This window comes from Anomalospiza imberbis, unplaced genomic scaffold, assembly GCF_031753505.1.
Source record: "Anomalospiza imberbis isolate Cuckoo-Finch-1a 21T00152 unplaced genomic scaffold, ASM3175350v1 scaffold_71, whole genome shotgun sequence".
Taxonomy (NCBI): domain Eukaryota; kingdom Metazoa; phylum Chordata; class Aves; order Passeriformes; family Viduidae; genus Anomalospiza; species Anomalospiza imberbis.
The window spans coordinates 299,165-585,747 of record NW_027100324.1 but is presented as its reverse complement, the minus strand read 5'-3'; the positions used below and the strand labels follow the sequence as shown (position 1 = coordinate 585,747).

Genomic DNA, 286,583 nt, shown 5'->3' with positions numbered 1-286,583 from the left:
TAAATGGGCCCAAAATACCCAAAAAAGGGACCTAAAATCACCCACACAGGATTAGGATTCACCCATATGGGCCCAGTTTTTCCTAAACTCACTCAAATGGGCCCCAGCCCCACCCACATGGGCCTAAAATCATCCAAAGGGGTCTGAAATCCCCCCTAAACCCCACCAGATTCGGCCTCAAATCAGCCACAGGGGCTGAAAATCCACCCGAAAAGGCTCGGGATCCCCTCAAGGGATCTGAAGCCCACCCTAAACCTGCCCGGTTCGGCCCAAAATCCCCCAAAGGGGCCGAGCCCGAGGCCGAGCCCGGGATCGGCTCCGGGGTGGCTCCGGGACCTCCGCGTCCGCTCCGGGCAGTTTTGGCCGCGGCCCCGGACGGGCCTGGGCGGGACCGGGAGGGACCAGGGAGGGCTCGGGAGGGGTTTGGGCATCTGGGGCTTTTTTGGGCTTTTGGGAATTGTGTTGGGAGTTTACAGGGAATTGTTGGGGTTTTTGGGGAGAATTATTGGGTGTGGGGGTGTTTGGGAATTTTGGGAGTTTGGATTTTGAGGGGTTTTCTTGGTGCTTTGAGTGGGAAGTTTTTTTCCTGGGGGTATTTGGGGGTTAATTGATTTTTTTTGTGTTTTCTTTTGAATTTTGGAAGGTTTTACTGGGATTTTGTGGGAATTTTGTGGGATCCTCTGGAATTATTTCTGGGTTTTATTGGGATTTTTAGGGGATTTGGAGGCATTTTATTGGAATTGTGTGGGCATTTAGTGGGATTCTTTGGGGACTTGGGTTTTTTAGTTATTTTAGTGGGGATTTGGGGGGGCTTGTGGGTTTTTTTTGGGTGTTGCCAAGATTTCTTTGGGTCTCGTGAGGATTTTGTGGGGCTTGTTGTGGTTTTGGAGACATTTTTGGGGGGATTTGTGGGGTTTAATTGGGATTTTGTGAGCTTTTTTTGGGATTCGAGGGTATTCTAATGGGAATTTGTGAAATTTAATTGTGATTTCATGGGGTTTATTGGGACTTTCAGGGGTTTAAACCAGATGTTGGTGCCTCTCAGCCCTTCCCCACACCCTGGGACAACTCCAAAGCCCCCCAAAATTCCACTAAAACCCCCCAAAATCCCCCAAAAATCCCAATTAAAAACTCCTAAACACCAAAGAATCCCACAAAATCCCAGTGGAACCCACCAAAATTAAAAAAAAAAAAAACCTCTCAAAAATTTCAATAAACCCCTTAAAAAATAACCACCCCAAAACCCTAAAAAATCCCCAAAATCCAAAATCCTCAAATCCCACAAAACCCCCATAACCCCACAAACCCAGTAATTCTCTCCAAAATCCAATAATTCCCCCTAATCTCCCAACAAAATCCCCCAAAGCCCATACATGCCGCCAAAATCCCCCCAAAATCCCCCCAGAGCCCCCCAGACTCACCGGGGGCAGTCCTGGATCAGGGGGCACCGGCCGGTGGAACAGAAGCCGCTTCAGGGGGCCCGCGGAGCTTTTTGGGGAGGGGGCACCATGGGAGACCCCCCAAAAACGGGGGAGGGGAACCCCTGTGGTACCCCCTCCCCCGAATGCCCCCTCTCCCGGTTCAGGGATAGCCAAATTCAAGAAAATGTAAACCAGGCTTGACTTTCCAGAAATTATATTTGGCCGGGTTTAGCTGCATCCTCCAGGCTCAGGATCACCGGTGTATTTGCAGGTTTTGCTCTGCATCATCAGCCTGCCCAGACTCTGCTCGGTGTTTCACAAATGGAGAAGACAATGGATATTGTGCCAAGCTTCCTTGCAAACAGCAACACCTGCATCAGCATGACAGAAAAGAAGGGAAAAAAAAAAAAAAAGAAAATAATCACCAGTTAGAACAGAGCCAGTGTCCCACCATCTTCCCCTCCACTGTTATTATAGAGGCAAACCTGGGCCTAAAGCTTCCACCTCTCAGTTCCTGATGCTGTTTGACTTCAGCCTTGACTCCCCCTGATCTACCTGACTGCCGTCCAAGTGGGGCTGGGGATGCTCAGCCTGGAAACAGGAGACACTGGGGAGGCCTCAGTGCAGCTCTGCAGGACTGGAAGGGTCCCACAGGAAAGACGGGGACAGTGTTCAGCCGGGCCCGTGGCAACAGGACAAGGGGGGATGGCTTTCAACTGCAGGAGGCTGATTGAAGTTGGATCTGAGGGAGCTGCTCTTTTACACGGAGGCTGCTGAGGCACTGGCCCAGGCTGTGGATGCCCCATCCTTGGCAACAGGGCTGTGAGCAGCATGGGCTGGGGAAGATTGCTCAGCTCGGAACAAGATGCTCTTTAGATCCACTGTGATGCCACAGATGTGATGTTCCAGCAGGAACTTCCAGCATCCAGCAAAGAGCACAACACAACCACAGGCCCTTGTGTCAGCCCACCCTGTGCCAGCCCTCGTGCCAGCTCACCCTTCACCATGTTCCCTGTCACTCTTCTTGTCACCTGCGCCCTGATACTCCCATCAGTCCTGAAAGCTCTCTGTTGCCTGGATTTTGTCATCCGTCCCTGCAGGATGCTTATATTTGTCCTGAGGAAGGTACAGTGCCATTCCATGGAGGTGGACACCCCCCAGCTGCCCGGCTGGGCTGGAGTTCTGTGGGGATGGGGTGGGACAGGGACCCCACTCTGAGGTGTTGCTACCTCTGCAGGCTGTCACCGAGAGAGAGGACGAGATGGAGGTGGACATGCAGGCTGATAGAGAGGAGGACATGGAAGTGGATGGAGAAGAGAGTGGAGACGAAGAGATGGAGGTGGACATGGAGATTGATACAGAGGAGAAGATGGAAGTGGATGGAGAAGAGAGTGGAAAGGAAGAGATGGAGGTGGACATGGAGATTGATACAGAGGAGGAGATGGAAGTGGATGGAGAAGAGAGTGGAGAGGAAGAGATGGAGGTGGACATGGAGATTGATACAGAGGAGGAGATGGAAGTGGATGGAGAAGAGACTGGAGAGGAAGAGATGGAGGTGGACATGCAGATGGATACGGAGGAGGAGATGGAAGTGGATGGAGAAGAGACTGGAGAGGAAAAGATGGAGGTGGACATGCAGATGGATACAGAGGAGGAGATGGAAGTGGATGGAGAAGAGACTGGAGAGGAAGAGATGGAGGTAGATGTGGAAGAGGAGATGGACGTGGAAATGGAAGAGTACCTTGAGGACATGGACATTGATGAGAAAGATGAGGAAGAGGCCATGATCTTGGGATGAAGAGCAATGCCAGCAGCAGGACAGGCATGTGGTCCCCACAGGCAGAGCGGGTCCCCTGCTGCCAGGCTGGGACTGGGCTGGGTGGTCCCTGCTCAGGGATGTGGGACCCGGTGCATTGGGTTCTGGTGGCCATCCCCAGCCTGTGCTGCGCTTGCTGGGCCAGCCTGGGGGCACATGGCAGAGCCCTCTCTGCCTGATTGGAGTGACTGTGCCTCTTGCTTTTCCTCAAGGATGATGGAGATCCCGGACAGAGATGCCACCCTTTTGTACATACGTTGTAGAGTTTGTTGTTGTCTTTAGGCTATAGGTTTTAGGGCTTCTTTTTGGCTTCTGTAAATACGTTTCATAGACTTTTGTTTGATATGTTCTTAGGTGTATACGTTCCATAGATAGTTGTTGTTACAAATATTCTTCAATGTAAATGTGTTCTGTGTTTCCTTTACTGTTTTTCTGAAAATAAACAAGCTTTATTTTTCACACCCCAGTTCTCTTTCCATTTGCTTCAGGCACAGGTAGCATTTGCAAAGTTGTGGTTTCCGCTTGCTCCAAGTTCCCAGGGCTGGAGGTCGGTGGGGAGCTGGCACAGCCACAACCATGTGCTGCTACCCAAACCAGGGTAAGCTGGACCACATGGTGTCGCTTAACGAGGTTTCCAGAGCAGCACACAAAAATTAGATTACTCAAGAACTGTTATTCCCTTTTCCTCTCGATGCCCTCGTGCTGCAGGTTGGGCACCAAAATCTGTCTTGGTTTGAAAAGACAGGTGTCTGCTAAGGAAGGCAGGAGCCTTCCTGGAAATGGAAAATGTAAACCCCCTCCCTCCAAATTATTATAATTTTGAAATTTAAAGGCTCTCAGGCGAAGATATGGGAATAGGAATAACAGCTCTTTGCTAGGAAAATTTAAAAGATAACTGCAATAATACAAACAAACAAAAATAACCAAACTGCTGACAGAGTCAGAATACGACCTGACACCCTGTGGGTCAGGGTGTTGGGAGCAGCACCCCCAAACCCAGCTGGGGGAGCGGAGGTTTGGGGGAAACAATGGGAAGGGGGTGGGAGAGGGGGCACAGGGGGAGGTGGGACCCACTGAGGCTCCCCCAGGTCACCCCAGGACCCCCAGGCCCCGTCCCAGCCCCCCCAGTTCCCTCCGCAGCCCCGGCTGAGGGGGGCTCAGCCCAGGAGCCGCCGTCGTTCGGGGCTCCCCCGAGGGCAGCCGCCAACGGGAGAGCTCCCGGCTCGGAGAGGCCCCAGCAGAGGAGGGGATCTTGTCCCTCCTCGAGGGCCCTGAAGGGTCTTCAGGCCCCTCTGAAGAGGAGTTTTTCTCTTTTTAGGGATGTTTGGGGGGACCTCACCACTCCAAGGGTGTTTTTTCCTCCCCATTTTCCGGTGTTTGTGGGGCCGCAGCACCACAAGCCCTTTTTCAGGGGTGATCATGACGGCTTTAAGTGGCATTTTTCTGGAGGACTCACTCCAAGCCGCTGTCGGGGATGTTTTGCCCCCCAGGGTGGATTTTTGGGGTTTAAGGGCCCCCGCTCTGGTTGGGTCCCACTCTAACTCCCCTGAAGAGGCCAACACAACTCCCGCTGATTCCGGCAGCGGAGTCTGGGTAGGGTTGGGACTCCTGGGAGGATTTAGGGGTACCTGGGAGGGTTTGGGGGTCCCAGGAGGGTTTGGGAGTCCCGAGAGGATCTGGGGGCACCCGGGTGATGCCGATGATGGTGATGTGGACCCCGTGCTGGGTATAAACTTTCATGAAGAATTCCTGGGGGGGGTTTTGTCTATCTCGAGGGTTTTTGGGGTCCCGGTGGATTTTTGGGGGGTTCCCAGGGGGGTTTTCAGGATTCCTGAAGGGGGGGATTGGGCAATCCCAGGGAGAAACCAAGTCTGGTTTGGGGTACCTGTCAGTGACTGAGATGGGGACTTCCTGCCAGGTACGAACCTTCTCAGGGGGGTCTGGGGCATGCTGGCAGGTCTTGTGGGAATTTTGATGTCCTGGGAGGGTTTGGGGGGGTCTGTGTGGGGTTTTTGCGGTCTTGGGGAGTTTTTGGAGGGCCCAGGGATGGTTTTGGGGTCCCGGGGAGGTCGGGGTGTCACTGGGTGTTTGGGGGTTCCCAGGAGGATTTGGGGGTTCCTGGGCAATGCCGGTGACAGAGCTGGGACCCCGTGCCGGGTATGAACCTTCCCACTGCGCACAGGGAGCGTCAGCGTGTTCAGGGAGATCCTGGGGGGCCCGGGGGTCACCCCAAAACCCAGGGGACCCCAAATGCTCAGGGACCCCCCCAAACTCCCCTCACCGCTGGATCTGCTGCAGGCAGGGGGGCGCCAGCACTCGGCCCCCACCCCTCACCATCACAGGGGGCTGTGGAAGAAATCTGGGGGTGCACGGACAGGTCGGGGGGACACCCAAAGTCCTGGGAAAGGGGGAACACAGGGGAACTCCCAGGAATCCCCACAGGGGGCTTAGGGGAGATCCAGGAGGAGTTTGGGTGAGCTTAATTGTGTCACTATCGTCAGCAAAGGGGACTCCAAGGGTCCCCGGTGTCCCCATTCCCAGCAAAACGTGGGAAAACCGGGGTAGCTGGTAATAGGGGTCCCGGGTGTCCTCGGTGTTGAGGAAAGGAGGGTCTGGGCGCTGGGAAAAGTAGGAATGGGGGTCCAGCGGGTCTCTGGGTGAAGGAAAAGTGGGCTCTGGGGGCTGGGAGAGCCGGCATGGCCGGGAAAGGGGTGCGGGGGTTGCCGGTGCCGGATAATGGGGTGCGGGGTGGAATCCAGGCCGGGAATGGGGGTGTGGGGGGATGGCGGCGCCCGGGAATGGGGGTTCAGGGGCCCCTCGGTGCTCCGGAATGGGCGACCAAAGAGTCCCGGTGCCAGGTGTCCCCCTCACCTATCGCTGTCCCCCCGGGGCCCCAGGAGCGCCCCCAGCCCCAGCGCTGGAGCCATGGCGCTGCTCCTCCTCACTCCCAGTACGATCCCAGTATGATCCCAATAGAACTCGGTCACCCAGGAGCCGCTCCCAGTATGATCCCAGGACAGCCCAGGCACTGCCACTCCTGGCATCCCCCCCAGCCCCCTCTGCGTTCCGACCTGTTCCGGCTCCATCCCCGCCCCTCCCGCGGCCGCGGGGGCTTCGGGAGCGGAGGAGGAGGAGGAGGGAGGGAGGAAGAGGCGCAGCGGCAGCAGGGAGCAGCCGGAGGAGAGGAGAGAAGGAATCGCGTGGCCCTGGCGCTGCCTGAGCTCGCAGCACCCCGGGAGCATCGCCCCCATCCCGCAGGTGCCCAGGGAGGGGGAGCTCGGCCCAAATATCCCGGGGCTCCCTGGATTTGGGGATTTTGGGGGGATGTTTGGAGCTGGCAGGGCTCCAAAGCCGAGCCGGAGCTGGTCCTCGGGGGGACATCGGTGGATCCCTGGGAGGTGTTTTTGGGGGTCCCGGTGGGCGGTGAGGGCAGCAGAGCCCCGGCGGGGGGACACTGGTTTTGGGGAGCCCCGGCAGAGCTGCGGCTGCCCTGAGTGGGAGCCCAGAGAGAGAAGAGCCCCAGAAGCCCCAGCGGGGACCCCGAGATGGGGGATCCCCTAGCAGTGCCGGCACCCCGGCAATGGGGGGTGCTGGGGCTGGAGGGGCGGCATGGCCGGGAAAGGGGTGCGGGGCTCCCGGGGCCGCCAGGGGCTGCTCCCAGCAGGAGCCCAGTTGCTGACAGTCATTCCCTGTTATGATACAATTTGCACGAGCACAGTCCTTTTTGCTCCCACTTTCATCCAGTGTGTTCCCAGTTGCTCCCAGTCACACCCAGTATGGGGGATGATGTGCCTGGTGTGTTCCCAGTCAGTCTCAGACACTCCCAGTATTAGTCCAGTCCTTCCCAGTATGGTCTAGAGATGAGCCCAGTGTGCTCCCAGTCACTGCCAGTTTGAACCAGTTGTGCCCCACATGGTTCCAGTTGCTCCCTTTCACCCTCACTTTTGTTCCAGTCACTCCCAGTCTCTCCCAGTGTACCCCAGTTCCTTCCAGCATACTCCCAGTCACTCCCAGTTCCTTCCAGCATGATCCCATTTGTTCACCACCACTCCCAGTCAGCCTCAGTGTAGTTGCACTCACTGCCAATATGATCCCTGTCACCCCCAGCATGATCCCAGTTGATCCCAGCATAAGCCCAGTTGTTTCCAGTCACCCCCAGCAAGCACCCAGTGACTCCCAGTTCCTCCCACTTGCTCATAGCATGATCCCAGTTGCTCACAGTTGCTCCCAGTCAAACTCAGAATGATCCCAGTCACTCCCAGTGTATCCTATTTGCGCCAGCATGGTCTCAATTGCCCGCTGCAGGCTCCTACTCTGTCCCAGTGTGATCCCAGTATGATCCCAATATGATCCCAGTCTCCCTCGGTGTGACCGCAGTCTGCCCCAGCATGGGCCCAGCTGCTCCCAGTATGATCCCAGTACGATCCCAGTATAAAAAAGTCACTCCCAGTGCTGCCATTCCTGGGATCCCCCAGCCCTCTCTGCGTTCCCCCCTGCCGGATCTCCCGAGAGGAGCCCCAAGTGCTGGCAGTCCCCTGGCAGGGTCCCCAGCAAGGCCCAGTTTGGATGTGCAGCCCCCAGTTTTCCCAGTTTGCTTCTCCTTTTGCCCGGGCCGGGTTCTCCCTGCCCCCAGCGGGTGGGAGCAGCCGAGAACCCCACGCTGCCCATCCCGACCTGTCCCGGCTCCATCCCCGCTCCTGCCGCGGGCTGCCAGGGCTGCGGGAACGGGGCACCGAGGGTGTCGCTGCTCCTGGGGGAGGAGGAGGAGGCAGGGAAGAAGAGGGATGGAGGAGGAGAGCCAGAAGGGATGGAAGTAGGAGAAGGAGGTGGGCTTAGGGAGGAGGAGGAGGGATGGAAGAGGAGGACTGGGACAAAGAGGAAGAGGAGGGACAAAGGAGGATCAGGAAAAGAAAAAAGGAACCACGAGGTCGAGCCCTTCCTGAATTCACAGCCCCGCTGGGACCATCAGCCCCCATCCCATGGGTGACCAGGGATGGGGAGCTCGGCCCAGATATCCTGGGGGGGTCCCTGGGTTGGGTTTTTTGGGGGGATGTTTGGAGAATGAAGAACTGCAAAGCTGAGCGGAAAAGGCCCCTTGGGGGAAAATGGGGGGTCCCGGTGGCAGCTGCCGGCAGAGGCAGCCTGGAGGAGCAGAGCCCTGTGTCCCCTAGGAGCCCAAAGTGGAGAGCCCAGAGAGGGGGGAGCGCCGTCATTGGCGGGACCCTCAACAGCCTGGAGAGGGGCAGGGGGGACTCCTTGGAGCCCCTGCAGCCCAAAGCAGAGAAGGAGGGGAGAAGGGACCCTGGGAGCCCAAAAAGCCCTGGCATCCTGTGCCAGGAATGTGGACAGAGCTTTAGCCAGAGCTCGGAGCTGGTGGGCCATGAGCAGGTTCACCATGGGGAGAAGCCCTACAAGTGCTTGGAGTGTGGGAAGAGCTTCAGGCAGAGCTCCCACCTGATCCAGCACCAGATGATCCACACCGGGGAATGGCCCTACGAGTGTGGGGAGTGTGGGAAGGGCTTCAGCTGCACCTCCCACCTCGTCACCCACCAAGGCATGCACACTGGGGAGAGGCCCTACGAGTGTCCCCAGTGTCAGAAGAGGTTTCAGACCAGCTCCAGTCTCCTCAGGCACCAGCGGATTCACATGGAGGAGAGGCCTTTCCGCTGCCCTAACTGTGGGAAGGGCTTCAAACAAAAGTCCCACCTCGTCACCCACCAGCGCATCCACACTGGGGAGAGGCCCTACGAGTGTCCCCAGTGTGGGAAGAGCTTCTCCAGAAGCTCTACCTTGACCCAACACCAACAGAGGCACCGGTAAGGGAAATCCTGCAAATGCCTCAGCTGTGGGAAGAGCTTCGTGCCCTGCTCCAACTCCATCCCCCATGGGAGGACCCACTTTGGTCAGAGCCCTGGTGACCCACATTCCCAGTGATCCCTGCTGAGAAGACACCTGGAAGGTGGTCTCCACATCCTCCTGGATCCCCATAGGCACCTGGATGAAAACAGAGGCAGGAACATCCATCAGGACTCTGATCTAAACTGGAAATTCACTGGCAGAAAGCGATTTGTTGACTTTACACCCCAACGAAATTTCACCCGCTCTGTCCAGTTATTTCTTCTGGTGGCATCAAGCAGTGCTACATGATCTTGGAGGTCTTTTCCATTTCAATAATTTTTTTCTTCACCCTGTCTAAACAACCAAAACTGAGGTGAAAATAAAGAAATTGAGCAAAGAGATCTAAAGCTGCACCATTTACCTGGATTTGGGGGTGAATTTGGGGTTGGTTCAATAGAATATGTGGGAGGATTTGGGTGTTCTGAAGCTATCAAAGGCCGGGCAAATGTCCACAATCTCATAGGTGTGCAGGCAAAAGGTGTCCACCTGAGCCCGCCTGTTCTCCAAGAATTCTAATTGTCTGTCCCAGTCCCTGGCCTGGGTCTCCCTATCCGGGATGTTCCCCCAAAGTGCCCAAATCACTGCTGAAGCACCCGAGCTGATCCTGGCTGTAAATGTTCCTGTCCACCAACCTCTCCTGGTCAGTGCCATGGGAGGTGGGAGTTTAGGGGCTCCTGGGGGGACTGGGAAGGGCTTCTGTCAATCCTGTGGGCATTTGTGGTGCTGGGAGGGGGCTTGGCAGGGTCTATGAGGAAGATTTGGGTCCCTGACGGAGCTGTGTGTCTTGCAGAGAATTTGGGTGGGTCCTGGGGGAGATGGAAACGGGTTTTGGTGGTTCTTGGGGTCATTTATCTTGCAGGGAGTAGTTGGAGGGGGGGGTCCTGACTGGGAGCTGTGGGGTGGTTGGAGGAGTCTGGGAGTGGCTGTGGGGCTGGGAGGGCGTTTTTGGGTGGTTGTGACTCCCCCAGACTCCCAAAGCTGCCACCAGACCCCACCCTCAAGATACTGCCAGAGGTCAGTGGCTCCATGCTGGGGTTCATCGTCCTGGCTCTGCAGAAGATATGGGGGGGTCCCCGGGGCCGTGTGTGTCCCCCCAGAGCGTGTGTGACACCCCCCATCCCATTGTCACCCCCTTGTCCCTCCCCACAGGGCTCCAGCCCCAGCTCCTGCTCCCCCAGAGGGAATTTGGGGAGGGGGCAGGGGGGTGTGCAGCCCCCGCCGGGGGATGGCCCCGGCCCAGCCCCTTTGTTCAGCACCAAGCTGGGCTCGGGGCCGCAGGAGGAAGAGGCCGGTGGGAAGCAGATCCTGCAGCTGGGACAGTGCTGGGGGTCAGGGCAAGGGCCTGCCCTGCACACCTGGCTCAGGTGTGACCCTGCCCCGGCAAGGGAGCGGGACATTCCCATCCCCAGGGATCAGGGCTGGGAGCAGCACTTGGGGCACGGACATGGAAATACTGGGAGCGACTGGGAGCACACTGAGGGCGTGAATTATTCCCCCGCCTCCACCTTCTCCGGCCGCCCTGCCAGCTGAGAAATGCTCGCTGGGCCTCGGCCTTGGCCAACAGCCCCTGGGCTCAGCTCCTTGGAGCTCATCACAAACACTGTCTGCTCCAGGCACTGCTGCTGCCCTGCCAGCTCCTGGCTGCTTTAGGAGCAGCCCCGGGAAGTGTTTTTGTTCCCTCGGTGGCACAACAGCGCTGTTCTCACCCTGCCAAAGAAAGCTGTGGATGCCAAGTGCGGCCAGGATGAAACATTGCTGGCACTGAAGCCCCTCTCTTGGGGCCCTACAGACAGCGCTCCAAAAGGAGCCCCTTGGAGCTCTCCTGGGCCAGCGACTCCCTCGGAGTGGGGCCTCTCCGAGCCGGGAACTCTCCCGTTTGCTGCACTCGGGGATCCCCAACAACGAGGGAGCCTGGGCCGATCCCCCCACTCCTCCAGGCTCAACCCTTCCCCCGCTGGGGAGATGCCAAAGTATCGGCAGGGAGCATTTCCCTGCCCTCAGGGGAATTTCTCACAGGTGCCTTGCACTGACTCTTTGTGTCTGTGTGCACACAGGAGTGCCTGTGCTCGGGAAATGTGGCAGAAATGCTGCTCTCTGAGGGGTCTGAGTGCCTTGGATAGCTGAGCCAGTCAGGCCTGTCAGGAAGGTTAAATCACAAGGTCTAAGCTAAGTTAATTTGTGCTAGGAGTTGTTCTTTGCTGAGTTTTTACTTTTAAAATATAAGTCAGGTTGAATATTGTTAAATGTTATTTCTCAATTAAATTGCAAAGTCATAGGTTATAAGTTAGGTTAAATACTGTAGAGTGCTGCTCTTTTGCTAAATTGTGAAGTTGAAGGTGGAAGTTAAGGTTAAGGTAGAAGTTAAGTCCTGTTAAGTTTGAGCTCTGTAAGCTCTTGGGCCTGTATTTCTTTTATCCTTGCCCTCATTTCCTTGTGTCTCACACTCACACAGGGACAGTTCTTGGTTCATTTCTGGTTTGATTGCCTGGATTCTGTTTGGTTGTGTTGTTGCTTTGTTTCCTTGGTGTGCCTGAAGTGTCCAGTCAGGAGCAGAGTGACTCTTGCCAAGGAACTTTGTGGTGCTGTTGCTCAATATTAAATCTGGTTTTTGCTGCTCCCTTGCTGGGGATTTTTTCAGCGCTCTCAAGCCCTCGTTGGTAACAGGGTGAAGGAGCCCTGGGCCAGGCTCTGGCCCTGGGGGACACGGGGACGCTGCCGGGGGGTCCCTGTCCCCTGTCCCGCCCCCCATGGCCCTGTGTCAGGCTCTGGGCTCGATCTCGTGGAACATCCTCTGGGGGAGGCTGCGGCGCCGGGGGCGGGGGGACCCGGGGGGACAGGGGACCCCGCTGTGCACGAGCAGCGTTGGACTTCTCTGGGGGAACTGGGAGGGGGGGCTGGGGCAGAGTCACCTCCCCAGTGACCTCACACAGCCCCTGTGATGTCACACAGCCCCTGCGATGTCATACAACCTCCTGTGATGTCACACAGCTCCTGTGATGTCATACAACTTCCTGTGATGTCACTCAGCCCCTGTGATGTCACAGAGACAACTCTGAGATGTCGCCCTGTGATGTCAGACAGCTGCTCTGTGATGTCACAGAAGACTCTGAGATGTCACCCTGCAATGTTACTGTTCTTTGATGTATTGGTGCAAAGACAAAGAGAATAAATACTTCCAAACTACCATGAATCTCTACTATGTATGGCAAGAAGTAAATCATATTTTGTTTAGCTGCATCTGACCATGGATAAAGCTGTGCATGGAAAGTGGCTCTCACTGCTAGACAATATTATATAGGCCTGGTGGAAAAGGTTATATTAATAGACCAGCAGGGCCTCTCCGAAAGGACACAGATAACCAGGAATAGAGAAAAGAGAAAAACAGAAAAATTACTTTCTACTGTCGCAATTTTGTGCCAAAACCTTGGTTATGAGAAGACAAAAAAAAAGATGTATTAAACCACATGTTTTGCAGTTAGGGACTTCTCTGACTTCAACTCTTAGGACTGAATTGTTCCCCAGGAGCGTATAAAAGTGACTGTGTGAAGAAAACTTTTCCAAATATTCCTAAAAATTCAGGAGTATTCTGCTGCAAAATTTCAGGCACATCAGCTCATTTTCACTTCAAGCTTCAAGCGTTTCTATGGAAATGCTTGAGAGACAGCATACTTCATATATCCAACATCTCTGTTTGCAAAACGTTTTTATTTCAGATAGGGGTATAGGAAGGACATTCTCTAAATACAGAGGGTTAAATGCAAAGAATGACCCATTTCAGGCAATTTGAGAAACTTATTTTCTTTCATTAATTTCTCAAACATAGATATTCAAATAATTTTTAAAAGCAGACAAGCAACTAAAGCAGACTCAGCTCCTGCAGCAGCTGAGCCATCTCACGGGCCAGCAGCTCCTGACGCTCCTTCATTCGCTGGTGCGTGGCCTCATCCAGCCCATCCCCAGCCGGCTGGGGGTACTGGATCAGGCTTTGCACGAGCACGAAGAGCAGTGACAGTAAAGCCATGGTCTGCAGGAGGACACACAGAAGGGGTTCAGTGGGGCCGGAATGGAGACGGACAATGAGGGGCAGGAGCAGCAGGGATGTGGCGGCAGGAAGGAGAGGGCCCCCGGCAGCTGGCAAGGCCTGCACCGCTGCCCCAGCAAGCAGCGCGCCCTCAGCGAGGCGCTCCCGCCGGGGCTGGGCCCTGGATGCGGGGGCAGCCCCAGGTACCGGCGCTTCTCCCCCAGCCCTCCTCCAGCCCCCAGCCCCGTCTCCTCACTGCTGTGCACTCACCGCTTGCCCAGGCTCTACTGGGGCAGCGGCACCCGCTGGGGCCTTTTCTAGCTGCCCCCATTGTGACACGGCGCCTGCGATGTCACAGAACCCAGAGCGCGGCACAGGCCAGCCCCGCCCGCCGTCCCCAGCCCGGTCAGGGAACTCATCGTGGCCCTGGGCACCCCGAGCCCCAACAGACAACAAGTGCAGATCCATCACTCGGGAACCTGGGAACACCAGAGCTTCCCTTGACAGAGCAGCACAAGCACCCTCACACACAACCCTTGTCAAATTCAAATCTGGGTGACACGACCCAGGGATGTTCTCAGTGTACAAGTGCAGGCTTTTATTTAATACTGGTGGGGGACATTTTTTATTAGTAGTATTTATACTTACTACTTTGGGGTAGGATGTCATGTAAGCTAATGCTCTGTTACAGATTTAGTGAGATTTCTTTCTTTCTGGAAGAAATCCAGGTTGCCTGGATGATGCACAGGAAGAGTTAATACCATCCTAAAAAGGCCAGATAATTTAATTACAAAATTTTGATGCCTTCAATAACCTCTTAGCTCTCAAACTCTGTGGTTCAACACCATGCAAAATTCTGGTATAGCCAGGATTTTGTTCAGAAAGCAGAATGTCTGTGTTTTCAAATTTGTGCAAAGATGTACCTCTGTCACTCCCACCATCTTCAGAATTGTCTCCCTTAAACAGTGTTAGCCAATCTCTTTGACTGAGAAAGGAACTTCTGTCTCTTTCTGCCATCTCTTTGTGTATTTATCTCCAAAGGACTGTGAGTACAGGAGAGATGATACTCCTCGACCTTTCTTTGGGGAACTCATCTCTAAATGGAACTGCAGAAATGGGGAGGGAGGAAAGGGAAACAGGATGTGACTTGAGTACCTGCATCGTGACCACAGATGGCCACTGCTAGACAGACACTGACGTCAGGCTGATCACGCTCGCCCATTGGTGTGTAGCAGAATAATGTTGGGATGGCTAAAACTGCTCTGAATTGGATTTGCTTAACAGAAGTCATTAGTAAAAGTATTCCAATAAAGAGTTTTAAACTCTCTTCCGAGCTGATGCCACTTATCATGTATCTTCCCCGCATTCTTCTAGGGAAGCTGTTTTTGATGTTGTCCCTTCCTTCTTTTTACAAGGGAGCAAAAATTATTTGCCAAGTATCACTCTTCCAGATTTGTTTCCTCTCGTTTTCCAAGATTTAATAAAGTGAACACTCAGCAGAATAGTTCCGTATTTTTTGAACACAATTCTTCCTTTACACAACCGAGGCCCTTCTGTGACTAAGAAAACACAAAAACTGTTGTGAGCTACAGTTTACACTTAAGAGGTTGATATGGGTCAGTTCTCCCAGGTTATTCTTAGTTCAACTGCTATATAAACTGTTGATGTCAGTGACTGGAAGCTGCTCTCCAGGACATTATATATATGATAATTATATGACAGAAAATGCAACATATAGTTGGATCTGACCTTCAAGTTCACTAGCTTAAAAAAAGAAAAAAAAAAGTCTGTAAGAAATTTGCTGGTTTTTCTATTTATAAATGCCTTCACATTTATATTTAGTTTATGCACATACGAGAGCCTTTCCTTGCATGGACAGTAGTGCCCATCCATCATCAATCTCGGGTATATTATAAGTCTCAATGATAACTGCCTCCAGAAAGCATTTTTGAGACAAAACAGGCAAATTCTTTTGCGTAACTATACAATCTTCCAGTAGTAGGATCTTCACTCTCACATAAACACTTCATGTTTTTCCGCAAAGGAATCTGAGATAGATTTTTCTGAGAGATAACAAACCACCAAAAATTAATTAAATAACAAACAAGAGGAAAACACCATTTCTTCACTCAACACACTTTCCTTGATTTTCATAAGATTTACAGCTGCTGATACTACCACAGTAGCAGGGCTTTGTCTGGTTTTGCTTCCTCTTCCAGCAGAGCAAGCACAGCTGCAAAATGCAAACTCATTTCTAGGTTCTCTTCTACATCACCAGTTTAGTACATTCCAACCAGTCATAGTTGTGCAACACCCCGTCAGGGAACTGGGATTACTGCAGTGTCACAGACAGTTTGAGTGAGGCTCAAGGAGCTGTACATAATTTTAACTATGTTTTGTATGGATAATTAAATGATGCGTGACATGGAGATAAGCCAGCTGTACTGAAACTGAACAAACTAACTGCTCTGATGCAACAGTCAAGCATCTCCTCAGTTATAAAATGAAACAGGTTTAAAGCAAAAACAATAGAGAACAGAATGCATGACATTGTAAAGTAGCATGTTCAAAGGACCATTTCTGAACTTTAGGCAAGTGTACTCATCCAGTCAAATTTTCAAAAGAATTCCCGGCACCAAAATGTTCTCTGTTTGCTTTTTCACCATGGTAAAAGAATGGATCACTCTCAGGGGAAAGAAAATCCTGTGTGCAAAACACTGCATGAAACTAAACAATGCTTTAAACGTGGCTAATTTCCATGTGGAGCTGATGATTTTTGCACTGTCGCCCTTCAGCAGAGGAGAAAGAACTGCCTGTCTTCAGTTTACTTATGCAAGATGAAGAAAGAAAGTGAGGAGTGTGAATTTGATCTTGCTTCAATTTACTTCAGTGGCCAAAAACTTGCCATGACTTCAGTGGGAGTGAGACTGCATCTTAGCTCATTCAATGTGGAGAAAAACAAATCAGCTGAGAATAATGCTCTTGTTGATTAGATTGATATTACTACCACAGTTGTTTTTAACAGTGCTAAGTAAATCCTCTTTTAAAAGCCAAAGGTTACCTTCAGTTGTGCTTTTTCCTATGTACTGTGTCACAGTGGAGGATTCCTGGTTCTGTGACCAAGTCACCACTGCTCACAGCAAGCATGGCATGCTCTGGGGCGTGGGCACATTCCCAAATGGGAATGATATATGTTTGTGGATGTCACTGGGGACAACATCCAAATCTGGGCTGGGGCATCTCCCTCAGCCAATAAACCAGGGTGCACACTTCTGTAAAATAACTGCATTCACTGAGAAAAAAAGACTACACTAACTAAGATGTCCATGAAAATCAGCAAAGTAAATCAAATCAATAGGGTTACATTTGCAGTTAGGAATCTGCATTTCTGCAGGGAAATTTTAGGATAGCCACAAAGTGAAAAATGTTTAATTTTTGGTTTTTTTTCCTGAGACGGCAATCAATCTTCTCGTTTGGCTATAGTCTACTTTTCCCTATAAAGTAGAACCTAGAGATACACTCAGAAAATATGTATGGAAGTACCTCTCAATTAATTAAAAAATATTATTACTCAGAAGATAGAGACACGACTGTCTACACTGTATGAATTAAACATATATGAATTAGGACACAGACTCTTCCATTCTTTAGTAACAAAACTGATGCTGTCCTGAAAATGACATTAATGAATGAGACTGGTATATGAAAACCTTCTGCATCTGCTCTAGACGTTGGAATGAGCACGTTAAATGATGCAGCAGACAAGGAGGATGCACTTCTTAGGGAAGCTGAATGTCACTTCTGTGCTTAAGGAGTTCTGCAGTTTGGATGAAGGTCACAGGCTATGTCCAGGTGCACGAAAATGAATGATAAATACACACAGTTTCTCTTAGACTGAAAGCAGAGCTAGACAAAGAGTATTAAAATCAGGAATAATTCATCCCCTGGTTTTCTAAAGATGTCAATCTTCTACTAGAAGACAATTTGTGAGCTCCTCCGTATATTAAAGCTATAACATAATAATAGAAGCACCTCAAACTTGTAGAAGTATCTAAGATGCATAGATTAAGTAAGGTCTCTGCAGAGCGAGCACCCTAAAAACATCACAAGAGCAAGCAGTGACAATTTCTGGGATAGTAATGACATGAATCAGTATCTAAAAGTTAAGTATAAGTGAAGAAGAGAATTTTTCAACTAATGGATCAGGGAAAATGTGGGAATAAAGGATATGTGATTAAAGATCATAGTGTATTATATTAACAGAGGTGGAGAATATATGACTTTGATTCTGTATTACAACACATTTCAGTTGAATTGTGTGTAGCTTTAGTTTTATACATGCACAATTTTTTAGAACACATTTTTAGAGTAGGGCATGCAATAAAGGAAATGCATTGTATTGCATTGATCCCCACATGACTCGCTGGAATATCTTAACATTTCCAGCACAGATTCCCACTTCTGAAGATGAAAACCCAGAGAAGATGAAAACCTGTAACTGCCATTAAGAGAAGGTCTAAAATTTTAATTGCTGTCTGAACACAAAGGAGCTGTGACATGCTGTGGTTTCTTGAAGGACTCCTGCAGTTACAGACACATCTTTAACTACCCCACCCTCTCCCTCTTCCCCATCCACCATTGACTGATGCAGCTGGGAGATTCAGTAACTGTGGAGCAAAATCTTGCTTACTTTCAGCTCTCCTGCCCCAGCAAATGCTCAGCTCCTCTGGGAAGATGGACCTATACCATAAACACACTGCACCTGGAAGAGAATGAAAACTTCCCTTCAAACACACACATGTGACCAGCTTTCTGGAACTGCCTGATGTTGCCAGTTTTCGTCTGTTTCCCACAAAGAAGGGAAAGAACCTTGTATTCTCCTCCTCATGATATTTCAAGTCATAATTCCAAAGAACAGAGATGCCAGGACTTGTCAGTGACATGACTAACAATCTTATGAGAACTGGCAAGACAGCTCATTTCTCCTACATCTTACAGAAACCTTGGAATTATTTTGTCTGAAACACTTGGGGGAAGCAAGATGGACTTAATTCTGACAACTTTATTAAATATTCAACACATCTGACATCCTGATATCAACAACAAAAATATGGTTTAATTATGATAAGCCATACTGGTATAATTTATAATACGTAAGTGTGAAAAACTGCAATGAATTTTTTCTTGATCCATGTGGAAAAATACACACCTTCCACCCCCCCAAGAAAAGTAAGACAAGGCACAATAAATTCTCGTAATTCTCTTTCTTCTGGCTTTTCAGTTCCATCACAGCTCTCCAAATTAAGATTTATGTGCTATTTTGCATCTGTATCTGTTGTTGATTTGCCCCCCTACAGGGATAGAGGTGGATAAGTTTGGACAGGAAACGGTATCCCTCAAGCCAAACTGAAAGGTTTATAAAGTTGCTAATAAAAGTTTGGGTCAGGGCCTAAATATCAATCATCTGCTCATTGTCTTTTTAAACGAGCTCAGGCATTTTCCCAACCACTTCCAGCAGCTCTCTGGCACTATTCTAAACTAAGATTTCAGACATTTCTTTTTTTCCTGTGTTGACTTCAATATTTTTTTTTCTCCCCCTCTCTACCTGCCAAATGCATCCATCAGGATTTTGCCAAAGGCTATCTGCTTTTGAAGTTGAGAGGAATTCACCAATCGTGAGTGCCAAATCCACAATAAATGCCATTGCCATATGGTATACGCTGCTTTTGGGAATTATCTCAAAAGGCCTAGCTGTGAGAAGACTGGCTGTATGTTAGGAGGGTTTTACTGCTAACTTCCATAACTCATGTCAGGTTTTCAGTTTCTGTATTCATTGGCTTCAGTGAGTGCAACTGTTTCCTGAATTTATAAAAATGTTGTCAAGATCCCTTGATCTTGCTTCCTCCGTCTCTCTCACACAAACACATCCAAACACATCTCTACACAGTGGAATAGCATGCACAGTGGCATGCAAATCTAGCAAAAGAGCAGCTTGTAAATAAATAGCATGTCATTCTGCTTACTCAATAAATTCCTCTGGGTGTTAAACTCATGACAAACGTATCATAAGCCCCGATGAAGGGTTTACAGCCTGGCCCATCACACCATCCTGAGTGCAATTCTGCAATGCATAGGAAGACATAAGTTTGAAAAACAGAGCAGAAATAGCTCCCGTAAGGGCAGGGTGCTGACATAGATGAAACATAACTAACTGGAGAGCATTTGTTTTAGCTAAAGAAGACAGCATCAGTGTCACATCTCTGTGCCTGTGGAGGTGTAATCTACATTCAAAGCAACAAGAAATCTATCTCCTTTAAAAAATTGTCCATTAATACATAAATGTGTCTGTGTTGAAACTCCTCAGATACCATTCCCAACTAGAACTACACACAAGACTAAGAAATTCCACAGAGAAACACGGTTTTGTGATCCAAAGAGGCAAGGAGAAAGAAAACCACATATGTGGAGTTTAACATACCAACGTAGTGATAGAAAAAGAATTACAAAAATAAATGTCAGTCCCCTTGAAACACTTGAGGCAGCGCTCTCAACCTTCTCTGATGCTCTAGGAAGATGTGAATGTCCTCCATGTCTCACATCATCCCCACCAGCCACATGGAAATATCTCCAATGCAGCTCGGAGTGTTTCAAGTATAACTCCCCTCTAATTTATGTAGTCTGTTAACATCCTCTTGGAGCAAACAGAAATAATAGTTTAAAAAGACAGCTGTATTTCAGAAACATGTGCCTCTACACGACAAAACAAAAAAAAAACCAGAATTTAATACCGTCCCTAGGCAGAATTCATCCATCTTTAAGGCTTCTATTTTGTATGTCTGATTTGTTTTCCTGGTAAGTAATATAAATGAACTGCTGGCAACATCACATCAAAACAAAAGCAGCAGAATCAGAAAAAAACACTGAAAAGTTTACCTTTCTAGGAAAGCTTCAGTCTTGGGATATTTTGTTTTGACATTCCAGTGACTGGAAGGAACAGCATCACTAAAGACAGCAGGCTGCAGGCATGTGGCACTTGCAAAGTTCTCATTCTGCTCTCTTCTTCTGCATCTTCTTTTGCACTATCTCCCCACTTTTCAAACAACCCAAGTTTTATCTGGAAGAAAAAAAAGGAAAACATCTGTAGACCTGCATTACTGCATAAATAATAATTCTGTAAGCAAGCCAGACCTACCTTTAAAGAGCAGCTCATTTAATTTCTTTGCTACAAAAGGATTTTTTTTCTCCAGTACAAGTAAAAATGTTTTGTTTCTTTAATACTAAATTTACACATTTTGACATTGGAAAAATATGTAAACTTTTCAACACCAGTGTCTAGCATAGCTAAAGTTCAAACACAAATTAAATTAATACAGTATCCACACAAAGAATATTTGCCATTCAAAAGTGACCACGCAACTTGTTAGTTCATACCAGTCGACTGGATATCTTAATGTTTTATAACTTTTTATCTCAGTACAAAAGCTATTTTATGTTTATGCTATGACTAGAATGAACTGTAAGGTCTCAGACGCCATGGGGGTACAAGCAGAGTTAACAATGAGTACATACCCATCAAAACTTTCATAAATAAACTAAGAAAATTGGGTAGAACAAGCAGTTGTGTTTAGTTTTAATAGAAAAAAAGTCAGTGCAGATGATGGATTTAAAAGTGCTTTCAGTATGATATTTCCAGCAGAATAACTGCAACTCATCCACCAAAACGTCCTATAAACTTTAATGAGTGTTTCAGGCTGGGGTCAATGGGCTGATATGAGATTTTGTTAGCACAGTGTGCAACTAAGCCAGCTTTGCAGCACTTTTCACTTAATAAGTGTCATTCATAGTCCATAAATCTTGAAGTGTTTTCCAAATGAAAGCAATTATCACTGTCCTTGTTTTCCCTATGCAAAAACAGAACCATAAAGCTGCAGTGAACCTATTTCCTCAAGGTCACACAGCACAGTAGTTGAAAAGAAAAGAGCAACAGCAATCCTGGTGTCCTTTGTACCCAGCTATCAAGGATCTCTTTTGCCCAATAACTCCACTTTTGCACAAGAAATTATTTTAAATGGTGTCTTGAGTTCTGAAGGCAAAACTTGATGGTTAATAAATCACAGAGATCAGAGTATGAAAATACTTGTAAGACCAGATCCTTCCTCCTGCAAGTGCATGATGCTAGAGGTCAAGGGAGACAGCTGGTGAAATTAAAAATATCAGTGTTTGAGTAATGCTGTAAAACCAAGGAGTAAAGAAATGTTATGCTTAGTCGGGAGATTAATGGCTCATGACTTGCCATGAAAATTATTTTCTGAAAGGTACTGGAACTGCCTGATTAAAAGAGCAATCCTAGCGCCCACGTTAGCCAGCACTTGCACAGACATCAAAAGAGAGGCTTCTTACAAGCCCATGAGGGATGCAGCACAGCTCGTGGCCCCTGGTCTAGCATTCGAGCTCCTGCAGCCCTGGGTCAGGCAACTCTGAGCTACAGCAGCACCCAGAACCATGGCATGAAAGCATGGAAACAGTTTTCTCCAGCAGAGGAAATCTCTCTCAGATGAAACTTGGGCTTTCTGAGCCTCCAGAACTTCTGTTAATAGTAAAAGACAAAGAAGTGTGCAAGAAGAGCACGATGGTGAAAGAGAAAGAGGGAAATAATTTGTAAAATGCCCAAAGCGTAGCTCCTATTGCGGAACACTGAGCTTCATTCTTCTCAGTCCCCTCTTCAACACTGACATTCAGTGTCTGAATGTATTACTCTTGGCCAAGGGGAGTGCATGTTCATGAGATGACATGGCGAGAAAACAAACAAACATGAAATGCCTGTTTCATCTTTCCCTTCCCTTTATTGCAGAATGAGATCTGAAGAGAAGGCCCTTACTTCTTCTGTGCCAACACATCTATTTGAGGGTGCACCACAAAAGACTGATGTGGATTGGACTATCGTAGGGTTAAACTGCCTTTAAAAAATCTATTTAGGGGGAAGAAGGGGAACAGAGGGGGAGGGGAGGAGGGGGAAGAATATATGAAGGTGAGACACCAGCCCTGTCCATCTTCAGCAGGATGATAGTGACAAACCATACTTCAAAAAGAAGCAATTAAGTGGGAGCCAGTCTCACTGCCAGCATGTTGAGACGTCATGGCCTGAAGGTCTGGGCCTCAGACAACAGGGAATTCACCAAAGGATTTGGGGTTCATTTTCTTGAGGCAAATTACTGTGAAGAATCAAGACTAAATTTGACTAAAAAACCAGTTTTGTCGATGCACTGTCATTTGCTGAATTGATTGAGAATCAGCACCAAACTCGGGCCTTTGGCCATAGCTCACAACCTCACTTTTTCATTTAGGCATCTTTTGCTAATGGGAACCTTCAGGGTTTTTTTTTTTTTTTTTTTTTTCCCTCTTTTCCCTTTTATTTGAATAATGTCTCTGAAAAGCCATTTGCCTTCACTAGGCGGTTGGTTAGTTTACACTGGAGGCAGCTGCTCTGTGGGCTCGAGCCAACCCTGTCTTTAGATTCATTGCAATCTGGCCAGATTGTCACATATATTTTTAGTTTATGATGATCCTCTAATACAATTCCAGCTTCCACACAGAGTCCTTCCAACAGTCTAGCTCAGGTTAATGAACTTCAGGCCAACTAACTTGCCATTAATCTTCAGGAAATATCCTTCCTCTCTCTAACATAAGCAATGTCAATCAGTGTCCTGTGCTGAAAAGACCCACAGTCACACTGATCCGAAGCAAACAGTCCCATGAGCAGAAATAAAACATGAATCCTAAAAGCAAATTCTACTACCCCGTTCCTTCTTCCCCTCAAAAGTAAGAAGAATTTGGTCAGAGAAGGAAAAATTACTGGTTTGTTCAGTTCTTTGATACTTGAGCTAAGGACCAACACCTTCTAAAACTTCCTCACCATGAAGAGATCCAAAATAAATGAAGAAAAATAGTCTGAAAAGAAAAATGCCGAGGCTAAAGCTGCTTCCCCACCTTGGCTTCAGCTAGGAAATAGCACTGCACTGTGTTAATTATCACCTGCAAGACCGACCAGGGAAGGAAGCCATGCACACACCTCGCTGAAAAGGGGGCATTTCCAGCAGAATAAAGGAGCTTTTATTTGCCTCATGTAGGGGCGGGAGGCACAAGGCTGAGAGGGGCTGAGCAGCCTGGCTCCATCCTTCTTGGACCTCCCAGCAGGGCCCATAAATTGGGACCGGGCCTTGGGTAACGCTGCCAGAAGACAGAAAGTGGAGCTGCGGGGGGGTTGCCATCCTGACAGAGAGAGGGGCCAGACCTGACTGGCACATGTGCCATGGCACGTCCCGAAACGAGGTGTCACCTCCCCGCAATTGGTCACATCTAGTGGAGCCTATAAAACAGATTGCTCCGAAGCTACTGTCTGAAACAAGAAAACCTGGGGCCAATTTACTAAACATAATTTATTCCAGGCCCTTTGTGGCAATAAACAGAGCTCTTCAGCCTTCTCAAACACACAGACAGTAAGGAGCTCTGTGCTTATGGGAGCTTTTTCAGATCGTTCAGCCCAAACCTATCTAAATGCAAAATCTTGCATTCACAAATACTGTGTAGTTTCCGACTTCTCCTGGCGTCAAGACGTCCAGAGCTGAAATGACTGTGACCCATCTGCAAACACACACTTTTTAAACTGTATTCAGGAAACTCTCGGTTAATTCTGTGAAAAAAAGCCTTTATGGAATTGGAGGATAATTTAAAACCTGTTTCCAGCACTATTTTTCCAAGGTCATTTTAAAATTCAGAATTTTATTTTCCAATAAAGAGTTGTGGCTCAGTTTTAGTGACTCTAATAGCAATGCTGCAAATTGTGACAACTGAAAATCTAGAGCTATAAGCTCTAGATAAAATCTAGTCACTCTAAGCTTATAAATCTAGCCACTATAGCTTATAAAATCTAGTCACTATAAGCTTATAAGTTAATTATAAACCTAATAAGTAAGTTGCCTAAGCCACGTAGCTTCAATACGTAATTTTCTATCACTGATGCAAGAGTTTTTCTTTCTTCTCCTCATCTATCCTTGTTTGACATCTTGTGGTTTTATTTTATTTTGGTCAATGGAGTCAGAAGAGAGCAAAAAATGTCCCTTCCAGACATCAGCAAAATAGCATGAGTGGCCTTTCAGACAAATATATTGTTTTAAAAGGATTTAAAAATAACCAGCTACAATATAAACAAAAATTACCCCACCTACGATTCATATTTATTGAAAGGTACATTATCCCTTTATCATCTCTTTATTAAGAGATGAATATCTGTTTATTTAGTTAGAATATTTTCTACTATTGCAAGTAGAAAATCTATATGCACACAAATTTAAAGCACGGTATTTTAACTACAAGTATACAGATATGTGTGTCCAATGCATTATGCAGATATCTCACCTTGAAATTATCATACAAATTCCAAAAGAAAAATTACTGTGGTTGTCTACTGTGTGGTTCAAAACTGTACTATAATCATGAACTGGATATTGAATTGCCTTTGTTAGTAAGAGGGAAAACTGTAAGCATACATGGCTTAGATTAGTAACTTAGAAAGTCAAATAGACTAAAAATAAAATTACACCTTCAGACTTACTTAACAATCTTAACTTAGTTCTGCAATAACAAAGATGACATTGATCCAGAGCATAATGAAACTATGTTCTTGTAGCCCTTAGATAGATGGTCTGTTTATTATTTGGCAGAAGATGCTTTTCTCTTCATTGTGAAATCTCAGTTAAAGCTAACTCCATCCAAGAACTGGTAAGCAGTAATATTCATCACTATTCTCCTACTTATTAAGTAGGTTTTGTGCTGTTTATAGTCCAGAAAGTGTTCCCTTTCAGGATTCAGGAAAATACTGCTTTTTACACAAACCCCAGATCAGCATTACCTCACTTCCTAACACCAGGAGAAATTGATGAATAAAAATACAACGGTACAATCAAAAAGCATTATGTGAGCCTGCAGTGATTTTTTTTTTCATTTTATGTTGCATAAATCACTGGGTTTAGTCTACCTGGTTTAGATGAGGTTTTGCCATGCAGCAGTCTTCGCTATTGTTAAATACCCAAACAATTAGCAGAGACTCCTAAGAAGCATAACCCAGCTTACACTGAGTTTTGCAATACTATAAAGGCTTTAACTTTTACTGAGCTCCTCACAGGATTTACACACCATCCATTCAACACCAAAAACTTGGCAAGAAAAATCACCGCTGTGATTCCCACTTGAGAAAAACCAAATCGAGCAAAGAAAAATGAAGGGTCTGAGAGACAATGAGGACACAATTGAGGGAACAGAGTCAGCAAAAAAATCTTCTTGCAGAGAACCATCTGATAATAAATAAAGCTCTCCAATAGAGAGACAAAATACATTTGAGGATTACACTGGATTTTTGTTGAGATGAACTCAAGCTCAAGTAAAAAATGGTGACTAAGGAAGTGAAATGAGAGAAGAAGGAGGAAGGAACTCCCTTACTTTGTTTACTTTTTCATACTTTTCAGCATCTTTCTGAAGGGAATCTGCTGGTGGAAGCATTTCTAACAGGCATGTAGTCTGTTTGGAGATAAACACTGGTTGAAATGGTAGAAACCTTACAGAATGGTCTGTGTCACATTGCTCTGAAGAGCTCATCTGACCATGAAATTTACTGTTGGGCACCTAAAATTATACACATGGGAAATGAGCACTACATCCTCAAAAGATATCAGGATCTTTTTCAGGTCAATGTCAGTGAGGTCAGGATTGCACTCAAAAATTTCACACAGACACAGAAGTAATCTTTTCAGAAAGTGACAGATAGACAGCCATGCACACAGACATGTTATGTATCATTACAAACGGTGATTCTGAGAAATTTTATCTGTGGCATTCTATATTTTGGACATGTAACACATAAATCCAAGACTGATGATAAAGCAAATGCTATTCTCTAACCCTAATTATTTGTATATTGTGTCTCCTAAAAAAAAAAAAAAAAAAACAAAAAAAACCCACCCAAAAAAAAAACCCCAAAAAACAACCAGACTCACTGCTTTCTACATTCTATAGGCTGTTTCTCAAACACAGTATCTATTGTTCAAGAAAAAGGATAGGATGGAAAGCAATTTGTCATCTGAAAATTGTATTTCCAAGAGGAGGTAGGGACATAAATAAAATGTCCCACCAGTCAGATGTGAAGCTGGGATCTTTGCACAGAAATATCAACATGCCTTTCACTCTATAGTTAGATGCATATGTATCTCTTATGGATTCTTTTTCCTCATTTCCTCTTGTTTCCTTTGGGGAAGGAACTATGACTTCAGATATTACGTCCATCATAACAGCTTTCTATAGGCTCTTTATTTAGAAAGACATGAGAATGCCCTACGAGTCTGATCATTAAAAAAAAAAACCAAAAAAACAAAAAAAAAAAAACCCACCAAAAAAACCCCAAACAACAAAACCCAAACACAAGCCAAAGAAGAAAGCAGTGTAAAGCACGATTTAGCAACACATAAGAATCAAAAGGAGCCCTAAGCCAAACCTCAGTGTTACATTTTTTTAAGTACAGCATGTTTCCCCAGCAGACCAAAAAAACCACTAATGCTATGAAAAGTGATTCTAAGATGAGTTTTGTAATTCTGGTATCCAAGAAAAGAAAAAAGCAGTAGCATGAAAATTCCTAGAGACATTAATGAAAAGGTAGACTAGATGGAAAACCACTTTCTGCCAAGTACTGTAACATCTGAAGGGTTTCGAAGAGAGACAGAGAATTTTCCTCTGAAATGTCTGTCATCACCTGCAGCACTTGGGGTGGTTTGGCTCAGCTCTGAGTGAAGGAGACAACACTTGCAGGAAGCTCTGCCTGTGGAACAGCCTTGGCCTGCTCTTGAGAAAATACTGGAAAGCCAGAAAAATGTCACAATGGCCATCAGAGAAAACAAATGCTCATTTTGGGGAGATCTGCCTGAGCATTTAAACTCTAGCAGATGGCATTTGTCCTGCTGCAGCCTGAATTACCCTCAGGCAGCACTGTCAAGCCACCTAAACCACTGACCCTGCAACCACCATTCTTCTGCTGGAAGAAACATAAACCTACATTGGCCAACACAAAGGAAGGATTACAGTCTCATTTTTGCCTCCAGGAGTTCTTGCCAGTGCTTTGCTGTGGAAAAACCGTTCTCTGCTATTTCCTTTCATAGGAGACCTTCCAAGATATGCAGGAGTGAAGCATCGGTCCTCTAGCAGGGACCAGAAGTCTGAACTGGCTGATATTTTTGGGCATAACCAGTAACTAGTGGCAATGGGGTATTCTACAGATTAGTTACTTGAACTTGCCCTATCATGACTTTTGTACATTTGTGAAAAACCCAGCTTGAAGGGACAGTAGTGCAGCACTATGGTGAAATCTGTGATATATCAAATCCAGACTTACAGCTCTGCAGGATACAGCAGCAAGGTGGATAGCAGTGCATACTCTGAAAGAGAACAGCCTGTGAGTTTCTGCATGGATACATCTACAGATGCAAGTAGATGGGGCTCTCCTGTCCTTGATCCAAGCAATCCAGACCTCAGCCAGATCCTAGTGCTGTATGGCTCCATTAATTGCACACTATACAGCAATAGATTACACATTTCAGCCATACACACATCTGAGGCACCACCAGACAGCCAACTCTGTGTGCAGGCACAACCTGCAGATCATGCACACAGTCACAACTCAGCAGACTCTACTGAATCAAAAACTCAACCAAAACAACCCTAAAACAAACCCTCCCCAAAGCAGAAGGAAATAAAGGAACAAAGATTTACATTTATATAAATATTTAAAAGGTAAATTTCATTTCACAGCTAATGCTTTATTGTACTAAAATTTGTAGCTATATTATCTCATGTAAGCATTAATGTATTGCCCAACATTTTATAATTTTGTGTAAATGCTTGCAGGCACTCACAGCTGTATCTAAAGTCTGTGAGACTCTCCGATAAAAACAAAATGTTACAAATGTTAAGTAGAGGCAACTGCATGTTGTAGTTGGCATCTTAATATAATAAAATATTTTTTTTATTTTTTCTATTTTACAAATCCTGAAAGCATGTTTCCTTAACTGCCAGTACTATTTAGTTTATTGTCAGCTGTGTAGAAGTCAAATCATAACTTTCAAAATAATTCAGGCTAATGCAGTTTAGTAATGGTTAAAAAAATGTGTACTTCATACGGCAGCTGGGCTTTGATCAAATCTGTTTGCTGTATATCCAATGGCATATTTTACTAAAATTCCTTTCATCAACGTATGGCCTCATTATTTGATGCACTGTCAGTGAACTCTGTGCAGCACAGTCTGCAGGGTTTCCTATAAAAACTACACTATAGGGAAAGACATGCCGGAAGGATTTTAATTTCCACTTTCAACAAATTGATTTAAAAATTCATTACTATATTCTTGAAGTCTACTGGAGAAGGGTTTTTTTTAATGCATTGTCCCCCTAATTTTGGATCAACATTTTGTGCAGCTAAAATGTAAAGTGATACACATATGAACGTGTACACTGCACAGCAGTGATCATCTGTTGGCCCAATAACCCAGTTATTTTATTGTTAGACTGAACACATTTGCTTTCTTCCTGTTTTTTTAAACACTTGATTTCATTTAAATTTGGAGTATATGTGACAGAGAATCAGCAGAGTCTCTATAAAAAATCCCACTTGTGAGCTTACACAAGTCATTGACTCAATGGGGACCTGCTCCTCTTGATGGGTTTCCCTCAGGTACTCATCATCACAGCATCTGAGCACTTTAAAAGCTTTAATGTCTCCATCCTCTACCCTCTATCCTTGTTAGAGGTAGCTGGATTTCTTTTAATGCTGCCATCGGAGATGACATCCCTTGGATAACATCACACTAGCCGTCAGGACCAGTACCCACATCCCCCTAGTCACACAGCCAACCTTCTCCACAGGGACAACAGACTTGGAACTCCTGCAGGGAGATCCATGACTCACATGCCACTTTTTACAGTGTTTTATTTGTGATTTAAGTGCTTGTGCAAACTGCAGAAAATTACAAGCAATCACAGTTTCATTTTCTATAAAGAACTTCACAGAGCTGTGTAAGGAAAAACACACTGCCAGTATGGGTTCAGACAGCAGGTCATCAAAGCTTTAACAGTCCTGTGTCCTCTGATCATCAATTTTACCATTTTCAAGGGTTACAACATGCTGCTATCTATTCAGAGCTTCAAAAACCTTTCTGTTTGTGACACAGCAGGAATCACTTTATATTTGGTGCAACAGTTGTTTTGCTATTTTTAAGCTGCTTTATGAGGGGTGCTATCATGACAGTTCCTGGAATCTGAAACAGCCATACTGAAAAAGAAACCAAGAATTCATGCATCACCTCCTCCATTCAACACAGAAATACTTCCACTTTAGTTTAAAATCACAATAACTTTCCTGTGTCTTGTGAGGACACAGTGTGCAAGGATGAATCAGTATTTCACTGAAAAAAAGGAAAAATTTAGATGGTTAACCAGTTAGTTTCCATAACCATAAGACCAATATTAAAAAGGCAGGATGTAAAACACTTCTCATTTCCTTTTCCCCTAAGTCATTTGTCCCCTAAGATGATGAGGCAATCTCAATCTTGAGGGACTTCTGAGGTTTCATTCCTCAAGGAATGAAAGGATTGTCAACACTGGAACAGGAGCTCAGAGAAATTGTGGATTCTCCATCTTTGCAGACATTTGAAGCTTGACTGGACATAGCTCTAAGCAATCTAATCCAAAGCAGAAGTTATCCATCCTTTGAAATACAAATAAAATCATATGACTTCCTCATGTCTCCTTCAATCCTAATTTTTCTGCTATTTCCTTTAGCAGTTAATGGACAAATTAATAACTGAACTGAATCACACACTGAAGGTCTTGCTCAACATCCAACACCCTTCCACTTAAACTTGGATGTCTGACAGCCATCAAATGACTTTTTCTACTCTCTAGTGACCTTATCTTCCCAAGGACTCTTCTGATAAGGGCAATGTCTACCTGAGCTGCTTACGAATTAACTACTTCACTATTAAAATCTGACTGAAAACAGGATCACTTTTCTTTTATAGAACTGTCCAAAAGCTGAAGCAATTCAAGAACTGATCCATAGGCAGATAATCAACCCCTGTACCAAGAATAGCAATGTGTGCATAGGACAAGTGGAGTACGCACAGCATAGGTACAGGCACTGCATTAGCTGTATCACTTAATTCAGTATCTCACAGCTTCCACGTACAGTTCACCCACATGGTCCTGGTTTGCCCATCCCGTGAAAACTAAGCCCACAGCTGAGTGTCACAGTTATTAACATGGTATGTGAAATAAGGCTTTTGCCTGCACGGAGACAAGAGGGGGATTTATTCCAAGATTTCCCCACTGGAGTCTGAAGAAGTTGGGTGAAAAATGCCACTGGATGAATTATTGACACCCAAACCACGCCAATGACTTCTGCTCGCCCAGCACACAAGACCATCTGTGTGTTCCCTCCTGACCTCTCTTTTCTATCCAGATCAGCAGCTCTTTCCTGCCAGTCTATTATGTCCCAGTGACACCAGGAAGTGGAAGCCATTGTAGTTACCACATTAAATATTTCTCAACATTGCAGGGGAAAAAAAACTACTAGAAAGGAATTGGGCTGCATGCTGGCTTAGCTAGAAAAAGAAATGTGGTGGAGAAGATTAAGCTGTGTTTCTATAGCCACAGCTGAGCAGGTGGCAAAGACCCATCACAGGTGCTTGTTCATAGAGGATTCCACTCCCTGGCAAAACAGCTACTCCTCAAAGAAACCAGGGCTTGAAGATATCCAGGACTCTGCCTGTCAGATGAGCCTTGTGTAAGTTTATGAAGACTTGGGGTCACTATGATTAACTACCTTCCTTAAGCTGTTCCCCACAAGGCTTTAGTGCTTTTAAACCACTGACCCCTTGAATTAAAGAGGGAGATTTCTCTTTTCACAGTTGTGACTCAACTCAGGAAGGAATTCAGAGACATCTGAAAACAAAGCCAGGCAGAATTTGAAACAAAATCCTTTAATGACAGATCTAGCAAGTGATGGGCACAGCTGGAGCTTACAAATACAACTAAGCAAATGAGCATGCATTATACAACAACCTTACATAGACAGATCCTATGAAGGGCAATTTCCTCACAAGGAATTGCAAAAACCTAACTGCTATGAATAAATCATCAGAAAAACTAGATATTGGCTGTTCAAAAGGAATCTGAGTCTTCGGATCCTTTACCAAACTAAATGGTAACCACCCATAAATGAGATATGTGACAACCAATTAAGAAACTAAAGCCTTCATTTTTAGTTATTGTCTATTTAAATGACAATACAAAATCAAAATTCCTGTGCCTAGAGAAGAATAAAACACTATTAAGGTAGTTTTCAAAACTTATATAATACCTTTCGTACATTCAACTTAAAATATAACAGTAACTAGTACATACATCATTGAGTCATTGTAAAGAAAATGTGTGCCTACTATTTCTGCTGGGGAAACTGATGCTAAATGTACTCACTAGATATTCTAGGAGGAATTGAAGTGAAAAAAAGAAGTGGAATTAGATAGTAACAGCTAATTATCAGTGTCACTATCTTAAACATGACATGCTTCTTTCTACCCAGTCAAATGGGCTACATGACACAGCAGACTACTTTTAAGAAGCAAGCACAAGTTTGCCGATGAACTTTATAAAGTGCAACAAATATCTTGAAGATAATCAAGCATGAGGAGTTGACCACCTCCACACAGTACTGCAAAGCAAAACAACAATGACTACTGAAAATTCTATTTCCCTTATCTGCCTAGCTGGGGTATGTGACTTGCATTAATGGCACGGGGAATAATGTACTTGCACTCAGACCCTGGACTGACTGATGTCAAATGAAGTTCAACCATTCATATTAATGGGGATCAGCATTTGTCCGAGGGAATGGAAGCCTCTCGGACCTCAGGGTCATGAATTGACAAGCTATCGAACATTTTCTCTCTAGTGCTGACCATCCTCCATCCCCACTGAGCTCAGCTGTCTGGACTCTTAGTCCCGCTCCAGCTGCTTTGTGCTCCTCCTGAGGCACAGAAAGAGCTCATTACAGATTCTTTCTGTGTAATGTGCAATGAGGGCTGAGGTCTCTCAACTCCCTTTCTAGGAAATGCAGAATAGTCACATTTCTCCGGACCCCAAGAAAAACAGAGACATACATGCAAACTGTGAGTTTTGTTATTCTGGAGATCTGTAATTGAATAAGCCAGATGGTGACAGAAGTGCCATTAATGCCAAAAAAAAAAAAAAAAACCAAAAAAAAACCAAAAAAAAACCCAAACCCAAACCACTGAAAATATCTCCTCAAAAGAACAAAGATGACTAATAACTTGTACCAAGAAAATGACTGTTGAATTGCTATTGTCTCACACCACTAATACACTGGCAGGATGCAAAAAGCCGTTTTCCTTACAGATAGATTTTCTGGAAAAATACCTTCTCGCAGAACTTATTCTTGAATGGTTTCAGGATATCTATAAACTCATGGGTTGTAGTCATGCTAATGATCAGCAAGCAGTAACTTCAGATAGCTGATAAAAGTCTGTAGCTGATATTACCCATTAAAACATTAAAACAGGCAAAAGAAACCACTGCAGCAGAGTTTTGGTCTTCTTAATATCAAGTAGAGCAATTCTGGGAGTAAGGACAGTTATAATTTTCACCATCATCATTAATCCTAATAAAATTAAGAAGGGCAATAGTAACAATGATAACTGTAACTTTTTTCCTAAACTTTTTTGGCAACAAAAAGTCTGCCAGATGCAAATTTAAATTTTATGGATGATAAGAAAGTCAGCTGTTTCTAGTGACTTTTACAAGTTATAACCCAGCTCTGGTAGTCAGGACATGCAGAGTGAGTGAATTCAAAAAGCCCACTCAAGCCCTGGCATCTCTGTTTCTTTAGAGGCACCTCAACCACACTCTTGTTTTTCAGAGGAGTTTGTGCAGACATTAAAAACCATAAAGCAATAAAAAGAAAAGAATTCAGCATGCAAGGCCAACCCCAATGAAGGATGAGACAAATGAAAAAAAAACAAGATTAAAGTAAGTGCATAAAAAATTTCAGTATCATGAGACACTAAACTGACCCATGAACTATAACTTGACCATGTCTCCTTTAATTGTTCCACATAAGGATCTGCTTTCTGAAAAAGAAGAATATCTTTAGCAGACATAGTGCTACAGCCGTTTTTTCCTTTATCAATAGTATATGCGTACTGTAGTGCAAGTTACGGAACTTAAGTTCTACCACAGAAAGAAGCATGTAGGATGTAGGAGACAGACAGCTAGACCAGAAAATGCCTTCTATATGTACCTGGTGAACTACCAGTAGAAGTCACCACAAAACAATGAAGATCTATTCCTGACGGTAATATAAGGTGAAATATAAAAGCTAAAAAGGCAAGACTGCAAACTTAGGCAGTCAGTAACTGAGAAAGTATTCACATTTGATATTCTTTCAGTATTAAAGTTGTCTCTCTTTTTCTTTCCTTAGCAATACGGATCACAAAAGATATTACTAATTTTCTACATTTAAGCAGTTCTGGGTTTTCTCCACCTTCAACATTAATTTCCTGTTCCAGAAAAATCCTCTCACACAACAACTTGTTACTTAAATAAGAATATAAAAATGTTTGTAATGGCAAAACTGAAGGCTCATCCAGTCTAGTGGTCTCTTTTCAACAGCAAGAAGAATAAATATAGAACATTTATATACGATATTTCCCTACCCTTAGTGCCCCCCCTCCTCTCCATCTATTTTCAGCTCAGGAGATTTCCTGAGCCTATTGTGGCCTGTCTATTTTGCAACCCCCAAGTAGATATCACTTTCAAGTACTTGTCCAGCATCCCTCTGAGCCCTTGTAAAATTCTTGCATCTCAACACCATCTGGCAAACAAGTTTATATGTCTGCTACCCAGTGTGTGAAGAACCACTTCCAATACCAATAGTGCAATGTGATAATGTATTAATTTCCCCTCATACACCACCACCTTCATAACATTAGCCAGAAAGTAGCTCCCATTGGGCAATAAAAAAAGGAAAATTCGGATTTAGTTTGATGCTCATCCAACTGTTTCAACATTAGCTGCATGACACATGCTACCTCATTATTTATTTTGTATAATTGTCTCACGGAGTGAGTGGGAAATTAAGTGAAAATTGGTCAAGAGAAAGTTAAGAAGGTGATAGTAGTCATCAGTTCTAATGAGTGTTTGCTGCCAAAGAGAAATATCTTGCTATGGTCACTGCACAAGACGAGATATTTCACAACTAAATCTTTGGTGAGAATCCAGGATCAGCTTTGAACAAACTAAGTTCAATTCAACAGAGTAAGCATTTGCCAAGGCTGGCAAACATGGGGCAAAATCAGAGCTGAGATCAGTGAAAGACAAACCCTTCAGTTTCACAGCCATCAGTGGCTCAGGATTGGTAGCAGAAGGGTTCCCACACATGAACTGGTGAGTACCTGCAGGCAGGTAGGATGGAAAAGGCATCCCAGCACCCAGCAGCTGGGGAGATCTGTCACATCTCTCCTTGACAAGGCCCTTTGCCTCTCTCACGCTGCAGTAAAATTCACTTTTAGTTTACTGAAATGACCAGGATTTCTCATATTCACAACTTTTACTCTAATAAAGACAGCATGGAGGTGAAGCGTTTTACTTTTGCACCAGTTGATAATGTATCTTCAAAATCTGCTTTCAAAATTACTGAATAATTTAAGAAATGTGCTTTAAGATTTATGTTATAAACTGACTATGAGGAAGTAAGAGTTATAAGCTCTCTTAATCTTCAGGTTTCAAGGTGTGAGTGATGTAAGAAACATCATCTTGCAATACAGAACAGTAAAATTGTGAAGATTTATGCCTTCCGTTGAAACATCTGGTCTTACCCACCCTTGGTGCCAGAATGGCAGACTGGATGAGCTGCTTGTTTATTCCAGCCAGGCATTTCCCTGACTCCTGGACTTTATGTTAAGGCATGATGAACATCTTACTCCCACTGGAGAATTTTTACTCTCATGAAGTCAATAGGTCAGAACTTTTGAAATTTACAGCTCGTGAAAGGGATTCCTCCTTTGAGTTTGTTAGATTCTAGTGCATCAGTAGACAAATATAAATACTTAAAACAATTGTACTTTATGTACTCCATACTTGTGCTTCATACAGGCATAGGCATTAATTTAAAGGCCTGTCAGAATACAGCTTCATTAGCAACAGAGTGAATCATGAGGGGTAGGAAATATCCAAAAGGATTACATCTCACAGAACTACAACAGTAAGCCCTATCAAAAAGTTCCTTTTGTTTTACAACCACAATAAACTTTTCAATTCAGTATTATAAACTGTAATTATCCTGGAGGATCAAATTAGTTGTATTTACTTACTTAGAATTCAGAATAATTTCATTCTTTTTACTACATCTATCAAAAGTCAAATTTTGAGTTAGCAGTGGATCACGATAATGTAATGGCATTTCTGTTACTGCCTAATGAGTTTCAGAATTGTTTCAAAAAATACACACATTCAAAAGTTCCATGACTTCATCAAAAACTCACATTGAAGCAATGATGAAATACTTTCCATTTTCCGAAAAAAAGTCTCCACTAGGTTTTAAAACAGAAAAGTTATACTGCCTTTTTCAATTACAGCTACTTGTAAGATTTTCCAGAGGTAGCTACAGTTTGGCTTTGACCCTACTATTGCAAAGTGCCAGAAATACCAAATTATAGCAGGGAAAATGTTGTGTCTGCACACATGTATGTGTTTGTCTACAGTCTGCATGAGCAACTGAAAAACATCCAACACACACACACAGCAAATCGCATAATTAAAACTTACTGTTATGCAGAAGAAAATGATCATTTAAGTAGAAAATAATGGAAGGACAGCAGAGATTTCTCAGTACTAAACCATAATGCTTCATTTAATGAGTAATCCCTGGAGCATATCGATGTTTACCTCGCTCTGGGCAAGCTCAAGTGCCAATAGACAGACAATTACAATGCTTCAGCTGATGTATGATACCTTGTTAGGCTGCTGTAATGCAGTGACATTCTTTCATGGCCTTACAGAGTGCATTTCTGTATTTGCTTCCATGCCAATACAACCTTTGTCTTTGCAAGATTAAATGACTGCATGTTCAAAGTTAGAATGCCTGAATCTGAATACACAAAGCCCTGGAAACTTAAAAGCTGGAAACCCTGTCTGCAATCTCTCTGACTTTGGCAGGTACATTGTCTGCATCCACTCTGCCTTCAGAAAAATAAAATATTAGTAAATTTTTTAAAAAGGACAAGATTTTGCAATAGGAAAATCACAATACAATTTGGTTGCATTGCATCTTACGTGAATAATTGCTGGACAGCAGACTTATTTACATGATCCATTGAATACAATTTTTAAAAAATTAATATGTAGATACAGGCTGGAGATAAAGAGTAAATGCTGGCCAATGGCTTCAGAAAGACTCCAGGTTTTGCCTTGGGAGAATGGAAAAAGGAGAAAATATATTGCTAAAGCCTCTCTTCCCACCTCTTTTATACTGCTGCCTCTTGTCAGAATGTAGGGTGCAAAGTTCTGAGACTGGTATTTGGCAAAAGCACAGCTTAAATTATTAAAAAAAAAAAAAAAGAGGGAAAAGAAAATCTAATGAAACTGCTTTGGTCAATCACACACAGCTATTGAACACCTCCTTAATGTTGTTAGTCTTCACTTCTCCATGAATTTTGTGAAAGCTGAAGGCAGTACTTCAAACTATTAATCTTCTATGCTTTTAGACTCTATATACAAATCTTATTTTTCTAGTCCATATTACCGGACAAGGAAAGTTAAAATACAGAGATTATAAACTCTACTGCTTGGTCATATGGGGAACTCTAGAACCTCAGAAATGCCCACACTTCTGTATTTCTTTCTATGTATTTGATCCAAAATTCTGGCTATCAATGTGAAAGGAATTTTAAAGTTCTTCTATTAATAACAATCTAAAGATAGAAAAGATTCACGATTCACAAAAAAGTAACCCACGCACACTCAGATACACACACAGTATAGATGGCTGTGCTTTGTTCCACAAGAAACTCTTGTGATTCACAGCACCTGAGTATGAGTTTCCAGGTTTCCATGAACTTACTTCTTAAATATTAAAAACATAATGCATTTAAGAAATTTCTTCCTTTTTTTTTTTTTTTTTTTTTTTAATGAAGCCAAATGTAGCAATCAATGGTCATCTATGTTCTGGTTGGCATATTTCACACAAGAGACCCTTGATAATAAACCATGGCTGAAATATCAAAATTCCTTCAAATACTTACCTCTGTTAATGGTAAAAACAGCTGCACTCAAAATCTGCTGCCCTTGATATCACTTACATTCCCACAGGAATATAAATCTCCATGTTTCAAAAAAGGTATTCATCTCAGGGCTCTGGAGAAACACACAGCTTTTTTGTTTGATGCTGCCTGATAGTATTATTGGATTAACATGATGAAATAGACTCTTTTTTTTCCATGAAGCTTATCTAGTCTCACATTATTAATCTGAAAACAGGCCAAAAGAAAAAACAGGAAGAGAGATACAACAAATTCAGAGCTCAAATATGGTCATTTGGGCCACTGCAGATCTTCAATAGAAGCAATTTAGGATGAGACATGGGAATACAGAAAAAGAAACACAATGAAGAGCGACTACTGAAGGCTGTTTCCTATCTGTTAGAAATCAAAGAGCATCAGAGCAAAAATGAAATTGTCTTGTAGCTGAGGTAATAATGTACCTAATGATCTTGAAATGAAATGTTTAAAAAGCTATATTTCTACCTTTCATTTTAAAAGATGTGCATTTTAATCCCATGAGTAATCCAACAATGATAATTGCAAAACTGTAACATATAATTAAATTCAAACCCAAGATCTATTCCACCCTTGAATCGAAATTATTCCTTTCATCATAGTAAAGGCCTGTTGTTTTTAAAACCTAGTGTCTATATTTATTTCATTTAATTCATAAGCCCCTAGTTATTACTGTAATTTTACTCATACGCCGGTTATCTAATGTGTAATGCTATAGCTGTTTGAAGTGTATTTTCCAAAACCAGAACAGAACTAAGACCCAGAGACACATCACTACCTCTTGCAGAAATGTCACTCATGCTATGAATAAAGCATAAGCTTAGAAAAACATCATTACCCACCAAACAAATAGCATTTACTCAACCAAACCCATGTGTCTGGAGCTGCACTCCCGAGCTAATTGGAGGCAGATTCTTGTGCCATGCCACAGGACGCAACAGCTGAGAAACCTCTCGAGCTGGTCATGGAGAGCTCAGCACGCTGTGCAAGGGGAATTGCCAAACTCTGGGACAGGAGGCAGGGCCAGAAATCCCAGAAAGCAGGGTGTGGATATTCTCAGTTCAGTCAGAGAGAAAAAGAGAAGGTTTTCTAACCAGGCGAGAGCCTGGGAGACAGTTGGGAAAGAATGTAAATAATTCTCTAATCTATCTTGTTGTTCACATTGTTTATAGATAGGTTCTGCCACCGTGCGTCATTCACTGCACACCAGTGGTGTGAGATGTTTTTACTCTAAGACCAATGAAATCAGTCCGCACGATGTTCTCTATAAATGGAGCGGTGCATTTGAAATAGATCGGAGTTCATTCTCTTTGCCTTTGATTTGGAGTCATTTTCGTTCCCGTCCTGCTCTACAGTGACAAGTGAGCAGATGCAAAGATAACCTTTGGTTGGAAGGTTCATCCAGAGGCCACCTTTGGCTCAGGGCCTCACTCAGGGCTGTTGTCCAGGCCTTGGCACTTCAGGGACGTGGTTTAGTGCTGGGCTCGACACTGCTGGGTGACCGGCTGGACTGGATGAGCTCAGAGGTCTTTTCCAACAGAAAGGATTCTGTGATTCCATGATTCCATCTGCTGCATTCAGCCAGGTCCATGTTAGCAGCATTCATTTGCTCACAAAGTCTCCTCAGGCCCAGCTCTTGAGGCCTGAGGCTTCAGCTCCTTCAGCTCCTGGCGCTCAGCCGCTCGTGCTGAACGAGACACTCGGAGAGAAGAGCACAGTCCATCCAATTCCTTCTGGGACACGGAGAGGGGAGGCTGTGGAAACAGGAGCAGTGTTTGGTGTGGCCTCCTCTCTGCCCTGCACGCCTTTCAGCGCTTTGAACCAGCCAAGAGCTTTCTCCAAGAGTGCAATGGAGCAGCTGTTCCTGCTGCCGGGTCTGGCTCTCTCCAGTCTCTGACCTTGCCTGCTTTTGTCCCTCTTGCTGTGCCCTCTGCTCCCCCAGGGCTCGGTGGCTGCTGCCCAGGACTGTGGGACTGGCACAGATCCCGTGGTGGAGACCCTCCTTTCTGTGCCCTTGGAGCTGCCTGGGCACAGCAGCCTTTTCCATCTGGAAGCTCCCCATGGACAGGGAGTCCCCAGCTCCGCTCCTTGCACAAGCTCCAGGAGCCCAGGGCTGCCATCTCAAGTCCCTGCTGGCCCTGGGGGCTCCCAGGTGGGCACAAGTGGGGCAGCACAGCCAGCAGGGAGCCTGTGAGTCTCTTCCAGCCCTGTCTGCTCTGAGTTTGGGCCTTGGAGCCTCAGGTGGCCAAAGGCAGCTGCTGCTGGTCCCTGTGTGTGCCCGTGTTCAGCGGTGCTGCTCCATCAGTCTGTGCCCAGCAACGGGGAAAAGCCTCAGCCCTGCAGGGCCAGGAGCTGCCGGGCTCTGCCTGAGCAGCTCAGCCAGAGGGAAGGGAGCTGCTCCCCACGGGAACCAGGAGCAAAGGGCTGGAGCACCTCGCTCTGGGGCAGAGCCCAAATTCTGTGAGGGAGTAACAGAGTTATTCACGTGCACTGGTGTGTCAGCACTGCAGGTGCTGTGCCTGCAAACACATTCGGGATGTGCAAAAGAATTCTGCAACTCTTGGCTGGATCAGGATGTCAGCAGTGCTGAACTCCAGCTTAGTCCAAAGCAAACACTTGACACCTCTTCTCATATCTGCTAGATTTTTTACCGCAGGGTATCCAGAGAAAATTAAACAGAGGAGTAAATATTTTCATTGTTTATCAGAAATGTATCTTATTTTGCTGTAAATCTTATTTTTGCTGAAAAATCTGATTTTTGCTGAAAAATCTTACCTATTTTACATGATGTGTTATCTACTTAAAAAGAAATAGAAAAAAATTTTAAAAATGAGAAAAATATGAAAGAGAAAACAAAAAGAAACAAATGTGTAATGAAATCTTCTGTAACTTTGTATTTAAGAGGTAACTGATCTTTTTAAAAGGAGAACTCATTTACTTTGTGCCTGTTCTGATGGCCTGGATCCATCTTACTGACTGACCCCAGCATTCTTTTTTTAAAGACACTGGGTTTTGTTTCCAATATTAAGATTTATTTTTTTAAATTGTTGTTGAAGCAATAGGAGGATGAGAGATGGATTGTGCACGACTGTGTCTTGAGAACAAAAACATTGCAGTTTGAAACTTGGACCTAAAGTAATTAAAATGAAACTTAGAAATCCCAGTGCATTGTGTGACAGCAGCTTTTCCTATAGGATGTGCAGCATCACAAAGACTTCATCAGTGGGGTTGGGAGTGCTTGGAGCTTTGTCCTGTGCCACTCTGGGATGCCATGAACCAGGACTTCACCTGCCACCAGCCCAGGTCACCCTCTGCCACCGCAGCTCCTTGGACCTTGTGTCCCCAAAGCAGACACAAAGTGTTTCTGCTGCTCCCCCTTTGCACAAACCCACAGAGAGCTGGGATTTTTCCAAGTCTCTTCTCTCCATTGGGCCATATTCCCAAAGAACCAGCAGCACATCCTGATGAATACGGCAAGTTACGTGGATGGTTGTCAGCTCCACTTCCTGCCTAGAAATCCTGAAACTGCTTCTAAATGCTGCTCCTTCAGCTCCTGGACACCTTCTCACACAGAGCTGGGAAAAAAAATCCCCTGGCCACCAGCTAAAAGGTGAGTTATGCCAAAGTTGGAGTACTGTGGGAAATCTCTGTCCCTCCCTGTCCTTTTAATGTATCTGTACATGGGGGTGTGCCTGGATGTGTCTTGTGCACAAAGGAAGGAGCGTGCAAGCAACGGGACTGACACTTTCAGTGTCCATGCTATTCCATACCCATGGGCACAGAGACATTATGGAAACCCTGGCACAGACAGGGCCTTCTGTCCATGGGTAGAGACATCCTAGAGCCCCTGGCACACACAGAGCCTTCTGTCCATGGATACAGAGACATCCAAGAGCCCCTGGCACACACAGAGCCTTCTGTCCATGGCTACAGAGACATCCAAGAGCCCCTGGCACACACAGAGCCTTCTGTCCATGGGTACAGAGACATCCAAGAGCCCCTGGCACACACAGGCCTGGCAGCACAGGCTGCTTTCCCCACAGGCTGCAGGAGATGAGAACACAACATTTGCCAACACTGACTGAAAGCCACAGCTCCGGGTGCTCCCCGTGAACCCCAGCTCTGGGACCACTGTCTGCCCCAAGCTTCAGGGGCTGCAGTGGGAGCCCGGCTGGGCTCTGCCCTGGGGCCATCCTGCAGGGACAGCTGCAAACAGGGAGCATTCCCTTGCCACAAAGAGCCAAGCCATGGCTGCAGGGCAGCTGCTCCAGCCCGGAGTGCACTGCTGAGTGCTGTGCTCTGGGGCTGGGGCTCCCCGCACAGGGGACTGGACTGGTGTGCCACAGGAGACAGAGAAGCTGCAGCTTCAGCATAACTGAGGTGGGTGCGTGGGCTGGGCAGAGTGGGGAGGCTCAAGGGGATTCACAGAGCTCATCCTGCTGCAAGGACGAGGAAAAGGGAGTGGGAACTCAGCAGTGAGGACAGCTGAGGGCAGAAGAGGAGCTCTGAATGACACTAAAATCCCACTGGAGCTCTGAGACATTGCTGCTCCTCAGCCAGTGACAGGATGAGTCCCTAAGCCTGGGGCTCGGCCTTCCTCATGGTGAGGGGCACCAAGGAAGGCAACAGTGTGATGGAGACTGCCATGGGCTGGGAACTCACTGGGGGACAAGAGGGAGCAGTTGGGAAGTAAAAGGCAGGTGGGGGAGAGAACAGTTCAGAGAAGGGCTGAGCTACAGCTTGAGCAAGCTGTAAAATGTCATTTGGGGTCATCCCAGATTGATTTCATTTCAGAAGCTATTGAACAAGTTTAATTTTTGGGTGGTGTCATGTTTGCCCTTGAAGGTGTACACTCTGCAAACTTGAGCTGTGTTGCTGAAATGCTCCAGCAGGTCTGTGCTGCAGGTCACCCCATTTCTTCTTTGGCTGATTGCGGCCCGGTGCTGAGCTCCAGCAGAGCCCTGGCAGAGCCCAGAGCAGCCTCAGCACCCGCAGAGCCCGGCTGCAAGGAGAGAAACCAGAAAGCGCCCGTCAGCTGAAGGCTCCTGTCCCCTTGTCCCAGCCGCCCGCAGTGCCCAGGCCATGCTGGCCGTGCCCAGAGCTGTGCCCAGAGCTGCCCATCCCTGCTGCCTTTGGGAGCAGAGCAGGAGGGCAGGGCATGTGCCCAGCCTGCAGCCGGCCACGGCACATCCAGCCCTCAGCAGCTGCCCAGAGCAGGATGCTCCTGTGCTCGCTGCCATCTCCCCAAAGCTCTGATCCCACCATGCCAAGCAGACAGGACCCACCTCACGCCATCCCTCGCTGGAAGAAAAGCTGGTCCCAAACGATGTCCTCATCCTTCTCCAAGGGCACGGCCCATCCACGCCACAGCTGCTCCCAAGCACTTCCCCATCCAGACTGGACCCCACCTGGAACGCTTCCTCTAGAAAAACACACAACAAATTATTGAAAATAGATTACAGACAAAAAGGGGAACAAGAAAAAAGGTCAAAAATCTTATCTCTGTCAGGGGCTAAGGAAGGCCCAACCCCTGCAGGCCAGGGAAAAACCCACCCACAGGTGAGGGAAGCCCAGGCTGTCTCCCTTCCCCCCTGCACTGCCCCCCAAAATAACGGTGATCCCAAAGCAAACAGGGGCAGTGGAGCAGCCCAAGCCCTTCCTTGCCTGCAAAGCAAAGCAGCCCCTGCACAGGTTCTGGAGTCCCACCTCTGCTCCCACCATGGGGGTTTCTTTGTGTCGGGCTGGCTGCCCCAGCCCCAGCCCGGGGCACGGTGGGTGCTGGGGCTGTTGGCAGGGCCAGGAGCCCACTCCCATTTCATCAGCACCCCAGCCCATCCCCCTAGCCCTGCCAAAAGCAGCCTGGCAGCCGACTGAAGGATCAGCTGCATCCGCCCCAGCAAAGGGGGAACCTTTGGTTCCCGGCCAGGCTGTGCAATGCCCAAATCTGGGAGCATCCCCCTGCGTGTGGACTCACCTTCAAATTCCCTGTGGAGCCTGGCTTTGGAGAAGGTGTCAGAATCAAGGTCCATCATCCTCAGCTGCCGGTGACCAGGTGGAGGAAGAGGTTGTCATCCTTGATGTCATCCTCCGTGTCCCCAGCAGCAGCAGCCCCACCTGGTACAGCTTCTCCAGGGGCTCCTTCTCCTTCCCTGGGGTGAGCCCAGGCTGTCTGGGTTCTGCCCAGGGCCCCAGCTGTCAGGGAACCAGGACAAGCAAAACCAGTTCGGATGGTGGCCACCAGTGCTGGGCAGAGCAGCTCAGCTCCAGCACAAGGGCTGCGTGTTCCCATCTGATGACCCCTGGGCAGTGACACAGGCTGGACAAAACCAGTCTGGTTGGCTTTGCCACTGATTGCCAGGACATGTGTGGAGCTGTTACCTGCCAGGCCCCTGGATCCAACTGTGCACGTGGAGCTCTCCCATCTTCTAAGGCAGAAGACCACCCTGCACCCATGGATCACGGAAAAGCTCTTCTAAGGATGGCCTGTCCAAGGGCTGCATGGACAAACACCTCTTAATGAGATCCTGGCACTCTGGGGAAACAAACCAGAAATCACCAGTCAGTTGGAGAAGTTGCCCCCCTGTTCCCATGCCCAGGCCATGCTGGGTGTGCCCAGAGCTGGGCCTAAACTTCCCCATGGATTCTGTGTTTGGAGGAGAGCAGGAGAGCAGGACATGTGCCACCTCCTCAGCAGCTGCCAGAGCAGGATGCTCATGAGCTGCTACTGTCTCCCAGCACTGGTATTGCCCCCGTGGCCAGAGATGAGGACCCACCTTGAGAGAGCCGTCGTGGGAACAAGATCCGCCCCCAGATGATCTCCTGGCCCCTCCTGAACGGGTGCTTCCCCATGACCAGGTGGTACAGCAGGAGGCCCAGGGACCAGATCGTCGCTGCCTCGCCGTGGTAGCGTTGGTGCTGGATCCACTCTGGTGGGCTGTAGGACAGGGTTCCTGTGGAACACAGACAGAGTTCATCAGGGGGACGCTGAGGCTCCCAGAGCCTGGCCCCAGCACCCCATGGCATGTGGGGGCTGCCCCAGTGGCACACAGGGTGACTGCTGCCCTCTCACCAGCACCTGGGAATTGTGTACAGACTTGGGGCTGGAAAAGAAGCCACTGGTGTTGGAAGAGGGCAGCAGAAATCCTGGGAAGGCCCAACCGTGACACACAAAAGCAAAACTCATCCAGTGGTTGAGAAAGCCCGCTCTACTCCCCACCTGCACGGCCCCCCAAAAATGTTAACCAGTCAAGGCAAACAATGGGAGCAGAGCAGTCCAAGCCCTTCTCGCCTGCACACCAAACCATCCAGGGCACAGGGTCAGACGCCCCTCTCTGCTACCCCCACTGGGGTTTTTGTCAGGCTGGCTGCCCCAGCTCCAGCCTTAGCCCAGGCCACAGTGGGTGCTGAAGGCTGTCGGCAGGGCTGGAGCTGGCCCCCCTCACACCCCCACCCAAATCAGCTTGGCTCCAGCATTAATCCCATCCTGGCTGCAATAGGGGGAGCCCCGGGGCTGCACCCCAGCTGGGCCATGAGATGCCCAGGAGCATCCCCAGGCAGAGCTCACCTGCAAACTGGGTGTAGGCTGTGTCTTGGAGGAAGGCGCCACAGCCAAAGTCAATCAGTTTCAGCTGCCCGGTGGCCAGGTCGAGCAGGATGTTCTCAGGCTTGATGTCCCTGTGCAGGACCCCGCAGCTGGTGCAGTGCCGCATGGCCTCCAGCACCTGGCGGAACAGCCCCCGCGCCTCCTCCTCCGGCAGGAACCTCCGCTCCGCCAGGAAACCTGACAGCTCCTGGCACCGCTCCGGACGCTCCAGCACCAGCACGACGCTGTCAGGGAGCTCAAGCCACTCCAGGAGCTGAATGACACCAGTGCAGCCAGAGGACACCTTGTCCAGCAGCACGACCTCCAGGGGTGCGCTGGTGCCGTCGGGCTGCGGGAGGAGCGCGATGCCGTCAGTGGGGCTGAGGCCGTGCCAGGGCTGGGGAACCCCTCAGCCAGCCCGGGATGCTCTGCATGCCCCGCTCAGCCCATGCCCGCTCTCCCTGCAGGGCTCCCGGCGGCTCCCACCCTGCCGGGCCCCGGCTCCTCGCCACCCGGCACGGCCCGGCTTCTGCCGCTGGCCCCGCTCACTCACCAGCTCGCCCCAGTGCCGGACGCGGTTCCGTGGCACCCTTTTGATGGCCACCTGCGAGCAAGGGAGAGCAGTGGGTTGAGCGCACCACCCGCCCCGCCCAGCCCCATCCTCCTCCTCCTCCGCCCCCTCCTCCTCCTCCTCCTTCCCCCTCCTCCTCCTGCTAATCCTCCTCCTCCTCTGCCCCCTTCTCCTGCGCCCGCCGCCGGCCCCGCCGCTCACCGGGGCGCCGTCCGAGAGCCGCGTGGCCGCGAAGACGCTGCCGAAGCCGCCGCTGCCCGGCAGCGAACCCAGCCGGTACCGCTCCTGCAGGGCCTCCTCCTGCGCCTTCCCTGCGGGCGGGACGGGGCTGTCAGCGCTCAGCCCGGGGCCAGTAGCGGCCCCCGAGCGCCCCCCGAGCGCCCCGGGCCGGCCCTCCCCAGGCGTTCTGTCCCTGGAACGGGACAGCGGCGGCTCGGGGCCGACGGCCGCGCTGCCGAGCGGCGGAGCTCGGGCCGGGGAAGCCGCAGCGGGGGCGGCGGGAGCGGCCGCGCCGCCTGTGTCCTCCGCGGGGCCTGGGAGGAGCCGGGGCCGGGGCCGGGACTGGAGCCCACGTCGGGGCCGGGGCCGGGCTCGGGCCAGGCGGAGCCAGAGGGCGGCGGTGCCGCCCCAGCCCCAGGCACTGATGCCCGCCCAGCAGCGCCACCGCCAGCACGGCCAGAGCCGGGCGGAGACGAGACCCCGGCGGGACGGCCGGGGACAGGGACGGGGCCGGGGCCGGGAACTGGGACGGGGCCGGGGCAGACCCGCCCGGGGCTGGGGGCGGGCTGGGGACATGGCCCGGCCGGGAATGGGGAGAGAGAGATTGGGAGAGGAGGGGACAGCGGGAAAGGGAGAGGAGAATCAAGAGGAATGCGACAATATCGCTGCTTTGTCTGCTTTCGCTGCTGCAGCCGCTGCCGCTGCCGCTGCTGCTGCTGCTGCCGCTGCAACTGAAGCTCCGGGGCCGTTTGTCCCCGTGTCCGTTTTTCCGTTGCCCGCTCGCCCCCGCGCCCAGCCCCCCGCTCCCCAGGGGCAGCCCCTGAGCCTGTCCAAACATGGGAACTTTGCCCTGGTCAGCCCAGACTCAGAGTCTGGACTCCTGCACAGGGGAACAGGAATCCCCTTGAGCGCTGCTGTGCATTGTCCCCGCTGAGGATCAAACCCTAGGGGAGCACATTCCCTGAATGCTGAATTTGTACCTGACCCAAGGGCTGCACTTAGTCTCCATCACTGCTTTCCAAGTAAACTAGGGGAAGGCAAAAACTGTGTGTAGCTCATGGTATTTTACAGTGTCTAAAACTTGCCATGTCATGGATCTTAGAGCTGAGATCTATTTGGATTAAGGGGATGGAGAAGCAGTGCAACATGGAAAAGGGGAGCATAAAAATAAACAGAGAAAAACATCTTGGATTGTTTCTTTCCATTTTCATTTCATTTCCTAAAAGCTGTTTCAGTTTTCCCAGAATCTTCTCCACACTCCTGTTTGCTCTTTCCAAGAACCTTTCCTGGAGAACGAGGTGCAGCTTCTGTCACAAGATGTGCCACCAGCTGCAGCTTCTCTAGGCTTTCCACACCTTGTGTGCAGCTCAACTCTTGCAGCACAGCAGGAGAAATGTTTGAAGAACTTGACAGCTTGTTCTTTCTTTTCCTTGTGGGCTGGGCAGTTGTGCCATTGGTAAGGTTTTCATTGTTACTGTTCTGCCCTAAGAAACCATGACGGGCTACCAGGAATTGTCAGGGAATGCAAGCCTGACTGAATGCAGAGAAAGAATCTGCAGAGCCTGCATCCAGAAATGGAGAGCTGTGTGATAATCATTGCAACATCGCCATGGGCATCTTGGAAGTGATCTAGAAGATGAAAATGCTCTGACAGAGGGCATGTGTTTCTGAGTTCAGTGTAGAGGATTCCACATCTAGTGCATTGGTTCATAAATCAAGAGTTCAATCAGTTCATGGAAAGCACCAGAACAAGCTGGACCTCTCAGCCTTAAACACTTCAGTTGTTCAGGGACCCAAAAATGTTCCATAGAAAGAGCATTAGAAGGAGAGGAAAGAGACAGAGAGACAGAGAGACAGAAGCTCCACAGATAGACACACATGTGGCTCCCAGCTCCTGGGGTTCCAGTGTGGGTGAGACACAAGCCCCAGGAGAAGGCAGAGTCCATAGCAGGGGCTGACCTTGTGCTCCTTGGTTTTAAGCCCCTGGGCCTTTGTGGGCCTCCCCCCAGCTGGGATTTGTGATTGCTCGGGCGTTCAGAGCCGGGTTAGCGCTGTCCCAGCTGTGGGACTGATTGACAGCTCAACCCAAGGTGTCTCGGGACACTGATCTCATCCAGCCTCTGACAGTGACCATGGTGACACTGGGGAACCTCATGGAACCGTGGGTCAGTGTGACAATGCAGGTCCAAGGACACCATGGTGATATCCAGGTTTGCTCAGCACCAGAGACACCTTTGCCTTGTTTGCCCCCAGCTGTCATCACTGCCTCCAGTGTTCTGCTCTAACTGGAACCCGGGGACACTTTCACATGAGTTGTGTCCCTCAGTGGGACCCATTAAAAGTTAAAGAAAGTCTGGACTTTGAATCTGACTTTGAGTTCTTGAGAAGTTCTTTGAGCACACTCTGAGGTCTGGGTCCGATGCAAAGAGCACCAAAGCCCCAGAGGGTCATTAACGTCCTGGTGCTGTGTCTGTGCTGCTGAGCTGGGCCAGGCTCCTGGCCCAGAGGCAGCTCCTGGCAAGGGCAGCGCTGCAGAGAGACAGCTGTGGCCAGGAGCAGCTCCTGTGCACAGCCCAGCAGGGCTGGGGCACTGCCAGGGCATCGCAGGGATACGAGCAGGGCGCAGACAGAGCTCACAGGGGCTCAGCACTGGCAGGGGCTGTGGGGTGTCCCAGAGGGGGCTGTGTCACAGCAGTGCCTCTGTGGCTGTGTCACGGAGGCACAGAGCAGCTGTGATGTCAGAGAGGGGCTGTGTGACAGCACAGCGTGGGTTGTGTGAGGTCACAGACTGGGCTATGACATCACAGAGCGTGTTGTGTGAGGTCATCAAGCAGCTATGGCATGATAGAGGGGACAGTGTGACATCAGAGAGCAGGCTGTGACATCATGGCATGGCTGTATGACATCATAGAGCGGGCAGTGAGGTCAAAGTGTGTGCTGTGACATCACTGAGTGGCAGTATGACATCACAGGGAGGGTTTTGTGACATCACTGAGGGGCTTGTGACATCACACAGCAGGGTGTGACATCATAGTGTGAGGCCATAGGGCAGACTCTGCCGTCATGTAGAGAGTGGCTCTGTGACATCAGAGTGTGGGTTGTGACATCACTGAGTTGGCTGTGTGACATCATAGAGCAGGCTATGACATCATGGAACAGACTGTGATGTCACAGGATGACTTTGTGACGTCATAGTACAGGGTGAATTTCTGACATCACAGAATCTTCTGTAACAGCACAGCTTTGTGACATCACAGAGTGACATCGCAGAGTTGGACCTATGACATCACAAGGGAGCTATGTGGCATCCAGGAGTGGGTTGTGACACCACAGGGGCTGTGTGACATCACAGGGGCTGTGTGAGGTCACTGGGGAGGTGACTCTGCCCCAGCCCCCCCTCCCAGTTCCCCCAGAGAAGTCCAACGCTGCTCGTGCACAGCGGGGTCCCCTGTCCCCCCGGGTCCCCCCGCCCCCGGCGCCGCAGCCTCCCCCAGAGGATGTTCCACGAGATCGACCCCTGAGCCTGACACAGGGCCATGGGGGGCGGGACAGGGGACAGGGACCCCCCGGCAGCGTCCCCGTGTCCCCCAGGGCCAGAGCCTGGCACAGGGCTCCTTCACCCTGTTGCCAACGAGGGCTTGAGAGCGCTGAAAAAATCCCCAGCAAGGGAGCAGCAAAAACCAGATTTAATATTGAGCAACAGCACCACAAAGTTCCTTGGCAAGCGTCACTCTGCTCCTGACTGGACACTTCAGGCACAAAAAAGGAAACAAAGCAACAACAATTCCAGGCAATTAAATCAGAAATAAACCGAGAACTGGGGCTTTCATTCCTCTGGAAAAGAGCTGTCCTTCTTCCTGCAGGTGCCCATGGCCACAGCTGGGATTTCACCTCCCACACTGCCTGTTGTGACAGACTGGAGGAGATTGTGGGCTGGAAACTTTTTGTGTGTGGGGGAGGAAGGGGCAGGTCCAGCCTTGCCCTGCCCTGGAACCCCATGTCACACAGCCCCTGTGGTGTCATACAACCTCCTGTGATGTCACACAGCCACCTCTGATGTCACACAGCCCCTGTGATGTCACACAGCTGCCCTGTAATGTCACACAGCCCACTCGGAGATGTAACAGGCCACCTGTGATTTCATACAGGTGCCCTGTGATGTCACAGCCTGCTCTTTGAGGTCCCAGTGTGCTCTGTGATGTCACAACATCTGCCCTGTGATGTCACAGCCCAGGCTGTGATGTCACAGCCACCCTGTGATATCACAGCCAGCTCTATGATGGCACAGCTACCTTTGTGATGTTATGCAGCCTCGCTGTGATGTCACAGCCTGCCCTGTGATTTCACAGTCAGCTCTGTGATGTCACAACCCACTCTCTATTGTCTCAGCCTTCTCTGTGGCATCACACCGCTGCTCTGTGATGTCACAGAGCCCTTTTCTATGATGGCAGAGTCTTCTCTGTGGCCTCACAGCCCATTCTGTGATGTCACACAGCCAGCCTGTAATGTCACAGCCAACTTTGTGACATCACAACCTCCTCTGTGATGTCACAGCCTGCTCTGTGATGTCACAGCCTGCTCTGTGATGGCAGAACTCACTTAACATGTCACACAGCACCTCTGTGGTCACACAGACCCACTGTGTGATGTCACAACACCTTCAGTGATGGAACACAGCCACCCTATAATGTCACAGCACACTCTTTGTCCTCACAGCTTGCTCTGCTCTGTGATGTCATACAGGCATGCTCTGATGTCACAGCCTGCTCTGTGATGTCGCATAATAAACCAGTGATGTCACAGCCAACTATATGATGCCACAACCTGGTCTGTGATGTCACACAATGACAGAATCACAGAATTGCTGGGTTGGAAGAGACCTTTAAGGTCATCAAGTCCAACCCATGCCCTAACACCACCTCAGCTAAACCATGGCACCGAGTGCCACATCCAGTCTTTTTTTAAACACATCCCATGATGGTGACTCCACCACCTCCCTGGACAGACAAGTCCAGTAATTTATCACCCTTTCCATAAAAAACTTTTTTCCTAATCTCTGACCTAAATTTCCCTTGGTGCAGCTTAAGACTGTGTCCTCTTGTTCAGTCAGTTGCTGTGAGGAGAAAGAGACCGACCCCCACCCGACTGCAACCACCTTTCAGAGAGTGTAGAGAGTGATAATGTCACCTCTGAGTCTTCTCCAAGCTAAACAACCCCAGCTCCCTCAGGCATTCCTCACAGGACTTGTGTTCCAGACCCCTCACCAGCCTTGTTGTCCTTCTTTGGACACGCTCCAGCCCCTCCATGTCCTTCCCAAATTGGGGAGCCCAGAACTGGACACGGCACTCGAGGTAGGGTGCCAGTACAGGGGAGGAATGCCAAGCACAGCAGTGCCAAGTACAGGGGAAGAATGACCTCTCTGCTCCTGCTGGCCACACCATTCCTGATCCAGGCCAGGAGCCATTGGCCTTCTTGGCCACCAGGGCACACTGCTGGCTCATGTTCAGCCTGCTGTCGACCAGTGGCCCCAGGTCCCTTTCTGCCTGGGCACTGTCCAGCCACGCCGACCCCAGCCTAGAGCAGTGCAGGGGGTTATTGTGGCCAAAATGCAGGACTGGGCACTTGGACTGGTTAAACTTCATCCTATTGGATTCTACCCATCCATCCAACTGTTCCAGGTGTCCCTGCAGAGCCCTCCTGCCTTCCAACAGATGGACACGTGCTCCCAGCTTAGTGTCATCTGCAGATTTACCAATGAAAGCCTCAATGCCCTCATCCATGTGGTCAATAAAAATATTGAACAGAGCTGGCCCAGCACAGAGCCCTGAGGGACAGCACTGGTGACTGTCCCCAGCTGGATGCAGCACTGCTCACCACCACTCTCTGGGCCGGCCATCCAGCCAGTTCTGAACCCAGCACAGAGTGCTCCTGGCCCAGCCGTGGGCTGCAGCTTTTCCAGGAGTGTGCTGTGGGGGACAGTGCCAAAGGCCTTGCTGGAGTCCAAACAGACACATCCACAGCCTGTCCTGCATCCACCAGGAGGGTCACCTGGTCATGAAAGGAGACCAGGTTGGTCAAACACGACCTAGCCCTCCTAAACTCCTGCTGGCTGGGTCTGACACCCTGGCCATCTGTCACGATCTGCTTGTGCGGGGTGTCGTGATGGTTCTTTTCACCAATCCCAAAAGTGCAAAACGGCAAACAGCAAGAGACTATCAGTTAATCACAACAAATGCGCCTTTATTAAGGGCCAAAACAGTAAATGCGATAGTGGGGATCAGAAAGGAGATAAAAGGATAGAGAGAGAGAGAGAGAGAAAAGAGGGGGATAGGAATAGCTACCAACACAGGCGAGATCCTCACAGTTATAGTCCACAGAGGAAAGAGGGGGGAACATGCTGGACAATGAGAGTCTCTTGTGATTGCTGTGGGGGAACAGGTGAGTCCACTGAAACCACCAAGGCAGGACGAACACAATGAAGAATAAGTCCGTTGGAATTACTGAAGAAGAACAGGTCGTGTCATTAGTGGTTTCCCCTCTCCCTGTGGGAGGGGTCTCAGTCTCAGTCCTTGGGAGGAGGGTTTTCCATCTCCGTCCGTCTGTCACAGTGGTCACGGGGCAGATGAGAGGTCTTCAGTGAGAGATGATTAGGGTCACCCTAAAAGTTCATTCAGATTCAGGAGGAGAGTGGGCAAATATGCAGTAGGCCGTTCCTTGGTGGCTTCATGCCAAGTCCTTGCCAATTCCTTGCCAACTCCTTGCCAGGCCTTGTTCGGAACAGCTAACGTAACGGTACAGCAACTGCACCTGCACTGCCGCTCTCTCCAAGCCGGTACTGTAATGGGGGAAGGGGTTTTTGCTTGTGGCAACCGGTAGGCAAATGTGGGGGCTTCAGACGGCCTCTTACACCTTCCCCGAGCTGTCTGCAGAGCAATCCACATCAGCCCAGGCCGGGCTGGTCAGTGGCCGGACAGTTCCATTGACTGGACGCGGCTCTGGACGCTTCCCTTGGAGCGACTCCAGGGAGGGAACGCTGGGGCTGTCACCACTGGGGTGCCACAGACAAGGGAACGCTGGGGCTGTCACCCTGGGGTGTCACAGACAGGGGAAAGCTGGGGCTGTCACCGCTGGGGTGTCACAGGCAGGGGACGCTGGGGCTGTCACCGCTGGGGTGTCACAGACAGGGGAGCGCTGGGGCTGTCACTTCTGGGTGTCACAGACAGGGGAACACTGGGGCTGCCCCGCTCCTGCCCTGTCCCCAGCAGCTCTGCCAGCGCCTCGAAGGGACACAAAGGCTGATCCAAAGGGTGAGAATTTAAGAAGGGGCTGAGCTGAGAGGGACCCATTGGGATCATCAAGTCCAGCCCCCAGCCCTGCACAGACGCCCCAACAATCGCAGCCCGTGAAGCTCCGGGAGCGGGGTCCAACGGCTCCTGGAACTCCAACAGCCTCTGGGCTATGCCCATTCCTTGTGGAGCCTGGGCAGTGCCTGAGCCCCCTCTGGGGGAAGAAGCTTTTGCTGATCTCCAGCCCAGCCCTGCCCTGGCCCAGCTCCAGCCGTTCCCTTGGGTCTTGTCCCTGCTCACCTGGGCAGAGATCAGAACTTGCCCACAGAAGCTGTGGCTGCCCCTGGATCCCTGGCAGTGTCCAAGGCCAGGTTGGACAGGGCTTTGACCAGCCTGGGATAGTGGAAGGGGGCATGGAAGGAGATGAACTTGAAGGTCTTTTCCAAGCCAAGCTCTTCTGTGATTCTGTGATTCTGGGGGAGATGCTGAAGCTCTGTCTCGGCTTTATCTCACCCAGAGTCTGGACCCAGCAGCAGCCATGGGTGGGATCATCTCCTCCTCCCTCTCCCTGTGGCTGGAACTCACCCAATGGCAGCAACTGAATAATATCCCTCACGGGGCAGTGAGTGCCAGAAAGGAGCGTTGCTCCTCGGGGAAACACAATGTCCTTGGACTTCAGCAGAGCGTTGAAATGGGCCCCCTCGAGCACCTCAGCCCCACTGAAATCTCCTCTTAGTGGACTCAGCCCCAGAGATCTCCCAGTGCAGCTGCAGAGGAGTCGCTGTCAGGAGGAGGGACAATTATCAAAAGCTGATGTAGATCAAAACAAGCTCTGGCACCATTCCACATTTTTGTTTGCCACTGGGAAATAAATACAGATGTCCCCATGCCACAATCTCAGTCCCCCCAGGGTTCCTGGGTTTGGTTTTATCCCCTGGTATGGAGACACGGGAGCTCTCCCAGCTGGACAGGGTGTCAGGAATCCCTTCCTGAGCTTGACACCCTTGGAGAGGGTGGACAAGGAGGTTCCTTGCTGAGGGAGACTGTGCGGGTTTTGGAAACAGGCCAGACCTAGAGAAGGCTCCTTCTACAGCTCCTCAGCACCTGGTAATCCCATGTCTTTATTTGTGTGACTGTCTTGTCAGGGCAGGGAGAGGAAGAGAGGAGCCTCCTTGGGGCAGGGAGAGGAGGCAGAGACACCAAAAGCAGGAGTCCCAAAGGGATCTGGGCAGCTCATGATCCAATGGCTGCAGTAGGTGTGCCATTCCTAAATCCAGTTTGGGAGAGTCACGGCCGTGTTACTGTGTAAGCTCTGAGGTATCTGCTGGTGGGAGATGCTCAGGTTCATCCTGTTTGCATCCCCAGTTCCTGCTGAGCCGGTTTTAAACAGCGCCAGGGGATGCTCCTGGCACTGACCCTGGCATGGCTCAGGGTGCTCCCAGGTGCCTCAGGCTGCTGTGACACCGCTGCACACGGGAGGCAAGAGTGGCAGGGGCTGTGCTGAAAGTCAGCTCCATGTGCTGCTGCTGCTGCTGGGTGTCATTTGTCCAGCCCTGCCCCAGAGTCAGGGATCAGATCCAGGCCCTGCTGCTGCTCCCTCGGGATCAGCCCCACTTTGGGTGCTGCTGTCAGGACCAGCAGAAGCGGTGGCTGGAGCAGCGGGTGCTGACGGTGCCCCAAGCCCCGGGGCCGGAGGAGTCCCTGGGCTGGGGCTGGGAGGGAGCTGCTCCAGCCCGGAGTGCACAGCTGAGTGCTGTGCTCTGGGGCTGGGGCTCCCCGCACAGGGGACTGGACTGGTGTGCCACAGGAGACAGAGAAGCTGCAGCTTCAGCCTTACTGAGGTGGGTGCGTGGGCTGGGAAGAGTGGAGAGGCTCAAGGGGATTCACAGAGCTCATCCTGCTGCAAGGACGAGGAAAAGGGAGTGGGAACTCAGCAGTGAGGAGAGCTGAGGGCTGGAAAGCAGCTCTGAATGACACTAAAATCCCACTGGACCTCTGAGACATTGCTGCTCCTCATCCAGTGACAGGATGAGTCCCCAAGCCTGGGGCTCGGCCTTCCTCATGGTGAGGGGCACCAAGGAAGGCAACAGTGTGATGGAGACTGCCATGGGCTGGGAACTCACTGGGGGACAAGAGGGAGCAGTTGGGAAGTAAAAGGCAGGTGGGGGAGAGAACAGTTCAGAGAAGGGCTGAGCTACAGCTTGAGCAAGTTGCAAAATATCATTTGGGGTCATCCCAGATTGATTTCATTTCAGAAGCTATTGAACAAGTTTAATTTTTGGGTGGTGTCATGTTTGCCCTTGGAGGTGTACACTCTGCAAACTTGAGCTGTGATGCTGAAATGCTCAAGCAGGTCTGTGCTGCAGGTCACCCCATTTCTTCTTTGGCTGATTGCAGCCCGGTGCTGAGCTCCAGCAGAGCCCTGGCAGAGCCCAGAGCAGCCTCAGCACCCGCAGAGCCCGGCTGCAAGGAGAGAAACCAGAAAGCGCCCGTCAGCTGAAGGCTCCTGTCCCCTTGTCCCAGCCGCCCGCAGTGCTCAGGCCATGCTGGCCGTGCCCAGAGCTGTGCCCAGAGCTGCCCATCCCTGCTGCCTGTGGAAGCAGAGCAGGAGGGCAGGACATGTGCCCAGCCTGCAGCCGGCCACGGCACATCCAGCCCTCAGCAGCTGCCCAGAGCAGGATGCTCCTGTGCTCGCTGCCATCTCCCCAAAGCTCTGATCCCACCATGCCAAGCAGACAGGACCCACCTCACGCCATCCCTCGCTGGAAGAAAAGCTGGTCCCAAACCATGTCCTCATCCTTCTCCCAGGGCACGGCCCATCCACGCCACAGCTGCTCCCAAGCACTTCCCCATCCAGACTGGACCCCACCTGGAATGCTTCCTCTAGAAAAACACACAACAAATTATTGAAAATAGATTACAGACAAAAAGGGGAACAAGAAAAAAGGTCAAAAATCTTATCTCTGTCAGGGGCTAAGGAAGGCCCAACCCCTGCAGGCCAGGGAAAAACCCACCCACAGGTGAGGGAAGCCCAGGTTTTCTCCCTTCCCCGCTTCACTGCCCTCCAAAATAACGGTGATCCCAAAGCAAACAGGGGCAGTGGAGCAGCCCAAGCCCTTCCTTGCCTGCAAAGCAAAGCAGCCCCTGCACAGGTTCTGGAGTCCCACCTCTGCTCCCACCATGGGGGTTTCTTTGTGTCGGGCTGGCTGCCCCAGCCCCAGCCCCAGCCCGGGGTACGGTGGGTGCTGGGGCTGTTGGCAGGGCCAGGAGCCCACTCCCATTTCATCAGCACCCCAGCCCATCCCCCCAGCCCTGCCAAAAGCAGCCTGGCAGCTGACTGAAGGATCAGCTGCATCCGCCCCAGCAATGGGGGAACCTTTGGTTCCCGGCCAGGCTGTGCAATGCCCAAATCTGGGAGCATCCCCCTGCGTGTGGACTCACCTGCAAATTCCCTGTGGAGCCTGGCTTTGGAGAAGGTGTCAGAATCAAAGTCCATCATCCTCAGCTGCCGGTGACCAGGTGGAGGAAGAGGTTGTCATCCTTGATGTCGTCCTCACTGTCCCCAGCAGCAACAGCCCCACCTGGTACAGCTTCTCCAGGGGCTTCTTCTCCTTCCCTGGGGTGAGCCCAGGCTGTCAGGGTTCTGCCCAGGGCCCCAGCTGTCAGGGAACCAGGACAAGAAAAAACCAGTTCGGATGGTGGCCAGCAGTGCTGGGCAGAGCAGCTCAGCTCCAGCACAAGGGCTGCGTGTTCCCATCTGATGACCCCTGGGCAGTGGCACAGGCAGGACAAAATGTCTGCGTTCCTTTGCTTCTGATTGCCAAGGCATGTGTGGAGCTGTAACTTACCAGGGCCTTGCATCAAAGTGTGCCTGTGGCTCTCTCCCTTCTTCTAGGGCAGATCAATATCCTGCAGCCAGGGATCACGGAACAGCTCTTCTAATGAGGGCCTGTCCGAGTGCAGCATGGATAAACACCTCCTGATCAGATCTTGGCACTCTGGACAGAGAAACCAGAAACCACCGGTCAGTTGGAGAAGGCTCCTGTTGGCTTTGCCCCACTATTCCCGTGCCCAGGCCATGCTGGATGTGCTCAGAGCTGGGCCTAAACTTCCCCATCAATTCCCTGTTTTGGAGGAGAGCAGGAGAGCAGGACATGTGCCACCTCCTCAGCAGCTGCCAGAGAGGGATGCTCACGAGCTGCTGCTGTCTCCCAGCACTGGTATTGCCCCCGTGGCCAGAGATGAGGATCCACCTTGAGAGAGCCGTCCTGGCAGCGAGAGCTCATGGTCACAGCTGATGTTCCAGCCCCTCCTGAAAGGGTGCTCCCCGCAGACCATCTGGTGCAGCAGGATGCCCAGGGACCAGATGGTAGCTGGCTTGCCGTAGTACCAGCCAAACTGGGTCCATTCCGGGGGGCTGTATGACCGTGTTCCTATGGAATACAGATGGGGTTCATCAGGGGGACGCTGCTGCTCCCTGAGCCTGGCTCCAGCATCCCTGGGTGTGTGGGGGCTGCCCCAGTGGCACACGGGGTGACCGCTGCCCTCTCGCCAGCACCTGGGACTTGTGTACAGGTGTACAGACTCGGGGATGGAAAAGAAGCCACTGGGGTTGGAAGAGAGCAGTGGAAGCCCTGGCAAGGCCCGACCATGAGGAGGAAAATCCCACTCAGTGCTTGGGAAAACCATGCCCTCATCCTCCCTGCCTGCACTGCCCCAAAAACCATTATGAAGCCAAAAGAAACCAGGTGAGTGGAGCAGTCCAAGCCCTTTCTCACCTGCACCCCAAACCGGCTGGGACACAGGTTCTGGCCACCCCTCTCTGCTACCCCACCCAGGGGTGTTTTTGTTGGGCTGGCTGCCCAGCCCTAGCCTCAGTCCTGCCCAGAGTGGTGGGCAAAGGCTGCCAGCAGGGCTGGAAGCTGGCTCCCCACCCAGCCCTGCTCAAAAGCAGCTCAGCTGAAATCTCAGTGCCATGAAGGGCAGCAAAAGGGAGAATCCCCGCTGCCACACCCAGCTTGGGCTGTGAGGTGTTGGGCCATGAGATGACGGGATTGAGAGCACACCCCTGTGTGGGCTCACCTGCAAAGCGAGTGTAGGCTGTGTCCTGCAGGTAGGTGCCACAGCCAAAGTCAATCAATTTGGCCTGCCCGGTGGCCAGGTCAACCAGGATGTTCTTGGGCTTGATGTCCCTGTGCAGGACCCCGCAGCTGGTGCAGTGCCGCACGGCCTCCAGCACCTGGCGGAACAGATCCCGCGCCAACTCCTCGGACAGGACCACCCGTTCCCGAATGAATTGGTGCAGGTCCTGAGAGTGCTCTGGGCGTTCCAGCACCATCACGATGTCGTTGGGGAGCTCAAGCCATTCCAGCAGCTGGACGACACCGGGAAAGCCAGTGGAGACCTTGTCCAGCAGCACGACCTCCAGGGGTGCGCTGGTGCCGTCGGGCTGCGGGAGGAGCGCGATGCCATCAGTGGGGCTGATGCCGTGCCGGGGGTCGGGAACCCCTCACCCAGCCCGGGATGCTCTGCGCCCTGCGCTGGCCCTACGCCCGCTCTCCCTCGAGGTGTCCTGGTGGCTTCCACCCTGCCGGGCCTCGGCTCATCCCTGCCCAGCTTCTGCCGCTGGCCCCGCTCACTCACCAGCTCGCCCCAGTGCCGGACGCGGTTCCGTGGCACCCTTTTGATGGCCACCTGCGAGCAAGGGAGAGCAGCGAGTTGAGCTCGCCCGCCTGCCCTGCGCAGCCCCATCCCCCTCCTCCTCCTCCACCTCCTCCTCCTCCTCCTCCACCTCCGCCCCCTCCTCCTGCGCCCGCCGCCGGCCCCGCCGCTCACCGGGGCGCCGTCCGAGAGCCGCGTGGCTGCGAAGACGCTGCCGAAGCCGCCGCTGCCCGGCAGCGAACCCAGCCGGTACCGCTCCTGCAGGGCCTCCTCCTGCGCCTTCCCTGCGGGCGGGACGGGGCTGTCAGCGCTCGGCCCGGGGCCAGGAGCGGCCCCCGAGCGCTCCCCGAGCGCCCCGGGCCGGCCCTCCCCAGGCGTTCTGTCCCTGGAACGGGACAGCGGCGGCTCGGGGCCGACGGCCGCGCTGCCGAGCGGCGGAGCTCGGGCCGGGGAAGCCGCAGCGGGGGCGGCGGGAGCGGCCGCGCCGCGTGTGTCCTCCGCGGGGCCCGGGAGGAGCCGGGGCCGGGGCCGGGACTGGAGCCCACGTCGGGGCCGGGGCCGGGCTCGGGCCAGGCGGAGCCAGAGGGCGGCGGTGCCGCCCGAGCTCCAGGCACTGATGCCCGCCCAGCAGCGCCACCGCCAGCACGACCAGAGCCGGGCGGAGGCGAGACCCCGGCGGGACGGCCGGGGACGGGGACGGGGCCGGGGCCGGGAACCGGGACGGGGACAGGGCCGGGGCCGGGGACGGGGACGGGACCGGGAACCGGGGCGGGGACGGGGACGGGGCCGGGGCCGGGAACCGGGACGGGGACGTGGACGGGGCCGGGGCCGGGAACCGGGACGGGGACGGGGACGGGGCCGGGAACCGGGGCGGGGCCGGGGCCGGGTCCGGGGCCGGGGACGGGGACGGGGCCGGGAACCGGGGCGGGGACGGGGCCGGGAACCGTGGCGGGGACGGGGCCGCCCCGCCCGGGGCCGGGGGCGGGCTGGGGACATGGCCCAGCAAGGGGCGAGGGGGACTGGGAGAGGCGGGGACACCGGGAAAGGGAGAGCGGGAGAGGGTGCGGGACAGCGGGCGAGGGAGTCCTCAAAGTGACTGGTTTTGCTGCTTTCGCTGCTGCTTTCGCTGCTGCTGCCGCTGCTGCGACTGCCGCCGCCGCTGCTGCCACTGCAACTGAAGCTCCGGGGCCGTTTGTCCCCGTGTCCGTTTTTCCGTTGCCTGCTCGCCCCCGCGCCCAGCCCCCCGCTCCCCGGGGGCAGCCCCTGAGCCTGTCCAAACACGGGAACTTTGCCCTGGTCAGCCCAGACCCAGAGTCTGGACTCCTACACAGGGGAACAGGAATCCCCTCGGTCGCTGCCATGCATTGTCCCCGCTGAGGATCAAACCCTATCGGGGCACATTCCCTGAATGCAGAATTTGTATCTGACCCAGGCACTGCATTTACATCTCCAGCAATGGTTAAAAAAAAAAAAAAACAACACAAAAAAAACCCCAAAAAAACAAACGGGGAAGGCAAACTGTGTGTAGCTCATGGTATTTTAGAGTGTCTAAAATTCGCCAAGTCATGGATCTTAGAGATGAGATCTATTTGGATTAAGGGGATGGAGCAGTAGTGCAAGATGGAAAAGAGGAGCATAAAAATAAACAGAGAAAAACATCTTCAGTTGTTTCTTTCCATTTTAATTTCATTTCTTAAAAGCTGTTTCAGTTTTCCCAGAATCTTCTCCACACTCCTGTTTGCTCTTTCCAGGAACCTTTCCTGGAGAACGAGGTGCAGCTTCTGTCACAAGATGTGGCACCAACTGCAGCTTCTCTAGGCTTTCCACACCTTGTGTGCAGCTCAACTCTTGCAGCACAGCAGGACAAATGTTTGAAGAACTTGACAGCTTGTTCTTTCTTTTCCTTGTGGGCTGGGCAGTTGTGCCATTGGTAAGGTTTTCATTGTTACTGTTCTGCCCTAAGAAACCATGACGGGCTACCAGGAATTGTCAGGGAATCCAAGCCTGACTGAATGCAGAGAAAGAATCTGCAGAGCCTGCATCCAGAAATGGAGAGCTGTGTGATAATCATTGCAACATCCCCATGGGCATCTTGGAAGTGATCTAGAAGATGAAAATGCTCTGACAGAGGGCGTTTGTTTCTGAGTTCAGTGTAGAGGATTCCACATCTAGTGCATTGGTTCATAAATCAAGAGTTCAATCAGTTCATGGAAAGCACCAGAACAAGCTGGACCTCTCAGCCTTAAACACTTCAGTTGTTCAGGGACCCAAAAATGTTCCATAGAAAGAGCATTAGAAGGAGAGGAAAGAGACAGAGAGACAGAGAGACAGAAGCTCCACAGAAAGATACACATGTGGCTCCCAGCTCCTGGGGTTCCAGTGTGGGTGAGACACAAGCCCCAGGAGAAGGCAGAGTCCATAGCAGGGGCTGACCTTGTGCTCCTTGGTTTTAAGCCCCTGGGCCTTCGTGGGCCTCCCCCCAGCTGGGATTTGTGATTGCTCGGGCGTTCAGAGCCGGGTTAGCGCTGTCCCAGCTGTGGGACTGATTGACAGCTCAACCCAAGGTGTCTCGGGACACTGATCTCATCCAGCCTCTGACAGTGACCATGGTGACACTGGGGAACCTCATGGAACAGTGGGTCAGTGTGACAATGCAGGTCCAAGGACACCATGGTGATATCCAGGTTTGCTCAGCACCAGAGACACCTTTGCCTTGTTTGTCCCCAGCTGTCATCACTGCCTCCAGTGTTCTGCTCTAACTGGAACCCGGGGACACTTTCACATGAGTTGTGTCCCTCAGTGGGACCCATTAAAAGTTAAAGAAAGTCTGGACTTTGAATCTGACTTTGAGTTCTTGAGAAGTTCTTTGAGCACACTCTGAGGTCTGGGTCTGATGCAAAGAGCACCAAAGCCCCAGAGGGTCATTAACGTCCTGGTGCTGTGTCTGTGCTGCTGAGCTGGGCCAGGCTCCTGGCCCAGAGGCAGCTCCTGGCAAGGGCAGCGCTGCAGAGAGACAGCTGTGGCCAGGAGCAGCTCCTGTGCACAGCCCAGCAGGGCTGGGGCACTGCCAGGGCATCGCAGGGACACGAGCAGGGCGCAGACAGAGCTCACAGGGGCTCAGCACTGGCAGGGGCTGTGGGGTGTCCCAGAGGGGGCTGTGTCACAGCAGCGCCTCTGTGGCTGTGTCACGGAGGCACAGAGCAGCTGTGATGTCAGAGGGGGGCTGTGTGACAGCACAGCGTGGGTTGTGTGAGGTCACAGACTGGGCTATGACATCACAGAGCGTGTTGTGTGAGGTCATCAAGCAGCTATGGCATGATAGAGGGGACAGTGTGACATCAGAGAGCAGGCTGTGACATCATGGCATGGCTGTATGACATCATAGAGCGGGCAGTGAGGTCAAAGTGTGTGCTGTGACATCACTGAGTGGCAGTATGACATCACAGGGAGGGTTTTGTGACATCACTGAGGGGCTTGTGACATCACACAGCAGGGTGTGACATCATAGTGTGAGGCCATAGGGCAGACTCTGCCGTCATGTAGAGAGTGGCTCTGTGACATCAGAGTGTGGGTTGTGACATCACCGAGTTGGCTGTGTGACATCATAGAGCAGGCTATGACATCATGGAACAGACTGTGATGTCACAGGATGACTTTGTGACGTCATAGTACAGGGTGAATTTCTGACATCACAGAATCTTCTGTAACAGCACAGCTTTTTGACATCACAGAGTGACATCGCAGAGTTGGGCCTATGACATCACAAGGGAGCTATGTGGCATCCAAGAGTGGGTTGTGACACCCCAGGGGCTGTGTGACATCACAGGGGCTGTGTGAGGTCACTGGGGAGGTGACTCTGCCCCAGCCCCCCCTCCCAGTTCCCCCAGAGAAGTCCAACGCTGCTCGTGCACAGCGGGGTCCCCTGTCCCCCCGGGTCCCCCCGCCCCCGGCGCCGCAGCCTCCCCCAGAGGATGTTCCACGAGATCGAGCCCAGAGCCTGACACAGGGCCATGGGGGGCGGGACAGGGGACAGGGACCCCCCGGCAGCGTCCCCGTGTCCCCCAGGGCCAGAGCCTGGCCCAGGGCTCCTTCACCCTGTTGCCAACGAGGGCTTGAGAGCGCTGAAAAAATCCCCAGCAAGGGAGCAGCAAAAACCAGATTTAATATTGAGCAACAGCACCACAAAGTTCCTTGGCAAGAGTCACTCTGCTCCTGACTGGACACTTCAGGCACAAAACAGGAAACAAAGCAACAACAAAACCAAACAGAATCCAGGCAATTAAATCAGAAATAAACCGAGAACTGGGGCTTTCATTCCTATGGAAAAGAACTGTCCTTCTTCCTGCAGATGCCCGTGGCCACAACTGGGATTTCACCTCCAACACTGCCAGTTGTGACAGACTGGAGGAGATTGTGGGCTGGAAACATTTTGTGTGTGGGGGAGGAAGGGGCAGGTCCAGCCTTGCCCTGCCCTGGAACCCCAGCCCTGCCCTGCCCTGGAACCCCAATCCCCCCAGGGCCTCTATCCCAGCCCAGCAGTGTCTGCCAGTCCCTGGCACAGCACAGGCAATGCTCCACAGCCACCTCTGGAGCCCCCAGCCCAGCTCCTGAGTGACCAAATGACCCCAAGTCCCACCTGGGGGAAGGGCCCAGGAAGAACAAGGGATATTTAAGGCTGAGCACAAGGCGAGCACACATCTTGACCCTACCTCCTCTTGGAATTCCGATCTGAACAGTGCTGGAATCCAGGAGTTGGTAGCTCTGTGTGTGCTTCTCCAAATCTTTTTCATCATTCTCTATTTCTGTCTCTCGTTCTTTTATTTCTGACTTCTTGAAAATGTTGAGCAACTTAAAACTCAGATGGCTTAGAGTTTGTGAAGTTGAATGGACCAATATACAGCTTTGAGAAGTGTTTTGTGTTCATTGAATGTCTTATTAAACCTTTTGCCAAAGTTTCAGCTCCTTGGCTCCAACTCCCACCTGCTTTCCTTGGAGAAGGAGCTGCCCCAGACCTAGAGGGATGTTCATTTCTTGTCAGTCAGCAAAGCCAAGGGAAGGCACAGCTCCATCAAATGCAAAACTCATTCCTCTGCTGGATATTAAATCCACTTTGCACAGCAGACAGTCTCAGAGCAATGGAAAACACCTTCTGTGCCCAGCACAGGTCCCAAGGTCCCCCCAAACCCTCCCTGCCCCAATTCTGCCCAGATTTGCTCTTTGCACACACGAGTCACACACTGAAGGCACGAGCTCCTTCCATGCCCAGAGGGAGGAAAAGCGGGAAAGTGGATGAAGATCTCTCCTGGGCAGAGCCAAGGTCCAAGGGCCCCTGCAGGGAACCACAACTCATCAGGTTTGTGTCCTTTGGGCTCAGGGACTGGTGACACTCAGAAGCACAGAAAGGTTTCTTGCCAACAAACACAAGTTGAACATTTGAACAGTTTAATAACCATCACAGCTCTTCCCTCAGCTCTCTGTGATGTCCCAGCAGCATCTGACATGTCCCCCATCCCCAAGGGATTTCCATACAGGAACAGTTTTAGACAGAGACATAAGAAAAGGCAATACTGTGACAGATATTAATATAAGTAAGGTGTTGATTAATGTGATATTTATTTTTGAACTTCTTAAAGACTGGGCAACTCCCTGAAGCTCAAAGCATGTAACCAGTCAGTTGAGAGGCCCTTGTGTGACCAGAGAGCATCTGGAGGAGGAAATCTGGGAGTAACAGGAAGGACATAGATCCAGCTGGTCTAGTGAAGAGATGTCCTTAGACATGGCCATTTCAACAGAAGAGGTGGAAATACCTGAAGGAAGAGAGAGATGATGTAATAAACAATATTGGTGACTCAAGTAAAGGGGAAGATCAGTATTTCTTCTCCTTCTCCCATCAATACACTTCCAGGAAATTCCTGTTCCTGGAGGGAAGACTTTGGTATTTCTTAAAAGTACTCAAGTGACCCAGATAATAAAAATGTCCTTGTATATTATGAAATGTACAAGAATTTAAACCTGTGCCCCTTTCCAGGCAGATATCAGTTGTGTGCCCATGGACAGGCAGTGCCACTTGTGCCCTGAGGTGCCGAACTGGGATTGGATCTCTCAGAGAGGAGCTGAGGGAGAGCAGAGCACCTTGCAAGCTGCAGGTCCCTGCCAGCCCCGCAGGGCTCCTGTGCCATCAACATCTGCTCTGCTCCAGTCTGAAACAGGGCCCAGCATGGTGCCGGGATCATCAGAGAGCTGAGGTGTGTGCTGGAATTCAATGCCCTCCCCATGGCGCAGCAGCCTGCATTTCCCTGCTCCAGCCTTGGTCTCCAGCACAGCCATGGAGGCTCTTTGGGCTCCTGAGTGTTCCTGCAGCCACCAAGGGCAGCTGAGCTCTGCCTTTGGCACAGTCAGCCCTGGCCAGCGCAGGCCATGCTCAGCAATTCCTTGTCTGGTCCCGGCCTTGCTGCCAGCCCCGGCAGCGGCTGCGTGGCCCCTTTGTGACCCTGTGCTGGCCCGGCCATGGTGCCACAGCCCCTGTGCAGGCCCAGCCCAGGACAGGAGCATTGCGGCTGGGAACGGCCCCTGTGCCGTGGTGCCCACAGCAGCCTTGGGGCTCTGTGCCCCATGGCCTCCCTGCTGGGCAGCCTCTGCCAGCTCCTGCAGAGCCCGTGGCACCTGTGGGGCTGCACAGACAGCCCTGCCCCGGGCTCTGCCGGCCTCTGGGCCAGCAGAGAGGCCGGCCAGGGCTGGCCATGGCCGGGAACAGGCCCTGAGCCCCGCAGGAGGATGGAGCTGGGCCACAGCCAAACTCAGCCCAGGGCAAAGCTGGGCTCAGCAGCCAGGGCTGCCAAGGGCTGGGGACAGAGGCGGGCGGAGACAAATGTCCTGGGCCCCCTCCCTGCTGTGTCCATGTCCCCAAGGGCACACAGCAGCCTCCTCTCTCGGGCACTTGCCTGTTTTCCATGCCTTGCACAGGCGCTGGCCCTGCCCCACAAGGCCTGGGCTGAGTCCTGCCCTGCACGCTCAGCCAGGCTGGGATGGACACTGATGGTTCCTGTGCCAGGCTCTCTGAGCCCAGCCCAGCTCCCTGCAAGCTCTGCCAGCTGCCCTGAGCTCTGTGCAGCACCAAGGGCCTCTCCCCAGCACAGCCCAGCCGGCTCTGGCCCCACAGCTCTGCTCAGCCCAGGCTGCTCTGGCCACTGGCCCCACGGCCTCAGCCCCTGGCCAGGGCACAGCAGCAGCTGCAGCTCAGCCAGGACTCAGCCCCAGCCATGGGGGAAGTGGCTTGGCCAAGGCCAAAGGAGGCTCCCTGGGTGCCCTGCTCCCCTCGGGCTGAGGTGCTGAGAGCTCTGCAGCCCCTGCTGCCATCCCATCTGCCCAGGCCAGCACAAGAGCCCCGGCCTTGGGGCCCTCCAGAGCTGCTCCTGCTCCAGGCCCAGGGCCCATCCCAAAGCCGGGGCAGCCACAAAGCTGTCTTAGGGTGAAGAGCCTGGCTCTGTGTTCTCCATCCCCTCCTTGCTGGCGCTGCCAGGCTGGGATGAGGAGCCCCTCAGCCTTCCCTGCTCTGGGCTGGACAAGCCCAGCTCCCTCAGCCTCTGCTCACAGCCCAAGGGCTCCAGCCCTACCTTGGAGGCCCTTCCCTAACCCTGCTCCAGCTGCCAGACATCTTTCCTGCCCTGGGGAACCCAACCCAGGCCACAGGGACCTGGATAATCCACGTCCTTGATGTCCTGGTCACACAGCCCTGGCCCCTTTTCCCCATGTCAGGCTCTGGGGGGGATCCTGTGGAATGTCCTTTGGTGGGGGCTGTGGCTCCAGGTGGACCGGGGGGATACCAGGGGATAAGGGACCCCGCTGGGCATGAACAGCATTGGACTTGTTGGGAGAAACTGTGAGGGGGAGCTGGGGCGGAGTGACCACCCCAGTGACGTCACAGAGCCCTCCTGGGATGTCACACAGCCCCTCTGTGATGTCACAGCCTGCTCTGGGATATCAGACCTCTGCCCTATGATGTCACAGCAGGCTCTGGGATGTCACAGAGGCAGTCTATGATGCTGTAGCTGCTCGATGACCTCACATAACTCTGTGACCTCATGTTACCAGATGATAAATTATCTACACCAGGTGAGTTAACACCGGAGCTTGTTCTCCAAAACCCCAGGCCTATGGAAACCACACAATGCTCATTGTGTCAGAAGGGGAACTGGAAGTTCACCAGCCTCAGTGTCCTGCCAGCTCAGCCAGGCCCACTGGAACACTGGGGTCCACGACCACCAGGGACCACCAGAGAGACCCCCAGAACAGAAGAGAGCATGCAAAAGGGGAGGGGAAATACGTTAATGATTCTGGGGGAATGATTATCAGATGTGTGTTTAGTCCAGGACAATCAATGAATATGTGTGCAAAATACAGAATATGAACAGAAACTTTCCTGTACTCAGCACGCTCGGCTTTGGGAGGAGCTATCCCCTGTGCATCCGGCTGAATAAAGAATGCTGCTTCTTAATGCTGCATTGGGGTTAAGGAGTTTTCTGTTTTACTGAATTTTTGGAAACACTCCACTCCCAAGGAAAGCTCTGTCTCCTGCTGCTCACAAACAGAGAAGCGCTGGTGGCAGATGTGGGGGTCGGAGGCTGCCTGGGGCACAGTGACCATGAAATAATCAAGATTTCAATGTTTTGTGAAAGAAGGAGGGGTAGCAACAAAACTTCCACATTGAAATTAGGAAGGGCAGACTTTGGCCTATTTAGGATGCAGATTTGGGGAGTACCGAATAAGGTACTGATTTTTTTAAGGGAAACAGCCCTTTAAAACAAAGGCGTCCTGGGAGGATGGACACATTTCAAGGAAGTAATCTTACAGGGGAAGGAGCAGCCTGTGCCAGTGTAGCAAAAGATGAGCTGGTGAGGAAAATGACTGCCCTGACTGCCCATGGAGCTTCTGTGGGAACTCAAAGGAAAAATAGAGGGTGCATTAACTTTGGACAGAATGTCAGGCAACTTTGGAAGTGTTAAAGGATGTTATTAGGTCATGGAGAAAGAAAAGTTGAGAGGTGAAACTCAACTACTGCTTAAGTTGGCCACTTCTGTGAAAAAAAATTGAAAAGGTTTCTGTAAATAAATTAATAGCAAAATCTGGGATAAGGAGAACATCTTTATTGGATGCAGTGGAGAATATAGTAAGTAAAGACAAAGAAAAGACTGAGTAACTTAACACCTTGTTTGTATCAATTTTCAATATTAGGATAGGTTGTCCTCAGGACAAGAAATCTCCTGAGCTGGTAGATAGGCACAGGGAGCAGAACAGCCCCCTGTAGTCCAGGAGGGAGCAGTTGGGGACCTGCTGAGACACTCAGATGCTCACAGGTGTATGGGATCAGATGGGATCCATCCTAGGGGGATGAGGGAGCTGGTGGATGAACTCGCCAAGCTGCTCTCCATCATTTACCATCAGTCCTGGCTCAGCAGGGAGGTCCCAGAGTACTGGAGGAGCCAGTGTGAGCCCATCCCCAAGAAAAGCTGGAAGGAGGATCTGGGGAACTCCAGGCCTGTCAGCCTGACCTTGGTGCCTGGCAAGGTTATGGAACAGATCACCCTGAGTGCCATCACAGGGCACCCACAGGATGGCCGAGGGGTCAGAGCCAGCCAGCTTGGATTTAAATGTCTGCATTCATGATCTGGATGAGGGGACTGAGTCCACCATCAGGAAATTTGCAGATGACAAGCTGCCTGTGAGTGTTGATCTGCTGGAGGGGAGGAGGGCTCTGCACAGGGACCTGGACAGGCTGGATCCAGGGCCCAAATCCAGCAAGGTGAGGTTTAACAAGTCCAAGTGCCAGGACACGGCACTCGAGGTGCTGCCCAACGAGTGCCGAGCACAGGGGAAGAATCACTGCCCTGGTCCTGCTGGCCACACCGTTCCTGATCCAGGCCAGGAGCCAATGGCCTTCTTGGCCACCTGGGCACGCTGCTGGCTCATGTCCAGCCTGCTGTCCATCAGTCCCTGCAGGTCCCTTTCTGCCTGGCTGCTGTCCAGCCACTCTGTCCCCCGCTCTGCACACAGACATTGCTGCTGCAGCTCCAGAGAAGGCAACAAAAGGGCATCTCTGCTGAAAATTCTGCTGGCAGACCCTTTAGTTCCTTTAAATCCACCAAGAGCACAGCCCCTCATTGACACAGTCTGTGGCCACAGGGAAGGCGGAGAGAAACAAAATGAGAAATGGCACAAACAAGGACATTTCTTTGTGGACAACATTAAAATGTAAAACAAAGAAAAAGAACCTCCAAAATGAAACCAACAAGAAGCATCAAAGATAACTTTTATTACAAGTGATTTGCAGAAATTGGCCAGCAGTTTAATGTTCCTGAAAGCATCCAGTCATCAGTCTCCTCACTGCAAACTTGAGCTCCTGGTTCCTCAGGCTGTAGATGAGGGTGTTCAGGGCTGGAGGCACCACCGAGTACAGAACTGACAAGGCCAGATCTAGGGATGGTGAGGAGATGGAGGGGGGCTTCAGGTGAGCAAATGTGGCAGTCGTGAGGAACAGGGAGACCACAGCCAGGTGAGGGAGGCAGGTGGAAAAAGCTTTGTGCCGTCCCTGCTCAGAGGGGATCCTCAGCACGGCCCTTAAGATCTGCACATAGGAGAAAACAATGAACACAAAACAGCCAAAAGCTAAACAGCCACTAACCACAATGAGCCAAAGTTCCCTGAAGTAGGATTTGGAGCAGGAGAGCTTGAGGATCTGGGGGATTTCACAGAAGACCTGGGCAGTGCCATGGCACAGGGGCAGGGAAAATGTATTGGCCGTGTGCAGCAGCGAATTGAGAAAGGCACTGGCCCAGGCAGCTGCTGCCATGTGGGCACAAGCTCTGCTGCCCAGGAGGGTCCCGTAGTGCAGGAGTTTGCAGATGGACACATAGTGGTCATAGCACATGATGGTCAGGAGGGAAAACTCTGTCCCAAGGAAGAAGATAATCAGAAAAAGCTGTGCAGCACATGCCATGTAGGAGATGGTGCTGGTGTCCCAGAGGGAATTGTGCATGGCTTTGGGGACAGTGGTGCAGATGGAGCCCAGGTTGCTGAGGGCCAGGTTGAGCAGGAAGAAGAACATGGGTGAGTGCAGGTGGTGGCCGCAGGCTACGGCGCTGATGATGAGGCCGTTGCCCAGGAGGGCAGCCAGGGAGAGGCCCAGGAAGAGGCAGAAATGCAGGAGCTGCAGCTGCCGCGCGTCTGCCTGTGCCAGCAGGAGGAAGTGGCTGTTGGAGCTGCTGTTGGACATTGGCTGTGGCTGCACATGGGGTTCTGTAATAAAAGTAATCATGGAATAGTTGGGTTTGGAGAGGACTTTAAATATCCCAGCACAGCTTGGGGGCACTTCCCCCCCCTGCCTGCCCAGGGCTCTGCTGCCTGGAGCTGGCCCTGCCAGCAGCTGCTCCCCTGTGCCCAGGGCTGGGCCCTGCCAGTGCTGCCAGAGCCCAGCCCAGCCCTGGGGGCTCAGCTCTGCCCTGCAGACCCCTCACAGCTCAGGCACTGCCCAGGGGCAGCTCTGGCTCTGCAGGCTCTGATGGCAATGTCAGAGCAACCCTGAGGAGGCTGGAAAAGCAACACTGATGCTGCCTCTAAGGGGCCCTGTGCTCGTTTCTGTCACTGCCTGGTTTATTCAGATCTGAGACAATTTTTTTTATATTTCTCATGGTGAACTGAGAAATGAATATCTATGTGCAATTTCCCATACAGGCAACACAGATCAGTACACTAAAAATGCAGGATTTTCCCATTTTGTAGCCCATGACTGGCTGTGCTCCCTGTTTAATATGCTTGGAAATGTTCTGGAGGTAAATGTCATGCTGGGAGCAATCCTGAGCAATACAGAATCCTCACCACACAAGAAGAACACTTTCCAGCCTTTCCAGCTGTCTCCTTCCACCCACATTTTGTCCCCCAGCGCTGGGAGCAGCTCCCCGGGCCGGCTGAGAGCTGTCCCTGGCAGGCAGCAGAGTCCCTGGCCCAGCACAGCGCCCTGAGCTGCAGGACCCTGCTTTGCAGGACAGCCCTGGGCACCCCTGGCTGCTCTGCATAAGAGATGATCAGAGAATGTACTCACAGGGTCTGTGGGCATTGGGATGTTCCAGCTGTAGGAGATCACTCCAGGAGCTGCAGCTGCATTGTCCTGCAGCCAGAGGTTCCTGTGCCAAGGGCTGGCACTGATTCTGCCCCAGGCACTTCTCAGCACCTTCCCAGCCCTGACTGATGGAAGCTCTCTGTGCCTCTGTGCTGTGCCCGGGCTGGCTGCAGGCAGTGCCCCAGCCCTGCTGGGCTGGGAGCAGAGCTGCTCATCCAGAGAAATGTGCTTTTGAAGCTCTCCTTGGTTACCAGGATCACCCTCTGTGCCAGGAGCCCGGCCCAGCTCAGCAGCACAGACACAGCACAAGGACTTTAATGACCCTCTGGGGCTTTGTGCTCAGGCCCTGAACATCAGGCCCTGAGAGGGAGCTGCAGAAACCTCTCCAGAACTCCAAGACAGAATCCAACTCCAAAGTTTCTTTGACTTTTAATGGGTTCCACTGAGGGACACGACTGAGAAAGTGTCCCCAGGCCCCAGGCAGAGCAGAGAACTGGAGGCACTGATGACAGGTGGGGACAAAGAGAAGCCAAGTGTTGGTGCCCTGGGGCACAGCAGCATCTGTGCCACCAAGGGCCGTGCCACCAAGGGCCGTGAGGAGACACCTTGTCCTGAGGCTGGGGCCTCCTGGCACAGCCCCAGCCAGGCTGGGCACTGTCACCCCCTTTTCCTGCCCTCAGCATCCCCCCCTAGCCCACATCCCAGTGGCCTCAAGGATCTGCTGGAAGGAGTCCCTGGGGAGCCTTGCTCAGGAATGGCCCTGGGGGCTCCTTCATGCTCCCAGGGACTGCAGGTTTTTCAAAGCACTTTGGCTTTGGCTTTTGCCTTGGAGTCTCTGAGAGCTTTGTGCAATCATGGCCTCCAATTATCTGCTGTAATTAGTCGCTGGAGAGGCTTTGTCAGGAACAACACTCAGTGGGGCTCATTAATGCTTCAAGGTACTTCAGTTCTTTTAAGGTACTTGGTGTTTCCCTTTTGATCCAGACTCTGTGAGAGGTTTGTGCAATCATGGCCCCAATTATCTGCTTTAACGTGTCCCTTGAGAGCTTTGTACTGACACTCAGTGGGGCTCATTGATGTTTTGAGATACTCAAGGAGTTTAAGGTACTTTGGATTTTCCTTTCCACACTGAGTTTCTGAGACTTTTTTTTTTACCATCCTGGCCTCCAGTTCTCTCCTCCAAGGAGTCCATGAGGAGCCTGTGTTTGGGATGGACCTCAGTGGCACCCATTAATGCTTTGAGACATTTTGGGTTTTTCCTCTGACTTTGACTCCTGGAAAGGTTTGTGCAATCTCCTCTCAGGCCTTGAGGTTCCAGGGCTCAGCTCCAAATGCACCACAGGGCTCATTAGGATCAAGCAACTTCTGACAAACCATGGCTCTGCCTTGATTTCCCTCTGCTCTAATGTAGTTCATTAAGAAGGTTTCCTTATACAGTTATGGAGAAATATTTCAAAGAGCTTCTAAGAAATATGTATTCCTATTTTAAAGAGTGTCTTTTATTACTGTTCTCATTAGAGAAGAGGTGATTGCAGCATTCTGTGATTGATATTGATGTAGGGCCGCTCCTAAAGAGGTCTGGCCAGGTCAGAGAAGTTTAACTTGAGGTCTGACCCAGTGTGGACACCTTGCCCCACATTCCCTAACCCCATGTGAGAAACTATTTTCACTTTCACAAATGTAAATGGTTTATTACAACCTTATCAAAATACAACAGAAGAGTGAATAAAGAATAAATACAGTGCCAGAAGCAAAGCATTCAGTCACCCTGTGCTTATCTACAAAATGGATGCTCTATCTTTTATACCTCTAGCCCCTCCCAAAGTCTTGTCAATCCACTTCTTCTTCACTGTCCAGTGGTGGAGATCACTTTCTTACAGCTTGATTGGAGGTCAGGCGCTGCCATAGCAACAAGCCGACCCTCCCAAATGCCTTGACTACTGAGGGCATCCCGTGATAACAATGCAAGAGGGAGGGGAAAGATAACTATACACCTACACAACTTCTCTTAACATATACTTAATATTCACCCCTTAATTGTGAGAGTCAACAATAGGATTACCCATCTATAACAAACCCCCTTTTCTTTTTCTATAAGTCATTTTGCTTGAACAATTACATTAAAAAAATTCTCTCTCTCTTGAATGAGTCATACTAGCAGCTGTTGATGTGGGCAAGGACAGTGGGAACAGGAGAAAAATCTCAGGTTTTCCTTAGACACACTTATTTGGAATGGACAAAAGGGCCTTACAGAGGTCCAGTATGGCTCTGACTCCCATCTACCGTGCCTATGTGGTTGCGATCCATAGTCATTGTATCTTAGGGGTCCAGAGGCCAGCTCGGTCTCGCCCTCCAGTCCCTTTTGTATTCAAAGACAGTTGGGGAATTACAGAGGTCCAGTATGGCCTTTTGTCCCTACCTTACCATGCCTACGGGGTTGCTACCCACAGCAGGGCTATGGGGTCTTCTTGGTAGTGAACAAAGGGGTCTTGCCCTGCTTCCTTTGTCTTATTTTCTTAAAGAAGCTGTCCCATCACCTTTTACAGACCCTTGTGTACTTCCCATCAACAGATGCTGATAATTCTCACCCATTAACACAGGAAGACAGTCCTCAAACTGGTTGGTGGAAGCTTGACTTTGGGCATCTTGGTGTCTTTCTGGTTGTCTTTCAGTCTCTGCTTAAGAGTCAATCTCGTTTCACCCAGTCTGGATGTTGTAGTTCACTCTTTGGGTTCTTCTACCGGGCCTTTAACTGTTGGCATGAGTCCATCTGTTGGCATGAGTCCATCCCCACTCTGCAGTTCACACGGCTGATTCGGTGATGAACAGTGCCTGAAAGGGACCTTCCCACTGAGGAGTTAGAGGTTGATCTCTCCATGACTTGATCATTACTTGATCCAATCCCCAGAATTAACATTATGGATTCTGAAATCCAGGGTGTTAGTTTGAGGAATTGCTCCTTTATGTTATAGCCCTTGTAAGGTTTCTCCTATAGACATAACATATTTCTTGGCATTGGCTTCCCCTTCCTCATAGATGGCAATGCTCTGGGGTGAGGTCAAAAAGGGTAACCAAATGTCATTTCATAGGGTGACACCCCCAGATCTGACCGGGGTTGGTTTCTAATTTTTAATAAGGACAAAGGGAGACATTTTATCTATGACGTGGGTTTCAGTCATCAGCTCAACTAGAGCTCTTTTAAGAGTTTGATTCATCCTCTCAGTGTGACCAGAACTCTGTGGATGCCATGGAGTATGTAATTCCCATTTACTCCCAGGGTTTGAACAACTTTTTGCAATATTTTAGAGGTGAAATGAGTTCCTTGGTCTGAATCAATCCTGTTCACCATCCCATATTGGGGAATGATTGATTCTAGAAGTGTTTTACTCACAACATTGGCATTGGCTTTAACCGTGGGTACCGCCTCTACCCAGTGAGTCAAGTTGCCTACTATCACTAGTAAAAACTTCCACCGTTGTACATGGGGAAGCTCGGTAAAGTCTACTTGGATGTTTTGACAGGGTCTTAAGGCTAGTTCTTGCCCTCCTCTGGGTGTTTTCCTCATGATTTTCTGACTCACTTGTTGGCATATCACACACCTTTCAGTTACTTGCTTAGCTATCCCAAAAAAATTCCAATGCAGCCCCAGTCCCTTAGAAATTGATCACTTAGCGCTTGTGTACCCCAATGTGTTGTTCCATGTATGCCTTCTAACATTTTCCTGGCAAGGAGTTTATTCAACATTTGTCTCCCATCTGCTAATCTCCACTTCCCTTTGTTATCATTCTTAGCTCCTATTCTAAGGAATTCTTTCTCTTCTGTCTCACTGAATACGGGAACTTCTTCTATTTCTCCCATAGGGGTTAATGCTATCATTAGTTTTTCTGACCCTGATTTGGCTGAATTCTTAGCGTCTAAATCTGCTAAATGGTTCCACTGTTCTTCTTGAGTCACCCCTTTTTTACGTCCTTTAACATATACTACTGCCACTTCTTCTGGTATTTGTAAGGTTTCTATCACTTCTAAAATAAGTTTTTAGTTCCTTTCCCCATTGAATTTAATAGCCCACACTCTTCCCAGATTTTCCCATAGGTATGCACTACTCCAAAAGCATATTTTGAGTCTGTATATATTGTTCCTCTTTTCTGTGCTAATATTTCCAGAGTTTGCTTTAGGGCATACAACTCACATGCTTGGGCTGACCAGTTGGAAGGTAACTTTCCTTTTTCTAGGGCCACTAACTCTTCATCTACTATAATGTATCCTGATACCCATTGTCCCCGGATTACCTGTGGAAATCCATCAATGTACAATCATTTCCCTCCTTGGAATGGTTGATGTGTTAGGTCCTCTCTTACTTTAGTTTGATAATTTATAACCTCTAGGCAATTATATATTAATTCCTCACCTGGATTTCCATCTAAAAACTGGGCAGGGTTCAGTTGGTTACTCACAATTAACTCTAATTATCCATTGTCTATTAGGATGGCTTCATATTTTAGCACTTGGGAATCAGTGAGCCATTTCTCAGCCTTTTAGCTGAGGATACTCCTTACTGAGTGAGTGGTATATATTTTCAATTTTCCCCCAGAGGTTAATTTTTTGCTTTCTTCTACGAGTAGGGCGCTCGCTGCCACCGCCTGAATACAGGTTGGCCACCCCCAGCTGGCAGGGTCTTGCAGTTTTGATAAACAGGCCACTGGTTTCCTGGATCCTCCCCGGTCCTGGGCTAACACTCCATGTGCTGCCCCTTTTTCTATATCCACAAACAGATAGAAGGGTTTGTCTAAGGCAGGAAGACTCAGTGCTGCTGCACTGACTAATTTTTTCTTTAAAGCTTCAAAATTTGCTTGTCGTCTTCTTCCCACCTTATCTCTTCTTCTATTAACTTTTCAAACAAGAACCTGATGGCCTGCATGTATCCTTCAATCCATAGCCTACACTATCCCAACAGGCCTAAAAGCCCTCTGACTTCTCTCTTAGATTTTGGCCGTGGGAGTGAGGCAATCCCTGCAATTCTCTGAGGGTTCAGCCACTGGCTCCCTTGACAAATCACACGTCCTAGGCATTTTACTTCCCTCTCTACAAATTGGAGTTTCCCTTTTGATACTCAAAGTCCTTGGCTCCCCAGAAAACTTAACAATGCTATGGTGGATTCTCGAACTTTGTTTTCTTCCCATCCTGAGAGAAGCAAATCGTCTCCATACTGGATGATCTTTATCTCAGGTTTGATGGAGAATTGTTTGGTTTGGGGATTTGGAAAACCCTTGTGGTAACCTAGTCCACCGAAGCTGTTGCTTTCTCCCTGAATCGGGGTCCTCCCATTCAGAGGCAAACATATCCCTACTTTCTCCTGCCAGTGGACATGCCCAAAAGGCATCTTTTAGGTCTGTCACACTAAACCACTGGTGTGCTGGGGGGATATTACTCAGTAGTGTATAGGGCTTAGGCACTACTGGGTACTGATTCACTGTTCTTTTGTTAACTTCTCTTAAATCTTGGACAAGCTTGTAAGTCCCATCAGACTTCTTTACTGGTAAAACAGGTGTATTATGGGGGACATACATGGTTCTAAGGCACCCTACTCAAGTAGGTCCTGGGTGGCCAGCTGCAGTCCTTGTCTCCCTTCCAGGGAGAGTGGGTATTGTCATACCTGAACTGGATGGTTCTCATCAACTGTTTTTATTACTACAGGTTTCATGTTCAATTTACCTTAATTTTTTGGTTTTGCCCGCACCATCTCATGAATTTTGTCCTCATTCTCTTCTGTTAATTGGAGAAGTTTAACCACCATTTTTCCTTCCTCTGGCAGTACTCCAATGTCTAACTGCACCTGTAAATCCCACCCTAATAGATTTCACCCTGCTTCTGGAACTAATAGAACATCCCCTGTTGAGGATTTTTTGCAGGACAATGGACACATTCAGCAGATGCACAGTCCAGCCTTCTGGTAACAAAGGAACCAGTTCTAGAAACGGGGTCAGTGAATCCTTGACGACAGGAAAAGAAGAAGTCAGAGGAATCCGCAAAGTTGTCAGCAAAATAAAAAAGAGAACTCAGGGTGGGCCAGACAACCAAAGCAAGACGCATGAAGAATCGGGTGATCCAACCAGCATTTAATTTTAGACGCATAAACAGCTAGGATTAACCAATCATGTATTAGATAGAGACTCTTGCACAGCAGAACTGATTCTAAATACAGGCCTCTGTACAATAAAATTGGCTTCACTTGATCATATTGATCATGGCGAGATGTCCCATTTTTGATTCTCCGCACCACAATTCCTATCTCAGACCCCAGGTCTAATGATGCATGGCGATGTATAGCATCACTTAGACACTCTAGAAACTCAGATGGAGTCTCGGAAGGCCCCTGCTTAATAGAATACAGGACAGACCATTTTTTGGTGTTTGGGATAGCTCTCTCCACTCCCAGTGCTATCCAATCTTGATAATCTGCTAATTTCTGAAACTCTGCCGATATATTTGGATCCCATTTAGGATCCCTTGGAGAGGGAAAAATTCTCTTACATCCAATCACTGGCTTTTACGGTGATCCTCTGCCAAAGCCCCTGCTGTTCTCAGGATCAGCTGCTTTTCTGTTTCAGTGAAAGTATCCAGTAATACCTGGGTGTCTCTCCAATCTGGGTTGTGTTGTTTGATAACATATTGTAAATGCTTCGCAATAAGTGTCAGGTTGCTGTGGTAATTTTTAGCAATCCTTTCCCACGCCTCTAGATCAGGGGTGGAGAATGGTACTTTAACCATCAGTCTCCCTCCTTCTGGTCCCACTGCCTCTCGCAGAGCGGCCTGTAACACTGCTTGTCTCCTGGTTCTGGACAAAACCGGACTGCCAGGAGGGGAGTGGGTTTGAGTAGATGTCCCTTCCAAGCCTGCATCCTCTTTTTTTGGAAAGTCCACCTCATCCTCATCCTCATCCTCATCCTCATCCTCATCCTCATCCTCATCCTCATCCTCCCGTCTCCTAGGAGGCACTTTCAGCAAATCTATTGCATCTTGTTCTTGAGCTGCAGCACGGTAGACCTTATCTGATTTGGTACATGGCTGTCCTATGCTGCACGCTGAGCAACATTGCTTAATTTGCCCTCTATTTCCTTTGTTTTCCTTCTCAAGGGCTAACACCAGTGGGTCTGAGGGAGCGCTGAGCCCACAGTGCCTCTCCCATTCCAGATGATTTCGTAAGGCAAGAAACATATCAGCATAAGAGACCTCATCCTACTTCCTTCCTGTCTTAAAAACCGCATTAACTGCAACAAGGTATTACAATCTAAAGTTCCTGCCGGTGGCCACTTGGCTCAATCTTCCAGCCTGTATAATGGCCACCACCGCATGCAGTGTTGGATTAAATCTTGTTCTCCAATCCCCCCCTACTGGTGACTTCTTTCCAGTGGGTTAAGATACACCCTAAAGAGCTAGCTCGGGGTAACTTCTTTGCTCTGGTGCGTTCCCATTATCTCCTTCTCCTTCTCACTTCCACCCAAAACTCTCTTCACAAAGCCTCACAGTCCTTTCCCAATTCTCCTCCCACGTGCAACCCCAGGTTACAGGTACCAGATGTGATTTTCCACACACAAGCTTTAAAATCTGAGGTTCAAAATGGGCTCAATTAGGAAACATCCATCCACACTCAGAGCATATGCCCCGCCGCCTGCTGAACAGCAATACCAACGCTTCTCACAAACTCCGCACTGCAATAGTGCCCATGGAGGGTGCCAGTCTCTCGAGGTGCCCAAGGCTCCCAAGAATTGCCCACAAAGGCAGGCTATTCCACTTACTCCTTCGTGAATTTCTAAATTCTCCACAGTGGGTTGCTTCCAATCTAGAGAAATGATGTAAATTACCTTTATGTTACCATTAGCTGAGGTCCAATAAAGTCCCTCTAAATAAACCCGTTCATCCCCTTCATCTATCCAGTGATTCACTGGATTTACAAACTCCCAGGGGTCAAACCCGAACCACTGAGGCAGTGGAATCCTCTCAGTTCGTCTAGCCACAGTTAAAACATGCACAATCTACACAAACACATTCAAACATGCCACGTGTCCTCACCCACACTTCTTTGCTTGCTCTGCTTCTCCCCAGCTGCCTCCCCGCAGGACGCTATCTGCCCACACAGCCTCCCAGCCGGCACCCTGGGCCTCACTTGGCCGCCTCACTAGTGGGCAGAGCCTCCCCGCCCCGCACCATGGGTACACTCACTCACTCGCCCCCTCCTTCGTATAACTGAGCCCACAAAGGCACTCACTCACACAATCACAAAAACCCACCTACATTAACCACAATGTCCAGACACCATAAGCGCACAATAGCAGTAAGTAGAATCACAGCATTAAGGTCCAGATTCACTTGACCCACCCCCAGGATCACTAGTGGTCACAGAATTGAACAGTAAATATCCCTTCCTCCTGCCGCTCTATTGGCAAATGGACCCTTCCCCCTCCCTCCGGCCATGCTTGGTTGGCGACTGCTTGCAAGCCCCAAACCTTTACTCACACAGGGACTGAGCTGTGCACCAGATGTCTCTGAGCAGCTTACCAGCAGCCCTTTTGGTCAAGGCCCCTTTTAAGCTTGATACACACTGTTTATCTCTGCACAGAGTGCCTGGAGCACGGTCAGGCAGTGCCGGGATCCCGGGTGTGGTTCTGGTCCCCACAACTGAGCAATGGCAGCCCCAGGCTCAGAGCCAGTCAGAAAGCCAACCAAGTGAGACCAGAGGGAGGGCACCCTTCCAGTTTCTCTTGGGCATGGCCGCAAAACAATCCCTGCTACTTCTTCCTCCACCAGTGTTTGGGCTGTGCTGGTGGCAGAGCCAGCCAGGTTGTGCTCTGCCTTCCAAAGCCTGTTGGGAGCGGGCATGAAAAGCTCTGCATGCACAGCGGAGAGTCCTGGAAGGTGCTGGCAACAGCTTCCTGCGGGAACAGGGCTCTGGGCTCTGGCTGGAACAGCCTGGTTTTGGTGCCGTGACCGCAGGCAGGAGTTGAGGCAGGTGAAGAGGCAGCAGGCAGCTTGTGTTTGTAGAGGGCCTGGGGCTGCCCCTCTGAACCTCCACCTGGAAACACACTTGGGAGAATATGAGCTACAGCTGGAGTGCCTGTCCTGAAAGGACCTGAAGTCATTAAGCCTTTCCAGCTTTTCTTAAGAGTGTGTTGGTGTTGCCCAAGAAAGCTTCATTTGGGGAAATGCCTTTGGAGGAAAAGGGCTTGCTTCTCAAGGAAAGTGCTTCCCAGGGAGCTCCCAGTGAGGTAGGTGCAAGGGTCCCCCTTTGGCTCTCTGTGGCAGAGTGGCAAGGGAAGGGAGAAGGCTGTGAAGAGCGAGTTTGGCATCTGCCTGGACCTGCAGAGACCAACCCAAGCACCTGCAGCAGGGTGTGTTCCCCCTTTGGACAGAGGCATGAGCAGGAGCATCTCTGTCCAGCCGTGAGCCCCAGAGCTCTCTCTGAGAGCTGTGAATTAAAAGGCCTTTGCACACACACTTTTCACCTCTTCCCTGTCTGCTGTGTTTCAACTCTTGGCAATGTGCATTTGCCTCTTGCTTAGTGGAAGCTGCTGTGGCCCAGAGCCAGCACAGAGCTGGGCTGTGTGGGCCAGGCAGCGTGGAGAGTCTTGGCTGATCTTGGTGTGTCCCTGGCCTCAGAAAAGGCTGGGAAGGTTTGCCTCCCAAGGCGTCCTGCTCATTGGCTCTCCCTGTACATCCTGGAGAGAACAAGGTAGGCATTTCTGGCAGCTGGGCATCAGCAGGCCTGAGAGTGGGGGCATGTTGTGGAGCCAGCCCAGCTGAGATACCCTGAGAGGAGCCCAGTGCTCCTTGCTCCCCTCTGCTGACAAGTGAGTGTTTGTCTGGTTTTGGGATGGCCCTGGCTGTGTGAGGGGTGCTGCGTGGACACGAGACAGCCGGTCCTGTCCCGCTGGGTCCCAGCAGTGCCTCACAGCAGTCCTGCATCCACGTCAGGATGCTGGCCAAGAGAGGTCCTGGAAGCTGAGGCAGCTGATTTTAAGCTTGTGCAGGTGCCTACAGGCCAAGGCCAATGGTGTTCCCTCAGGATACAGCAGTCCTGAGGGGTCTCCCTCGTTCAAACAAATCGGCAGCCAAATGTATGGTCTACCAAAAGCCCTTTTATTGACCTGGCGGGAGGGCAGGGGTCTGCACCCACTAAAATGTTTCTCTGCCACATATAAATTTAAGTGGGTTGATGTAGGAATGTATCAAACATACCGTCCTTCTTTACACGGCTTTGGTGATTTGATAGGCAGGGGGTTAGAAATACATGGTGTCTGATTCCCAAACTTGAAGCTGATTTCCAGGCGCTGGCCAGGAGCGGTCTCGATGCCCCAAAGCAGCACAAAGTCTTCATCATAGCTTCCCTGCACAGGGCTGATTCCACACTTGCCCTTAGTTCTTCTGGTAGACTATGTCTAAAGCTTTTTGTCAGGTCACTCTTATGTCAAGTTAGGCCACCAGGTTCTTCTTATGCTAACTGGTGCTAAGTACTTAGGTATGTCTGTGCTAATTACTTGTTTACTCATGTGCATTGCTTGTGCTTACTTATGTCAAACAAAGGCCTTGTTTCATCCCCAAAGGTGCCTGAGGCCACCCGCTCCTTGTGGCACCAGTTGCTTTCCTGTGGAATGTTCTCCCTCCCCAAGGGTAAAGAGGGAGCTGGAGAAAGAGCTTGCCCGGCTGCTCTCCATCCTTTCCCAGCACTCCTGGTGAAGTGGAGAAGTCCGAGCTGAGCGCAAAGGTGCAAATGGAACAGCCATGCACGGGAAGGCTCGGTGGGAAGGATGATCCAGGATCCATAGGCCTGGCAGCCTGAGCGTGCTCCAGGGGAAGGCCTTGGAGCAGATCCTCCTGAGTGCCATCCCACGGCACCTGCAGGGAACCAGGGCGTTTGCTGGAGGGTGGGAAAGCTCTGCGGAGGGATGGGGACAGCTGGGGCTCCTGGCGGGGTGTTGAGGGCTTCTGTGTGGGAGTCTGGGGGGGTTGGTGTTGGGGGGGTGTTGGAGAAGGAGTTGTCTGGAAGGTGAGAGGTCTAGGCTGGAATTTGAGTCAGTTTGAAGGCAGCATCTGTGCTTTGGCACAGTTTTGGTTATGGAGGGCAAAAAGAATATCTGTGACTTTTCCTCTTCATGGTCCTGATTCTCCTGCAGGGAACAAGAGGGGAGAGCTGTACTTTACTGGCCACTTAGAAATCTGTACCAGGGGGAGGATTAGCCCTTTTGTAATCTACTCATTTCTTTGGGCTACTTTTGTACCACTGAGTGGACTCTCATTTCTTGAGAGCTTTTATTCCTTAAGAGAATTAGGATATTATCATCCCTTCCTAGAAAACCAAAGCATGGCCCTTGTTTTTTGCCCTTTTTTTGTGTAGTGTTATGTTCTGTAAAGTGACCCTCAGTGGATGAAGTTAAGGCAAATGAGTTGCTGCTTTGAGATGGGAAGCAAAATTACAAATCTTCACCTCCTCAGGCCATCCCAATTAATTTGGGAAGTTTGCAACTTTTTGGAACTACTTGAGTCGAGCAATGGGAAGTAAAGCATTCCTGAACTGAGGATTCTTACTTGCCAGATTCTTCTGTGCCTTCGCCGCTGAGGTGGTTTTGTGCTGAAGGCAATAACTTCAATGAGAAGATAATTTCAGCATGGAGTAAGAGCTTCTGACAGAGACCCAAGTGTTGCCAGCAGTTGCTCCAGGTGCTCCTGCCAACAGCCCCTGCAGGCAGGAGTGCAGCCCCCAATGCACGTGGGCTTTGGCTCCCTCTGGCACAGAAGCCCCCCACGGGCACAGGTCTCTGGGGCAGGAGACAGGCACTGGTGCTGCCAGGGCTCGGGGGTGGCAGGTCTGCTTGGGCAGGGACCCTGCCACATCTGCTGATGTCAGCGCTCCCCGGGCGCAAGGGGTCAGAGCAGCATTCCTGCCCTGGCCCACACGTTCCTCGTCTGTGTCACACGGCCACGCTTAGGATGGCCACCAGCCAGGATGTGTCCCAAGGAGGCCGTGCCAGCTTCTGTGGAAGGCCCCATGCCCTTCCCAGCGCAGCTGCGTCGGCAGCCCTGGGGCCTCCTTCTGCTGCCCTGAGCCCGCAGAGCAGGGCAGCGTTTGCTGATGGTTTGAGCCGTTCCTAAAGATCCTGTCGGGGTGTCTTAGACACTTGGGGTGAGGGATTCCTTCCAACCTGAGCCACTTTGGGTGGGCTGGGGGTGGTCCCAGGGCAGGGGGCAGTGTGTGCAGGGGCCCTTTGTGACATGGTGCAGCATGGTCACCGTGGCATGGAACGGGACAGCGTGTCCAAGGGCCCTTTGTGACACGGGGTGACATAGGAGCTGGTGGTGACAAGGCCACACCACAGTGCTCGGAGCACGCGACGGGACAGGACGGGACAGAGCGGTGCCGTGAGGAGCCCCCGCACAGCACACTTGTTCGTGTCTGACCCAGAGCTTTTCCGAGGTGCTATTCCTGCAGCTGACCTCGAGGCCAGACCACAGGACTTGGTGACCCGTGGCCTTCCCAAGGCTTCTCTTCTGCAGGTGTCCTCGAGGGCAGACCGTGGGACTTGGTGCCCCAGAGGCATCTCCCATCCCTGCCACCAGTGCCCTCGAGGCCAGACCACAATCCTTGACAGGAGTCTCCTGTCCTTGTGGCAAGGAGCCCTCGAGACCAGAGTGCAGGACTTGCTGTCCTGTAGCCTTCCTGAGGCTTCTCTCTTGAAGGTGCCTTCCAGGCACGACTGCAGGCCTTGCTGACTCGGAGATTTCTGAGACATCTCTCCTGTGAGTCGTCACAAATCCAGTCACTGACATGGAGCAGAGATCCCCGAGAGTGCCCAAGCTGGCCTGGGTGGAGGAAGAGGAAGAAGGCCCTGGAGCTGGCCCAGCACAGGAGACTGAAGAGGTGGTGCGGTTCAAGCCTCTGCAGGAGGGTGAGTGGCAGAGCTGGGCTGCTGGGCTGCAGGGCTGGTGGCTGCAGCCAGCTTGGCCACATCCCATCCCATTGCATCCTATTGCATCCCATCCCATCCCATCCCATCCCATCCCATCCCATCCCATCCCATCCCATCCCCTGGGGACATGCCCATGGACAGGACGGAATAGGGGCCAGGACAGACACCCCAGAGCCGTGCTCCATCCCTTGGGACATCCCGGGGCTGTTCCTACCTGGGGAGCGCAGGGCTGGGCTGTGTTCTCCGGCCTCGCCCGCAGCCCCTCAGCTCAGGCTGCGCTCGCTCTTTGCCAGATGCAGCCGTGCAGCGCACACAAGAGCAGGAATGCACCCGTGGCCTCTTCCGCAGAACAGCGCAGGTACCTGCAGCCATCCCCACCTGGGCTGGGCCTGCTGTCACTGCTCAGCCGAGCACCGCGCTTGGAGCATTCTGTGGAACATCCCTGGCTTTGAGGGCCATGGCAGTGGGGTGGCAAGGGAAGCACTTCTCTGGGGAAGCTGGGGACATTCCTCCCTCTGGCAGCTTTCCAAGTCTCCCCGTGCCTTCTCCAGGTGCCTGCCATGGTGAGGTACATCCACCAGTGGCTCATGGCCAATCAGTTTGCTGAGCACAGGCTGAACAGGGCCCTGCTGGATCTCACCAAAGAGCAGCCTGCTGACGTAGTAATGACGCTCCTGCGTGTGGCCCCATCCTGTGACAGGTATGGGGCCCACCTGCCCAGAGGGCTCAGGGCTCCCCAGCCCATCAGCCTATACAGCCTGTCCCAGGTGTCTGACCAACAGAGAGTTCCAGGGCCCTCTGGCTGCTCCCTTTGCCAGCCCTGGCACGTCAGCCCCCGAGCCTTCTGCCATGCTTCCTCGCTGGCCCTCAGGGACCTGTCCCCACAGGGCTGGGCTGTCTGGGTGCTGCTGGCGAGGGGCAGTGGGCAGAGGCAGGGCTGGCAGCCAGCTCAGCTCCCCGCTGCCGCCCAGGCCACGGTGCTGTGTCCCAGACTCCTCTGAGACAGAGCTCTGACCCCACAGAGCTGCTTTGACCATGTGGAAGAGCATCATGTGCTCGCCCAGGACTGCGGAGCCGGCGCAGCTGATACTCCTCGATGTGCTGGGGAGCTGGCCAGAGCACAGCACGTGCACCTCCGATGGGGACAAAACGGGTGTCTTTGTCCTGGCTGTGAGTTTCTGACACTGGCCTTTGCTGGCCCCAAGGCCACCTGTCCAGCAGCTCTGCATCCTCCTTCCCCCACTGCATCTCCCTGCCTCAGGCGCTGGGCTGAAACCTGGCCTCGGGGCAGCTTCAGGGCCACCAGGCCCGGTGCTCCCCCTGTGTCTCTCCGGGCCTCTCCCTCCCATGCTCGGGCCCTGCCACACGGACACCTCGGCACTGAGCACTGTCTTGGGCTGCTCTGTCCTTTGCAGGCAACTGTGGTGATGTGGAAGATCCTCCAGATGCCCTGTGTCCCACATGTAGTGACCGTGTATTTCCCCCGCCTCTTTGTGCATCTGCTCTTCCAAGTGTTCTTCAGCACGTTGGATGTGCCAGCGGAGGTCGATACCTTCTGGAAGGGATGCCAGCAGCAATACGGCCTTGCCACCAACCCCAACAGGTGCTCCATGCCAGTCCTCCTGTCCCTGCCAGGTGCCCAGGGCAGGAGCCAGTGCTCCCAGCGTGACCTGGCCTTTGCTCTGCATGCAGGTTTGCAGTGCGGACCCTGAAGTCCCTGCTCTGCCAAATGCAGCACGAGGATGTGGTGGTGGCAATAGAACGCAAGTGTGGCTGGGACACGCTGCTGTGTGCTGACACCCACCACTATGCCGTGGGTCTGCTGGCCAGGTGAGACCCCCTTCTCCCCACTGCCTCTGACATTTGTGCTCAGTGCCCAGGGTGCCCCACACAGTCCCCGTGGTCGTGGGCCAGAGGGCCTTGTCACCAAGGAACAGCCAAGCCGACTGGAAAAGGCTGGGAGAGGAGGGGGCCCACAAGGAGCCACCTCCCAAATAGCCCAGGGCCCTTACAGGATGCTGGGGAAAGGCCAGACCTCTGTGAGTCAGTCCTGGGAGAGGTTTGTCCCCCGGCCCAAAGTCTTGGTTTCTTTTTCTCCTGCCAGGGAGATGTCCTGTGTCTCCATCCCCTTGTGCTCAAGGATCGCTCGCGACCTGCTCCGGCTGCTCAGCACACAGGAGCCACGCTGGGAACTGCCCGCCCTGGCGTTCCTTGTGGAGGTGAGCCTGATGGCCAGCGCTGCCTCGCTCAGCTGCCTCCCAGCTCTCTGCCCTCTCGTAGCCGCAACTGCCTGGGACGGTGCCCGCGCCCTGCGCTGCTGCCTGGGCCCAGCCCTGTGCTGTTCCGGGCTCTTGCCGGCCAGGTCCCCTGTCACTGCCCTGTGCCTTTCAGGTTCTTGAGTGCCTGAACTTGAGTGAACGCGGTGCTAAGAGAATCCTGCAAATCTTGTCAAGGCACCTGCGGAGCGAGTGCAGGGAGAGGCGTCGCCTGGCGCTCAGGGCCCTTCTTGTGCTCATCGATGATCCCTTGATGGTGAGAAGGGGGCAGCGGCTGAGGCTGCGCTTGGGAATGCAGTCACTTGGGCTTGGCTGGGCTTTGGGCGCTGGGGCAGCTGCTCCCAGCTCTCCTGCCTCCTGGTTCAACTGCCCAAGTGCTTCGGAACAGCCCTTTGGCCCCTAGGCCCTGCGGCAGCAGGATGGCGTTTCACAAACTTGTGTTCTGCACAGAGCGAAAAAATGTGGAGCCTGACTGAAAGTCTTGTGGAGCTCCTGTGGGACGCAGATGGAGAGATAGTCAGCATGACAGTCAGGCTCCTCAGCTTTATCTTCTGGGACAAGGCCATGCTGATGCCCAGCCCCATCGCACTGCAGCTGGTTGAGGCGCTCCTGCCACTCTTTGACCACGTAAGGCTCGCTGCCCCCAGCCACGGCCACTGACTGCTGCCTGGACACTTTGTGCCCTGTGGATTTGCAGGCCTGAGCCAAGCTGAGCCCCGTGCAGCCGATGCTGAGGTCTTTTTTTCTTCCTTTCATACAGGACAATAGCCATGTGCAGCTGCTCTCCATACTGCTCTTCCAAACATTGATGTCTCTTCCACTGGAAAAGGAAGAAAAGGCCCTGAAGACACACGTGCGCCAGAGCCTGCTGCCACTCTTCTTCCACTGCCATGATGAGAATCAGCATGTGGCACAGGTGAGGACTCATGGGCTGCTGCTGTCCCCCTGGGAGGGGGCTCAGCTGCCTCCTGCCCTAGCGCCTCGTGGGCTGCAGCCTCCTCCAGGCCTTGGCACAGGGACACAGGGACACAGGTCCTGCGCCCTGGGCTGTGGGGCCATCTCCGCATCTCTGCTGCTCTCCAGGTTTCTCAGGAAACGCTGCTTTGTGTGGCTGAGTTCCTGAAGAGGAGGGATCTTCAAAAACTGGTGAAGAACAAGAAGCTGTGGAAGTTCACCGAGTGCCTGGTAAGGACGGCCTGGAAGTGCCAGCCTCAGGCTGGAGAAGCCCCCTGAGCGCGGTGCTCAGTGTGTGGGCTGGCAGCTGTGCCCCTGCCCGCTGCTGCACCCAGAGGCTGCGCGGGCTCTTCTCCAGGCTCCCGTGGGCCCGAGCCGGGGCCGATGGAGCCCCGGCCCGGCGGGGCCGCGGGGCGGGGCGGCGCCGCGGCTCCCGGGGCAGCAGCCGCCCCTCTGCCCCCTCCAGAGCCCGGCGCCCGCGGCTGCTGGCCGCGCCTCAGGGCTGTGCGGGCAGGGGAGGCCGGGGCTGGGCGCAGGGAGCGCCCGGCACAGGGGCTGAGCCCGCGCCAACCCTTCCCTCCTGCCGCTCTCTGCAGCTGGCCGACGACAGGAGCCGAGCGGCCGAGCACCTGCGCCGGGCCCTGCAGTACCTGGACAGCCCGCAGCAGTCCCTGCGAGAGGAGGCCATCAGGTTCATCGGTGAGCCGTGAGCCCGGGCTCCCCTTCCCTCCCCGCCCCGCCGCAGCTCGGCCCCAGCCCCGGCTGCTGCCCCGGCAGCGCCATCCGGGCCCGGCGCCGTGGAGCCCCGCCTGGCCTCGGCGCTGCTGCCGCCCTCTCGCAGCCGTGCCCTGGGCCGGCAGCGTGCGGCAAGGGCCCGGGCTGAGCCCTGCCGGGCCAGGAGGCCGTGTGGCCACAGGGCCGGCAGCGCCGCTGGCAGGGAGCTGTGCCGCTGGGCCGTGACAGGCTCTGTGTTCATAGGGATGGCCGGGCAGCACCTCAGGGGGAAGAAGGAAGAGCTCCAGCTCATCTGTGAGGGTGAGTGAGGGCAGCGGGCTGTCAGCGGGGGCTGGCGGGGGAGCTGCAAGCCCTGCCCCGGCTGCCGAGGGCTCTGCTCCCTGTGCGGACGAGGGGCGGTGTGGGCAGAGCACACAGAGACGTCAGGGCCACCTGGGGGATTCGTGGCCAGCAGCTTCGGGCTGATCCTGTTGGTCCCTGCTCCCTGCTGGCCATGGCTAGAGCCGGCTGGCACGGCCCTGGAACGGGGGTCTCTTCGGGTCCCCTCAGATCCGGGAACTGACCATGGCTCTGTTCCTCTCTCTTTCAGCCCTTGAAGGCATGGCAGATGACATCAGCGTCGCCGTCGGAAGCCTGGCAATTCAAACACTGTACGTCCTCCAGGCAGTAGAGAGAGCTCGATATTCCATCTTCGACAGCCTGCGTGATCAGCTCCACAGGGCATGGAGGACGCGGCCTCGTCTGTCAGGGCTCGGCTGGCTGCACTGCTGGAGCTCTGCAGAGAGCTGATCCCAGAAGCTCTGTCTGCTGGGGCCACCTCAGCCAGAAGCAATGTTTGATTTGTTCAACATTGTTCTTTCCTTATTTTCCTTTTTCCTTAGCATATAAATGTAGGATATGTTGTAATAGACAGACTCCCAGGATCTTTCATTTGCAGCCCAGGGTCTGCAGAGCACAGGGGTAGAGGGGAAAACGGGTCCTTGTGCTCAGCAAGCGGCCCAGGCCAGCAGTGGGGAAGGGAAAAGTAGCCCCTTGGCCTTTGCTGGTTCTGCTGAAGCCTTTGTGCTGGCGACAGAGTGGCTGTGCAGGGCTGGAGCTGCGGGGATCCCTGTCAGACCAGTGCCTGGAGATGGCCACAAGTCCTCTCCCAGCCAGGAAGCGCCATCTGTGTCCTCCTGCCCGTGTGTTGCTGGCTGCACACCCGGGCAATGTGTAGATGCAATGATTTCTGTTGCACGTCCTGACCAGTATAAAGTAACGCCTTTGATTCTCTAACCCTGAATTTGCTGTTGGAGATGTTTCATTTTCACACAGTTTCAGTGACAAAGGGACCCCCCCGACTGAAGATGGGATCCTCAAAGCTCACCCCCCCTCCCAGATGGGAGGAGAAAACAGCCTTGGCCCTTTGCTGGAGGGGGGCACCCAGTAATCAGTGGAGGCTCCAAAATCAGCCCCCAGTCCCCTCCCCACTTCTAAAGACATAGAACACGTTGCCCCCCAGCCCTCCCGTATACCCTCTCATTCCAAAATGCTCCCACACCCCCAAGATGCCCTGAAGCTCCCCCAGCCACTATAGTCCCTGCAAAGCCCCCCGAGAAATTGCCCCGGACCCCCTGATACCCCTTCCCACTTCCAAACACATGGAGCCAGTCATGACACAGCTCCCCAAATCCCTCCAACCTCCCCTTTCCCCAAATTCCCCCAGCACTTCCAGATCCTCCAGGCCCCTTGGCCCTGTAGCCTCTTGAAAATCCCACCAGCCTACCCTAGGATGCCCCGAGCCCCCCCTGCACCTCCAGACACGTAGAGCCAGTCATCCAGCAGTGCAGCTGCATGGCTGAGGGGGCTGCAGGGGCTGTTTTGGGGGTGCAGCTGCTGCCAGCCTCCCCTGCAAAGGCTGAAGCTCCGCAGGTCTTTGGTCAGGATGCCCTGGCCAGCTCCCACCTGAAGACCACCAGCGTGTCCCCTCAGGCCATGGCCGTGTGTGAGTGAAATTGCAGGGGGGCAGGGGGGAGAATAAGGGTTTGTTTGAGGTCAGGGAATGTGATATGGGGCTTGGGGGGGCTTTGGGGAAGTTATGGGCAGCTGGGGTGGGGTCTGGGGGAGTTACAGGCAGCTGCGGGGTTGAAACAGGGATTGGGAGGTCTCTGGGGCGTTTCCAGGGGCTGACAGGAGGGTTTGGGGGAGCTCTGGCGATGTTCCGGAAGTCTGGGGGACGTGACATGGGAGTTTGGGCTTTAAATCTGCCCTGGGTGAAGAACTTAATATTTATAATCCTGTTAGAAATGAACAGGCTTTTTGACACAATTAAATGGGGACAAAGTCTTCAAAGCAAAAAGAAACTTTGTTGCTATTTGGCACCAAAGGAGTACACAGAAGCTTGATGAGTTCAAGAGAGAAAAAGAGTTAATTTTATTTCTGACTTTGCAATATATAGAATTCTAAAAGTGGCAGTAGATTGGAGGATGAAATTGCCACTTCTGTAACCACACTGGTCAAACTAACAGTCTATTAATTTTCTCCTCCCACAAAGAAGAATGTAAAACAATCATTATTTGCATGAACAGTGCATGAGAACTTTAGTAGAAATATGTAAACATTATCAGAAGGCTAAGAAAGTTTTATGAGAACTTTAAAACTTTCAAAAGAACTATAAAAGAAAACTTAACACTTTTAAAAATGAGGGCAACAACTGTTCATTCATACCGATTCAGCCGAGCCGAATTTGCATGTCCCTCCCGAGAGCAGAACACACACACCTTCCAACAAAGTGGAAAATTTTCGGGCATTTCCCGGCTGGGGCAGTCCCTGTCCCCTTTCCCATTGGCTCGGTACTGGGGCACTTCCATTCTCTCCTGACCACCTGCTTTTCTGTCTACTCCCCCATCATCTGAATTCCTTTTTAGTCAGGGCTTCAACCCCGCCCCTCTCCAGCAACACCCAACAAACCAACCAGAATATATCCAAACCACAAACAACAACACATAGAACCAACAGCTTTCATTCTTTAGCTTAATAATCTTTTGGCTTCAGCAAAATGTCACCTCATCTCTCACAATCCTATAAAGTCTTTGTTCTTCTTCCCTAAGTTCAGGAGTTTAGCATGGCCTTGGCTGAGGAGCAGTCCATGTCAATCAGTAAAGCTCACTAAAAATATCAATTGATTTAGCTAGTTGAAATGATCGTGGATCGTGTGTTTTATAGAGGGCACGTAATGAGGGGGACATGATGGGCAGATCGGGAAGTCCCGAGTACCTTCCAAGTAGCTCAGCCAAGGGGGAAAGGGAATGAAAGAAAATGCAGCCGGGAAAGAAGAAAAGAAGGCTACTTGATCCAAGTGATTGGGAGACTGCGTTGGACACACGCCTGATGCACGCTCTCCCTTTATGCCAATCAAGGGACTTTTACAGGACTCCTCTGTCTCCTTTCTGCACACCACCCTCTAGCCACGTAAATTTGACACTCTGAGAGCTGTCAGACCTTCACCAGAAGCTGTCAGACATTCACCAGGAGCTGTCAGACCTTCAAAGGAGCTCTCCGACCTTCAGCAGGAGCTGTCAGACCTTCACTAGGAGCTGTCACACCTTCACCTGGAGCTGTCACAGCTTCAGCAAGAGCTGTCAGACCTTCACCAAGACCTGTCACACCTCCAGCAGGAGCTGTCACACCTTCACCAGGAGATGTCAGACCTTCACCAGAAGCTATCACACCTTCACCAGGAGCTCTCTGACCTTCAGGAGGAGCTATCAGACCTAAACAAGACCTGTCAGACCGACAGCAGGAGCTGTCAGAACTTCGGCAGGAGCTGTCTCAACTTCACTAGGAGTTGTCCCACCTTCACCAGGAGCTGTCACACCTTCAGCAGGAGCTGTCAGATTATCAGAAGGAGCTGTCAGACCTCCAGCAGGAGCTGTCACACCTTCAGCAGGAGCTGTCAAACATTCACCTGGAGATGTCACACTTTCACCAGGAGCTGTCACACCTTCAGCAGGAGCTGTGGAACATTCACCAGGAGGTGTCAGACCTTCAGAAGGAGCTGTCAGACCTTCAGCAGGAGCTGTCAGACCTTCACCAGGAGTTTTCACATGTTCACCAGGAGCTGTCAGAACTTCACCAGGAGCTGTCACACCTTCACCAGAAGCTGCCAGACCTTCAGAAGGAGCTGTCACACTTTCAGCAGGACCTGTCACACCTTAACCAGGAGCTGTCACACCTTCACTAGGAGCTGTCACAAATTCAGCAGGAGCTGTCAGACCTTCAGTAGGAGCTGTCAGACCTTCAGCAGGAGTTGTCAGACCTTTGGCAGGAATGGTCAGAATTTAGGAGGAGCTGTCAGACCTTCACCAGGAGCTGTCACACCTTCACCAGAAGCTGCCAGACCTTCAAGAGGAGCTTTCAGTCTTTCACCAGGAGCTGTCACACCTTCAGAAAGAGCTGTCAGACCTTCAGCAGGAGCTGTCAGACCTTCAGTAGGAGCTGTCAGACCTTCACCAGGAGCTGTCAGACCACCAGGATGAGCCGTCACACCTTCAGAAGGAGCTGTCACAGCTTCAGCAAGAGCTGTCAGACCTCCAGCAGGAGCTGTCAGATTTTTACCAGAAGCTGTCCGACCTTCACTAGGAGGTTTCATAACTTCACCAGGAGCTGTCAGACCTTCACTAGGAGCTGTCACACCTTCACAGGAGCTGTCAGACCTTCACCAGGAAGTGTCACACCTTCAGCAGAAGCTGTCAGACCTTCACTAGGAGCTGTCAGACCTTTGGCAGGAGCTGAAAGACCTTAACCAGGCTCATACTGGGAGTGACTGGTCTCATACCGGGTGTAGCCGCTCCCGAACTCAAGACCCCATGATGTCCCCCTAAGGCCCGCCACGGATGATCTCTGGAGCCCTGCCAGCTCCAAATATCCCCCGCAAAAAACCCCAAACCCAGGCAGCCCCAGGATATTTGGGCCGAGCTCCCCCTCCCCGGGCACCTGCGGGATGGGGGCGATGCTCCCGGGGTGCTGCGAGCTCAGGCAGCGCCAGGGCCACGCGATTCCTTCTCTCCTCTCCTCCGGCTGCTCCCTGCTGCCGCTGCGCCTCTTCCTCCCTCCCTCCTCCTCCTCCCCCGCTCCGGGATCCTGAACCATGAGGGGAAAGGGGGCGAGGAAAGGGTGGAACCGTGAGGGGAAAGGGGGTGAGGAAAGAGCGGAACCGTGAGGGGAAAGGAGCGGGGCCAAGGGGACGCGCTGTCCTAAAAAAGCCCGGTTTGGTTTAAAATCACCCAAAAGGGCATCAAATGCAACCTACATCCACATGGTTCGGCCTGACATCAGCCAAATGGTATTAAAAGTATCCAAAGGGCTCTAAAATCCAAACAATGGGGTCTAAAATTGCCTCAAATGTTTTAAAAGACACATGAAATGGCTTAAAATCACCCTTAAATCCCTCAAATGCAGCTAAAATCCACCCTGAAGGTACCTGCTTTGGCCTAAAATCACCTTAATGGCTTGGTTTGACCTAAAATTGCCCAAAGAAGCAAAAAAAAACTACTTAAATGGACCCTAAATCACAAAAAAGGGACCTAAAATCATGCACACAAGATTAAGATTCACCCATATGGACCTAAAATCACCCAAAGGGATCTGAAATCCCCCTAAACCCCACCAGATTCAGCCTCAAATCAGCCACAGGGGCTGAAAATCCACCCAAAAAGGCTCGGGATCCCCGCAAGGGATCTGAAGCCCACCCTGAACCTGCCCGGTTCGGCCCAAAATCCCCCAAAGGGGCCGAGCCCGGGATCGGCTCCGGGGTCACTCCGGGACCTCCGCGTCCGCTCCGGGCAGTTTTGGCCGCGGCCCCGGACGGGCCTGGGCGGGACCGGGAGGGACCAGGGAGGGCTCGGGAGGGGTTTGGGATATCTGGGGATTTTTTGGGCTTTGGGGAATTGTGTTGGGAGTTTACAGGGAATTATTGGGGTTTTTGGGGAGAATTATTGGGTTTGGAGGCAGTTGGGGAATTTTGGGGAGTTTGGATTTTGAGGGGTTTTCTTGGTGCTTTGAGTGAGAAGTTTTTTTCCTGGGGGTATTTGGGGGTTAATTGATTTTTTTTGTGTTTTCTTTAGAATTTTGGAAGGTTTTACTGGGATTTTGTGGGGATTTTGTGGGATCCTCTGGAATTATTTCTGTGTTTTATTGGGATTTTTAGGGGATTTGGAGGCATTTTATTGGAATTGTTGGGGCATTTAGTGGGATTCTTTGGGGATTTGGGTTTTTTAGTTATTTTAGTGGGGATTTGGGGGGGCTTGTGGGTTTTTTTGGGTGTTGCCAAGATTTCTTTGGGTCTCGTGAGGATTTTGTGGGGCTTGTTGTGGTTTTGGAGACATTTTTGGGGGGATTTGTGGGGTTTAATTGGGATTTTGTGAGCTTTTTTTGGGATTCGAGGGTATTCTAATGGGAATTTGTGAAATTTAATTGCGATTTCATGGGGTTTATTGGGACTTTCAGGGGTTTAAACCAGATGTTGGTGCCTCTCAGCCCTTCCCCACACCCTGGGACAACTCCAAAGCCCCCCAAAATTCCACTAAAACTCCCCAAAATCCCCCAAAAATCCCAATTAAAAACTCCTAAACACCAAAGAATCCCACAAAATCCCAGTGGAACCCACCAAAATTAAAAAAAAAAAAACCTCCCAAAAATTTCAATAAACCCCCCAAAAAATAACCACCCCAAAACCCTAAAAAATCCCCAAAATCCAAAATCCTCAAATCCCACAAAACCCCCATAACCCCACAAACCCAGTAATTCTCTCCAAAATCCAATAATTCCCCCTAATCTCCCAACAAAATCCCCCAAAGCCCATACATGCCGCCAAAATCCCCCCAAAATCCCCCCAGAGCGCCCCAGACTCACCGGGGGCAGTCCTGGATCAGGGGGCACCGGCCGGTGGAACAGAAGCCACCTCAGGGGGCCCGCGGAGCTTTTTGGGGAGGGGGCACCATGGGAGACCCCCCAAAAACGGGGGAGGGGAACCCCTGTGGTACCCCCTCCCCCGAATGCCCTCTCCCCCGGTTCAGGAATAGCCAAACTCAAGAAAATGTAAACCAGGCTTGACTTTCCAGAAATTATTTTTGGCCGGGTTTAGCTGCATCCTCCAGGCTCAGGATCACCGGTGTATTTGCAGGTTTTGCTCTGCATCATCAGCCTGCCCAGACTCTGCTCGGTGTTTCACAAATGGAGAAGACAATGGATAATGTGCCAAGCTTCCTTGCAAACAGCAACACCTGCATCAGCATGACAGAAAAGAAAAAAAAAAAAAAAAAGGAAAATAATCAGCGGTTAGAACAGAGCCAGTGTCCCACCATCTTCCCCTCCACTGTTATTACAGAGGCAAACCTGGGCCTAAAGCTTCCACCTCTCAGTTCCTGATGCTGTTTGACTTCAGCCTTGACTCCCCCTGATCTACCTGACTGCCGTCCAAGTGGGGCTGGGGATGCTCAGCCTGGAAAGAGGAGACACTGGGGAGGCCTCCCTGCAGCTCTGCAGGACTGGAAGGGTCCCACAGGAAAGACGGGGACAGTGTTCAGCCGGGCCCGTGGCAACAGGACAAGGGGGGATGGCTTTCAACTGCAGGAGGCTGATTGAAGATGGATCTGAGGGAGCTGCTCTTTTACACGGAGGCTGCTGAGGCACTGGCCCAGGCTGTGGATGCCCCATCCTTGGCAACAGGGCTGTGAGCAGCATGGGCTGGGGAAGATTGCTCAGCTCGGAACAAGATGCTCTTTAGATCCACTGTGATGTCACAGATGTGATGTTCCAGCAGGAACTTCCAGCGTCCAGCAAAGAGCACAACACAACCACTGGCCCTTGTGTCAGCCCACCCTGTGCCAGCCCTCGTGCCCGCTCACCCTTCACCATGCTCCCTGTCACCCTTCTTGTCACCTGCGCCCTGATACTCCCATCAGTCCTGAAAGCTCTCTGTTGCCTGGATTTTGTCATCCGTCCCTGCAGGATGCTTACATTTGTCCTGAGGAAGGTACAGTGCCATTCCATGGAGGTGGACACCCCCCAGCTGCCCGGCTGGGCTGGAGTTCTGTGGGGATGGGGTGGGACAGGGACCCCACTCTGAGGTGTTGCTACCTCTGCAGGCTGTCACCGAGAGAGAGGACGAGATGGAGGTGGACATGCAGGCTGATAGAGAGGAGGACATGGAAGTGGATGGAGAAGAGAGTGGAGACAATGCGATGGAGGTGGACATGCAGGCTGATACAGAGGAGGACATGGAAGTGGATGGAGAAGAGAGTGGAGAGGAAGAGATGGAGGTGGACATGCAGATGGATACAGAGGAGGAGATGGAAGTGGATGGAGAAGAGACTGGAGAGGAAGAGATGGAGGTGGACATGCAGATGGATACAGAGGAGGAGATGGAAGTGGATGGAGAAGAGACTGGTGAAGAAGAGATGGAGGTAGATGTGGAAGAGGAGATGGACGTGGAAATGGAAGAGTACCTTGAGGACATGGACACTGATGAGAAAGATGAGGAAGAGGCCATGATCTTGGGATGAAGAGCAATACCAGCAGCAGGACAGGCATGTGATCCCCACAGGCAGAGCGGGTCCCCTGCTGCCAGGCTGGGACTGGGCTGGGTGGTCCCTGCTCAGGGATGTGGGACCCGGTGCATTGGGTTCTGGTGGCCATCCCCAGCCTGTGCTGCGCTTGCTGGGCCAGCCTGGGGGCACATGGAAGAGCCCTCTCTGCCTGATTTAAGTGACTGTGCCTCTTGCTTTCCCTCAGGGATGATGGAGATCCTGGACAGAGATGCCACCCTTTTGTACATACGTTGTAGAGTTTGTTGTTGTCTTTAGGCTATAGGTTTTAGGGCTTCTTTTTGTCTTCTGTAAATACGTTTCATAGACTTTTGTTTGATATGTTCTTAGGTATATACGTTCCATAGATAGTTGTTGTTACAAATATTCTTACAATGTAAATGTGTTCTGTGTTTTCATTGCTGTTTTTCTGAAAATAAACAAGCTTTATTTTTCACACCCCAGTTCTCTTTCCATTTGCTTCAGGCACAGGTAGCATTTGCAAAGTTGTGGTTTCCGCTTGCTCCAAGTTCCCAGGGCTGGAGGTCGGTGGGGGAGCTGGCACAGCCACAACCATGTGCTGCTACCCAAACCAGGGTAAGCTGGACCACATGGTGTCGCTTAACGAGGTTTCCAGAGCAGCACACAAAAATTAGATTACTCAAGAACTGTTATTCCCTTTTCCTCTCGATGCCCTCGTGCTGCAGGTTGGGCACCAAAATCTGTCTTGGTTTGAAAAGACAGGTGTCTGCTAAGGAAGGCAGGAGCCTTCCTGGAAATGGAAAATGTAAACCCCCTCCCTCCAAATTATTATAATTTTGAAATCAAAAGGCTCTCAGGCAAAGATATGGGAATAGGGATAACAGTTCTTTACTAGGAAAATTCAAAAGATAACTGCAATAATACAAACAAACAAAAAAACCAAACTGCTGACAGAGTCAGAACACGACCTGACACCCTGTGGGTCAGGGTGTTTGTAGCAGCATCCCCAAACCCAGCGGCGGGGAGCAGAGGTTTGGGAGGAACAATGGGAAGGGGGTGGGAGAGGGGGCACAGGGGGAGGTGGGACCCACTGAGGCTCCCCCAGGTCACCCCAGGACCCCCAGGCCCCGTCCCAGCCCCCCCAGTTCCCTCCACAGCCCCGGCTGAGGGGGGCTCAGCCCAGGAGCTGCCGTCGTTCGGGGCTCCCCCGAGGGCAGCCGCCAACGGGAGAGCTCCCGGCTCAGAGAGGCCCCAGCAGAGGAGGGGATCTTGTCCCTCCTCGAGGGCCCTGAAGGGTCTTCAGGCCCCTCTGAAGAGGAGTTTTTCTCTTTTTAGGGATTTTTGGGGGGACCTCACCCCTCCAAGGGTGTTTTTTCCTCCCCATTTTCAGGTGCTTCTGGGGTCGCAGCCCCACAAGCCCCTTTTCAGGGGTGATCATGACGGTTTTAAGTGACATTTTTCTGGGGGACTCACTCCAAGCCGCTGTAGGGGATGTTTTGCCCCCCAGGGTGGATTTTTGGGGTTTAAGGGCCCCCGCTCTGGTCGGGTCCCACTCTAACTCCCCTGAAGAGGCCAACACCACTCCCGCTGATTCCGGCAGCGGAGCCCGGGGAGGGTTGGGAGTCCTGGGAGGATTTAGGGGTACCTGGGAGGGTTTGGGGATCCCAGGAGGGTTTGGGAGTCCCGAGAGTATCTGGGGGTACCCGGGTGATGCCGATGATGGTGATGGGGACCCCGTGCTGGGTATAAATTTCATGATGGATTCCTGGGGGGGTTTTGTATATCTCCAGGGTTTTTCGGGTTCCGATGGATTTTTGGGGGGTTCCCAGGGGGGTTTTCAGGATTCCCAAAGGGGGGGATTGGGCAATCCCAGTGGGAACCCAAGGCTGGTTTGGGGTACCTGCCGGTTACAGAGATGGGGACCCCCTGCCAGGTACGAACCTTCTCAGGGGGGTCTGGGGTGTGCTGGGAGGTCTTGTGGGAATTTGGATGTCCTGGAAGGGTTTGGGGGGTGTCTGTGTGGGGTTTTTGCGGTCTTGAGGAATTTTTGGAGGGCCCAGGGATGGTTTTGGGGTCCCGGGGAGGTTGGGGTGTCCTGGAGGTTTGGGGGTTCCCAGGAAGGTTTGGGGCTTCCTGGGCAATGCCGGTGACAGAGCTGGGACCCCAAGCCGGGAATGAACCTTCTCACTGCGCACGGGCAGCGTCCGCGTGTCCTGGGAGATCCTGGGGGACCCGGGGGACCCCAAATGCTCAGGGACCCCCCCAAACTCCCCTCACCGCTGGATCTGCTGCAGGCAGGGGGGCACCAGCACTCGGCCCCCACCCCCACCATCACAGGGGGCTGTGGAAGAAATCTGGGGGTGCACGGACAGGTCGGGGGGACCCCCAAAGTCCTGGGAAAGGGGGAACACAGGGGAACTCCCAGGGATCCCCACTGGGGGCTTAGGGGAGATCCAGGAGGAGTTTGGGTGAGCTTAATTGTGTCACTATCGTCAGGAAAGGGGACTCCAAGGGTCCCCGGTGTCCCCATTCCCAGCAAAACGTGGGAAAACCCGGGCTGGCTGGGAATAGGGGTCCCGGGTGTCCTCGGTGTTGAGTAAAGGAGGGTCTGGACACTGGGAAAGGCAGGAATAGGGGTCCAGGGGGTCTCTGGGTGAAGGAGAAGGGGGCTCTGGGGGCTGGAGAGGCGGCATGGCCGGGAAAGGGGTGCAGGGCTCCCGGGGCCTGGGGCTGCTCCCAGCAGTAGCCCAGTTGCTCCCAGTTCTTCCCCATTATGATACAATTTGCCCCCAGCACTGTCCCCGATGTTCCCAGAGCCATCCAGTGAGTTCCCAGTTCTCCCAGTTGCCCCTAAAATAGTCCCAGTCACTCCCAGTACGATCCCAGTCTCTCCCAGCAGGGCCCCAGTCACTCACCCTTGTCCCCAGTTGCCCCCAGCGTGGTCCCAGTTACCCCCAGCACATTTCTAGTGGCTCCCAGTGTGTCCCAGTCCTAGTGCTTGTTCTGGTGCTTTCCATGAACTGATTGAACTCTTGATTTATGAACCAATGCACTAGATGTGGAATCCTCTACACTGAACTCAGAAACACATGCCCTCTGTCAGAGCATTTTCATCTTCTAGATCACTTCCAAGATGCCCATGGCGATGTTGCAATGATTTTCACACAGCTCTCCATTTCTGGATGCAGGCTCTGCAGATTCTTTCTCTGCATTCAGTCAGGCTTGCATTCCCTGACAATTCCTGGTAGCCCATCATGGTTTCTTAGGGCAGAACAGTAACAATGAAAACCTTACCAATGGCACAACTGCCCAGCCCACAAGGAAAAGAAAGAACAAGCTGTCAAGTTCTTCAAACATTTGTCCTGCTGTGCTGCAAGAGTTGAGCTGCACACAAGGTGTGGAAAGCCTAGAGAAGCTGCAGTTGGTGCCACATCTTGTGACAGAAGCTGCACCTCGTTCTCCAGGAAAGGTTCTTGGAAAGAGCAAACAGGAGTGTGGAGAAGATTCTGGGAAAACTGAAACAGCTTTTAAGAAATGAAATGAAAATGGAAAGAAACAACTGAAGATGTTTTTCTCTGTTTATTTTTATGCTCCTCTTTTCCATCTTGCACTACTGCTCCATCCCCTTAATCCAAATAGATCTCATCTCTAAGATCCATGACTTGGCGAATTTTAGACAATCTAAAATACCATGAGCTACACACAGTTTGACTTCCCCGTTTTCGTTTTTGTTTTTGGTTTTTTTTGGTTTTTTTTTTTTGTTTGTTTTTTTGGTTTTTTGTTTTGTTTTTTTTAATCATTGCTGGAGAGGTAAGTGCAGTGCCTGGGTAAGGTACAAATTCTGCATTCAGGGAATGTGCTCCGATAGGGTTTGATCCTCAGCGGGGACAAGGCACAGCAGCGCTCAAGGTGATTCCTACGCCCCTGTGCAGGAGTCCAGACTCTGGGTCTGGGCTGAACAGGGCAAAGTTCCCGTGTTTGGACAGGCTCAGGGGCTGCCCCTGGGGAGCGGGGGGCTGGGCGCGGGGGCGAGCGGGCAACGGAAAAACGGACACGGGGACAAACGGCCCCGGAGCTTCAGTTGCAGCGGCAGCAGCAGCGGCAGCAGCGGCAGCAGAGAAACCAGATACTCTATCGAGTCCCACTCGCATCTCCTCTCCCTCTCCCGCTGTCCCGCACCCTCTCCTGCTCTCCCTTTCACGGTGTCCCCTCCTCTCCCAGTCTCCCTCTCCCCTGCTGGCCTGGGCCATGTCCCCAGCCCGTCACCGTCCCCGTCCCCGCCCCGGTTCCCGTTCCCGTCTCCGTCCCCGGCCGTCCCGCCGGGGTCTCGCCTCCGCCCGGCTCTGGTCGTGCTGGCGGTGGCGCTGCTGGGCAGGCATCAGTGCCTGGAGCTCGGGCGGCACCGCCGCCCTCTGGCTCCGCCTGGCCCGAGCCCGGCCCCGGCCCCGACGTGGGCTCCAGTCCCGGCCCCGGCCCCGGCTCCTCCCGGGCCCCGCGGAGGACACACGCGGCGCGGCCGCTCCCGCCGCCCCCGCTGCGGCTTCCCCGGCCCGAGCTCCGCCGCTCGGCAGCGCGGCCGTCGGCCCCGAGCCGCCGCTGTCCCGTTCCAGGGACAGAACGCCTGGGGAGGGCCGGCCCGGGGCGCTCGGGGGGCGCTCGGGGGCCGCTCCTGGCCCCGGGCCGAGCGCTGACAGCCCCGTCCCGCCCGCAGGGAAGGCGCAGGAGGAGGCCCTGCAGGAGCGGTACCGGCTGGGTTCGCTGCTGGGCAGCGGCGGCTTCGGCAGCGTCTTCGCGGCCATGCGGCTCTCGGACGGCGCCCCGGTGAGCGGCGGGGCCGGCGGCGGGCGCAGGAGGAGGGGGCGGAGGAGGAGGAGGAGGAGGAGGAGGAGGAGGAGGAGGAGGAGGGAAGAAGGAGGGGGAGAAGGAGGAAGGGAAGGAGGAGGAGGAGGAGGAGGAGGGGGCGGAGGAGGAGGAGGATGGGGCTCGGCGGGGCGGGTGGCGAGCTCAGCCTGCTGCTGCTCTTGGCTTGCAGGTGGCCATCAAAAGGGTGCCAAGGAACCGCGTCCGGCACTGGGGCGAGCTGGTGAGTGAGCGGGGCCAGCGGCAGAAGCCGGGCCGTGCCGGGTGGCGAGGAGCCGGGGCCCGGCAGGGTGGGAGCCGCCGGGAGCCCTGCAGGGAGAGCGGGCATGGGCTGAGCGGGGCATGCAGAGCATCCCGGGCTGGCTGAGGGGTTCCCCAGCCCTGGCACGGCCTCAGCCCCACTGACGGCATCGCGTTCCTCCCGCAGCCCGACGGCACCAGCGCACCCCTGGAGGTCGTGCTGCTGGACAAGGTGTCCTCTGGCTGCACTGGTGTCATTCAGCTCCTGGAGTGGCTTGAGCTCCCTGACAGCGTCGTGCTGGTGCTGGAGCGTCCGGAGCGGTGCCAGGAGCTGTCGGGTTTCCTGGCGGAGCGGAGGTTCCTGCCGGAGGAGGAGGCGCGGGGGCTGTTCCGCCAGGTGCTGGAGGCCGTGCGGCACTGCACCAGCTGCGGGGTCCTGCACAGGGACATCAAGCCTGAGAACATCCTGCTCAACCTGGCCACCGGGCAGCTGAAACTGATTGACTTTGGCTGTGGCGCCTTCCTCCAAGACACAGCCTACACCCAGTTTGCAGGTGAGCCCTGCCGGGGGATGCTCCTGGGCATCTCATGGCCCAGCCGGGGTGCAGCCCCGGGGCTCCCCCTATTGCAGCCGGGATGGGATTAATGCTGGAGCCAAGCTGATTTGGGTGGGGGTGTGAGGGGGGCCAGCTCCAGCCCTGCTGACAGCCTTCAGCACCCACTGTGGCCTGGGCTAAGGCTGGAGCTGGGGCAGCCAGCCTGACAAAAACCCCAGTGGGGGTAGCAGAGAGGGGCGTCTGACCCTGTGCCCTGGATGGTTTGGTGTGCAGGCGAGAAGGGCTTGGACTGCTCTGCTCCCATTGTTTGCCTTGACTGGTTAACATTTTTGGGGGGCCGTGCAGGCGGGGAGTAGAGCGGGCTTTCTCCACCACTGGATGAGTTTTGCTTTTGTGTGTCATGGTTGGGCCTTCCCAGGATTTCTGCTGCCCTCTTCCAACACCAGTAGCTTCTTTTCGAGCCCCAAGTCTGTACACAAGTCCCAGGTGCTGGTGAGAGGGCAGCAGTCACCCTGTGTGCCACTGGGGCAGCCCCCACATGCCATGGGGTGCTGGGGCCAGGCTCTGGGAGCAGCAGCGTCCCCCTGATGAACTCTGTGTTCCACAGGAACCCTGTCCTACAGCCCACCAGAGTGGATCCACCACCAATGCTACCACGGCGAGGCAGCGACGATCTGGTCCCTGGGCCTCCTGCTGTACCACCTGGTCATGGGGAAGCACCCGTTCAGGAGGGGCCAGGAGATCATCTGGGGGCGGATCTTGTTCCCACGACGGCTCTCTCAAGGTGGGTCCTCATCTCTGGCCATGGGGGCAATACCAGTGCTGGGAGACAGCAGCAGCTCATGAGCATCCTGCTCTGGCAGCTGCTGAGGAGGTGGCACATGTCCTGCTCTCCTGCTCTCCTCCAAACACAGAATCCATGGGGAAGTTTAGGCCCAGCTCTGGGCACACCCAGCATGGCCTGGGCATGGGAACAGGGGGGCAACTTCTCCAACTGACTGGTGATTTCTGGTTTGTTTCCCCAGAGTGCCAGGATCTCATTAAGAGGTGTTTGTCCATGCAGCCCTTGGACAGACCGTCCTTAGAAGAGCTTTTCCGTGATCCATGGGTGCAGGGAGGTCCTCTGCCCTAAAAGATGGGAGAGCTCCACGTGCACAGTTGGATCCAGGGGCCTGGCAGGTAACAGCTCCACACATGTCCTGGCAATCAGTGGCAAAGCCAACCAGACTGGTTTTGTCCTGCCTGTGTCACTGCCCAGGGGTCATCAGATGGGAACACACAGCCCTTGTGCTGGAGCTGAGCTGCTCTGCCCAGCACTGGTGGCCACCATCTGAGCTGGTTTTGCTTGTCCTGGTTCCCTGACAGCTGGGGCCCTGGGCAGAACCCTGACAGCCTGGGCTCACCTCAGGGAAGGAGGAGGCGGCCCTGGAGAAGCGGAACCAGGTGGGGCTGTTGTTGCTGGGGACAGTGAGGACGACATCAAGGATGACAACCTCTTCCTCCACCTGGTCACCGGCAGCTGAGGATGATGGACTTTGATTCTGGCACCTTCTCCAAAGCCAGGCTCCATAGGGAATTTGCAGGTGAGTCCACATGCAGGGGGATGCTCCCAGATTTGGGCATTGCACAGCCTGGCCGGGAACCAAAGGTTCCCCCTTTGCTGGGGCGGATGCAGCTGATCCTTCAGTCAGCTGCCAGGCTGCTTTTGGCAGGGCTGGGGGGATGGGCTGGGGTGCTGATGAAATGGGAGTGGGCTCCTGGCTCTGCCAACAGCCCCAGCACCCACCGTGCCCCGGGCTGGGGCTGGGGCAGCCAGCCCGACACAAACAAACCCCCATGGTGGGAGCAGAGGGGGGACTCCAGAACCTGTGCAGGGGCTGCTTTGCTTTGCAGGCAAGGAAGGGCTTGGGCTGCTCCACTGCCCCTCTTTGCTTTGGGATCACCGTTATTTTGGAGGGCAGTGCAGGGGGGTAGGGAGACAGCCTGGGCTTCCCTCACCTCTGGGTGGGTTTTTCCCTGGCCTGCAGGGGTTGGGCCTTCCTTAATCCCCTGACAGAGATAAGATTTTTGACCTTTTTTCTTGTTCCCCTTTTTGTCTGTAAGCTATTTTCAATAATTTGTTGTGTGTTTTTCTAGAGGAAGCGTTCCAGGTGGGGTCCAGTCTGGATGGGGAAGTGCTTGGGAGCAGCTGGGGCGTGGATGGGCCGTGCCCTTGGAGAAGGCTGAGGACATCGTTTGGGACCAGCTTTTCTTCCAGTGGGGGATGGCGTGAGGTGGGTCCGGTCTGCTTTGCATAGTGGGATCAGAGCTTTGGGGAGATGGCAGCGTGCACAGGAGCATCCTGCTCTGGGCAGCTGCTGAGGGCTGGATGTGCCGTGGCCGGCTGCAGGCTGGGCACATGTCCTGCCCTCCTGCTCTGCTCCCAAAGGCAGCAGGGATGGGCAGCTCTGGGCACAGCTCTGGGCACGGCCAGCATGGCCTGGGCACCGCAGACAGCTGGGACAAGGGGACAGGAGCCTTCAGCTGACGGGCGCTTTCTGGTTTCTCTCCTTGCAGCCGGGCTCTGCGGGTGCTGAGGCTGCTCTGGGCTCTGCCAGGGCTCTGCTGGAGCTCAGCACCGGGCCGCAATCAGCCAAAGAAGAAATGGGGTGACCTGCAGCACAGACCTGCTTGAGCATTTCAGCAACACAGCTCAAGTGTGCAGAGTGTACACCTGCAAGGGCAAACATGACACCACCCAAAAATTAAACTTGTTCAATAGCTTCTGAAATGAAATCAATCTGGGATGACCCCAAATTATATTTTGCAACTTGCTCAAGCTGTAGCTCAGCCCTTCTCTGAACTGTTCTCTTCCCCACCTGCATTTTACATGTTAATGTAATGTGTTACATGTCCAAAATATAGAATGCCACAGAAAAAAATTCTCAGAATCACCGTTTGTAATGATACATAACATGTCTGTGTGCATGGCTGTCTATCTGTCACTTTCTGAAAAGATTACTTCTGTGTCTGTGTGAAATTTTTGAGTGCAATCCTGACCTCACTGACATTGACCTGAAAAAGATCCTGATATCTTTTGAGGATGTAGTGCTCGTTTCCTATGTGTATAATTTTAGGTGCCCAACAGTAAATTTCATGGTCAGATGAGCTCTTCAAAGCAATGTGACACAGACCATTCTGTAAGGTTTCTACCATTTCAACCAGTGTTTATCTCCAAACAGACTACATGCCTGTTAGAAATGCTTCCACCAGCAGATTCCCTTCAGAAAGATGCTGAAAAGTATGAAAAAGTAAACAAAGTAAGGGAGTTCCTTCCTCCTTCTTCTCTCATTTCACTTCCTTAGTCACCATTTTTTACTTGAGCTTGAGTTCATCTCAACAAAAAATCCAGTGTAATCCTCAAATGTATTTTGTCTCTCTATTGGAGAGCTTTATTTATTATCAGATGGTTCTCTGCAAGAAGATTTTTTTGCTGACTCTGTTCCCTCAATTGTGTCCTCATTGTCTCACAGACCCTTAATTTTTCTTTGCTCTATTTGGTTTTTCTCAAGTGAGAATCACAGCGGTGATTTTTCTTGCCAAGTTACTGGTGTTGAATGGATGGTGTGTAAATCCTGCGAGGAGCTCAGTAAAAGTTAAAGCCTTTATAGTTTTGCAAAACTCAATGTAAGCTGGGTTATGCTTCTTAGGAGTCTCTGCTAATTGTTTGGGTATTTAACAATAGCGAAGACTGCTGCATGGCAAAACCTCATCTAAACCAGGTAGACTAAACCCAGTGATTTATGCAACATAAAATGAAAAAAAAAAAAAAATCACTTACTGCAGGCTCACATAATGCTTTTTGATTGTACCGTTGTATTTTTATTCATCAATTTCTCCTGGTGTTAGGAAGTGAGGTAATGCTGATCTGGGGTTTGTGTAAAAAGCAGTATTTTTCTGAATCCTGAAAGGGAACATTTTCTGGACTATAAACAGCACAAAACCTACTTAATAAGTAGGAGAATAGTGATGAATAATACTGCTTACCAGTTCTTGGATGGAGTTAGCTTTAACTGAGATTCCACAATGAAGAGAAAAGCATCTTCTGCCAAATAATAAACAGACCATCTATCTAAGGGCTGCAAGAACATAGTTTCATTATGCTCTGGATCAATGTCATCTTTGTTATTGCAGAACTAAGTTAAGATTGTTAAGTAAGTCTGAAGGTGTAATTTTATTTTTAGTCTATTTGACTTTCTAAGTTACTAATCTAAGCCATGTATGCTTACAGTTTTCCCTCTTACTAACAAAGGCAATTCAATATCCAGTTCATGATTATAGTACAGTTTTGAACCACACAGTAGACAACCACAGTAATTTTTCTTTTGGAATTTGTATGATAATTTCAAGGTGAGATATCTGCATAATGCATTGGACACACATATCTGTATACTTGTAGTTAAAATACCGTGCTTTAAATTTGTGTGCATATAGATTTTCTACTTGTAATAGTAGAAAATATTCTATCTAAATAAACAGATATTCATCTCTTAATAAAGAGATGATAAAGGGATAATGTACCTTTCAGTAAATATGAATCGTAGGTGGGGTAATTTTTGTTTATATTGTAGCTGGTTATTTTTAAATCCTTTTAAAACAATATATTTGTCTGAAAGGCCACTCATGCTATTTTGCTGATGTCTGGAAGGGACATTTTTTGCTCTCTTCTGACTCCATTGACCAAAATAAAATAAAACCACAAGATGTCAAACAAGGATAGATGAGGAGAAGAAAGAAAAACTCTTGCATCAGTGATAGAAAATTACGCAATGAAGCTACGTGGCTTAGGCAACTTACTTATTAGGTTTATAATTAACTTATAAGCTTATAGTGACTAGATTTTATAAGCTATAGTGGCTAGATATATAAGCTTGGAGTGACTAGATTTTATCTAGAGCTTGTAGCTCTAGATTTTCAGTTGTCACATTTTGCAGCATTGCTATTAGATTCACTAAAACTGAGCCACAACTCTTTATTGGAAAATAAAATTCTGAATTTTAAAATGACCTTGGAAAAATAGTGCTGGAAACAGGTTTTAAATTATCCGCCAATTCCATAAAGGCTTTTTTCACAGAATTAACCGAGAGTTTCCTGAATACAGTTTAAAAAGTGTGTGTTTGCAGATGGGTCACAGTCGTTTCAGCTCTGGACGTCTTGACGCCAGGAGAAGTCGGAAACTACACAGTATTTGTGAATGCAAGATTTTGCATTTAGATAGGTTTGGGCTGAACGATCTGAAAAAGCTCCCATAAGCACAGAGCTCCTTACTGTCTGTGTGTTTGAGAAGGCTGAAGAGCTCTGTTTATTGCCACAAAGGGCCTGGAATAAATTATGTTTAGTAAATTGGCCCCAGGTTTTCTTGTTTCAGACAGTAGCTTCGGAGCAATCTCTTTTATAGGCTCCACTAGATGTGACCAATTGCGGGGAGGTGACACCTCGTTTCGGGACGTGCCATGGCACATGTGCCAGTCAGGTCTGGCCCCTCTCTCTGTCAGGATGGCAACCCACCCGCAGCTCCACTTTCTGTCTTCTGGCAGCGTTACCCAAGGCCCGGTCCCAATTTATGGGCCCCGCTGGGAGGTCCAAGCAGGATGGAGCCAGGCTGCTCAGCCCCTCTCAGCCTTGTGCCTCCCGCCCCTACATGGGGCAAATAAAAGCTCCTTTATTCCGCTGGAAATGCCCCCTTTTCAGCGAGGTGTGTGCATGGCTTCCTTCCCTGGTCGATCTTGCAGGTGATAATTAACACAGTGCAGTGCTATTTCGTAGCTGAAGCCAAGGTGGGGAAGCAACTTTAGCCTCGGCATTTTTCTTTTCAGACTCTTTTTCCTCATTTATTTTGGATCTGTTCATGGTGAGGAAGTTTTAGAAGGTGTTGGTCCTTAGCTCAAGTATCAAAGAACTGAACAAACCAGTAATTTTTCCTTCTCTGACCAAATTCTTCTTACTTTTGAGGGGAGGAAGGAACGGGGTAGTAGAATTTGCTTTTAGGATTTATGTTTTATTTCTGCTCATGGGACTGTTTGCTTCGGATCAGTGTGACTGTGGGTCTTTTCAGCACAGGACGCTGATGGACATTGCTTATGTTACAGAGAGGAAGGATATTTCCTGAAGATTAATGGCAAGTTAGTTGGCCTGAAGTTCATTAACCTGAGCTAGACTGTTGGAAGGACTCTGTGTGGAAGCTGGAATTGTATTAGAGGATCATCATAAACTAAAAATATATGTGACAATCTGGCCAGATTGCAATGAATCTAAAGACAGGGTTGGCTCGAGCCCACAGAGCAGCTGCCTCCAGTGTAAACTAACCAACCGCCTTGTGAAGGCAAATGGTTTTTCAGAGACATTATTCAAATAAAAGGAAAAAGAGGGGAAAAAAAAAAAAAACAACCAAAAAAACCTGAAGGTTCCCATTAGCAAAAAATGCCTAAATGAAAAAGTGAGGTTGTGAGCTACGGCAAAAGGCCTGAGTTTGGTGCTGATTCTCAATCAATTCAGCAAATGACAGTGCATCGACAAAACTGTTTTTTTAGTCAAATTTAGTTTTGATTCTTCACAGTAATATGCCTCAAGAAAATGAACCCCAAATCCTTTGGTCAATTCCCTGTTGACTGAGGCCCAGACCTTCAGGCCATGATGTCTCAACATGCTTGCAAGTGAGACTGGCTCCCACTTAATTGCTTCTTTTTGAAGTATGGTTTGTCACTATCATCCTGCTGAAGATGAACAGGGCTGGTGTCTCACCTTCATATATTCTTCCCCCTCCTCCCCTCCCCCTCTGTTCCCCTTCTTCCCCCTAAATAGATTTTTTAAAGGCAGTTTAACCCTACAATAGTCCAATCCACATCAGTCTTTTGTGGTGCACCCTCAAATAGATGTGTTGGCACAGAAGAAGTAAGGGCCTTCTCTTGAGATCTCATTCTGTAATAAAGGGAAGGGAAAGATGAAACAGGCATTTCATGTTTGTCTGTTTTCTCGCCATGTCATCTCATGAACATGCACTCCCCTTGGCCAAGAGTAGTACATTCAGACACTGAATGTCAGTGTTGAAGAGGGGACTGAGAAGACTGAAGCTCAGTGTTCCGCAATAGGAGCTACGCTTTGGGCATTTTACAAATTATTTCCCTCTTTCTCTTTCACCATCGTGCTCTTCTTGCACACTTCTTTGTCTTTTACTATTAACAGAAGTTCTGGAGGCTCAGAAAGCCCAAGTTTCATCTGAGAGAGATTTCCTCTGCTGGAGAAAACTGCTTCCATGCTTTCACGCCATGGTTCTGGGTGCTGCTGTAGCTCAGAGTTGCCTGACCCAGGGCTGCAGGAGTTCGAATGCTAGACCAGGGGCCACGAGCTGTGCTGCATCCCTCATGGGCTTGTAAGGAGCCTCTCCTTTGATGTCTGTGCAAGTGCTGGCTAACGTGGGCGCTAGGATTGCTCTTTTAATCAGGCAGTTCCAGTACCTTTCAGAAAATAATTTTCATGGCAAGTCATGAGCCATTAATCTCTCGACTAAGCATAACATTTCTTTACTCCTTGGTTTTACAGCATTACTCAAACACTGATATTTTTTATTTCACCAGCTGTCTCCCTTGACCTCTAGCATCATGCACTTGCAGGAGGAAGGATCTGGTCTTACAAGTATTTTCATACTCTGATCTCTGTGATTTATTAACCATCAAGTTTTGCCTTCAGAACTCAAGACACCATTTAAAATAATTTCTTGTGCAAAAGTGGAGTTATTGGGCAAAAGAGATCCTTGATAGCTGGGTACAAAGGACACCAGGATTGCTGTTGCTCTTTTCTTTTCAACTACTGTGCTGTGTGACCTTGAGGAAATAGGTTCACTGCAGCTTTATGGTTCTGTTTTTGCATAGGGAAAATAAGGACAGTGATAATTGCTTTCATTTGTAAAACACTTCAAGATTTATGGACTATGAATGACTCTTATTAAGTGAAAAGTGCTGCAAAGCTGGCTTAGTTGCACACTGTGCTAACAAAATCTCATATCAGCCCATTGACCCCAGCCTGAAACACTCATTAAAGTTTATAGGACGTTTTGGTGGATGAGTTGCAGTTATTCTGCTGGAAATATCATACTGAAAGCACTTTTAAATCCATCATCTGCACTGACTTTTTTTCTATTAAAACTAAACACAACTGCTTGTTCTACCCAATTTTCTTAGTTTATTCATGAAAGTTTTGATGGGTATGTACTCATTGTTAACGCTGCTTGTACCCCCATGGCATCTGAGACCTTACAGTTCATTCTAGTCATAGCATAAACATAAAATAGCTTTTGTACTGAGATAAAAAGTTATAAAACATTAAGATATCCAGTCGACTGGTATGAACTAACAAGTTGCGTGGTCACTTTTGAATGGCAAATATTCTTTGTGTGGATACTGTATTAATTTAATTTGTGCTTGAACTTTAGCTATGCTAGACACTGGTGTTGAAAAGTTTACATATTTTTCCAATGTCAAAATGTGTAAATTTAGTATTAAAGAAACAAAACATTTTTACTTGTACTGGAGAAAAAAAATCCTTTTGTAGCAAAGAAATTAAATGAGCTGCTCTTTAAAGGTAGGTCTGGCTTGCTTACAGAATTATTATTTATGCAGTAATGCAGGTCTACAGATGTTTTCCTTTTTCTCTTCCAGATAAAACTTGGGTTGTTTGAAAAGTGGGGAGATAGTGCAAAAGAAGATGCAGAAGAAGAGAGCAGAATGAGAACTTTGCAAGTGCCACATGCCTGCAGCCTGCTGTCTTTAGTGATGCTGTTCCTTCCAGTCACTGGAATGTCAAAACAAAATATCCCAAGACTGAAGCTTTCCTAGAAAGGTAAACTTTTCAGTGTTTTTTTCTGATTCTGTTGCTTTTGTTTTGATGTGGTGTTGCCAGCAGTTCATTTGTATTACTTACCAGGAAAACAAATCAGACATACAACATAGAAGCCTTAAAGATGGATGAATTCTGCCTAGGGACGGTATTAAATTCTGGGTTTTTTTTGTCGTGTAGAGGCACATGTTTCTGAAATACAGCTGTCTTTTTAAACTATTATTTCTGTTTGCTCCAAGAGGATGTTAGCAGACTACATAAATTAGAGGGGATTTATACTTGAAACACTCAGAGCTGCATTGGAGATATTTCCATGTGGCTGGTGGGGATGATGTGAGACATGGAGGACATTCACGTCTTCCTAGAGCATCAGAGAAAGTTGAGAGAGCTGCCTCAAGTGTTTCAAGGGGCCTGACATTTATTTTTGTAATTCTTTTTCTATCACTACGTTGGTATGTTAAACTCCACATATGTGGTTTTCTTTCTCCTTGCCTCTTTGGATCACAAAACCGTGTTTCTCTGTTCAATTTCTTAGTCTTGTGTGTAGTTCTTGTTGGGAATGGTATCTGAGGAGTTTCAACACAGACACATTTATGTATTAATGGACAATTTTTTAAAGGAGATAGATTTCTTGTTGCTTTGAATGTAGATTACACCTCCACATGCACAGAGATGTGACACTGATGCTGTCTTCTTTAGCTACAACAAATGCTCTCCAGTTAGTTATGTTTCATCTATGTCAGCACCCTGCCCTTACGGGAGCTATTTCTGCTCTGTTTTTCAAACTTATGTCTTCCTATGCATGGCAGAATTGCACTCAGGATGGTGTGATGGGACAGGCTGTAAACCCTTCATCGGGGCTTATGATACGTTTATCATGAGTTTAACACCCAGAGGAATTTATTGAGTAAGCAGAATGACATGCTATTTATTTACAAGCTTCTCTTTTGCTAGATTTGCATGCCACTGTGCATGCTATTCCACTGTGTAGAGATGTGTTTGGATGTGTTTGTGTGAGAGAGACGGAGGAAGCAAGATCAAGGGATCTTGACAACATTTTTATAAATTCAGGAAGCAGTTGCACTCACTGAAGCCAATGAATACAGAAACTGAAAACCTGACATGCGTTATGAAAGTTAGCAGTAAAACCCTCCTAACATACAGCCAGCCTTCTCACAGCTAGGCCTTTTGAGATAATTCCCAAAAGCAGCATATACCATATGGCAATGGCATTTATTGTGGATTTGACACTCACGATTAGTGAATTCCTCTCAACTTCAAAAGCAGATAGCCTTTGGCAAAATCCTGATGGATGCATTTGGCAGGTAGAGAGGGGGAGAAAAAAAATTGTTGCGGTCAACACAGGAAAAAAAGAAATGTCTGAAATCTTAGTTTAGAATAGTGGCAGAGAGCTGCTGGGAGTGGTTGGGAAAATGCCTGAGCTCGTTTAAAAAGACAATGAGCAGATGATTGATATTTAGGCCCTGACCCAAACTTTTATTAGCAACTTTATAAACCTTTCAGTTTGGCTTGAGGGATACCGTTTCCTGTCCAAACTTATCCACCTCTATCCCTGTAGGGGGGCAAATCAACAACAGATACAGACGCAAAATAGCACTTAAATCTTAATTTGGAGAGCTGTGATGGAACTGAAAAGCCAGAAGAAAGAGAATTACAAGAATTTATTGTGCCTTATCTTACTTTTCTTGGGGGGGTGGAAGGTGTGTATTTTTCCACATGGATCAAGAAAAAATTCATTGCAGTTTTTTCACACTTACGTATTGTAAATGATACCAGTATGGCTTATCATAATTAAACCATATTTTTGTTGTTGATATCAGGATGTCAGATGTACTGAATATTCAATAAAGTTGTCAGAATTAAGTCCATCTTGCTTCCCCCAAGTGTTTCAGACAAAATAATTCCAAGGTTTCTGTAGGTTGTAGGAGAAATGAGCTGTCTTGCCAGTTCTCATAAGATTGTTAGTCATGTCACTGACAAGTCCTGGCATCTCTGTTCTTTGGAATTAAGACTTGAAATATCATGAGGAGGAGAATACAAGGTTCTTTCCCTTCTTTGTGGGAAACAGACGAAAACTGGCAACATCAGGCAGTTCCAGAAAGCTGGTCACGTGTGTGTTTGAAGGGAAGTTTTCATTCTCTTCCAGGTGCAGTGTGTTTATGGCATAGATCCATCTTCCCAGAGGAGCTGAGCATTTGCTGGGGCAGGAGAGCTGAAAGTAAGCAAGATTTTGCTCCACAGTTACTGAATCTCCCAGCTGCATCAGTCAATGGTGGATGGGGAAGAGGGAGAGGGTGGGGTAGTTAAAGATGTGTCTGTGACTGCAGGAGTCCTTCAAGAAACCACAGCATGTCACAGCTCCTTTGTGTTCAGACAGCAATTAAAATTTTAGACCTTCTCTTAATGGCAGTTACAGGTTTTCATCTTCTCTGGGTTTTCATCTTCAGAAGTGGGAATCTGTTCTGGAAATGTTAAGATATTCCAGCGAGTCATGTGGGGATCAATGCAGTACAATGCATTTCCTTTATTGCATGCCCTACTCTAAAAATGTGTTCTAAAAAATTGTGCATGTATAAAACTAAAGCTACACAAAATTCAATTGAAATGTGTTGTAATACAGAATCAAAGTCATATATTCTCCACCTCTGTTAATATAATACACTATGATCTTTAATCACATATCCTTTATTCCCACGTTTTCCCTGATCCATTAGTTGAAAAATTCTCTTCTTCACTTATACTTAACTTTTAGATACTGATTCATGTCATTACTATCCCAGAAATTGTCACTGCTTGCTCTTGTGATGTTTTTAGGGTGCTCGCTCTGCATAGACCTTACTTAATCTATGCATCTTAGATACTTCTACAAGTTTGAGGTGCTTCTATTTTTATGTTATAGCTTTAATATATGGAGGAGCTAACAAACTGTCTTCTGATAGAAGATTGACATCTTTAGAAAACCAGGGGATGAATTATTCCTGATTTTAATACTCTTTGTCTAGCTCTGCTTTCAGTCTAAGAGAAACTGTGTATATTTATCATTCATTTTCGTGCACCTGGACATAGCCTGTGACCTTCATCCAAACTGCAGAACTCCTTAAGCACAGAAGTGACATTCAGCTTCCCTAAGAAGTGCATCCTCCTTGTCTGCTGCATCATTTAACATGCTCATTCCAACGTCTAGAGCAGATGCAGAAGGTTTTCATATACCAGTCTCATTCATTAATGTCATTTTCAGGACAGCATCAGTTTTGTTAATAAAGAATGGAAGAGTCTGTGTCCTAATTCATGTATGTTTAATTCATACAGTGTAGACAGTCGTGTCTCTATCTTCTGAGTAATAATATTTTTTAATTAATTGAGAGGTACTTCCATACATATTTTCTGAGTGTATCTCTAGGTTCTACTTTATAGGGAAAAGTAGACTATAGCCAAACCAGAAGATTGATTGCCGTCTCAGGAAAAAAAACCATTTGCATTTTGCAGCTGTGCTTGCTCTGCTGGAAGAGGAAGCAAAACCAGACAAAGCCCTGCTCCTGTGGTAGTATCCGCAGCTGTAAATCTGAATGCTTATGAAAAACAAGGAAAGTGTGTTGAGTGAAGAAATGGTGTTTTCCTCTTGTTTGTTATTTAATTAATTTTTGGTGGTTTGTTATGTCTCAGAAAAATCTATCTCAGATTCCTTTGTGGAAAAACATGAAGTGTTTATGTGAGAGTGAAGATCCTACTACTGGAAGATTGTATAGTTACGCAAAAGAATTTGCCTGTTTTGTCTCAAAAATGCTTTCTGGAGGCAGTTATCATTGAGACTTATAATATACCCGAGATTGATGATGGATGGGCACTGCTGTCCATGCAAGGAAAGGCTCTCGTATGTGCATAAACTAAATATAAATGTGAAGGCATTTATAAATAGAAAAACCAGCAAATTTCTTACAGACTTTTTTTTTTTTTTTTTTTTTTTTTTTTTTTTTTTTTTTTTTTTTTTTTTTAAGCTAGTGAACTTGAAGGTCAGATCCAACTATATGTTGCATTTTCTGTCATATAATTATCATATATATAATGTCCCGGAGAGCAGCTTCCAGTCACTGACATCAACAGTTTACATAGCAGATGAACTAAGAATAACCTGGGAGAACTGACCCATATCAACCTCTTAAGTGTAAACTGTAGCTCACAACAGTTTTTTGTGTTTTCATGGTCACAGAAGGGCCTCAATTGGGTAAAGGAAGAATTGTGTTCAAAAAACACAGAACTATTCTGCTGAGTGTTCACTTTATTAAATCTTGGAAAATGAGAGGAAACAAATCTGGAAGAGTGATACTTGGCAAATAATTTTTGCTCCCTTGTAAAAAGAAGGAAGGGACAACATCAAAAACAGCTTCCCTAGAAGAATGCGGGGAAGATACATGATAAGTGGCATCAGCTCGGAAGAGAGTTTAAAACTCTTTATTGGAATACTTTTACTAATGACATCTGTTAAGCAAATCCAATTCAGAGCAGTTTTAGCCATCCCAACATTATTCTGCTACACACCAATGGGTGAGCGTGATCAGCCTGACGTCAGTGTCTGTCTAGCAGTGGCCATCTGTGGTCACGATGCAGGTACTCAAGTCACATCCTGCTTCCCTTTCCTCCCTCCCCATTTCTGCAGTTCCATTTAGAGATGAGTTCCCCAAAGAAAGGTCGAGGAGTATAATCTCTCCTGTACTCACAGTCCTTTGGAGATAAATACACAAAGAGATGGCAGAAAGAGACAGAAGTTCCTTTCTCAGTCAAAGAGATTGGCTAACACTGTTTAAGGGAGACAATTTTGAAGATGGTGGGAGTGACAGAGGTACATCTTGGCACAAATTTGAAAACACAGACATTCTGCTTTCTGAACAAAATCCTGGCTATACCAGAATTTTGCACGGTGTTGAACCACAGAGTTTGAGAGCTAAGAGGTTATTGAAGGCATCAAAATTTTGTAATTAAAATATTTGGCCTTTTTAGGATGGTATTAACTCTTCCTGTGCATCATCCAAGCAACCTAGATTTCTTTCAGAAATCTGTAACAGAGCATTAGCTTACATGACATCCTACCCCAAAGTAATAAGTATAAATACTACTAATAAAAAATGTCCCCCACCAGTATTAAATAAAAGCCTGCACTTGTACACTGAGAACATCCCTGGGTCATGTCACCCAGATTTGAATTTGACAAGGGTTGTGTGTGAGGGTGCTTGTGCCTGCTCTGTCAAGGGAAGCTCTGGTGTTCCCAGGTTCCCGAGTGATGGATCTGCACTTGGTGTCTGTTGGGGCTCGGGGTGCCCAGGGCCACGATGAGTTCCCTGACCGGGCTGGGGACGGCGGGCGGGGCTGGCCTGTGCCGCGCTCTGGGTTCTGGGACATCGCAGGCGCCGTGTCACAATGGGGGCAGCTAGAAAAGGCCCCAGCGGGTGCCGCTGCCCCAGTAGAGCCTGGGCAAGCGGTGAGTGCACAGCAGTGAGGAGACGGGGCTGGGGGCTGGAGGAGGGCTGGGGGAGAAGCGCCGGTACCTGGGGCTGCCCCCGCATCCAGGGCCCAGCCCCGGCGGGAGCGCCTCGCTGAGGGCGCGCTGCTTGCTGGGGCAGCGGTGCAGGCCTTGCCAGCTGCCGGGGGCCCTCTCCTTCCTGCCGCCACATCCCTGCTGCTCCTGCCCCTCATTGTCCGTCTCCATTCCGGCCCCACTGAACCCCTTCTGTGTGTCCTCCTGCAGACCATGGCTTTACTGTCACTGCTCTTCGTGCTCGTGCAAAGCCTGATCCAGTACCCCCAGCCGGCTGGGGATGGGCTGGATGAGGCCACGCACCAGCGAATGAAGGAGCGTCAGGAGCTGCTGGCCCGTGAGATGGCTCAGCTGCTGCAGGAGCTGAGTCTGCTTTAGTTGCTTGTCTGCTTTTAAAAATTATTTGAATATCTATGTTTGAGAAATTAATGAAAGAAAATAAGTTTCTCAAATTGCCTGAAATGGGTCATTCTTTGCATTTAACCCTCTGTATTTAGAGAATGTCCTTCCTATACCCCTATCTGAAATAAAAACGTTTTGCAAACAGAGATGTTGGATATATGAAGTATGCTGTCTCTCAAGCATTTCCATAGAAACGCTTGAAGCTTGAAGTGAAAATGAGCTGATGTGCCTGAAATTTTGCAGCAGAATACTCCTGAATTTTTAGGAATATTTGGAAAAGTTTTCTTCACACAGTCACTTTTATACGCTCCTGGGGAACAATTCAGTCCTAAGAGTTGAAGTCAGAGAAGTCCCTAACTGCAAAACATGTGGTTTAATACATCTTTTTTTTTGTCTTCTCATAACCAAGGTTTTGGCACAAAATTGCGACAGTAGAAAGTAATTTTTCTGTTTTTCTCTTTTCTCTATTCCTGGTTATCTGTGTCCTTTCGGAGAGGCCCTGCTGGTCTATTAATATAACCTTTTCCACCAGGCCTATATAATATTGTCTAGCAGTGAGAGCCACTTTCCATGCACAGCTTTATCCATGGTCAGATGCAGCTAAACAAAATATGATTTACTTCTTGCCATACATAGTAGAGATTCATGGTAGTTTGGAAGTATTTATTCTCTTTGTCTTTGCACCAATACATCAAAGAACAGTAACATTGCAGGGTGACATCTCAGAGTCTTCTGTGAAATCACAGAGCAGCTGTCTGACATCACAGGGTGACATCTCAGAGTTGTCTCTGTGACATCACAGGGGCTGTGTGACATCACAGGAGGTTGTATGACACCACAGGGGCTGTGTGACATCACAGGGGCTGTGTGAGGTCACTGGGGAGGTGACTCTGCCCCAGCCCCCCCTCCCAGTTCCCCCAGAGAAGTCCAACGCTGCTCGTGCACAGCGGGGTCCCCTGTCCCCCCGGGTCCCCCCGCCCCCGGCGCCGCAGCCTCCCCCAGAGGATGTTCCACGAGATCGAGCCCAGAGCCTGACACAGGGCCATGGGGGGCGGGACAGGGGACAGGGACCCCCCGGCAGCGTCCCCGTGTCTCCCAGGGCCAGAGCCTGGCCCAGGGCTCCTTCACCCTGTTACCAACGAGGGCTTGAGAGCGCTGAAAAAATCCCCAGCAAGGGAGCAGCAAAAACCAGATTTAATATTGAGCAACAGCACCACAAAGTTCCTTGGCAAGAGTCACTCTGCTCCTGACTGGACACTTCAGGCACACCAAGGAAACAAAGCAACAACACAACCAAACAGAATCCAGGCAATCAAACCAGAAATGAACCAAGAACTGTCCCTGTGTGAGTGTGAGACACAAGGAAATGAGGGCAAGGATAAAAGAAATACAGGCCCAAGAGCTTACAGAGCTCAAACTTAACAGGACTTAACTTCTACCTTAACCTTAACTTCCACCTTCAACTTCACAATTTAGCAAAAGAGCAGCACTCTACAGTATTTAACCTAACTTATAACCTATGACTTTGCAATTTAATTGAGAAATAACATTTAACAATATTCAACCTGACTTATATTTTAAAAGTAAAAACTCAGCAAAGAACAACTCCTAGCACAAATTAACTTAGCTTAGACCTTGTGATTTAACCTTCCTGACAGGCCTGACTGGCTCAGCTATCCAAGGCACTCAGACCCCTCAGAGAGCAGCATTTCTGCCACATTTCCCAAGCACAGGCACTCCTGTGTGCACACAGACACAAAGAGTCAGTGCAAGGCACCTGTGAGAAATTCCCCTGAGGGCAGGGAAATGCTCCCTGCCGATGCTTTGGCATCTCCCCAGCGGGGGAAGGGTTGAGCCTGGAGGAGTGGGGGGATCGGCCCAGGCTCCCTCGTTGTTGGGGATCCCCGAGTGCAGCAAACGGGAGAGTTCCCGGCTCGGAGAGGCCCCACTCCGAGGGAGTCGCTGGCCCAGGAGAGCTCCAAGGGGCTCCTTTTGGAGCGCTGTCTGTAGGGCCCCAAGAGAGGGGCTTCAGTGCCAGCAATGTTTCATCCTGGCCACACTTGGCATCCACAGCTTTCTTTGGCAGGGTGAGAACAGCGCTGTTGTGCCACCGAGGGAACAAAAACACTTCCCGGGGCTGCTCCTAAAGCAGCCAGGAGCTGGCAGGGCAGCAGCAGTGCCTGGAGCAGACAGTGTTTGTGATGAGCTCCAAGGAGCTGAGCCCAGGGGCTGTTGGCCAAGGCCGAGGCCCAGCGAGCATTTCTCAGCTGTCAGGGCGGCCGGAGAAGGTGGAGGCGGGGGAATAATTCACGCCCTCAGTGTGCTCCCAGTCGCTCCCAGTATTTCCATGTCCGTGCCCCAAGTGCTGCTCCCAGCCCTGATCCGTGGGGATGGGAATGTCCCGCTCCCTTGCCGGGGCAGGGTCACACCTGAGCCAGGTGTGCAGGGCAGGCCCTTGCCCTGACCCCCAGCACTGTCCCAGCTGCAGGATCTGCTTCCCACCGGCCTCTTCCTCCTGCGGCCCCGAGCCCAGCTTGGTGCTGAACAAAGGGGCTGGGCCGGGGCCATCCCCCGGCGGGGGCTGCACACCCCCCTGCCCCCTCCCCAAATTCCCTCTGGGGGAGCAGGAGCTGGGGCTGGAGCCCTGTGGGGAGGGACAAGGGGGTGACAATGGGATGGGGGGTGTCACACACGCTCTGGGGGGACACACACGGCCCCGGGGACCCCCCCATATCTTCTGCAGAGCCAGGACGATGAACCCCAGCATGGAGCCACTGACCTCTGGCAGTATCTTGAGGGTGGGGTCTGGTGGCAGCTTTGGGAGTCTGGGGGAGTCACAACCACCCAAAAACGCCCTCCCAGCCCCACAGCCACTCCCAGACTCCTCCAACCACCCCACAGCTCCCAGTCAGGACCCCCCCCTCCAACTACTCCCTGCAAGATAAATGACCCCAAGAACCACCAAAACCCGTTTCCATCTCCCCCAGGACCCACCCAAATTCTCTGCAAGACACACAGCTCCGTCAGGGACCCAAATCTTCCTCATAGACCCTGCCAAGCCCCCTCCCAGCACCACAAATGCCCACAGGATTGACAGAAGCCCTTCCCAGTCCCCCCAGGAGCCCCTAAACTCCCACCTCCCATGGCACTGACCAGGAGAGGTTGGTGGACAGGAACATTTACAGCCAGGATCAGCTCGGGTGCTTCAGCAGTGATTTGGGCACTTTGGGGGAACATCCCGGATAGGGAGACCCAGGCCAGGGACTGGGACAGACAATTAGAATTCTTGGAGAACAGGCGGGCTCAGGTGGACACCTTTTGCCTGCACACCTATGAGATTGTGGACATTTGCCCGGCCTTTGATAGCTTCAGAACACCCAAATCCTCCCACATATTCTATTGAACCAACCCCAAATTCACCCCCAAATCCAGGTAAATGGTGCAGCTTTAGATCTCTTTGCTCAATTTCTTTATTTTCACCTCAGTTTTGGTTGTTTAGACAGGGTGAAGAAAAAAATTATTGAAATGGAAAAGACCTCCAAGATCATGTAGCACTGCTTGATGCCACCAGAAGAAATAACTGGACAGAGCGGGTGAAATTTCGTTGGGGTGTAAAGTCAACAAATCGCTTTCTGCCAGTGAATTTCCAGTTTAGATCAGAGTCCTGATGGATGTTCCTGCCTCTGTTTTCATCCAGGTGCCTATGGGGATCCAGGAGGATGTGGAGACCACCTTCCAGGTGTCTTCTCAGCAGGGATCACTGGGAATGTGGGTCACCAGGGCTCTGACCAAAGTGGGTCCTCCCATGGGGGATGGAGTTGGAGCAGGGCACGAAGCTCTTCCCACAGCTGAGGCATTTGCAGGATTTCCCTTACCGGTGCCTCTGTTGGTGTTGGGTCAAGGTAGAGCTTCTGGAGAAGCTCTTCCCACACTGGGGACACTCGTAGGGCCTCTCCCCAGTGTGGATGCGCTGGTGGGTGACGAGGTGGGACTTTTGTTTGAAGCCCTTCCCACAGTTAGGGCAGCGGAAAGGCCTCTCCTCCATGTGAATCCGCTGGTGCCTGAGGAGACTGGAGCTGGTCTGAAACCTCTTCTGACACTGGGGACACTCGTAGGGCCTCTCCCCAGTGTGCATGCCTTGGTGGGTGACGAGGTGGGAGGTGCAGCTGAAGCCCTTCCCACACTCCCCACACTCGTAGGGCCATTCCCCGGTGTGGATCATCTGGTGCTGGATCAGGTGGGAGCTCTGCCTGAAGCTCTTCCCACACTCCAAGCACTTGTAGGGCTTCTCCCCATGGTGAACCTGCTCATGGCCCACCAGCTCCGAGCTCTGGCTAAAGCTCTGTCCACATTCCTGGCACAGGATGCCAGGGCTTTTTGGGCTCCCAGGGTCCCTTCTCCCCTCCTTCTCTGCTTTGGGCTGCAGGGGCTCCAAGGAGTCCCCCCTGCCCCTCTCCAGGCTGTTGAGGGTCCCGCCAATGACGGCGCTCCCCCCTCTCTGGGCTCTCCACTTTGGGCTCCTAGGGGACACAGGGCTCTGCTCCTCCAGGCTGCCTCTGCCGGCAGCTGCCACCGGGACCCCCCATTTTCCCCCAAGGGGCCTTTTCCGCTCAGCTTTGCAGTTCTTCATTCTCCAAACATCCCCCCAAAAAACCCAACCCAGGGACCCCCCCAGGATATCTGGGCCGAGCTCCCCATCCCTGGTCACCCATGGGATGGGGGCTGATGGTCCCAGCGGGGCTGTGAATTCAGGAAGGGCTCGACCTCGTGGTTCCTTTTTTCTTTTCCTGATCCTCCTTTGTCCCTCCTCTTCCTCTTTGTCCCAGTCCTCCTCTTCCATCCCTCCTCCTCCTCCCTAAGCCCACCTCCTTCTCCTACTTCCATCCCTTCTGGCTCTCCTCCTCCATCCCTCTTCTTCCCTGCCTCCTCCTCCTCCCCCAGGAGCAGCGACACCCTCGGTGCCCCGTTCCCGCAGCCCTGGCAGCCCGCGGCAGGAGCGGGGATGGAGCCGGGACAGGTCGGGATGGGCAGCGTGGGGTTCTCGGCTGCTCCCACCCGCTGGGGGCAGGGAGAACCCGGCCCGGGCAAAAGGAGAAGCAAACTGGGAAAACTGGGGGCTGCACATCCAAACTGGGCCTTGCTGGGGACCCTGCCAGGGGACTGCCAGCACTTGGGGCTCCTCTCGGGAGATCCGGGAGGGGGGAACGCAGAGAGGGCTGGGGGATCCCAGGAATGGCAGCACTGGGAGTGACTTTTTTATACTGGGATCGTACTGGGATCATACTGGGAGCAGCTGGGCCCATGCTGGGGCAGACTGCGGTCACACCGAGGGAGACTGGGATCATATTGGGATCATACTGGGATCACACTGGGACAGAGTAGGAGCCTGCAGCGGGCAATTGAGACCATGCTGGCGCAAATAGGATACACTGGGAGTGACTGGGATCATTCTGAGTTTGACTGGGAGCAACTGTGAGCAACTGGGATCATGCTATGAGCAAGTGGGAGGAACTGGGAGTCACTGGGTGCTTGCTGGGGGTGACTGGAAACAACTGGGCTTATGCTGGGATCAACTGGGATCATGCTGGGGGTGACAGGGATCATATTGGCAGTGAGTGCAACTACACTGAGGCTGACTGGGAGTGGTGGTGAACAAATGGGATCATGCTGGAAGGAACTGGGAGTGACTGGGAGTATGCTGGAAGGAACTGGGGTACACTGGGAGAGACTGGGAGTGACTGGAACAAAAGTGAGGGTGAAAGGGAGCAACTGGAACCATGTGGGGCACAACTGGTTCAAACTGGCAGTGACTGGGAGCACACTGGGCTCATCTCTAGACCATACTGGGAAGGACTGGACTAATACTGGGAGTGTCTGAGACTGACTGGGAACACACCAGGCACATCATCCCCCATACTGGGTGTGACTGGGAGCAACTGGGAACACACTGGATGAAAGTGGGAGCAAAAAGGACTGTGCTCGTGCAAATTGTATCATAACAGGGAATGACTGTCAGCAACTGGGCTCCTGCTGGGAGCAGCCCCTGGCGGCCCCGGGAGCCCCGCACCCCTTTCCCGGCCATGCCGCCCCTCCAGCCCCAGCACCCCCCATTGCCGGGGTGCCGGCACTGCTAGGGGATCCCCCATCTCGGGGTCCCCGCTGGGGCTTCTGGGGCTCTTCTCTCTCTGGGCTCCCACTCAGGGCAGCCGCAGCTCTGCCGGGGCTCCCCAAAACCAGTGTCCCCCCGCCGGGGCTCTGCTGCCCTCACCGCCCACCGGGACCCCCAAAAACACCTCCCAGGGATCCACCGATGTCCCCCCGAGGACCAGCTCCGGCTCGGCTTTGGAGCCCTGCCAGCTCCAAACATCCCCCCAAAATCCCCAAATCCAGGGAGCCCCGGGATATTTGGGCCGAGCTCCCCCTCCCCGGGCACCTGCGGGATGGGGGCGATGCTCCCGGGGTGCTGCGAGCTCAGGCAGCGCCAGGGCCACGCGATTCCTTCTCTCCTCTCCTCCGGCTGCTCCCTGCTGCCGCTGCGCCTCTTCCTCCCTCCCTCCTCCTCCTCCTCCGCTCCCGAAGCCCCCGCGGCCGCGGGAGGGGCGGGGATGGAGCCGGAACAGGTCGGAACGCAGAGGGGGCTGGGGGGGATGCCAGGAGTGGCAGTGCCTGGGCTGTCCTGGGATCATACTGGGAGCGGCTCCTGGGTGACCGAGTTCTATTGGGATCATACTGGGATCGTACTGGGAGTGAGGAGGAGCAGCGCCATGGCTCCAGCTCTGGGGCTGGGGGCGCACCTGGGGCCCCGGGGGGGCAGCGAGAGGTGAGGGGGACCCCCGGCACCGGGACTCCTTGGTCGCCCATTCCGGAGCACCGAGGGGCCCCTGAACCCCCATTCCCGGGCGCCGCCATCCCCCCACACCCCCATTCCCGGCCTGGATTCCACCCCGCACCCCATTATCCGGCACCGGCAACCCCCGCACCCCTTTCCCGGCCATGCCGGCTCTCCCAGCCCCCAGAGCCCACTTTTCCTTCACCCAGAGACCCGCTGGACCCCCATTCCTACTTTTCCCAGCGCCCAGACCCTCCTTTCCTCAACACCGAGGACACCCGGGACCCCTATTACCAGCTACCCCGGTTTTCCCACGTTTTGCTGGGAATGGGGACACCGGGGACCCTTGGAGTCCCCTTTGCTGACGATAGTGACACAATTAAGCTCACCCAAACTCCTCCTGGATCTCCCCTAAGCCCCCTGTGGGGATTCCTGGGAGTTCCCCTGTGTTCCCCCTTTCCCAGGACTTTGGGTGTCCCCCCGACCTGTCCGTGCACCCCCAGATTTCTTCCACAGCCCCCTGTGATGGTGAGGGGTGGGGGCCGAGTGCTGGCGCCCCCCTGCCTGCAGCAGATCCAGCGGTGAGGGGAGTTTGGGGGGGTCCCTGAGCATTTGGGGTCCCCTGGGTTTTGGGGTGACCCCCGGGCCCCCCAGGATCTCCCTGAACACGCTGACGCTCCCTGTGCACAGTGGGAAGGTTCATACCCGGCACGGGGTCCCAGCTCTGTCACCGGCATTGCCCAGGAACCCCCAAACCCTCCTGGGAACCCCCAAACACCCAGTGACACCCCGACCTCCCCGGGACCCCAAAACCATCCCTGGGCCCTCCAAAAACTCCCCAAGACCGCAAAAACCCCACACAGACCCCCCCAAACCCTCCCAGGACATCAAAATTCCCACAAGACCTGCCAGCATGCCCCAGACCCCCCTGAGAAGGTTCGTACCTGGCAGGAAGTCCCCATCTCAGTCACTGACAGGTACCCCAAACCAGACTTGGTTTCTCCCTGGGATTGCCCAATCCCCCCCTTCAGGAATCCTGAAAACCCCCCTGGGAACCCCCCAAAAATCCACCGGGACCCCAAAAACCCTCGAGATAGACAAAACCCCCCCCAGGAATTCTTCATGAAAGTTTATACCCAGCACGGGGTCCACATCACCATCATCGGCATCACCCGGGTGCCCCCAGATCCTCTCGGGACTCCCAAACCCTCCTGGGACCCCCAAACCCTCCCAGGTACACCTAAATCCTCCCAGGAGTCCCAACCCTACCCGGACTCCGCTGCCGGAATCAGCGGGAGTTGTGTTGGCCTCTTCAGGGGAGTTAGAGTGGGACACGACCAGAGCGGGGGCCCTTAAACCCCAAAAATCCACCCTGGGGGGCAAAACATCCCCGACAGCGGCTTGGAGTGAGTCCTCCAGAAAAATGCCACTTAAAGCCGTCATGATCACCCCTGAAAAAGGGCTTGTGGGGCTGTGGCCCCACAAACACCTGAAAATGGGGAGGAAAAAACACCCTTGGAGTGGTGAGGTCCCCCCAAACATCCCTAAAAAGAGAAAAACTCCTCTTCAGAGGGGCCTGAAGACCCTTCAGGGCCCTCGAGGAGGGACAAGATCCCCTTCTCTGCTGGGGCCTCTCCGAGCCGGGAGCTCTCCCGTTGGCGGCTGCCCTCGGGGGAGCCCCGAACGACGGCGGCTCCTGGGCTGAGCCCCCCTCAGCCGGGGCTGCGGAGGGAACTGGGGGGGCTGGGACGGGGCCTGGGGGTCCTGGGGTGACCTGGGGGAGCCTCAGTGGGTCCCACCTCCCCCTGTGCCCCCTCTCCCACCCCCTTCCCATTGTTTCCCCCAAACCTCCGCTCCCCCAGCTGGGTTTGGGGGTGCTGCTCCCAACACCCTGACCCACAGGGTGTCAGGTCGTATTCTGACTCTGTCAGCAGTTTGGTTATTTTTGTTTGTTTGTATTATTGCAGTTATCTTTTAAATTTTCCTAGCAAAGAGCTGTTATTCCTATTCCCATATCTTCGCCTGAGAGCCTTTAAATTTCAAAATTATAATAATTTGGAGGGAGGGGGTTTACATTTTCCATTTCCAGGAAGGCTCCTGCCTTCCTTAGCAGACACCTGTCTTTTCAAACCAAGACAGATTTTGGTGCCCAACCTGCAGCACGTGGGCATGGAGAGGAAAAGGGAATAACAGTTCTTGAGGAACCTAATTTTTGTGTGCTGCTCTAGAAACCTCGTTAGCTAAACCAAGTGGTCCAGCTTACCCTGGTTTGGGTAGCAGCACATGGTTGTGGCTGTGCCAGCTCCCCACCGACCTCCAGCCCTGGGAAGCTGGAGCAAGCGGAAACCACAACTTTGCAAATGCTACCTGTGCCTGAAGCAAATGGAAAGAGAACTGGGGTGTGAAAAATAAAGCTTGTTTATTTTCAGAAAAACAGTAAAGGAAACACAGAACACATTTACATTGAAGAATATTTGTAACAACAACTATCTATGGAACGTATACACCTAAGAACATATCAAACAAAAGTCTATGAAACGTATTTACAGAAGCCAAAAAGAAGCCCTGAAACCTATAGCCTAAAGACAACAACAAACTCTACAACGTATGTACAAAAGGGTGGCATCTCTGTCCGGGATCTCCATCATCCTTGAGGAAAAGCAAGAGGCACGGTCACTCCAATCAGGCAGAGAGGGCTCTGCCATGTGCCCCCAGGCTGGCCCAGCAAGCGCAGCACAGGCTGGGGATGGCCACCAGAACCCAATGCACCGGGTCCCACATCCCTGAGCAGGGACCACCCAGCCCAGTCCCAGCCTGGCAGCAGGGGACCCGCTCTGCCTGTGGGGACCACATGCCTGTCCTGCTGCTGGTATTGCTCTTCATCCCAAGATCATGGCCTCTTCCTCATCTTTCTCATCAATGTCCATGTCCTCAAGGTACTCTTCCATTTCCACGTCCATCTCCTCTTCCACATCTACCTCCATCTCTTCTTCACCAGTCTCTTCTCCATCCACTTCCATCTCCTCCTCTGGATCCATCTGCATGTCCACCTCCATCTCTTCCTCTCCAGTCTCTTCTCCATCCACTTCCATCTTCTCCTCTGTATCAATCTCCATGTCCACCTCCATCTCTTCCTCTCCAGTCTCTTCTCCATCCACTTCCATCTCCTCCTCTGTATCCATCTGCATGTCCACCTCCATCTCTTCCTCTCCACTCTCTTCTCCATCCACTTCCATCTCCTCCTCTGTATCAATCTCCATGTCCACCTCCATCTCTTCCTCTCCACTCTCTTCTCCATCCACGTCCATCTCCTCCTCTGTATCAATCTCCATGTCCACCTCCATCTCTTCCTCTCCACTCTCTTCTCCATCCACTTCCATCTCCTCCTCTGTATCCATCTGCATGTCCACCTCCATCGCATTGTCTCCACTCTCTTCTCCATCCACTTCCATCTCCTCCTCTGTATCAATCTCCATGTCCACCTCCATCGCATTGTCTCCACTCTCTTCTCCATCCACTTCCATGTCCTCCTCTCTATCAGCCTGCATGTCCACCTCCATCTCGTCCTCTCTCTCGGTGACAGCCTGCAGAGGTAGCAACACCTCAGAGTGGGGTCCCTGTCCCACCCCATCCCCACAGAACTCCAGCCCAGCCGGGCAGCTGGGGGGTGTCCACCTCCATGGAATGGCACTGTACCTTCCTCAGGACAAATGTGAGCATCCTGCAGGGACGGATGACAAAATCCAGGCAACAGAGAGCTTTCAGGACTGATGGGAGTATCAGGGCGCAGGTGACGAGAAGAGTGACAGGGAACATGGTGAAGGGTGAGCTGGCACGAGGGCTGGCACAGGGTGGGCTGACACAAGGGCCAGTGGTTGTGTTGTGCTCTTTGCTGGACGCTGGAAGTTCCTGCTGGAACATCACATCTGTGACATCACAGTGGATCTAAAGAGCATCTTGTTCCGAGCTGAGCAATCTTCCCCAGCCCATGCTGCTCACAGCCCTGTTGCCAAGGATGGGGCATCCACAGCCTGGGCCAGTGCCTCAGCAGCCTCCGTGTAAAAGAGCAGCTCCCTCAGATCCAACTTCAATCAGCCTCCTGCAGTTGAAAGCCATCCCCCCTTGTCCTGTTGCCACGGGCCCGGCTGAACACTGTCCCCGTCTTTCCTGTGGGACCCTTCCAGTCCTGCAGAGCTGCAGGGAGGCCTCCCCAGTGTCTCCTGTTTCCAGGCTGAGCATCCCCAGCCCCACTTGGACGGCAGTCAGGTAGATCAGGGGGAGTCAAGGCTGAAGTCAAACAGCATCAGGAACTGAGAGGTGGAAGCTTTAGGCCCAGGTTTGCCTCTGTAATAACAGTGGAGGGGAAGATGGTGGGACACTGGCTCTGTTCCAACCGCTGATTATTTTCTTTTTTTTTTTTTTCCCTTCTTTTCTGTCATGCTGATGCAGGTGTTGCTGTTTGCAAGGAAGCTTGGCACAATATCCATTGTCTTCTCCATTTGTGAAACACCGAGCAGAGTCTGGGCAGGCTGATGATGCAGAGCAAAACCTGCAAATACACCGGTGATCCTGAGCCTGGAGGGTGCAGCTAAACCCGGCCAAAAATAATTTCTGGAAAGTCAAGCCTGGTTTACATTTTCTTGAATTTGGCTATTCCTGAACCGGGGGAGAGGGCTTTCTGGGGAGGGGGTGCCACAGGGTTCCCCCCCCCCCATTTTTGGGAGGTTTCCCATGGTGCCCCCTCCCCAAAAAGCACCGCGGGCCCCCTGAGGTGGCTCCTGTTCCACCGGCCGGTGCCCCCTGATCCAGGACTGCCCCCGGTGAGTCTGGGGCGCTCTGGGGGGATTTTGGGGGGATTTTGGCGGCATGTATGGGCTTTGGGGGATTTTGTTGGGAGATTAGGGGGAATTATTGGATTTTGGAGAGAATTACTGGGTTTGTGGGGTTATGGGGGTTTTGTGGGATTTGAGGATTTTGGATTTTGGGGATTTTTTAGGGTTTTGGGGTGGTTATTTTTTGGGGGGTTTATTGAAATTTTTGGGCTTTTTTTTTTTTTTTTTTTTGTTTTTTTTTTTTTTTTTAATTTTGGTGGGTTTCATTGGGATTTTGTGGGATTCTTTGGTGTTTAGGAGTTTTTAATTGGGATTTTTGGGGGATTTTGGGGGGTTTTAGTGGAATTTTGGGGGGCTTTGGAGTTGTCCCAGGGTGTGGGGAAGGGCTGAGCGGCACCAAAGTCTCCTTTAAACCCCTGAAAGTCCCAATAAACCCCATGAAATCGCAATTAAATTTCACAAATTCCCATTAGAACACCCTCGAATCCCAATAAAAAGCCCACAAAATCCCAATTAAACCCCACAAATCCTCCCAAAAATGTCTCCAAAACCACAAGCCCCACAAAATACTCACGAGTCCAAAGAAATCTTGACAACAACCTAGAAAAAACCTACAAACCCCCCCCTAATCCCCACTAAAACTCCTAACAAACCCAAATCCCCAAAGAATCCCACTAAATGCCCCCACAATTCCAATAAATTGCCTCCAAATCCCCTAAAAATCCCAATAAAACCCAGAAATAATTCCAGAGGATCCCACAAAATCCCCACAAAATCCCAGTAAAACCTTCCAAAATTCTAAAGAAAACACAAAAAATTTCAATTAACCCCCAAATACCCCCAGGAAAACAACTTCCCCCTCAAAGCACCAAGAAAACCCCTCAAAACCAAACTCCCCAAAATCCCCCAACTGCCTCCAAACCCAATAATTCTCCCCAAAAACCCCAACAATTCCCCATAAACTCCCAACACAATTCCCCAAAGCCCAAAAAAGCCCCAGATGCCCAAACCCCTCCCGAGCCCTCCCTGGTCCCTCCCGGTCCCGCCCAGGCCCGTCCGGGGCCACGGCCAAAACTGCCCGGAGCGGACGCGGAGGTCCCGGAGCCACCCCGGAGCCGATCCCGGGCTCGGCCTCGGGCTCGGCCCCTTTGGGGGATTTTGGGCCGAACCGGGCAGGTTTAGGGTGGGCTTCAGATCCCTTGCGGGGATCCCGAGCCTTTTTGGGTGGATTTTCAGCCCCTGTGGCTGATTTGAGGCCGAATCTGGTGGGGTTTAGGGGGGATTTCAGACCCCTTTGGATGATTTTAGGCCCATGTGTGTGGGGCTGGGGCCCATTTGGGTGAGTTTAGGAAAAACTGGGCCCATATGGGTGAATCCTAATCCTGTGTGGGTGATTTTAGGTCCCTTTTTTGTGTATTTTGGGTGCATTTAAGTAGGGTTTTTTGCTGCTTTGGGCAATTTTAGGTTGAACCAAGCCTTTTTAGGGTGATTTTAGGTCTTCTTGTGTTGGTGTCAGGGACATTTTGGTGATTTTAGATACCTTTGGATGATTTTAGGCTGGACCAGATACTTTCAGGGTGGATTTTAGTCACATTTGAAAGATTTACGGGTGATCTTAAGCCATTTCTTGAGGGCTATAAAACACTTGGGGCAGTTTTAAGCCCCTTGGGTTGGATTTTAGAGCCCTCTGGATACTTTTAATCCCATTTGGTTGGTGTCAGGCCGAACCATGTGGATGTAGGCTGCATTTGATGCCCTTTTGGGTGATTTTGGGTCAAACCGGGCTTTTTTAGGACAGCGCGTCCCCTTGGCCCCGCTCCTTTCCCCTCACGGTTCCGCCCTTTCCTCGCTCCTTTCCCCTCACGGTTCCGCCCTTTCCTCGCTCCTTTCCCCTCATGGTTCTGCCCTTTCCTCGCTCCTTTCCCCTCATGGTTCAGGATCCCGGAGCGGGGGAGGAGGAGGAGGGAGGGAGGAAGAGGCGCAGCGGCAGCAGGGAGCAGCCGGAGGAGAGGAGAGAAGGAATCGCGTGGCCCTGGCGCTGCCTGAGCTCGCAGCACCCCGGGAGCATCGCCCCCATCCCGCAGGTGCCCAGGGAGGGGGAGCTCGGCCCAAATATCCTGGGGGGTGCCTGGGTTCGGGTTCTTTGGGAGGGATGCTTGGAGCTGGCAGGGCTCCAAAGCCGAGCCGCAGCTGGCCCTCGGGGGGACATCGGGGGGTCCCCAAGAGGTGTTTTTGGGGGATCCCAGTGTGGGTGGCGGCAGAGCCCCGTCGGGGGGACACCGGTTTTGGGGAGCCCCGGGAGAGCCGCGGCTGCCCTGAGCGGGAGCCCCGAGAGAGGAGAGCCCCAGAAGCCCCAGCGGGGAACCCGAGAGGGGGGGACCCCTGGCAGTGCCGGCACCCCGGCAATGGGGGGTGCTGGGGCTGGAGGGGCGGCATGGCCGGGAAAGGGGTGCGGGGCTCCCGGGGCCGCCAGGGGCTGCTCCCAGCAGGAGCCCAGTTGCTGACAGTCATTCCCCGTTATGATACAATTTGCCCCCAGCACTGTTCCCGTTGTTCCCAGTGCCATCCAGTGTTTTCCCAGTTCTCCCACTTGCCCCCAGAATAGTCCCAGTCACTCCCAGTAAGATCCCAGTATGAGTCCAGTATGATCCCAGTCTCTGCCAGCAGGGCCCCAGTCACTCACCCTTGTCCCCAGTTGCCCCCAGCGTGGTCCCAGTTGCCCCCAGCACATTCCCAGTGGCTCCATATGTGTCCCAGTCCTAGTGCAATGATGGGGAATACCAAATGCACTTGAGGCATCACGTACGGTTAACACCAAAGCTGTGGCTATGTTTGTGATGGGGTCATAGGTAAAGTTCACTAGGTTCCACCGGGATTGGAATTCCTTTTTAAAATCAGCGGCGCTGTCCCAAACTATTTTCCGAATCTCAGTAGGAAAAGTGCCTTCTTCACCTTCTCTTATAATCGAGGCAGCAACCGACTGCATCCCTAATTGAGCCTGGATACAGCTGAGAGCTAAAGAAACGTTCTTTTGTGTGGCACCGAGTGCATCAATTACCAATTTGTGATCATTTACGCTTGCTTCCTCCCAACTTGGTAATATGTTTGATAGCAAGCGCTGATGTCTTCCCAAGGCCAATAAGGACGACTGCAGTGGTTGTTGGAATTTGGTCAAATCTAGTGGTGGCAGCCAATGTGTTCATTAATACTTCTGAATCAATGCTATTTAGAATTCCCAATCCTGTTCCCACAGCACCGGTTATGTCTCTTAGCATCCGTCTTTTAGAAGGGTTCCGCTGTCGCAACAAGGTCGTCCAACCCTGAAAAGAAGTTTTTTTTGCATCAGCAAAATCAGGGGTATTTAACCCCATCGTTTGGGAATTGGGGAGTGTTTGACACCCCAGGATCTGGGATTTGGAGGGTTTGATCCTAAAATTTGGGGTTCGGGGCCTGGGGGGGGGGGGGTAGGGCTTGACATCCCAGAGTTTGGGTTTGAGGGTGTTTGACCCCCCCAGTGTTTGAACCCCCAGGATTTGGGGTCGGGGGGAGTTGACCCCAGGATCTGGGGTGTTTGACCCGCTGGGTTTGGGGTCGGGGTTGAGAGCAGAGCCATTTCCTGGAAACAGCGGCGGGACCGGGACTGGGAACAGGATCGGGATCGGGAATGGGAGTGGGATCGGGGTCGGGAATGAGATCGGGAACGGGAACAGAAATGGGAATGGGATTGGGATCGGGAACAGGATCAGGAACGGGATTGGGCTCGGGAAGGGGAGAGGCCCTGGCCCAATAATGGACCCCTCCCCCAGGGAGCGACCCTGCCCCAATCCCGGGATGGAGCAATCCCCTCAATCCCAGACCCCTCCCCAATTCCCAAACCCTCCCCAATGCCAGCCCCTGACCCAGTCCCAGACCCCTCCCCAGTCGCTGAACGGACCCTCCCTCAATCCCAGCCCGCCCCGATCCGGATCGGAGCCATCCCCGGAGCCTCCCCCATTCCCGGACCGGAGCCTTCAATCCCTTTTTGGGGCGGCTCCTGCCGCTTCCAGCCCATTTTTGGGGGATCCAAACGGCTCCGGGGACCCTCCCCACTTTGGGGGTGTTGGGGTGGCCCCAGGGCCGCCCCGAGGGCCGAGGGGGGATGGAAACCCCCAAAGCCAGGGGGCTCCTGGGGGTCCCCAGTTCCCCCCGTCCCCACCCCAAAACAGCTCCTGGCCAATCAGAGCGCGCGGCGCTGCTGACAACTCAGTTGCCGGGCCGGCGATTTTCAGGCAATCAGCGCCTGCGATAGCGCTGCTCATCGGTTGCCAGGCAGATCACAGCGCTTCTCAATGCGCTAGCCAATCAGAGACTGCGCGGGGCCATTTCTAGCCAATCAGAGCGCTTGTTCTCGATGACTCCTCAGTCGCCAGGCGGAGCCGCAGCGCCCAGCGCTCCCCGGGAGCGGAATTTGGGGAGGGGGGAGGTGACCCTGGGGATGGGGATGGGGCGTGCGGGGGCAGCTGGGGCCGGACTGGTGGCACTGGTGGTGCTGAGAGCCCCCCCGGCCGCGGGGGTCGCGGTGAGAAGGGGTTGGGGGCCCCAAATTAAACCAAAGAGGGATCGGGACCCCCCCCACGGAGCAGGAGGGGCCTGGAACCCCCAAAACCAAACACGGGGGAGGGGAGCGGGGATTGGGGGAACGATGGGGAAGGCGGGGGAAAGAGGGGGATGGGACAGCCAAAAAGGATCAAGACAACTTGAGGTGGCCACCTTTCTATGTGGATGGTAGCCAATGGTAGCCAATGCTTTTTCCCAGTCCATGGGATCCCAGTCTGTGCAATCCCAGTCCATGTGGTCCCAGTCCATATAATCTCAACCCAGTTTATCCCAGTGTGTACCGTCCTGATCCCTATGGTCCCATTCCATATGGTCCCAGTCCATAGGATCTCAGTCCAGGTGATCCCAGCCCATGTTTGATCCCAGTCTGTGTGGTTCTGCACACACTGCCAGGGTCTGAAATTCCAGTCACCAGCCAGGAAAAAATGTTCCTGCCCTTGAATGTCCTTGCTGTCCTCTCAACGAGTTATAATAAAACTAAAATTCAATAAATTTTAACTTAAATAAAATAGAATAAAAATGAAATTTAAAAATTTCAACTCTTACAACCCTCCCAGGGCTCCGCTGCCGGAATCAGCAGGAGTGGTGTTGGCCTCTTCAGGGGAGTTAGAGTGGGACCCGACCAGAGCGGGGGCCCTTAAACCCCAAAAATCCAGCCTGGGGGGCAAAACATCCCCTACAGCGGCTTGGAGTGAGTCCCCCAGAAAAATGTCACTTAAAGCTGTCATGATCACCCCTGAAAAGGGGCTTGTGGGGCTGTGGCCCCACAAACACCTGAAAATGGGGAGGAAAAAACACCCTTGGAGGGGTGAGGTCCCCCCAAACATCCCTAAAAAGAGAAAAACTCCTCTTCAGAGGGGCCTGAAGACCCTTCAGGGCCCTTGAGGAGGGACAAGATCCCCTCCTCTGCTGGGGCCTCTCCGAGCCGGGAGCTCTCCCGTTGGCGGCTGCCCTCGGGGGAGCCCCGAACGACGGCGGCTCCTGGGCTGAGCCCCCCTCAGCCGGGGCTGTGGAGGGAACTGGGGGGGCTGGGACGGGGCCTGGGGGTCCTGGGGTGACCTGGGGGAGCCTCAGTGGGTCCCACCTCCCCCTGTGCCCCCTCTCCCACCCCCTTCCCAATATTGCCCCCAAACAAAAGCTTGTGGCTGTGCCCCCACTGACCTCCAGCCCTGGGAACCTGGAGCAAGCGGAAACCACAACTTTGCAAATGCTACCTGTGCCTGAAGCAAATGGAAAGAGAACTGGGGTGTGAAAAATAAAGCTTGTTTATTTTCAGAAAAACAGCAAAGAAAACACAGAACACATTTACATTGTAAGAATATTTGTAACAACAACTATCTATGGAACGTATATACCCAAGAACATATCTAACAAAAGTCTATGAAACGTATTTACAGAAGACAAAAAGAAGCCCTGAAACCTATAGCCTAAAGACAACAACAAACTCTACAAGGTATGTACAAAAGGGTGGCATCTCTGTCCGGGATCTCCATCGGTCCTTGAGGAAAAGCAAGAGGCACGGTCACTCCAATCAGGCAGAGAGGGCTCTTCCATGTGCCCCCAGGCTGGCCCAGCAAGCGCAGCACAGGCTGGGGATGGCCACCAGAACCCAATGCACCGGGTCCCACATCCCTGAGCAGGGACCACCCAGCCCAGTCCCAGCCTGGCAGCAGGGGACCCGCTCTGCCTGTGGGGACCACATGCCTGTCCTGCTGCTGGTATTGCTCTTCATCCCAAGATCATGGCCTCTTCCTCATCTTTCTCATCAATGTCCATGTCCTCAAGGTACTCTTCCATTTCCACGTCCATCTCCTCTTCCACATCTACCTCCATCTCTTCTTCACCAGTCTCTTCTCCATCCACTTCCATCTCCTCCTCTGGATCCATCTGCATGTCCACCTCCATCTCTTCCTCTCCACTCTCTTCTCCATCCACTTCCATCTCCTCCTCTGTATCAATCTCCATGTCCACCTCCATCTCTTCCTCTCCACTCTCTTCTCCATCCACGTCCATCTCCTCCTCTGTATCAATCTCCATGTCCACCTCCATCTCTTCCTCTCCACTCTCTTCTCCATCCACTTCCATCTCCTCCTCTGTATCAATCTCCATGTCCACCTCCATCGCATTGTCTCCACTCTCTTCTCCATCCACTTCCATGTCCTCCTCTCTATCAGCCTGCATGTCCACCTCCATCTCGTCCTCTCTCTCGGTGACAGCCTGCAGAGGTAGCAACACCTCAGAGTGGGGTCCCTGTCCCACCCCATCCCCACAGAACTCCAGCCCAGCCGGGCAGCTGGGGGGTGTCCACCTCCATGGAATGGCACTGTACCTTCCTCAGGACAAATGTGAGCATCCTGCAGGGACGGAAGACAAAATCCAGGCAACAGAGAGCTTTCAGGACTGATGGGAGTATCAGGGCGCAGGTGACGAGAAGAGTGACAGGGAACATGGTGAAGGGTGAGCTGGCACGAGGGCTGGCACAGGGTGGACTGACACAAGGGCCAGGGGTTGTGTTGTGCTCTTTGCTGGACGCTGGAAGTTCCTGCTGGAACATCACATCTGTGACATCACAGTGGATCTAAAGAGCATCTTGTTCCGAGCTGAGCAATCTTCCCCAGCCCATGCTGCTCACAGCCCTGTTGCCAAGGATGGGGCATCCACAGCCTGGGCCAGTGCCTCAGCAGCCTCCGTGTAAAAGAGCAGCTCCCTCAGATCCAACTTCAATCAGCCTCCTGCAGTTGAAAGCCATCCCCCCTTGTCCTGTTGCCACGGGCCCGGCTGAACACTGTCCCCGTCTTTCCTGTGGGACCCTTCCAGTCCTGCAGAGCTGCAGTGAGGCCTCCCCAGTGTCTCCTGTTTCCAGGCTGAGCATCCCCAGCCCCACTTGGACGGCAGTCAGGTAGATCAGGGGGAGTCAAGGCTGAAGTCAAACAGCATCAGGAACTGAGAGGTGGAAGCTTTAGGCCCAGGTTTGCCTCTGTAATAACAGTGGAGGGGAAGATGGTGGGACACTGGCTCTGTTCCAACCGCTGATTATTTTCTTTTTTTTTTTTTTTCCCTTCTTTTCTGTCATGCTGATGCAGGTGTTGCTGTTTGCAAGGAAGCTTGGCACAATATCCATTGTCTTCTCCATTTGTGAAACACCGAGCAGAGTCTGGGCAGGCTGATGATGCAGAGCAAAACCTGCAAATACACCGGTGATCCTGAGCCTGGAGGGTGCAGCTAAACCCGGCCAAAAATAATTTCTGGAAAGTCAAGCCTGGTTTACATTTTCTTGAATTTGGCTATTCCTGAACCGGGGGAGAGGGCTTTCTGGGGAGGGGGTGCCACAGGGGTTCCCCCCCCCCATTTTTGGGGGGTTTCCCATGGTGCCCCCTCCCCAAAAAGCACCGCGGGCCCCCTGAGGCGGCTTCTGTTCCACCGGCCGGTGCCCCCTGATCCAGGATTGCCCCCGGTGAGTCTGGGGCGCTCTGGGGGGATTTTGGGGGGATTTTGGCGGCATTTATGGGCTTTGGGGGATTTTGTTGGGAGATTAGGGGGAATTATTGGATTTTGGAGAGAATTACTGGGTTTGTGGGGTTATGGGGGTTTTGTGGGTTTTGAGGATTTTGGATTTTAGGGATTTTTTAGGGTTTTGGGGTGGTTATTTTTTGGGGGGTTTATTGAAATTTTTGGGCGTTTTTGTGTTTTTTTTTTTTTTTTTTTTTTTTTTTTTTTTAATTTTGGTGGGTTCCATTGGGATTTTGTGGGATTCTTTGGTGTTTAGGAGTTTTTAATTGGGATTTTTGGGGGATTTTGGGGGGTTTTAGTGGAATTTTGGGGGGCTTTGGAGTTGTCCCAGGGTGTGGGGAAGGGCTGAGAGGCACCAAAGTCTCCTTTAAACCCCTGAAAGTCCCAATAAACCCCATGAAATTGCAATTAAATTTCACAAATTCCCATTAGAACACCCTCGAATCCCAATAAAAAGCCCACAAAATCCCAATTAAACCCCACAAATCCTCCCAAAAATGTCTCCAAAACCACAACAAGCCCCACAAAATACTCACGAGACCAAAGAAATCTTGACAACAACCTAGAAAAAACCTACAAAACCCCCCTAATCCCCACTAAAATTCCTAACAAACCCAAATCCCCAAAGAATCCCACTAAATGCCCCCACAATTCCAATAAATTGCCTCCAAATCCCCTAAAAATCCCAATAAAACCAAGAAATAATTCCAGAGGATCCCACAAAGTCCCCACAAAATCCCAGTAAAACCTTCCAAAATTCTAAAGAAAACACAAAAAATTTCAATTAACCCCCAAATACCCCCAGGAAAACAACTTCCCACTCAAAGCACCAAGAAAACCCCTCAAAATCCAAACTCCCAAAATTCCCAAACACCCCCACACCCAATAATTCTCCCCAAAAACCCCAACAATTCCCTGTAAACTCCCAACACAATTCCCAAAAGCCCAAAAAAGCCCCAGATGCCCAAACCCCTCCCGAGCCCTCCCTGGTCCCTCCCGGTCCCGCCCAGGCCCGTCCGGGGCCGCGGCCAAAACTGCCCGGAGCGGACGCGGAGGTCCCGGAGCGACCCCGGAGCCGATCCCGGGCTCGGCCTCGGGCTCGGCCCCTTTGGGGGATTTTGGGCCACACTGGGAAGGTTTAGGGTGGGCTTCAGATCCCTTGCGGGGATCCCGAGCCTTTTTGGGTGGATTTTCAGCCCCTGTGGCTGGTTTGAGGCCGAATCTGGTGGGGTTTAGGGGGGATTTCAGACCCCTTTGGATGATTTTAGGCCCATGTGGGTGGGGCTGGGGCCCATTTGGGTGAGTTTAGGAAAAACTGGGCCCATATGGGTGAATCCTAATCCTGTGTGGGTGATTTTAGGTCCCTTTTTTGTGTATTTTGGGTGCATTTAAGTAGGGGGTTTTTTGCTGCTTTGGGCAATTTTAGGTTGAACCAAGCCTTTTTAGGGTGATTTTAGGTCTTCTTGTGTTGGTGTCAGGGACATTTTGGTGATTTTAGATACCTTTGGATGATTTTAGGCTGGACCAGATACTTTCAGGGTGGATTTTAGTCACATTTGAAAGATTTACGGGTGATCTTAAGCCATTTCTTGAGGGCTATAAAACACTTGGGGCAGTTTTAAGCCCCTTTGGTTGGATTTTAGAGCCCTCTGGATACTTTTAATCCCATTTGGTTGGTGTCAGGCCGAACCATGTGGATGTAGGCTGCATTTGATGCCCTTTTGGGTGATTTTGGGTCAAACCGGGCTTTTTTAGGACAGCGCGTCCCCTTGGCCCCGCTCCTTTCCCCTCACGGTTCCGCCCTTTCCTCGCTCCTTTCCCCTCACGGTTCCGCCCTTTCCTCGCTCCTTTCCCCTCATGGTTCTGCCCTTTCCTCGCTCCTTTCCCCTCATGGTTCAGGATCCCGGAGCGGGGCAGGAGGAGGAGGGAGGGAGGAAGAGGCGCAGCGGCAGCAGGGAGCAGCCGGAGGAGAGGAGAGAAGGAATCGCGTGGCCCTGGCGCTGCCTGAGCTCGCAGCACCCCGGGAGCATCGCCCCCATCCCGCAGGTGCCCAGGGAGGGGGAGCTCGGCCCAAATATCCTGGGGGGTGCCTGGGTTCGGGTTCTTTGGGAGGGATGTTTGGAGCTGGCAGGGCTCCAAAGCCGAGCCGCAGCTGGCCCTCGGGGGGACATCGGGGGGTCCCCGAGAGGTGTTTTTGGGAGGTCCCGGTGGGCGGTGAGGGCAGCAGAGCCCCGGCGGGGGGACACCGGTTTTGGGGAGCCCCGGGAGAGCCGCGGCTGCCCTGAGCGGGAGCCCCGAGAGAGGAGAGCCCCAGAAGCCCCAGCGGGGACCCCGAGATGGGGGATCCCCTAGCAGTGCCGGCACCCCGGCAATGGGGGGTGCTGGGGCTGGAGGGGCGGCATGGCCGGGAAAGGGGTGCGGGGCTCCCGGGGCCGCCAGGGGCTGCTCCCAGCAGGAGCCCAGTTGCTGCCAGTCACTCCCCATTATGATACAATTTGCCCCCAGCACTGTTCCCTGTTGCTCCCACTTTCATCCAGTGTGTTCCCAGTTGCTCCCAGTCACACACAGTATGGGGGATGATGTGCCTGGTGTGTTCCCAGTCACTCTCAGACACTCCCAGTATTAGTCCAGTCCTTCCCAGTATGGTCTAGAGATGAGCCCAGTGTGCTCCCAGTCACTGCCAGTATGAACCAGTTGTGCCCCACATGGTTCCAGTTGCTCCCTTTCACCCTCACTTTTGTTCCAGTCACTCCCAGTCTCTCCCAGTGTACCCCAGTTCCTTCCAGCATACTCCCAGTCACTCCCAGTTCCTTCCAGCATGATCCCATTTGTTCACAACCACTCCCAGTCAGCCTCAGTGTAGTTGCACTCACTGCCAATATGATCCCTGTCACCTCCAGCATGATCCCAGTTGATCCCAGTAGAAGCCCAGTTGTTTCCAGTCACCCCCAGCATGCACCCAGTGACTCCCAGTTCCTCCCACTTGCTCATAGCATGATCCCAGTTGCTCACAGTTGCTCCCAGTCAAACTCAGAATGATCCCAGTCATTCCCAGTGTATCCTATTTACGCCAGCATGGTCTCAATTGCCCGCTGCAGGCTCCTACTCTGTCCCAGTGTGATCCCAGTATGATCCCAATATGATCCCAGTCTCCCTCGGTGTGACCGCAGTCTGCCCCAGCATGGGCCCAGCTGCTCCCAGTATGATCCCAGTACGATCCCAGTGTAACAAAGTGACTCCCACTGCTGCCATTCCTGGGATCCCCCAGCCCTCTCTGCGTTCCCCCCTCCCGGATCTCCCGAGAGGATCCCCAAGGGCTGGCAGTCCCCTGGCAGGGTCCCCAGCAAGGCCCAGTTTGGATGTGCAGCCCCCAGTTTTCCCAGTTTGCCTCTCCTTTTGCCTGGGCCGGGTTCCCCCCGCCCCCAGCGGGTGGGAGCAGCCGAGAGCCCCGCGCTGCCCATCCCGACCTGTCCCGGCTCCATTCCCGCTCCTGCCGCGGGCTGCCAGGGCTACGGGAACGGGGCACCAAGGGTGTCGCTTCTCCGGGGGAAGGAGGAGGAGGGAGGGAAGAGGAGGCATGGGACGAAGAAGAAGAGGAGGGACAAAGGAGGATCAGGAAAAGAAAAAGGAACCATGAGCTGGAGCCCTCCCTGAATTCGCAGCCCCTCTGGGACCATCACCCCCTCATCCCATGGGTGACCGGGGATGGGGAGCTCAGCCCAGATATCCTGGGGGGGTCCCTGGGTTGGGTTTTTTGGGGGGATGTTTGGAGAATGAAGAACTGCAAAGCTGAGCGGAAAAGGCCCCTTGGTGGGACAGTGGGGGGTCCCAGTGGCAGCTGACAGCAGAGGCAGCTTGGAGGAGCAGAGCCCTGTGTCCCCCAGGAGCCCAAAGTGGAGAGCCCAGAGAGGGGGGAGCGCCGTCATTGGCGGGACCCTCAACAGCCTGGAGAGGGGCAGGGGGGACTCCTTGGAGCCCCTGCAGCCCAAAGCAGAGAAGGAGGGGAGAAGGGACCCTGGGAGCCCAAAAAGCCCTGGCATCCTGTGCCAGGAAGGCGGACAGAGCTTCAGCCAGAGCTCGGAGCTGGTGGGCCATGAGCAGGTTCACCATGGGGAGAAGCCCTACAAGTGCTTGGAGTGTGGGAAGAGCTTCAGGCAGAGCTCCCACCTGATCCAGCGTCAGATGATCCACACCGGGGAATGGCCCTACGAGTGTGGGGAGTGTGGGAAGGGCTTCAGCTGCAGCTCCCACCTCGTCAACCACCAACGCATGCACACTGGGGAGAGGCCCTACGAGTGTCCCCAGTGTCAGAAGAGGTTTCAGACCAGCTCCAGTCTCCTCAGGCACCAGTGGATTCACATGGAGGAGAGGCCTTTCCGCTGCCCGAACTGTGGGAAGGGCTTCAAAGAAAAGTCCCACCTTGTCACCCACCGGCGCGTCCACACTGGGGAGAGGCCCTACGAGTGTCCCCAGTGTGGGAAGAGCTTCTCCAGGAGCTCTACCTTGACCCAACACCAACGGAGGCACCGGTAAGGGAAATCCTGCAAATGTCTCAGCTGTGGGAAGAGCTTTGTGCCCTGCTCCAACTCCATCCCCCATGGGAGGACCCACTTTGGTCAGAGCCCTGGTGACCCACATTCCCAGTGATCCCTGCTGAGAAGACACCTGGAAGGTGGTCTCCACGTCCTCCTGGATCCCCATAGGCACCTGGATGAAAACAGAGGCAGGAACATCCATCAGGACTCTGATCTAAACTGGAAATTCACTGGCAGAAAGTGATTTGTTGACTTTACACCCCAACGAAATTTCACCCGCTCTGTCCAGTTATTTCTTCTGGTGGCATCAAGCAGTGCTGCATGATCTTGGAGGTCTTTTCCATTTCAATAATTTCTTTCCTCACCCTGTCTAAACAACCAAAACTGGGGTGAAAATAAAGAAATTGAGCAAAGAGATCTAAAGCTGCACCATTTACCTGGATTTGGGGGTGAATTTGGGGTTGGTTCAATAGAATATTTGGGAGGATTTGGGTGTTCTGAAGCTATCAAAGGCAGGGGACATGTCCACAATCTCATAGGTGTGCCGGCAAAAGGTGTCCACCTGAGCCCGCCTGTTCTCCAAGAATTCTAATTGTCTGTCCCAGTCCCTGGCCTGGGTCTCCCTATCCTGGATGTTCCCCCAAAGTGCCCAAATCACTGCTGAAGTGCCCGAGCTGATCCTGGCTGTAAATGTTCCTGTCCACCAACCTCTCCTGGTCAGTGCCATGGGAGGTGGGAGTTTAGGGGCCCCTGGGGGGATTGGGAAGGGCTTCTGTCAATCCTGTGGGCATTTGTGGTGCTGGGAGGGGGCCTGGCAGGGTCTATGAGGGAGATTTGGGTCCCTGACAGGGCTGTGTGGCTTGCCGAGAATTTGGGTGGGTCCTGGGGGAGATGGAAACGGGTTTTGGTGGTTCTTGGGGTCATTTATCTTGCAGGGAGTAGTTGGGGGGGGGGTCCTGGCTGGGAGCTGTGGGGTGGTTTGAGGAGTCTGGGAGTGGCTGTGGGGCTGGGAGGGCGTTTTTGGGTGGTTGTGACTCCCCCAGCCTCCCAAAGCTGCCACCAGACCCCACCCCCCAAGATACTGCCAGAGGTCAGTGGCTCCATGTTGGGGTTCATCGTCCTGGCTCTGCAGAAGATATGGGGGAGTCCCCGGGGCCGTGTGTGTCCCCCCAGAGCGTGTGTGACACCCCCCATCCCATTGTCACCCCCTTGTCCCTCCCCACAGGGCTCCAGCCCCAGCTCCTGCTCCCCCAGAGGGAATTTGGGGAGGGGGCAGGGGGGTGTGCAGCCCCCGCCGGGGAATGGCCCCGGCCCAGCCCCTTTGTTCAGCACCAAGCTGGGCTCAGGGCCGCAGGAGGAAGAGGCCGGTGGGAAGCAGATCCTGCAGCTGGGACAGTGCTGGGGGTCAGGGCAAGGGCCTGCCCTGCACACCTGGCTCAGGTGTGACCCTGCCCCGGCAAGGGAGCGGGACATTCCCATCCCCAGGGATCAGGGCTGGGAGCAGCACTTGGGGCACGGACATGGAAATACTGGGAGCGACTGGGAGCACACTGAGGGCGTGAATTATTCCCCCGCCTCCACCTTCTCCGGCTGCCCTGCCAGCTGAGAAATGCTCGCTGGGCCTCGGCCTTGGCCAACAGCCCCTGGGCTCAGCTCCTTGGAGCTCATCACAAACACTGTCTGCACCAGGCACTGCTGCTGCCCTGCCAGCTCCTGGCTGCTTTAGGAGCAGCCCCGGGAAGTGTTTTTGTTCCCTCGGTGGCACAACAGCCCTGTTCTCACCCTGCCAAAGAAAGCTGTGGATGCCAAGTGCGGCCAGGATGAAACATTGCTGGCACTGAAGCCCCTCTCTTGGGGCCCTACAGACAGCGCTCCAAAAGGAGCCCCTTGGAGCTCTCCTGGGCCAGCGACTCCCTCGGAGTGGGGCCTCTCCGAGCCGGGAACTCTCCCGTTTGCTGCACTCGGGGATCCCCAACAACGAGGGAGCCTGGGCCGATCCCCCCACTCCTCCAGGCTCAACCCTTCCCCTGCTGGGGAGATGCCAAAGCATCTGCAGGGAGCATTTCCCTGCCCTCAGGGGAATTTCTCACAGGTGCCTTGCACTGACTCTTTGTGTCTGTGTGCACACAGGAGTGCCTGTGCTCAGGAAATGTGGCAGAAATGCTGCTCTCTGAGGGGTCTGAGTGCCTTGGATAGCTGAGCCAGTCAGGCCTGTCAGTAGGGTTAAATCACAAGGTCTAAGCTAAGTTAATTTGTGCTAAGAGTTGTTCTTTGCTAAGTTGTTAGGTTTAAAATATAAGCCAAGTTGAATATTGTTAAATGTTATTTCTCAGTTAAAATGCAAAGTCATAGGTTATAAGTTCGGTTAAATACTGTAAAGTGCTGTTCTTTTGCTAAATTGTGAAGTTGAAGGTGGAAGTTAAGGTTAAGGTAGAAGTTAAGTCCTGTTAAGTTTGAGCTCTGTAAGCTCTTGGGCCTGTATTTCTTTTATCCTTGCCCTCATTTCCTTGTGTCTCACACTCACACAGGGACAGTTCTTGGTTCATTTCTGGTTTGATTGCCTGGATTCTGTTTGGTTTTGTTGTTGCTTTGTTTCCTTTTTTGTGCCTGAAGTGTCCAGTCAGGAGCAGAGTGACTCTTGCCAAGGAACTTTGTGGTGCTGTTGCTCAATATTAAATCTGGTTTTTGCTGCTCCCTTGCTGGGGATTTTTTCAGCGCTCTCAAGCCCTCGTTGGTAACAGGGTGAAGGAGCCCTGGGCCAGGCTCTGGCCCTGGGAGACACGGGGACGCTGCCGGGGGGTCCCTGTCCCCTGTCCCGCCCCCCATGGCCCTGTGTCAGGCTCTGGGCTCGATCTCGTGGAACATCCTCTGGGGGAGGCTGCGGCGCCGGGGGCGGGGGGACCCGGGGGGACAGGGGACCCCGCTGTGCACGAGCAGTGTTGGACTTCTCTGGGGGAACTGGGAGGGGGGGCTGGGGCAGAGTCACCTCCCCAGTGACCTCACACGGCCCCTGTGATGTCACACAGCCCCTGCGATGTCATACAACCTCCTGTGATGTCACACAGCCCCTGCGATGTCATACAACCTGCTGTGATGTCACACAGCCCCTGTGAGGTCACAGAGACAACTCTGAGATGTCACCCTGTGATGTCAGACAGCTGCTCTGTGATTTCACAGAAGACTCTGATATGTCACCCTGCAATGTCACTGTTTGTTCTTTGATGTGTTGGTACAAAGGCAAAGAGAATAAATGCTTCCAAATTACCATGAATCTCTACTATGTATGGCAAGAAGTAAATCATGTTTTGTTTAGCTGCAACTCACCATGGATAAAGCTGTGCATGGAAAGTAGCTCTCACTGCTAGACAATATTATATAGGCCTGGTGGAAAAGGTTATATTAATAGACCAGCAGGGCCTCTCCGAAAGGACACAGATAACCAGGAATAGAGAAAAGAGAAAAACAAAAAAGATGTATTGAACCACATGTTTTGCAGTTAGGGACTTCTCTGACTTCAACTCTTCGGACTGAATTGTTCCCCAGGAGCGTATAAAAGTGACTGTGTGAAGAAAACTTTTCCAAATATTCCTAAAAATTCAGGAGTACTCTGCTGCAAAATTTCAGGCACTTCAGGGCATTTTCACTTCAAGCTTCAAGCGTTTCTATGGAAATGCTTGAGAGACAGCACACTTCATATATCCAACATCTCTGTTTGCAACAAGTTTTTATTTCAGATAGGGGTATAGGAAGGACATTCTTTAAATACAGAGGGTTAAATGCAAAGAATGACACATTTCAGGCAATTTGAGAAACTTATTTTCTTTTATTAATTTCTCAAACATAGATATTCAAGTATTATTTAAAAGCAGACAAGCAACTACAGTAGGGTATTTCTCTACACTAAGGGTAACTTTGCAGAATAGTTATACACTGACAAGACTAAAGGGCATCTGGAAGGAATGCTAAGAAATTAGTCTAATTAAAGCTACAGCTCATTAAATGAATACATTAAGTCCCTAACAGACTAGGTTGCTGTCTTCGAGATATTTCAAGCAACCTCCATCAACTTCACTGTTCTTCTGTGAGGATGTGCAGGTGGAGCCAGTTTCTGCCTCATAGACTTTGGCAACAGCACCGTCGTAACTGGAAGGTGAAGGGCAAGGCCACTCAGAGATGTGTCTGCACAATGAATCCATGTGCTGCAGCATCTTCCTTCCGCAGGAGCAGGAAAGCAGCTTCAGGATTGCCAGTGACAAATGCAACAATTACGCAGCGTTCACGTGGCTGCCATCGGGTGTGACGCCCCCAGCACAGCTCTGTGCAGGGAACTCCTCTCAGTGGCTGGAGAGCAGCGTCCGGAGGCGAAATCGCAGCCGACCATAAGCTTTCAGCGCTTCTAGGTGGGCAGCAGGATCTCGGGCCAGGTGCTCAAAGAGGTTGAGTGGCTGAAGCCTTCGCATTGCTGGCGCGGCAAGCTGATCTCTGCAGGAAGCCTCCGTTGCCTAGCACAAAGTGCTCCAGGTGTTTCAAGTGCAGGCAGCGGCGCAGGTACGCCATGACGTCCCACAGCCGCTGTGCAAATTCCCTCCTGTGCCACCGGACAGCGGTACGGTGGTCAGCACGTGCATGACCACAGTCTTCCAGGTAGAGCTGGAAAAACCTGTGCCCCTCAGGATGCAGGTGAAGACCTGCAGGCATTTCAGGTGCAAGCTCTGGCACGGCATCTGCCTGGCGATGTGCTGCAAGAATTTTGCCTCTGCCACAGCATATGTCTCAGGCCACGCTGTGCTTGTGATTATGTCTGCCTCGGTGGGCTGACTGCTCACAAAGATGCTGGAGTTGCCTTTCTGGGCCTCTGTGGGATGGCTGACCACAAAGATGTCAGAGTCCCCTTGGCGCACCCCAAAGAGCATCTCCACCGTCAGGCTCTTCTTGCCTTTGCTCAGCTGGAATTGGCAGGACCGGCTGCAGGGCTGAAACACCAAGTGCCATGAGTATGACTGAGGCACGTGCAGCCACGAGCATCTCACCAACTGGTAGAACCAGCGGGAGGTTTTCTCCACATCCAGGTAGGAGCCGGTGCAGAGTGTCTCTAGGAGGCTGCGCTTCTGCTCCCGCCACAGCTCCTCCTGCGAGTGGTGCAGGAAGCACAACAGCTTCTTGCCCAGCCGCTCCCTCTCGCACAAGCACGCAAGCTCCACACGGACGCTGAAGGTCCTTGTTGCCATCTGCCCTGCACTGTTCAGCTCTAGGTGGAAGACGTGCCCTGGCGGGGGATTCAGTGGGACCAGCACGTGGTACACACCATCCCACCCACGGGGACTCCAGCCCTCAAAGGCACTGCCCACCCCGATGGCTTCTTGAGGCACCGGGTAGAAGCTATTGCTCACGCTGTCCACAAAGACACGCGTGAAGCTCTCCATCAGCTCAGCTACCACTGAGCAACCTCTCTCCAGGTCCTCCACAGGCCACTGTATGCCATCCACTAAAAGGATGCCTTGCTCATTCCCAGCATCCTGAGTGTCTTCTCTGTCTTCGGGTCCACCATTGCCGCTCTCTTCCTTGCCACCATCACTGCCAACTTTTTCACTGGCAGCCACGTTACCTTGTTTGTCTTCTTTTCTATCCTTGTTCTTGTTTCCCTCCACGTTCACATCACCCTGTTCTTCAACCTTGTTTCTATCATTGCCATCTTCTTCTGTAACATCCTTATTTTCTTTCTCAGGTCCAGCAAAACCATTAAGGGCACTTTCATTCCCGCATTTACTGCTATCTTCCTGCTCAGTCACATCTCTGCTTCTCTGTTCACTGGCATCACTGCTTTCCTGCACCTTCACATCCATGTATTTTTCCTGTCCATCTATGTTGTCTTCACCTTCATTTATGTCATTGTTGTCGCCCACCTTTATAGTCACACTATTGTTTTTTTCTTCATTTCCATCTCCTTCTTCTTCCTTTCCAGTGTCCTTGTCTTGCTCCACCTGCACATCCTTGTGTTCTCCTTCATTTGCTTCATCTAGGTCTTCTTTATTTCCAACAACATGGCCAGGTTCTTCTTCATTTTCGTCACCACGACTGTCTCCTGGCACATCCCCATCACTCCGTCCCTCATCTTTCTTTAAATCATGTCCATTGTCTCTGTGAACATCGCTGTCTTCCTTCACCTTCACATCGTCATTGCCTTCAATGGCATCATCACTGTCTCCTTCATCTACAGCCACAGGACTGCCTCCTCTGTCATTTTCAGTGCTGCTGTCATCTGCCTCCACAGTCACGTCAGTGTTTTCCTCCACCTTCCTCTGGATCAGTGCTGTTTTCTTTCTGTTCTGTTCCTTTCTCATCTCCCAAGGTCTTGCAGGAGCTCTGGTCCTTGCTGCTGCTGCTGGTGTCACAGCTCCTTCTCCTGCAGCTAAAACCACAGGCCCAAGAAGAGCAGGACGCCAGCAAGAACCCAGAACGGCCACTGCTGCAGGGCACCAAAGAGCACGGCTCCCCAGCCCTCGTCCTGCTGCTCCAGGGGCCCCCGCTCCAGCTCCTGCAGCAGCTGAGCCATCTCACGGTCCCAGCAGCTCCTGACGCTCCTTCATTCGCTGGTGCGTGGCCTCATCCAGCCCATCCCCAGCCGGCTGGGGGTACTGGATCAGGCTTTGCACGAGCATGAAGAGCAGTGACAGTAAAGCCATGGTCTGCAGGAGGACACACAGAAGGGGGTTCAGTGGGGCCGGAATGGAGACAGACAATGAGGGGCAGGAGCAGCAGGGATGTGGCGGCAGGAAGGAGAGGGCCCCCGGCAGCTGGCAAGGCCTGCACCGCTGCCCCAGCAAGCAGCGCGCCCTCAGCGAGGCGCTCCCGCCGGGGCTGGGCCCTGGATGCGGGGGGCAGCCCCAGGTACCGGCGCTTCTCCCCCAGCCCTCCTCCAGCCCCCAGCCCCGTCTCCTCACTGCTGTGCACTCACCGCTTGCCCAGGCTCTACTGGGGCAGCGGCACCCGCTGGGGCCTTTTCTAGCTGCCCCCATTGTTACACGGCGCCTGCGATGTCACAGAACCCCAGAGCGCGGCACAGGCCAGCCCCGCCCGCCGTCCCCAGCCCGGTCAGGGAACTCATCGTGGCCCTGGGCACCCCGAGCCCCAACAGACACCAAGTGCAGATCCATCACTCGGGAACATGGGAACACCAGAGCTTCCCTTGACAGAGCAGGCACAAGCACCCTCACACACAACCCTTGTCAAATTCAAATCTGGGTGACACGACCCAGGGATGTTCTCAGTGTACAAGTGCAGGCTTTTATTTAATACTGGTGGGGGACATTTTTTATTAGTAGTATTTATACTTATTACTTTGGGGTAGGATGTCATGTAAGCTAATGCTCTGTTACAGATTTCTGAAAGAAATCTAGGTTGCTTGGATGATGCACAGGAAGAGTTAATACCATCCTAAAAAGGCCAAATATTTTAATTACAAAATTTTGATGCCTTCAATAACCTCTTAGCTCTCAAACTCTGTGGTTCAACACCGTGCAAAATTCTGGTATAGCCAGGATTTTGTTCAGAAAGCAGAATGTCTGTGTTTTCAAATTTGTGCAAAGATGTACCTCTGTCACTCCCACCATCTTCAAAATTGTCTCCCTTAAACAATGTTAGCCAATCTCTTTGACTGATAAAGGAACTTCTGTCTCTTTCTGCCATCTCTTTGTGTATTTATCTCCAAAGGACTGTGAGTACAGGAGAGATTATACTCCTCGACCTTTCTTTGGGGAACTCATCTCTAAATGGAACTGCAGAAATGGGGAGGGAGGAAAGGGAAGCAGGATGTGACTTGAGTACCTGCATCGTGACCACAGATGGCCACTGCTAGACAGACACTGAGGTCAGGCTGATCACGCTCGCCCATTGGTGTGTAGCAGAATAATGTTGGGATGGCTTAAAACTGCTCTGAATTGGATTTGCTTAACAGATGTCATTAGTAAAAGTATTCCAATAAAGAGTTTTAAACTCTCTTCCGAGCTGATGCCACTTATCATGTATCTTCCCCGCATTCTTCTAGGGAAGCTGTTTTTGATGTTGTCCCCTTCCTTCTTTTTACAAGGGAGCAAAAATTATTTGCCAAGTATCACTCTTCCAGATTTGTTTCCTCTCATTTTCCAAGATTTAATAAAGTGAACACTCAGCAGAATAGTTCTGTGTTTTTTGAACACAATTCTTCCTTTACCCAATTGAGGCCCTTCTGTGACCATGAAAACACAAAAAACTGTTGTGAGCTACAGTTTACACTTAAGAGGTTGATATGGGTCAGTTCTCCCAGGTTATTCTTAGTTCATCTGCTATGTAAACTGTTGATGTCAGTGACTGGAAGCTGCTCTCCGGGACATTATATATATGATAATTATATGACAGAAAAATGCAACATATAGTTGGATCTGACCTTCAAGTTCACTAGCTTAAAAAAAGAAAAAAAAAGTCTGTAAGAAATTTGCTGGTTTTTCTATTTACAAATGCCTTCACATTTATATTTAGTTTATGCACATACAAGAGCCTTTCCTTGCATGGACAGCAGTGCCCATCCATCATCAGTCTCGTGTATATTATAAGTCTCAATGATAACTGCCTCCAGAAAGCATTTTTGAGACAAAACAGGCAAATTCTTTTGCGTAACTATACAATCTTCCAGTAGTAGGATCTTCACTCTCACATAAACACTTCATGTTTTTCTGCAAAGGAATCTGAGATAGATTTTTCTGAGAAATAACAAACCACCAAAAATAATTAAATAACAAACAAGAGGAAAACACCATTTCTTCACTCAACACACTTTCCTTGATTTTCATAAGCATTCAGATTTACAGCTGCGGATACTACCACAGGAGCAGGGCTTTGTCTGGTTTTGCTTCCTCTTCCAGCAGAGCAAGCACAGCTGCAAAATGCAAACTCATTTCTAGGTTCTCTTCTACATCACCAGTTTAGTACATTCCAACCAGTCATAGTTGTGCAACACCCCGTCAGGGAACTGGGATTACTGCAGTGTCACAGACAGTTTAAGTGAGGCTCAAGGAGCTGTACATAGTTTTAACTATGTTTTGTATGGATAATTAAATGATGCGTGACATGGAGATAAGCCAGCTGTACTGAAACTGAACAAACTAACTGCTCTGATGGAACAGTCAAGGATCTCATCAGTTATAAAATGAAACAGGTTTAAAGCAAAAACAATAGAGAACAGAATGCATGACATTGTAAAGTAGCATGTTCAAAGGACCATTTCTGAACTTTAAGCAAGTGTACTCATCCAGTCAAATTTTCAAAAGAATTCCTGGCACCAGAATGTTCTCTGTTTGCTTTTTCACCATGGTAAAAGAATGGATCACTCTTAGGGGAAAGAAAAATCCTGTGTGCAAAACACTGCATGAAACTAAACAATGCTTTAAACGTGGCTAATTTCCATGTGGAGCTGATGATTTAGCACTGTCATCCTTCAGCAGAGGAGAAAGAACTGCCTGTCTTCAGTTTACTTATGCAAGATGAAGAAAGAATGTGAGGAGTGTGAATTTGATCTTGCTTCAATTTACTTCAGTAGCCAAACACTTGCCATGACTTCAGTGGGAGTGAGACTGCATCTTAGCTCATTCAATGTGGAGAAAAACAAATCAGCTGAGAATAATGCTCTTGTTGATTAGATTGATATTACTACCATAGTTGTTTTTAACAGTGCTAAGTAAATCCTCTTTTAAAAGCCAAAGGTTACCTTCAGTTGTGCTTTTTCCTATGTACTGTGTCACAGTGGAGGATTCCTGGTTCTGTGACCAAGTCACCACTGCTCACAGCAAGCATGGCTTGCTCTGGGGCGTGGCCACATTCCCACATGGGAATGATATATGTTTGTGGATGTCACTGGGGACAACATCCAAATCTGGGCTGGGGCATCTCCCTCAGTCAATAAACCAGGGTGCACATTTCTGTAAAATAACTGCATTCACTGAGAAAAAAAGACTACACTAACTAAGATGTCCATGAAAATCAGCAAAGTAAATCAAATCAATAGGGTTACATTTGCAGTTAGGAATCTGCATTTCTGCAGGGAAATTTTAGGATAGCCACAAAGTGGAAAATATTTAATTTTTGGGTTTTTTTCCTGAGACGGCAATCAATCTTCTCGTTTGGCTATAGTCTACTTTCCCCTATAAAGTAGAACCTAGAGATACACTCAGAAAATATGTATGGAAGTACCTCTCAATTAATTAAAAAATATTATTACTCAGAAGATAGAGACACGACTGTCTACACTGTATGAATTAAACATACATGAATTAGGACACAGACTCTTCCATTCTTTATTAACAAAACTGATGCTGTCCTGAAAATGACATTAATGAATGAGACTGGTATATGAAAACCTTCTGCATCTGCTCTAGACGTTGGAATGAGCATGTTAAATGATGCAGCAGACAAGGAGGATGCACTTCTTAGGGAAGCTGAATGTCACTTCTGTGCTTAAGGAGTTCTGCAGTTTGGATGAAGGTCACAGGCTATGTCCAGGTGCACGAAAATGAATGATAAATACACACAGTTTCTCCTAGACTGAAAGCAGAGCTAGACAAAGAGTATGAAAATCAGGAATAATTCATCCCCTGGTTTTCTAAAGATGTCAATCTTCTATTAGAAGACAGTTTGTTAGCTCCTCCGCATATTAAAGCTATAACATAAAAATAGAAGCACCTCAAACTTGTAGAAGTATCTAAGATGCATAGATTAAGTAATGTCTATGCAGAGCGAGCACCCTAAAAACATCACAAGAGCAAGCAGTGACAATTTCTGGGATAGTAATGACATGAATCAGTATCTAAAAGTTAAGTATAAGTGAAGAAGAAAATTTTTCAACTAATGGATCAGGGAAAATGTGGTAATAAAGGATATGTGATTAAAGACATAGTGTATTATATTAACAGAGGTGGAGAATATATGACTTTGATTCTGTATTACAACACATTTCAATTGAGTTGTGTGTAGCTTTAGTTTTATACATGCACAATTTTTTAGAACACATTTTTAGAGTAGGGCATGCAATAAAAGAAATGCATTGTACTGCATTGACACATGACTCGCTGGAATATCTTAACATTTCCAGCACAGATTCCCACTTCTGAAGATGAAAACCCAGGGAAGATGAAAACCTGTAACTGCCATTAAGAGAAGGTCTAAAATTTTAATTGCTGTCTGAACACAAAGGAGCTGTGACATGCTGTGGTTTCTTGAAGCACTCCTGCAGTTACAGACACATCTTTAACTACCCCACCCTCTCCCTCTTCCCCATCCACCATTGACTGATGCAGCTGGGAGATTCAGTAACTGTGGAGCAAAATCTTGCTTACTTTCAGCTCTCCTGCCCCAGCAAATGCTCAGCTCCTCTGGGAAGATGGACCTATGCCATAAACACACTGCACCTGGAAGAGAATGAAAACTTCCCTTCAAACACACACATGTGACCAGCTTTCTGGAACTGCCTGATGTTGCCAATTTTCATCTGTTTCCCACAAAGAAGGGAAAGAACTTTGTATTCTCCTCCTCATGATATTTCAAGTCATAATTCCAAAGAACAGAGATGCCAGGACTTGTCAGTGACATGACTAACAATCTTATGAGAACTGGCAAGACAGCTCATTTCTCATACATCTTACAGAAACCTTGGAATTATTTTGTCTGAAACACTTGGGGGAAGCAAGATGGACTTAATTCTGACAACTTTATTAAATATTCAGTACATCTGACATCCTGATATCAACAACAAAAATATGGTTTAATTATGATAAGCCATACTGGTATCATTTACAATACCTAAGTGTGAAAAACTGCAATGAATTTTTTCTTGATCCATGTGGAAAAATACACACCTTCCACCCCCCCAAGAAAAGTAAGACAAGGCACAATAAATTCTCGTAATTCTCTTTCTTCTGGCTTTTCAGTTCCATCACAGCTCTCCAAATTAAAATTTATGTGCTATTTTGCATCTGTATCTGTTGTTGATTTGCCCCCCCACAGGGATAGAGGTGGATAAGTTTGGACAGGAAACGGTATCCCTCAAGCCAAACTGAAAGGTTTATAAAGTTGCTAATAAAAGTTTGGGTCAGGGCCTAAATATTAATCATCTGCTCATTGTCTTTTTGAACAAGCTCAGGCATTTTCCCAACCACTCCCAGCAGGTCTCTGCCACTATTCTAAACTAAGATTTCAGACATTTCTTTTTTTCCTGTGTTGACCGCAACAATTTTTTTTCTCCCCCTCTCTACCTGCCAAATGCATCCATCAGGATTTTGCCAAAGGCTATCTGCTTTTGAAGTTGAGAGGAATTCACTAATCGTGAGTGTCAAATCCACAATAAATGCCATTGCCATATGGTATACGCTGCTTTTGGGAATTATCTCAAAAGGCCTAGCTGTGAGAAGGCTGGCTGTATGTTAGGAGGGTTTTACTGCTAACTTTCATAACGCATGTCAGGTTTTCAGTTTCTGTATTCATTGGCTTCAGTGAGTGCAACTGTTTCCTGAATTTATAAAAATGTTGTCAAGATCCCTTGATCTTGCTTCCTCCGTCTCTCTCACACAAACACATCCAAACACATCTCTAAACAGTGGAATAGCATGCACAGTGGCATGCAAATCTAGCAAAAGAGAAGCTTGTAAATAAATAGCATGTCATTCTGCTTACTCAATAAATTCCTCTGGGTGTTAAACTCATGATAAACTTATCATAAGCCCCGATGAAGGGTTTACAGCCTGTCCCATCACACCATCCTGAGTGCAATTCTGCCATGCATAGGAAGACATAAGTTTGAAAAACAGAGCAGAAATAGCTCCCGTAAGGGCAGGGTGCTGACATAGATGAAATGTAACTAACTGGAGAGCATTTGTTTTAGCTGAAGAAGACAGCATCAGTGTCACATCTCTGTGCCTGTGGAGGTGTAATCTACATTCAAAGCAACATGAAATCTATCTCCTTTAAAAAAATGTCCATTAATACATAAATGTGTCTGTGTTGAAACTCCTCAGATACCATTCCCAACTAGAACTACACACAAGACTAAGAAATTCCACAGAGAAACACGATTTTGTGATCCAAACAGGCAAGGAGAAAGAAAACCACATATGTGGAGTTTAACATACCAACGTAGTGATAGAAAAAGAATTACAAAAATAAATGTCAGGCCCCTTGAAACACTTTAGGCAGCTCTCTCAACCTTCTCTGATGCTCTAGGAAGATGTGAATGTCCTCCATGTCTCACATCATCCCCACCAGCCACATGGAAATATCTCCAATGCAGCTCGGAGTGTTTCAAGTATAACTCCCCTCTAATTTATGTAGTCTGTTAACATCCTCTTGGAGCAAACAGAAATAATAGTTTAAAAAGACAGCTGTATTTCAGAAACATGTGCCTCTACACGACAAAACAAAAAAAAACCCAGAATTTAATACCGTCCCTAGGCAGAATTCATCCATCTTTAAGGCTTCTATTTTGTATGTCTGATTTGTTTTCCTGGTAAGTAATACAAATGAACTGCTGGCAACATCACATCAAAACAAAAGCAGCAGAATCAGAAAAAAACACTGAAAAGTTTACCTTTATAGGAAAGCTTCAGTCTTAGGATATTTTGTTTTGACATTCCAGTGACTGGAAGGAACAGCATCACTAAAGACAGCAGGCTGCAGGCATGTGGCACTTGCAAAGTTCTCATTCTGCTCTCTTCTTCTGCATCTTCTTTTGCACTATCTCCCCACTTTTCAAACAACCCAAGTTTTATCTGGAAGAAAAAAAGGAAAACATCTGTAGACCTGCATTACTGCATAAATAATAATTCTGTAAGCAAGCCAGACCTACCTTTAAAGAGCAGCTCATTTAATTTCTTTGCTACAAAAGGATTTTTTTTCTCCAGTACAAGTAAAAATGTTTTGTTTCTTTAATACTAAATTTGCACATTTTGACATTGGAAAAATATGTAAACTTGTCAACACCAGTGTCTAGCATAGCTAAAGTTCAAGCACAAATTAAATTAATACAGTATCCACACAAAGAATATTTGCCATTCAAAAGTGACCACGCAACTTGTTAGTTCATACCAGTTGACTGGATATCTTAATGTTTTATAACTTTTTTATCTCAGTACAAAAGCTATTTTATGTTTATGCTATGACTGGAATGAACTGTAAGGTCTCAGATGCCATGGGGGTACAAGCAGCGTTAACAATGAGTACATACCCATCAAAACTTTCATGAATAAACTAAGAAAATTGGGTAGAACAAGCAGTTTTGTTAGTTTTAATAGAAAAAAAGTCAGTGCAGATGATGGATTTAAAAGTGCTTTCAGTATGATATTTCCAGCAGAATAACTGCAACTCATCCACCAAAACGTCCTACAAACTTTAATGAGTGTTTCAGGCTGGGGTCAATAGGCTGATATGAGATTTTGTTAGCACAGTGTGCAACTAAGCCAGCTTTGCAGCACTTTTCACTTAATAAGTGTCATTCATAGTCCATAAATCTTGAAGTGTTTTACAAATGAAAGCAATTATCCCTGTCCTTATTTTCCCTATGCAAAAACAGAACCATAAAGCTGCAGTGAACCTATTTCCTCAAGGTCACACAGCACAGTAGTTGAAAAGAAAAGAGCAACAGCAATCCTGGTGTCCTTTGTACCCAGCTATCAAGGATCTCTTTTGCCCAATAACTCCACTTTTGCACAAGAAATTATTTTAAATGGTGTCTTGAGTTCTGAAGGCAAAACTTGATGGTTAATAAATCACAGAGATCAGAGTATGAAAATACTTGTAAGACCAGATCCTTCCTCCTGCAAGTGCATGATGCTAGAGGTCAAGGGAGACAGCTGGTGAAATAAAAAATATCAGTGTTTGAGTAATGCTGTAAAACCAAGGAGTAAAGAAATGTTATGCTTAGTCGAGAGATTAATGGCTCATGACTTGCCATGAAAATTATTTTCTGAAAGGTACTGGAACTGCCTGATTAAAAGAGCAATCCTAGCGCCCACGTCAGCCAGCACTTGCACAGACATCGAAGGAGAGGCTCCTTACAAGCCCATGAGGGATGCAGCACAGCTCGTGGCCCCTGGTCTAGCATTTGAGCTCCTGCAGCCCTGGGTCAGGCAACTCTGAGCTACAGCAGCACCCAGAACCATGGCATGAAAGCATGGAAACAGTTTTCTCCAGCAGAGGAAATCTCTCTCAGATGAAACTTGGGCTTTCTGAGCCTCCAGAACTTCTGTTAATAGTAAAAGACAAAGAAGTGTGCAAGAAGAGCACGATGGTGAAAGAGAAAGAGGGAAATAATTTGTAAAATGCCCAAAGCGTAGCTCCTATTGCGGAACACTGAGCTTCATTCTTCTCAGTCCCCTCTTCAACAATGACATTCAGTGTCTGAATGTACTACTCTTGGCCAAGGGGAGTGCATGTTCATGAGATGACATGGCGAGAAAACAGACAAACATGAAATGCCTGTTTCATCTTTCCCTTCCCTTTATTACAGAATGAGATCTCAAGAGAAGGCCCTTACTTCTTCTGTGCCAACACATCTATTTGAGGGTGCACCACAAAAGACTGATGTGGATTGGACTATCGTAGGGTTAAACTGCCTTTAAAAATCTATTTAGGGGGAAGAAGGGGAACAGAGGGGGAGGGGAGGAGGGGGAAGAATATATGAAGGTGAGACACCAGCCCTGTCCATCTTCAGCAGGATGATAGTGACAAACCATACTTCAAAAAGAAGCAATTAAGTGGGAGCCAGTCTCACTGCAAGCATGTTGAGACGTCATGGCCTGAAGGTCTGGGCCTCAGTCAACAGGGAATTGACCAAAGGATTTGGGGTTCATTTTCTTGAGGCAAATTACTGTGAAGAATCAAGACTAAATTTGACTAAAAAACCAGTTTTGTCGATGCACTGTCATTTGCTGAATTGATTGAGAATCAGCACCAAACTCAGGCCTTTGGCCATAGCTCACAACCTCACTTTTTCATTTAGGCATTTTTTGCTAATGGGAACCTTCAGGGTTTTTTGGTTGTTTTTTTTTCCTCTTTTCCCTTTTATTTGAATAATGTCTCTGAAAAACCATTTGCCTTCACAAGGCGGTTGGTTAGTTTACACTGGAGGCAGCTGCTCTGTGGGCTCGAGCCAACCCTGTCTTTAGATTCATTGCAATCTGGCCAGATTGTCACATATATTTTTAGTTTATGATGATCCTCTAATACAATTCCAGCTTCCACACAGAGTCCTTCCAACAGTCTAGCTCAGGTTAATGAACTTCAGGCCAACTAACTTGCCATTAATCTTCAGGAAATATCCTTCCTCTCTGTAACATAAGCAATGTCAATCAGTGTCCTGTGCTGAAAAGACCCACAGTCACACTGATCAGAAGCAAACAGTCCCATGAGCAGAAATAAAACATGAATCCTAAAAGCAAATTCTACTACCCCGTTCCTTCCTCCCCTCAAAAGTAAGAAGAATTTGGTCAGAGAAGGAAAAATTACTGGTTTGTTCAGTTCTTTGATACTTGAGCTAAGGACCAACACCTTCTAAAACTTCCTCACCATGAAGAGATCCAAAATAAATGAGGAAAAAGAGTCTGAAAAGAAAAATGCCGAGGCTAAAGTTGCTTCCCCACCTTGGCTTCAGCTAGGAAATAGCACTGCACTGTGTTAATTATCACCTGCAAGATCGACCAGGGAAGGAAGCCATGCACACACCTCGCTGAAACGGGGGCATTTCCAGCGGAATAAAGGAGCTTTTATTTGCCCCATGTAGGGGCGGGAGGCACAAGGCTGAGAGGGGCTGAGCAGCCTGGCTCCATCCTGCTTGGACCTCCCAGCGGGGCCCAAAAATTGGGACCGGGCTGTGGGTAACGCTGCCAGAAGACAGAAAGTGGAGCTGCGGGTGGGTTGCCATCCTGACAGAGAGAGGGGCCAGACCTGACTGGCACATGTGCCATGGCACGTCCCGAAACGAGGTGTCACCTCCCTGCAATTGGTCACATCTAGTGGAGCCTATAAAACAGATTGCTCCGAAGCTTCTGTCTGAAACAAGAAAACCTGGGGCCAATTTACTAAACATAATTTATTCCAGGCCCTTTGTGGCAATAAACAGAGCTCTTCAGCCTTCTCAAACACACAGACAGTAAGGAGCTCTGCGCTTATGGGAGCTTTTTCAGATCGTTCAGCCCAAACCTATCTAAATGCAAAATCTTGCATTCACAAATACTGTGTAGTTTCCGACTTCTCCTGGCGTCAAGACGTCCAGAGCTGAAACGACTGTGACCCATCTGCAAACACACACTTTTTAAACTGTATTCAGGAAACTCTCGGTTAATTCTGTGAAAAAAGCCTTTATGGAATTGGAGGATAATATAAAACCTGTTTCCAGCACTATTTTTCCAAGGTAATTTTAAAATTCAGAATTTTATTTTCCAATAAAGAGTTGTGACTCAGTTTTAGTGAATCTAATAGCAATGCTGCAAAATGTGACAACTGAAAATCTAGAGCTACAAGCTCTAGATAAAATCTAGTCACTCCAAGCTTATAAATCTAGCCACTATAGCTTATAAAATCTAGTCACTATAAGCTTATAAGTTAATTATAAACCTAATAAGTAAGTTGCCTAAGCCACGTAGCTTCAATACGTAATTTTCTATCACTGATGCAAGAGTTTTTCTTTCTTCTCCTCATCTATCCTTGTTTGACATCTTGTGGTTTTATTTTATTTTGGTCAATGGAGTCAGAAGAGAGCAAAAAATGTCCCTTCCAGAGATCAACAAAATGGCATGAGTGGCCTTTCAGACAAATATATTGCTTTAAAAGGGTTAAAACTAACCAGCTACAATATAAACAAAAATTACCCCACCTACGATTCATATTTATTGAAAGGTACATTATCCCTTTATCATCTCTTTATTAAGAGATGAATATCTGTTTATTTAGATAGAATATTTTCTACTATTACAAGTAGAAAATCTATATGCACACAAATTTAAAGCACGGTATTTTAACTACAAGTATACAGATATGTGTGTCCAATGCATTATGCAGATATCTCACCTTGAAATTATCATACAAATTCCAAAAGAAAAATTACTGTGGTTGTCTACTGTGTGGTTCAAAACTGTACTATAATCATGAACTGGATATTGAATTGCCTTTGTTAGTAAGAGGGAAAACTGCAAGCATACATGGCTTAGATTAGTAACTTAGAAAGTCAAATAGACTAAAAATAAAATTACACCTTCAGACTTACTTAACAATCTTAACTTAGTTCTGCAATAACAAAGATGACATTGATCCAGAGCATAATGAAACTATGTTCTTGCAGCCCTTAGATAGATGGTCTGTTTATTATTTGGCAGAAGATGCTTTTCTCTTCATTGTGAAATCTCAGTTAAAGCTAACTCCATCCAAGAACTGGTAAGCAGTATTATTCATCACTATTCTCCTACTTATTAAGTAGGTTTTGTACTGTTTAAAGTCCAGAAAATGTTCCCTTTCAGGATTCAGAAAAATACTGCTTTTTACACAAACCCCAGATCAGCATTACCTCACTTCCTAACACCAGGAGAAATTGATGAATAAAAATACAATGGTACAATCAAAAAGCATTATGTGAGCCTGCAGTAAGTGGTTTTTTTTTTTCATTTTATGTTGCATAAATCACTGGGTTTAGTCTATCTGGTTTAGATGAGGTTTTGCCATGCAGCAGTCTTCGCTATTGTTAAATACCCAAACAATTAGCAGAGACTCCTAAGAAGCATAACCCAGCTTACACTGAGTTTTGCAAAACTATAAAGGCTTTAACTTTTACTTACCTCCTCACAGGATTTACACACCATCCATTCAACACCAATAACTTGGCAAGAAAAATCACCGCTGTGATTCTCACTTGAGAAAAACCAAATCGAGCAAAGAAAAATGAAGGGTCTGAGAGACAATGAGGACACAATTGAGGGAACAGAGTCAGCAAAAAAATCTTCTTGCAGAGAACCATCTGATAATAAATAAAGCTCTCCAATAGAGAGAGAAAATACATTTGAGGATTACACTGGATTTTTGTTGAGATGAACTCAAGCTCAAGTAAAAAATGGTGACTAAGGAAGTGAAATGAGAGAAGAAGGAGGAAGGAACTCCCTTACTTTGTTTACTTTTTCATACTTTTCAGCATCTTTCTGAAGGGAATCTGCTGGTGGAAGCATTTCTAACAGGCATGTAGTCTGTTTGGAGATAAACACTGGTTGAAATGGTAGAAACCTTACAGAATGGTCTGTGTCACATTGCTCTGAAGAGCTCATCTGACCATGAAATTTACTGTTGGGCACCTAAAATTATACACATAGGAAACGAGCACTACATCCTCAAAAGATATCAGGATCTTTTTCAGGTCAATGTCAGTGAGGTCAGGATTGCACTCAAAAATTTCACACAGACACAGAAGTAATCTTTTCAGAAAGTGACAGATAGACAGCCATGCACACAGACATGTTATGTATCATTACAAATGGTGATTCCGAGAAATTTTTTCTGTGGCATTCTATATTTTGGACATGTAACACATAAATCCAAGACTGATGATAAAGCAAATGCTATTCTCTAACCCTAATTATTTGTATATTGTGTCTCCTCAAAAAAAAAAAAAAAAAAAACCCAAACAAACAAACAAACAAAAAAAAACCCAAAAAAACAACCCAAAAAAACACCCAAAAAACCCCCCAAAAAACAACCAGACTCACTGCTTTCTACATTCTATAGGCTGTTTCTCAAACACAGTATCTATTGTTCAAGAAAAAGGATAGGATGGAAAGCAATTTGTCATCTGAAAATTGTATTTCCAAGAGGAGGTAGGGACATAAATAAAATGTCCCACCAGTCAGATGTGAAGCTGGGATCTTTGCACAGAAATATCAACATGCCTTTCACTCTACAGTTAGATGCATATGTATCTCTTATGGATTCTTTTTCCTCATTTCCTCTTGTTTCCTTTGGGGAAGGAACTATGACTTCAGGTATTACGTCCATCATAACAGCTTTCTATAGGCTCTTTATTTAGAAAGACATGAGAATGCCCTACGAGTCTGATCATTAAAAAAAAAAAAACAAAAAAACAAAAAAAAAAAACCCACCAAAAAAACCCCAAACAACAAAACCCAAACACAAGCCAAAGAAGAAGGCAGTGTAAGGCACGATTTAGCAACACATAAGAATCAAAAGGAGCCCTAAGCCAAACCTGTGTTACATTATTTTAAGTACAGCATGTTTCCCCAGCAGACCAAAAAAAACCACTAACGCTATGAAAAGTGATTCTAAGATGAGTTTTGTAATTCTGGTATCCAAGAAAAGAAAAAAGCAGTAGTATGAAAATTCCTAGAGACATTAATGAAAATGTAGACTAGATGGAAAACCACGTACTGTGACGTCTGAAGGGTTTCAAAGAGAGACAGAGAATTTTCCTCTGAAATGTCTGTCACCACCTGCAGCACTTGGGGTGGTTTGGCTCAGCTCTGAGTGAAGGAGACAACACTTGCAGGAAGCTCTGCCTGTGGAACAGCCTTGGCCTGCTCTTGAGAAAATACTGGAAAGCCAGAAAAATGTCACAATGGCCATCAGAGAAAACAAATGCTCATTTTGGGGAGATCTGCCTGAGCATTTAAACTCTAGCAGATGGCATTTCTCCTGCTGCAGCCTGAATTACCCTCAGGCAGCACTGTCAAGCCACCTAAACCACTGACCCTGCAACCACCATTCTTCTGCTGGAAGAAACATAAACCTACCTTGGCCAACACAAAGGAAGGATTACAGTCTCATTTTCGCCTCCAGGAGTTCTTGCCAGTGCTTTGCTATGGAAAAACCGTTCTCTGCTATTTCCTTTCATAGGAGACCTTCCAAAATATGCAGGAGTGAAGCATCGGTCCTCTAGCAGGGACCAGAAGTCTGAACTAGCTGATATTTTTGGGCATTACCAGTAACTAGTGGCAATGGGGTATTCTACAGATTAGTTACTTGAACTTGCCCTATCATGACTTTTGTACATTTGTGAAAAACCCAGCTTGAAGGGACAGTAGTGCAGCACTCTGGTGAAATCTGTGATATATCAAATCCAGACTTACAGCTCTGCAGGATACAGCAGGAAGGTGGATAGCAGTGCATACTCTGAAAGAGAACAGCCTGTGAGTTTCTGCATGGATACATCTACAGATGCAAGTAGATGGGGCTCTCCTGTCCTTGATCCAAGCAATCCAGACCTCAGCCAGATCCTAGTGCTGTATGGCTCCATTAATTGCACACTATACAGCAACAGATTACACATTTCAGCCATAAACACATCTGAGGCACCACCAGACAGCCAACTGTGTGCAGGCACAACCTGCAGATCATGCACACCATCACAACTCAGCAGACCCTACTAAATCAAAAACTCAACCAAAACAACCCTAAAACAAACCCTCCCCAAAGCAGAAAGAAATAAAGGAACAAAGATTTACATTTACATAAATATTTAAAAGGTAAATTTCATTTCACAGCTAATGCTTTATTGTACTAAAATTTGTAGCTATATTATCTCATGTAAGCATTAATGTATTGCCCAACAGTTTGTAATTTTGTGTAAATGCTTGCAGGCACTCACAGCTGTATCTAAAGTCTGTGAGACTCTCCGATAAAAACAGAATGTTACAAATGTTAAGTAGAGGCAACTGCATGTTGTAGTTGGCATCTTAATATAATAAAATATTTTTTTTATTTTTTCTATTTTACAAATCCTGAAAGCATGTTTCCTTAACTGCCAGTACTATTTAGTTTATTGTCAGCTGTGTAGAAGTCAAATCATAACTTTCAAAATAATTCAGGCTAATGCAGTTTAGTAATGGTTAAAAAAATGTGTACTTCATATGGCAGCTGGGCTTTGATCAAGTCTGTTTGCTGTATATCCAATGGCATATTTTACTAAAATTCCTTTCATCAACGTATGGCCTCATTATTTGTTGCACTGTCAGTGAACTCTGTGCAGCACAGTCTGCAGGATTTCATATATAAACTACACTATAGGGAAAGACATGCCAGAAGGATTTTAATTTCCACTTTCAACAAATTGATTTAAAAATTCATTACTATACTATTGAAGTCTACTGGAGAAGGTTTTTTTTTAATGCATTGTCCACCTAATTTTGGATCAACATTTTGTGCAGCTAAAATGTAAACTGATACACATATGAACGTGTACACTGCACAGCAGTGATCATCTGTTGGCCCAATAACCCAGTTATTTTATTGTTAGACTGAACACATTTGCTTTCTTTCTGGTTTTTTTTTAACATTTGATTTCATTTAAATTTGGAGTATATGTGACAGAGAATCAGCAGAGTCTCTATAAAAAATCCCACTTGTGAGCTTACACAAGTCATTGACTCAATGGGGACCTGCTCCTCTTGATGGGTTTCCCTCAGGTACTCATCATCACAGCATCTGAGCACTTTAAAGCTTTAATGTCTCCATCCTCTACCCTCTATCCTTGTTAGAGGTAGCTGGATTTCTTTTAATGCTGCCATAGGAGATGACATCCCTTGGATAACATCACACTAGCCGTCAGGACCAGTACCCACATCCCCCTAGTCACACAGCCAACCTTCTCCACAGGGACAACAGACTTGGAACTCCTGCAGGGAGATCCATGACTCACATGCCACTTTTTACAGTGTTTTATTTGTGATTTAAGTGCTTGTGCAAACTGCAGAAAATTACAATCACAGTTTCATTTTCTATAAAGAACTTCACAGAGCTGTGTAAGGAAAAACACACTGCCAGTATGGGTTCAGACAGCAGGTCATCAAAGCTTTAACAGTCCTGTGTCCTCTGATCATCAATTTTACCATTTTCAAGGGTTACAACATGCTGCTATCTATTCGGAGCTTCAAAAACCTTTCTGTTTGTGACACAGCAGGAATCACTTTATATTTGGTGCAATAGTTGTTTTGCTATTTTTAAGCTGCTTTATGAGGGGTGCTATCATGACAGTTCCTGGAATCTGAAACAGCCCTACTGAAAAAGAAACCAAGAATTCATGCATCACCTCCTCCATTCAACACAGAAATACTTCCACTTTAGTTTAAAATCACAATAACTTTCCTGTGTCTTGTGAGGACACAGTGTGCAAGGATGAATCAGTATTTCACTGAAAAAAAGGAAAAATTTAGATGGTTAACCAGTTAGTTTCCATAACCAGAAGTCCAACATTAAAAAGGCAGGATGTAAAACACTTCTCATTTCCTTTTCCCCTAAGTCATTTGTCCCCTAAGATGATGAGGCAATCTCAATCTTGAGGGACTTCTGAGGTTTCATTCCTCAAGGAATGAAAGGATTGTCAACACTGGAACAGGAGCTCAGAGAAATTGTGGATTCTCCATCTTTGCAGACATTTGAAGCTTGACTGGACATAGCTCTAAGCAATCTAATCCAAAGCTGAAGTTATCCATCCTTTGAAATACAAACAAAATCATATGACTTCCTCATGTCTCCTTCAATCCTAATTTTTCTGCTATTTCCTTTAGCAGTTAATGGACAAATTAATAACTGAACTGAATCACACACTGAAGGTCTTGCTCAACATCCAACACCCTTCCACTTAAACTTGGATGTCTGACAGCCATCAAATGACTTTTTCTACTCTCTAGTGACCTTCTCTTCCCAAGGACTCTTCTGATAAGGGCAATGTCTACCTGAGCTGCTTACGAATTAACTACTTCACTATTAAAATCTGACTGAAAACAGGATCGCTTTTCTTTTATAACACTGTCCAAAAGCTGAAGCAATTCAAGAACTGATCCATAGGCAGATAATCAACCCCTGTACCAAGAATAGCAATGTGTGCATAGGACAAGTGGAGTACACACAGCATAGGTACAGGCACTGCATTAGCTGTATCACTTAATTCAGTATCTCACAGCTTCCACGTACAGTTCACCCACATGGTCCTGGTTTGCCCATCCCGTGAAAACTAAGCCCACAGCTGAGTGTCAAAGTTATTAACATGGTATGTGAAATAAGGCTTTTGCCTGCACGGAGACAAGAGGGGGATTTATTCCAAGATTTCCCCACTGGAGTCTGAAGAAGCTGGGTGAAAAATGCCACTGGATAAATTATTGACACCCAAACCACGCCAATGACTTCTGCTCGCCCAGCACACAAGACCATCTGTGTGTTCCCTCCTGACCTCTCTTTTCTATCCAGATCAGCAGCTCTTTCCTGCCAGTCTATTATGTCCAAGTGACACCAGGAAGTGGAAGCCATTGTAGTTACCACATTAAATATTTCTCAACATTGCAGGGAAAAAAAAACTACTAGAAAGGAATTGGGCTCCATGCTGGCTTAGCTAGAAAAAGAAATGTGGTGGAGAAAATTAAGTTGTGCTTCTATAGCCACAGCTGAGCAGGTGGCAAAGACCCATCACTGGTGCTTGTTCCATAGAGGATTCCACTCCCTGGTAAAAGAGCTACTCCTCAAAGAAACCAGGGCTTGAAGATATCCAGGACTCTGCCTGTCAGATGAGCCTTGTGTAAGTTTATGAAGTCTTGGGGTCACTATGATTAACTACCTTCCTTAAGCTGTTCCCCACCAGGCTTTAGTGCTTTTAAACCACTGACCCCTTGAATTAAAGAGGGAGATTTCTCTTTTCACAGTTGTGACTCAACACAGGAAGGAATTCAGAGACATCTGAAAACAAAGCCAGGCAGAATTTAAAACAAAATCCTTTAATGACAGATTTAGCAAGTGATGGGCAAAGCTGGAGCTTACAAATACAACTAAGCAAATGAGCATGCATTATACAACAACCTTACATAGACAGATCCTGTGAAGGGCAATTTCCTCACAAGGAATTGCAAAAACCTAACTGCTATGAATAAATCATAAGAAAAACTAGATATTGGCTGTTCAAAAGGAATCTGAGTCTTCAGATCCTTTACCAAACTAAATGGTAACCACCCCTAAAATGAGATATGTGACAACCAATTAAGAAACTAAAGCCTTCATTTTTAGTTATTGTCTATTTAAATCACAATACAAAATCAAAATTCCTGTGCCTAGAGAAGAATAAAACACTATTAAGGTAGTTTTCAAAACTTATATAATACCTTTCATACATTCAACTTAAAATATAACAGTAACTAGTACATACATCATTGAGTCATTGTAAAGAAAATGTGTGCCTACTATTTCTGCTGGGGAAACTGATGCTAAATGTACTCACTAGATATTCTAGGAGGAATTGAAGTGAAAAAAAGAAGTGGAATTAGATAGTAACAGCTAACTATCAGTGTCACTATCTTAAACATGACATGCTTCTTTCTACCCAGTCAAATGGGCTACATGACACAGCAGACTACTTTTAAGAAGCAAGCACAAGTTTGCCGATGAACTTTATAAAGTGCAACAAATATCTTGAAGGTAATCAAGCATGAGGAGTTGACCACCTCCACACAGTACTGCAAAGCAAAACAACAATGACTACTGAAAATTCTATTTCCCTTATCTGCCTAGCTGGGGTATGTGACTTGCATTAATGGCACGGGGAATAATGTACTTGCACTCAGCCCCTGGACTGACTGATGTCAAATGAAGTTCAACCATTCATATTAATGGGGATCAGCATTTGTCCGAGGGAATGGAAGCCTCTCGGACCTCGGGGTCATGAATTGACAAGCTATCGAACATTTTCTCTCTAGTGCTGACCATCCTCCATCCCCACTGAGCTCAGCTGTCTGGACTCTTAGTCCCGCTCCAGCTGCTTTGTGCTCCTCCTGAGGCACAGAAAGAGCTCATTACAGATTCTTTCTGTGTAATGTGCAATGAGGGCTGAGGTCTCTCAACTCCCTTTCTAGGAAATGCAGAATAGTCACATTTCTCCGGACCCCAAGAAAAACAGAGACATACATGCAAACTGTGAGGTTTGTTATTCTGGAGATCTGTAATTGAATAAGCCAGATGGTGACAGAAGTGCCATTAATGCCAAAAAAAAAAAAAAAAACCAAAAAAAAACCAAAAAAAAACCCAAACCCAAACCACTGAAAATATCTCCTCAAAAGAACAAAGATGACTAATAACTTGTACCAAGAAAATGACTGTTGAATTGCTATTGTCTCACACCACTAATACACTGGCAGGATGCAAAAAGCCGTTTTCCTTACAGATAGATTTTCTGGAAAAATACCTTCTCGCATAACTTATTCTTGAATGGTTTCAGGATATCTATAAACTCATGGGTTGTAGTCAATCTAATGATCAGCAAGCAGTAACTTCAGACAGCTGATAAAAGTCTGTAGCTGATATTACCCATTAAAACATTAAAACATGCAAAAGAAACCACTGCAGCAGAGTTTTGGCCTTCTTAATATCAAGTAGAGCAATTCTGGGAGCAAGGACAGTTATAATTTTCACCATCATCATTAATCCTAATAAAATTAAGAAGGGCAATAGTAACAATGATAACCGTAACTTTTTTCCTAAACTTTTTTGGCAACAAAAAGTCTGCCAGATGCAAATTTAAATTTTATGGATGATAAGAAAGTCAGCTGTTTCTAGTGACTTTTACAAGTTATAACCCAGCTCTGGTAGTCAGGACATGCAGAGTGAGTGAATTCAAAAAGCCCACTCAAGCCCTGGCATCTCTGTTTCTTTAGAGGCACCTCAACCACACTCTTGTTTTTCAGAGGAGTTTGTGCAGACATTAAAAACCATAAAGCAATAAAAAGAAAAGAATTCAGCATGCAAGGCCAACCCCAATGAAGGATGAGACAAATGAAAAAAACAAGATTAAAGTAAGGGCATAAAAAATTTCAGTATCATGAGACACTAAACTGACCCATGAACTATAACTTGACCATGTCTCCTTTAATTGTTCCACATAAGGATCTGCTTTCTGAAAAAGAAGAATATCTTTAGCAGACATAGTGCTACAGCCGTTTTTTCCTTTATCAATAGTATATGCGTACTGTAGTGCAAGTTACGGAACTTAAGTTCTACCACAGAAAGAAGCATGTAGGATGAAGGAGACAGACAGCTAGACCAGAAAATGCCTTCTATATGTACCTGGTGAACTACCAGTAGAAGTCACCACAAAACAATGACGATCTATTCCTGACGGTAATATAAGGTGAAATATAAAAGCTAAAAAGGCAAGACTGCAAACTTAGGCAGTCAGTAACTGAGAAAGTATTCACATTTGATATTCTTTCAGCATTAAAGTGGTCTCTCATTTTTCTTTCCTTAGCAATATGGATTACAAAACATATTACTAATTTTCTACATTTAAGCAGTTCTGGGTTTTCTCCACCTTCAACATTAATTTCCTGTTCCAGAAAAATCCTCTCACACAACAACTTGTTACTTAAATAAGAATATAAAAATGTTTGTAATGGCAAAACTGAAGGCTCATCCAGTCTAGTAGTCTCTTTTCAACAGCAAGAAGAATAAATATAGAACATTTATATACGATATTTCCCTACCCTTAGTGCCCCCCCTCCTCTCCATCTATTTTCAGCTCAGGAGATTTCCTGAGCCTATTGTGGCCTGTCTATTTTGCAACCCCCAAGTAGATATCACTTTCAAGTACTTGTCCAGTATCCCTCTGAGCCCTTGTAAAATTCTTGCATCTGCAACACCATCTGGCAAACAAGTTTATATGTCTGCTACCCAGTGTGTGAAGAACCACTTCCAATACCAATAGTGCAATGTGATAATGTATTAATTTCCCCTCATACACCACCACCTTCATAACATTAGCCAGAAAGTAGCTCCCATTGGGCAATAAAAAAAGGAAAATTCGGATTTAGTTTGATGCTCATCCAACTGTTTCAACATTAGCTGCATTACACATGCTACCTCATTATTTATTTTGTATAATTGTCTCACGGAGTGAGTGGGAAATTAAGTGAAAATTGGTCAAGAGAAAGTTAAGAAGGTGATAGTAGTCATCAGTTCTAATGAGTGTTTGCTGCCAAAGAGAAATATCTTGCTATGGTCACTGCACAAGATGAGATATTTCACAACTAAATCTTTGGTGAGAATCCAGGATCAGCTTTGAACAAACTAAGTTCAATTCAACAGAGTAAGCATTTGCCAAGGCTGGCAAACATGAGGCAAAATCAGAGCTGAGATCAGTGAAAGACAAACCCTTCAGTTTCACAGCCATCAGTGGCTCAGGATTGGTAGCAGAAGGGTTCCCACACATGAACTGGTGAGTACCTGCAGGCAGGTAGGATGGAAAAGGCATCCCAGCACCCAGCAGCTGGGGAGATCTGTCACATCTCTCCTTGACAAGGCCCTTTGCCTCTCTCACGCTGCAGTAAAATTCACTTTTAGTTTACTGAAATGACCAGGATTTCTCATATTCACAACTTTTACTCTAATAAAGACAGCATGGAGGTGAAGCGTTTTACTTTTGCACCAGTTGATAATGTATCTTCAAAATCTGCTTTCAAAATTACTGAATAATTTAAGAAATGTGCTTTAAGATTTATGTTATAAACTGACTATGAGGAAGTAAGAGTTATAAGCTCTCTTAATCTTCAGGTTTCAAGGTGTGAGTGATGTAAGAAACATCATCTTGCAATACAGAACAGTAAAATTGTGAAGATTTATGCCTTCCGTTGAAACATCTGGTCTTACCCACCCTTGGTGCCAGAATGGCAGACTGGATGAGCTGCTTGTTTATTCCAGCCAGGCATTTCCCTGACTCCTGGACTTTATGTTAAGGCATGATGAACATCTTACTCCCACTGGAGAATTTTTACTCTCATGAAGTCAATAGGTCAGAACTTTTGAAATTTACAGCTCGTGAAAGGGATTCCTCCTTTGAGTTTGTTAGATTCTAGTGCATCAGTAGACAAATATAAATACTTAAAACAATTGTACTTTATGTACTCCATACTTGTGCTTCATACAGGCATAGGCATTAATTTAAAGGCCTGTCAGAATACAGCTTCATTAGCAACAGAGTGAATCATGAGGGGTAGGAAATATCCAAAAGGATTGCATCTCACAGAACTACAACAGTAAGCCCTATCAAAAAGTTCCTTTTGTTTTACAACCACAATAAACTTTTCAATTCAGTATTATAAACTGTAATTATCCTGGAGGATCAAACTAGTTGTATTTACTTACTTAGAATTCAGAATAATTTCATTCTTTTTACTACATCTATCAAAAGTCAAATTTTGAGTTAGCAGTGGATCACGATAATGTAAAGGCATTTCTGTTACTGCCTAATGAGTTTCAGAATTGTTTCAAAAAATACACACATTCAAAAGTTCCATAACTTCATCAAAAACTCACATTGAAGCAATGATGAAATACTTTCCATTTTCCGAAAAAAAGTCTCCACTAGGTTTTAAAACAGAAAAGTTATACTGCCTTTTTCAATTACAGCTACTTGTAAGATTTTCCAGAGGTAGCTGCAGTTTGGCTTTGACCCTACTATTGCAAAGTGCCAGAAATACCAAATTATAGCAGGGAAAATGTTGTGTCTGCACACATGTATGTGTTTGTCTACAGTCTGCATGAGCAACTGAAAAACATCCAACATAGACACACAGCAAATCGCGTAATTAAAACTTACTGTTATACAGAAGAAAATTATCATTTAAGTAGAAAATAATGGAAGGACAGCAGAGATTTCTCAGTACTAAACCATAATGCTTCATTTAATGAGTAATCCCTGGAGCATATGGATGTTTACCTCGCTCTGGGCAAGCTCAAGTGCATAGACAGACAATTACAATGCTTCAGCTGATGTATGATACCTTGTTAGGCTGCTGTAATGCAGTGACATTCTTTCATGGCCTTACAGAGTGCATTTCTGTATTTGCTTCCATGCCAATACAACCTTTGTCTTTGCAAGATTAAATGGCTGCATGTTCAAAGTTAGAATGCCTGAATCTGAATACACAAAGCCCTGGAAACTTAAAAGCTGGAAACCCTGTCTGCAATCTCTCTGACTTTGGCAGGTACATTGTCTGCATCCACTCTGCCTTCAGAAAAATAAAATATTAGTAAATTTTTTTAAAAGGACAAGATTTTGCAATAGGAAAATCACAATACAATTTGGTTGAATTGCATCTTACATGAATAATTGCTGGACAGCAGACTTATTTACATGATCCATTGAATACAATTTTTAAAAAATTAATATGTAGATACAGGCTGGAGATTAAGAGTAAATGCTGGCCAATGGCTTCAGAAAGACTCCAGGTTTTGCCTTGGGAGAATGGAAAAAGGAGAAAATATATTGCTAAAGCCTCTCTTCCCACCTCTTTTATACTGCTGCCTCTTGTCAGAATGTAGGGTGCAAAGTTCTGAGACTGGTATTTGGCAAAAGCACAGCTTAAATTATTAAAAAAAAAAAAAAAGAGGGAAAAGAAAATCTAATGAAACTGCTTTGGTCAATCACACAGAGCTATTGAACACCTCCTTAATGCTGTTAGTCTTCACTTCTCCATGAATTTTGTGAAAGCTGAAGGCAGTACTTCAAACTATTAATCTTCTATGCTTTTAGACTCTATATACAAATCTTATTTTTCTAGTCCATATTACCGGACAAGGAAAGTTAAAATACAGAGATTATAAACTCTACTGCTTGGTCATATGGGGAACTCTAGAACCTCAGAAATGCCCACACTTCTGTATTTCTTTCTATGTATTTGATCCAAAATTCTGGCTATCAATGTGAAAGGAATTTTAAAGTTCTTCTATTAATAACAATCTAAAGATAGAAAAGATTCACGATTCACAAAAAAGTAACCCACGCACACTCAGATACACACACAGTATAGATGGCTGTGCTTTGTTCCACAAGAAACTCTTGTGATTCACAGCACCTGAGTATGAGTTTCCAGGTTTCCATGAACTTACTTCTTAAATATTAAAAACATAATGCATTTAAGAACTTTCTTCCTTTTTTTTTTTTTTTTTTTTTTTTTTTAATGAAGCCAAATGTAGCAATCAATGGTCATCTATGTTCTGGTTGGCATATTTCACACAAGAGACCCTTGATAATAAACCATGGCTGAAATATCAAAATTCCTTCAAATACTTACCTCTGTTAATGGTAAAAACAGCTGCACTCAAAATCTGCTGCCCTTGATATCACTTACATTCCCACAGGAATATAAATCTCCATGTTTCAAAAAAGGTATTCATCTCAGGGCTCTGGAGAAACACACAGCTTTTTTGTTTGATGCTGCCTGATAGTATTATTGGGTTAACATGATGAAATAGACTCTTTTTTTTCCATGAAGCTTATCTAGTCTCACATTATTAATCTGAAAACAGGCCAAAAGAAAAAACAGGAAGAGAGATACAACAAATTCAGAGCTCAAATATGGTCATTTGGGCCACTGCAGATCTTCAATAGAAGCAATTTAGGACGAGACATGGGAATACAGAAAAAGAAACACAATGAAGAGCGACTACTGAAGGCTGTTTCCTATCTGTTAGAAATCAAAGAGGATCAGAGCAAAAATGAAATTGTCTTGTAGCTGAGGTAATAATGTACCTAATGATCTTGAAATGAAATGTTTAAAAAGCTATATTTCTACCTTTCATTTTAAAAGATGTGCATTTTAATCCCATGAGTAATCCAACAATGATAATTGCAAAACTGTAACATATAATTAAATTCAAACCCAAGATCTATTCCACCCTTGAATCGAAATTATTCCTTTCATCATAGTAAAGGCCTGTTGTTTTTAAAACCTAGTGTCTATACTTATTTCATTTAATTCATAAGCCCCTAGTTATTACTGTAATTTTACTCATACGCCGGTTATCTAATGTGTAATGCTATAGCTGTTTGAAGTGTATTTTCCAAAAGCAGAACAGAACTAAGACCCAGAGACACATCACTACCTCTTGCAGAAATGTCACTCATGCTATGAATAAAGCATAAGCTTAGAAAAACATCATTACCCACCAAACAAATAGCATTTACTCAACCAAACCCATGTGTCTGGAGCTGCGCTCCCGAGCTAATTGGAGGCAGATTCTTGTGCCATGCCACAGGACGCAACAGCTGAGAAACCTCTCGAGCTGGTCATGGAGAGCTCAGCACGCTGTGCAAGGGGAATTGCCAAACTCTGGGACAGGAGGCAGGGCCAGAAATCCCAGAAAGCAGGGTGTGGATATTCTCAGTTCAGTCAGAGAGAAAAAGAGAAGGTTTTCTAACCAGGCGAGAGCCTGGGAGACAGTTGGGAAAGAATGTAAATAATTCTCTAATCTATCTTGTTGTTCACATTGTTTATAGATAGGTTCTGCCACCGTGCGTCATTCACTGCACACCAGTGGTGTGAGATGTTTTTACTCTAAGACCAATGAAATCAGTCCGCACGATGTTCTCTATAAATGGAGCGGTGCATTTGAAATAGATCGGAGTTCATTCTCTTTGCCTTTGATTTGGAGTAATTTTCGTTCCCGTCCTGCTCTACAGTGACAAGTGAGCAGATGCAAAGATAACCTTTGGTTGGAAGGTTCATCCAGAGGCCACCTTTGGCTCAGGGCCTCACTCAGGGCTGTTGTCCAGGCCTTGGCACTTCAGGGACGTGGTTTAGTGCTGGGCTCGACACTGCTGGGTGACCGGCTGGACTGGATGAGCTCAGAGGTCTTTTCCAACAGAAAGGATTCTGTGATTCCATGATTCCATCTGCTGCATTCAGCCAGGTCCATGTTAGCAGCATTCATTTGCTCACAAAGTCTCCTCAGGCCCAGCTCTTGAGGCCTGAGGCTTCAGCTCCTTCAGCTCCTGGTGCTCAGCCGCTCGTGCTGAACGAGACACTCGGAGAGAAGAGCACAGTCCATCCAATTCCTTCTGGGACACGGAGAGGGGAGGCTGTGCGAACAGGAGCAGTGTTTGGTGTGGCCTCCTCTCTGCCCTGCATGCCTTTCAGCGCTTTGAACCAGCCAAGAGCTTTCTCCAAGAGTGCAATGGAGCAGCTGTTCCTGCTGCCGGGTCTGGCTCTCTCCAGTCTCTGACCTTGCCTGCTTTTGTCCCTCTTGCTGTGCCCTCTGCTCCCCCAGGGCTCGGTGGCTGCTGCCCAGGACTGTGGGACTGGCACAGATCCCATGGTTGAGACCCTCCTTTCTGTGCCCTTGGAGCTGCCTGGGCACAGCAGCCTTTTCCATCTGGAAGCTCCCCATGGACAGGGAGTCCCCAGCTCCGCTCCTTGCACAAGCTCCAGGAGCCCAGGGCTGCCATCTCAAGTCCCTGCTGTCCCTGGGGGCTCCCAGGTGGGCACAAGTGGGGCAGCACAGCCAGCGGGGAGCCTGTGAGTCTCTTCCAGCCCTGTCTGCTCTGAGTTTGGGCCTTGGAGCCTCAGGTGGCCAAAGGCAGCTGCTGCTGGTCCCTGTGTGTGCCCGTGTCCAGCAGTGCTGCTCCATCAGTCTGTGCCCAGCCACGGGGAAAAGCCTCAGCCCTGCAGGGCCAGGAGCTGCCGGGCTCTGCCTGAGCAGCTCAGCCAGAGGGAAGGGAGCTGCTCCCCACGGGAACCAGGAGCAAAGGGCTGGAGCACCTCGCTCTGGGGCAGAGCCCAACATCTGTGAGGGAGTAACAGAGTTATTCACGTGCACTGGTGTGTCAGCTCTGCAGGTGCTGTGCCTGCAAACACATTCGGGATGTGCAAAAGAATTCTGCAACTCTTGGCTGGATCAGGATGTCAGCAGTGCTGAACTCCAGCTTAGTCCAAAGCAAACACTTGACACCTCTGCTCATATCTGCTAGATTTTTTACCGCAGGGTATCCAGAGAAAAGTAAACAGAGGAGTAAATATTTTCATTGTTTATCAGAAATGTATCTTATTTTGCTGTAAATTTTATTTTTGCTGAAAAATCTGATTTTTGCTGAAAAATCTTACCTATTTTACATGATGTGTTATCTACTTAAAAAGAAATAGAAAAAAATTTTAAAAATGAGAAAAATATGAAAGAGAAAACAAAAAGAAACAAATGTGTAATGAAATCTTCTGTAACTTTGGATTTAAGAGGTAACTGATCTTTTTAAAAGGAGAACTCATTTACTTTGTGCCTGTTCTGATGGCCTGGATCCATCTTACTGACTGATCCCAGCATTCTTTTTTTAAAGACATTGGGTTTTGTTTCCAATATTAAGATTTATTTTTTTTAATTGGTGTTGAAGCAATAGGAGGATGAGAGATGGATTGTGCACGACTGTGTCTTGAGAACAAAAACATTGCAGTTTGAAACTTGGACCTAAAGTAATTAAAATGAAACTTAGAAATCCCAGTGCATTGTGTGACAGCAGCTTTTCCTATAGGATGTGCAGCATCACAAAGACTTCATCAGTGGGGTTGGGAGTGCTTGGAGCTTTGTCCTGTGCCACTCTGGGATGCCATGAACCAGGACTTCACCTGCCACCAGCCCAGGTCACCCTCTGCCACCGCAGCTCCTTGGACCTTGTGTCCCCAAAGCAGACACAAAGTGTTTCTGCTGCTCCCCCTTTGCACAAACCCACAGAGAGCTGGGATTTTTCCAAGTCTCGTCTCTCCATTGGGCCATATTCCCAAAGAACCAGCAGCACATCCTGATGAATACGGCAAGTTACGTGGATGGTTGTCAGCTCCACTTCCTGCCTAGAAATCCTGAAACTGCTTCTAAATGCTGCTCTTTCAGCTCCTGGACACCTTCTCACAAAGAGCTGGGAAAAAAAATCCCCTGGCCACCAGCTAAAAGGTGAGTTATGCCAAAGTTGGAGTACTGTGGGAAATCTCTGTCCCTCCCTGTCCTTTTAATGTATCTGTACATGGGGGTGTGCCTGGATGTGTCTTGTGCACAAAGGAAGGAGCGTGCAAGCAACGGGACTGACACTTTCAGTGTCCATGCTATTCCATACCCATGGGTACAGAGACATTATGGAAACCCTGGCACAGACAGGGCCTTCTGTCCATGGGTAGAGACATCCTAGAGCCCCTGGCACACACAGAGCCTTCTGTCCATGGATACAGAGACATCCAAGAGCCCGTGGCACACACAGAGCCTTCTGTCCATGGGTACAGAGACATCCAAGAGCCCCTGGCACACACAGAGCCTTCTGTCCACGGGTACAGAGACATCCAAGAGCCCCTGGCACACACAGAGCCTCCTGTCCATGGGTACAGAGACATCCAAGAGCCCCTGGCACACACAGGCCTGGCACACACAGGCCTGGCAGCACAGGCTGCTTTCCCCACAGGCTGCAGGAGATGAGAACACAACATTTGCCAACACTGACTGAAAGCCACAGCTCCGGGTGCTCCCCGTGAACCCCAGCTCTGGGACCACTGTCTGCCCCATGCTTCAGGGGCTGCAGTGGGAGCCCGGCTGGGCTCTGCCCTGGGGCCATCCTGCAGGGACAGCTGCAAACAGGGAGCATTCCCTTGCCACAAAGAGCCAAGCCATGGCTGCAGGGCAGCTGCTCCAGCCCGGAGTGCACTGCTGAGTGCTGTGCTCTGGGGCTGGGGCTCCCCGCACAGGGGACTGGACTGGTGTGCCACAGGAGACAGAGAAGCTGCAGCTTCAGCATAACTGAGGTGGGTGCGTGGGCTGGGAAGAGTGGGGAGGCTCAAGGGGATTCACAGAGCTCATCCTGCTGCAAGGACGAGGAAAAGGGAGTGGGAACTCAGCAGTGAGGACAGCTGAGGGCTGGAAAGCAGCTCTGAATGACACTAAAATCCCACTGGACCTCTGAGACATTGCTGCTCCTCAACCAGTGACAGGATGAGTCCCTAAGCCTGGGGCTCGGCCTTCCTCATGGTGAGGGGCACCAAGGAAGGCAACAGTGTGATGGAGACTGCCATGGGCTGGGAACTCACTGGGGGACAAGAGGGAGCAGTTGGGAAGTAAAAGGCAGGTGGGGGAGAGAACAGTTCAGAGAAGGGCTGAGCTACAGCTTGAGCAAGCTGCAAAATGTCATTTGGGGTCATCCCAGATTGATTTCATTTCAGAAGCTATTGAACAAGTTTAATTTTTGGGTGGTGTCATGTTTGCCCTTGGAGGTGTACACTCTGCAACCTTGAGCTGTGATGCTGAAATGCTCAAGCAGGTCTGTGCTGCAGGTCACCCCATTTCTTCTTTGGCTGATTGCGGCCCGGTGCTGAGCTCCAGCAGAGCCCTGGCAGAGCCCAGAGCAGCCTCAGCACCTGCAGAGCCCGGCTGCAAGGAGAGAAACCAGAAAGTGCCCGTCAGCTGAAGGCTCCTGTCCCCTTGTCCCAGCCGCCCGCGGTGCCCAGGCCATGCTGGCCGTGCCCAGAGCTGTGCCCAGAGCTGCCCATCCCTGCTGCCTGTGGGAGCAGAGCAGGAGGGCAGGACATGTGCCCAGCCTGCATCCGGCCACGGCACATCCAGCCCTCAGCAGCTGCCCAGAGCAGGATGCTCCTGTGCTCGCTGCCATCTCCCCAAAGCTCTGATCCCACCATGCCAAGCAGACAGGACCCACCTCACACGATCCTCCGCTGGAAGAAAAGCTGGTCCCAAACGATGTCCTCAGCCTTCTCCAAGGGCACGGCCAATCCACGCCACAGCTGCTCCCAAGCATTTCCCCATCCAAACTGGACCCCACCTGGAACGCTTCCTCTAGAAAAACACACAACAAATTATTGAAAATAGATTACAGACAAAAAGGGGAACAAGAAAAAAGGTCAAAAATCTTATCTCTGTCAGGGGCTAAGGAAGGCCCAACCCCTGCAGGCCAGGGAAAAACCCACCCACAGGTGAGGGAAGCCCAGGCTGTCTCCCTTCCCCCCTGCACTGCCCTCCAAAATAACGGTGATCCCAAAGCAAACAGGGGCAGTGGAGCAGCCCAAGCCCTTCCTTGCCTGCAAAGCAAAGCAGCCCCTGCACAGGTTCTGGAGTCCCACCTCTGCTCCCACCATGGGGGTTTCTTTGTGTCGGGCTGGCTGCCCCAGCCCCAGCCCGGGGCACGGTGGGTGCTGGGGCTGTTGGCAGGGCCAGGAGCCCACTCCCATTTCATCAGCACCCCAGCCCATCCCCCCAGCCCTGCCAAAAGCAGCCTGGCAGCCGACTGAAGGATCAGCTGCATCCGCCCCAGCAATGGGGGAACCTTTGGTTCCCGGCCAGGCTGTGCAATGCCCAAATCTGGGAGCATCCCCCTGTGTGTGGACTCACCATCAAATTCCCTGTGGAGCCTGGCTTTGGAGAAGGTGTCAGAATCAAGGTCCATCATCCTCAGCTGCCGGTGACCAGGTGGAGGAAGAGGTTGTCATCCTTGATGTCATCCTCCGTGTCCCCAGCAGCAGCAGCCCCACCTGGTACAGCTTCTCCAGGGGCTCCTCCTCCTTCCCTGAGGTGAGCCCAGGCTGTCTGGGTTCTGCCCAGGGCCCCAGCTGTCAGGGAACCAGGACAAGCAAAACCAGCTCAGATGGTGGCCACCAGTGCTGGGCAGAGCAGCTCAGCTCCAGCACAAGGGCTGCGTGTTCCCATCTGATGACCCCTGGGCAGTGACACAGGCAGGACAAAACCAGTCTGGTTGGCTTTGCCACTGATTGCCAGGACATGTGTGGAGCTGTTACCTGCCAGGCCCCTGGATCCAACTGTGCACGTGGAGCTCTCCCATCTTCTAGGGCAGAAGACCACCCTGCACCCATGGATCACGGAAAAGCTCTTCTAAGGATGGCCTGTCCAAGGGCTGCATGGACAAACACCTCTTAATGAGATCCTGGCACTCTGGGGAAACAAACCAGAAATCACCAGTCAGTTGGAGAAGTTGCCCCCCTGTTCCCATGCCCAGGCCATGCTGGGTGTGCCCAGAGCTGGGCCTAAACTTCCCCATGGATTCTGTGTTTGGAGGAGAGCAGGAGAGCAGGACATGTGCCACCTCCTCAGCAGCTGCCAGAGCAGGATGCTCATGAGCTGCTACTGTCTCCCAGCACTGGTATTGCCCCCGTGGCCAGAGATGAGGACCCACCTTGAGAGAGCCGTCGTGGGAACAAGATCCACCCCCAGATGATCTCCTGGCCCCTCCTGAACGGGTGCTTCCCCATGACCAGGTGGTACAGCAGGAGGCCCAGGGACCAGATCGTCGCTGCCTCGCCGTGGTAGCGTTGGTGGTGGATCCACTCTGGTGGGCTGTAGGACAGGGTTCCTGTGGAACACAGACAGAGTTCATCAGGGGGACGCTGAGGCTCCCAGAGCCTGGCCCCAGCACCCCATGGCATGTGGGGGCTGCCCCAGTGGCACACAGGGTGACTGCTGCCCTCTCACCAGCACCTGGGACTTGTGTACAGACTTGGGGCTGGAAAAGAAGCCACTGGTGTTGGAAGAGGGCAGCAGAAATCCTGGGAAGGCCCAACCGTGACACACAAAAGCAAAACTCATCCAGTGGTTGAGAATGCCCGCTCTACTCCCCGCCTGCACGCCCCCCCAAAAATGTTAACCAGTCAAGGCAAACAATGGGAGCAGAGCAGTCCAAGCCCTTCTCGCCTGCACACCAAACCATCCAGGGCACAGGGTCAGACGCCCCTCTCTGCTACCCCCACTGGGGTTTTTGTCAGGCTGGCTGCCTCAGCTCCAGCCTTAGCCCAGGCCACAGTGGGTGCTGAAGGCTGTCGGCAGGGCTGGAGCTGGTCCCCCTCACACCCCCACCCAAATCAGCTTGGCTCCAGCATTAATCCCATCCTGGCTGCAATAGGGGGAGCCCCGGGGCTGCACCCCGGCTGGGCCATGAGATGCCCAGGAGCATCCCCAGGCAGAGCTCACCTGCAAACTGGGTGTAGGCTGTGTCTTGGAGGAAGGCGCCACAGCCAAAGTCAATCAGTTTCAGCTGCCCGGTGGCCAGGTCGAGCAGGATGTTCTCAGGCTTGATGTCCCTGTGCAGGACCCCGCAGCTGGTGCAGTGCCGCACGGCCTCCAGCACCTGGCGGAACAGCCCCCGCGCCTCCTCCTCCGGCAGGAACCTCCGCTCCGCCAGGAAACCTGACAGCTCCTGGCACCGCTCCGGACGCTCCAGCACCAGCACGACGCTGTCAGGGAGCTCAAGCCACTCCAGGAGCTGAATGACACCAGTGCAGCCAGAGGACACCTTGTCCAGCAGCACGACCTCCAGGGGTGCGCTGGTGCCGTCGGGCTGCGGGAGGAGCGCGATGCCGTCAGTGGGGCTGAGGCCGTGCCAGGGCTGGGGAACCCCTCAGCCAGCCCGGGATGCTCTGCATGCCCCGCTCAGCCCATGCCCGCTCTCCCTGCAGGGCTCCCGGCGGCTCCCACCCTGCCGGGCCCCGGCTCCTCGCCACCCGGCACGGCCCGGCTTCTGCCGCTGGCCCCGCTCACTCACCAGCTCGCCCCAGTGCCGGACGCGGTTCCTTGGCACCCTTTTGATGGCCACCTGCAAGCCAAGAGCAGCAGCAGGCTGAGCTCGCCACCCGCCCCGCCGAGCCCCATCCTCCTCCTCCTCCGCCCCCTCCACCTCCTCCTCCTCCTCCTTCCCCCTCCTCCTCCTGCTAATCCTCCTCCTCCTCCGCCCCCTTCTCCTGCGCCCGCCGCCGGCCCCGCCGCTCACCGTGGCGCCGTCCGAGAGCCGCGTGGCCGCGAAGACGCTGCCGAAGCCGCCGCTGCCCAGCAGCGAACCCAGCCGGTACCGCTCCTGCAGGGCCTCCTCCTGCGCCTTCCCTGCGGGCGGGACGGGGCTGTCAGCGCTCGGCCCGGGGCCAGGAGCGGCCCCCGAGCGCTCCCCGAGCGCCCCGGGCCGGCCCTCCCCAGGCGTTCTGTCCCTGGAACGGGACAGCGGCGGCTCGGGGCCGACGGCCGCGCTGCCGAGCGGCGGAGCTCGGGCCGGGGAAGCCGCAGCGGGGGCGGCGGGAGCGGCCGCGCCGCCTGTGTCCTCCGCGGGGCCTGGGAGGAGCCGGGGCCGGGGCCGGGACTGGAGCCCTTGTCGGGGCCGGGGCCGGGCTCGGGCCAGGCGGAGCCAGAGGGCGGCGGTGCCGCCCGAGCTCCAGGCACTGATGCCCGCCCAGCAGCGCCACCGCCAGCACGACCAGAGCCGGGCGGAGGCGAGACCCCGGCGGGACGGCCGGGGACGGGGACGGGAACCGGGGCGGGGAACCGGGACGGGGCCGGGGCAGACCCGCCCGGGGCTGGGGGCGGGCTGGGGACATGGCCCGGCCGGGAATGGGGAGAGAGAGATTGGGAGAGGAGGGGACAGCGGGAAAGGGAGAGGAGAATCAAGAGGAATGCGACAAAATCGCTGCTTTGTCTGCTTTCGCTGCTGCAGCCGCTGCCGCTGCCGCTGCTGCTGCTGCTGCCGCTGCAACTGAAGCTCCGGGGCCGTTTGTCCCCGTGTCCGTTTTTCCGTTGCCCGCTCGCCCCCGCGCCCAGCCCCCCGCTCCCCAGGGGCAGCCCCTGAGCCTGTCCAAACACGGGAACTTTGCCCTGTTCAGCCCAGACTCAGAGTCTGGACTCCTGCACAGGGGAACAGGAATCCCCTTGAGCGCTGCTGTGCCTTGTCCCCGCTGAGGATCAAACCCTAGGGGAGCACATTCCCTGAATGCTGAATTTGTACCTGACCCAAGGGCTGCACTTAGTCTCCATCACTGCTTTCCAAGTAAACCAGGGGAAGGCAAAAACTGTGTGTAGCTCATGGTATTTTACAGTGTCTAAAACTTGCCATGTCATGGATCTTAGACCTGAGATCTATTTGGATTAAGGGGATGGAGAAGCAGTGCAACATGGAAAAGGGGAGCATAAAAATAAACAGAGAAAAACATCTTGGATTGTTTCTTTCCATTTTCATTTCATTTCCTAAAAGCTGTTTCAGTTTTCCCAGAATCTTCTCCACACTCCTGTTTGCTCTTTCCAAGAACCTTTCCTGGAGAACGAGGCGCAGCTTCTGTCACAAGATGTGCCACCAGCTGCAGCTTCTCTAGGCTTTCCACACCTTGTGTGCAGCTCAACTCTTGCAGCACAGCAGGACAAATGTTTGAAGAACTTGACAGCTTGTTCTTTCTTTTCCTTGTGGGCTGGGCAGTTGTGCCATTGGTAAGGTTTTCATTGTTACTGTTCTGCCCTAAGAAACCATGACGGGCTACCAGGAATTGTCAGGGAATGCAAGCCTGACTGAATGCAGAGAAAGAATCTGCAGAGCCTGCATCCAGAAATGTAGAGCTGTGTGATAATCATTGCAACATCCCCATGGGCATCTTGAAAGTGATCTAGAAGATGAAAATGCTCTGACAGAGGGAGTTTGTTTCTGAGTTCAGTGTAGAGGATTCCACATCTAGTGCATTGGTTCATAAATCAAGAGTTCAATCAGTTCATGGAAAGCACCAGAACAAGCTGGACCTCTCAGCCTTAAACACTTCAGTTGTTCAGGGACCCAAAAATGTTCCATAGAAAGAGCATTAGAAGGAGAGGAAAGAGACAGAGAGACAGAGAGACAGAAGCTCCACAGAAAGACACACGTGTGGCTCCCAGCTCCTGGGGTTCCAGTGTGGGTGAGACACAAGCCCCAGGAGAAGGCAGAGTCCATAGCAGGGGCTGACCTTGTGCTCCTTGGTTTTAAGCCCCTGGGCCTTTGTGGGCCTCCCCCCAGCTGGGACTTGTGATTGCTGGGGCGTTCAGAGCCGGGTTAGCGCTGTCCCAGCTGTGGGACTGATTGACAGCTCAACCCAAGGTGTCTCGGGACACTGATCTCATCCAGCCTCTGACAGTGACCATGGTGACACTGGGGAACCTCATGGAACCGTGGGTCAGTGTGACAATGCAGGTCCAAGGACACCATGGTGATATCCAGGTTTGCTCAGCACCAGAGACACCTTTGCCTTGTTTGCCCCCAGCTGTCATCACTGCCTCCAATGTTCTGCTCTAACTGGAACCCGGGGACACTTTCACATGAGTTGTGTCCCTCAGTGGGACCCATTAAAAGTTAAAGAAAGTCTGGACTTTGAATCTGACTTTGAGTTCTTGAGAAGTTCTTTGAGCACACTCTGAGGTCTGGGTCCGATGCAAAGAGCACCAAAGCCCCAGAGGGTCATTAACGTCCTGGTGCTGTGTCTGTGCTGCTGAGCTGGGCCAGGCTCCTGGCCCAGAGGCAGCTCCTGGCAAGGGCAGCGCTGCAGAGAGACAGCTGTGGCCAGGAGCAGCTCCTGTGCACAGCCCAGCAGGGCTGGGGCACTGCCAGGGCATCGCAGGGACACGAGCAGGGCGCAGACAGAGCTCACAGGGGCTCAGCACTGGCAGGGGCTGTGGGGTGTCCCAGAGGGGGCTGTGTCACAGCAGCACCTCTGTGGCTGTGTCACGGAGGCACAGAGCAGCTGTGATGTCAGAGGGGGGCTGTGTGACAGCACAGCGTGGGTTGTGTGAGGTCACAGACTGGGCTATGACATCACAGAGCGTGTTGTGTGAGGTCATCAAGCAGCTATGGCATGATAGAGGGGACAGTGTGACATCAGAGAGCAGGCTGTGACATCATGGCATGGCTGTATGACATCATAGAGCGGGCAGTGAGGTCAAAGTGTGTGCTGTGACATCACTGAGTGGCAGTATGACATCACAGGGAGGGTTTTGTGACATCACTGAGGGGCTTGTGACATCACACAGCAGGGTGTGACATCATAGTGTGAGGCCATAGGGCAGACTCTGCCGTCATGTAGAGAGTGGCTCTGTGACATCAGAGTGTGGGTTGTGACATCACCGAGTTGGCTGTGTGACATCATAGAGCAGGCTATGACATCATGGAACAGACTGTGATGTCACAGGATGACTTTGTGACGTCATAGTACAGGGTGAATTTCTGACATCACAGAATCTTCTGTAACAGCACAGCTTTGTGACATCACAGAGTGACATCGCAGAGTTTGGCCTATGACATCACAAGGGAGCTATGTGGCATCCAAGAGTGGGTTGTGACACCCCAGGGGCTGTGTGACATCACAGGGGCTGTGTGAGGTCACTGGGGAGGTGACTCTGCCCCAGCCCCCCCTCCCAGTTCCCCCAGAGAAGTCCAACGCTGCTCGTGCACAGCGGGGTCCCCTGTCCCCCCGGGTCCCCCCGCCCCCGGCGCCGCAGCCTCCCCCAGAGGATGTTCCACGAGATCGAGCCCCGAGCCTGACACAGGGCCATGGGGGGCGGGACAGGGGACAGGGACCCCCCGGCAGCGTCCCCGTGTCCCCCAGGGCCAGAGCCTGGCCCAGGGCTCCTTCACCCTGTTACCAACGAGGGCTTGAGAGCGCTGAAAAAATCCCCAGCAAGGGAGCAGCAAAAAACAGATTTAATATTGAGCAACAGCACCACAAATTTCCTTGGCAAGCGTCACTCTGCTCCTGACTGGACACTTCAGGCACAAAAAAGGAAACAAAGCAACAACAAAACCAAATAAATTCCAGGCAATTAAATCAGAAATAAACCGAGAACTGGGGCTTTCATTCCTATGGAAAAGAGCTGTCCTTCTTCCTGCAGGTGCCCGTGGCCACAGCTGGGATTTCACCTCCCACACTGCCTGTTGTGACAGACTGGAGGAGATTGTGGGCTGGAAATTTTTTGTGTGTGGGGGAGGAAGGGGCAGGTCCAACCTTGCCCTGCCCTGGAACCCCATGCCACACAGCCCCTGTGGTGTCATACAACCTCCTGTGATGTCACACAGCCACCTCTGATGTCACACAGCCCCTGTGATGTCACACAGCTGCCCTGTAATGTCACACAGCCCACTCGGAGATGTAACAGGCCACCTGTGATTTCATACAGGTGCCCTGTGATGTCACAGCCTGCTCTTTGAGGTCCCAGTGTGCTCTGTGATGTCACAACATCTGCCCTGTGATGTCACAGCCCAGGCTGTGATGTCACAGCCACCCTGTGATGTCACAGCCAGCTCTATGATGGCACAGCTACCTTTGTGATGTTATGCAGCCTCGCTGTGATGTCACAGCCTGCTCTGTGATTTCACAGTCAGCTCTGTGATGTCACAACCCACTCTCTATTGTCTCAGCCTTCTCTGTGGCATCACACCGCTGCTCTGTGATGTCACAGAGCCCTTTTCTATGATGGCAGAGTCTTCTCTGTGGCCTCACAGCCCATTCTGTGATGTCACACAGCCAGCCTGTAATGTCACAGCCAACTTTGTGACATCACAACCTCCTCTGTGATGTCACAGCCTGCTCTGTGATGTCACAGCCTGCTCTGTGATGGCAGAACTCACTTAACATGTCACACAGCACCTCTGTGGTCACACAGACCCACTGTGTGATGTCACAACACCTTCAGTGATGGAACACAGCCACCCTATAATGTCACAGCACACTCTTTGACCTCACAGCTTGCTCTGCTCTGTGATGTCATACAGGCATGCTCTGATGTCACAGCCTGCTCTGTGATGTCGCATAATAAACCAGAGATGTCACAGCCAACTATATGATGCCACAACCTGGTCTGTGATGTCACACAATGACAGAATCACAGAATTGCTGGGTTGGAAGAGACCTTTAAGGTCATCAAGTCCAACCCATGCCCTAACACCACCTCAGCTAAACCATGGCACCGAGTGCCACATCCAGTCTTTTTTTAAACACATCCCATGATGGTGACTCCACCACCTCCCTGGACAGACAAGTCCAGTAATTTATCACCCTTTCCATAAAAAAAACTTTTTTCCTAATCTCTGACCTAAATTTCCCTTGGTGCAGCTTAAGACTGTGTCCTCTTGTTCAGTCAGTTGCTGTGAGGAGAAAGAGACCGACCCCCACCCGACTGCAACCACCTTTCAGAGAGTGTAGAGAGTGATAAGGTCACCTCTGAGTCTTCTCCAAGCTAAACAACCCCAGCTCCCTCAGTCATTCCTCACAGGACTTGTGTTCCAGACCCCTCACCAGCCTTGTTGTCCTTCTTTGGACACGCTCCAGCCCCTCCATGTCCTTCCCAAATTGGGGAGCCCAGAACTGGACACGGCACTCGAGGTAGGGTGCCAGTACAGGGGAGGAATGCCAAGCACACCAGTGCCAAGTACAGGGGAAGAATGACCTCTCTGCTCCTGCTGGCCACACCATTCCTGATCCAGGCCAGGAGCCATTGGCCTTCTTGGCCACCAGGGCACACTGCTGGCTCGTGTTCAGCCTGCTGTCGACCAGTGGCCCCAGGTCCCTTTCTGCCTGGGCACTGTCCAGCCACGCCGACCCCAGCCTAGAGCAGTGCAGGGGGTTATTGTGGCCAAAATGCAGGACTGGGCACTTGGACTGGTTAAACTTCATCCTATTGGATTCTACCCATCCATCCAACTGTTCCAGGTGTCCCTGCAGAGCCCTCCTGCCTTCCAACAGATGGACACGTGCTCCCAGCTTAGTGTCATCTGCAGATTTACCAATGAAAGCCTCAATGCCCTCATCCATGTGGTCAATAAAAATATTGAACAGAGCTGGCCCAGCACAGAGCCCTGAGGGACAGCACTGGTGATTGTCCCCAGCTGGATGCAGCACCGCTCACCACCACTCTCTGGGCCGGCCATCCAGCCAGTTCTGAACCCAGCACAGAGTGCTCCTGGCCCAGCCGTGGGCTGCAGCTTTTCCAGGAGTGTGCTGTGGGAGACAGTGCCAAAGGCCTTGCTGGAGTCCAAATAGACACATCCACAGCCTGTCCTGCATCCACCAGGAGGGTCACCTGGTCATGAAAGGAGACCAGGTTGGTCAAACACGACCTAGCCCTCCTAAACCCCTGCTGGCTGGGTCTGACACCCTGGCCATCTGTCACGATCTGCTTGTGCGGGGTGTTGTGATGGTTCTTTTCACCAATCCCAAAAGTGCAAAACGGCAAACAGCAAGAGACTATCAGTTAATCACAACAAATGCGCCTTTATTAAGGGCCAAAACAGTAAATGCGATAGTGGGGATCAGAAAGGAGAGAAAAGGATAGAGAGAGAGAGAGAGAAAAGAGGGGGATGGGAATAGCTACCAACACAGGCGAGATCCTCACAGTTATAGTCCACAGAGGAAAGAGGGGGGAACATGCAGGACAATGAGAGTCTCTTGTGATTGCTGTGGGGGAACAGGTGAGTCCACTGAAACCACCAAGGCAGGACGAACACAATGAAGAATAAGTCCGTTGGAATTACTGAAGAAGAACAGGTCATGTCATTAGTGGTTTCCCCTCTCCCTGTGGGAGGGGTCTCAGTCTCAGTCCTTGGGAGGAGGGTTTTCCATCTCCGTCCGTCTGTCACAGTGGTCACGGGGCAGATGAGAGGTCTTCAGTGAGAGATGATTAGGGTCACCCTAAAAGTTCATTCAGATTCAGGAGGAGAGTGGGCAAATATGCAGTAGGCCGTTCCTTGGTGGGTTCATGCCAAGTCCTTGCCAGTTCCTTCCCAACTCTTTGCCAGGCTTTGTTCGGAACAGCTAACGTAACGGTACAGCAACTGCACCTGCACTGCCGCTCTCTCCAAGCCGGTACTGTAATGGGGGAAGGGGTTTCTGCTTGTGGCAATCGGTAGGCAAATGTGGGGGCTTCAGACGGCCTCTTACACCTTCCCCGAGCTGTCTGCAGAGCAATCCACATCAGCCCAGGCCGGGCTGGTCAGTGGCCGGTCAGTTCCATTGACTGGACGCGGCTCTGGACGCTTCCCTTGGAGCGACTCCAGGGAGGGAACGCTGGGGCTGTCACCACTGGGGTGCCACAGACAAGGGAACGCTGGGGCTGTCACCCTGGGGTGTCACAGACAGGGGAAAGCTGGGGCTGTCACCGCTGGGGTGTCACAGGCAGGGGACGCTGGGGCTGTCACCGCTGGGGTGTCACAGACAGGGGAGCGCTGGGGCTGTCACCGCTGGGGTGTCACAGACAGGGGAACACTGGGGCTGCCCCGCTCCTGCCCTGTCCCCAGCAGCTCTGCCAGCGCCTCGAGGGGACACAAAGGCTGATCCAAAGGGTGAGAATTTAAGAAGGGGCTGAGCTGGGAGGGACCCATTGGGATCATCAAGTCCAGCCCCCAGCCCTGCACAGACGCCCCAACAATCGCAGCCCGTGAAGCTCCGGGAGCGGGGTCCAACGGCTCCTGGAACTCCAACAGCCTCTGGGCTATGCCCATTCCTTGTGGAGCCTGGGCAGTGCCTGAGCCCCCTCTGGGGGAAGAAGCTTTTGCTGATCTCCAGCCCAGCCCTGCCCTGGCCCAGCTCCAGCCGTTCCCTTGGGTCTTGTCCCTGCTCACCTGGGCAGAGATCAGAGCTTGCCCACAGAAGCTGTGGCTGCCCCTGGATCCCTGGCAGTGTCCAAGGCCAGGTTGGACAGGGCTTGGAGCAGCCTGGGATAGTGGAAGGGGGCATGGAAAGAGATGAACTTGAAGGTCTTTTCCAAGCCAAGCCCTTCTGTGATTCTGTGATTTTGGGGGAGATGCTGAAGCTCTGTCTCGGCTTTATCTCACCCAGAGTCTGGACCCAGCAGCAGCCATGGGTGGGATCATCTCCTCCTCCCTCTCCCTGTGGCTGGAACTCACCCAATGGCAGCAACTGAATAATGTCCCTCACGGGGCAGTGAGTGCCAGAAAGGAGCGTTGCTCCTCGGGGAAACACAATGTCCTTGGACTTCAGCAGAGCGTTGAAATGGGCCCCCTCGAGCACCTCAGCCCCACTGAAATCTCCTCTTAGTGGACTCAGCCCCAGAGATCTCCCAGTGCAGCTGCAGAGGAGTCGCTGTCAGGAGGAGGGACATTTATCAAAAGCTGATGTAGATCAAAACAAGCTCTGGCACCATTCCACATTTTTGTTTGCCACTGGGAAATAAATACAGATGTCCCCATGCCACAGTCTCAGTCCCCCCAGGGTTCCTGGGTTTGGTTTTATCCCCTGGTATGGAGACACAGGAGCTCTCCCAGCTGGACAGGGTGTCAGGAATCCCTTCCTGAGCTTGACACCCTTGGAGAGGGTGGACAAGGAGGTTCCTTGCTGAGGGAGACTGTGCGGGTTTTGGAAACAGGCCAGACCTAGAGAAGGCTCCTTCTACAGCTCCTCAGCACCTGGTAATCCCATGTCTTTATTTGTGTGGCTGTCTTGTCAGGGCAGGGAGAGGAAGAGAGGAGCCTCCTTGGGCCAGGGAGAGGAGGCAGAGACACCAAAAGCAGGAGTCCCAAAGGGATCTGGGCAGCTCATGATCCAATGGCTGCAGTAGGTGTGCCATTCCTAAATCCAGTTTGGGAGAGTCACGGCCGTGTTACTGTGTAAGCTCTGAGGTATCTGCTGGTGGGAGATGCTCAGGTTCATCCTGTTTGCATCCCCAGTTCCTGCTGAGCCGGTTTTAAACAGCACCAGGGGATGCTCCTGGCACTGACCCTGGCATGGCTCAGGGTGCTCCCAGGTGCCTCAGGCTGCTGTGACACCGCTGCACACGGGAGGCAAGAGTGGCAGGGGCTGTGCTGAAAGTCAGCTCCATGTGCTGCTGCTGCTGCTCGGTGTCATTTGTCCAGCCCTGCCCCAGAGTCAGGGATCAGATCCAGGCCCTGCTGCTGCTCCCTTGGGATCAGCCCCACTTTGGGTGCTGCTGTCAGGACCAGCAGAAGCGGTGGCTGGAGCAGCGGGTGCTGACGGTGCCCCAAGCCCCGGGGCCGGAGGAGTCCCTGGGCTGGGGCTGGGAGGGAGCTGCTCCAGCCCGGAGTGCACAGCTGAGTGCTGTGCTCTGGGGCTGGGGCTCCCCGCACAGGGGACTGGACTGGTGTGCCACAGGAGACAGAGAAGCTGCAGCTTCAGCCTTACTGAGGTGGGTGCGTGGGCTGGGAAGAGTGGAGAGGCTCAAGGGGATTCACAGAGCTCATCCTGCTGCAAGGACAAGGAAAAGGGAGTGGGAACTCAGCAGTGAGGAGAGCTGAGGGCTGGAAAGCAGCTCTGAATGACACTAAAATCCCACTGGAGCTCTGAGACATTGCTGCTCCTCAGCCAGTGACAGGATGAGTCCCCAAGCCTGGGGCTCGGCCTTCCTCATGGTGAGGGGCACCAAGGAAGGCAACAGTGTGATGGGGACTGCCATGGGCTGGGAACTCACTGGGGGAAAAGAGGGAGCAGTTGGGAAGTAAAAGGCAGGTGGGGGAGAGAACAGTTCAGAGAAGGGCTGAGCTACAGCTTGAGCAAGCTGCAAAATGTCATTTGGGGTCATCCCAGATTGATTTCATTTCAGAAGCTATTGAACAAGTTTAATTTTTGGGTGGTGTCATGTTTGCCCTTGGAGGTGTACACTCTGCAAACTTGAGCTGTGATGCTGAAATGCTCAAGCAGGTCTGTGCTGCAGGTCACCCCATTTCTTCTTTGGCTGATTGCAGCCCGGTGCTGAGCTCCAGCAGAGCCCTGGCAGAGCCCAGAGCAGCCTCAGCACCCGCAGAGCCTGGCTGCAAGGAGAGAAACCAGAAAGCGCCCGTCAGCTGAAGGCTCCTGTCCCCTTGTCCCAGCCGCCCGCAGTGCCCAGGCCATGCTGGCCGTGCCCAGAGCTGTGCCCAGAGCTGCCCATCCCTGCTGCCTGTGGAAGCAGAGCAGGAGGGCAGGACATGTGCCCAGCCTGCAGCCAGCCACGGCACATCCAGCCCTCAGCAGCTGCCCAGAGCAGGATGCTCCTGTGCTCGCTGCCATCTCCCCAGAGCTCTGATCCCACCATGCCAAGCAGACAGGACCCACCTCACGCCATCCCTCGCTGGAAGAAAAGCTGGTCCCAAACGATGTCCTCAGCCTTCTCCCAGGGCACGGCCCATCCACGCCACGGCTGCTCCCAAGCACTTCCCCATCCAGACTGGACCCCACCTGGAACGCTTCCTCTAGAAAAACACACAACAAATTATTGAAAATAGATTACAGACAAAAAGGGGAACAAGAAAAAAGGTCAAAAATCTTATCTCTGTCAGGGGCTAAGGAAGGCCCAACCCCTGCAGGCCAGGGAAAAACCCACCCACAGGTAAGGGAAGCCCAGGCTGTCTCCCTTCCCCCCTGCACTGCCCCCCAAAATAACGGTGATCCCAAAGCAAAGAGGGGCAGTGGAGCAGCCCAAGCCCTTCCTTGCCTGCAAAGCAAAGCAGCCCCTGCACAGGTTCTGGAGTCCCACCTCTGCTCCCACCATGGGGGTTTCTTTGTGTCGGGCTGGCTGCCCCAGCCCCAGCCCCAGCCCGGGGCACGGTGGGTGCTGGGGCTGTTGGCAGGGCCAGGAGCCCACTCCCATTTCATCAGCACCCCAGCCCATCCCCCCAGCCCTGCCAAAAGCAGCCTGGCAGCCGACTGAAGGATCAGCTGCATCCGCCCCAGCAATGGGGGAACCTTTGGTTCCCGGCCAGGCTGTGCAATGCCCAAATCTGGGAGCATCCCCCTGTGTGTGGACTCACCTTCAAATTCCCTGTGGAGCCTGGCTTTGGAGAAGGTGTCAGAATCAAAGTCCATCATCCTCAGCTGCCGGTGACCAGGTGGAGGAAGAGGTTGTCATTTTTGATGTCGTCCTCACTGTCCCCAGCAGCAGCAGCCCCACCTGGTACAGCTTCTCCAGGGGCTTCTTCTCCTTCCCTGGGGTGAGCCCAGGCTGTCTGGGTTCTGCCCAGGGCCCCAGCTGTCAGGGAACCAGGACAAGCAAAACCAGGTCAGATGGTGGCCACCAGTGCTGGGCAGAGCAGCTCAGCTCCAGCACAAGGGCTGCGTGTTCCCATCTGATGACCCCTGGGCAGTGACACAGGCAGGACAAAACCAGTCTGGTTGGCTTTGCCACTGATTGCCAGGACAAGTGTGGAGCTGTTACCTGCCAGGCCCCTGGATCCAACTGTGCACGTGGAGCTCTCCCATCTTCTAGGGCAGAAGACCACCCTGCACCCATGGATCACGGAAAAGCTCTTCTAAGGATGGCCTGTCCAAGGGCTGCATGGACAAACACCTCTTAATGAGATCCTGGCACTCTGGGGAAACAAACCAGAAATCACCAGTCAGTTGGAGAAGTTGCCCCCCTGTTCCCATGCCCAGGCCATGCTGGGTGTGCCCAGAGCTGGGCCTAAACTTCCCCATGGATTCTGTGTTTGGAGGAGAGCAGGAGAGCAGGACATGTGCCACCTCCTCAGCAGCTGCCAGAGCAGGATGCTCATGAGCTGCTGCTGTCTCCCAGCACTGGTATTGCCCCCGTGGCCAGAGATGAGGACCCACCATGAGAGAGCCGTCGTGGGAACAAGATCCGCCCCAGATGATCTCCTGGCCCCTCCTGAATGGGTGCTTCCCCATGACCAGGTGGTACAGCAGGAGGCCCAGGGACCAGATCGTCGCTGCCTCGCCGTGGTAGCGTTGGTGCTGGATCCACTCTGGTGGGCTGTAGGACAGGGTTCCTGTGGAACACAGACAGAGTTCATCAGGGGGACGCTGCTGCTCCCAGAGCCTGACCCCAGCACCCCATGGCATGTGGGGGCTGCCCCAGTGGCACACAGGGTGACTGCTGCCCTCTCACCAGCACCTGGGACTTGTGTACAGACTTGGGGCTGGAAAAGAAGCCACTGGTGTTGGAAGAGGGCAGCAGAAATCCTGGGAAGGCCCAACCATGACACACAAAAGCAAAACTCATCCAGTGGTAGAGAAAGCCCGCTCTACTCCCCGCCTGCACGGCCCCCCAAAAATGTTAACCAGTCAAGGCAAACAATGGGAGCAGAGCAGTCCAAGCCCTTCTCGCCTGCACACCAAACCATCCAGGGCACAGGGTCAGACGCCCCTCTCTGCTACCCCCACTGGGGTTTTTGTCAGGCTGGCTGCCTCAGCTCCAGCCTTAGCCCAGGCCACAGTGGGTGCTGAAGGCTGTCGGCAGGGCTGGAGCTGGTCCCCCTCCCACCCCCACCCAAATCAGCTTAGCTCCAGCATTAATCCCATCCTGGCTTCAATAGGGGGAGCCCTGGGGCTGCACCCCGGCTGGGCCATGAGATGCCCAGGAGCATCCCCAGGCAGAGCTCACCTGCAAACTGGGTGTAGGCTGTGTCTTGGAGGAAGGCGCCACAGCCAAAGTCAATCAGTTTCAGCTGCCCGGTGGCCAGGTCGAGCAGGATGTTCTCAGGCTTGATGTCCCTGTGCAGGACCCCGCAGCTGGTGCAGTGCCGCACGGCCTCCAGCACCTGGCGGAACAGCCCCCGCGCCTCCTCCTCTGGCAGGAACCTCCGCTCCGCCAGGAAACCTGACAGCTCCTGGCACCGCTCCGGACGCTCCAGCACCAGCACGACGCTGTCAGGGAGCTCAAGCCACTCCAGGAGCTGAATGACACCAGTGCAGCCAGAGGACACCTTGTCCAGCAGCACGACCTCCAGGGGTGCGCTGGTGCCGTCGGGCTGCGGGAGGAGCGCGATGCCGTCAGTGGGGCTGAGGCCGTGCCAGGGCTGGGGAACCCCTCAGCCAGCCCGGGATGCTCTGCATGCCCCGCTCAGCCCATGCCCGCTCTCCCTGCAGGGCTCCCGGCGGCTCCCACCCTGCCGGGCCCCGGCTCCTCGCCACCCGGCACGGCCCGGCTTCTGCCGCTGGCCCCGCTCACTCACCAGCTCGCCCCAGTGCCGGACGCGGTTCCGTGGCACCCTTTTGATGGCCACCTGCGAGCAAGGGAGAGCAGTGGGTTGAGCGCACCACCCGCCCCGCCGAGCCCCATCCTCCTCCTCCTCCGCCCCCTCCACCTCCTCCTCCTCCTCCTTCCCCCTCCTCCTCCTGCTAATCCTCCTCCTCCTCCGCCCCCTTCTCCTGCGCCCGCCGCCGGCCCCGCCGCTCACCGTGGCGCCGTCCGAGAGCCGCGTGGCCGCGAAGACGCTGCCGAAGCCGCCGCTGCCCAGCAGCGAACCCAGCCGGTACCGCTCCTGCAGGGCCTCCTCCTGCGCCTTTCCTGCGGGCGGGACGGGGCTGTCAGCGCTCGGCCCGGGGCCAGGAGCGGCCCCCGAGCGCCCCCCGAGCGCCCCAGGGCGGCCCTCCCCAGGCGTTCTGTCCCTGGAACGGGAAAGCGGCGGCTCGGGGCCGACGGCCGCGCTGCCGAGCGGCGGAGCTCGGGCCGGGGAAGCCGCAGCGGGGGCGGCGGGAGCGGCCGCGCCGCGTGTGTCCTCCGCGGGGCCCGGGAGGAGCCGGGGCCGGGGCCGGGACTGGAGCCCTTGTCGGGGCCGGGGCCGGGCTCGGGCCAGGCGGAGCCAGAGGTCGGCGGTGCCGCCCCAGCCCCAGGCACTGATGCCCGCCCAGCAGCGCCACCGCCAGCACGACCAGAGCCGGGCGGAGACGAGACCCCGGCGGGACGGCCGGGGACGGAGACGGGGCCGGGGCAGACCCGCCCGGTGCTGGGGGCGGGCTGGGGACATGGCCCGGCCGGGAATGGGGAGAGAGAGATTGGGAGAGGAGGGCACAGCGGGAAAGGGAGAGGAGAATCAAGAGGAATGCGACAAAATCAGTGCTTTGTCTGTTTTCGCTGCTGCAGCCGCTGCCGCTGCCGCTGCTGCTGCTGCTGCCGCTGCAACTGAAGCTCCGGGGCCGTTTGTCCCCGTGTCCGTTTTTCCGTTGCCCGCTCGCCCCCGCGCCCAGCCCCCTGCTCCCCAGGGGCAGCCCCTGAGCCTGTCCAAACATGGGAACTTTGCCCTGGTCAGCCCAGACTCAGAGTCTGGACTCCTGCACAGGGGAACAGGAATCCCCTTGAGCGCTGCTGTGCCTTGTCCCCGCTGAGGATCAAACCCTATCGGGGCACATTCCCTGAATGCAGAATTTGTACCTGACCCAAGGGCTGCACTTAGTCTCCATCACTGCTTTCCAAGTAAACCAGGGGAAGGCAAAAACTGTGTGTAGCTCATGGTATTTTACAGTGTCTAAAACTTGCCATGTCATGGATCTTAGAGCTGAGATCTATTTGGATTAAGGGGATGGAGAAGCAGTGCAACATGGAAAAGGGGAGCATAAAAATAAACAGAGAAAAACATCTTGGATTGTTTCTTTCCATTTTCATTTCATTTCTTAAAAGCTGTTTCAGTTTTCCCAGAATCTTCTCCACACTCCTGTTTGCTCTTTCCAAGAACCTTTCCTGGAAAAGGAGGTGCAGCTTCTGTCACAAGATGTGCCACCAGCTGCAGCTTCTCTAGGCTTTCCACACCTTGTGTGCAGCTCAACTCTTGCAGCACAGCAGGACAAATGTTTGAAGAACTTGACAGCTTGTTCTTTCTTTTCCTTATGGGCTGGGCAGTTGTGCCATTGGTAAGGTTTTCATTGTTACTGTTCTGCCCTAAGAAACCATGACGGGCTACCAGGAATTGTCAGGGAATGCAAGCCTGACTGAATGCAGAGAAAGAATCTGCAGAGCCTGCATCCAGAAATGGAGAGCTGTGTGATAATCATTGCAACATCGCCATGGGCATCTTGAAAGTGATCTAGAAGATGAAAATGCTCTGACAGAGGGCGTTTGTTTCTGAGTTCAGTGTGGAGGATTCCACATCTAGTGCATTGGTTCATAAATCAAGAGTTCAATCAGTTCATGGAAAGCACCAGAACAAGCTGGACCTCTCAGCCTTAAACACTTCAGTTGTTCAGGGACCCAAAAATGTTCCATAGAAAGAGCATTAGAAGGAGAGGAAAGAGACAGAGAGACAGAGAGACAGAAGCTCCACAGAAAGATACACATGTGGCTCCCAGCTCCTGGGGTTCCAGTGTGGGTGAGACACAAGCCCCAGGAGAAGGCAGAGTCCATAGCAGGGGCTGACCTTGTGCTCCTTGGTTTTAAGCCCCTGGGCCTTCGTGGGCCTCCCCCCAGCTGGGACTTGTGATTGCTGGGGCGTTCAGAGCCGGGTTAGCGCTGTCCCAGCTGTGGGACTGATTGACAGCTCAACCCAAGGTGTCTCGGGACACTGATCTCATCCAGCCTCTGACAGTGACCATGGTGACACTGGGGAACCTCATGGAACCGTGGGTCAGTGTGACAATGCAGGTCCAAGGACACCATGGTGATATCCAGGTTTGCTCAGCACCAGAGACACCTTTGCCTTGTTTGTCCCCAGCTGTCATCACTGCCTCCAGTGTTCTGCTCTAACTGGAACCCGGGGACACTTTCACATGAGTTGTGTCCCTCAGTGGGACCCCTTAAAAGTTAAAGAAAGTCTGGACTTTGAATCTGACTTTGAGTTCTTGAGAAGTTCTTTGAGCACACTCTGAGGTCTGGGTCTGATGCAAAGAGCACCAAAGCCCCAGAGGGTCATTAACGTCCTGGTGCTGTGTCTGTGCTGCTGAGCTGGGCCGGGCTCCTGGCCCAGAGGCAGCTCCTGGCAAGGGCAGCGCTGCAGAGAGACAGCTGTGGCCAGGAGCAGCTCCTGTGCACAGCCCAGCAGGGCTGGGGCACTGCCAGGGCATCGCAGGGACACGAGCAGGGCGCAGACAGAGCTCACAGGGGCTCAGCACTGGCAGGGGCTGTGGGGTGTCCCAGAGGGGGCTGTGTCACAGCAGCGCCTCTGTGGCTGTGTCACGGAGGCACAGAGCAGCTGTGATGTCAGAGAGGGGCTGTGTGACAGCACAGCGTGGGTTGTGTGAGGTCACAGACTGGGCTATGACATCACAGAGCGTGTTGTGTGAGGTCATCAAGCAGCTATGGCATGATAGAGGGGACAGTGTGACATCAGAGAGCAGGCTGTGACATCATGGCATGGCTGTATGACATCATAGAGCGGGCAGTGAGGTCAAAGTGTGTGCTGTGACATTACAGAGTGGCAGTATGACATCACAGGGAGGGTTTTGTGACATCACTGAGGGGCTTGTGACATCACACAGCAGGGTGTGACATCATAGTGTGAGGCCATAGGGCAGACTCTGCCGTCATGTAGAGAGTGGCTCTGTGACATCAGAGTGTGGGTTGTGACATCACCGAGTTGGCTGTGTGACATCATAGAGCAGGCTATGACATCATGGAACAGACTGTGATGTCACAGGATGACTTTGTGACATCATAGTACAGGGTGAATTTCTGACATCACAGAATCTTCTGTAACAGCACAGCTTTGTGACATCACAGAGTGACATCGCAGAGTTGGGCCTATGACATCACAAGGGAGCTATGTGGCATCCAAGGGTGGGTTGTGACACCCCAGGGGCTGTGTGACATCACAGGGGCTGTGTGAGGTCACTGGGGAGGTGACTCTGCCCCAGCCCCCCTCCCAGTTCCCCCAGAGAAGTCCAACGCTGCTCGTGCACAGCGGGGTCCCCTGTCCCCCCGGGTCCCCCCGCCCCCGGCGCCGCAGCCTCCCCCAGAGGATGTTCCACGAGATCGAGCCCAGAGCCTGACACAGGGCCATGGGGGGCGGGACAGGGGACAGGGACCCCCCGGCAGCGTCCCCGTGTCCCCCAGGGCCAGAGCCTGGCCCAGGGCTCCTTCACCCTGTTGCCAATGAGGGTGCTTGAGAGCGCTGAAAAAATCCCCAGCAAGGGAGCAGCAAAAACCAGATTTAATATTGAGCAACAGCACCACAAAGTTCCTTGGCAAGAGTCACTCTGCTCTTGACTGGACACTTCAGGCACAAAACAGGAAACAAAGCAACAACAAAACCAAATAAATTCCAGGCAATTAAATCAGAAATAAACCGAGAACTGTGGCTTTCATTCCTATGGAAAAGAACTGTCCTTCTTCCTGCAGATGCCCGTGGCCACAACTGGGATTTCACCTCCAACACTGCCTGTTGTGACAGACTGGAGGAGATTGTGGGCTGGAAACATTTTGTGTGTGGGGGAGGAAGGGGCAGGTCCAGCCTTGCCCTGCCCTGGAACCCCAGCCCTGCCCTGCCCTGGAACCCCAATCCCCCCAGGGCCTCTATCCCAGCCCAGCAGTGTCTGCCAGTCCCTGGCACAGCACAGGCAATGCTCCACAGCCACCTCTGGAGCCCCCAGCCCAGCTCCTGAGTGACCAAATGACCCCAAGTCCCACCTGGGGGAAGGGCCCAGGAAGACCAAGGGGTATTTAAGGCTGAGCACAAGGCGAGCACACATCTTGACCCTACCTCCTCTTGGAATTTCTATCTAAACAGTGCTGGAACCCAGGAGTTGGTAGCTCTGTGTGTGCTTCTCTAAATCTTTTTCATCATTCTCTTTTTCTGTCTCTTCTTCTTTTATTTCTGACCTTTTGAAAATGTTGAGCAACTTAAAACTCAGATGGCTTAGAGTTTGTGAAGTTGAATGGACCAATATACAGCTTTGAGAAGTGTTTTGTGTTCATTGAATGTCTTATTAAACCTTTTGCCAAAGTTTCAGCTCCTTGGCTCCAACTCCCACCTGCTTTCCTTGGAGAAGGAGCTGCCCCAGACCTAGAGGGATGTTCATTTCTTGTCAGTCAGCAAAGCCAAGGGAAGGCACAGCTCCATCAAATGCAAAACTCATTCCTCTGCTGGATATTAAATCCACTTTGCACAGCAGACAGTCTCAGAGCAATGGAAAACACCTTCTGTGCCCAGCACAGGTCCCAAGGTCCCCCCAAACCCTCCCTGCCCCAATTCTGCCCAGATTTGCTCTTTGCACACATGAGTCGCACACTGAAGGCACGAGCTCCTTCCATGCCCAGAGGGAGGAAAAGCGGGAAAGTGGATGAAGAGCTCTCCTGGGCAGAGCCAAGGTCCAAGGGCCCCTGCAGGGAACCACAACTCATCAGGTTTGTGTCCTTTGGGCTCAGGGACTGGTGACACTCAGAAGCACAGAAAGGTTTCTTGCCAACAAACACAAGTTGAACATTTGAACAGTTTAATAACCATCACAGCTCTTCCCTCAGCTCTCTGTGATGTCCCAGCAGCATCTGACATGTCCCCCATCCCCAAGGGATTTCCATACAGGAACAGTTTAAGACAGAGACATAAGAAAAGGCAATACTGTGACAGATATTAATATAAGTAAGGTGTTGATTAATGTGATATTTATTTTTGAACTTCTTAAAGACTGGGCAACTCCCTGAAGCTCAAAGCATGTAACCAGTCAGTTGAGAGGCCCTTGTGTGACCAGAGAGCATCTGGAGGAGGAAATCTGGGAGTAACAGGAAGGACATAGATCCAGCTGGTCTAGTGAAGAGATGTCCTTAGACATGGCCATTTCAACAGAAGAGGTGGAAATACCTGAAGGAAGAGAGAGATGATGTAGTAAACAATATTGGTGACTCAAGTAAAGGGGAAGATCAGTATTTCTTCTCCTTCTCCCATCAATACACTTCCAGGAAATTCCTGTTCCTGGAGGGAAGACTTTGGTATTTCTTAAAAGTACTCAAGTGACCCAGATAATAAAAATGTCCTTGTATATTATGAAATGTACAAGAATTTAAACCTGTGCCCCTTTCCAGGCAGATATCAGTTGTGTGCCCATGGACAGGCAGTGCCACTTGTGCCCTGAGGTGCCGAACTGGGATTGGATCTCTCAGAGAGGAGCTGAGGGAGAGCAGAGCACCTTGCAAGCTGCAGGTCCCTGCCAGCCCCGCAGGGCTCCTGTGCCATCAACATCTGCTCTGCTCCAGTCTGAAACAGGGCCCAGCATGGTGCCGGGATCATCAGAGAGCTGAGGTGTGTGCTGGAATTCAATGCCCTCCCCATGGCGCAGCAGCCCTGCATTTCCCTGCTCCAGCCTTGGTCTCCAGCACAGCCATGGAGGCTCTTTGGGCTCCTGAGTGTTCCTGCAGCCACCAAGGGCAGCTGAGCTCTGCCTTTGGCACAGTCAGCCCTGGCCAGCGCAGGCCATGCTCAGCAATTCCTTGTCTGTGCCCGGCCTTGCTGCCAGCCTCGGCAGCGGCTGCGTGGCCCCTTTGTGACCCTGTGCTGGCCCGGCCATGGTGCCACAGCCCCTGTGCAGGCCCAGCCCAGGACAGGAGCATTGCGGCTGGGAACGGCCCCTGTGCCGTGGTGCCCACAGCAGCCTTGGGGCTCTGTGCCCCATGGCCTCCCTGCTGGGCAGCCTCTGCCAGCTCCTGCAGAGCCCGTGGCACCTGTGGGGCTGCACAGACAGCCCTGCCCCGGGCTCTGCCGGCCTCTGGGCCAGCAGAGAGGCCGGCCAGGGCTGGCCATGGCTGGGAACAGGCCCTGAGCCCCGCAGGAGGATGGAGCTGGGCCACAGCCAAACTCAGCCCAGGGCAAAGCTGGGCTCAGCAGCCAGGGCTGCCAAGGGCTGGGGACAGAGGCGGGCGGAGACAAATGTCCTGGGCCCCCTCCCTGCTGTGTCCATGCCCCCAAGGTCACAGAGCAGCCTCCTCTCTCAGACACTTGCCTGTTTTCCATGCCTTGCACAGGCGCTGGCCCTGCCCCACAAGGCCTGGGCTGAGTCCTGCCCTGCACGCTCAGCCAGGCTGGGATGGACACTGATGGTTCCTGTGCCAGGCTCTCTGAGCCCAGCCCAGCTCCCTGCAAGCTCTGCCAGCTGCCCTGAGCTCTGTGCAGCACCAAGGGCCTCTCCCCAGCACAGCCCAGCCGGCTCTGGCCCCACAGCTCTGCTCAGCCCAGGCTGCTCTGGCCACTGGCCCCACGGCCTCAGCCCCTGGCCAGGGCACAGCAGCAGCTGCAGCTCAGCCAGGACTCAGCCCCAGCCATGGGGGAAGGGGCTTGGCCAAGGCCAAAGGAGGCTCCCTGGGTGCCCTGCTCCCCTCGGGCTGAGGTGCTGAGAGCTCTGCAGCCCCTGCTGCCATCCCATCTGCCCAGGCCAGCACAAGAGCCCCGGCCTTGGGGCCCTCCAGAGCTGCTCCTGCTCCAGGCCCAGGGCCCATCCCAAAGCCGGGGCAGCCACAAAGCTGTCTTAGGGTGAAGAGCCTGGCTCTGTGTTCTCCATCCCCTCCTTGCTGGTGCTGCCAGGCTGGGATGAGGAGCCCCTCAGCCTTCCCTGCTCTGGGCTGGACAAACCCAGCTCCCTCAGCCTCTGCTCACAGCCCAAGGGCTCCAGCCCTACCTTGGAGGCCCTTCCCTAACCCTGCTCCAGCTGCCAGACATCTTTCCTGCCCTGGGGAACCCAACCCAGGCCACAGGGACCTGGATAATCCACGTCCTTGATGTCCTGGTCACACAGCCCTGGCCCCTTTTCCCCATGTCAGGCTCTGGGGGGGATCCTGTGGAATGTCCTTTGGTGGGGGCTGTGGCTCCAGGTGGACCGGGGGGATACCAGGGGATAAGGGACCCCGCTGGGCATGAACAGCATTGGACTTGTTGGGAGAAACTGTGAGGGGGAGCTGGGGCGGAGTGACCACCCCAGTGACGTCACAGAGCCCTCCTGGGATGTCACACAGCCCCTCTGTGATGTCACAGCCTGCTCTGGGATATCAGACCTCTGCCCTATGATGTCACAGCAGGCTCTGGGATGTCACAGAGGCAGTCTATGATGCTGTAGCTGCTCGATGACCTCACATAACTCTGTGACCTCATGTTACCAGATGATAAATTATCTACACCAGGTGAGTTAACACCGGAGCTTGTTCTCCAAAACCCCAGGCCTATGGAAACCACACAATGCTCATTGTGTCAGAAGGGGAACTGGAAGTTCACCAGCCTCAGTGTCCTGCCAGCTCAGCCAGGCCCACTGGAACACTGGGGTCCACGACCACCAGGGACCACCAGAGAGACCCCCAGAACAGAAGAGAGCATGCAAAAGGGGAGGGGAAATACGTTAATGATTCTGGGGGAATGATTATCAGATGTGTGTTTAGTCCAGGACAATCAATGAATATGTGTGCAAAATACAGAATATGAACAGAAACTTTCCTGTACTCAGCACGCTCGGCTTTGGGAGGAGCTATCCCCCGTGCATCCGGCTGAATAAAGAATGCTGCTTCTTAATGCTGCATTGGGGTTAAGGAGTTTTCTGTTTTACTGAATTTTTGGAAACACTCCACTCCCAAGGAAAGCTCTGTCTCCTGCTGCTCACAAACAGAGAAGCGCTGGTGGCAGATGTGGGGGTCGGAGGCTGCCTGGGGCACAGTGACCATGAAATAATCAAGATTTCAATGTTTTGTGAAAGAAAGAGGGGTAGCAACAAAACTTCCACATTGAAATTAGGAAGGGCAGACTTTGGCCTATTTAGGATGCAGATTTGGGGAGTACCGAATAAGGTACTGATTTTTTTAAGGGAAACAGCCCTTTAAAACAAAGGCGTCCTGGGAGGATGGACACATTTCAAGGAAGTAATCTTACAGGGGAAGGAGCAGCCTGTGCCAGTGTAGCAAAAGATGAGCTGGTGAGGAAAATGACTGCCCTGACTGCCCATGGAGCTTCTGTGGGAACTCAAAGGAAAAATAGAGGGTGCATTAACTTTGGACAGAATGTCAGGCAACTTTGGAAGTGTTAAAGGATGTTATTAGGTCATGGAGAAAGAAAAGTTGAGAGGTGAAACTCAACTACTGCTTAAGTTGGCCACTTCTGTGAAAAAAAATTGAAAAGGTTTCTGTAAATAAATTAATAGCAAAATCTGGGATAAGGAGAACATCTTTATTGGATGCAGTGGAGAATATAGTAAGTAAAGACAAAGAAAAGACTGAGTAACTTAACACCTTGTTTGTATCAATTTTCAATATTAGGATAGGTTGTCCTCAGGACAAGAAATCTCCTGAGCTGGTAGATAGGCACAGGGAGCAGAACAGCCCCCTGTAGTCCAGGAGGGAGCAGTTGGGGACCTGCTGAGACACTCAGATGCTCACAGGTGTATGGGATCAGATGGGATCCATCCTAGGGGGATGAGGGAGCTGGTGGATGAACTCGCCAAGCTGCTCTCCATCATTTACCATCAGTCCTGGCTCAGCAGGGAGGTCCCAGAGTACTGGAGGAGCCAGTGTGAGCCCATCCCCAAGAAAAGCTGGAAGGAGGATCTGGGGAACTCCAGGCCTGTCAGCCTGACCTTGGTGCCTGGCAAGGTTATGGAACAGATCACCCTGAGTGCCATCACAGGGCACCCACAGGATGGCCGAGGGGTCAGAGCCAGCCAGCTTGGATTTAAATGTCTGCATTCATGATCTGGATGAGGGGACTGAGTCCACCATCAGGAAATTTGCAGATGACAAGATGCCTGTGAGTGTTGATCTGCTGGAGGGGAGGAGGGCTCTGCACAGGGACCTGGACAGGCTGGATCCAGGGCCCAAATCCAGCAAGGTGAGGTTTAACAAGTCCAAGTGCCAGGACACGGCACTCGAGGTGCTGCCCAACGAGTGCCGAGCACAGGGGAAGAATCACTGCCCTGGTCCTGCTGGCCACACCGTTCCTGATCCAGGCCAGGAGCCAATGGCCTTCTTGGCCACCTGGGCACACTGCTGGCTCATGTCCAGCCTGCTGTCCATCAGTCCCTGCAGGTCCCTTTCTGCCTGGCTGCTGTCCAGCCACTCTGTCCCCCGCTCTGCACACAGACATTGCTGCTGCAGCTCCAGAGAAGGCAACAAAAGGGCATCTCTGCTGAAAATTCTGCTGGCAGACCCTTTAGTTCCTTTAAATCCACCAAGAGCACAGCCCCTCATTGACACAGTCTGTGGCCACAGGGAAGGTGGAGAGAAACAAAATGAGAAATGGCACAAACAAGGACATTTCTTTGTGGACAACATTAAAATGTAAAACAAAGAAAAAGAACCTCCAAAATGAAACCAACAAGAAGCATCAAAGATAACTTTTATTACAAGTGATTTGCAGAAATTGGCCAGCAGTTTAATGTTCCTGAAAGCATCCAGTCATCAGTCTCCTCACTGCAAACTTGAGCTCCTGGTTCCTCAGGCTGTAGATGAGGGGGTTCAGGGCTGGAGGCACCACCGAGTACAGAACTGACAAGGCCAGATCTAGGGATGGTGAGGAGATGGAGGGGGGCTTCAGGTGAGCAAATGTGGCAGTCGTGAGGAACAGGGAGACCACAGCCAGGTGAGGGAGGCAGGTGGAAAAAGCTTTGTGCCGTCCCTGCTCAGAGGGGATCCTCAGCACGGCCCTTAAGATCTGCACATAGGAGAAAACAATGAACACAAAACAGCCAAAAGCTAAACAGCCACTAACCACAATGAGCCAAAGTTCCCTGAAGTAGGATTTGGAGCAGGAGAGCTTGAGGATCTGGGGGATTTCACAGAAGACCTGGCCCAGGGCAGTGCCATGGCACAGGGGCAGGGAAAATGTATTGGCCGTGTGCAGCAGCGAATTGAGAAAGGCACTGGCCCAGGCAGCTGCTGCCATGTGGGCACAAGCTCTGCTGCCCAGGAGGGTCCCGTAGTGCAGGAGTTTGCAGATGGACACATAGTGGTCATAGCACATGATGGTCAGGAGGGAAAACTCTGTCCCAAGGAAGAAGATAATCAGAAAAAGCTGTGCAGCACATGCCATGTAGGAGATGGTGCTGGTGTCCCAGAGGGAATTGTGCATGGCTTTGGGGACAGTGGTGCAGATGTAGCCCAGGTCGCTGAGGGCCAGGTTGAGCAGGAAGAAGAACATGGGCGAGTGCAGGTGGTGGCCGCAGGCTACGGCGCTGATGATGAGGCCGTTGCCCAGGAGGGCAGCCAGGGAGAGGCCCAGGAAGAGGCAGAAATGCAGGAGCTGCAGCTGCCGCGCGTCTGCCAGTGCCAGCAGGAGGAAGTGGCTGTTGGAGCTGCTGTTGGACATTGGCTGTGGCTGCACATGGGGTTCTGTAATAAAAGTAATCATGGAATAGTTGGGTTTGGAGAGGACTTTAAATATCCCAGCACAGCTTGGGGGCACTTCCCCCCCCCTGCCTGCCCAGGGCTCTGCTGCCTGGAGCTGGCCCTGCCAGCAGCTGCTCCCCTGTGCCCAGGGCTGGGCCCTGCCAGTGCTGCCAGAGCCCAGCCCAGCCCTGGGGGCTCAGCTCTGCCCTGCAGACCCCTCCCAGCTCAGGCACTGCCCAGGGGCAGCTCTGGCTCTGCAGGCTCTGATGGCAATGTTAGAGCAACCCTGAGGAGGCTGGAAAAGCAACACTGATGCTGCCTCTAAGGGGCCCTGTGCTCATTTCTGTCACTGCCTGGTTTATTCAGATATGAGACAATTTTTTTTATATTTCTCATGGTGAACTGAGAAATGAATATCTATGTGCAATTTCCCATACAGGCAACACAGATCAGTACACTAAAAATGCAGGATTTTCCCATTTTGTAGCCCATGACTGGCTGTGCTCCCTGTTTAATATGCTTGGAAATGTTCTGGAGGTAAATGTCATGCTGGGAGCAATCCTGAGCAATACAGAATCCTCACCACACAAGAAGAACACTTTCCAGCCTTTCCAGCTGTCTCCTTCCACCCACATTTTGTCCCCCAGCGCTGGGAGCAGCTCCCCGGGCCGGCTGAGAGCTGTCCCTGGCAGGCAGCAGAGTCCCTGGCCCAGCACAGCGCCCTGAGCTGCAGGACCCTGCTTTGCAGGACAGCCCTGGGCACCCCTGGCTGCTCTGCATAAGAGATGATCAGAGAATGTACTCACAGGGTCTGTGGGCATTGGGATGTTCCAGCTGTAGGAGATCACTCCAGGAGCTGCAGCTGCATTGTCCTGCAGCCAGAGGTTCCTGTGCCAAGGGCTGGCACTGATTCTGCCCCAGGCACTTCTCAGCACCTTCCCAGCCCTGACTGATGGAAGCTCTCTGTGCCTCTGTGCTGTGCCCGGGCTGGCTGCAGGCAGTGCCCCAGCCCTGCTGGGCTGGGAGCAGAGCTGCTCATCCAGAGAAATGTGCTTTTGAAGCCCTCCTTGGTTACCAGGATCACCCTCTGTGCCAGGAGCCCGGCCCAGCTCAGCAGCACAGACACAGCACAAGGACTTTAATGACCCTCTGGGGCTTTGTGCTCAGGCCCTGAACATCAGGCCCTGAGAGGGAGCTGCAGAAACCTCTCCAGAACTCCAAGACAGAATCCAACTCCAAAGTTTCTTTGACTTTTAATGGGTTCCACTGAGGGACACGACTGAGAAAGTGTCCCCAGGCCCCAGGCAGAGCAGAGAACTGGAGGCACTGATGACAGGTGGGGACAAAGAGAAGCCAAGTGTTGGTGCCCTGGGGCACAGCAGCATCTGTGCCACCAAGGGCCGTGCCACCAAGGGCCGTGAGGAGACACCTTGTCCTGAGGCTGGGGCCTCCTGGCACAGCCCCAGCCAGGCTGGGCACTGTCACCCCCTTTTCCTGCCCTCAGCATCCCCCCCTAGCCCACATCCCAGTGGCCTCAAGGATCTGCTGGAAGGAGTCCCTGGGGAGCCTTGCTCAGGAATGGCCCTGGGGGCTCCTTCATGCTCCCAGGGACTGCAGGTTTTTCAAAGCACTTTGGCTTTGGCTTTTGCCTTGGAGTCTCTGAGAGCTTTGTGCAATCATGGCCTCCAATTATCTGCTGTAATTAGTCCCTGGAGAGGCTTTGTCAGGAACAACACTCAGTGGGGCTCATTAATGCTTCAAGGTACTTCAGTTCTTTTAAGGTACTTGGTCTTTCCCTTTTGATCCAGACTCTGTAAGAGGTTTGTGCAATCATGGCCCCAATTATCTGCTTTAACGTGTCCCTTGAGAGCCTTGTACTGACACTCAGTGGGGCTCATTGATGTTTTGAGATACTCAAGGAGTTTAAGGTACTTTGGATTTTCCTTTCCACACTGAGTTTCTGAGACTTTTTTTTTTACCATCCTGGCCTCCAGTTCTCTCCTCCAAGGAGTCCATGAGGAGCCTGTGTTTGGGATGGACCTCAGTGGCACCCATTAATGCTTTGAGACATTTTGGGTTTTTCCTCTGACTTTGACTCCTGGAAAGGTTTGTGCAATCTCCTCTCAGGCCTTGAGGTTCCAGGGCTCAGCTCCAAATGCACCACAGGGCTCATTAGGATCAAGCAACTTCTGACAAACCATGGCTCTGCCTTGATTTCCCTCTGCTCTAATGTAGTTCATTAAGAAGGTTTCCTTATACAGTTATGGAGAAATATTTCAAAGAGCTTCTAAGAAATATGTATTCCTATTTTAAAGAGTGTCTTTTATTACTGTTCTCATTAGAGAAGAGGTGATTGCAGCATTCTGTGATTGATATTGATGTAGGGCCGCTCCTAAAGAGGTCTGGCCAGGTCAGAGAAGTTTAACTTGAGGTCTGACCCAGTGTGGACACCTTGCCCCACATTCCCTAACCCCATGTGAGAAACTATTTTCACTTTCACAAATGTAAATGGTTTATTACGACCTTATCAAAATACAACAGAAGAGTGAATAAAGAATAAATACAGTGCCAGAAGCAAAGCATTCAGTCACCCTGTGCTTATCTACAAAATGGATGCTCTATCTTTTATACCTCTAGCCCCTCCCAAAGTCTTGTCAATCCACTTCTTCTTCACTGTCCAGTGGTGGAGATCACTTTCTTACAGCTTGATTGGAGGTCAGGCGCTGCCATAGCAACAAGCCGACCCTCCCAAATGCCTTGACTACTGAGGGCATCCCGTGATAACAATGCAAGAGGGAGGGGAAAGATAACTATACACCTACACAACTTCTCTTAACATATACTTAATATTCACCCCTTAATTGTGAGAGTCAACAATAGGATTACCCATCTATAACAAACCCCCTTTTCTTTTTCTATAAGTCATTTTGCTTGAACAATTACATTAAAAAAATTCTCTCTCTCTTGAATGAGTCATACTAGCATCTGTTGATGTGGGCAAGGACAGTGGGAACAGGAGAAAAATCTCAGGTTTTCCTTAGACACACTTATTTGGAATGGACAAAAGGGCCTTACAGAGGTCCAGTATGGCTCTGACTCCCATCTACCGTGCCTATGTGGTTGCGATCCATAGTCATTGTATCTTAGGGGTCCAGAGGCCAGCTCGGTCTCGCCCTCCAGTCCCTTTTGTATTCAAAGACAGTTGGGGAATTACAGAGGTCCAGTATGGCCTTTTGTCCCTACCTTACCATGCCTACGGGGTTGCTACCCACAGCAGGGCTATGGGGTCTTCTTGGTAGTGAACAAAGGGGTCTTGCCCTGCTTCCTTTGTCTTATTTTCTTAAAGAAGCTGTCCCATCACCTTTTACAGACCCTTGTGTACTTCCCATCAACAGATGCTGATAATTCTCACCCATTAACACAGGAAGACAGTCCTCAAACTGGTTGGTGGAAGCTTGACTTTGGGCATCTTGGTGTCTTTCTGGTTGTCTTTCAGTCTCTGCTTAAGAGTCAATCTCGTTTCACCCAGTCTGGATGTTGTAGTTCACTCTTTGGGTTCTTCTACCGGGCCTTTAACTGTTGGCATGAGTCCATCTGTTGGCATGAGTCCATCCCCACTCTGCAGTTCACACGGCTGATTCGGTGATGAACAGTGCCTGAAAGGGACCTTCCCACTGAGGAGTTAGAGGTTGATCTCTCCATGACTTGATCATTACTTGATCCAATCCCCAGAATTAACATTATGGATTCTGAAATCCAGGGTGTTAGTTTGAGGAATTGCTCCTTTATGTTATAGCCCTTGTAAGGTTTCTCCTATAGACATAACATATTTCTTGGCATTGGCTTCCCCTTCCTCATAGATGGCAATGCTCTGGGGTGAGGTCAAAAAGGGTAACCAAATGTCATTTCATAGGGTGACACCCCCAGATCTGACCGGGGTTGGTTTCTAATTTTTAATAAGGACAAAGGGAGACATTTTATCTATGACGTGGGTTTCAGTCATCAGCTCAACTAGAGCTCTTTTAAGAGTTTGATTCATCCTCTCAGTGTGACCAGAACTCTGTGGATGCCATGGAGTATGTAATTCCCATTTACTCCCAGGGTTTGAACAACTTTTTGCAATATTTTAGAGGTGAAATGAGTTCCTTGGTCTGAATCAATCCTGTTCACCATCCCATATTGGGGAATGATTGATTCTAGAAGTGTTTTACTCACAACATTGGCATTGGCTTTAACCGTGGGTACCGCCTCTACCCAGTGAGTCAAGTTGCCTACTATCACTAGTAAAAACTTCCACCGTTGTACATGGGGAAGCTCGGTAAAGTCTACTTGGATGTTTTGACAGGGTCTTAAGGCTAGTTCTTGCCCTCCTCTGGGTGTTTTCCTCATGATTTTCTGACTCACTTGTTGGCATATCACACACCTTTCAGTTACTTGCTTAGCTATCCCAAAAAAATTCCAATGCAGCCCCAGTCCCTTAGAAATTGATCACTTAGCGCTTGTGTACCCCAATGTGTTGTTCCATGTATGCCTTCTAACATTTTCCTGGCAAGGAGTTTATTCAACATTTGTCTCCCATCTGCTAATCTCCACTTCCCTTTGTTATCATTCTTAGCTCCTATTCTAAGGAATTCTTTCTCTTCTGTCTCACTGAATACGGGAACTTCTTCTATTTCTCCCATAGGGGTTAATGCTATCATTAGTTTTTCTGACCCTGATTTGGCTGAATTCTTAGCGTCTAAATCTGCTAAATGGTTCCACTGTTCTTCTTGAGTCACCCCTTTTTTATGTCCTTTAACATATACTACTGCCACTTCTTCTGGTATTTGTAAGGTTTCTATCACTTCTAAAATAAGTTTTTAGTTCCTTTCCCCATTGAATTTAATAGCCCACACTCTTCCAAGATTTTCCCATAGGTATGCACTACTCCAAAAGCATATTTTGAGTCTGTATATATTGTTCCTCTTTTCTGTGCTAATATTTCCAGAGTTTGCTTTAGGGCATACAACTCACATGCTTGGGCTGACCAGTTGGAAGGTAACTTTCCTTTTTCTAGGGCCACTAACTCTTCATCTACTATAATGTATCCTGATAGCCATTGTCCCCGGATTACCTGTGGAAATCCATCAATGTACAATCATTTCCCTCCTTGGAATGGTTGATGTGTTAGGTCCTCTCTTACTTTAGTTTGATAATTTATAACCTCTAGGCAATTATATATTAATTCCTCACCTGGATTTCCATCTAAAAACTGGGCAGGGTTCAGTTGGTTACTCACAATTAACTCTAATTATCCATTGTCTATTAGGATGGCTTCATATTTTAGCACTTGGGAATCAGTGAGCCATTTCTCAGCCTTTTAGCTGAGGATACTCCTTACTGAGTGAGTGGTATATATTTTCAATTTTCCCCCAGAGGTTAATTTTTTGCTTTCTTCTACGAGTAGGGCGCTCGCTGCCACCGCCTGAATACAGGTTGGCCACCCCCAGCTGGCAGGGTCTTGCAGTTTTGATAAACAGGCCACTGGTTTCCTGGATCCTCCCCGGTCCTGGGCTAACACTCCATGTGCTGCCCCTTTTTCTATATCCACAAACAGATAGAAGGGTTTGTCTAAGGCAGGAAGACTCAGTGCTGCTGCACTGACTAATTTTTTCTTTAAAGCTTCAAAATTTGCTTGTCGTCTTCTTCCCACCTTATCTCTTCTTCTATTAACTTTTCAAACAAGAACCTGATGGCCTGCATGTATCCTTCAATCCATAGCCTACACTATCCCAACAGGCCTAAAAGCCCTCTGACTTCTCTCTTAGATTTTGGCCGTGGGAGTGAGGCAATCCCTGCACTTCTCTCAGGGTTCAGCCACTGGCTCCCTTGACAAATCACACGTCCTAGGCATTTTACTTCCCTCTCTACAAATTGGAGTTTCCCTTTTGATACTCAAAGTCCTTGGCTCCCCAGAAAACTTAACAATGCTATGGTGGATTCTCGAACTTTGTTTTCTTCCCGTCCTGAGAGAAGCAAATCGTCTCCATACTGGATGATCTTTATCTCAGGTTTGATGGAGAATTGTTTGGTTTGGGGATTTGGAAAACCCTTGTGGTAACCTAGTCCACCGAAGCTGTTGCTTTCTCCCTGAATCGGGGTCCTCCCATTCAGAGGCAAACATATCCCTACTTTCTCCTGCCAGTGGACATGCCCAAAAGGCATCTTTTAGGTCTGTCACACTAAACCACTGGTGTGCTGGGGGGATATTACTCAGTAGTGTATAGGGCTTAGGCACTACTGGGTACTGATTCACTGTTCTTTTGTTAACTTCTCTTAAATCTTGGACAAGCTTGTAAGTCCCATCAGACTTCTTTACTGGTAAAACAGGTGTATTATGGGGGACATACATGGTTCTAAGGCACCCTACTCAAGTAGGTCCTGGGTGGCCAGCTGCAGTCCTTGTCTCCCTTCCAGGGAGAGTGGGTATTGTCATACCTGAACTGGATGGTTCTCATCAACTGTTTTTATTACTACAGGTTTCATGTTCAATTTACCTTAATTTTTTGGTTTTGCCCGCACCATCTCATGAATTTTGTCCTCATTCTCTTCTGTTAATTGGAGAAGTTTAACCACCATTTTTCCTTCCTCTGGCAGTACTCCAATGTCTAACTGCACCTGTAAATCCCACCCTAATAGATTTCACCCTGCTTCTGGAACTAATAGAACATCCCCTGTTGAGGATTTTTTGCAGGACAATGGACACATTCAGCAGATGCACAGTCCAGCCTTCTGGTAACAAAGGAACCAGTTCTAGAAACGGGGTCAGTGAATCCTTGACGACAGGAAAAGAAGAAGTCAGAGGAATCCGCAAAGTTGTCAGCAAAATAAAAAAGAGAACTCAGGGTGGGCCAGACAACCAAAGCAAGACGCATGAAGAATCGGGTGATCCAACCAGCATTTAATTTTAGACGCATAAACAGCTAGGATTAACCAATCATGTATTAGATAGAGACTCTTGCACAGCAGAACTGATTCTAAATACAGGCCTCTGTACAATAAAATTGGCTTCACTTGATCATATTGATCATGGCGAGATGTCCCATTTGTGATTCTCCGCACCACAATTCCTATCTCAGACCCCAGGTCTAATGATGCATGGCGATGTATAGCATCACTTAGACACTCTAGAAACTCAGATGGAGTCTCGGAAGGCCCCTGCTTAATAGAATACAGGACAGACCATTTTTTGGTGTTTGGGATAGCTCTCTCCACTCCCAGTGCTATCCAATCTTGATAATCTGCTAATTTCTGAAACTCTGCCGATATATTTGGATCCCATTTAGGATCCCTTGGAGAGGGAAAAATTCTCTTACATCCAATCACTGGCTTTTACGGTGATCCTCTGCCAAAGCCCCTGCTGTTCTCAGGATCAGCTGCTTTTCTGTTTCAGTGAAAGTATCCAGTAATACCTGGGTGTCTCTCCAATCTGGGTTGTGTTGTTTGATAACATATTGTAAATGCTTCGCAATAAGTGTCAGGTTGCTGTGGTAATTTTTAGCAATCCTTTCCCACGCCTCTAGATCAGGGGTGGAGAATGGTACTTTAACCATCAGTCTCCCTCCTTCTGGTCCCACTGCCTCTCGCAGAGCGGCCTGTAACACTGCTTGTCTCCTGGTTCTGGACAAAACCGGACTGCCAGGAGGGGAGTGGGTTTGAGTAGATGTCCCTTCCAAGCCTGCATCCTCTTTTTTTGGAAAGTCCACCTCATCCTCATCCTCATCCTCATCCTCATCCTCATCCTCATCCTCCCGTCTCCTAGGAGGCACTTTCAGCAAATCTATTGCATCTTGTTCTTGAGCTGCAGCACGGTAGACCTTATCTGATTTGGTACATGGCTGTCCTATGCTGCACGCTGAGCAACATTGCTTAATTTGCCCTCTATTTCCTTTGTTTTCCTTCTCAAGGGCTAACACCAGTGGGTCTGAGGGAGCGCTGAGCCCACAGTGCCTCTCCCATTCCAGATGATTTCGTAAGGCAAGAAACATATCAGCATAAGAGACCTCATCCTACTTCCTTCCTGTCTTAAAAACCGCATTAACTGCAACAAGGTATTACAATCTAAAGTTCCTGCCGGTGGCCACTTGGCTCAATCTTCCAGCCTGTATAATGGCCACCACCGCATGCAGTGTTGGATTAAATCTTGTTCTCCAATCCCCCCCTACTGGTGACTTCTTTCCAGTGGGTTAAGATACACCCTAAAGAGCTAGCTCGGGGTAACTTCTTTGCTCTGGTGCGTTCCCATTATCTCCTTCTCCTTCTCACTTCCACCCAAAACTCTCTTCACAAAGCCTCACAGTCCTTTCCCAATTCTCCTCCCACGTGCAACCCCAGGTTACAGGTACCAGATGTGATTTTCCACACACAAGCTTTAAAATCTGAGGTTCAAAATGGGCTCAATTAGGAAACATCCATCCACACTCAGAGCATATGCCCCGCCGCCTGCTGAACAGCAATACCAACGCTTCTCACAAACTCCGCACTGCAATAGTGCCCATGGAGGGTGCCAGTCTCTCGAGGTGCCCAAGGCTCCCAAGAATTGCCCACAAAGGCAGGCTATTCCACTTACTCCTTCGCGAATTTCTAAATTCTCCACAGTGGGTTGCTTCCAATCTAGAGAAACGATGTAAATTACCTTTATGTTACCATTAGCTGAGGTCCAATAAAGTCCCTCTAAATAAACCCATTCATCCCCTTTATCTATCCAGTGATTCACTGGATTTACAAACTCCCAGGGGTCAAACCCGAACCACTGAGGCAGTGGAATCCTCTCAGTTCGTCTAGCCACAGTTAAAACATGCACAATCTACACAAACACATTCAAACATGCCACGTGTCCTCACCCACACTTCTTTGCTTGCTCTGCTTCTCCCCAGCTGCCTCCCCGCAGGACGCTATCTGCCCACACAGCCTCCCAGCCGGCGCCCTGGGCCTCACTTGGCCGCCTCACTAGTGGGCAGAGCCTCCCCGCCCCGCACCATGGGTACACTCACTCACTCGCCCCCTCCTTCGTATAACTGAGCCCACAAAGGCACTCACTCACACAATCACAAAAACCCACCTACATTAACCACAATGTCCAGACACCATAAGCGCACAATAGCAGTAAGTAGAATCACAGCATTAAGGTCCAGATTCACTTGACCCACCCCCAGGATCACTAGTGGTCACAGAATTGAACAGTAAATATCCCTTCCTCCTGCCGCTCTATTGGCAAATGGACCCTTCCCCCTCCCTCTGGCCACGCTTGGCTGGCGGCTGCTTGCAAGCCCCAAACCTTTACTCACACAGGGACTGAGCTGTGCACCAGATGTCTCTGAGCAGCTTACCAGCAGCCCTTTTGGTCAAGGCCCCTTTTAAGCTTGATACACACTGTTTATCTCTGCACAGAGTGCCTGGAGCACGGTCAGGCAGTGCCGGGATCCCGGGTGTGGTTCTGGTCCCCACAACTGAGCAATGGCAGCCCCAGGCTCAGAGCCAGTCAGAAAGCCAACCAAGTGAGACCAGAGGGAGGGCACCCTTCCAGTTTCTCTTGGGCATGGCCGCAAAACAACCCCTGCTACTTCTTCCTCCACCAGTGTTTGGGCTGTGCTGGTGGCAGAGCCAGCCAGGTTGTGCTCTGCCTTCCAAAGCCTGTTGGGAGCGGGCATGAAAAGCTCTGCATGCACAGCAGAGAGTCCTGGAAGGTGCTGGCAACAGCTTCCTGCGGGAACAGGGCTCTGGGCTCTGGCTGGAACAGCCTGGTTTTGGTGCCGTGACCGCAGGCAGGAGTTGAGGCAGGTGAAGAGGCAGCAGGCAGCTTGTGTTTGTAGAGGGCCTGGGGCTGCCCCTCTGAACCTCCACCTGGAAACACACTTGGGAGAATATGAGCTACAGCTGGAGTGCCTGTCCTGAAAGGACCTGAAGTCATTAAGCCTTTCCAGCTTTTCTTAAGAGTGTGTTGGTGTTGCCCAAGAAAGCTTCATTTGGGGAAATGCCTTTGGAGGAAAAGGGCTTGCTTCTCAAGGAAAGTGCTTCCCAGGGAGCTCCCAGTGAGGTAGGTGCAAGGGTCCCCCTTTGGCTCTCTGTGGCAGAGTGGCAAGGGAAGGGAGAAGGCTGTGAAGAGCGGGTTTGGCATCTGCCTGGACCTGCAGAGACCAACCCAAGCACCTGCAGCAGGGTGTGTTCCCCCTTTGGACAGAGGCATGAGCAGGAGCATCTCTGTCCAGCCGTGAGCCCCAGAGCTCTCTCTGAGAGCTGTGAATTAAAAGGCCTTTGCACACACACTTTTCACCTCTTCCCTGTCTGCTGTGTTTCAACTCTTGGCAATGTGCATTTGCCTCTTGCTTAGTGGAAGCTGCTGTGGCCCAGAGCCAGCACAGAGCTGGGCTGTGTGGGCCAGGCAGCGTGGAGAGTCTTGGCTGATCTTGGTGTGTCCCTGGCCTCAGAAAAGGCTGGGAAGGTTTGCCTCCCAAGGCGTCCTGCTCATTGGCTCTCCCTGTACATCCTGGAGAGAACAAGGTAGGCATTTCTGGCAGCTGGGCATCAGCAGGCCTGAGAGTGGGGGCATGTTGTGGAGCCAGCCCAGCTGAGATACCCTGAGAGGAGCCCAGTGCTCCTTGCTCCCCTCTGCTGACAAGTGAGTGTTTGTCTGGTTTTGGGATGGCCCTGGCTGTGTGAGGGGTGCTGCGTGGACACGAGACAGCCGGTCCTGTCCCGCTGGGTCCCAGCAGTGCCTCACAGCAGTCCTGCATCCACGTCAGGATGCTGGCCAAGAGAGGTCCTGGAAGCTGAGGCAGCTGATTTTAAGCTTGTGCAGGTGCCTACAGGCCAAGGCCAATGGTGTTCCCTCAGGATACAGCAGTCCTGAGGGGTCTCCCTCGTTCAAACAAATCGGCAGCCAAATGTATGGTCTACCAAAAGCCCTTTTATTGACCTGGCGGGAGGGCAGGGGTCTGCACCCACTAAAATGTTTCTCTGCCACATATAAATTTAAGTGGGTTGATGTAGGAATGTATCAAACATACCGTCCTTCTTTACACGGCTTTGGTGATTTGATAGGCAGGGGGTTAGAAATACATGGTGTCTGATTCCCAAACTTGAAGCTGATTTCCAGGCGCTGGCCAGGAGCGGTCTCGATGCCCCAAAGCAGCACAAAGTCTTCATCATAGCTTCCCTGCACAGGGCTGATTCCACACTTGCCCTTAGTTCTTCTGGTAGACTATGTCTAAAGCTTTTTGTCAGGTCACTCTTATGTCAAGTTAGGCCACCAGGTTCTTCTTATGCTAACTGGTGCTAAGTACTTAGGTATGTCTGTGCTAATTACTTGTTTACTCATGTGCATTGCTTGTGCTTACTTATGTCAAACAAAGGCCTTGTTTCATCCCCAAAGGTGCCTGAGGCCACCCGCTCCTTGTGGCACCAGTTGCTTTCCTGTGGAATGTTCTCCCTCCCCAAGGGTAAAGAGGGAGCTGGAGAAAGAGCTTGCCCGGCTGCTCTCCATCCTTTCCCAGCACTCCTGGTGAAGTGGAGAAGTCCGAGCTGAGCGCAAAGGTGCAAATGGAACAGCCATGCACAGGAAGGCTCGGTGGGAAGGATGATCCAGGATCCATAGGCCTGGCAGCCTGAGCGTGCTCCAGGGGAAGGCCTTGGAGCAGATCCTCCTGAGTGCCATCCCACGGCACCTGCAGGGAACCAGGGCGTTTGCTGGAGGGTGGGAAAGCTCTGCGGAGGGATGGGGACAGCTGGGGCTCCTGGCGGGGTGTTGAGGGCTTCTGTGTGGGAGTCTGGGGGGGTTGGTGTTGGGGGGGTGTTGGAGAAGGAGTTGTCTGGAAGGTGAGAGGTCTAGGCTGGAATTTGAGTCAGTTTGAAGGCAGCATCTGTGCTTTGGCACAGTTTTGGTTAGGGAGGGCAGAAAGAATATCTGTGACTTTTCCTCTTCATGGTCCTGATTCTCCTGCAGGGAACAAGAGGGGAGAGCTGTACTTTACTGGCCACTTAGAAATCTGTACCAGGGGGAGGATTAGCCCTTTTGTAATCTACTCATTTCTTTGGGCTACTTTTGTACCACTGAGTGGACTCTCATTTCTTGAGAGCTTTTATTCCTTAAGAGAATTAGGATATTATCATCCCTTCCTAGAAAACCAAAGCATGGCCCTTGTTTTTTGCCCTTTTTTTGTGTAGTGTTATGTTCTGTAAAGTGACCCTCAGTGGATGAAGTTAAGGCAAATGAGTTGCTGCTTTGAGATGGGAAGCAAAATTACAAATCTTCACCTCCTCAGGCCATCCCAATTAATTTGGGAAGTTTGCAACTTTTTGGAACTACTTGAGTCGAGCAATGGGAAGTAAAGCATTCCTGAACTGAGGATTCTTACTTGCCAGATTCTTCTGTGCCTTCGCCGCTGAGGTGGTTTTGTGCTGAAGGCAATAACTTCAATGAGAAGATAATTTCAGCATGGAGTAAGAGCTTCTGACAGAGACCCAAGTGTTGCCAGCAGTTGCTCCAGGTGCTCCTGCCAACAGCCCCTGCAGGCAGGAGTGCAGCCCCCAATGCACGTGGGCTTTGGCTCCCTCTGGCACAGAAGCCCCCCACGGGCACAGGTCTCTGGGGCAGGAGACAGGCACTGGTGCTGCCAGGGCTCGGGGGTGGCAGGTCTGCTTGGGCAGGGACCCTGCCACATCTGCTGATGTCAGCGCTCCCCGGGCGCAAGGGGTCAGAGCAGCATTCCTGCCCTGGCCCACACGTTCCTCGTCTGTGTCACACGGCCACGCTTAGGATGGCCACCAGCCAGGATGTGTCCCAAGGAGGCCGTGCCAGCTTCTGTGGAAGGCCCCATGCCCTTCCCAGCGCAGCTGCGTCGGCAGCCCTGGGGCCTCCTTCTGCTGCCCTGAGCCCGCAGAGCAGGGCAGCGTTTGCTGATGGTTTGAGCCGTTCCTAAAGATCCTGTCGGGGTGTCTTAGACACTTGGGGTGAGGGATTCCTTCCAACCTGAGCCACTTTGGGTGGGCTGGGGGTGGTCCCAGGGCAGGGGGCAGTGTGTGCAGGGGCCCTTTGTGACATGGTGCAGCATGGTCACCGTGGCATGGAACGGGACAGCGTGTCCAAGGGCCCTTTGTGACACGGGGTGACATAGGAGCTGGTGGTGACAAGGCCACACCACAGTGCTCGGAGCACGCGACGGGACAGGACGGGACAGAGCGGTGCCGTGAGGAGCCCCCGCACAGCACACTTGTTCGTGTCTGACCCAGAGCTTTTCCGAGGTGCTATTCCTGCAGCTGACCTCGAGGCCAGACCACAGGACTTGGTGACCCGTGGCCTTCCCAAGGCTTCTCTTCTGCAGGTGTCCTCGAGGGCAGACCGTGGGACTTGGTGCCCCAGAGGCATCTCCCATCCCTGCCACCAGTGCCCTCGAGGCCAGACCACAATCCTTGACAGGAGTCTCCTGTCCTTGTGGCAAGGAGCCCTCGAGACCAGAGTGCAGGACTTGCTGTCCTGTAGCCTTCCTGAGGCTTCTCTCTTGAAGGTGCCTTCCAGGCACGACTGCAGGCCTTGCTGACTCGGAGATTTCTGAGACATCTCTCCTGTGAGTCGTCACAAATCCAGTCACTGACATGGAGCAGAGATCCCCGAGAGTGCCCAAGCTGGCCTGGGTGGAGGAAGAGGAAGAAGGCCCTGGAGCTGGCCCAGCACAGGAGACTGAAGAGGTGGTGCGGTTCAAGCCTCTGCAGGAGGGTGAGTGGCAGAGCTGGGCTGCTGGGCTGCAGGGCTGGTGGCTGCAGCCAGCTTGGCCACATCCCATCCCATTGCATCCTATTGCATCCCATTGCATCCTATTGCATCCCATTGCATCCCATCCCATCCCATCCCATCCCATCCCATCCCCTGGGGACATGCCCATGGACAGGACGGAATAGGGGCCAGGACAGACACCCCAGAGCCGTGCTCCATCCCTTGGGACATCCCGGGGCTGTTCCTACCTGGGGAGCGCAGGGCTGGGCTGTGTTCTCCGGCCTCGCCCGCAGCCCCTCAGCTCAGGCTGCGCTCGCTCTTTGCCAGATGCAGCCGTGCAGCGCACACAAGAGCAGGAACGCACCCGTGGCCTCTTCCGCAGAACAGCGCAGGTACCTGCAGCCATCCCCACCTGGGCTGGGCCTGCTGTCACTGCTCAGCCGAGCACCGCGCTTGGAGCATTCTGTGGAACATCCCTGGCTTTGAGGGCCATGGCAGTGGGGTGGCAAGGGAAGCACTTCTCTGGGGAAGCTGGGGACATTCCTCCCTCTGGCAGCTTTCCAAGTCTCCCCGTGCCTTCTCCAGGTGCCTGCCATGGTGAGGTACATCCACCAGTGGCTCATGGCCAATCAGTTTGCTGAGCACAGGCTGAACAGGGCCCTGCTGGATCTCACCAAAGAGCAGCCTGCTGACGTAGTAATGACGCTCCTGCGTGTGGCCCCATCCTGTGACAGGTATGGGGCCCACCTGCCCAGAGGGCTCAGGGCTCCCCAGCCCATCAGCCTATACAGCCTGTCCCAGGTGTCTGACCAACAGAGAGTTCCAGGGCCCTCTGGCTGCTCCCTTTGCCAGCCCTGGCACGTCAGCCCCCGAGCCTTCTGCCATGCTTCCTCGCTGGCCCTCAGGGACCTGTCCCCACAGGGCTGGGCTGTCTGGGTGCTGCTGGCGAGGGGCAGTGGGCAGAGGCAGGGCTGGCAGCCAGCTCAGCTCCCCGCTGCCGCCCAGGCCACGGTGCTGTGTCCCAGACTCCTCTGAGACAGAGCTCTGACCCCACAGAGCTGCTTTGACCATGTGGAAGAGCATCATGTGCTCGCCCAGGACTGCGGAGCCGGCGCAGCTGATACTCCTCGATGTGCTGGGGAGCTGGCCAGAGCACAGCACGTGCACCTCCGATGGGGACAAAACGGGTGTCTTTGTCCTGGCTGTGAGTTTCTGACACTGGCCTTTGCTGGCCCCAAGGCCACCTGTCCAGCAGCTCTGCATCCTCCTTCCCCCACTGCATCTCCCTGCCTCAGGCGCTGGGCTGAAACCTGGCCTCGGGGCAGCTTCAGGGCCACCAGGCCCGGTGCTCCCCCTGTGTCTCTCCGGGCCTCTCCCTCCCATGCTCGGGCCCTGCCACACGGACACCTCGGCACTGAGCACTGTCTCGGGCTGCTCTGTCCTTTGCAGGCAACTGTGGTGATGTGGAAGATCCTCCAGATGCCCTGTGTCCCACATGTAGTGACCGTGTATTTCCCCCGCCTCTTTGTGCATCTGCTCTTCCAAGTGTTCTTCAGCACGTTGGATGTGCCAGCGGAGGTCGATACCTTCTGGAAGGGATGCCAGCAGCAATACGGCCTTGCCACCAACCCCAACAGGTGCTCCATGCCAGTCCTCCTGTCCCTGCCAGGTGCCCAGGGCAGGAGCCAGTGCTCCCAGCGTGACCTGGCCTTTGCTCTGCATGCAGGTTTGCAGTGCGGACCCTGAAGTCCCTGCTCTGCCAAATGCAGCACGAGGATGTGGTGGTGGCAATAGAACGCAAGTGTGGCTGGGACACGCTGCTGTGTGCTGACACCCACCACTATGCCGTGGGTCTGCTGGCCAGGTGAGACCCCCTTCTCCCCACTGCCTCTGACATTTGTGCTCAGTGCCCAGGGTGCCCCACACAGTCCCCGTGGTCGTGGGCCAGAGGGCCTTGTCACCAAGGAACAGCCAAGCCGACTGGAAAAGGCTGGGAGAGGAGGGGGCCCACAAGGAGCCACCTCCCAAATAGCCCAGGGCCCTTACAGGATGCTGGGGAAAGGCCAGACCTCTGTGAGTCAGTCCTGGGAGAGGTTTGTCCCCCGGCCCAAAGTCTTGGTTTCTTTTTCTCCTGCCAGGGAGATGTCCTGTGTCTCCATCCCCTTGTGCTCAAGGATCGCTCGCGACCTGCTCCGGCTGCTCAGCACACAGGAGCCACGCTGGGAACTGCCCGCCCTGGCGTTCCTTGTGGAGGTGAGCCTGATGGCCAGCGCTGCCTTGCTCAGCTGCCTCCCAGCTCTCTGCCCTCTCGTAGCCGCAACTGCCTGGGACGGTGCCCGCGCCCTGCGCTGCTGCCTGGGCCCAGCCCTGTGCTGTTCCGGGCTCTTGCCGGCCAGGTCCCCTGTCACTGCCCTGTGCCTTTCAGGTTCTTGAGTGTCTGAACTTGAGTGAACGCGGTGCTAAGAGAATCCTGCAAATCTTGTCAAGGCACCTGCGGAGCGAGTGCAGGGAGAGGCGTCGCCTGGCGCTCAGGGCCCTTCTTGTGCTCATCGATGATCCCTTGATGGTGAGAAGGGGGCAGCGGCTGAGGCTGCGCTTGGGAATGCAGTCGCTTGGGCTTGGCTGGGCTTTGGGCGCTGGGGCAGCTGCTCCCAGCTCTCCTGCCTCCTGGTTCAACTGCCCAAGTGCTTCGGAACAGCCCTTTGGCCCCTAGGCCCTGCGGCAGCAGGATGGCGTTTCACAAACTTGTGTTCTGCACAGAGCGAAAAAATGTGGAGCCTGACTGAAAGTCTTGTGGAGCTCCTGTGGGACGCAGATGGAGAGATAGTCAGCATGACAGTCAGGCTCCTCAGCTTTATCTTCTGGGACAAGGCCATGCTGATACCCAGCCCCATCGCACTGCAGCTGGTTGAGGCGCTCCTGCCACTCTTTGACCACGTAAGGCTCGCTGCCCCCAGCCACGGCCACTGACTGCTGCCTGGACACTTTGTGCCCTGTGGATTTGCAGGCCTGAGCCAAGCTGAGCCCCGTGCAGCCGATGCTGAGGTCTTTTTTTCTTCCTTTCATACAGGACAATAGCCATGTGCAGCTGCTCTCCATACTGCTCTTCCAAACATTGATGTCTCTTCCACTGGAAAAGGAAGAAAAGGCCCTGAAGACACACGTGCGCCAGAGCCTGCTGCCACTCTTCTTCCACTGCCATGATGAGAATCAGCATGTGGCACAGGTGAGGACTCATGGGCTGCTGCTGTCCCCCTGGGAGGGGGCTCAGCTGCCTCCTGCCCTAGCGCCTCGTGGGCTGCAGCCTCCTCCAGGCCTTGGCACAGGGACACAGGGACACAGGTCCTGCGCCCTGGGCTGTGGGGCCATCTCCGCATCTCTGCTGCTCTCCAGGTTTCTCAGGAAACGCTGCTTTGTGTGGCTGAGTTCCTGAAGAGGAGGGATCTTCAAAAACTGGTGAAGAACAAGAAGCTGTGGAAGTTCACCGAGTGCCTGGTAAGGACGGCCTGGAAGTGCCAGCCTCAGGCTGGAGAAGCCCCCTGAGCGCGGTGCTCAGTGTGTGGGCTGGCAGCTGTGCCCCTGCCCGCTGCTGCACCCAGAGGCTGTGCGGGCTCTTCTCCAGGCTCCCGTGGGCCCGAGCCGGGGCCGATGGAGCCCCGGCCCGGCGGGGCCGCGGGGCGGGGCGGCGCCGCGGCTCCCGGGGCAGCAGCCGCCCCTCTGCTCCCTCCAGAGCCCGGCGCCCGCGGCTGCTGGCCGCGCCTCAGGGCTGTGCGGGCAGGGGAGGCCGGGGCTGGGCGCAGGGAGCGCCCGGCACAGGGGCTGAGCCCGCGCCAACCCTTCCCTCCTGCCGCTCTCTGCAGCTGGCCGACGACAGGAGCCGAGCGGCCGAGCACCTGCGCCGGGCCCTGCAGTACCTGGACAGCCCGCAGCAGTCCCTGCGAGAGGAGGCCATCAGGTTCATCGGTGAGCCGTGAGCCCGGGCTCCCCTTCCCTCCCCGCCCCGCCGCAGCTCGGCCCCAGCCCCGGCTGCTGCCCCGGCAGCGCCATCCGGGCCCGGCGCCGTGGAGCCCCGCCTGGCCTCGGCGCTGCTGCCGCCCTCTCGCAGCCGTGCCCTGGGCCGGCAGCGTGCGGCAAGGGCCCGGGCTGAGCCCTGCCGGGCCAGGAGGCCGTGTGGCCACAGGGCCGGCAGCGCCGCTGGCAGGGAGCTGTGCCGCTGGGCCGTGACAGGCTCTGTGTTCATAGGGATGGCCGGGCAGCACCTCAGGGGGAAGAAGGAAGAGCTCCAGCTCATCTGTGAGGGTGAGTGAGGGCAGCGGGCTGTCAGCGGGGGCTGGCGGGGGAGCTGCAAGCCCTGCCCCGGCTGCCGAGGGCTCTGCTCCCTGTGCGGACGAGGGGCGGTGTGGGCAGAGCACACAGAGACGTCAGGGCCACCTGGGGGATTCGTGGCCAGCAGCTTCGGGCTGATCCTGTTGGTCCCTGCTCCCTGCTGGCCATGGCTAGAGCCGGCTGGCACGGCCCTGGAACGGGGGTCTCTTCGGGTCCCCTCAGATCCGGGAACTGACCATGGCTCTGTTCCTCTCTCTTTCAGCCCTTGAAGGCATGGCAGATGACATCAGCGTCGCCGTCGGAAGCCTGGCAATTCAAACACTGTACGTCCTCCAGGCAGTAGAGAGAGCTCGATATTCCATCTTCGACAGCCTGCGTGATCAGCTCCACAGGGCATGGAGGACGCGGCCTCGTCTGTCAGGGCTCGGCTGGCTGCACTGCTGGAGCTCTGCAGAGAGCTGATCCCAGAAGCTCTGTCTGCTGGGGCCACCTCAGCCAGAAGCAATGTTTGATTTGTTCAACATTGTTCTTTCCTTATTTTCCTTTTTCCTTAGCATATAAATGTAGGATATGTTGTAATAGACAGACTCCCAGGATCTTTCATTTGCTGCCCAGGGTCTGCAGAGCACAGGGGTAGAGGGGAAAACGGGTCCTTGTGCTCAGCAAGCGGCCCAGGCCAGCAGTGGGGAAGGGAAAAGTAGCCCCTTGGCCTTTGCTGGTTCTGCTGAAGCCTTTGTGCTGGCGACAGAGTGGCTGTGCAGGGCCGGAGCTGCGGGGATCCCTGTCAGACCGGTGCCTGGAGATGGCCACAAGCCCTCTCCCAGCCAGGAAGCGCCATCTGTGTCCTCCTGCCCGTGTGTTGCTGGCTGCACACCCGGGCAATGTGTAGATGCAATGATTTCTGTTGCACGTCCTGACCAGTATAAAGTAACGCCTTTGATTCTCTAACCCTGAATTTGCTGTTGGAGATGTTTCATTTTCACACAGTTTCAGTGACAAAGGGACCCCCCCGACTGAAGATGGAATCCTCAAAGCTCACCCCCCCTCCCAGATGGGAGGAGAAAACAGCCTTGGCCCTTTGCTGGAGGGGGGCACCCAGTAATCAGTGGAGGCTCCAAAATCAGCCCCCAGTCCCCTCCCCACTTCTAAAGACATAGAACACGTTGCCCCCCAGCCCTCCCGTATACCCTCTCATTCCAAAATGCTCCCACACCCCCAAGATGCCCTGAAGCTCCCCCAGCCACTATAGTCCCTGCAAAGCCCCCCGAGAAATTGCCCCGGACCCCCTGATACCCCTTCCCACTTCCAAACACATGGAGCCAGTCATGACACAGCTCCCCAAATCCCTCCAACCTCCCCTTTCCCCAAATTCCCCCAGCACTTCCAGATCCTCCAGGCCCCTTGGCCCTGTAGCCTCTTGAAAATCCCACCAGCCTACCCTAGGATGCCCCGAGCCCCCCCTGCACCTCCAGACACGTAGAGCCAGTCATCCAGCAGTGCAGCTGCATGGCTGAGGGGGCTGCAGGGGCTGTTTTGGGGGTGCAGCTGCTGCCAGCCTCCCCTGCAAAGGCTGAAGCTCCGCAGGTCTTTGGTCAGGATGCCCTGGCCAGCTCCCACCTGAAGACCACCAGCGTGTCCCCTCAGGCCATGGCCGTGTGTGAGTGAAATTGCAGGGGGGCAGGGGGGAGAATAAGGGTTTGTTTGAGGTCAGGGAATGTGATATGGGGCTTGGGGGGGCTTTGGGGAAGTTATGGGCAGCTGGGGTGGGGTCTGGGGGAGTTACAGGCAGCTGCGGGGTTGAAACAGGGATTGGGAGGTCTCTGGGGCGTTTCCAGGGGCTGACAGGAGGGTTTGGGGGAGCTCTGGCGATGTTCCGGAAGTCTGGGGGACGTGACATGGGAGTTTGGGCTTTAAATCTGCCCTGGGTGAAGAACTTAATATTTATAATCCTGTTAGAAATGAACAGGCTTTTTGACACAATTAAATGGGGACAAAGTCTTCAAAGCAAAAAGAAACTTTGTTGCTATTTGGCACCAAAGGAGTACACAGAAGCTTGATGAGTTCAAGAGAGAAAAAGAGTTAATTTTATTTCTGACTTTGCAATATATAGAATTCTAAAAGTGGCAGTAGATTGGAGGATGAAATTGCCACTTCTGTAACCACACTGGTCAAACTAACAGTCTATTAATTTTCTCCTCCCACAAAGAAGAATGTAAAACAATCATTATTTGCATGAACAGTGCATGAGAACTTTAGTAGAAATATGTAAACATTATCAGAAGGCTAAGAAAGTTTTATGAGAACTTTAAAACTTTCAAAAGAACTATAAAAGAAAACTTAACACTTTTAAAAATGAGGGCAACAACTGTTCATTCATACCGATTCAGCCGAGCCGAATTTGCATGTCCCTCCCGAGAGCAGAACACACACACCTTCCAACAAAGTGGAAAATTTTCGGGCATTTCCCGGCTGGGGCAGTCCCTGTCCCCTTTCCCATTGGCTCGGTACTGGGGCACTTCCATTCTCTCCTGACCACCTGCTTTTCTGTCTACTCCCCCATCATCTGAATTCCTTTTTAGTCAGGGCTTCAACCCCGCCCCTCTCCAGCAACACCCAACAAACCAACCAGAACATATCCAAACCACAAACAACAACACATAGAACCAACAGCTTTCATTCTTTAGCTTAATAATCTTTTGGCTTCAGCAAAATGTCACCTCGTCTCTCACAACCCTATAAAGTCTTTGTTCTTCTTCCCTAAGTTCAGGAGTTTAGCATGGCCTTGGCTGAGGAGCAGTCCATGTCAATCAGTAAAGCTCACTAAAAATATCAATTGATTTAGCTAGTTGAAATGATCGTGGATCGTGTGTTTTATAGAGGGCACGTAATGAGGGGGACATGATGGGCAGATCGGGAAGTCCCGAGTACCTTCCAAGTAGCTCAGCCAAGGGGGAAAGGGAATGAAAGAAAATGCAGCCGGGAAAGAAGAAAAGAAGGCTACTTGATCCAAGTGATTGGGAGACTGCGTTGGACACACGCCTGATGCACGCTCTCCCTTTATGCCAATCAAGGGACTTTTACAGGACTCCTCTGTCTCCTTTCTGCACACCACCCTCTAGCCACGTAAATTTGACACTCTGAGAGCTGTCAGACCTTCACCAGAAGCTGTCAGACATTCACCAGGAGCTGTCAGACCTTCAAAGGAGCTCTCCGACCTTCAGCAGGAGCTGTCAGACCTTCACTAGGAGCTGTCACACCTTCACCTGGAGCTGTCACAGCTTCAGCAAGAGCTGTCAGACCTTCACCAAGACCTGTCACACCTCCAGCAGGAGCTGTCACACCTTCACCATGAGATGTCAGACCTTCACCAGAAGCTATCACACCTTCACCAGGAGCTCTCTGACCTTCAGGAGGAGCTATCAGACCTAAACAAGACCTGTCAGACCGACAGCAGGAGCTGTCAGAACTTCGGCAGGAGCTGTCTCAACTTCACTAGGAGTTGTCCCACCTTCACCAGGAGCTGTCACACCTTCAGCAGGAGCTGTCAGATTATCAGAAGGAGCTGTCAGACCTCCAGCAGGAGCTGTCACACCTTCAGCAGGAGCTGTCAAACATTCACCTGGAGATGTCACACTTTCACCAGGAGCTGTCACACCTTCAGCAGGAGCTGTGGAACATTCACCAGGAGGTGTCAGACCTTCAGAAGGAGCTGTCAGACCTTCAGCAGGAGCTGTCAGACCTTCACCAGGAGTTTTCACATGTTCACCAGGAGCTGTCAGAACTTCACCAGGAGCTGTCACACCTTCACCAGAAGCTGCCAGACCTTCAGAACGAGCTGTCACACTTTCAGCAGGACCTGTCACACCTTAACCAGGAGCTGTCACACCTTCACTAGGAGCTGTCACAAATTCAGCAGGAGCTGTCAGACCTTCAGTAGGAGCTGTCAGACCTTCAGCAGGAGTTGTCAGACCTTTGGCAGGAATGGTCAGAATTTAGGAGGAGCTGTCAGACCTTCACCAGGAGCTGTCACACCTTCACCAGAAGCTGCCAGACCTTCAAGAGGAGCTTTCAGTCTTTCACCAGGAGCTGTCACACCTTCAGAAAGAGCTGTCAGACCTTCAGCAGGAGCTGTCAGACCTTCAGTAGGAGCTGTCAGACCTTCACCAGGAGCTGTCAGACCACCAGGATGAGCCGTCACACCTTCAGAAGGAGCTGTCACAGCTTCAGCAAGAGCTGTCAGACCTCCAGCAGGAGCTGTCAGATTTTTACCAGAAGCTGTCCGACCTTCACTAGGAGGTTTCATAACTTCACCAGGAGCTGTCAGACCTTCACTAGGAGCTGTCACACCTTCACAGGAGCTGTCAGACCTTCACCAGGAAGTGTCACACCTTCAGCAGAAGCTGTCAGACCTTCACTAGGAGCTGTCAGACCTTTGGCAGGAGCTGAAAGACCTTAACCAGGCTCATACTGGGAGTGACTGGTCTCATACCGGGTGTAGCCGCTCCCGAACTCAAGACCCCATGATGTCCCCCTAAGGCCCGCCACGGATGATCTCTGGAGCCCTGCCAGCTCCAAATATCCCCCGCAAAAAACCCCAAACCCAGGCAGCCCCAGGATATTTGGGCCGAGCTCCCCCTCCCCGGGCACCTGCGGGATGGGGGCGATGCTCCCGGGGTGCTGCGAGCTCAGGCAGCGCCAGGGCCACGCGATTCCTTCTCTCCTCTCCTCCGGCTGCTCCCTGCTGCCGCTGCGCCTCTTCCTCCCTCCCTCCTCCTCCTCCCCCGCTCCGGGATCCTGAACCATGAGGGGAAAGGGGGCGAGGAAAGGGTGGAACCGTGAGGGGAAAGGGGGTGAGGAAAGAGCGGAACCGTGAGGGGAAAGGAGCGGGGCCAAGGGGACGCGCTGTCCTAAAAAAGCCCGGTTTGGTTTAAAATCACCCAAAAGGGCATCAAATGCAACCTACATCCACATGGTTCGGCCTGACATCAGCCAAATGGTATTAAAAGTATCCAAAGGGCTCTAAAATCCAAACAATGGGGTCTAAAATTGCCTCAAATGTTTTAAAAGACACATGAAATGGCTTAAAATCACCCTTAAATCCCTCAAATGCAGCTAAAATCCACCCTGAAGGTACCTGCTTTGGCCTAAAATCACCTTAATGGCTTGGTTTGACCTAAAATTGCCCAAAGAAGCAAAAAAAAACTACTTAAATGGACCCTAAATTACAAAAAAGGGACCTAAAATCATGCACACAAGATTAAGATTCACCCATATGGACCTAAAATCACCCAAAGGGATCTGAAATCCCCCTAAACCCCACCAGATTCAGCCTCAAATCAGCCACAGGGGCTGAAAATCCACCCAAAAAGGCTCGGGATCCCCGCAAGGGATCTGAAGCCCACCCTGAACCTGCCCGGTTCGGCCCAAAATCCCCCAAAGGGGCCGAGCCCGGGATCGGCTCCGGGGTCACTCCGGGACCTCCGCGTCCGCTCCGGGCAGTTTTGGCCGCGGCCCCGGACGGGCCTGGGCGGGACCGGGAGGGACCAGGGAGGGCTCGGGAGGGGTTTGGGATATCTGGGGATTTTTTGGGCTTTGGGGAATTGTGTTGGGAGTTTACAGGGAATTATTGGGGTTTTTGGGGAGAATTATTGGGTTTGGAGGCAGTTGGGGAATTTTGGGGAGTTTGGATTTTGAGGGGTTTTCTTGGTGCTTTGAGTGAGAAGTTTTTTTCCTGGGGGTATTTGGGGGTTAATTGATTTTTTTTGTGTTTTCTTTAGAATTTTGGAAGGTTTTACTGGGATTTTGTGGGGATTTTGTGGGATCCTCTGGAATTATTTCTGTGTTTTATTGGGATTTTTAGGGGATTTGGAGGCATTTTATTGGAATTGTTGGGGCATTTAGTGGGATTCTTTGGGGATTTGGGTTTTTTAGTTATTTTAGTGGGGATTTGGGGGGGCTTGTGGGTTTTTTTGGGTGTTGCCAAGATTTCTTTGGGTCTCGTGAGGATTTTGTGGGGCTTGTTGTGGTTTTGGAGACATTTTTGGGGGGATTTGTGGGGTTTAATTGGGATTTTGTGAGCTTTTTTTGGGATTCGAGGGTATTCTAATGGGAATTTGTGAAATTTAATTGCGATTTCATGGGGTTTATTGGGACTTTCAGGGGTTTAAACCAGATGTTGGTGCCTCTCAGCCCTTCCCCACACCCTGGGACAACTCCAAAGCCCCCCAAAATTCCACTAAAACTCCCCAAAATCCCCCAAAAATCCCAATTAAAAACTCCTAAACACCAAAGAATCCCACAAAATCCCAGTGGAACCCACCAAAATTAAAAAAAAAAACCTCCCAAAAATTTCAATAAACCCCCCAAAAAATAACCACCCCAAAACCCTAAAAAATCCCCAAAATCCAAAATCCTCAAATCCCACAAAACCCCCATAACCCCACAAACCCAGTAATTCTCTCCAAAATCCAATAATTCCCCCTAATCTCCCAACAAAATCCCCCAAAGCCCATAAATGCCGCCAAAATCCCCCCAAAATCCCCCCAGAGCGCCCCAGACTCACCGGGGGCAGTCCTGGATCAGGGGGCACCGGCCGGTGGAACACAAGCCGCTTCAGGGGGCCCGCGGAGCTTTTTGGGGAGGGGGCACCATGGGAGACCCCCCAAAAACGGGGGAGGGGAACCCCTGTGGTACCCCCTCCCCCGAATGCCCTCTCCCCCGGTTCAGGAATAGCCAAACTCAAGAAAATGTAAACCAGGCTTGACTTTCCAGAAATTATTTTTGGCCGGGTTTAGCTGCATCCTCCAGGCTCAGGATCACCGGTGTATTTGCAGGTTTTGCTCTGCATCATCAGCCTGCCCAGACTCTGCTCGGTGTTTCACAAATGGAGAAGACAATGGATAATGTGCCAAGCTTCCTTGCAAACAGCAGCACCTGCATCAGCATGACAGAAAAGAAAAAAAAAAAAAAAAAGGAAAATAATCAGCGGTTAGAACAAAGCCAGTGTCCCACCATCTTCCCCTCCACTGTTATTATAGAGGCAAACCTGGGCCTAAAGCTTCCACCTCTCAGTTCCTGATGCTGTTTGACTTCAGCCTTGACTCCCCCTGATCTACCTGACTGCCGTCCAAGTGGGGCTGGGGATGCTCAGCCTGGAAAGAGGAGACACTGGGGAGGCCTCCCTGCAGCTCTGCAGGACTGGAAGGGTCCCACAGGAAAGACGGGGACAGTGTTCAGCCGGGCCCGTGGCAACAGGACAAGGGGGGATGGCTTTCAACTGCAGGAGGCTGATTGAAGTTGGATCTGAGGGAGCTGCTCTTTTACACGGAGGCTGCTGAGGCACTGGCCCAGGCTGTGGATGCCCCATCCTTGGCAACAGGGCTGTGAGCAGCATGGGCTGGGGAAGATTGCTCAGCTCGGAACAAGATGCTCTTTAGATCCACTGTGATGTCACAGATGTGATGTTCCAGCAGGAACTTCCAGCGTCCAGCAAAGAGCACAACACAACCACTGGCCCTTGTGTCAGCCCACCCTGTGCCAGCCCTCGTGCCCGCTCACCCTTCACCATGCTCCCTGTCACCCTTCTTGTCACCTGCGCCCTGATACTCCCATCAGTCCTGAAAGCTCTCTGTTGCCTGGATTTTGTCATCCGTCCCTGCAGGATGCTTACATTTGTCCTGAGGAAGGTACAGTGCCATTCCATGGAGGTGGACACCCCCCAGCTGCCCGGCTGGGCTGGAGTTCTGTGGGGATGGGGTGGGACAGGGACCCCACTCTGAGGTGTTGCTACCTCTGCAGGCTGTCACCGAGAGAGAGGACGAGATGGAGGTGGACATGCAGGCTGATAGAGAGGAGGAGATGGAAGTGGATGGAGAAGAGAGTGGAGACAATGCGATGGAGGTGGACATGCAGGCTGATACAGAGGAGGACATGGAAGTGGATGGAGAAGAGAGTGGAGAGGAAGAGATGGAGGTGGACATGCAGATGGATACAGAGGAGGAGATGGAAGTGGATGGAGAAGAGACTGGAGAGGAAGAGATGGAGGTGGACATGCAGATGGATACAGAGGAGGAGATGGAAGTGGATGGAGAAGAGACTGGTGAAGAAGAGATGGAGGTAGATGTGGAAGAGGAGATGGACGTGGAAATGGAAGAGTACCTTGAGGACATGGACACTGATGAGAAAGATGAGGAAGAGGCCATGATCTTGGGATGAAGAGCAATACCAGCAGCAGGACAGGCATGTGATCCCCACAGGCAGAGCGGGTCCCCTGCTGCCAGGCTGGGACTGGGCTGGGTGGTCCCTGCTCAGGGATGTGGGACCCGGTGCATTGGGTTCTGGTGGCCATCCCCAGCCTGTGCTGCGCTTGCTGGGCCAGCCTGGGGGCACATGGAAGAGCCCTCTCTGCCTGATTGGAGTGACTGTGCCTCTTGCTTTCCCTCAGGGATGATGGAGATCCTGGACAGAGATGCCACCCTTTTGTACATACGTTGTAGAGTTTGTTGTTGTCTTTAGGCTATAGGTTTTAGGGCTTCTTTTTGTCTTCTGTAAATACGTTTCATAGACTTTTGTTAGATATGTTCTTAGGTATATACGTTCCATAGATAGTTGTTGTTACAAATATTCTTACAATGTAAATGTGTTCTGTGTTTTCTTTGCTGTTTTTCTGAAAATAAACAAGCTTTATTTTTCACACCCCAGTTCTCTTTCCATTTGCTTCAGGCACAGGTAGCATTTGCAAAGTTGTGGTTTCCGCTTGCTCCAAGTTCCCAGGGCTGGAGGTCGGTGGGGGAGCTGGCACAGCCACAACCATGTGCTGCTACCCAAACCAGGGTAAGCTGGACCACATGGTGTCGCTTAACGAGGTTTCCAGAGCAGCACACAAAAATTAGATTACTCAAGAACTGTTATTCCCTTTTCCTCTCGATGCCCTCGTGCTGCAGGTTGGGCACCAAAATCTGTCTTGGTTTGAAAAGACAGGTGTCTGCTAAGGAAGGCAGGAGCCTTCCTGGAAATGGAAAATGTAAACCCCCTCCCTCCAAATTATTATAATTTTGAAATCAAAAGGCTCTCAGGCAAAGATATGGGAATAGGGATAACAGTTCTTTACTAGGAAAATTCAAAAGATAACTGCAATAATACAAACAAACAAAAAAACCAAACTGCTGACAGAGTCAGAACACGACCTGACACCCTGTGGGTCAGAGTGTTTGTAGCAGCATCCCCAAACCCAGCGGCGGGGAGCAGAGGTCTGGGAGGAACAATGGGAAGGGGGTGGGAGAGGGGGCACAGGGGGAGGTGGGACCCACTGAGGCTCCCCCAGGTCACCCCAGGACCCCCAGGCCCCGTCCCAGCCCCCCCAGTTCCCTCCACAGCCCCGGCTGAGGGGGGCTCAGCCCAGGAGCCGCCGTCGTTCGGGGCTCCCCCGAGGGCAGCCGCCAACGGGAGAGCTCCCGGCTCGGAGAGGCCCCAGCAGAGGAGGGGATCTTGTCCCTCCTCGAGGGCCCTGAAGGGTCTTCAGGCCCCTCTGAAGAGGAGTTTTTCTCTTTTTAGGGATTTTTGGGGGGACCTCACCCCTCCAAGGGTGTTTTTTCCTCCCCATTTTCAGGTGCTTCTGGGGTCGCAGCCCCACAAGCCCCTTTTCAGGGGTGATCATGACGGTTTTAAGTGACATTTTTCTGGGGGACTCACTCCAAGCCGCTGTAGGGGATGTTTTGCCCCCCAGGGTGGATTTTTGGGGTTTAAGGGCCCCCGCTCTGGTCGGGTCCCACTCTAACTCCCCTGAAGAGGCCAACACCACTCCCGCTGATTCCGGCAGCGGAGCCCGGGGAGGGTTGGGAGTCCTGGGAGGATTTAGGGGTACCTGGGAGGGTTTGGGGATCCCAGGAGGGTTTGGGAGTCCCGAGAGGATCTGGGGGTACCCGGGTGATGCCGATGATGGTGATGGGGACCCCGTGCTGGGTATAAATTTCATGATGGATTCCTGGGGGGGTTTTGTATATCTCCAGGGTTTTTCGGGTTCCGATGGATTTTTGGGGGGTTCCCAGGGGGGTTTTCAGGATTCCCAAAGGGGGGGATTGGGCAATCCCAGTGGGAACCCAAGGCTGGTTTGGGGTACCTGCCGGTGACAGAGATGGGGACCCCCTGCCAGGTACGAACCTTCTCAGGGGGGTCTGGGGTGTGCTGGGAGGTCTTGTGGGAATTTGGATGTCCTGGAAGGGTTTGGGGGGTGTCTGTGTGGGGTTTTTGCGGTCTTGAGGAATTTTTGGAGGGCCCAGGGATGGTTTTGGGGTCCCGGGGAGGTTGGGGTGTCCTGGAGGTTTGGGGGTTCCCAGGAAGGTTTGGGGCTTCCTGGGCAATGCCGGTGACAGAGCTGGGACCCCAAGCCGCGAATGAACCTTCTCACTGCGCACAGGCAGCGTCCGCGTGTCCTGGGAGATCCTGGGGGACCCGGGGGACCCCAAATGCTCAGGGACCCCCCCAAACTCCCCTCACCGCTGGATCTGCTGCAGGCAGGGGGGCACCAGCACTCGGCCCCCACCCCCACCATCACAGGGGGCTGTGGAAGAAATCTGGGGGTGCACGGACAGGTCGGGGGGACACCCAAAGTCCTGGGAAAGGGGGAACACAGGGGAACTCCCAGGGATCCCCACTGGGGGCTTAGGGGAGATCCAGGAGGAGTTTGGGCGAGCTTAATTGTGTCACTATCGTCAGGAAAGGGGACTCCAAGGGTCCCCGGTGTCCCCATTCCCAGCAAAAGGTGGGAAAACCCGGGCTGGCTGGGAATAGGGGTCCCGGGTGTCCTCGGTGTTGAGTAAAGGAGGGTCTGGACACTGGGAAAGGCAGGAATAGGGGTCCAGGGGGTCTCTGGGTGAAGGAGAAGGGGGCTCTGGGGGCTGGAGAGGCGGCATGGCCGGGAAAGGGGTGCAGGGCTCCCGGGGCCTGGGGCTGCTCCCAGCAGTAGCCCAGTTGCTCCCAGTTCTTCCCCATTATGATACAATTTGCCCCCAGCACTGTCCCCGATGTTCCCAGAGCCATCCAGTGAGTTCCCAGTTCTCCCAGTTGCCCCTAAAATAGTCCCAGTCACTCCCAGTACGATCCCAGTCTCTCCCAGCAGGGCCCCAGTCACTCACCCTTGTCCCCAGTTGCCCCCAGCGTGGTCCCAGTTACCCCCAGCACATTTCTAGTGGCTCCCAGTGTGTCCCAGTCCTAGTGCTTGTTCTGGTGCTTTCCATGAACTGATTGAACTCTTGATTTATGAACCAATGCACTAGATGTGGAATCCTCTACACTGAACTCAGAAACACATGCCCTCTGTCAGAGCATTTTCATCTTCTAGATCACTTTCAAGATGCCCATGGGGATGTTGCAATGATTTTCACACAGCTCTCCATTTCTGGATGCAGGCTCTGCAGATTCTTTCTCTGCATTCAGTCAGGCTTGCATTCCCTGACAATTCCTGGTAGCCCATCATGGTTTCTTAGGGCAGAACTGTAACAATGAAAACCTTACCAATGGCACAACTGCCCAGCCCACAAGGAAAAGAAAGAACAAGCTGTCAAGTTCTTCAAACATTTGTCCTGCTGTGCTGCAAGAGTTGAGCTGCACACAAGGTGTGGAAAGCCTAGAGAAGCTGCAGTTGGTGGCACATCTTGTGACAGAAGCTGCACCTCGTTCTCCAGGAAAGGTTCTTGGAAAGAGCAAACAGGAGTGTGGAGAAGATTCTGGGAAAACTGAAACAGCTTTTAAGAAATGAAATGAAAATGGAAAGAAACAACTGAAGATGTTTTTCTCTGTTTATTTTTATGCTCCTCTTTTCCATCTTGCACTACTGCTCCATCCCCTTAATCCAAATAGATCTCATCTCTAAGATCCATGACTTGGCGAATTTTAGACAATCTAAAATACCATGAGCTACACACAGTTTGACTTCCCCGTTTTCGTTTTTGTTTTTTGTTTTTTTGGTTTTTTTTTTGTTTGTTTTTTTGTTTTTTTGTTTTGTTTTTTTTAATCATTGCTGGAGAGGTAAGTGCAGTGCCTGGGTAAGGTACAAATTCTGCATTCAGGGAATGTGCTCCGATAGGGTTTGATCCTCAGCGGGGACAAGGCACAGCAGCGCTCAAGGTGATTCCTACGCCCCTGTGCAGGAGTCCAGACTCTGGGTCTGGGCTGAACAGGGCAAAGTTCCCGTGTTTGGACAGGCTCAGGGGCTGCCCCTGGGGAGCGGGGGGCTGGGCGCGGGGGCGAGCGGGCAACGGAAAAACGGACACGGGGACAAACGGCCCCGGAGCTTCAGTTGCAGCGGCAGCAGCAGCGGCAGCAGCGGCAGCAGAGAAACCAGATACTCTATCGAGTCCCACTCGCATCTCCTCTCCCTCTCCCGCTGTCCCGCACCCTCTCCTGCTCTCCCTTTCACGGTGTCCCCTCCTCTCCCAGTCTCCCTCTCCCCTGCTGGCCTGGGCCATGTCCCCAGCCCGTCACCGTCCCCGTCCCCGCCCCGGTTCCCGTTCCCGTCCCCGTCCCCGGCCGTCCCGCCGGGGTCTCGCCTCCGCCCGGCTCTGGTCGTGCTGGCGGTGGCGCTGCTGGGCGGGCATCAGTGCCTGGGGCTGGGGCAGCACCGCCGCCCTCTGGCTCCGCCTGGCCCGAGCCCGGCCCCGGCCCCGACGTGGGCTCCAGTCCCGGCCCCGGCCCCGGCTCCTCCCGGGCCCCGCGGAGGACACACGCGGCGCGGCCGCTCCCGCCGCCCCCGCTGCGGCTTCCCCGGCCCGAGCTCCGCCGCTCGGCAGCGCGGCCGTCGGCCCCGAGCCGCCGCTGTCCCGTTCCAGGGACAGAACGCCTGGGGAGGGCCGGCCCGGGGCGCTCGGGGGGCGCTCGGGGGCCGCTCCTGGCCCCGGGCCGAGCGCTGACAGCCCCGTCCCGCCCGCAGGGAAGGCGCAGGAGGAGGCCCTGCAGGAGCGGTACCGGCTGGGTTCGCTGCTGGGCAGCGGCGGCTTCGGCAGCGTCTTCGCAGCCACGCGGCTCTCGGACGGCGCCCCGGTGAGCGGCGGGGCCGGCGGCGGGCGCAGGAGGAGGGGGCGGGCGCAGGAGGAGGAGGAGGAGGAGGAGGAGGAGGAGGAGGAGGGAAGAAGGAGGGGGAGAAGGAGGAAGGGAAGGAGGAGGAGGAGGAGGAGGAGGGGGAGGAGGAGGATGGGGCAGGGCAGGGCGGGTGGCGAGCTCAGCCTGCTGCTGCTCTTGGCTTGCAGGTGGCCATCAAAAGGGTGCCAAGGAACCGCGTCCGGCACTGGGGCGAGCTGGTGAGTGAGCGGGGCCAGCGGCAGAAGCCGGGCCGTGCCGGGTGGCGAGGAGCCGGGGCCCGGCAGGGTGGGAGCCGCCGGGAGCCCTGCAGGGAGAGCGGGCATGGGCTGAGCGGGGCATGCAGAGCATCCCGGGCTGGCTGAGGGGTTCCCCAGCCCTGGCACGGCCTCAGCCCCACTGACGGCATCGCGTTCCTCCCGCAGCCCGACGGCACCAGCGCACCCCTGGAGGTCGTGCTGCTGGACAAGGTGTCCTCTGGCTGCACTGGTGTCATTCAGCTCCTGGAGTGGCTTGAGCTCCCTGACAGCGTCGTGCTGGTGCTGGAGCGTCCGGAGCGGTGCCAGGAGCTGTCGGGTTTCCTGGCGGAGCGGAGGTTCCTGCCGGAGGAGGAGGCGCGGGGGCTGTTCCGCCAGGTGCTGGAGGCCGTGCGGCACTGCACCAGCTGCGGGGTCCTGCACAGGGACATCAAGCCTGAGAACATCCTGCTCAACCTGGCCACCGGGCAGCTGAAACTGATTGACTTTGGCTGTGGCGCCTTCCTCCAAGACACAGCCTACACCCAGTTTGCAGGTGAGCCCTGCCGGGGGATGCTCCTGGGCATCTCATGGCCCAGCCGGGGTGCAGCCCCGGGGCTCCCCCTATTGCAGCCGGGATGGGATTAATGCTGGAGCCAAGCTGATTTGGGTGGGGGTGTGAGGGGGGCCAGCTCCAGCCCTGCTGACAGCCTTCAGCACCCACTGTGGCCTGGGCTAAGGCTGGAGCTGGGGCAGCCAGCCTGACAAAAACCCCAGTGGGGGTAGCAGAGAGGGGGGTCTGACCCTGTGCCCTGGATGGTTTGGTGTGCAGGCGAGAAGGGCTTGGACTGCTCTGCTCCCATTGTTTGCCTTGACTGGTTAACATTTTTGGGGGGCCGTGCAGGCGGGGAGTAGAGCGGGCTTTCTCCACCACTGGATGAGTTTTGCTTTTGTGTGTCATGGTTGGGCCTTCCCAGGATTTCTGCTGCCCTCTTCCAACACCAGTAGCTTCTTTTCGAGCCCCAAGTCTGTACACAAGTCCCAGGTGCTGGTGAGAGGGCAGCAGTCACCCTGTGTGCCACTGGGGCAGCCCCCACATGCCATGGGGTGCTGGGGCCAGGCTCTGGGAGCAGCAGCGTCCCCCTGATGAACTCTGTGTTCCACAGGAACCCTGTCCTACAGCCCACCAGAGTGGATCCACCACCAATGCTACCACGGCGAGGCAGCGACGATCTGGTCCCTGGGCCTCCTGCTGTACCACCTGGTCATGGGGAAGCACCCGTTCAGGAGGGGCCAGGAGATCATCTGGGGGCGGATCTTGTTCCCACGACGGCTCTCTCAAGGTGGGTCCTCATCTCTGGCCATGGGGGCAATACCAGTGCTGGGAGACAGCAGCAGCTCATGAGCATCCTGCTCTGGCAGCTGCTGAGGAGGTGGCACATGTCCTGCTCTCCTGCTCTCCTCCAAACACAGAATCCATGGGGAAGTTTAGGCCCAGCTCTGGGCACACCCAGCATGGCCTGGGCATGGGAACAGGGGGGCAACTTCTCCAACTGACTGGTGATTTCTGGTTTGTTTCCCCAGGGTGCCAGGATCTCATTAAGAGGTGTTTGTCCATGCAGCCCTTGGACAGGCCGTCCTTAGAAGAGCTTTTCCGTGATCCATGGGTGCAGGGAGGTCCTCTGCCCTAAAAGATGGGAGAGATCCACGTGCACAGTTGGATCCAGGGGCCTGGCAGGTAACAGCTCCACACATGTCCTGGCAATCAGTGGCAAAGCCAACCAGACTGGTTTTGTCCTGCCTGTGTCACTGCCCAGGGGTCATCAGATGGGAACACGCAGCCCTTGTGCTGGAGCTGAGCTGCTCTGCCCAGCACTGGTGGCCACCATCTGAGCTGGTTTTGCTTGTCCTGGTTCCCTGACAGCTGGGGCCCTGGGCAGAACCCTGACAGCCTGGGCTCACCTCAGGGAAGGAGGAGGCGGCCCTGGAGAAGCGGAACCAGGTGGGGCTGCTGCTGCTGGGGACAGTGAGGACGACATCAAGGATGACAACCTCTTCCTCCACCTGGTCACCGGCAGCTGAGGATGATGGACTTTGATTCTGGCACCTTCTCCAAAGCCAGGCTCCACAGGGAATTTGCCGGTGAGTCCACATGCAGGGGGATGCTCCCAGATTTGGGCATTGCACAGCCTGGCCGGGAACCAAAGGTTCCCCCTTTGCTGGGGCGGATGCAGCTGATCCTTCAGTCAGCTGCCAGGCTGCTTTTGGCAGGGCTGGGGGGATGGGCTGGGGTGCTGATGAAATGGGAGTGGGCTCCTGGCCCTGCCAACAGCCCCAGCACCCACCGTGCCCCGGGCTGGGGCTGGGGCAGCCAGCCCGACACAAACAAACCCCCATGGTGGGAGCAGAGGGGGGACTCCAGAACCTGTGCAGGGGCTGCTTTGCTTTGCAGGCAAGGAAGGGCTTGGGCTGCTCCACTGCCCCTCTTTGCTTTGGGATCACCGTTATTTTGGGGGGCAGTGCAGGGGGGTAGGGAGACAGCCTGGGCTTCCCTCACCTCTGGGTGGGTTTTTCCCTGGCCTGCAGGGGTTGGGCCTTCCTTAATCCCCTGACAGAGATAAGATTTTTGACCTTTTTTCTTGTTCCCCTTTTTGTCTGTAAGCTATTTTCAATAATTTGTTGTGTGTTTTTCTAGAGGAAGCGTTCCAGGTGGGGTCCAGTTTGGATGGGGAAGTGCTTGGGAGCAGCTGGGGCGTGGATGGGCCGTGCCCTTGGAGAAGGCTGAGGACATCGTTTGGGACCAGCTTTTCTTCCAGTGGGGGATGGCGTGAGGTGGGTCCGGTCTGCTTTGCATAGTGGGATCAGAGCTTTGGGGAGATGGCAGCGTGCACAGGAGCATCCTGCTCTGGGCATCTGCTGAGGGCTGGATGTGCCGTGGCCGGCTGCAGGCTGGGCACATGTCCTGCCCTCCTGCTCTGCTCCCAAAGGCAGCAGGGATGGGCAGCTCTGGGCACAGCTCTGGGCACGGCCAGCATGGCCTGGGCACCGCGGGCGGCTGGGACAAGGGGACAGGAGCCTTCAGCTGACGGGCGCTTTCTGGTTTCTCTCCTTGCAGCCGGGCTCTGCGGGTGCTGAGGCTGCTCTGGGCTCTGCCAGGGCTCTGCTGGAGCTCAGCACCGGGCTGCAATCAGCCAAAGAAGAAATGGGGTGACCTGCAGCACAGACCTGCTTGAGCATTTCAGCAACACAGCTCAAGTGTGCAGAGTGTACACCTGCAAGGGCAAACATGACACCACCCAAAAATTAAACTTGTTCAATAGCTTCTGAAATGAAATCAATCTGGGATGACCCCAAATTATATTTTGCAACTTGCTCAAGCTGTAGCTCAGCCCTTCTCTGAACTGTTCTCTTCCCCACCTGCATTTTACATGTTAATGTAATGTGTTACATGTCCAAAATATAGAATGCCACAGAAAAAAATTCTCAGAATCACCGTTTGTAATGATACATAACATGTCTGTGTGCATGGCTGTCTATCTGTCACTTTCTGAAAAGATTACTTCTGTGTCTGTGTGAAATTTTTGAGTGCAATCCTGACCTCACTGACATTGACCTGAAAAAGATCCTGATATCTTTTGAGGATGTAGTGCTCGTTTCCTATGTGTATAATTTTAGGTGCCCAACAGTAAATTTCATGGTCAGATGAGCTCTTCAGAGCAATGTGACACAGACCATTCTGTAAGGTTTCTACCATTTCAACCAGTGTTTATCTCCAAACAGACTACATGCCTGTTAGAAATGCTTCCACCAGCAGATTCCCTTCAGAAAGATGCTGAAAAGTATGAAAAAGTAAACAAAGTAAGGGAGTTCCTTCCTCCTTCTTCTCTCATTTCACTTCCTTAGTCACCATTTTTTACTTGAGCTTGAGTTCATCTCAACAAAAAATCCAGTGTAATCCTCAAATGTATTTTGTCTCTCTATTGGAGAGCTTTATTTATTATCAGATGGTTCTCTGCAAGAAGATTTTTTTGCTGACTCTGTTCCCTCAATTGTGTCCTCATTGTCTCACAGACCCTTAATTTTTCTTTGCTCTATTTGGTTTTTCTCAAGTGAGAATCACAGCGGTGATTTTTCTTGCCAAGTTACTGGTGTTGAATGGATGGTGTGTAAATCCTGTGAGGAGCTCAGTAAAAGTTAAAGCCTTTATAGTATTGCAAAACTCAGTGTAAGCTGGGTTATGCTTCTTAGGAGTCTCTGCTAATTGTTTGGGTATTTAACAATAGCGAAGACTGCTGCATGGCAAAACCTCATCTAAACCAGGTAGACTAAACCCAGTGATTTATGCAACATAAAATGAAAAAAAAAAAAAATCACTTACTGCAGGCTCACATAATGCTTTTTGATTGTACCGTTGTATTTTTATTCATCAATTTCTCCTGGTGTTAGGAAGTGAGGTAATGCTGATCTGGGGTTTGTGTAAAAAGCAGTATTTTTCTGAATCCTGAAAGGGAACATTTTCTGGACTATAAACAGCACAAAACCTACTTAATAAGTAGGAGAATAGTGATGAATAATACTGCTTACCAGTTCTTGGATGGAGTTAGCTTTAACTGAGATTCCACAATGAAGAGAAAAGCATCTTCTGCCAAATAATAAACAGACCATCTATCTAAGGGCTGCAAGAACATAGTTTCATTATGCTCTGGATCAATGTCATCTTTGTTATTGCAGAACTAAGTTAAGATTGTTAAGTAAGTCTGAAGGTGTAATTTTATTTTTAGTCTATTTGACTTTCTAAGTTACTAATCTAAGCCATGTATGCTTACAGTTTTCCCTCTTACTAACAAAGGCAATTCAATATCCAGTTCATGATTATAGTACAGTTTTGAACCACACAGTAGACAACCACAGTAATTTTTCTTTTGGAATTTGTATGATAATTTCAAGGTGAGATATCTGCATAATGCATTGGACACACATATCTGTATACTTGTAGTTAAAATACCGTGCTTTAAATTTGTGTGCATATAGATTTTCTACTTGTAATAGTAGAAAATATTCTATCTAAATAAACAGATATTCATCTCTTAATAAAGAGATGATAAAGGGATAATGTACCTTTCAATAAATATGAATCGTAGGTGGGGTAATTTTTGTTTATATTGTAGCTGGTTATTTTTAAATCCTTTTAAAACAATATATTTGTCTGAAAGGCCACTCATGCTATTTTGCTGATGTCTGGAAGGGACATTTTTTGCTCTCTTCTGACTCCATTGACCAAAATAAAATAAAACCACAAGATGTCAAACAAGGATAGATGAGGAGAAGAAAGAAAAACTCTTGCATCAGTGATAGAAAATTACGCAATGAAGCTACGTGGCTTAGGCAACTTACTTATTAGGTTTATAATTAACTTATAAGCTTATAGTGACTAGATTTTATAAGCTATAGTGGCTAGATATATAAGCTTGGAGTGACTAGATTTTATCTAGAGCTTGTAGCTCTAGATTTTCAGTTGTCACATTTTGCAGCATTGCTATTAGATTCACTAAAACTGAGTCACAACTCTTTATTGGAAAATAAAATTCTGAATTTTAAAATGACCTTGGAAAAATAGTGCTGGAAACAGGTTTTAAATTATCCGCCAATTCCATAAAGGCTTTTTTCACAGAATTAACCGAGAGTTTCCTGAATACAGTTTAAAAAGTGTGTGTTTGCAGATGGGTCACAGTCGTTTCAGCTCTGGACGTCTTGACGCCAGGAGAAGTCGGAAACTACACAGTATTTGTGAATGCAAGATTTTGCATTTAGATAGGTTTGGGCTGAACGATCTGAAAAAGCTCCCATAAGCACAGAGCTCCTTACTGTCTGTGTGTTTGAGAAGGCTGAAGAGCTCTGTTTATTGCCACAAAGGGCCTGGAATAAATTATGTTTAGTAAATTGGCCCCAGGTTTTCTTGTTTCAGACAGTAGCTTCGGAGCAATCTCTTTTATAGGCTCCACTAGATGTGACCAATTGCGGGGAGGTGACACCTCGTTTCGGGACGTGCCATGGCACATGTGCCAGTCAGGTCTGGCCCCTCTCTCTGTCAGGATGGCAACCCCCCCGCAGCTCCACTTTCTGTCTTCTGGCAGCGTTACCCAAGGCCCGGTCCCAATTTATGGGCCCCGCTGGGAGGTCCAAGCAGGATGGAGCCAGGCTGCTCAGCCCCTCTCAGCCTTGTGCCTCCCGCCCCTACATGGGGCAAATAAAAGCTCCTTTATTCCGCTGGAAATGCCCCCTTTTCAGCGAGGTGTGTGCATGGCTTCCTTCCCTGGTCGATCTTGCAGGTGATAATTAACACAGTGCAGTGCTATTTCGTAGCTGAAGCCAAGGTGGGGAAGCAACTTTAGCCTCGGCATTTTTCTTTTCAGACTCTTTTTCCTCATTTATTTTGGATCTGTTCATGGTGAGGAAGTTTTAGAAGGTGTTGGTCCTTAGCTCAAGTATCAAAGAACTGAACAAACCAGTAATTTTTCCTTCTCTGACCAAATTCTTCTTACTTTTGAGGGGAGGAAGGAACGGGGTAGTAGAATTTGCTTTTAGGATTTATGTTTTATTTCTGCTCATGGGACTGTTTGCTTCGGATCAGTGTGACTGTGGGTCTTTTCAGCACAGGACGCTGATGGACATTGCTTATGTTAGAGAGAGGAAGGATATTTCCTGAAGATTAATGGCAAGTTAGTTGGCCTGAAGTTCATTAACCTGAGCTAGACTGTTGGAAGGACTCTGTGTGGAAGCTGGAATTGTATTAGAGGATCATCATAAACTAAAAATATATGTGACAATCTGGCCAGATTGCAATGAATCTAAAGACAGGGTTGGCTCGAGCCCACAGAGCAGCTGCCTCCAGTGTAAACTAACCAACCGCCTTGTGAAGGCAAATGGTTTTTCAGAGACATTATTCAAATAAAAGGAAAAAGAGGGGAAAAAAAAAAAAACAACCAAAAAAACCTGAAGGTTCCCATTAGCAAAAAATGCCTAAATGAAAAAGTGAGGTTGTGAGCTACGGCAAAAGGCCTGAGTTTGGTGCTGATTCTCAATCAATTCAGCAAATGACAGTGCATCGACAAAACTGTTTTTTTAGTCAAATTTAGTTTTGATTCTTCACAGTAATATGCCTCAAGAAAATGAACCCCAAATCCTTTGGTCAATTCCCTGTTGACTGAGGCCCAGACCTTCAGGCCATGACGTCTCAACATGCTTGCAAGTGAGACTGGCTCCCACTTAATTGCTTCTTTTTGAAGTATGGTTTGTCACTATCATCCTGCTGAAGATGAACAGGGCTGGTGTCTCACCTTCATATATTCTTCCCCCTCCTCCCCTCCCCCTCTGTTCCCCTTCTTCCCCCTAAATAGATTTTTTAAAGGCAGTTTAACCCTACGATAGTCTAATCCACATCAGTCTTTTGTGGTGCACCCTCAAATAGATGTGTTGGCACAGAAGAAGTAAGGGCCTTCTCTTGAGATCTCATTCTGTAATAAAGGGAAGGGAAAGATGAAACAGGCATTTCATGTTTGTCTGTTTTCTCGCCATGTCATCTCATGAACATGCACTCCCCTTGGCCAAGAGTAGTACATTCAGACACTGAATGTCAGTGTTGAAGAGGGGACTGAGAAGACTGAAGCTCAGTGTTCCGCAATAGGAGCTACGCTTTGGGCATTTTACAAATTATTTCCCTCTTTCTCTTTCACCATCGTGCTCTTCTTGCACACTTCTTTGTCTTTTACTATTAACAGAAGTTCTGGAGGCTCAGAAAGCCCAAGTTTCATCTGAGAGAGATTTCCTCTGCTGGAGAAAACTGTTTCCATGCTTTCACGCCATGGTTCTGGGTGCTGCTGTAGCTCAGAGTTGCCTGACCCAGGGCTGCAGGAGTTCGAATGCTAGACCAGGGGCCACGAGCTGTGCTGCATCCCTCATGGGCTTGTAAGGAGCCTCTCCTTTGATGTCTGTGCAAGTGCTGGCTAACGTGGGCGCTAGGATTGCTCTTTTAATCAGGCAGTTCCAGTACCTTTCAGAAAATAATTTTCATGGCAAGTCATGAGCCATTAATCTCTCGACTAAGCATAACATTTCTTTACTCCTTGGTTTTACAGCATTACTCAAACACTGATATTTTTTATTTCACCAGCTGTCTCCCTTGACCTCTAGCATCATGCACTTGCAGGAGGAAGGATCTGGTCTTACAAGTATTTTCATACTCTGATCTCTGTGATTTATTAACCATCAAGTTTTGCCTTCAGAACTCAAGACACCATTTAAAATAATTTCTTGTGCAAAAGTGGAGTTATTGGGCAAAAGAGATCCTTGATAGCTGGGTACAAAGGACACCAGGATTGCTGTTGCTCTTTTCTTTTCAACTACTGTGCTGTGTGACCTTGAGGAAATAGGTTCACTGCAGCTTTATGGTTCTGTTTTTGCATAGGGAAAATAAGGACAGTGATAATTGCTTTCATTTGTAAAACACTTCAAGATTTATGGACTATGAATGACTCTTATTAAGTGAAAAGTGCTGCAAAGCTGGCTTAGTTGCACACTGTGCTAACAAAATCTCATATCAGCCCATTGACCCCAGCCTGAAACACTCATTAAAGTTTATAGGACGTTTTGGTGGATGAGTTGCAGTTATTCTGCTGGAAATATCATACTGAAAGCACTTTTAAATCCATCATCTGCACTGACTTTTTTTCTATTAAAACTAAACACAACTGCTTGTTCTACCCAATTTTCTTAGTTTATTCATGAAAGTTTTGATGGGTATGTACTCATTGTTAACGCTGCTTGTACCCCCATGGCATCTGAGACCTTACAGTTCATTCTAGTCATAGCATAAACATAAAATAGCTTTTGTACTGAGATAAAAAGTTATAAAACATTAAGATATCCAGTCGACTGGTATGAACTAACAAGTTGCGTGGTCACTTTTGAATGGCAAATATTCTTTGTGTGGATACTGTATTAATTTAATTTGTGCTTGAACTTTAGCTATGCTAGACACTGGTGTTGAAAAGTTTACATATCTTTCCAATGTCAAAATGTGTAAATTTAGTATTAAAGAAACAAAACATTTTTACTTGTACTGGAGAAAAAAAATCCTTTTGTAGCAAAGAAATTAAATGAGCTGCTCTTTAAAGGTAGGTCTGGCTTGCTTACAGAATTATTATTTATGCAGTAATGCAGGTCTACAGATGTTTTCCTTTTTCTCTTCCAGATAAAACTTGGGTTGTTTGAAAAGTGGGGAGATAGTGCAAAAGAAGATGCAGAAGAAGAGAGCAGAATGAGAACTTTGCAAGTGCCACATGCCTGCAGCCTGCTGTCTTTAGTGATGCTGTTCCTTCCAGTCACTGGAATGTCAAAACAAAATATCCCAAGACTGAAGCTTTCCTAGAAAGGTAAACTTTTCAGTGTTTTTTTCTGATTCTGTTGCTTTTGTTTTGATGTGGTGTTGCCAGCAGTTCATTTGTATTACTTACCAGGAAAACAAATCAGACATACAACATAGAAGCCTTAAAGATGGATGAATTCTGCCTAGGGACGGTATTAAATTCTGGGTTTTTTTTGTCGTGTAGAGGCACATGTTTCTGAAATACAGCTGTCTTTTTAAACTATTATTTCTGTTTGCTCCAAGAGGATGTTAGCAGACTACATAAATTAGAGGGGATTTATACTTGAAACACTCAGAGCTGCATTGGAGATATTTCCATGTGGCTGGTGGGGATGATGTGAGACATGGAGGACATTCACGTCTTCCTAGAGCATCAGAGAAAGTTGAGAGAGCTGCCTCAAGTGTTTCAAGGGGCCTGACATTTATTTTTGTAATTCTTTTTCTATCACTACGTTGGTATGTTAAACTCCACATATGTGGTTTTCTTTCTCCTTGCCTCTTTGGATCACAAAACCGTGTTTCTCTGTTCAATTTCTTAGTCTTGTGTGTAGTTCTTGTTGGGAATGGTATCTGAGGAGTTTCAACACAGACACATTTATGTATTAATGGACAATTTTTTAAAGGAGATAGATTTCTTGTTGCTTTGAATGTAGATTACACCTCCACATGCACAGAGATGTGACACTGATGCTGTCTTCTTTAGCTACAACAAATGCTCTCCAGTTAGTTATGTTTCATCTATGTCAGCACCCTGCCCTTACGGGAGCTATTTCTGCTCTGTTTTTCAAACTTATGTCTTCCTATGCATGGCAGAATTGCACTCAGGATGGTGTGATGGGACAGGCTGTAAACCCTTCATCGGGGCTTATGATACGTTTATCATGAGTTTAACACCCAGAGGAATTTATTGAGTAAGCAGAATGACATGCTATTTATTTACAAGCTTCTCTTTTGCTAGATTTGCATGCCACTGTGCATGCTATTCCACTGTGTAGAGATGTGTTTGGATGTGTTTGTGTGAGAGAGACGGAGGAAGCAAGATCAAGGGATCTTGACAACATTTTTATAAATTCAGGAAGCAGTTGCACTCACTGAAGCCAATGAATACAGAAACTGAAAACCTGACATGCGTTATGAAAGTTAGCAGTAAAACCCTCCTAACATACAGCCAGCCTTCTCACAGCTAGGCCTTTTGAGATAATTCCCAAAAGCAGCATATACCATATGGCAATGGCATTTATTGTGGATTTGACACTCACGATTAGTGAATTCCTCTCAACTTCAAAAGCAGATAGCCTTTGGCAAAATCCTGATGGATGCATTTGGCAGGTAGAGAGGGGGAGAAAAAAAATTGTTGCGGTCAACACAGGAAAAAAAGAAATGTCTGAAATCTTAGTTTAGAATAGTGGCAGAGAGCTGCTGGGAGTGGTTGGGAAAATGCCTGAGCTCGTTTAAAAAGACAATGAGCAGATGATTGATATTTAGGCCCTGACCCAAACTTTTATTAGCAACTTTATAAACCTTTCAGTTTGGCTTGAGGGATACCGTTTCCTGTCCAAACTTATCCACCTCTATCCCTGTAGGGGGGCAAATCAACAACAGATACAGACGCAAAATAGCACATAAATCTTAATTTGGAGAGCTGTGATGGAACTGAAAAGCCAGAAGAAAGAGAATTACAAGAATTTATTGTGCCTTATCTTACTTTTCTTGGGGGGGTGGAAGGTGTGTATTTTTCCACATGGATCAAGAAAAAATTCATTGCAGTTTTTTCACACTTACGTATTGTAAATGATACCAGTATGGCTTATCATAATTAAACCATATTTTTGTTGTTGATATCAGGATGTCAGATGTACTGAATATTCAATAAAGTTGTCAGAATTAAGTCCATCTTGCTTCCCCCAAGTGTTTCAGACAAAATAATTCCAAGGTTTCTGTAGGTTGTAGGAGAAATGAGCTGTCTTGCCAGTTCTCATAAGATTGTTAGTCATGTCACTGACAAGTCCTGGCATCTCTGTTCTTTGGAATTAAGACTTGAAATATCATGAGGAGGAGAATACAAGGTTCTTTCCCTTCTTTGTGGGAAACAGACGAAAACTGGCAACATCAGGCAGTTCCAGAAAGCTGGTCACGTGTGTGTTTGAAGGGAAGTTTTCATTCTCTTCCAGGTGCAGTGTGTTTATGGCATAGATCCATCTTCCCAGAGGAGCTGAGCATTTGCTGGGGCAGGAGAGCTGAAAGTAAGCAAGATTTTGCTCCACAGTTACTGAATCTCCCAGCTGCATCAGTCAATGGTGGATGGGGAAGAGGGAGAGGGTGGGGTAGTTAAAGATGTGTCTGTGACTGCAGGAGTCCTTCAAGAAACCACAGCATGTCACAGCTCCTTTGTGTTCAGACAGCAATTAAAATTTTAGACCTTCTCTTAATGGCAGTTACAGGTTTTCATCTTCTCTGGGTTTTCATCTTCAGAAGTGGGAATCTGTTCTGGAAATGTTAAGATATTCCAGCGAGTCATGTGGGGATCAATGCAGTACAATGCATTTCCTTTATTGCATGCCCTACTCTAAAAATGTGTTCTAAAAAATTGTGCATGTATAAAACTAAAGCTACACAAAATTCAATTGAAATGTGTTGTAATACAGAATCAAAGTCATATATTCTCCACCTCTGTTAATATAATACACTATGATCTTTAATCACATATCCTTTATTCCCACGTTTTCCCTGATCCATTAGTTGAAAAATTCTCTTCTTCACTTATACTTAACTTTTAGATACTGATTCATGTCATTACTATCCCAGAAATTGTCACTGCTTGCTCTTGTGATGTTTTTAGGGTGCTCGCTCTGCATAGACCTTACTTAATCTATGCATCTTAGATACTTCTACAAGTTTGAGGTGCTTCTATTTTTATGTTATAGCTTTAATATATGGAGGAGCTAACAAACTGTCTTCTGATAGAAGATTGACATCTTTAGAAAACCAGGGGATGAATTATTCCTGATTTTAATACTCTTTGTCTAGCTCTGCTTTCAGTCTAAGAGAAACTGTGTATATTTATCATTCATTTTCGTGCACCTGGACATAGCCTGTGACCTTCATCCAAACTGCAGAACTCCTTAAGCACAGAAGTGACATTCAGCTTCCCTAAGAAGTGCATCCTCCTTGTCTGCTGCATCATTTAACATGCTCATTCCAACGTCTAGAGCAGATGCAGAAGGTTTTCATATACCAGTCTCATTCATTAATGTCATTTTCAGGACAGCATCAGTTTTGTTAATAAAGAATGGAAGAGTCTGTGTCCTAATTCATGTATGTTTAATTCATACAGTGTAGACAGTCGTGTCTCTATCTTCTGAGTAATAATATTTTTTAATTAATTGAGAGGTACTTCCATACATATTTTCTGAGTGTATCTCTAGGTTCTACTTTATAGGGAAAAGTAGACTATAGCCAAACCAGAAGATTGATTGCCGTCTCAGGAAAAAAAAACATTTGCATTTTGCAGCTGTGCTTGCTCTGCTGGAAGAGGAAGCAAAACCAGACAAAGCCCTGCTCCTGTGGTAGTATCCGCAGCTGTAAATCTGAATGCTTATGAAAAACAAGGAAAGTGTGTTGAGTGAAGAAATGGTGTTTTCCTCTTGTTTGTTATTTAATTAATTTTTGGTGGTTTGTTATGTCTCAGAAAAATCTATCTCAGATTCCTTTGCGGAAAAACATGAAGTGTTTATGTGAGAGTGAAGATCCTACTACTGGAAGATTGTATAGTTACGCAAAAGAATTTGCCTGTTTTGTCTCAAAAATGCTTTCTGGAGGCAGTTATCATTGAGACTTATAATATACCCGAGATTGATGATGGATGGGCACTGCTGTCCATGCAAGGAAAGGCTCTCGTATGTGCATAAACTAAATATAAATGTGAAGGCATTTATAAATAGAAAAACCAGCAAATTTCTTACAGACTTTTTTTTTTTTTTTTTTTTTTTTTTTTTTTTTTTTTTTTTAAGCTAGTGAACTTGAAGGTCAGATCCAACTATATGTTGCATTTTCTGTCATATAATTATCATATATATAATGTCCCGGAGAGCAGCTTCCAGTCACTGACATCAACAGTTTACATAGCAGATGAACTAAGAATAACCTGGGAGAACTGACCCATATCAACCTCTTAAGTGTAAACTGTAGCTCACAACAGTTTTTTGTGTTTTCATGGTCACAGAAGGGCCTCAATTGGGTAAAGGAAGAATTGTGTTCAAAAAACACAGAACTATTCTGCTGAGTGTTCACTTTATTAAATCTTGGAAAATGAGAGGAAACAAATCTGGAAGAGTGATACTTGGCAAATAATTTTTGCTCCCTTGTAAAAAGAAGGAAGGGACAACATCAAAAACAGCTTCCCTAGAAGAATGCGGGGAAGATACATGATAAGTGGCATCAGCTCGGAAGAGAGTTTAAAACTCTTTATTGGAATACTTTTACTAATGACATCTGTTAAGCAAATCCAATTCAGAGCAGTTTTAGCCATCCCAACATTATTCTGCTACACACCAATGGGCGAGCGTGATCAGCCTGACCTCAGTGTCTGTCTAGCAGTGGCCATCTGTGGTCACGATGCAGGTACTCAAGTCACATCCTGCTTCCCTTTCCTCCCTCCCCATTTCTGCAGTTCCATTTAGAGATGAGTTCCCCAAAGAAAGGTCGAGGAGTATAATCTCTCCTGTACTCACAGTCCTTTGGAGATAAATACACAAAGAGATGGCAGAAAGAGACAGAAGTTCCTTTATCAGTCAAAGAGATTGGCTAACATTGTTTAAGGGAGACGATTTTGAAGATGGTGGGAGTGACAGAGGTACATCTTGGCACAAATTTGAAAACACAGACATTCTGCTTTCTGAACAAAATCCTGGCTATACCAGAATTTTGCACGGTGTTGAACCACAGAGTTTGAGAGCTAAGAGGTTATTGAAGGCATCAAAATTTTGTAATTAAAATATTTGGCCTTTTTAGGATGGTATTAACTCTTCCTGTGCATCATCCAAGCAACCTAGATTTCTTTCAGAAATCTGTAACAGAGCATTAGCTTACATGACATCCTACCCCAAAGTAATAAGTATAAATACTACTAATAAAAAATGTCCCCCACCAGTATTAAATAAAAGCCTGCACTTGTACACTGAGAACATCCCTGGGTCATGTCACCCAGATTTGAATTTGACAAGGGTTGTGTGTGAGGGTGCTTGTGCCTGCTCTGTCAAGGGAAGCTCTGGTGTTCCCAGGTTCCCGAGTGATGGATCTGCACTTGGTGTCTGTTGGGGCTCGGGGTGCCCAGGGCCACGATGAGTTCCCTGACCGGGCTGGGGACGGCGGGCGGGGCTGGCCTGTGCCGCGCTCTGGGTTCTGGGACATCGCAGGCGCCGTGTCACAATGGGGGCAGCTAGAAAAGGCCCCAGCGGGTGCCGCTGCCCCAGTAGAGCCTGGGCAAGCGGTGAGTGCACAGCAGTGAGGAGACGGGGCTGGGGGCTGGAGGAGGGCTGGGGGAGAAGCGCCGGTACCTGGGGCTGCCCCCGCATCCAGGGCCCAGCCCCGGCGGGAGCGCCTCGCTGAGGGCGCGCTGCTTGCTGGGGCAGCGGTGCAGGCCTTGCCAGCTGCCGGGGGCCCTCTCCTTCCTGCCGCCACATCCCTGCTGCTCCTGCCCCTCATTGTTCGTCTCCATTCCGGCCCCACTGAACCCCTTCTGTGTGTCCTCCTGCAGACCATGGCTTTACTGTCACTGCTCTTCGTGCTCGTGCAAAGCCTGATCCAGTACCCCCAGCCGGCTGGGGATGGGCTGGATGAGGCCACGCACCAGCGAATGAAGGAGCGTCAGGAGCTGCTGGCCCGTGAGATGGCTCAGCTGCTGCAGGAGCTGAGTCTGCTTTAGTTGCTTGTCTGCTTTTAAAAATTATTTGAATATCTATGTTTGAGAAATTAATGAAAGAAAATAAGTTTCTCAAATTGCCTGAAATGGGTCATTCTTTGCATTTCTGCTGCAGGAGCTGAGTCTGCTTTAGTTGCTTGTCTGCTTTTAAAAATTATTTGAATATCTATGTTTGAGAAATTAATGAAAGAAAATAAGTTTCTCAAATTGCCTGAAATGGGTCATTCTTTGCATTTAACCCTCTGTATTTAGAGAATGTCCTTCCTATACCCCTATCTGAAATAAAAACGTTTTGCAAACAGAGATGTTGGATATATGAAGTATGCTGTCTCTCAAGCATTTCCATAGAAACGCTTGAAGCTTGAAGTGAAAATGAGCTGATGTGCCTGAAATTTTGCAGCAGAATACTCCTGAATTTTTAGGAATATTTGGAAAAGTTTTCTTCACACAGTCACTTTTATACGCTCCTGGGGAACAATTCAGTCCTAAGAGTTGAAGTCAGAGAAGTCCCTAACTGCAAAACATGTGGTTTAATACATCTTTTTTTTTGTCTTCTCATAACCAAGGTTTTGGCACAAAATTGCGACAGTAGAAAGTAATTTTTCTGTTTTTCTCTTTTCTCTATTCCTGGTTATCTGTGTCCTTTCGGAGAGGCCCTGCTGGTCTATTAATATAACCTTTTCCACCAGGCCTATATAATATTGTCTAGCAGTGAGAGCCACTTTCCATGCACAGCTTTATCCATGGTCAGATGCAGCTAAACAAAATATGATTTACTTCTTGCCATACATAGTAGAGATTCATGGTAGTTTGGAAGTATTTATTCTCTTTGTCTTTGCACCAATACATCAAAGAACAGTAACATTGCAGGGTGACATCTCAGAGTCTTCTGTGACATCACAGAGCAGCTGTCTGACATCACAGGGCGACATCTCAGAGTTGTCTCTGTGACATCACAGGGGCTGTGTGACATCACAGGAGGTTGTATGACATCACAGGAGCTGTGTGACATCACAGGGGCTGTGTGAGGTCACTGGGGAGGTGACTCTGCCCCAGCCCCCCCTCCCAGTTCCCCCAGAGAAGTCCAACACTGCTCGTGCACAGCGGGGTCCCCTGTCCCCCTGGGTCCCCCCGCCCCCGGCGCCGCAGCCTCCCCCAGAGGATGTTCCACGAGATCGAGCCCAGAGCCTGACACAGGGCCATGGGGGGCGGGACAGGGGACAGGGACCCCCCGGCAGCGTCCCCGTGTCCCCCAGGGCCAGAGCCTGGCCCAGGGCTCCTTCACCCTGTTACCAACGAGGGCTTGAGAGCGCTGAAAAAATCCCCAGCAAGGGAGCAGCAAAAACCAGATTTAATATTGAGCAACAGCACCACAAAGTTCCTTGGCAAGAGTCACTCTGCTCCTGACTGGACACTTCAGGCACACCAAGGAAACAAAGCAACAACACAACCAAACAGAATCCAGGCAATCAAACCAGAAATGAACCAAGAACTGTCCCTGTGTGAGTGTGAGACACAAGGAAATGAGGGCAAGGATAAAAGAAATACAGGCCCAAGAGCTTACAGAGCTCAAACTTAACAGGATTTAACTTATACCTTAACCTTAACTTCCACCTTCAACTTCACAATTTAGCAAAAGAGCAGCACTCTACAGTATTTAACCTAACTTATAACCTATGACTTTGCAATTTAATTGAGAAATAACATTTAACAATATTCAACCTGACTTATATTTTAAAAGTAAAAACTCAGCAAAGAACAACTCCTAGCACAAATTAACTTAGCTTAGACCTTGTGATTTAACCCTACTGACAGGCCTGACTGGCTCAGCTATCCAAGGCACTCAGACCCCTCAGAGAGCAGCATTTCTGCCACATTTCCTGAGCACAGGCACTCCTGTGTGCACACAGACACAAAGAGTCAGTGCAAGGCACCTGTGAGAAATTCCCCTGAGGGCAGGGAAATGCTCCCTGCCGATGCTTTGGCATCTCCCCAGCGGGGGAAGGGTTGAGCCTGGAGGAGTGGGGGGATCGGCCCAGGCTCCCTCGTTGTTGGGGGTCCCCGAGTGCAGCAAACAGGAGAGTTCCCGGCTCGGAGAGGCCCCACTCCGAGGGAGTCGCTGGCCCAGGAGAGCTCCAAGGGGCTCCTTTTGGAGCGCTGTCTGTAGGGCCCCAAGAGAGGGGCTTCAGTGCCAGCAATGTTTCATCCTGGCCACACTTGGCATCCACAGCTTTCTTTGGCAGGGTGAGAACAGCGCTGTTGTGCCACCGAGGGAACAAAAACACTTCCCGGGGCTGCTCCTAAAGCAGCCAGGAGCTGGTTGGGCAGCAGCAGTGCCTGGTGCAGACAGTGTTTGTGATGAGCTCCAAGGAGCTGAGCCCAGGGGCTGTTGGCCAAGGCCGAGGCCCAGCGAGCATTTCTCAGCTGGCAGGGCGGCCGGAGAAGGTGGAGGCGGGGGAATAATTCACGCCCTCAGTGTGCTCCCAGTCGCTCCCAGTATTTCCATGTCCGTGCCCCAAGTGCTGCTCCCAGCCCTGATCCCTGGGGATGGGAATGTCCCGCTCCCTTGCCGGGGCAGGGTCACACCTGAGCCAGGTGTGCAGGGCAGGCCCTTGCCCTGACCCCCAGCACTGTCCCAGCTGCAGGATCTGCTTCCCACCGGCCTCTTCCTCCTGCGGCCCCGAGCCCAGCTTGGTGCTGAACAAAGGGGCTGGGCCGGGGCCATCCCCCGGCGGGGGCTGCACACCCCCCTGCCCCCTCCCCAAATTCCCTCTGGGGGAGCAGGAGCTGGGGCTGGAGCCCTGTGGGGAGGGACAAGGGGGTGACAATGGGATGGGGGGTGTCACACACGCTCTGGGGGGACACACACGGCCCCGGGGACCCCCCCATATCTTCTGCAGAGCCAGGACGATGAACCCCAGCATGGAGCCACTGACCTCTGGCAGTATCTTGAGGGTGGGGTCTGGTGGCAGCTTTGGGAGTCTGGGGGAGTCACAACCACCCAAAAACGCCCTCCCAGCCCCACAGCCACTCCCAGACTCCTCCAACCACCCCACAGCTCCCAGTCAGGACCCCCCCCTCCAACTACTCCCTGCAAGATAAATGACCCCAAGAACCACCAAAACCCGTTTCCATCTCCCCCAGGACCCACCCAAATTCTCTGCAAGACACACAGCTCCGTCAGGGACCCAAATCTCCCTCATAGACCCTGCCAAGCCCCCTCCCAGCACCACAAATGCCCACAGGATTGACAGAAGCCCTTCCCAGTCCCCCCAGGAGCCCCTAAACTCCCACCTCCCATGGCACTGACCAGGAGAGGTTGGTGGACAGGAACATTTACAGCCAGGATCAGCTCGGGTGCTTCAGCAGTGATTTGGGCACTTTGGGGGAACATCCCGGATAGGGAGACCCAGGCCAGGGACTGGGACAGACAATTAGAATTCTTGGAGAACAGGCGGGCTCAGGTGGACACCTTTTGCCTGCACACCTATGAGATTGTGGACATTTGCCCGGCCTTTGATAGCTTCAGAACACCCAAATCCTCCCACATATTCTATTGAACCAACCCCAAATTCACCCCCAAATCCAGGTAAATGGTGCAGCTTTAGATCTCTTTGCTCAATTTCTTTATTTTCACCTCAGTTTTGGTTGTTTAGACAGGGTGAAGAAAAAAATTATTGAAATGGAAAAGACCTCCAAGATCATGTAGCACTGCTTGATGCCACCAGAAGAAATAACTGGACAGAGCGGGTGAAATTTCGTTGGGGTGTAAAGTCAACAAATCGCTTTCTGCCAGTGAATTTCCAGTTTAGATCAGAGTCCTGATGGATGTTCCTGCCTCTGTTTTCATCCAGGTGCCTATGGGGATCCAGGAGGATGTGGAGACCACCTTCCAGGTGTCTTCTCAGCAGGGATCACTGGGAATGTGGGTCACCAGGGCTCTGACCAAAGTGGGTCCTCCCATGGGGGATGGAGTTGGAGCAGGGCACGAAGCTCTTCCCACAGCTGAGGCATTTGCAGGATTTCCCTTACCGGTGCCTCTGTTGGTGTTGGGTCAAGGTAGAGCTTCTGGAGAAGCTCTTCCCACACTGGGGACACTCGTAGGGCCTCTCCCCAGTGTGGATGCGCTGGTGGGTGACGAGGTGGGACTTTTGTTTGAAGCCCTTCCCACAGTTAGGGCAGCGGAAAGGCCTCTCCTCCGTGTGAATCCACTGGTGCCTGAGGAGACTGGAGCTGGTCTGAAACCTCTTCTGACACTCGGGACACTCGTAGGGCCTCTCCCCAGTGTGCATGCCTTGGTGGGTGACGAGGTGGGAGCTGCAGCTGAAGCCCTTCCCACACTCCCCACACTCATAGGGCCATTCCCCGGTGTGGATCATCTGGTGCTGGATCAGGTGGGAGCTCTGCGTGAAGCTCTTCCCACACTCCAAGCACTTGTAGGGCTTCTCCCCATGGTGAACCTGCTCGTGGCCCACCAGCTCCGAGCTCTGGCTGAAGCTGTGTCCACCTTCCTGGCACAGGATGCCAGGGCTTTTTGGGCTCCCGGGGTCCCTTCTCCCCTCCTTCTCTGCTTTGGGCTGCAGGGGCTCCAAGGAGTCCCCCCTGCCCCTCTCCAGGCTGTTGAGGGTCCCGCCAATGACGGCGCTCCCCCCTCTCTGGGCTCTCCACTTTGGGCTCCTAGGGGACACAGGGCTCTGCTCCTCCAGGCTGCTTCTGCTGTCAGCCGCCACATGGACCCCCCAGTGTCCCCCCAAGGGGCCTTTTCCGCTCAGCTTTGCAGTTCTTCATTCTCCAAACATCCCCCCAAAAAACCCAACCCAGGGACCCCCCCAGGATATCTGGGCCGAGCTCCCCATCCCTGGTCACCCATGGGATGGGGGCTGATGGTCCCAGCGGGGCTGTGAATTCAGGAAGGGCTCGACCTCGTGGTTCCTTTTTTCTTTTCCTGATCCTCCTTTGTCCCTCCTCTTCCTCTTTGTCCCAGTCCTCCTCTTCCATCCCTCCTCCTCCTCCCTAAGCCCACCTCCTTCTCCTACTTCCATCCCTTCTGGCTCTCCTCCTCCATCCCTCTTCTTCCCTGCCTCCTCCTCCTCCCCCAGGAGCAGCGACACCCTCGGTGCCCCGTTCCCGCAGCCCTGGCAGCCCGCGGCAGGAGCGGGGATGGAGCCGGGACAGGTCGGGATGGGCAGCGTGGGGTTCTCGGCTGCTCCCACCCGCTGGGGGCAGGGAGAACCCGGCCCGGGCAAAAGGAGAAGCAAACTGGGAAAACTGGGGGCTGCACATCCAAACTGGGCCTTGCTGGGGACCCTGCCAGGGGACTGCCAGCACTTGGGGCTCCTCTCGGGAGATCCGGGAGGGGGGAACGCAGAGAGGGCTGGGGGATCCCAGGAATGGCAGCACTGGGAGTGACTTTTTTATACTGGGATCGTACTGGGATCATACTGGGAGCAGCTGGGCCCATGCTGGGGCAGACTGCGGTCACACCGAGGGAGACTGGGATCATATTGGGATCATACTGGGATCACACTGGGACAGAGTAGGAGCCTGCAGCGGGCAATTGAGACCATGCTGGCGCAAATAGGATACACTGGGAGTGACTGGGATCATTCTGAGTTTGACTGGGAGCAACTGTGAGCAACTGGGATCATGCTATGAGCAAGTGGGAGGAACTGGGAGTCACTGGGTGCTTGCTGGGGGTGACTGGAAACAACTGGGCTTATGCTGGGATCAACTGGGATCATGCTGGGGGTGACAGGGATCATATTGGCAGTGAGTGCAACTACACTGAGGCTGACTGGGAGTGGTGGTGAACAAATGGGATCATGCTGGAAGGAACTGGGAGTGACTGGGAGTATGCTGGAAGGAACTGGGGTACACTGGGAGAGACTGGGAGTGACTGGAACAAAAGTGAGGGTGAAAGGGAGCAACTGGAACCATGTGGGGCACAACTGGTTCAAACTGGCAGTGACTGGGAGCACACTGGGCTCATCTCTAGACCATACTGGGAAGGACTGGACTAATACTGGGAGTGTCTGAGACTGACTGGGAACACACCAGGCACATCATCCCCCATACTGGGTGTGACTGGGAGCAACTGGGAACACACTGGATGAAAGTGGGAGCAAAAAGGACTGTGCTCGTGCAAATTGTATCATAACAGGGAATGACTGTCAGCAACTGGGCTCCTGCTGGGAGCAGCCCCTGGCGGCCCCGGGAGCCCCGCACCCCTTTCCCGGCCATGCCGCCCCTCCAGCCCCAGCACCCCCCATTGCCGGGGTGCCGGCACTGCTAGGGGATCCCCCATCTCGGGGTCCCCGCTGGGGCTTCTGGGGCTCTTCTCTCTCTGGGCTCCCACTCAGGGCAGCCGCAGCTCTGCCGGGGCTCCCCAAAACCAGTGTCCCCCCGCCGGGGCTCTGCTGCCCTCACCGCCCACCGGGACCCCCAAAAACACCTCCCAGGGATCCACCGATGTCCCCCCGAGGACCAGCTCCGGCTCGGCTTTGGAGCCCTGCCAGCTCCAAACATCCCCCCAAAATCCCCAAATCCAGGGAGCCCCGGGATATTTGGGCCGAGCTCCCCCTCCCCGGGCACCTGCGGGATGGGGGCGATGCTCCCGGGGTGCTGCGAGCTCAGGCAGCGCCAGGGCCACGCGATTCCTTCTCTCCTCTCCTCCGGCTGCTCCCTGCTGCCGCTGCGCCTCTTCCTCCCTCCCTCCTCCTCCTCCTCCGCTCCCGAAGCCCCCGCGGCCGCGGGAGGGGCGGGGATGGAGCCGGAACAGGTCGGAACGCAGAGGGGGCTGGGGGGGATGCCAGGAGTGGCAGTGCCTGGGCTGTCCTGGGATCATACTGGGAGCGGCTCCTGGGTGACCGAGTTCTATTGGGATCATACTGGGATCGTACTGGGAGTGAGGAGGAGCAGCGCCATGGCTCCAGCGCTGGGGCTGGGGGCGCTCCTGGGGCCCCGGGGGGACAGCGATAGGTGAGGGGGACACCTGGCACCGGGACTCTTTGGTCGCCCATTCCGGAGCACCGAGGGGCCCCTGAACCCCCATTCCCGGGCGCCGCCATCCCCCCACACCCCCATTCCCGGCCAGGATTCCACCCCGCACCCCATTATCCGGCACCGGCAACCCCCGCACCCCTTTCCCGGCCATGCCGGCTCTCCCAGCCCCCAGAGCCCACTTTTCCTTCACCCAGAGACCCGCTGGACCCCCATTCCTACTTTTCCCAGCGCCCAGACCCTCCTTTCCTCAACACCGAGGACACCCGGGACCCCTATTACCAGCTACCCCAGTTTTCCCACGTTTTGCTGGGAATGGGGACACCGGGGACCCTTGGAGTCCCCTTTGCTGACGATAGTGACACAATTAAGCTCACCCAAACTCCTCCTGGATCTCCCCTAAGCCCCCTGTGGGGATTCCTGGGAGTTCCCCTGTGTTCCCCCTTTCCCAGGACTTTGGGTGTCCCCCCGACCTGTCCGTGCACCCCCAGATTTCTTCCACAGCCCCCTGTGATGGTGAGGGGTGGGGGCCGAGTGCTGGCGCCCCCCTGCCTGCAGCAGATCCAGCGGTGAGGGGAGTTTGGGGGGGTCCCTGAGCATTTGGGGTCCCCTGGGTTTTGGGGTGACCCCCGGGCCCCCCAGGATCTCCCTGGACACGTTGACGCTGCCCGTGCGCAGTGGGAAGGTTCATACCCGGCACGGGGTCCCAGCTCTGTCACCGGCATTGCCCAGGAACCCCCAAACCCTCCTGGGAACCCCCAAACACCCAGTGACACCCCGACCTCCCCGGGACCCCAAAACCATCCCTGGGCCCTCCAAAAACTCCCCAAGACCGCAAAAACCCCACACAGACCCCCCCAAACCCTCCCAGGACATCAAAATTCCCACAAGACCTGCCAGCATGCCCCAGACCCCCCTGAGAAGGTTCGTACCTGGCAGGAAGTCCCCATCTCAGTCACTGACAGGTACCCCAAACCAGACTTGGTTTCTCCCTGGGATTGCCCAATCCCCCCCTTCAGGAATCCTGAAAACCCCCCTGGGAACCCCCCAAAAATCCACCGGGACCCCAAAAACCCTCGAGATAGACAAAACCCCCCCCAGGAATTCTTCATGAAAGTTTATACCCAGCACGGGGTCCACATCACCATCATCGGCATCACCCGGGTGCCCCCAGATCCTCTCGGGACTCCCAAACCCTCCTGGGACCCCCAAACCCTCCCAGGTACCCCTAAATCCTCCCAGGAGTCCCAACCCTACCCGGACTCCGCTGCCGGAATCAGCGGGAGTTGTGTTGGCCTCTTCAGGGGAGTTAGAGTGGGACCCAACCAGAGCGGGGGCCCTTAAACCCCAAAAATCCACCCTGGGGGGCAAAACATCCCCGACAGCGGCTTGGAGTGAGTCCTCCAGAAAAATGCCACTTAAAGCCGTCATGATCACCCCTGAAAAAGGGCTTGTGGTGCTGCGGCCCCACAAACACCGGAAAATGGGGAGGAAAAAACACCCTTGGAGTGGTGAGGTCCCCCCAAACATCCCTAAAAAGAGAAAAACTCCTCTTCAGAGGGGCCTGAAGACCCTTCAGGGCCCTCGAGGAGGGACAAGATCCCCTCCTCTGCTGGGGCCTCTCCGAGCCGGGAGCTCTCCCGTTGGCGGCTGCCCTCGGGGGAGCCCCGAACGACGGCGGCTCCTGGGCTGAGCCCCCCTCAGCCGGGGCTGCGGAGGGAACTGGGGGGGCTGGGACAGGGCCTGGGGGTCCTGGGGTGACCTGGGGGAGCCTCAGTGGGTCCCACCTCCCCCTGTGCCCCCTCTCCCACCCCCTTCCCATTCTTTCCCCCAAACCTCCGCTCCCCCAGCTGGGTTTGGGGGTGCTGCTCCCAACACCCTGACCCACAGGGTGTCAGGTCGTATTCTGACTCTGTCAGCAGTTTGGTTATTTTTGTTTGTTTGTATTATTGCAGTTATCTTTTAAATTTTCCTAGCAAAGAGCTGTTATTCCTATTCCCATATCTTCGCCTGAGAGCCTTTAAATTTCAAAATTATAATAATTTGGAGGGAGGGGGTTTACATTTTCCATTTCCAGGAAGGCTCCTGCCTTCCTTAGCAGACACCTGTCTTTTCAAACCAAGACAGATTTTGGTGCCCAACCTGCAGCACGTGGGCATGGAGAGGAAAAGGGAATAACAGTTCTTGAGGAACCTAATTTTTGTGTGCTGCTCTAGAAACCTCGTTAGCTAAACCAAGTGGTCCAGCTTACCCTGGTTTGGGTAGCAGCACATGGTTGTGGCTGTGCCAGCTCCTCCACCGACCTCCAGCCCTGGGAAGCTGGAGCAAGCGGAAACCACAACTTTGCAAATGCTACCTGTGCCTGAAGCAAATGGAAAGAGAACTGGGGTGTGAAAAATAAAGCTTGTTTATTTTCAGAAAAACAGTAAAGGAAACACAGAACACATTTACATTGAAGAATATTTGTAACAACAACTATCTATGGAACGTATACACCTAAGAACATATCAAACAAAAGTCTATGAAACGTATTTACAGAAGCCAAAAAGAAGCCCTAAAACCTATAGCCTAAAGACAACAACAAACTCTACAACGTATATACAAAAGGGTGGCATCTCTGTCCGGGATCTCCATCGGTCCTTGAGGAAAAGCAAGAGGCACGGTCACTCCAATCAGGCAGAGAGGGCTCTGCCATGTGCCCCCAGGCTGGCCCAGCAAGCGCAGCACAGGCTGGGGATGGCCACCAGAACCCAATGCACCGGGTCCCACATCCCTGAGCAGGGACCACCCAGCCCAGTCCCAGCCTGGCAGCAGGGGACCCGCTCTGCCTGTGGGGACCACATGCCTGTCCTGCTGCTGGCATTGCTCTTCATCCCAAGATCATGGCCTCTTCCTCATCTTTCTCATCAATGTCCATGTCCTCAAGGTACTCTTCCATTTCCACGTCCATCTCCTCTTCCACATCTACCTCCATCTCTTCCTCTCCAGTCTCTTCTCCATCCACTTCCATCTCCTCCTCTGTATCCATCTGCATGTCCACCTCCATCTTTTCCTCTCCAGTCTCTTCTCCATCCACTTCCATCTCCTCCTCCGTATCCATCTGCATGTCCACCTCCATCTCTTCCTCTCCAGTCTCTTCTCCATCCACTTCCATCTCCTCCTCTGTATCAATCTCCATGTCCACCTCCATCTCTTCCTCTCCACTCTCTTCTCCATCCACTTCCATCTCCTCCTCTGTATCAATCTCCATGTCCACCTCCATCTCTTCCTCTCCACTCTCTTCTCCATCCACTTCCATCTCCTCCTCTGTATCAATCTCCATGTCCACCTCCATCGCATTGTCTCCACTCTCTTCTCCATCCACTTCCATGTCCTCCTCTCTATCAGCCTGCATGTCCACCTCCATCTCGTCCTCTCTCTCGGTGACAGCCTGCAGAGGTAGCAACACCTCAGAGTGGGGTCCCTGTCCCACCCCATCCCCACAGAACTCCAGCCCAGCCGGGCAGCTGGGGGGTGTCCACCTCCATGGAATGGCACTGTACCTTCCTCAGGACAAATGTAAGCATCCTGCAGGGACGGATGACAAAATCCAGGCAACAGAGAGCTTTCAGGACTGATGGGAGTATCAGGGCGCAGGTGACAAGAAGAGTGACAGGGAACATGGTGAAGGGTGAGCTGGCACGAGGGCTGGCACAGGGTGGGCTGACACAAGGGCCTGTGGTTGTGTTGTGCTCTTTGCTGGACGCTGGAAGTTCCTGCTGGAACATCACATCTGTGACATCACAGTGGATCTAAAGAGCATCTTGTTCCGAGCTGAGCAATCTTCCCCAGCCCATGCTGCTCACAGCCCTGTTGCCAAGGATGGGGCATCCACAGCCTGGGCCAGTGCCTCAGCAGCCTCCGTGTAAAAGAGCAGCTCCCTCAGATCCAACTTCAATCAGCCTCCTGCAGTTGAAAGCCATCCCCCCTTGTCCTGTTGCCACGGGCCCGGCTGAACACTGTCCCCGTCTTTCCTGTGGGACCCTTCCAGTCCTGCAGAGCTGCAGGGAGGCCTCCCCAGTGTCTCCTGTTTCCAGGCTGAGCATCCCCAGCCCCACTTGGACGGCAGTCAGGTAGATCAGGGGGAGTCAAGGCTGAAGTCAAACAGCATCAGGAACTGAGAGGTGGAAGCTTTAGGCCCAGGTTTGCCTCTGTAATAACAGTGGAGGGGAAGATGGTGGGACACTGGCTCTGTTCTAACCGCTGATTATTTCCGTTTTTTTTTTTTTTTCCTTCTTTTCTGTCATGCTGATGCAGGTGTTGCTGTTTGCAAGGAAGCTTGGCACAATATCCATTGTCTTCTCCATTTGTGAAACACGGAGCAGAGTCTGGGCAGGCTGATGATGCAGAGCAAAACCTGCAAATACACCGGTGATCCTGAGCCTGGAGGGTGCAGCTAAACCCGGCCAAATATAATTTCTGGAAAGTCAAGCCTGGTTTACATTTTCTTGAGTTTGGCTATTCCTGAACCGGGGGAGAGGGCATTCGGGGGAGGGGGTACCACAGGGGTTCCCCTCCCCCGTTTTTGGGGGGTCTCCCATGGTGCCCCCTCCCCAAAAAGCTCCGCGGGCCCCCTGAAGCGGCTTCTGTTCCACCGGCCGGTGCCCCCTGATCCAGGACTGCCCCCGGTGAGTCTGGGGGGCTCTGGGGGGATTTTGGGGGGATTTTGGCGGCATGTATGGGCTTTGGGGGATTTTGTTGGGAGATTAGGGGGAATTATTGGATTTTGGAGAGAATTACTGGGTTTGTGGGGTTATGGGGGTTTTGTGGGATTTGAGGATTTTGGATTTTGGGGATTTTTTAGTGTTTTGGGGTGGTTATTTTTTGGGGGGTTTATTGAAATTTTTGAGAGGTTTTTTTTTTTTTTAATTTTGGTGGGTTCCACTGGGATTTTGTGGGATTCTTTGGTGTTTAGGAGTTTTTAATTGGGATTTTTGGGGGATTTTGGGGGGTTTTAGTGGAATTTTGGGGGGCTTTGGAGTTGTCCCAGGGTGTGGGGAAGGGCTGAGAGGCACCAACATCTGGTTTAAACCCCTGAAAGTCCCAATAAACCCCATGAAATCACAATTAAATTTCACAAATTCCCATTAGAATACCCTCGAATCCCAAAAAAAGCTCACAAAATCCCAATTAAACCCCACAAATCCCCCCAAAAATGTCTCCAAAACCACAACAAGCCCCACAAAATCCTCACGAGACCCAAAGAAATCTTGGCAACACCCAAAAAAACCCACAAGCCCCCCCAAATCCCCACTAAAATAACTAAAAAACCCAAGTCCCCAAAGAATCCCACTAAATGCCCACACAATTCCAATAAAATGCCTCCAAATCCCCTAAAAATCCCAATAAAACCCAGAAATAATTCCAGAGGATCCCACAAAATCCCCACAAAATCCCAGTAAAACCTTCCAAAATTCAAAAGAAAACACAAAAAAAATCAATTAACCCCCAAATACCCCCAGGAAAACAACTTCCCACTCAAAGCACCAATAAAACCCCTCAAAATCCAAACTCCCAAAATTCCCAAACACCCCCACACCCAATAATTCTCCCCAAAAACCCCAACAATTCCCTGTAAACTCCCAACACAATTCCCAAAAGCCCAAAAAAGCCCCAGATGCCCAAACCCCTCCCGAGCCCTCCCTGGTCCCTCCCGGTCCCGCCCAGGCCCGTCCGGGGCCGCGGCCAAAACTGCCCGGAGCGGACGCGGAGGTCCCGGAGCCACCCCGGAGCCGATCCCGGGCTCGGCCTCGGGCTCGGCCCCTTTGGGGGATTTTGGGCCGAACCGGGCAGGTTTAGGGTGGGCTTCAGATCCCTTGCGGGGATCCCGAGCCTTTTCGGGTGGATTTTCAGCCCCTGTGGCTGATTTGAGGCCGAATCTGGTGGGGTTTAGGGGGGATTTCAGACCCCTTTGGATGATTTTAGGCCCATGTGGGTGGGGCTGGGGCCCATTTGAGTGAGTTTAGGAAAAACTGGGCCCATATGGGTGAATCCTAATCCTGTGTGGGTGATTTTAGGTCCCTTTTTTGGGTATTTTGGGCCCATTTAAGTAGGGTTTTTTGCTGCTTTGGGCAATTTTAGGTTGAACCAAGCCTTTTTAAGGTGATTTTAGGTCTTCTTGTGTTGGTGTCAGGGACATTTTGGTGATTTTAGATACCTTTGGATGATTTTAGGCTGGACCAGATACTTTCAGGGTGGATTTTAGTCACATTTGAAAGATTTACGGGTGATCTTAAGCCATTTCTTGAGGGCTATAAAACACTTGGGGCAGTTTTAAGCCCCTTTGGTTGGATTTTAGAGCCCTCTGGATACTTTTAATCCCATTTGGTTGGTGTCAGGCCGAACCATGTGGATGTAGGCTGCATTTGATGCCCTTTTGGGTGATTTTGGGTCAAACCGGGCTTTTTTAGGACAGCGCGTCCCCCTGGCCCCGCTCCTTTCCCCTCACGGTTCCGCCCTTTCCTCGCTCCTTTCCCCTCACGGTTCTGCCCTTTCCTCGCTCCTTTCCCCTCATGGTTCAGGATCCCGGAGCGGGGGAGGAGGAGGAGGGAGGGAGGAAGAGGCGCAGCGGCAGCAGGGAGCAGCCGGAGGAGAGGAGAGAAGGAATCGCGTGGCCCTGGCGCTGCCTGAGCTCGCAGCACCCCGGGAGCATCGCCCCCATCCCGCAGGTGCCCAGGGAGGGGGAGCTCGGCCCAAATATCCTGGGGGGTGCCTGGGTTCGGGTTCTTTGGGAGGGATGTTTGGAGCTGGCAGGGCTCCAAAGCCGAGCCGCAGCTGGCCCTCGGGGGGACATCGGGGGGTCCCCGAGAGGTGTTTTCGGGGGATCCCAGTGTGGGTGGCGGCAGAGCCCCGGCGGGGGGACACCGGTTTTGGGGAGCCCCGGGAGAGCCGCGGCTGCCCTGAGCGGGAGCCCCGAGAGAGGAGAGCCCCAGAAGCCCCAGCGGGGAACCCGAGAGGGGGGGACCCCTGGCAGTGCCGGCACCCCGGCAATGGGGGGTGCTGGGGCTGGAGGGGCGGCATGGCCGGGAAAGGGGTGCGGGGCTCCCGGGGCCACCAGGGGCTGCTCCCAGCAGGAGCCCAGTTGCTGACAGTCATTCCTCATTATGATACAATTTGCCCCCAGCACTGTTCCCATTGTTCCCAGTGCCATCCAGTGTTTTCCCAGTTCTCCCACTTGCCCCCAGAATAGTCCCAGTCACTCCGAATCCAGTATGATCCCAGTCTCTCGCAGCAGGGCCCCAGTCACTCACCCTTGTCCCCAGTTGCCCCCAGCGTGGTCCCAGTTGCCCCCAGCACATTTCCAGTGGCTCCATATGTGTCCCAGTCCTAGTGCAATGATGGGGAATACCAAACGCACTTGAGGCATCACGTACGGTTAACACCAAAGCTGTGGCTATGTTTGTGATGGGGTCATAGGTAAAGTTCACTAGGTTCCACCGGGATTGGAATTCCTTTTCAAAATCAGCGGCACTGTCCCAAACTATTTTCCCAATCTCAGTAGGAAAAGTGCCTTCTTCACCTTCTCTTATAATCGAGGCAGCAACCGACTGCATCCCTAATTGAGCCTGGATACAGCTGAGAGCTAAAGAAACGTTCTTTTGTGTGGCACCGAGTGCATCAATTACCAATTTGTGATCATTTACGCTTGCTTCCTCCCAACTTGGTAATATGTTTGATAGCAAGCGCTGATGTCTTCCCAAGGCCAAGAAGGACGACTGCAGTGGTTGTTGGAATTTGGTCAAATCTAGTGGTGGCAGCCAATGTGTTCATTAATACTTCTGAATCAATGCTATTTAGAATTCCCAATCCTGTTCCCACAGCACCGTTTATGTCTCTTAGCATCCGTCTTTTAGAAGGGTTCCGCTGTCGCAACCAGGTCGTCCAACCCTGAAAAGAAGTTTACAAAAAAGGTGAACAAGCTGGCTGAATTTCTGAGACATTTTTTTGCATCAGGAAAATCAGGGGTATTTAACCCCATCGTTTGGGAATTGGGGAGTGTTTGACACCCCAGGATCTGGGATTTGGAGGGTTTGATCCTAAAATTTGGGGTTCGGGGCCTGGGGGGGGGGGGGGGTAGGGCTTGACATCCCAGAGTTTGGGTTTGAGGGTGTTTGACCCCCCCAGTGTTTGAACCCCCAGGATTTGGGGTCGGGGGGAGTTGACCCCAGGATCTGGGGTGTTTGACCCGCTGGGTTTGGGGTCGGGGTTGAGAGCAGAGCCATTTCCTGGAAACAGCGGCGGGACCGGGACTGGGAACAGGATCGGGATCGGGAATGGGAGTGGGATCGGGGTCGGGAATGAGATCGGGAACGGGAACAGAAATGGGAATGGGATTGGGATCGGGAACAGGATCAGGAACGGGATTGGGCTCGGGAAGGGGAGAGGCCCTGGCCCAATAATGGACCCCTCCCCCAGGGAGCGACCCTGCCCCAATCCCGGGATGGAGCAATCCCCTCAATCCCAGACCCCTCCCCAATTCCCAAACCCTCCCCAATGCCAGCCCCTGACCCAGTCCCAGACCCCTCCCCAGTCGCTGAACGGACCCTCCCTCAATCCCAGCCCGCCCCGATCCGGATCGGAGCCATCCCCGGAGCCTCCCCCATTCCCGGACCGGAGCCTTCAATCCCTTTTTGGGGCGGCTCCTGCCGCTTCCAGCCCATTTTTGGGGGATCCAAACGGCTCCGGGGACCCTCCCCACTTTGGGGGTGTTGGGGTGGCCCCAGGGCCGCCCCGAGGGCCGAGGGGGGATGGAAACCCCCAAAGCCGGGGGGCTCCTGGGGGTCCCCAGTTCCCCCCGTCCCCACCCCAAAACAGCTCCTGGCCAATCAGAGCGCGCGGCGCTGCTGACAACTCAGTTGCCGGGCCGGCGATTTTCAGGCAATCAGCGCCTGCGATAGCGCTGCTCATCGGTTGCCAGGCAGATCAAACCGCTTCTCAATGCGCTAGCCAATCAGAGACTGCGCGGGGCCATTTCTAGCCAATCAGAGCGCTTGTTCTCGATGACTCCTCAGTCGCCAGGCGGACCCGCAGCGCCCAGCGCTCCCCAGGAGCGGAATTTGGGGAGGGGGGAGGTGACCCTGGGGATGGGGATGGGGCGTGCGGGGGCAGCTGGGGCCGGACTGGTGGCACTGGTGGTGCTGAGAGCCCCCCCGGCCGCGGGGGTCGCGGTGAGAAGGGGTTGGGGGCCCCAAATTAAACCAAAGAGGGATCGGGACCCCCCCCACGGAGCAGGAGGGGCCTGGAACCCCCAAAACCAAACACGGGGGAGGGGAGCGGGGACTGGGGGAACGATGGGGAAGGCGGGGGAAAGAGGGGGATGGGACACCCAAAAAGGATCAAGACAACTTGAGGTGGCCACCTTTCTATGTGGATGGTAGCCAATGGTAGCCAATGCTTTTTCCCAGTCCATGGGATCCCAGTCTGTGCAATCCCAGTCGATGTGGTCCCAGTCCATAGAATCTCAACCCAGTTTATCCCAGTGTGTACCGTCCTGATCCCTATGGTCCCATTCCATATGGTCCCAGTCCATAGGATCTCAGTCCAGGTGATCCCAGCCCATGTTTGATCCCAGTCTGTGTGGTTCTGCACACACTGCCAGGGTCTGAAATTCCAGTCACCAGCCAGGAAAAAATGTTCCTGCCCTTGAATGTCCTTGCTGTCCTCTCAACGAGTTATAATAAAACTAAAAATCAATAAATTTGAATTTAAATAAAATAGAATAAAAATGAAATTTAAAAATTTCAACTCTTACAACCCTCCTAGGGCTCCGCTGCCGGAATCAGCAGGAGTGGTGTTGGCCTCTTCAGGGGAGTTAGAGTGGGACCCGACCAGAGCGGGGGCCCTTAAACCCCAAAAATCCACCCTGGGGGGCAAAACATCCCCTACAGCGGCTTGGAGTGAGTCCCCCAGAAAAATGTCACTTAAAGCCGTCATGATCACCCCTGAAAAGGGGCTTGTGGGGCTGTGGCCCCACAAACACCTGAAAATGGGGAGGGAAAAACACCCTTGGAGGGGTGAGGTCCCCCCAAACATCCCTAAACAGAGAAAAACTCCTCTTCAGAGGGGCCTGAAGACCCTTCAGGGCCCTCGAGGAGGGACAAGATCCCCTCCTCTGCTGGGGCCTCTCCGAGCCGGGAGCTCTCCCGTTGGCGGCTGCCCTCGGGGGTGCCCCGAACGACGGCGGCTCCTGGGCTGAGCCCCCCTCAGCCGGGGCTGTGGAGGGAACTGGGGGGGCTGGGACGGGGCCTGGGGGTCCTGGGGTGACCTGGGGGAGCCTCAGTGGGTCCCACCTCCCCCTGTGCCCCCTCTCCCACCCCCTTCTCAATATTGCCCCCAAACAAAAGCTTGTGGCTGTGCCAGCGCCCCCACTGACCTCCAGCCCTGGGAACCTGGAGCAAGCGGAAACCACAACTTTGCAAATGCTACCTGTGCCTGAAGCAAATGGAAAGAGAACTGGGGTGTGAAAAATAAAGCTTGTTTATTTTCAGAAAAACAGCAAAGAAAACACAGAACACATTTACATTGTAAGAATATTTGTAACAACAACTATCTATGGAACATATATACCCAAGAACATATCTAACAAAAGTCTATGAAACGTATTTACAGAAGACAAAAAGAAGCCCTAAAACCTATAGCCTAAAGACAACAACAAACTCTACAAGGTATGTACAAAAGGGTGGCATCTCTGTCCGGGATCTCCATCGGTCCTTGAGGAAAAGCAAGAGGCACGGTCACTCCAATCAGGCAGAGAGGGCTCTTCCATGTGCCCCCAGGCTGGCCCAGCAAGCGCAGCACAGGCTGGGGATGGCCACCAGAACCCAATGCACCGGGTCCCACATCCCTGAGCAGGGACCACCCAGCCCAGTCCCAGCCTGGCAGCAGGGGACCCGCTCTGCCTGTGGGGACCACATGCCTGTCCTGCTGCTGGTATTGCTCTTCATCCCAAGATCATGGCCTCTTCCTCATCTTTCTCATCAATGTCCATGTCCTCAAGGTACTCTTCCATTTCCACGTCCATCTCCTCTTCCACATCTACCTCCATCTCTTCTTCACCAGTCTCTTCTCCATCCACTTCCATCTCCTCCTCTGGATCCATCTGCATGTCCACCTCCATCTCTTCCTCTCCAGTCTCTTCTCCATCCACTTCCATCTTCTCCTCTGTATCAATCTCCATGTCCACCTCCATCTCTTCCTCTCCAGTCTCTTCTCCATCCACTTCCATCTCCTCCTCTGTATCCATCTGCATGTCCACCTCCATCTCTTCCTCTCCACTCTCTTCTCCATCCACTTCCATCTTCTCCTCTGTATCAATCTCCATGTCCACCTCCATCGCATTGTCTCCACTCTCTTCTCCATCCACTTCCATGTCCTCCTCTCTATCAGCCTGCATGTCCACCTCCATCTCGTCCTCTCTCTTGGTGACAGCCTGCAGAGGTAGCAACACCTCAGAGTGGGGTCCCTGTCCCACACCATCCCCACCGAACTCCAGTCCAGCTGGGCAGCTGGGGGGTGTCCACCTCCATGGAATGGCACTGTACCTTCCTCAGGACAAATGTGAGCATCCTGCAGGGACGGATGACAAAATCCAGGCAACAGAGAGCTTTCAGGACTGATGGGAGTATCAGGGCGCAGGTGACGAGAAGAGTGACAGGGAACATGGTGAAGGGTGAGCTGGCACGAGGGCTGGCACAGGGTGGGCTGACACAAGGGCCAGTGGTTGTGTTGTGCTCTTTGCTGGACGCTGGAAGTTCCTGCTGGAACATCACATCTGTGACATCACAGTGGATCTAAAGAGCATCTTGTTCCGAGCTGAGCAATCTTCCCCAGCCCATGCTGCTCACAGCCCTGTTGCCAAGGATGGGGCATCCACAGCCTGGGCCAGTGCCTCAGCAGCCTCCGTGTAAAAGAGCAGCTCCCTCAGATCCAACTTCAATCAGCCTCCTGCAGTTGAAAGCCATCCCCCCTTGTCCTGTTGCCACGGGCCTGGCTGAACACTGTCCCCGTCTTTCCTGTGGGACCCTTCCAGTCCTGCAGAGCTGCAGGGAGGCCTCCCCAGTGTCTCCTCTTTCCAGGCTGAGCATCCCCAGCCCCACTTGGACGGCAGTCAGGTAGATCAGGGGGAGTCAAGGCTGAAGTCAAACAGCATCAGGAACTGAGAGGTGGAAGCTTTAGGCCCAGGTTTGCCTCTATAATAACAGTGGAGGGGAAGATGGTGGGACACTGGCTCTGTTCTAACCGCTGATTATTTCCTTTTTTTTTTTTTTTCCTTCTTTTCTGTCATGCTGATGCAGGTGTTGCTGTTTGCAAGGAAGCTTGGCACAATATCCATTGTCTTCTCCATTTGTGAAACACCGAGCAGAGTCTGGGCAGGCTGATGATGCAGAGCAAAACCTGCAAATACACCGGTGATCCTGAGCCTGGAGGGTGCAGCTAAACCCGGCCAAAAATAATTTCTGGAAAGTCAAGCCTGGTTTACATTTTCTTGAGTTTGGCTATTCCTGAACCGGGAGAGGGGGCATTCGGGGGAGGGGGTACCACAGGGGTTCCCCTCCCCCGTTTTTGGGGGGTCTCCCATGGTGCCCCCTCCCCAAAAAGCTCCGCGGGCCCCCTGAAGCGGCTTCTGTTCCACCGGCCGGTGCCCCCTGATCCAGGACTGCCCCCGGTGAGTCTGGGGCGCTCTGGGGGGATTTTGGGGGGATTTTGGCGGCATGTATGGGCTTTGGGGAATTTTGTTGGGAGATTAGGGGGAATTATTGGATTTTGGAGAGAATTACTGGGTTTGTGGGGTTATGGGGGTTTTGTGGGATTTGAGGATTTTGGATTTTGGGGATTTTTTAGTGTTTTGGGGTGGTTATTTTTTGGGGGGTTTATTGAAATTTTTGGGAGGTTTTTTTGTTTTTTTTTTTTTGTTTTTTTTTTTTTTTAATTTTGGTGGGTTCCATTGGGATTTTGTGGGATTCTTTGGTGTTTAGGAGTTTTTTATTGGGATTTTTGGGGGATTTTGGGGGGTTTTAGTGGAATTTTGGGGGGCTTTGGAGTTGTCCCAGGGTGTGGGGAAGGGCTGAGAGGCACCAAAGTCTCCTTTAAACCCCTGAAAGTCCCAATAAACCCCATGAAATCGCAATTAAATTTCACAAATTCCCATTAGAACACCCTCGAATCCCAAAAAAAGCCCACAAAATCCCAATTAAACCCCACAAATCCTCCCAAAAATGTCTCCAAAACCACAACAAGCCCCACAAAATACTCACGAGACCCAAAGAAATCTTGACAACAACCTAAAAAAAACCTACAAAACCCCCCCTAATCCCCACTAAAATTCCTAACAAACCCAAATCCCCAAAGAATCCCACTAAATGCCCCAACAATTCCAATAAATTGCCTCCAAATCCCCTAAAAATCCCAATAAAACCCAGAAATAATTCCAGAGGATCCCACAAAATCCCAGTAAAACCTTCCAAAATTCAAAAGAAAACACAAAAAAAATCAATTAACCCCCAAATACCCCCAGGAAAAAAACTTCCCACTCAAAGCACCAAGAAAAGCCCTCAAAATCCAAACTCCCAAAATTCCCAAACACCCCCACACCCAATAATTCTCCCCAAAAACCCCAACAATTCCCTGTAAACTCCCAACACAATTCCCAAAAGCCCAAAAAAGCCCCAGATGCCCAAACCCCTCCCGAGCCCTCCCTGGTCCCTCCCTGGTCGATCCCGGGCTCGGCCTCGGGCTCGGCCCCTTTGGGGGATTTTGGGCCACACTGGGAAGGTTTAGGGTGGGCTTCAGATCCCTTGCGGGGATCCCGAGCCTTTTTGGGTGGATTTTCAGCCCCTGTGGCTGGTTTGAGGCCGAATCTGGTGGGGTTTAGGGGGGATTTCAGACCCCTTTGGATGATTTTAGGCCCATGTGGGTGGGGCTGGGGCCCATTTGGGTGAGTTTAGGAAAAACTGGGCCCATATGGGTGAATCCTAATCCTGTGTGGGTGATTTTAGGTCCCTTTTTTGTGTATTTTGGGTGCATTTAAGTAGGGGGTTTTTTGCTGCTTTGGGCAATTTTAGGTTGAACCAAGCCTTTTTAGGGTGATTTTAGGTCTTCTTGTGTTGGTGTCAGGGACATTTTGGTGATTTTAGATACCTTTGGATGATTTTAGGCTGGACCAGATACTTTCAGGGTGGATTTTAGTCACATTTGAAAGATTTACGGGTGATCTTAAGCCATTTCTTGAGGGCTATAAAACACTTGGGGCAGTTTTAAGCCCCTTTGGTTGGATTTTAGAGCCCTCTGGATACTTTTAATCCCATTTGGTTGGTGTCAGGCCGAACCATGTGGATGTAGGCTGCATTTGATGCCCTTTTGGGTGATTTTGGGTCAAACCGGGCTTTTTTAGGACAGCGCGTCCCCTTGGCCCCGCTCCTTTCCCCTCACGGTTCCGCCCTTTCCTCGCTCCTTTCCCCTCACGGTTCCGCCCTTTCCTCGCTCCTTTCCCCTCATGGTTCTGCCCTTTCCTCGCTCCTTTCCCCTCATGGTTCAGGATCCCGGAGCGGGGCAGGAGGAGGAGGGAGGGAGGAAGAGGCGCAGCGGCAGCAGGGAGCAGCCGGAGGAGAGGAGAGAAGGAATCGCGTGGCCCTGGCGCTGCCTGAGCTCGCAGCACCCCGGGAGCATCGCCCCCATCCCGCAGGTGCCCAGGGAGGGGGAGCTCGGCCCAAATATCCTGGGGGGTGCCTGGGTTCGGGTTCTTTGGGAGGGATGTTTGGAGCTGGCAGGGCTCCAAAGCCGAGCCGCAGCTGGCCCTCGGGGGGACATCGGGGGTCCCCGAGAGGTGTTTTTGGGGGATCCCAGTGTGGGTGGCGGCAGAGCCCCGTCGGGGGGACACCGGTTTTGGGGAGCCCCGGGAGAGCCGCGGCTGCCCTGAGCGGGAGCCCCGAGAGAGGAGAGCCCCAGAAGCCCCAGCGGGGAACCCGAGAGGGGGGGACCCCTGGCAGTGCCGGCACCCCGGCAATGGGGGGTGCTGGGGCTGGAGGGGCGGCATGGCCGGGAAAGGGGTGCGGGGCTCCCGGGGCCGCCAGGGGCTGCTCCCAGCAGGAGCCCAGTTGCTGACAGTCATTCCCCGTTATGATACAATTTGCCCCCAGCACTGTTCCCGTTGTTCCCAGTGCCATCCAGTGTTTTCCCAGTTCTCCCACTTGCCCCCAGAATAGTCCCAGTCACTCCCAGTAAGATCCCAGTATGAGTCCAGTATGATCCCAGTCTCTGCCAGCAGGGCCCCAGTCACTCACCCTTGTCCCCAGTTGCCCCCAGCGTGGTCCCAGTTGCCCCCAGCACATTCCCAGTGGCTCCATATGTGTCCCAGTCCTAGTGCAATGATGGGGAATACCAAATGCACTTGAGGCATCACATACGGTTAACACCAAAGCTGTGGCTATGTTTGTGATGGGGTCATAGGTAAAGTTCACTAGGTTCCACCGGGATTGGAATTCCTTTTTAAAATCAGCGGCGCTGTCCCAAACTATTTTCCGAATCTCAGTAGGAAAAGTGCCTTCTTCACCTTCTCTTATAATCGAGGCAGCAACCGACTGCATCCCTAATTGAGCCTGGATACAGCTGAGAGCTAAAGAAACGTTCTTTTGTGTGGCACCGAGTGCATCAATTACCAATTTGTGATCATTTACGCTTGCTTCCTCCCAACTTGGTAATATGTTTGATAGCAAGCGCTGATGTCTTCCCAAGGCCAATAAGGACGACTGCAGTGGTTGTTGGAATTTGGTCAAATCTAGTGGTGGCAGCCAATGTGTTCATTAATACTTCTGAATCAATGCTATTTAGAATTCCCAATCCTGTTCCCACAGCACCGGTTATGTCTCTTAGCATCCGTCTTTTAGAAGGGTTCCGCTGTCGCAACAAGGTCGTCCAACCCTGAAAAGAAGTTGACAAAAAAGGTGAACAAGCTGGCTGAATTTCTGAGACATTTTTTTGCATCAGCAAAATCAGGGGTATTTAACCCCATCGTTTGGGAATTGGGGAGTGTTTGACACCCCAGGATCTGGGATTTGGAGGGTTTGATCCTAAAATTTGGGGTTTGGGGCTGGGGGGGGGGAGTAGGGCTTGACATCCCAGAGTTTGGGTTTGAGGGTGTTTGACCCCCCCCAGTGTTTGAACCCCCAGGATTTGGGGTCGGGGAGAGTTGACCCCAGGATCTGGGGTGTTTGACCCGCTGGGTTTGGGGTCGGGGTTGAGAGCAGAGCCATTTCCTGGAAACAGCGGCGGGACCGGGACTGGGAACAGGATCGGGATCGGGAATGGGAGTGGGATCGGGGTCGGGAATGAGATCGGGAACGGGAACAGAAATGGGAATGGGATTGGGATCGGGAACAGGATCAGGAACGGGATTGGGCTCGGGAAGGGGAGAGGCCCTGGCCCAATAATGGACCCCTCCCCCAGGGAGCGACCCTGCCCCAATCCCGGGATGGAGCAATCCCCTCAATCCCAGACCCTCCCCAATTCCCAAACCCTCCCCAATGCCAGCCCCTGACCCAGTCCCAGACCCCTCCCCAGTCGCTGAACGGACCCTCCCTCAATCCCAGCCCGCCCCGATCCGGATGGGAGCCATCCCCGGAGCCTCCCCCATTCCCGGACCGGACCCTTCAATCCCTTTGTGGGGCGGCTCCTGCCGCTTCCAGCCCATTTTTGGGGGATCCAAAGGGCTCCGGGGACCCTCCCCACTTTGGGGGTGTTGGGGTGGCCCCAGGGCCGCCCCGAGGGCCGAGGGGGGATGGAAACCCCCAAAGCCGGGGGGCTCCTGGGGGTCCCCAGTTCCCCCCGTCCCCACCCCAAAACAGCTCCTGGCCAATCAGAGCGCGCGGCGCTGCTGACAACTCAATTGCCGGGCCGGCGATTTTCAGGCAATCAGCGCCTGCGATAGCGCTGCTCATCGGTTGCCAGGCAGATCAAAACGCTTCTCAATGCGCTAGCCAATCAGAGACTGCGCGGGGCCATTTCTAGCCAATCAGAGCGCTTGTTCTCGATGACTCCTCAGTCGCCAGGCGGACCCGCAGCGCCCAGCGCTCCCCGGGAGCGGAATTTGGGGAGGGGGGAGGTGACCCTGGGGATGGGGATGGGGCGTGCGGGGGCAGCTGGGGCCGGACTGGTGGCACTGGTGGTGCTGAGAGCCCCCCCGGCCGCGGGGGTCGCGGTGAGAAGGGGTTGGGGGCCCCAAATTAAACCAAAGAGGGATTGGGACCCCCCCACGGAGCAGGAGGGGCCTGGAACCCCCAAAACCAAACACGGGGGAGGGGAGCGGGGATTGGGGGAACGATGGGGAAGGCGGGGGAAAGAGGGGGATGGGACACCCAAAAAGGATCAAGACAACTTGAGGTGGCCACCTTTCTATGTGGATGGTAGCCAATGGTAGCCAATGCTTTTTCCCAGTCCATGGGATCCCAGTCTGTGCAATCCCAGTCGATGTGGTCCCAGTCCATAGAATCTCAACCCAGTTTATCCCAGTGTGTACCGTCCTGATCCCTATGGTCCCATTCCATATGGTCCCAGTCCATAGGATCTCAGTCCAGGTGATCTCAGCCCATGTTTGATCCCAGTCTGTGTGGTGCTGCACACACTGCCAGGGTCTGAAATTCCAGTCACCAGCCAGGAAAAAATGTTCCTGCCCTTGAATGTCCTTGCTGTCCTCTCAACGAGTTATAATAAAACTAAAAATCAATAAATTTGAATTGAAATAAAATAGAATAAAAATGAAATTTAAAAATTTATACTCTTACAACCCTCCCAGGGCTCCGCTGCCAGAATCAGCAGGAGTGGTGTTGGCCTCTTCAGGGGAGTTAGAGTGGGACCCGACCAGAGCGGGGGCCCTTAAACCCCAAAAATCCACCCTGGGGGGCAAAACATCCCCTACAGCGGCTTGGAGTGAGTCCCCCAGAAAAATGTCACTTAAAGCCGTCATGATCACCCCTGAAAAGGGGCTTGTGGGGCTGTGGCCCCACAAACACCTGAAAATGGGGAGGAAAAAACACCCTTGGAGGGGTGAGGTCCCCCCAAACATCCCTAAAAAGAGAAAAACTCCTCTTCAGAGGGGCCTGAAGACCCTTCAGGGCCCTCGAGGAGGGACAAGATCCCCTCCTCTGCTGGGGCCTCTCCGAGCCGGGAGCTCTCCCGTTGGCGGCTGCCCTCGGGGGAGCCCCGAACGACGGCGGCTCCTGGGCTGAGCCCCCCTCAGCCGGGGCTGTGGAGGGAACTGGGGGGGCTGGGACGGGGCCTGGGGGTCCTGGGGTGACCTGGGGGAGCCTCAGTGGGTCCCACCTCCCCCTGTGCCCCCTCTCCCACCCCCTTCCCAATATTGCCCCCAAACAAAAGCTTGTGGCTGTGCCCCCACCGACCTCCAGCCCTGGGAACCTGGAGCAAGCGGAAACCACAACTTTGCAAATGCTACCTGTGCCTGAAGCAAATGGAAAGAGAACTGGGGTGTGAAAAATAAAGCTTGTTTATTTTCAGAAAAACAGCAAAGAAAACACAGAACACATTTACATTGTAAGAATATTTGTAACAACAACTATCTATGGAACGTATATACCCAAGAACATATCTAACAAAAGTCTATGAGGCGTATTTACAGAAGACAAAAAGAAGCCCTAAAACCTATAGCCTAAAGACAACAACAAACTCTACAAGGTATGTACAAAAGGGTGGCATCTCTGTCCGGGATCTCCATCGGTCCTTGAGGAAAAGCAAGAGGCACAGTCACTCCAATCAGGCAGAGAGGGCTCTTCCATGTGCCCCCAGGCTGGCCCAGCAAGCGCAGCACAGGCTGGGGATGGCCACCAGAACCCAATGCACCGGGTCCCACATCCCTGAGCAGGGACCACCCAGCCCAGTCCCAGCCTGGCAGCAGGGGACCCGCTCTGCCTGTGGGGACCACATGCCTGTCCTGCTGCTGGTATTGCTCTTCATCCCAAGATCATGGCCTCTTCCTCATCTTTCTCATCAATGTCCATGTCCTCAAGGTACTCTTCCATTTCCACGTCCATCTCCTCTTCCACATCTACCTCCATCTCTTCTTCACCAGTCTCTTCTCCATCCACTTCCATCTCCTCCTCTGGATCCATCTGCATGTCCACCTCCATCTCTTCCTCTCCAGTCTCCTCTCCATCCACTTCCATCTCCTCCTCTGTATCAATCTCCATGTCCACCTCCATCTCTTCCTCTCCAGTCTCTTCTCCATCCACTTCCATCTCCTCCTCTGTATCCATCTGCATGTCCACCTCCATCTCTTCCTCTCCACTCTCTTCTCCATCCACTTCCATCTTCTCCTCTGTATCAATCTCCATGTCCACCTCCATCGCATTGTCTCCACTCTCTTCTCCATCCACTTCCATGTCCTCCTCTCTATCAGCCTGCATGTCCACCTCCATCTCGTCCTCTCTCTCGGTGACAGCCTGCAGAGGTAGCAACACCTCAGAGTGGGGTCCCTGTCCCACCCCATCCCCACAGAACTCCAGCCCAGCCGGGCAGCTGGGGGGTGTCCACCTCCATGGAATGGCACTGTACCTTCCTCAGGACAAATGTGAGCATCCTGCAGGGACGGATGACAAAATCCAGGCAACAGAGAGCTTTCAGGACTGATGGGAGTATCAGGGCGCAGGTGACGAGAAGAGTGACAGGGAACATGGTGAAGGGTGAGCTGGCACGAGGGCTGGCACAGGGTGGGCTGACACAAGGGCCAGTGGTTGTGTTGTGCTCTTTGCTGGACGCTGGAAGTTCCTGCTGGAACATCACATCTGTGACATCACAGTGGATCTAAAGAGCATCTTGTTCCGAGCTGAGCAATCTTCCCCAGCCCATGCTGCTCACAGCCCTGTTGCCAAGGATGGGGCATCCACAGCCTGGGCCAGTGCCTCAGCAGCCTCCGTGTAAAAGAGCAGCTCCCTCAGATCCAACTTCAATCAGCCTCCTGCAGTTGAAAGCCATCCCCCCTTGTCCTGTTGCCATGGGCCCGGCTGAACACTGTCCCCGTCTTTCCTGTGGGACCCTTCCAGTCCTGCAGAGCTGCAGGGAGGCCTCCCCAGTGTCTCCTCTTTCCAGGCTGAGCATCCCCAGCCCCACTTGGACGGCAGTCAGGTAGATCAGGGGGAGTCAAGGCTGAAGTCAAACAGCATCAGGAACTGAGAGGTGGAAGCTTTAGGCCCAGGTTTGCCTCTATAATAACAGTGGAGGGGAAGATGGTGGGACACTGGCTCTGTTCTAACCGGTGAGTATTTTCTTTTTTTTTTTTTTTTTTCCTTCTTTTCTGTCATGCTGATACAGGTGTTGCTGTTTGCAAGGAAGCTTGGCACAATATCCATTGTCTTCTCCATTTGTGAAACACCGAGCAGAGTCTGGGCAGGCTGATGATGCAGAGCAAAACCTGCAAATACACCGGTGATCCTGAGCCTGGAGGGTGCAGCTAAACCCGGCCAAAAATAATATCTGGAAAGTCAAGCCTGGTTTACATTTTCTTGAATTTGGCTATTCCTGAACCGGGGGAGAGGGCATTCGGGGCAGGGGGTACCACAGGGGTTCCCCTCCCCCATTTTTGGGGGGTCTCCCATGGTGCCCCCTCCCCAAAAAGCTCCGCGGGCCCCCTGAAGTGGCTCCTGTTCCACTGGCTGGTGCCCCCTGATCCAGGACGGCCCCCGGTGAGTCTGGGGGCTCTGGAAGGATTTTGGGGGGATTTTGGCAGCATTTTTGGGCGTTGGGGGATTTTGTTGGTAGCTTAGGGGGAATTACTGGATTTTAGAGAGAATTACTGGCTTTGTGGGGTTATGGGACTTTGCAGGGTTTTGTGGAATTGAGGATTTCGATTATTTTTTTAGGGTTTTGTGGGGTTTTTTTGGGGGGGTTTACTGAAATTTTTGGGAGTTTTTTTTTAATTTTCACAGTGGGTTTCACTGTGATTTTGTTGGATTCTTTGGGGTTTTGGAGGGTTTTATTGGGATTCTGGGGGGATTTCTGGGGTGTTTTAGTGGAATTTTGGGGGGCTTTGGAGTTGTCCCAGGGTGTGGGGAAGGGCTGAGAGGCACCAAAGTCTCCTTTAAACCCCTGAAAGTCTCAATAAACCTCATGAAATCACAATTAAATTTCACAAATTCCCATTAGAACACCCTCGAATCCCAATAAAAGCCCACAAAATCCCAATTAAACCCCACAAATCCCCCCCCCAAAAATGTCTCCAAAACCACAACAAGCCCCACAAAATCCTCACGAGACCCAAAGAAATCTTGGCAACACCCAAAAAAACCCACAAAACCCCCCGTAAAATCCCCGCTAAAATTCCTAACAAACCCAAATCCCCAAAGAATCCCACTAAATGCCCCCACAATTCCAATAAAATGCCTCCAAATCCCCTAAACATTCCAAGAGAACACAGAAATAATTCCAGAGGATCCCACAAAATCCCCACAAAATCCCAGTAAAACCTTCCAAAAGTCAAAAGAAAACAGAAAAAATTTCAATTAGCCCCAAATACCCCCAGGAAAACAACTTCCCCCTCAAAGCACCAATAAAACCCCTCAAAATCCAAACTCCCCAAAATTCCCCAACTGCCTCCAAACCCAATAATTCTCCCCAAAAACCCCAACAATTCCCTGTAAACTCCCAACACAATTCCCCAAAGCCCAAAAAAGCCCCAGATGCCCAAACCCCTCCCGAGCCCTCCCTGGTCCCTCCCGGTCCCGCCCAGGCCCATCCGGGGCCGCGGCCAAAACTGCCCGGAGCGGACGCGGAGGTCCCGGAGCGACCCCGGAGCCGATCCTGGGCTCGGCCTCGGGCTCGGCCCCTTTGGGGGATTTTGGGCCACACTGGGCAGGTTTAGGGTGGGCTTCAGATCCCTTGCGGGGATCCCGAGCCTTTTTGGGTGGATTTTCAGCCCCTGTGGCTGATTTGAGGCCGAATCTGGTGGGGTTTAGGGGGGATTTCAGATCCCTTTGGGTGATTTTAGGTCCATATGGGTGAATCTTAATCTTGTGTGCATGATTTTAGGTCCCTTTTTTGTGATTTATGGTCCATTTAAGTAGTTTTTTTTTGCTTCTTTGGGCAATTTTAGGTCAAACCAAGCCATTAAGGTGATTTTAGGCCAAAGCAGGTACTTTCAGGGTGTATTTTAACTTCATTTGAGGGATTTAAGGGTGATTTTAAGCCATTTCATGTGTCTTTTAAAACATTTGAGGCAATTTTAGACCCCATTGTTTGGATTTTAGAGCCCTTTGGATACTTTTAATCCCATTTGGCTGATGTCAGGCCGAACCATGTGGATGTAGGTTGCATTTGATGCCCTTTTGGGTGATTTTAAACCAAACCGGGCTTTTTTAGGACAGCGCGTCCCCTTGGCCCCACTCCTTTCCCCTCACGGTTCCGCTCTTTCCTCGCCCCCTTTCCCCTCACGGTTCTGCCCTTTCCTCGCTCCTTTCCCCTCATGGTTAAGGATCCCGGAGCGGGGGAGGAGGAGGAGGGAGGGAGGAAGAGGCGCAGCGGCAGCAGGGAGCAGCCGGAGGAGAGGAGAGAAGGAATCGCGTGGCCCTGGCGCTGCCTGAGCTCGCAGCACCCCGGGAGCATCGCCCCCATCCCGCAGGTGCCCGGGGAGGGGGAGCTCGGCCCAAATATCCTGGGGCTGCCTGGGTGTGGGGTTTTTTGCGGGGGATATTTGGAGCTGGCAGGGCTCCAAAGATCAGCCGTGGCGGGCCTTAGGGGGACATCATGGAGTCTTGAATTTGGGAGTGGCTACACCCGGTATGAGACCAGTCACTCCCAGTATGAGCCTGGTTAAGGTCTTTCAGCTCCTGCCAAAGGTCTGACAGCTCCTAGTGAAGGTCTGACAGCTTCTGCTGAAGGTGTGACACTTCCTGGTGAAGGTGTGACAGCTCCTAGTGAAGGTCTGACAGCTCCTGGTGAAGTTATGAAACCTCCTAGTGAAGGTCGGACAGCTTCTGGTAAAAATCTGACAGCTCCTGCTGGAGGTCTGACAGCTCTTGCTGAAGCTGTGACAGCTCCTTCTGAAGGTGTGACGGCTCATCCTGGTGGTCTGACAGCTCCTGGTGAAGGTCTGACAGCTCCTACTGAAGGTCTGGCAGCTCCTGCTGAAGGTCTGACAGCTCTTTCTGAAGGTGTGACAGCTCCTGGTGAAAGACTGAAAGCTCCTCTTGAAGGTCTGGCAGCTTCTGGTGAAGGTGTGACAGCTCCTGGTGAAGGTCTGACAGCTCCTCCTAAATTCTGACCATTCCTGCCAAAGGTCTGACAACTCCTGCTGAAGGTCTGACAGCTCCTACTGAAGGTCTGACAGCTCCTGCTGAATTTGTGACAGCTCCTAGTGAAGGTGTGACAGCTCCTGGTTAAGGTGTGACAGGTCCTGCTGAAAGTGTGACAGCTCGTTCTGAAGGTCTGGCAGCTTCTGGTGAAGGTGTGACAGCTCCTGGTGAAGTTCTGACAGCTCCTGGTGAACATGTGAAAACTCCTGGTGAAGGTCTGACAGCTCCTGCTGAAGGTCTGACACCTCCTGGTGAATGTTCGACAGCTCCTGCTGAAGGTGTGACAGCTCCTGGTGAAAGTGTGACATCTCCAGGTGAATGTTTGACAGCTCCTGCTGAAGGTGTGACAGCTCCTGCTGGAGGTCTGACAGCTCCTTCTGATAATCTGACAGCTCCTGCTGAAGGTGTGACAGCTCCTGGTGAAGGTGGGACAACTCCTAGTGAAGTTGAGACAGCTCCTGCCGAAGTTCTGACAGCTCCTGCTGTCGGTCTGACAGGTCTTGTTTAGGTCTGATAGCTCCTCCTGAAGGTCAGAGAGCTCCTGGTGAAGGTGTGATAGCTTCTGGTGAAGGTCTGACATCTCCTGGTGAAGGTCTGACAGCTCCTGCTGAAGCTGTGACAGCTCCAGGTGAAGGTGTGACAGCTCCTAGTGAAGGTCTGACAGCTTCTGCTGAAGGTCGGAGAGCTCCTTTGAAGGTCTGACAGCTCCTGGTGAATGTCTGACAGCTTCTGGTGAAGGTCTGACAGCTCTCAGAGCGTCAAATTTACGTGGCTAGAGGGTGGTGTGCAGAAAGGAGACAGAGGAGTCCTGTAAAAGTCCCTTGATTGGCATAAAGGGAGAGCGTGCATCAGGCGTGTGTCCAACGCAGTCTCCCAATCACTTGGATCAAGTAGCCTTCTTTTCTTCTTTCCCGGCTGCATTATCTTTCATTCCCTTTCCCCCTTGGCTGAGCTACTTGGAAGGTACTCGGGACTTCCCGATCTGCCCATCATGTCCCCCTCATTACGTGCCCTCTATAAAACACACGATCCACGATCATTTCAACTAGCTAAATCAATTGATATTTTTAGTGAGCTTTACTGATTGACATGGACTGCTCCTCAGCCAAGGCCATGCTAAACTCCTGAACTTAGGGAAGAAGAACAAAGACTTTATAGGGTTGTGAGAGACGAGGTGACATTTTGCTGAAGCCAAAAGATTATTAAGCTAAAGAATGAAAGCTGTTGGTTCTATGTGTTGTTGTTTGTGGTTTGGATATGTTCTGGTTGGTTTGTTGGGTGTTGCTGGAGAGGGGCGGGGTTGAAGCCCTGACTAAAAAGGAATTCAGATGATGGGGGAGTAGACAGAAAAGCAGGTGGTCAGGAGAGAATGGAAGTGCCCCAGTACCGAGCCAATGGGAAAGGGGACAGGGACTGCCCCAGCCGGGAAATGCCCGAAAATTTTCCACTTTGTTGGAAGGTGTGTGTGTTCTGCTCTCGGGAGGGACATGCAAATTCGGCTCGGCTGAATCGGTATGAATGAACAGTTGTTGCCCTCATTTTTAAAAGTGTTAAGTTTTCTTTTATAGTTCTTTTGAAAGTTTTAAAGTTCTCATAAAACTTTCTTAGCCTTCTGATAATGTTTACATATTTCTACTAAAGTTCTCATGCACTGTTCATGCAAATAATGATTGTTTTACATTCTTCTTTGTGGGAGGAGAAAATTAATAGACTGTTAGTTTGACCAGTGTGGTTACAGAAGTGGCAATTTCATCCTCCAATCTACTGCCACTTTTAGAATTCTATATATTGCAAAGTCAGAAATAAAATTAACTCTTTTTCTCTCTTGAACTCATCAAGCTTCTGTGTACTCCTTTGGTGCCAAATAGCAACAAAGTTTCTTTTTGCTTTGAAGACTTTGTCCCCATTTAATTGTGTCAAAAAGCCTGTTCATTTCTAACAGGATTATAAATATTAAGTTCTTCACCCAGGGCAGATTTAAAGCCCAAACTCCCATGTCACGTCCCCCAGACTTCCGGAACATCGCCAGAGCTCCCCCAAACCCTCCTGTCAGCCCCTGGAAACGCCCCAGAGACCTCCCAATCCCTGTTTCAACCCCGCAGCTGCCTGTAACTCCCCCAGACCCCACCCCAGCTGCCCATAACTTCCCCAAAGCCCCCCCAAGCCCCATATCACATTCCCTGACCTCAAACAAACCCTTATTCTCCCCCCTGCCCCCCTGCAATTTCACTCACACACGGCCATGGCCTGAGGGGACACGCTGGTGGTCTTCAGGTGGGAGCTGGCCAGGGCATCCTGACAAAGACCTGCGGAGCTTCAGCCTTTGCAGGGGAGGCTGGCAGCAGCTGCACCCCCAAAACAGCCCCTGCAGCCCCCTCAGCCATGCAGCTGCACTGCTGGATGACTGGCTCTACGTGTCTGGAGGTGCAGGGGGGGCTCGGGGCATCCTAGGGTGGGCTGGTGGGATTTTCAAGAGGCTACAGGGCCAAGGGGCCTGGAGGATCTGGAAGTGCTGGGGGAATTTGGGGAAAGGGGAGGTTGGAGGGATTTGGGGAGCTGTGTCATGACTGGCTCTATGTGTTTGGAAGTGGGAAGGCGTATCAGGGGGTCCGGGGCAATTTCTCGGGGGGCTTTGCAGGGACTATAGTGGCTGGGGGAGCTTCAGGGCATCTTGGGGGTGTGGGAGCATTTTGGAATGAGAGGGGATACAGGAGGGCTGGGGGAAAACATGTTCTATGTCTTTAGAAGTGGGGAGGGGACTGGGGGCTGATTTTGGAGCCTCCACTGATTACTGGGTGCCCCCCTCCAGCAAAGGGCCAAGGCTGTTTTCTCCTCCCATCTGGGAGGGGGGGTGAGCTTTGAGGATCCCATCTTCAGTCGGGGGGGTCCCTTTGTCACTGAAACTGTGTGAAAATGAAACATCTCCAACAGCAAATTCAGGGTTAGAGAATCAAAGGCGTTACTTTATACTGGTCAGGACGTGCAACAGAAATCATTGCATCTACACATTGCCCGGGTGTGCAGCCAGCAACACACGGGCAGGAGGACACAGATGGCGCTTCCTGGCTGGGAGAGGGCTTGTGGCCATCTCCAGGCACCGGTCTGACAGGGATCCCCGCAGCTCCGGCCCTGCACAGCCACTCTGTTGCCAGCACAAAGGCTTCAGCAGAACCAGCAAAGGCCAAGGGGCTACTTTTCCCTTCCCCACTGCTGGCCTGGGCCGCTTGCTGAGCACAAGGACCCGTTTTCCCCTCTACCCCTGTGCTCTGCAGACCCTGGGCAGCAAATGAAAGATTCTGGGAGTCTGTCTATTACAACATATCCTACATTTATATGCTAAGGAAAAAGGAAAATAAGGAAAGAACAATGTTGAACAAATGAAACATTGCTTCTGGCTCAGGTGGCCCCAGCAGACAGAGCTTCTGGGATCAGCTCTCTGCAGAGCTCCAGCAGTGCAGCCAGCCGAGCCCTGACAGACGAGGCCGTGTCCTCCATGCCCTGTGGAGCTGATCATGCAGGCTGTCGAAGATGGAATATCGAGCTCTCTCTACTGCCTGGAGGACGTACAGTGTTTGAATTGCCAGGCTTCCGACGGCGACGCTGATGTCATCTGCCATGCCTTCAAGGGCTGAAAGAGAGAGGAACAGAGCCATGGTCAGTTCCCGGATCTGAGGGGACCCGAGGAGACCCCCGTTCCAGGGCCGTGCCAGCCGGCTCTAGCCATGGCCAGCAGGGAGCAGGGACCAACAGGATCAGCCCGAAGCTGCTGGCCACGAATCCCCCAGGTGGCCCTGACGTCTCTGTGTGCTCTGCCCACACCGCCCCTCGTCCGCACAGGGAGCAGAGCCCTCGGCAGCCGGGGCAGGGCTTGCAGCTCCCCCGCCAGCCCCCGCTGACAGCCCGCTGCCCTCACTCACCCTCACAGATGAGCTGGAGCTCTTCCTTCTTCCCCCTGAGGTGCTGCCCGGCCATCCCTGTGAACACAGAGCCTGTCACGGCCCAGCGGCACAGCTCCCTGCCAGCGGCGCTGCCAGCCCTGTGGCCACACGGCCTCCTGGCCCGGCAGGGCTCAGCCCGGGCCCTTGCCGCACGCTGCCGGCCCAGGGCACGGCTGCGAGAGGGCGGCAGCAGCGCCGAGGCCAGGCGGGGCTCCACGGCGCCGGGCCCGGATGGCGCTGCCGGGGCAGCAGCCGGGGCTGGGGCCGAGCTGCGGCGGGGCGGGGAGGGAAGGGGAGCCCGGGCTCACGGCTCACCGATGAACCTGATGGCCTCCTCTCGCAGGGACTGCTGCGGGCTGTCCAGGTACTGCAGGGCCCGGCGCAGGTGCTCGGCCGCTCGGCTCCTGTCGTCGGCCAGCTGCAGAGAGCGGCAGGAGGGAAGGGTTGGCGCGGGCTCAGCCCCTGTGCCGGGCGCTCCCTGCGCCCAGCCCCGGCCTCCCCTGCCCGCACAGCCCTGAGGCGCGGCCAGCAGCCGCGGGCGCCGGGCTCTGGAGGGGGCAGAGGGGCGGCTGCTGCCCCGGGAGCCGCGGCGCCGCCCCGCCCCGCGGCCCCGCCGGGCCGGGGCTCCATCGGCCCCGGCTCGGGCCCACGGGAGCCTGGAGAAGAGCCCGCGCAGCCTCTGGGTGCAGCAGCGGGCAGGGGCACAGCTGCCAGCCCACACACTGAGCACCGCGCTCAGGGGGCTTCTCCAGCCTGAGGCTGGCACTTCCAGGCCGTCCTTACC

General features: G+C 51.4%; 1 protein-coding gene across 1 annotated transcript; it reads right to left on the bottom strand.

Annotated features, from left to right (window-relative positions):
• Positions 1-120,897: 120,897 nt before the first annotated feature.
• On the bottom strand, positions 120,898-259,965 carry LOC137467631 (zinc finger protein 436-like; the record flags this gene model as incomplete). The annotated part of the gene is made up of 3 exons (XM_068179093.1): positions 259,792-259,965; positions 255,568-255,980; positions 120,898-121,363 (listed from the first exon to the last, which is right to left on the bottom strand). Coding segments are annotated over exons 1-3 (1,053 nt in total), but the record flags the coding sequence as incomplete, so codon positions are not given.
• Positions 259,966-286,583: the final 26,618 nt, after the last annotated feature.